This window comes from Pleuronectes platessa, chromosome 1 (assembly GCF_947347685.1).
Source record: "Pleuronectes platessa chromosome 1, fPlePla1.1, whole genome shotgun sequence".
NCBI classification, from domain to species: Eukaryota; Metazoa; Chordata; class Actinopteri; order Pleuronectiformes; family Pleuronectidae; genus Pleuronectes; species Pleuronectes platessa.
The window spans coordinates 11,295,813-11,570,806 of record NC_070626.1 but is presented as its reverse complement, the minus strand read 5'-3'; the positions used below and the strand labels follow the sequence as shown (position 1 = coordinate 11,570,806).

The 274,994-nt window shown below is 41.7% G+C and overlaps 4 protein-coding genes across 21 annotated transcripts; 3 read left to right on the top strand and 1 right to left on the bottom strand.

Moving 5' to 3' along the window:
* Window positions 1-32,295: 32,295 nt before the first annotated feature.
* On the top strand, window positions 32,296-156,904 carry celf6 (CUGBP Elav-like family member 6). Of its 18 annotated transcripts, none has more exons than XM_053418806.1 (13): window positions 32,350-32,500; window positions 43,090-43,172; window positions 120,929-120,977; window positions 131,970-132,095; window positions 135,929-136,008; window positions 144,059-144,202; window positions 145,124-145,268; window positions 146,452-146,601; window positions 147,359-147,421; window positions 147,896-147,898; window positions 147,997-148,077; window positions 151,586-151,669; window positions 156,777-156,904. In XM_053418806.1, exons 1-13 carry the CDS (start codon window positions 32,356-32,358, stop codon window positions 156,902-156,904), a joined length of 1,281 nt encoding a protein of 426 aa, XP_053274781.1. In that variant the 5' UTR covers window positions 32,350-32,355. The 18 variants fall into 18 exon arrangements, with proteins under 18 accessions (XP_053274727.1, XP_053274740.1, XP_053274781.1 ...); XM_053418781.1 differs by having other exon boundaries at window positions 131,967-132,095; XM_053418775.1 differs by having other exon boundaries at window positions 131,967-132,095; window positions 145,121-145,268.
* Window positions 156,905-211,537: 54,633 nt separating this feature from the next.
* On the top strand, window positions 211,538-215,695 carry LOC128438807 (uncharacterized). Its single transcript, XM_053421518.1, has one exon. The coding sequence runs from the start codon at window positions 212,332-212,334 to the stop codon at window positions 213,148-213,150; it is 819 nt and encodes a 272-aa protein (XP_053277493.1). The 5' UTR covers window positions 211,538-212,331; the 3' UTR covers window positions 213,151-215,695.
* Window positions 215,696-221,866: 6,171 nt separating this feature from the next.
* Window positions 221,867-234,791, top strand: dpep2 (dipeptidase 2). The gene is made up of 11 exons (XM_053437839.1): window positions 221,867-221,997; window positions 222,400-222,557; window positions 222,680-222,806; window positions 222,896-223,025; window positions 223,454-223,604; window positions 229,912-229,981; window positions 230,385-230,561; window positions 231,901-231,985; window positions 232,064-232,139; window positions 232,639-232,774; window positions 233,871-234,791. Exons 2-11 carry the CDS (start codon window positions 222,403-222,405, stop codon window positions 234,108-234,110), a joined length of 1,347 nt encoding a protein of 448 aa, XP_053293814.1. The 5' UTR covers window positions 221,867-221,997; window positions 222,400-222,402; the 3' UTR covers window positions 234,111-234,791.
* A 714-nt stretch (window positions 234,792-235,505) lies between these two features.
* On the bottom strand, window positions 235,506-257,413 carry slc12a4 (solute carrier family 12 member 4). The gene is made up of 24 exons (XM_053437715.1): window positions 256,824-257,413; window positions 248,259-248,347; window positions 248,037-248,168; window positions 247,543-247,689; window positions 247,115-247,169; window positions 246,499-246,629; window positions 246,144-246,385; window positions 245,553-245,767; window positions 244,772-244,936; window positions 244,375-244,473; window positions 244,083-244,140; window positions 243,813-243,987; window positions 243,491-243,609; window positions 243,287-243,385; window positions 243,017-243,136; window positions 242,778-242,882; window positions 240,124-240,292; window positions 239,618-239,813; window positions 238,583-238,752; window positions 238,161-238,292; window positions 237,777-237,884; window positions 237,444-237,631; window positions 237,179-237,312; window positions 235,506-236,823 (listed from the first exon to the last, which is right to left on the bottom strand). Exons 1-24 carry the CDS (start codon window positions 256,957-256,959, stop codon window positions 236,732-236,734), a joined length of 3,276 nt encoding a protein of 1,091 aa, XP_053293690.1. The 5' UTR covers window positions 256,960-257,413; the 3' UTR covers window positions 235,506-236,731.
* Window positions 257,414-274,994: the final 17,581 nt, after the last annotated feature.

Here is a 274,994-nt window from a genome sequence, read left to right as displayed (position 1 = left end):
CGCCCCTGCATTTCACTCTTCTTCTTTCAGCCTCTTTGCCTTCTCTTCACCCCCCAGCTCTAAATCTCCTCTCCAATCATCTACTCCATTCATTCTTTCTTTTTTTCCCTTTTTCCTTTGTTTCTCAAATCAGTCGTTTTTAGATTTTTAGTAACCATTTTCGTTGCTGTCATGGGTGCTCTCCTTTGTCCCACACCTACCAAAACGAACACACACACACACACACACACACACACACACACACACACACACACACACACACACACACACACACACACAATGTCCCATCTCCAATTCACTATTAAGTGGGCCCTGAATTTCCCCTGAGCTCTGGTATGGTGGAAGCCGCCTCTGGAGTCCGGCTGTGCTAGATGTGTTGTCTGCTCCCCTTACCATTCAATTACCCTCCTGTAATCTGACAGGCTCCTCATGGCCTGCACTGGGACAATCACCTGTGTGTGTGTGTGTGTGTGTGCTGTACGAGTGCACCTCTCCCTCTCTGTCTCGTCTGTGCCTGTTATTATATCTGTCTCTCTGTGAGTGTATCCCTCTGTTTGAGATGCATACAGATGAAACGATGTTTTTTTTTCATGCGCTTTGCTTTACTTTTTATGTTTATTTCCTTATCAAACCTCTCAGTCAAAGTCCTCCCCCGTAGATCTCTGGCCTGAAGTCACTTGACATCCTCATTCCTGATAGAGTGAAAGAAACTTGCCACAAATGTCCAAACCCAACATTTTCGGGACTCTTATCTGCTCTGTTATTTTTCACCCTATAATCTCCGTCTTATTTCTTTATCACACTCTTCACTCTGGGAAATTTCATCTTGCTCTTTTCTTTTCTCCATCATTTTTTATCAAGCCCCCCTCCCTAATCACTGTCCCTGTGTTTTCACTTTTAATCTTCATCTAGCGCCCCACTCCTCTCCTCCTCCTCCTCCTCCTCTTCTCTGTCTGTGCGAGGCAGGCTGGCTCTCGTGTTGACCTGAGAAGGACTGACATTCAGAGGCCGGTCCCCTGCCTGCAGCACTGACATTTCTGCCAGACTTTGATGGCGCCTTTGAACAGAGATGTGTGTAGGGAAGAGCTGCCTGTCTCTCTGCCTTCCAGCAGCTCTACATAGCGCTGCCTCGCCACTACTCAGAGTAAGATTTAGTGTAGTGGCTGCTTTTCCATCACACACACACATACACAGACACACAGGCACACGCACGCACACACACACACACACACACACACACACACACACACACACACACAAACACATAGAACACATATGCATGCCTAATATTAATGCTCTACATCTGCACACATATCTGTATAAAACCCCATTCCACATACACATATTCACACACACACACACACATACACAATCAGGCACCTCCTACTGAGATGCCTTCAAAGACCCTCATTGCCCCCCTCTGATAAAACTGGCGCAGGGAGCGGAGCAGAGGAGCAGGGTGTTGGAAGGGACCCGGTTATCTCTTCCAGCTCTCCCCTATCAACCCAACCCCCTCCACCTTGCCAGCCCCTCCTACTGTGGCGCCTTCAAAGACACCCGTGTCACTCCAGTAACCCCAAAGCTCCTCTCCGCCCACTCCTCCTCTTCTTCTTCTTCTTCTTCTTCCTCCTCCTCAGTGCCTTTCAATCTCTAACCTCTCTGTGCACCACCACGATCCCTTTGTTAGCAGCACAATGTTAGAAAACACACAAGAGGAAAAAACGATATGCACAAATAAATAAAACAGAGACAGGAAATCGCTGGTTGTAACTTGCTCTCCTGACAATCAAGTTCGGCAATGATGTAAAAATGGCGGTCTGTTATTCTGCTGTTATTCAGAGCCGGTTCTGTGCCAAGTCGCCTGCTTTGGCAGATCCCCCCCTCGCTCGCTGTTCGGGAAGGGGAATGGGATTTTTCCCTTTTAGGGGACCAATGTGCATGTGGTGCTCTGTGGGTCTAATTAAAATGACTTGGCTATTTTGCCATGCGATGGTGTCTCAGAGAGGTGGATAAGAATTGAAACACTTAATTTTCCTCTGCTTGTGCCTCCTCTCTGTGGAGTTGGACTGAGCCGGAGTGTTGATGAGGGTGTGGCTTTGACAGCTAGATGCATATTTGTGTGTGTGTGCCTGGTAAAAAATATTGCAGGATCATTAAAATGTCCTGCTATACTACAACGATTTCATATCAGTTTTAATCCCCTACCATACATGGCTTAAATAGCAGATGACGTGACCACTCACTTTTTATGAGAATGCACCTGTTGGTGAACATAGATCGCTCAAATAATATCTTGTCTCTTAACAAACTAAACAGTTGTATCATTGTGAAATGCAGTATTTAACTGCACAAGAGCTGTTAACAAAGACAACAGGGTCAGAAATGCTTGTAATTGATTATTCATATTGCATTCTACACTGGTAGCTGAGGATGATGCCAGTTGTTTCACAGGTCATGTGATAGGAACCTGACGAATAAGCGAAGGCTACAGCGTGACAGAAAAGACCCAATCAGCAAGCGGCTGTGAACGTCTACGTCATTGTTTCCAAATATTTCTGTGTCAGCCCCTCCAGGCTAAAAGGCAGCTCTGAAGTTTTAAAACTAAGACAGGCCCAGCAGTGTTTCCAAACTTCTCAGTTTAGGCGGCTCTAAAACTGCAGAACCCGGTGGACGCCAGCTTATCTGTAGCAGAGTTAATGCTTTTTTTTAAACGAAAAGGTAGTGGTGTGTATATCGCCTGAATTTGAGTCTCATGTTGATTTTATTGATGTCCCTGGATAGACGCAGCAGAGATCTATTAAAGATCTCCTGCCAAAAAAGTCCATCTCATAATTATTTCATTCTGTTATCTCTCTTTAAATCGGTAGTCTTGACAGTAAAACAGTTGAGCTTTAGGGAGACAAATTCACTTGTGTCTAATTCATCCGAATCACTTTCAAGTGTCTTCTTGAAAAGAAGATTAATCGTCTACTTTGAAGATACTGTCACTTGTGTTGAGGAAGACCCTTCAACCAGGAAACACCGTTGAAGAAACATGTGAAACTATCTCTGTACAGAGAGATTATTATGAGCAACAATCCTTTTTTTATTTCCTTTGCCCAACTGAACTGCAGATTTTAAAACTGTCTTTGCTCAATGAATAAATCCCGAAACCTCTATTTGTGGAATTTATGTAATCCAAGTTATGAAATTGAACTTGCATGTAGCCAGTTTTCTTTCTTCTAAGTCCCCCAGCCTGAGTCACTGATAAATACTGCTTTTATTTCCTGAGCTGGACTGGAGGGCAGCTTCCTCCTCCAAGGTTGCCAGCAGTGCATTAATACTCCTCACTTAGTGTGTCGATTACATTAGCCTGGTTTTTCCTTGTTTAAAAAAACAAGGAAGATTTGAAGAGTGAATTTGCAAACACTTTTGTTCCCTCGATGTCATCCTTGCTGTGTGTTTGTGTGCATGTGTGGAAAGAGAGGAAGTGACAGGTCTCACCCCTTCCAACAGCCCACGGGCCCAGCAGCCCGGCATGATACCACCTCAGCTCCCATCCCTTCCTCCTCCTCCTCCTCCTCCTCCTCCTCCTATCTCCTCGCTCCAAGCTGGGGGCCCGTTGGTGCCGGCAGCCTGCCTTGTACTGGGCTATTGATTGGGAACAGGGCTGCAGCTCACCTGCTAATTGAAAGCCGATTGGGGCCCTGGGGCAGAGCTGTAAATCAGGCCCCACATGGCATTAAAAGCTGAAGTCTGACGGGCCACTGTAAATCCAGAGCTGCTAACAGTGGTAGTGTATATCCATCTGTGTTAGAGCTGGATTTGAGTGTGCGTGTCCATGTATGTGTGTCCCCTTTCCTATTTCATGTGCGCACACGTACATGATGTTAATGTTCGCATGGTGCATGTGTGTGCATCTAAGTACAGTAGGCCTACACGTGCATGTCTTTGCACAGGTGAGGTTGTTGACAGTTATTGTGTGTATTCCTTATGGATGTCAGCTATGTGTTTGTGTAAGCACAGTAATACAAACGTGTACGTGTTTGAGTGGATACTTCGGCGTATTAAGTGTGCGTGTGTGTGTGCGCATATAGACACCACACACACTTCTACAGACTCATACACAGGTGGTTCATGGTGACAGCCTGGTTTCCCCCAGGACCAGGAGAACAGTCTCGTCTGTAATGGACACATCCTTCCACTTTCTTCAATCCTCCTGACAACAGCGGCAGCAGCTCTTCATCCTTCCCTCCCGTCCTCGTCTACCTCTCTCTCTCTGCCTTCCTCTAGCTTCCCCTTCTTTCTTTGTCTCAGCACAAGTCACACCTGTGATCCTCCGCTGAGACATCAGCTCTTGAGCTGAGCCTTAATGTTTTTTCTTCTCCTCTGATTATTTTCTCCTCAACAGTCTGCTTCCTCTCTCAGCTCCTCTTCTCTCAGTCTTTGGTACATCTATGTGTGGTGTATGGTGTATGCATGCATTCAGGCTGAGTATCGTTGCTTCATTGTTTGTGTTGCAGCTCATCCAAAAAATGTGTGTTGGAGTTGAGGTCAATTCTCTGTGCAGACCAGCAAAATTTTTGTCAGTATCTCGTGGATCTCGTTTAGCACGGGGCGTTATCTTGTTGAAACGTGAAAGTTTCCACAAGCTGCCTCCACCGAGCTGGAAGCACTACATACATTCTCTAAAATATTATGTAGGTTTAATCGTGTCGTTTCCCTCAAGTGTAAAAACTGGGCCAAGACTAAATCAGAAAACAAAAACCTATTCAAGATCTTCAGTATGTGGACCTGGGTGTCATGCAATTTATCTATGTCTCCATCTACAGTATCTCGCTCCACGTCGGGCTTAGTTTTTCTTCCATTAAATCTCACTCTCACTTTCCGCTCTCGCTCGCTCCCCGTCTCTCGGTCTGTCTCTCTCTGAGCGGTGTGATTGAGTAGGGAGGGTGCTAGCTGTCCCGCAGCATGGCGCGTGGAAACAGAGGTTAATTGGATTGTAATTAGAGCGGAGGTGATTAATTGATAGCATCTGTAAATTTGGATGTTTTCATTGTAAATGTGACAAATGAGAGCGTGGCAGGCCAGAGGAGGAAGGGCAGAGCGAGGGAGAGAGAGGGAGAGAGAGAGAGAGAGCAACACATGGACAGAAGTTGAGTGGCAGAGACAGGAGAGAGATAAATCGAGGGTAGAGAAAGAAAGTATCACTTAGTTCTAAAGACCATGGTGCTGTTGTGTGGCCACGTGGATATGTGATTAATTAATTTGAGTTAATTTCATTAACGAAAATTGTGACAAAACATGTTCGTCACCAACCATCGAGATAGACGACACAATGATGAGATGGCAGCAGCATCACACTTACTGTGATAAAATCCACATGCAGTATCAATGACAAAAAAAAGACACGACTGAAATGTTGTTTTACAGACAAATCACTGAAAAAAAAGAAGTCAAACAGGTTATTTATTCAAACACATAATATAACATCATTGAAAGTCCAGTACTGCACGTCTGTCTTGCTGTGCACCTAAATTGTCTTTCTTCTGCTCAACAGCAGCACAACCGACAGCTGTTGCGAGACTGGACCTATGTGAGCGCTCTGGCTGTAGGAGATTGGATATCCTACGGTGAAGGTAAGAGGAGAAGATGGCCACAAGACAGGGTTGACATTTGTACACACTACAAATATGATAGCGCTGGACTAAAAGGTGAGAGTGTAATCTGGTCTGGAGAGAAGCCCGGAGGCTACAAAGTCACTGGGAAAAAACAGCCAACCTGAAGACACACAGAACCTGAGGTAACCTGACGTTACCATGTTAAATAACATTATGTTTTAAAGGTGTATTAAGTCAGTGATGTACCACTTTATATTAGCATCTCTCATCTAATGTGTTGCTTCAGACAAACACTGACAATTTAACTGCTATTGACATTTCGTATGGTTATAGCAGTTGAGTTTCGTTAAAAGTTAAATGGGGCACATCCAGTAATTCAAATACACATATTTAATGCATTATTTTGGTTTGGATTAGTCTGTTGGGTAGCCAGCTGTTTAGTCCTCCTCATACTCCTTGTAAGAGGAGGTTCCAAATCTCCATCCTTTAATGATCTATACATGCGTATTGTTTGAGGGTGGTGGGTGGGGGCTGGAGCCACTCTCAGCTGACATTGGGCGAGCGATAGGGTACGTACATCCTGCAGCTGCCAGCGCATCACAGGGCAAACATAAAGAGACAAAAAAAAAAAACATATTCACACCTATAGTCAATTAAGAGTCTTCATTTAACCTTACGCCAATCTACATGGCTTTGGACTGAGAGAGGAGGGCTCCAGATATTTCATTAACAAAATGAACTGATCATTATAAGGTGAGGATTAATTTCAATATTCAAATATCTGATTAATCCACAATATTATAGGAGAACACCTACCTATGGGCTACTTTAGGTTCATGTCTTGTTGTCAATAACAGCTGAAATCTGCAGCTTTTGAACTCATTTGAATCTTAAATGTGATCTGATGCTAAGAAGAAACAAAGAAATGATTTGACAGCACAACTCCCTCCTTAGTCTTATAATGTGTTCTTGTTGGCTGCAGTTAAACAATATAATTATAATTTACCAACATGGGAAATGCAACTCAGCTCTTATACACAGTCTTAAATGTGCCAGTAAAACTGAAACGATGTCTCCATTACTTTTGTTTCGTCATTCCCACACAACATTTCTTTCTGATTCATTTCAGTGGCTGCTCTGTGGCCGATCATATACAGTATGTGTAGATTTACATCTGATGAATTTATCATCTGAACACTGTCATAACTTTTCTACTGTACCATCTCAATCATCATTGTACAGACGAATGTTGTCATGATAACTTAGTCCCTCACAGAGATTCATAGCTGTTACAAACCAGTGTTTCAGTGTTTCATTTTGATGTGCCACTCAACCTGGGTTGTATTTCATTCACTGTTCGATCAGCTAGGCTAAGGTTTTGATTTTAATATACTTTCCACTCAAATAATGTACACGCAATCTAATCATTATCATATAATTGCATTTAATTTATTCCGCTGAAACTCCATCTTCTCCCTGTCAGCCTTTTTAAAGCAGAATGACGTCAACCCGCTGTATCGCACCTGCTGGCATGTGATACTTGCAGCAATTTAAAACATCAGATCTTACTATCACATTACTGTAATAGAGAGTTTATATTTAAACTCTCTATTACTATTTCAGTAGATGGTTTTGTGCATTTTTGATTTGTGCAAAAAAACATTATCATTAAGATATATGAAAAATGTTAGGAAATGGTCGTTTAAATGAAATGAAATTAAACGATCTTTTGAGACTAAACTCAATTCAAAGATTCAGATGAAAATGAGTTGTAAAACCAGACAGTAGGATGCCATTCAAAAGGATCTATTATTTAAATTAATATTTTGTCAAATGGCTGTATTTTACTGTCACGCTCTGTAGTGTGTGTGGTTGTGATGCACTGTTCCCTCATGTTTGATTGTCCCTGCTGCTGTTCATACAATGTTGTGACTCATGCCGTTTTTCACGTGGAGATGTATGCTGCACTGTAACATATGGAGAGGGTGTGAAAGATGCACCGTGTTAGGTGAGAGTGGAATGACTTCATCACAAGTCATGTCGGAGCTCGTGCTGAGAGGCTGCTCAGGCCTCTGCCTTTTGTCCACACCTCTTTATATGCAACATATAAAGTCAGATAAAACACTGTATGTTGACCAGGGAAGGAAAATCAACATGTCTGAACAGGAGTGGACAAAATGTGATGCGTTTCTCAAGTAATCACAATTCACAGCGGGGCGCTGAGATAACACAAAACTGCACGAGCCGTCAAATTAAGGCATCACCCGAACATAGAGAAATTAACAAGGCCGTTTATTCCATCATCTGAGCACAGAAAAATTAATAAGGCCCCACTTTTTTACACTCACAATCAAATTTTTTTGGGCAGGTGTCACAACTCTGCAACCCCTCTCACAGAGTTCACGGACGACTCACTGTTGCTCGTGCGGTTCGTTGCTCAACGGAACAAATTGTTCATTAACTGTGGGACTAATGCTCGAACAAATGTTCCAGGAACGTTGCCGTGGTGGTCCACGCGAGGATGGAATTAAGCTAATCAAATAAGCCTCCAGTCAGGTCCTATCAGACAGCTCCAGACTGCAGCAAATGAGCCCACGTCGCAAAATTTACATTTCATCTTCCCCGGGGAACAGGTAGGGTCCCACCTCGCCACCGCCACCACCACCACCACCACCACTCCCCCACTCTCAATCAGCATCTGGCTCCTGGAGGTAGAGGAGGGAAATGCGGGGGGGGGGGAAAGAGGGATGCGTTGGATCCTGAAGCTGCCGAACATCTCCTGCCACTTCCTGGGCATGCTTCCGATGAGTAAGGGAGAGAAAATAGAGAAGATGACAGCAGGGGAAATATTTGCTGTTGTGGTTAGAGCGCCATTCAGATCCCCAGAATGAGGGGCCTCGTATATTTGCGCAGCTGTCCATCTTCCAAGCGCTGAGTGTATGAGTTTGTACCCGCTGGAGTCTATTTGTTTGTCAAAGTCACAATGCCTGCGTTCTGTAAGTTATTTGTGCCTTCGGTTGTGTGTTACTCGCCATTGTTTGTTTGTGTGTGTGTGTGTTTGTGTGTGTATACATGCATGCATGGGAATTAGAGGGAGACAAACAGAGAGAAAGAAAGAGGAAAGAAGAAGAGACCGAGAGAGAGAGAGAAAGAGAGAGAGAGAGAGAGAGAGAGAGAGAGAGAGAGGGAGAAATGTGTGTGTTTGTGTGTGTGTGTGTCTGTGTGTGAGTGTGATTGAGGGCGTATCCAGGGAGAAGCAAATCCATCTGTCTTTCTCGGATAAAGATGCCAGAAAAGGAAGAAGGAAAGATTCGGCTCCAAGTGAGGCCGCAGAAGGAAGGAGAGCCAAACAGATGCCCTTATAACTCCTAACTCGTCTCCTTGTCGCCTTCCTCCTTCCAGATGTTTTCTAACTTGTCCTCTCCCCCTTTTTATATGGCATACCGGCCTCTAGTCTCAAGAGGAATATTATGCACCCCATGCAAATGTGTTATTTTCTCGAAACATTTTGAACTCATGTTCTGTTTAGAAATTGTAATTGCATCGTTTAAATTGTACATATGCAATTGGGAATTCTTTCCAGCGACAAACATGAACATTACTTATAGTTTCCTGTCTTTTCAGTATGGTGGTGAACTAACAGTAATTCCGAAACCCACAGATATTTGATCCTCATACATCTTCTAATACAAAGAGCATCGTATTGTAAATAATGCATCAGCGCATCAAATGTATTCATGAGGACTTCATTGACAGTTGATTTATTAAAAATGTATGCTTGTGTCAAGCTTTTTTACTGTATGAATAAAAGAAAAAAACTTGCCTACATTTAAATCAGGGTTTTCTCTGCTGAAATATTTTGCTCACGATTCAAGGAATCTCTATGAACAGTTCCTGCATGTAAATATGTAGAATCAGTAGGCGCCTCTGGTTTCTGTTTCTAGTTTGACCACGTTTGAGCAGTCTATATTGTTACCCTGATGTAGAGACTCCCTGTGGAGAGCAAACGAGGTGGAACACATTGAATGAAATACTGAAATGCATTGGCTATCGGCTTCATTTAATTTATATGCATTTATGTGCCGATAGCTTATAAAAGCAATAAGCCAAAACCTTGTTCAGACCCAACATTTACAAAAATTTCGCTGTTTGTGTTTTTTGTGGTGAAATGTTCAAATAAAAAAAACGACTGAAACTGCACAGTGATAGGATGATAAAAGGTTTGGCCTAGAAATCCACCGTCTACATTGGCAGCCCCAAAATAATGTCTGCGTCCCCGAGAGGCTGAATTGTCATCAGAGGGCTCAAAGATAGCCATTCAAGTATTATGATAACAAAAGATCCTCCCATGGACCCTTTGACTTCCTACCTTCTTTTCCATAAACTACTCAAAAACTTCTAATCAAAGACGCATTTATTGTATCGTGACGGCTTCTGACGAGTGAAAACACTTTTTACTATAGAAAAGGCTTTGAAATAAGAGATCATAACCTGGGAATCCAAACAGCCGTGATGTTATGACTCACAGTGGGAGGTAAAAATTAAACAAAATGACATGCTGCGATAAAGACAGGAAACATTGTTAAAAACAAAGCGATATAGAATTAAAAAGAAAAAAATTCATTATAATGGGACTCACCACCTGCAAGGAAACAAACTGTGGCAGCAGCATTTCATTACAAAAAAACAGATGGGAGTAAATAAAAGCAGCATTGAGGACTGTCCCTGTTTCCTGTTGGAATCAGAGGCAGCCAGTATTGACTCATGCCCATCGCTCCGGCAGAAAGGAGGAACTTGTCACTGCGGTTTACATTGTACTTGGCTTTCACCAAGCTAATCTTGTTTGGAAGCTTGATGAGGAAATTTGCATAACAAATTAGCACTGACAAATGACCCATTATCGAGTTTAAATATGTTAACAGCCTGGTGATAGGTTTGAGCTCCCCAAGATGTCAAAACTATGTTTGGCTTCCAGTGAACATACTTAATGCTATAGACACACATCTTCTTTTCAGCGAGGCAAACTTCAGTCTTGCATAACCAGACCTGAACACTGCTGTGTCACTGTGTCTGCACACATTATCTCTCTGATGTATGAGGAAATGCTCTGGCTTGTTTGCATTGCTTTAATCCAATCACAATTGTCTTGGGCAGTGTAAAGCCCCGAATGCTGCATGAGTGCCGATGCAAGTTATTATCTTTGGGCAACTTGTTTTTGTTGAATATTTGACGTGCGAGGAACATGCAACATCATTAAATGGCTACTTCCCCACAACGACAACAACAATAGTGATGAAGCGGAGCGCAACTTCCATCAGTAGGACTGTCTCTGTATCTCATTCCTTCAAAACTCCCCTTCACTCTCCCCACCTCTTCTAATCAGCGGACTGTTGAATGGTTTACGGCGATCCAATACAATCTCAATCAGCCAATCATGTTATTGCTGTCAAACTTTAAGTCTGTTTCCTCTCTGTTGCTGTCAGCTGTCAATTCAGTGATTCGCTGTGAAGCCTCCTCCTCCCGAGTCACCTTCATATCCAGTTCCCACACTGCTCTGGAGTTTCAGAGCTGCTAAAACGGCAATGGCCCCGTTTTAGTTTGAAAACTCTGATGGAAAAACTCCGGGGCTGCGTTTAGGCAAAACAGCCTCTCATCTATATCACATCCTTTTCATCTGTACATTGAAATAAATGTACTTCCTTCTTCAAATTGAGTTTGTCCTGATGTAATAGATGCATGCTCACTATTTGATTGCATGATCAAAATATGCAACAAATCCTTTTGTTGCATATTTGGAGCTTAATGATATAATAGTTGTTGCCATAAAAGTGCCTCCTAAGAAATGCTGACTCATGCTGGTGCAATGAGTGACGATAGGTTTTGTTCTCAGTCAGAAGTGGGTGGATCTGAGCTGAGTGACCTGGAGCACTGAGCACTAATATTATCAGTAGATTGTGTACTGCAGATTCATCCAATATGTACATATAATAGATCCTCTGGATACTTAGGAGACAATTATACAATCAACACATTTACAGCTACAAACAAAAGAGATGTTAAACTGTAAATGTCAATGCCAAACATTATTGTTGCTGCATAACTGAAGTTTGTGTAGCTAAGCTGTTTGTACAGTGCAACTTGCTCTGGCCTATATATTGAGCATGCTAATGGGTAGCTGGACAGCTTTATGATACAAGGGGTCCGATTGTAAAATACTGGGTCTTGTAAAACGTGATGGCCACAACATGGCTTTAATTACCTCTGCCAAGGAGGTTCTGCTTTCTCAGACAATAATTCATGGATCTTGATGAAAAAATGTTGGCATACTAAGGACTGATATTTTTATGAGTGTGCTATTTGGAGCAGATCCAAATACAAATCCAGAGAAAGTGAATTTAATTGTGATTTCATAAGGGGACTATTGGGCCTTGGTGGAGGTATGTGCTCTGCTGAGTTCCATTCTAGTTAATAAATTGTCATGATAAACTCGTTTTACTGTGAAAGAGTTGGAAAGAACCTAGATGTTTCCACTATTGCAGACCGTAACGCTTTTATGGGATGCTGTGTTTTTTTAATCTGAGGCAACGCTCATGTTATATAAGGATATTTCATCTTTAGTTAAGAGGTAGAGACTCACAGAGAGTCTCTGTAAGCTTATGATACATGCAGCTTAATTTCCAATAAGACAGCGTGCAAAATAATGGCAACATCAGTGGGAACCTGAAATGTCTTCCAAATATTTATATTATCTCTCCGACATGAAAAGTCTATAAATATTTTCCCTGGGTTTGCTCAGTCTGAAGGACTCATATCTCCCGACTCTTCTCTTTTGCCCATTTACTAATTTGCTGAATCACTTTGAGGATTTTTTTCTTGCCTACTGCCACTGACATTATCTGAGATTGTCACATACCCCCTCCCACACATTTATTCACAGAGGTTATGAAAACTGTTGGTCCTAGTCTGATTTTTATTCAAAGCAGCTCTCTGTCATCTGGATGTGTTCCAGAGATTTGAGGGTGGCTTTGGATCACTGGGTGCTGGAATGATCAAGACTTGATACTTAAAGTCCGAAAATAAATAATTGTTTTAAAAATCATCCTGTATTCTTAAAGTTATCAACAAAACTAATTTGATGATTCGTTGATGATTGTTTATTTAAATGATTGCACCATTTCCCCTTTATTTGACCTGAGAAAAATCCTTTGACTCATTTCACTCTGATCAGCAGGGTAACGTATAGTAATGGGTACATTTGGATCTGCCTTCAATTGATTCACTCGTTTTAATCAAGGGTGTTTTGTCCTAACTGATCTTTTTAAGTTGAAGATCATTTTCCTCAGAAATCTATTTCTGTACTTGTACAGATGAATTACTAAGACAAGTCTTACTGCTTTCTAAGATGGCGTAGTCAAACTTTTCTGACACTGAAGTGATACATTCAAACAAATTTTGTTTAATTGTCTGACATTATAAAGTCATACATTTGCAAGGAATTTTGACATTAAGGTAACAAATGTATATGATTTTGCAAACATTCATCCACTCATCCATCCATTCACACATTTCCATCTAGTATACTCAAGTGGATATACCAGAATTAAAAGATAAATTTGTCTTTTATTAATATTGAGAGAATAATTTTCTTATACATTCTCATGCACAGTTGATGGTTTGTCACTATCTTTTCCTTTTTACTGTATCACTAATTTACAAGTTATTTTATGTGGCCTGGTTCCAGGTTACATCAGTGAGTTCCTAACTTTACTTTGCTCCAAAGGCCACTCCAGTCTGCTGACTGTTCCAGAGTCAAGGTTAAAATCAACTTACTGTCTGATTTGATTGAGAATATAATTTCATGCCGATCCTCAGCCCAATTTTAGGGACGGTCAGTTTGTAAACAAATTCATCTGTTCCAGTTCCGGCACTTAGAAGCACCGAGTGACTGTGTGACTGTGAATGACACCCTTGTATGGGATGGGTTTTGAATACGCAGAGACAACTGTTAATATTCATAAAACATAAATATAGACTTTGGTAAACACCAAACAGTTGATGCAATAATAGTGGCTTTTACCAAAGTCTACACAGACTCTATTCAGCTGACAATTTTTTTTTCCTACCCACTATATTTCAAGAATGTATGTATTTGTGTATTGATGTGTGAATATGAATGCACAAACATGGATATGTCTATGTGCGCTCATGTTTAGGTGACCTTATGTTTATATGTATGCACCCTGTGTTAGTAATTACTTTTACTAATTAAATTTTTTAATTTCAATAGTTGTTTTTTTAACATAATTTTTTTTTATTTTTGTCGAGATGGTTACGTCTGAGTTATAGAAAATTAAGCTATTTTACATATGAAAAACATAATTACACTGAGATATATACAATCTCTAATATTCCATGTCATGTTATATGCCATGTGGTGTTTAAGTCTTTGTTATAGCGTGACAACTGATGGTGTTGTATATGCACGGATGGTTTAGGTGACAAAAGTTCAAAGTTCAGCTTTCATAAATGGAACGTTTCAGTGTTTACATGGACACACTGTGTCTGCATCGTTAACTGTGTGCGATGGTTTTTCAGTTCATTACACTCGAGGAAAGCATTCATTCTAATGATGTTTTGTGCAGAGCCGTTATGCAGCAGTTGTAAATATTTATACCTGTAAAAAAAGAAAAACAGATATACCTCATTAGGCTTTGCTGAACTTGGAGGGCAAAGGACAAATGAGCTCTCGTATCAATAATGTAATGACTGTTTGTTTCTGCATTGATATTCTGCAGCTGTGTAAACACTGGTGACAATGGAAAAGCTCACAGATGAATGGGATTATGCCTTTTTGTGTATTGAAATAAGCATTATTGGAAAGTAATTCAATTCAGACGCAGATTACAAATTCCTCATTCCTCTATTAGTTATTATAATTTCCCTCCAAGCAAGTCTCCAGCCGGTGCCACAAGTAAATACGAGATGAATGCAACACACACAAACACACACACACACATACACACACACACACACACACACACACACACACACACACACACACACACACACACACACCAACACATGAATAAAACACACCCAAACTCCTACATTTTCTGTTTAACACAAACACACACACCCCCAGTCAAAACAAGCCTGTCAAATTGTACAGCAGCAGAAGTCCCACAGCACATACACAGCAGTGTGTGTGGTTTGGGCCTGCTCCCCCTCATCAATCACATCTAATAGTCTCCCTCATTTGTCCATTTGATATTTGTTTGGTTATTGCCTCTGCTATTATTGTTGCTGTAGTTTGATACATTTCCTGACAGCTCGTATTTCCATTATAAGTCATCAATTAATACAGAGAAATGTAATTATTGTGACAAGGCGTCTAATGCGGGCCGCGGAGATGAGAAATGGATTGTGACGGCGTGTGCTTCAAGCTGTCTCAGAAGGCGGTGCGTTCTCGCCGACCCTTCTTTACGGCGCCACTGACTTATCACAGCTCCGTCCTTCTAGTTTGTGTTCTGAAGCATACGTCCCTCTAACTGCCTGGATGTGACTGAGTTCATTTAACAGTTTACATTTTAGTGGTAATCATACTGTAATTTATCCGAAATGAACATTTTCCATTAATATCTCTTTTACCTTCTCTGCTAACAATGTTATAATATCATTATGTTTCTGAGTTACGTCCGAGATATTGTGAAAGCTACACGACTCAATATGGAAGTAAGGGAATCAGCCAACAGCCAAACAAACAAAGCAACAAAAAGCAGAACACTGGGGTTTGAAAGCTTGTGGCCCTGATGTTTCCGAGCCAAACTCTGGATAAGAAAAGAGCAGTAAGACTTATTTGAACTTTGTTTTCTCCCTGATAAGAGATCCTAGACTTTAAAACAGGTTTGTCACTTTGCAATAAGGTGCCCCTTAAATTAAATAACAGATTTGCTCTCTTTGATAAGATTTTTTTGTTGTTGATGTGAGGGCGGCTAGGCCTTGCACAGGACGGAAAATTAAAAAAGTGATGAATCATAACGGGTTGATAAAATACAGTTTTGAACAGCAGAAAGGGGGGGGGGGGGCATAGTTTTTTTCTTTTATTCTCCTTCGAATGCCTTCACTAGAATATTTTCCCTTTGCAACTTTTCAACACAAAAACTACGTTGTGACTTTCATCAACACCACAATTACTGAAAGTGGTCAGCTCATGAGGTTTTAAAATGGAAATATTAATCCACATAATACATTCATGTAAAGCTATTTTGTTTAGGTGTCTTTGGATGAGTGATGTGGAGTCTCATCAGAGGTTGTGTCTGTGTTACTGTCCACGTTTCTCATTGGTTTAAAGTGTCCAGAAACAAGTTTGAATAACTTCCTTGATGAACAAAGACAGTCATGAGGTTGATTTCATATGTTGCCAGGCTACTGTTAATACAAAATAATCAAACACACCCACACATTCCTGAGGAGGCAGATCAGCTGAATTATGAATACTTACACTTAATATATATATATATGCCAAACTGAGCTTGATCGTTGATTATCTAATGTCTAATGAGGCTTATGTCAGATAGAGCTCTTTCAGGGATCTATTTTGTCCCTAAATTTGAAAGCAGGCTACAATAACATTGGCCAGTAGGGTTCTCTCAACCAAATCAATAAAAAAAGATAGAATGAAGTCATGAAGAAGCGTGGGATCGTGGGAGATGTTGTCTTGTCGATGAAAATCTAGCTGAATACAACTCAGGTGCAAATCATGTCCCTGGATGAGGTAATGTAGAGAAATTATTCATGTTTCACAGCAAACGACAACGACCAATCGTGATCCATTACAAGTGACCAAAACAAACAGTGGAAGGAAAAAATGGCTAACTGTTTAGGAGTTTGTCTTTCCTTCATCATACGTTGTTTGCCCTTGAAGTTACAGCAAAGATGGACAATGTTGGATGTTACCATTAAAAGGTGACCAAAAACTTTCCTTGAATAAAAGTGGGGATATCTTGTTCAGTTTGAACTGTTGGACACAATATGGATGATTTAATTACACAGGTCAACAAATATACTGTATACAATATAGGGTCTAGTCGTTTTTAGAAATTGTTTTAATTGTTAGATATTGCCTCTTTAAATGGTACTCTGATGATTCTGTATGACATAATCCATGAGAAATTAAAAAAAGCTTAAGTGTGGGGGAAACAGATATTGCACATGATCATTATGCTGAGAGAGGCTGAGCACAGCCCTGTGTTTAGACAGAGCAGTGAACTGTGTCTAATATGATTACATGACATTCCTCACATTTTGCACCGGGCCCAGAGGCCTGGGTTTGCCCTGGTGTTGACCTCTCTTCCCTCAGATGCCCCAGCCTTGACTCCTCCATGGCTCAGTTCCCGTGTCCTGTGCACTAATTCTCTGACTAATTTCACATCTTCCCTTCCCACTCATATGCATCGAGCTGCATCCATCAATTTTTTTATCCCCCTTGCTTTGCTCTCTCCCCTCTTGTTTCATCTTGCCTTATCCTGCCAATCTCATGTCCTTGTTATCCCTACCTCTTCCCCCCGCATGCTATACCTCCCCCGACCCTCCCTCACCCTCCTCTTCTCCTGCCCGTGTCTCTTACTCTTTTTTTCCTCCCTCCCTTCCCTCCACTGTGGAGGTCAGCTATGATGCAGCGCCAGAGAGCTCGCCCGTGTTTAATTACATTAATAAAACACCCTGTGAGGTAGAATGACCTCGCACCCCACCAACCATCTCCACACCCCCCGCATCCCTCACCCTCTACCGCTCTCCCCTCCCCTGTTGTTCTGCGGGCTGAGGCCTATCGAGGCTCCCTGCAGTCCCAGTCCAATTGGTGCCAGGTTGCATTTCATGGCTGATTGCGAGGCATGTGTTTCTCCCTCCTCGGCATCGGTTCCGCCCCCAATCTCCAGCGGCTCCCCGACATGCTCACTTCACTCGAGGTCATGTCAGAAACGTCTCCCTCCCTCCCCTGACCTGCCGAAGGTGGAGAGTAGCGTTGGCAAAAAAACGAGACCTCCCTCCAAACAGCTGTAATGATAGACATGCCCTTCCAGATGAACTCCACAGAGGTGTAAACTCTATCTTTTTTTATTCATATATAGCACGCTCGGACTCTGTCAACAGGAAGGCCGTGTGCTCCCCTCTGCACCACATAGATGGGGAGAGAAGTGAACTTTCATTTGGAGAAGAGTTTGTCCACTCGTGCCAGGTAGTGGTTCACTGGGCATCTGTGGAGGCCCTCCGCTCTTCGGCGTCATAAACCGAAATCGAAGGCACACAAAATGCCCCCTGGGCCGGAAGACAATGGTCCCGTGCACATAAATTAGAGCCGGGGCAGGATGGCATATGACAAGCAGCAGTAACTTAGTATTATTGCCGGCAACCGATGATTACAATCCCCCCCGTTAGCCAACAGGCTGGAGTGATGTAATATGCATAGAATTCATGTAAATGGCAACGGCGGGAATGTGTCAGAAGTGTTGCTGGGTTGTGTCTTTGAGAAGCAGCCCTATTTTCCTGCTGACAACCATGATGCTCAACGTAGTTTATGAATAGGTTTTGTGGGCCTCGGGGTCACACAGCTGGCACTTCCCGCAAAGAACCACATAAACCTCCAGCTCAGGTTGAAACATGGAAATATTACTACTTGGACTTACAAGGGTTCCGTGCAACAGCAGGAATCTAATCTCCTGCAGCCACCTTCATGATTTTCATGAATAGTCAACAGCCTCGCCATAAAAAAAGTGTCATCATGTCCTCCAAGAACATTACAGCTTAATGTAGACACATAACTAACATTTCCTCCACAATGGGGAATCCTAACCTTGTGTGGGGACTTGGCTCATGCTACTTATGTGCCGCATTTCTCCTCACTGTATATACGTTGATACTGTAGCGCCATTGTGGCATGTTGTTGCCAATATATTAAAAGCTAATGGCAAAACCACAGGGGCTCTCTGGCACCCTAATAGCTCTGATAGTTCATACTTTGAATTTGACTGCCAGAGCAAAAAGTAGTTAAAAACGTTACTCGCTGTGGGCATCGCTCGTCTCTTCCGCGTCGCAGGGTCGTTTATCCTCCCTCAGCCATTTCTGTTCTTCAGCAGCAGCATTCATTCAAAAAGGGGACACAACAATCTGTGAGAGCAGAACATGCAGCTTGTGTTTATCTGATAAAAAACGCTATCCCGATGATAAAATGAGATAATTTGATGTCCCTCTGGGTCAGCTTTTAAATTTTCTCCTGAAACATGTTTCACCGAAATAGCCTTCTTTTTTTTGAATATTTGTTTACATCTTCCCTGGTCTTACCATAAAAACTTGTTTTATTGATCTCTAATATGCGTTTCAATACATGGCTGGCATTTTATTGTCTCTCCTTGTGACTTTGAATTACTGCTGGTTCACAGTCTGCAAAGCTTTAACTGTCTTTTATAACTGTACCAACAGTGTTTATCATTATAATAATTTCATATATTCTCTCCCTTGCATTGCATCTCCTCCCTTTGTTCTACTTCGCACACTGTTCTCTGTCTGCCTTGTTATTTGTTTGGAGGGTTTTCATTAGATTCCCCGACTAGCAATTAGAGATCCTCTCCAAAGCGATGGCAGAACAGTGGCACTCAATACCCCATCTCTTTATTGCATTGTTAAGTACCCTTCAGACTCACATGGTTATTAATAACATCACTGCTAAAGCGGACAGGGAAAAAAGCAACGCGGCTAACTAGGTTACCACGAGGTTTACTTTGCCTCAAAACAGCAGGTTAAACAAATTTACCTTTCACCTCAATCACTATCTCTGTCCTCTCTCGCCCTAACTCTCCCTCCCCAGTTTGAATGTGGGGACAAAGAGAGGCAGAGAGAGGAAAGTTAATTAGATAGAGGTCCACGGAGGGGGGGTAGAGTGGGGAGGGGGAGCACCTGGTAATGGAAAGGGGCTGTATGAAAACAGATGGCCCAGAATTTATTAACTTGCACGAGCGCTTCAAGGAAGCCACTGCAACCAGACATTGGGCCAGTCACTGTCTGCAGGGCGGGGGCTGTATCACAGGCGGCTGGATACAGGTAGGCTGTCAGGACCCAAAAATAGAAAGCAGATTTATCTCTGGATCGTTGCAAATGATCCATCAGAGTAGAACGATGGATGTGGTCCAGTTCACCGGTTGACGGTTTTAATGCCTTTGAATCCACTCTGCAGAATACATGACCAGATAGCAAAAGACGTTACCGAGTTTTATGTGAGATTTATTTTGGAATTTACTCTAAAAGTTAGTTTGAGAAGACATCGGTCAAAACCTCTACTGCTGAACCTCGACATCTCCCTTCAGCATTGGCACCATAATTCCTATTTTTAAACATGGAGTTTCACAACAGCTTATGAATAATGTCCATCCATCCATCCCACTTATTCTTTGAGGGTTGTGAGGGGTTGCTGGACCCAATCCCAGCTGACATTGAATGAGAGGCGGGTCACCAGTGAATCAAAGGTCCAACATACAGAGACAAACAACCATTCACATTCACACGGCCAATTTAGAGTCTCCAATTAAGGAAGAGAAACATCCCTACAGAGGAGAAACTGGTGAAATTTATAGACAGTAAATGAACCACAAACATCTCAGGCAGATTCAATATATCGTCAGATTACAGATACCCAGCTCGATAAAACAACAACATGAACTGTGGCCAATCAAGAAACTAAATGTTATTCCTAATGTAGTTTTAGCCAAAGGTCAACATGAGCTTATTAATTTATGAATCACTCAGTAGAAAAATCTCTCTGCAGCGTTCATTAGGGCTACAGCATGTCTATCTATATATGCATATTTGTGTGGGTATTGTGTGTGTTTGTGTGTGTGTTTATTGTGTGTCTGTATGTGTAAAAAGAAAATATTTCATAAAGAGCAAAATACATTAAAAAGTTTATGGACTGTTGTATTTGTACGCTGTCAGTGCAGTTATACGGTATTCAATGTAAAACCATGAGTGCTCGCAGACACAAAATACATCCTTTAGACTGCAAAACAAACCTAGCTGTCCTTCCAGCACAATAAACTGCATTATATTGGATGAAAGCACACCACTGGGAATGGAACACTCTTAGAAAATAAGTCGAAAACAACAATATTATATTGAGCCCCTGAGGTCTTCAGACAACTTAAGAGAGGTGGGCTTCGATTCTGCCACACACTCAGGCTGCTGTGTGAATCTTACAGAACACACACACAGGCGCGCGGATGTACACTTCAACATTCCCTTGTGGCTAAAGTGAAAAGTATTCAGTTCAAGGAAAGAACTGAGGACAGTTACAGGTGCAGAAAAGGTGTAGAGTATATTATATGCCTTGTCTTACTCTTCCCTTTCTTCTTATCAAAGTGGGATTGGGTTTTTTTCAACCTGGGCCATATGTTTATAAATGTGGTTGTGTAAATGAATGGTACGCTTAGAAAAACATATGGAATCAGTCCAGTAGCATCTCCGCTGGCAGCGCTGACATCGTGGCAGGGGCTACAATGTAATCTTATAGGGCAACAGTCTATGAAATGTCCATTCAAAGTGCACTCTCAGATCTCAGGAGACTTGGGTAGAGGCAGGAAGCGTGAGTGAGGGTTTGGATTTAGCGAGAGAGAAACTTTTACGGCTGGTTCATTTTCTGACGCTGACAATGTCGATGAAGCATTTGACTTTGGTGGACATCCCTACTTGTTTGAGTCGGAGGATCAGGTCGTAGGAGTCTCCTCTGATAAAGTTGTATTTTTAGACATTTGGTACACACACGGATTTAATTTTCATCGGAGCTGAGAACTCAAACCTGCACACCTTTTATCAAATTGCCTTTTTTGGCAGATGCATTTGTTTGTGTCTACTCAGTGTTTCCTATTTGTGGACTCCAACACAAGAAAGGAACCTCCAAAGGTGTTCAGAGTTGTAAGGAGATGCAGGAGTTTTGATGTGTTGTGCCAAAGCTGTAATGTCGGCACCGCTGGAATCAAACAGCTTGCACAACGCATGGCTAAAAGCTAATGAAAAATAGATTTAGCAGGGAGCACGTTACTTTATTTCAGTCTCTGTGGATAGAGAGGCAGCATGTGCGACAGAACAGCTTGTGAACTAGATGTGTAGGCTCTGTGAAGCAGTGCTGTTTGTGAGTCAATGGCGTGAGCTTCAAATGCCACACCGCTGAGCCTGCCGGGCCTCCACCAAAGCAAAAATAGACTGTGATGACAAGTCTGTGGTGCCATAAAGACGCCCATTAACAATGAGTGTTGCTGGTGCTGCCGGGGGGAGCTCCAGATCAGCTCACCTCAAGCTGTCAAAGCATCCTTCAGCAAAAAAAAACAAAACAAAACAAAACAAACCCCACACCCCTCCTTGATCAAACAATCCCGACCACATATAGGATAAACAAAAATCCGAGATGACAAAATGCCCAGTCTTTGTAAACATAGGCTGAAGCAGCTAACAAGGTTTGACTGGCTGCAGTGCCAGACTGTGTGTTACATCTGATGGAAACAGAATGCAAGCTGTTGGTGCCGGGCATGGCATCGAGCCTGACAATAGCGGAGTGCTGTGTAAGCTTCACTGTGCTTTTTCTGTCAGGCTGCACAGCGGGAGAGTCCACAGTGTCCTCATCAGATTTGTTTTAAACTATAGGGTGAACTTGGACTTATGTGCCTATGTTTGTGTCTGCTTGGGAATTAAAGGGCGTCATGTCATGTCGTGGTGACATGGGTGTCAGGCGTGGGGGGTAGAGGTACAACGACAGAGGTGAGGTCAGAGGAGGGTGGCATGGCCTCATGCAGAACACAAACCTGTTCAGAATGGGACTGTTAAGGTTTCCTAATGGAATCAAACAACTTCACAGTGGTGCGAAACCATCACAAAGAAGAGCAAAACAAAAAGCACAATCACATGAAACACAAAAATAAAGCCAAGTAATCTAATCACAGACACACAAAACAACTTAATCTAGATTTAAACTACGGTAAAGTTATCCAAAGGGTCTATAAGGACAAATAAAACAGCCATAAATCGACATAAATTCTCTACAAAGAAATGCAAAACAACAACAAAGAAACAAAACAGTAAAGGGACTTAAGGGGCTCCAAAAATCCAAAAGATAAACAAGACAAAGAGACACAAGCACAATACAATGAAAAACAACTACAAAGAGAAGCAAAATCATCACAGACAAACAACTACAAAAATGACGTAAAGCGACGACAAAGATATGCAAAACAACTGAAAAGACAAACAAAACATGCACAAAGAGACATTAGCAGCTACAGAGACGTAAACCAGTAACAAAGAGACACAAAATATCTCCAAAGAACTGTAACACAACGACAAAAAGACACAAACCCAGTCAAGTTCCCTTAGAGCAGAGGAGGGGTAGGAGGTGTGAGGGAGGGGGCTCCTACACACGAGTGACCAGGGGCTCGTTGTTGTATAATTTGTCCACGGATGTAGGCCACTCCGTGATACAAATAGCAGCTGTTTCTTGATAGCTAGTCTTGAGTCTGTGCCCCAGTCTGGATCATTCAAAAGTTTCTAAATTTGTTTTTATACTGGGACGGTCTAAAAATACCAACGGGAACTTTTTGTATAGTTCAGTCATGAAATTGTTCCTCAATGAACCATGCGGACCACGGCAGATTATTTGTTTATTTACTCATCTGCAGTATCTCGCTGTAAATCAGAATTGAGCATCGCTTTTTATAAGCAGACTGTATATGGTCTGATCTCCTCTCCAATTTCTATACTTCACAAGCAATCTAGGCTGAGAAATGTGTTTCCTACTCTGTAGTACATGTTGTCGTCTTTTGCATTGCCCTGTGTATTAAGTCCATTTGTCCTTGTGCAATTGTTGTCTCTGTATGCACCGTGAATCTCTGTGAGTTGTCATTGTCTCTGCACCAATGTCACAAAGAAAAATCCCTGTACATTTAGCTTCAGTGTGTTGAGGGCTGTGAGTGAGGACATTTTTTTTTGTTACCATTAATGCACGAGGGCAGGATCTTTATAGGCATTTTACGAAGCTGATCTTTCAATCACGCTACCACACAGATAGATTTTTTCATTGTGTCATGATGATTATAAACAGATTACCGACACTAATTTCTGTTATGTTATTGGTGTCCATGCATTCGGGGTTCTTCCTCAGCTAAATATGAAATGTTCATTTCAAATCCAAGGACACTGCGGTACATCTACATTTCTGTCTAGCTCTAATTTCATATATACAAAAAACATCTGTCAAACCAGGCCACGGGAAATTGAAGCAGCAATTTCATCCCGACTTTTTCAGATGCTGATGACATTGTGCTGATGTTACTGCTGGTAATGACATGCTCAGAGGGGTGTTTATTTCACAGGCACTCAGGACTACAGCTTTGAAATCTCTTCTCTTTGCAAGCTGCCAATAACTTTTATAGTCTGTGGTGACTGTATTGTCTTTGCCTGGTCTATAAAAGAAATACATTAATTTTTCTTCCAGTGTCTATACAATCAAATAAAGTTCATTCACTGGACAGTTACAGGTACCACCTGTCATTACATGTATTGCTATACTGTTATATCAGTTGGAATACATGTGTTTATATACAGTATGCACACATTCACTTTTATTGCAGCACAGTTCTACCTTTGAAACGTTATTTTTAGCCCATTCATTGTATTTTATGTGATTATTAAATCATACTTACACTGATGAAGAACTGTAAACTTTTTTTAAAGAAGAATGGTGCTTATCTTATGTCGTGAAATGTTAACAAAAAATCCAAAAAGTAACGCGGTTCAGCAGGCATATTGTTCTATCACTTGGTATTTATAATTTTTACAAAATACGACATGAAATTGGCAATCACTGTTTCTGGAAATAACTTAAAGCACAAGTAGGTAGGATTGAGTGGGATCTATTGGCTTAACAATATTCAGAATCATGTATTCATATAAATGTAATCTAGGTAAATGTTTCTCCAGTCCTTTTTTAAAAGGTAAAAGGGGAGGGATACAAATATTATTTGCAAATAATAATTATATTGGATAAAACTCTCACATTGAAGTGCATCTTTGGGCTAATGGGTGTATATGCATATACTGTAAGCTGTTCAGGTGTGAACTGAACTGAATGTAGCAATATTAATCTATATAAATCAAAGAGTCTGTCACCTCTTATAGAATTAACAACATAATAAATCAGCAGAAAATGTGAAGATTTGTAAGCAACATAAACTCCGCGGTGGCCAGAGCTGATAAACACAGACAGAGATACTGAAGTAGTTTTACAGTAACTTACAACAGTCAATGCACATATATTCTGGGCTCACCACACACTAAAACGCTGAAGGTTCTAGCATCAGTAGTTTAGCACCTAGTGTTTAGTCTGACCCAGCATGCACCTGTTTGTTGTGTGAGATTTTAAAAAATTTCTCTGATGCTTGCTCAATCATTTCCTTGATTGCTTTCTCAAACACTAAATCATCACGTGGCTTTTGTATTTGCTCAGTAATGGCTTTAACTTAAAACGTATTTAATTAAAATAGGCGGGTTAAAAAAAACTTAAGTAAGAGTAAAACAAAAATGATTTCACTGTAATGATGGTAAATGTGACTTGTTAGTCGTGAGGGGAGGGGCATTTAGTTGGTTGCAATCTGCATCGTCACCACTAGATGCCAATAAATCACACACAGGGGTCTGCTAGAGATACCTGAAAGGAAAGGGTTGAGAATTTTGAACATCATTTTAATCCGATTCATGCTGAGAGTTTCTGTAGATGAGAAGAGAATGTAAAGCAGCCAGTAGCAGCCAGTTAGCTTAGCCTAGCTCATAGACTGGATACGTAAATTGCCGACCTGGCTCAGTCTGACAAAATCTACCAACCAGCACCTATGAAGCTCACTGATTATCAAGATATCTTCTTAATTTATTGATATAAAAATGACTAATCTCACTTTATCAAAGGTTATGTTTAACTATGTCTTGTCCCTGTGTGGTAACCTCCTAAAGTAACTTATGCTTTTCCAACAACCTCACAATGAAGACACCAGGAAGTTCATCACTGGTTAAAAATACTCCTGCACATACAGAAACCCCTGTAGAACCGCAACAAAACACACTATGGTTTCTGTCCTGATTAAACAGACAAGCTATATTGTGTTAGCTATTTTTGTTAAATTTGGACAAAGCCAGGCTTGATGTTTCCACCAACTATGAGAGTGGAATTGAATTTGTCATCGAGATCTCCGCAAGAAGCACATAAGTGCATTTCCCCAAATGATCTACCTACAAATTTTATTCCTGTTTTGCAATTTGTCTTCACAGTAGAAGGACAAAGTTCGTTTCGTTGCTGCAATGCTTTATAATAGGCTAAATTACAGAGCTTTGATTTTGATAGGTTGTGAACTTGGGTCTGAAGGTTGTGTCAATGCAGGCCTCACTGACCTCTCCAGTGCTGACTCCCCCTCACCACTTCTTTACACTCATTCTGCTCTCTTTCTAAGGTCCTCTCTCCCATTGAACCTCGGGTGAAAGCCTGCAGACTCATAGCCAAGATGCTGTCCACATCCTGAGTGTCAACCCCCGCCACCGTCCCCTGACCTCGTCCCCTCCCGTCTCCAGTCAGCTTCTCTTACCATTCACATTAAAGCGTCACACTGCATTCTGCTGAGGCACGGCCTTTGTTAGTTAACTGCAACGTAATTGTCCTGCAACAGCATCTCAAGTACTGAAGTAAGTGTGTTTCCACTTTCTGTGCATGCAAGCACTTTTCTGTGTGCAGATAAGTGTGTGTGTGTGTGTATGTGTGTGTGTGTGTGTGTGTGTGTGTGTGTGTGTGTGTGTGTGTGTGTGTGTGTGTGTGTGCATTATGTGTGTGTGCATTATAGTGTATTGTGTTAAACTTTTTAAAACATTTGCAAGATAAAAAAACTAGGTCAACTTATCAAAGTGAGGCCATGAAACAATACTAGTTCTAAGTGGCTTTGAAAACAGCTTTGATACATTTTACATCATAAGGAAACACTGCAATGATATAAGAAATCCCTGACACATTATTGCAACTTCCGCCATAGTTATAAATGACTAATCTTTATCTTAAAGATAAGTGGGAACATGCCACTGTTTAACACAGTAACTTCATGCATTTATAGCAATATGTTTTAGAAGTTGTATGAGGTACTGTAACAGATATGGCTTTAAAACAGCCGCAGGCACATTTTAATCCATATCAGAGGAGTCTTCGTTGACGGAAAAGTGACATTCGTTTAGTAAAAACAGCCTAAAGGAAGGGAAGTGAGGAGGAGAGGGTGTGTGTACCCCTTAATACCCCACGCTGACACACACAACACATATATGGTAAATCAACGCCACTGAGCGGCACAGCAGTGTTGCTTAGCAATCTTAGCAACAACTTGCAGCCGCTCTTAAAGCACCGACTATTTATGTACTGAAGTTTTCTTTTTAGTTCATAACTAGACCTCGCTGACCTCAAGCCTATACCACTTGTTTTTCAGCAGTTCTGTCGGGAGACGTTGAGCGATATCCACTGCCCACACAGGATATACATATATTCTGACGCACAGTTAATACCTAAGAAAAAGCTAAAATGCTCTAATTACATGCAATAGCAGTGGAAGTAAAAGCTGTGTGACTGTACCCAGGGGAGGTCTGCACGGAGAATTCTGAGATTCATTAGCTGCTGGAAAGCACATGACTCATTGTGGTCTCTCTGACCTCTTATTTGTTTTTCTCTCATTTATCACCAACCTTGCGTCACTGGAGAACTTAAACATGGAGCAAGAAGCCTGCTTATCATTCAGCAGAACACCAGCAGCAGTACAGACGAAACTGCATCCATAAAAAGGGGAAATGGAGATGTAATCCACCTCTACAAAAATAAAAACGAGCAATATTTAATTTATCAAAAACATTGTTCGGGCTCCGCCAACAATCATTGTTGCATTTTCCCTACAGCGCCAAAGCAAATGAACTGGCAAGAAATTGTGTTTTAAGAGAAAATTATGACTTGTGAGTGAGGGGTTCTTTATCTGGCAGCACCCGTGTGGGGGGAGCAGTGCAGCCCTCCCTCAGGCAGAGACTGCAGTTGAGGTTTGAGGCTGCTCTGGTATTACCATATACACTCACAGATTCACACACACAAAAAATACTGTCACACCTCATACTGGCTGTGCCATGAATATCAATGGTTGCTCTCCTTTTGGACTCACTCTACAAAACAGACAGTGAAATATGTTCATGCATGACTACTTTTCCACCTGGCCCACTCCAAATATCCACTTTAATGGGATAATGAACTCACAATATAAAAGAATTGTGCATGACACCAAGCTGCTATGCACAATGCATGACTTATGTCACTGATTTTGCTCCTTCAAGGGATTATATTTGAGGGAGCTAAGGCAGGTTGTGTGTCTGTGACATTCCAACAAGTCACCTTGACAGTGGTGTGAATAATCTTTGTAATAAAAACAGATATGACATTCACTCTGGACTATAAAACAGCAGTTTTACTGTATGAAATACACTCAGATTAAGTATCTTTTTGCATTATTCTGAAAGTTGCTGACACGTTTACTATCTTCACAGCCCTTCCTGATTCCAATTCTAGATAGTCCAGTGAGTGACAATCCTCGCTCATCACTAATGGGTAAATAAAGCTTCCATCCAGAAATAACAAGAAATAATTTGAGGGAAATGTGTCTCTGGAGTGTGCAGAGATCCGAGAAGGACGTCTTTTCTTCCGTGTTGTCCCACTTCACAGGCGCAGCTGGAACTGTTCTGACTTCTCTTTTGTCAGAGAGGAGAGCAGTCGGCAGAGGTGCCCTGTGCAACCATCCAGGTGCTGAGCGTGGCGCAGACAAGAAGAAGAACCCTGTCAACCTTTCTGATACGCTTGTCTGTGTTCAAACAAAGAGGATGCTTACACACAGGCGTTATTGAAGAGATCATGCAGTACCTGTATTTCCTCCTGCCGGGCGGTTTCCGAGTCCTCGCAGCTGTGCGGGGAAACTATCCCGCAGAGAAATGACCAAAAAACAAGGCAACAAAAATCACAAAGCCAATAAGCAGCACTGAAGCTAAATTAGCTCTGTCTTTGTGGGAAAGAATGGCCCCGATGTTATTGACAAGGGAGACCCGTTGTGTTTTTGATCTCCATTCAGAGCCAAACAAATATGCAGGATTTTTTTGTGGATGGTCTACAAAGACATGATTAAATTGGAAATAAATAAATATTAATAACAAAGCCAATGCAGCGCCAGATGTTTCTGTTAGTTACTCTCAGAACACCAGTATCCCGGTAGACCGTTCACTCTGACAGACATCAGGGGTGAACACACACACACACACAAACACACAAACACACACAAACACACACACACACACACACACCACTGAGAGAAGGAAAGAGAAAGGGAGGGAGCAGCATGCACAGAAAACAGCACATAATCCATCAAAGCTGACTTCTCGACTACCTGGTGACCAAACAAGTTCAAGAGGTACACTGTGACACTTCCCACTGGGGCGACTCCCTGCAATGTATGTGCTTATCACACTGTTAGATATTCTTTAAAAGGTTCCCCCCTGTTGTCCATTTGTGACAGATAAGACAGCCCCTCTGATAACAGTCAATAACACTGTGAAAGTCACTCAAATGTCAAATTTGCATCTGCACCAGAGTCAAAGTAAGCTCGTCAACTCAATCACTGACTCGTGGGAAATAATGAAACAATGTTTTTAAGTGTGAATAAAATAACATACGGTAGGAAATAGATAGATAGATAGATAGATAGATAGATAGATAGAGAGATAGATAGACGGATAGATGGATAGATAGATAGATAGATAGATAGATAGATAGATAAAAGAATGACACTAGCCAATTAATTCTGACCTAACAGAGGTTAAGCATGTCTGTTTAATGTTGTTCAAACACAGCCAACCACAGTTTTTCCTGTGATTGTCTACTGATCCCAGAAGACGTGTTTTCTCTTCAATTCCACTTGAGGATCAAACGGTCAGGCTCAGTGACAGAACAACTCCTCCTGAGGTGTCACACAAGGTAGATCGTAGTCTGCTGTATGGTAACACATAGCTCTTATTCATGTTAAACATGCCACATGCAATCAATAATTGTTACATGATATAGTAAAAGCATCACCATATATCAGTATGAGCTGAACAGCCCCTGTAATGATGTTAGAAAAATATATACAGCTTAAACCATCTATTTTACGCTCTCTGAATGGCAGCTTTGATTCAGCACCATGGACAGTGACACAAGGCTGTTCTGACTGTGGAGGTTTGGAGCTGACATCTTTTCAAACTACAGCATCTTTATTCTCTCCTTTTTTCTTCTTTATCTATTCACCTTGTTCTCTGTAGCAAAAAGAGAAGAGCTTGTTTAAATAGTGCAACGCTCCAAAGGCTGATAGTGAGTCGCATTACTGCACGCTGCAATCTTTGTAATTATGTCTTTGATCCGAGCACCTGACCAAGCTTTCATTTTCTTTTTAAGTCATTCATTTAAAAGAAAGCGGCTAAGGCCTACGACTATAGAACATATAAATACATGAATAAGCTCTGAAGCATAGTGAACTATGATGGAGAAAAACATCAGACGTGAAGAGAGTGTGTCACATGTATTAAAGGCATGATCGTGCTTGATGACAGAAAGGTAACCCTTTGAAAAAACTGTTGCACACTTCTGTTACATGTTTTCTTTCACTTGTTGGTGTCTCTGTGTGTAATATTAGCAATTAGCAATGATCATTCACTCATTGCTAATGCTGAAAGAGGTGGATCCAGGGAATGGGCCAAGGAGGCACTCGCCCCCAGCTGAAATCTGATTGGCCCCCGAAGTGGGCGTGTCCTGTCAGTAGTCAGGTTTTTTGGTAAACAAATGTACCAACAATACAAACAATAAATATGACAATTTCTTGTGGGGAAAAAAGTTTCATCTTTGATTTTAACACAATGTCCTTGAACAAGGACAATTTTCAGTATCCAGTATATTCAATGATGTGTCTTTGCTTAAAGCTACAGGGCTAACAGTAAACAGGGAATAATTTAATGTGCATCTCACTGAATCAGGAATGGATGCTGGACATATAATTGGCTACCCCCAGTATAAATTGGGGCCCCTTAATGGCCCCTGATTTAAAAAAATGGCTAGTGGCTTGTATGGCAATTCTATGAAAGCCATGTGACATCTTTTTAAACTACACACCTACTGTCACAGGCAACAGAGTCTAAAGCTGCCCCAGTGAACGTAGGACAAGATGGAGAATATCCATTGTATGTATGCTGCCCTATTTAAAATGCCACCAGTTGATGTTAGCAGATGTTAGAAACCAACAGAGGATGTTAGGGACACGTCTTAATAGATGTACTTTAGCGTCATTTTGTACCTTTACAATGTGTGCCTTTAGAACACATTCAGTGCATCTATGTGCAGCACTTTCTTTACCACATCACTCACACTGCAAGGGTTTAGTAGCTTACTTCAACACGCAGAATGGAGGACACTGGGATGGAACCACAGACCCATGGTTAGTGGACGAAACGTTTTACCTTCTGAGCTACAGCCGCCCCTGTGTTGTAATGACAGGGCTTCATTGTAACATGGTCTACAAACTGTACAGCATTGTACAGTATCTAAGAATTGAAAATTAAATTATTAATCAGAATAGAAGCATATCAATTCTCTGGAACCATAATTTATTCCAGTAAATTTGCAATAACCATAAAAATCTATTGATATTGAGCATCTATAGAGTGGTTAGGATTAAATGAGCTAGATGGCTGTGGCTCAGAGGGTTAGAGCGGTCGTCCACTAACCAGAAGATCTGCGGTTCAATCCCAGTCTTCGCAATTCTGTCCTTGGGCAAGATACTGAAGCTTCTCATAGACAAAGCTGTGCTGTGTGAATGGGTGAATGTAAAGATGAACTCTAAAGCACTCTGAGGGGCCATCATGACTAGAAAAGCGCTTCATAAATACAGATTGTTTGTTATTAAAGCTACTATTCCATCCACATTTTGCCTCGTTGCTCTAACAAACCTAAATGACCTCACACAACAGTCGGAGCAGATGCAGCCTTCACACCATTTGAACGTCCCGAGCTCTCTCTGCTCTACACAAATGTTTGCTTTCTTACTCTACGCTGTGGGGCCCTCAGCCATCCTACTCTCACGCGCTCATTATGCAAATATGTGATAGGTGGGTGGGGCCTACTCACCGAGAGTACGACCTGACGTCACAGTGTGAAGTGGCAGGCTGAGCGGAGAGTGGAGGGGGGGCACTTTAAAAAAGAAAAAAAAGAAATGAAAACACAAAGGATATGACAAAATAAATAACTAAGGTTGATCTCCAAAAACAAGAGAGGAAAGAGGGGTAGTAGGGAGGGAGAGGCGGAGGAGGAGTGTAGAAGAGAAGAGGGGACATATAAGGGAGGGGGTGCAGTGTGCGCTGTGCAGTTATAAGTATAGAGAGAGAGGGAGAGTGAGAGAGAGAGAGAGAGAGAGAGAGAGAGAGAGAGAGAGTTAGAGAGTGAGAGAGCGAGAGAGAGGGAGAGAGCAGCCCGCCGGCCCATTGAGGAAAGATGGCTACAGTCACTGCAAACGGAGTGCAGCAGGAGAATGGATTCAGCACCACGAACAGCGCCGGCAGGATGAACGGGCTCACCATCGGCCAGAACACTATTCCAATGAAGGACCACGACGCCATCAAGCTTTTCATCGGCCAGATCCCCCGAAACCTGGAGGAAAAAGACCTGAAACCGCTGTTTGAGGAATTCGGAAAGATATACGAACTCACTGTACTGAAAGACAGGTTCACGGGAATGCATAAAGGTTGGTTCTTGTTATTTGGGATATGTCACTTTTATGCTCCTTTAGAAGAAAGAGGGGCATAAACGTCCCAGTTCAGGGGAAGGGCGCAGGACAAGTGTGTAATTTGCAGATGTTTGGGACACACACACATGCACAGCCATATACATGAAGCGTGGGAGGGAGCACACGTGGAGGGGCACTGCCTCCCGAGCTGCAGGCTTGATGGTCCAGCCCGTCCACGTGAATACTACAGCTGAAAACGCCTTTGTGTGTTTACATTGACGATCATGTGGCTGCCGAGCATCCCGGTTTAAAGGGGGGCGGGACAGGCACTGTGGGCTGCTGTGTTATTTCTGCAGCTGCACACATTTCAGGACAACTTAGAAGAAAAAGGAAGCAGCCCATTCCTGCTCTCCTTCCAGTCCATTTACCGCTGTACATATAGTCTCAGAGAAATAAAATGCTTTCAGGGGAGCGGAAAATGCAAAACCATTATCAGGGCAATCAGCACCGGTGATTAACGTGGTGCTGTAGTGCTGCTTTGACCTTTTCAGCGGGCTAATATGCAGCGTGCACGCTCTCAGACGTCATTAGCGCTGGAAAATACTATGTGCATGGCATCTGTATTGTGATGCTGCTGCTCCGTGGGCGGGTTGCAGTCAGGAAGTACAAAGCAGGATAGTAGAGGAGGCTGAGATCCAGCATGCATCGCCCCCCCCCCCTTGCCACCCCTCACTTCACACACACACACCCATTGTCTAAAACGTCCGGGGAGCTGTGTTCACTTAGTAATTAGTCAGACAGGCCACTGATAATCAGGGATCGATCACTTCAATAGCTATCATTATAAATGATAGTTGTAATAATGGATGTCAGAGTGTGGTTATAGGGCTGGAGGATGTTTTAGCTACAAAATAAAAGACCAGGTCCAGAATTCCAGCTCTGTTACTTTATGCACTTCTACATTTATTCAATTTTTTCAAAAACAGAAACTGCTACAACCGATTTATTTATACAGTAGCATAGATATAATGACTAATTTTAAAAGAAGACGATTGAATTAAGATGTTTATCTATTATTCATTTTCTATAAGTGTTTTATCTTATTCTATTATGGGCGTAGTATTATCGAAATGTAACTGCAAGCTATTATTTTGTAATATCATTATTAAATTAACGATAATAATTTAGCCCAAAATCCAGAATAAGGTCACATTTCCTGTATTATCTGTCTCATTATAAGCAAGCTGTCTTGAGCTGCAGGTTTTTTATTTTGTTTTATTACCAGTTAAAATGCTGTGCTTTATAAAAACAAAAAAAATATATATATATATATATATATATATATATATATATGCTATTGCTGCTTATGACTTATGGTATTCTGCAGATAGTTCATCTTTAATTTAGTTTTTATCCTTTTATTAATTTCGAATCACACACAAACACACATAACACATGTTCACATTTGCACACAAGCATCAGCGGCGTTGACTTCACAATCAGCGCGCCCTCAGTAAAAAAATAATGCATTTACAGGGCAGGCAAATTATGTATGATATGTAAGTCATTGGCTACAGTTCATGATCTCATCGATCAGCACGAGGAAAGCTCTCTTGCAGGGGGGAAAGGAGTGTTGGGCTCAGCATTACTTTCCTGTGCGTGCACGCAGCCCTGCAGGTCTCCGTGCACCACCTGTTCCTCCAGCCATCAGTTGCTGGTGCTCAACACGCTCCTCGTCTTCCCAGCGTTCCTCCTTGGCGCCCGGTGATCGATTAAAACAATATTTCTGATGTTCATGTTGTTTACGCTTGTCCTCAACCATCCCTGAATGTCAACACTCTGGAGGATGGTTGCCTCGGGAAGGATAATCCTGTTCCAAAGCCAGACAGTGTGCCCGCTCAAATCATCCTCCACCAAGGCCACTCTGATGTATGCAGTATGCCCACTTCATCCCGCATGACATTCAAAGTCACTTTGGGAGCACAGGCATGCACTTTTAATACGATTTCACAAATGCATTATATGGATGAGTTTTTCTTATTGGCCACTCACCTAAACCATGTACATGCCTCCTGCCGCGTCCATGCATGATACCTGTAGACCGAAGCAAGAAGGGACAAGAGTAAGGAAATGGGATTAGTGTCGTTAACAAAACATAAGTAGATAGAGTGCAATCATTAGCTGTGTCAGTCAAGGAGAGCAGTTTAAAACACGGACTGAGAGACCAGTCTGAAACAGAGGAAAGCTTCTGTAGGGGAAGTGAAGGTAAAATGTATCACTTAACTGTGACTTCTAAATGCTGCACATTTATTCAAAGTGAATTCTCTTGTAAACAACTCACTGAGTCTCCCATATAATTAGATTTAGTCTACAACTTTTAAATTAAATTGTAATTTATGTTTTATATCAAGTCTTACACAAGTCCACTTAACTAAACAGAAATATAATATTTACAATGATAGTAATTATAGGAACAAACTGTAAATCATGAACAATTACATTGGGTCTCATGATGCTGGTGAATATTATCGCCCTCTTTTGTGATGTAAAACCTAGTTTAATTTCTTCAGTTTGTATCTGCTGTATTTGAACTGATGAATCAGGACGTCAGACTGCTGTAGCTGCAGAGCTGTGACACGGCTGTGTTGTGGACAAAGGGAATATCTGACGATTCCTATTTGACTTGTGGCTGAATGCAGAACGCGATCAGGTTCCCTCGGGTTAAAGGTTCTATATCACAGAGTGTGCTCAGCATGTCGATACCTCGGAAATCAAAGACTCTCCTCTGCTTCAGCTTTCAGGTATGATTATTTATTACACAGGTTTATGGAATAAAATCATTTTTTATATAATTGATCATTTTGATGGAACCACAGAGAATCGGCCGAATGAGCTTTGAAGCATCTTCCAGCTCATTGTGTTGGTTTTCAGTTTTGATTGTTTTCACTGATGACAGAAAGTCATGTAGTGCCGAGCTACAGTGGAGCATTAGGGACCAGCCGATGAATATACTGGAGCGTTTAGCAGCTAGAGAGTCACACCTTTTCAGCAGAGCAGAACAACAGAGCTGCTGAAGGGAGAGTGCAAATTCAACAGGTGGTCAAAAGCATGACTCCTATTATAATGTATGCTAATAGTTATGTGTCTGCTAGATATGTAAATTAACAACCATGTATCAAATGATGATGATTGGTGGTGAAAAGTGGACGTTTGAATTCCTCTGGGTTGGTCACATGTCGGAGTCACATGTGTATATATGAAAAAATCCCTCGTATCAGTGATGATGCTTCTTTATCTGCAGCCACAGGCCTGTGGGTAGTTTCATTATAACCCGATGTTGCACTGCCTGGATGAATGGTATTAATCTGCACAGGGTTGTAGCTGTGGAACCATCATCAACAATGTTTAGTCATTTCCCCTGCGCCTCTACACAAAATAAAGTTTGGTAATAATATTTTGTCCATAGATTATCTATTACATTGTGGTTTAAAAAGTAGTTTCATTTCTGTTCGCTTCACAAAAAATGTGTAATGTGCCATCGGATAGTGGTTGGCTATTATGTCAAAGGCCTGGGAGGCATCTAATGTTGCAGCATTATCACAGTCAATTCTCTTTTTTATGATAAACAGCAACAAAGACATTTTTCACAGCAGGACAACAGAAGAATGGGCGGATGATATAGCTTGGATCGACTTTCCCTTAAGAAAGAAAAAAAGAAAGTTCATAAAGATTTAGTGCGGTGCTGTAAATTTAGTCTGACTACCACTTCCACATGCCTCTTTAAAACGAGTTTGTGGCTGAGAACGGTTTGATTTGTTCCACACAGATGATGTATATGGCTGTAGGTATCAGTTAGTAAAACATATTGTAATGGATGATTTGTAGCATCTTCTCTTCCACAGACCCGTGACATAGAACCGCACCACAATTAAGAGCAGATCAAAATATGTCATGTTTGCTCACGACTAATTCCGGTGGACCGTGACGCATCAGTTTGAACACACGTTTTTTTGTGAATTCCTACTTTAGGCATCTGAGCTGCCTCCAGGGACTTGTCTGAATATCTGGGGAATTACATTTATTCCTGTACGCGTCAAACCGTGAATCATTTCAGAGAGAAAATCTTTTTATTTGTTTCCTTAAACCAATGATTACATCCCACCTTGGAGTTGTTCAACACTGTTGCCTTTAATGTGGCTTTGATAGTTTGTGGGTCGTCAGGGAGCCTTAGATTATGCGTAGGATGACTTGACACTACTGGCGGGCACGACGCTCCTCGTTGTGTGCTGCAGCCAGGTCGTGCTGTTTAACATCCATCATTTCGGCGAGCACTACATTATCATAATACTTAGCGTCGGTGCCAGAGCGCGTGCATTGTTCAGACATGCTGAATGTTGGCGGGGGGCAAATCTATTGCTTGAGTCGCGTAATCTATCAATCCGTCTCTGATGCTGAGAGGTGGGACACTGAGCCGCAGCACACAGCCAGGAGGAAGAGATACAAAGAGTTTGTTAAATATCTTCATCCATTCTGCTCCCCTCTGTAGGTCCATGCAGTGTAACTGCCTATAAATAGACAGACAATTTGACATAAAAACCCCTCACGGGCTCTGACATGTCAAAAGTAAACCTCAGCAGGGCACTAATATCTACTCGCAATCGACTCTTAGGCTGTAACAACAAATCTTTGAAGGTGTCCTGACGCTTTGTAGACAGTTTCTTTGTTGAATTCAATTCTGTTGACTTATAGTAATGACCACTGAGTTACAGATCCATGCTTCTGTAGGGTTTTATCCACCGGGTGAGTGTTTCAGAGGACGCGTGGGGCAGTGACTGACAGTTTGTGTAAGTTGAGTGACAGGTGTAGTTTAAGTCTACAGGAAACCTGTTTGATCATTAGCGAGGGGGCTGTGTGTGAAGCAGACAGCTGAGCAGCCCCCTCCGAGTGGAGATGGATAGAACGACTGAGAGAGGCTCTGCAGGTAACACCGTGGTTAACATGAAGAAACCTGAAGCGCTGGCTGAATCCTCACATCGTATTTGTCTCAGGTCCCGTGGGGGGGTCAGTCCATCACACTCTGCAGCATCCTGTTGTTTTACATATATTTTTTAGCGTGCCTGGATATTTTTCAGAAATTAATTTGCATCCTTTTCCCGGTTTAATGAACATTCTGGGATCAGACATGTGTGAAGAGAGCAAAGGCGAGCAAATTGCTCATGATCCATGAATTCCCTGCTAATGAATTCAAATTTTATACAAATGTTCCCTAAAGTTATTTCAATTACAGGTACCTGATGCTTTAAAAAGCACAATTTACTTTTAATGCCTGAATGCATGTAATTGTGAGCACATACTAATTTCCATTTTAAAACAAATTGTAAGAAGAAGCGTTACAGGGGGAAAAGTTATTTAAGTAATTACCCGGAACGTGTCTCGCAAACCCAGCAACACATTTCCTGCTTCTGTCTTTGAACCATTTTGCTTGGTTTACTTTTTCATGTTCCTTCAAATATAATTTGCTGAACTTTTGTCCATTGCTGTAATTATAGTGTCTTAAATCGTCTCTGATTACCAAAGTATTATTTTCACCCCACTTAACCTGCTCATCACAGGACGCCAACAGTCCTTCTGTTCGACCCCCCCAGAGCTCAGTCTTGGTTTCAGAACCTTGTCCCATTTCACCTTCTTATTTCTTCTTCTCACATTCAACTCATCCTCCAGTCTTAAGAACATTAGCTTCATTAACAATTATGATCACAGTGGAAAGTTGACATATTAAATGAAGTATTGGCTGAAAATGAAGAAATCTTAAGCCTTTAAATTTTACCATGTTTTTTTATTTTTCACTACAAATAGTGTGTACTTGACATTACAGAGATCTTGCTTTAGATCACTACACATCACACAGAACACCATGTCTTTATTTTACAATTAATATTATTTTGTTGCAGTGCACCGTTCAGAAATCGGTTTGCACTTTCTGCTGCTTTACAAACTGACTGTTCTTGCAATTTTGCACGGTTCCATACCGAGGGGAAAACAATGATAATGTGTAATATGAATGTAATCCCATGCCAATTAACCGACCCTAAAATTTAAGATGACAGCGCTAACTTTCTACCAGCTGCTATGTCCCTGTTCCCTCCTCACATTATATCACTGTGCCTCTTCTCATGTTCTTCAAGCTGAATGCTCATCTGTTCCACAACTCGCTCTCTCAATCTCCGGCTCCTCTGGGCTTCATGTCCCTTGAGCCAGCAGTGTCGGATATGAAGCTTTCTTAAACTCCTGCTGATTTTCCACCACCACAAGGAAGCAGAGGCATTCATCTTGCCGGTCTGAATATATAAAGGCTGCAATGCACGGAAGATCTGTCATTTAAACTCACAGGTCCAGTGCCCGGTCTCAAGCTGCCTGCTTGGAGTGGTCTGTTCTCTTGGCCTGTGTTAAAGCTCCGGAGATACTTCTGAATTATTGCCTGTCATTAGTGAGTCCTCCTCAAACAGTTCTACAATATGCTTGTTTAGTGATCGTGTATTGCAGTTGTTTGCAGAGCTTTATATAAACAGTCTATGGTGCAGAGTGAAGTTGAAGACGTTGTGCTCATCCTACCTGGTTTATCAGATTTTTTTTGTCAATGTTTCTCCTGAAATGAAACTGAATTTGCTTTATTACACAATCTGGGGAGTCTGTATATAAGTTGAATGATTTACTGTGAACCAATCAACTCAGATTTTCAACTTTTCAAAATAAAAGATCTGTGATTAAAGTAAACGTTGTGTTCTTACTTTGAATACAACTTGCGAGAGAGAAGGTGATTCCATGAATGTTGTTGCAATGACAGAGATCTGCACTCGTGAATGTGTCAGCCTGATATGGTGAAATAAATTAAATTATCTAAATGATTTGGCTGGAGATTGGACCTAAGGTTTGACCCAGTATTCAGCCACTGTTGTAGATTATCAGAGGATGTAGAAGAGGACTTGTTAAACTCAATCCAGACTGAGCTGCCTCATCCTGGTTGACTGCTATAGCGCGCTGGTTGACTGTTTATGATATTTTTATTATTATTCAACGTATCATGTGTCTAAATCTTACCACCAATCAGCACTGCAATCGTTTTGGTAATTTACAATACACGTGTCATGTGTAAAGCAAATAAGATGAACGGTTAGCTCAAGATGCATTACAAGTACAGACAGACAGACATGAGACATTTATGGAATTAATAGGTAGATACATGCTATTTTCCTTGAAGTAACAGGACAACATTTGCAGTGGCTGGATGTTGCTTCCCTTGTTTCAGATGCGGTGCCATTGGCTTTGAGAGTGTGTGTCTGGAACAACCGAGTCAGTGTTGGATCTGTATTTAGGTCAAGTAAAAGTAGCAAAGTACTCCATTAAAAGTAAATGTTCTGCAAAGTACAGCAATTAAAAGTACTCATTATACAGAATGGCTTACATTATATGTGGTTTTATTTTTATATGATTAATATATAAGTGCTACTTAAATGTTGTAGTTGCTCAAGGTGAAACTGATGTTAACTGCTTCATAAAGCGCTGGTTTATGGAGAGTTTTTGCATGTAAAATATTAATCCTAAAAGAACTTGGTGGTGTATAGTTTAAAGCTTCATAAGGAACAAATACATCAACTGTTTTTAGGCACAGTGCTTGAAAGTAAACAACAAAAGAAAAAAAGTTAAACGATTTATTTTTTAATTGTGAGGTTTCAGGAAAATGCTGGACTCTAAAGGCAAAAATAAGGAAGATGAGACAAAATAACTTTTCAGGTCCTTAATTAAAACTAATCTGACTGTGAACAGGTTTGCTGATAGTCAGGTTCAAGGTTCTGGTATAGGAGAGAGTTTCAGAGATCCAGTTTCCAGAGTCCAACCTGGACAGGCAGCGGAACAAGTAGGCATCTGAGTGAAGTGGTCAGCAGAGCATGGCAGAAATTTCAGGTATTAGGTTTTTTACAATAACCAGAATAGGCTGAAGAAGAGTACGAACTTCAAAGTTCAAGAACAAGTGGAGCGTGTCTACCACTAACGGTGTCTGAAGATGTGGCAGAGTCTTGATACATGAACCGGTTCTAATGCTTCAGGACGTATTGGACAGGGTGGCTCAGGTGTGCAGGTGAATTGGAGGGACAGCCGGAGCCATGACAAAACGAAACATAACAACACACAAGAGGGATGAAGCCCGGCAGGGAAATAAAAGGTCAAACTTAGCTGGAGGGTTTTCACCCCAATAACTTTGAGAAAGCATAAAATTCCTTCATTTCAAATGAGAAAGATTGAGAAATACTCTATCTAAAGATTGACAAAATGAGTGCTCCCCAAAAGTGAAGCCAAGGCTCTCCATCGCCCCCTGCTAGCTATTTTATAAATCCCACCTCCACCATGTTTGTGGATTGGACATGGACCGATAACTCAAAACACATGTTTAATAAAAAAAGAAATTAATTATTTATTTGATGCTACCATGACTCCATCACATGATCGCTACTGTTCAGACTGAGGACATTGGCACAAGAGGACTTTGTTACTCTCTGGGATATCTTGGCTGAATTTGTCGATAGGGGCAGGACTCTGAGAAGTTTCCATCTTTATATACAGTCTGTGATCTAGATCAAACTTTCCTAGAAGGACAATGGCCCCAAAACTTTAACTGGTAAATCGCCGTTGCTCCTGTATTAGTGTTGTACTGATTTCTGTTTATAAACTTGCACCACGTAAAATCATGTGATGAAATCTTGCTAAGATATATAAAATCACTGGCAAAGCAGCAAGGTGACAAATATATATAAAAAAGACCTTGTAGGGCAGTAGCAGAATGTCAGCATTAGCCTAGGATTCCAGTTTCTGCTAGGACATGGCCCCCCTGGGGCCTTGGTTCATGTCCCACAGTTTTGTAATGTCACAAAGGATGAAGAGTGTCACCCCAGGCCCCCAAACTTTTCTGCTTTGCTGTGTGACACACTGTTTCATCATTGTCATTTAGGTGATTTTTCCTCTTGAGTAACTGCCTAGTTGCGGAGGAGGTTGAAGGTTGTCGTGAATGGGAGCTCTCTTGGCCGAGCGCCAGAGTGTGCCGCTGGGTTTCGGGGTTGATGGGTGCTATGTGCTGCACGCCGGGTTTTGTCTGTGTGTGTCTGAGTGTGTGTGTGTGTGTGTGTGTGTGTGTGTGTGTGTGTCTTCCCGTGGGAATCCTTGGCAGCAGGTGTGACATGTAGTAATGGGAAATTATGCTGCATAGTGCAAAATCTCTTCTGAACGGGGTCACCCACTGTCAACGCTGCCAAGCACCTAACACAGCAACCACTCAGTCTGTAATAAAAGCCGACTTATTTACTGATGCATATTCATTCTGCTTTCCTCAATTTTTCCAACTTAAAGAAAAGTCTCCAGAGATGTTACCGTTTCAGCTCATCAGCAGAGCTTTATTAATATGTTGGCAGTTAAAACATGAGCATGCTGTTTGACTTTTCTCTCCAGTGTCCTGTTCAGCAACTCATTAGAAAGAAGCATGAAGGGTTTGAGACGGTGAAAACAAGAAGCTGGAGTGAGAAAGCATTTTCCATGACCCCTCTGTTTATAGTCCTCCTCCAAGATCACACCACTATGTCTATGTTCTTCTGTTCTACTTTGCTTATATCATTTTACTATATTAAATTTACTATATTAGATGACAAATAATAATAATAATTATAAAAATACAAGGTCTGTGGCAAATGCTTTATTCTGACGAAAGAAAGACTAAAGAATGATATGCACAAGGCCAGTAAATCTAATCTGAAGCTGTATTCATTTTTTGAAAAGAAAGAGTAAGATTTTAATCTAACCAGCCCGTTATTTTCTCAGAGAGTATAGAGCTATTAACGTCAGGGAGCCACATTCCAGCTGTCAGCACAGTGTATGAATTCCATTGTAATATAATACATGTTTTTGGCAATAGCTTGTAAAACTCCAGTTAGACTTATATGATGGCCTTGTGTAGATTGGAATAAGTTCAGTGAAGTCACAAGTCTCTGGGTTCGTTTGGAAGGCTACAGTGTGGTTTCTGGAAGACGACTGCAGAAACACTTCATCTCTGAACAAACAGCCAGGGGGAGAGAGGTGTGAGGCTGCCTTCACATCCACTTTGAGACCTTGATTTCATTTGTTACTGTGCAATCATTTATGATGTTTGACTTTGTATTGCTTTTGTATGTTTTATTCATTCTCTGCTTTTAAACATTTAAATATTATTTTATTTACATTTTAAGTCTGTTCATTTTGTTTTAAATGTGCTATATGAATAAACTTTGACTTTAATTTAAATGAGTTTCATATTCCATTTATGTCCTTTATATGGCTTGTACTTGTTCCTTTATAATCAGTATTTTTACATTCTTAATATTATGGATATTAAAAACTAAAATCCTTTAGATTACAGAATCATAATGACTTTAAAATATCTTGTACTTTTTGGCACAACCCTAAATTATCAGTCACCAGATTTTCGTTCTACTTTATCTTTCTTTTTTATCATTAATGGTGGTGTGTAGTTGTTTCATAACTATTGTCTGGTTGAATTACCCTTTGTCTCTCATGTCTCCCTGTAGGATGTGCCTTTCTAACATACTGTGCCAGAGAGTCAGCACTGAAGGCCCAGAGCGCCCTCCATGAACAGAAGACTCTGCCAGGGGTAAGTGCCCCCGATCTGCCCTCTGTCATAGGCCAAAGCCCCCGGGGCAACCAGGGGATCAGCATTAACATAGAAGTTATATAACAGTTGCTCTCTCACACACACACAGTACACGTACACACGCACACAAACTGTTGCACATTGATGCACATGGCGACACAGTTTACATTAAGACACAGATTTCGAAACAGATGGAAACAGTCACTCACATTTCCGCAGTCTCCCTCTTTTACCCTCCTTTTTTTGCTCACTCCACACGCACGCAAACGCAAACACACACACACACACACACACACACACACACACACACACACACACACACACACACACACACACACACACACACACACACACCTATACACAGAAGAGAGCGAGTGGCCTATCTCACCTTGCAGTGTCTTATTACACTAATCACCCCGGCGGAGATATTTGATAAGCGCTCCCTCATAGCAGCCAATGCCGTCCTTCCCCTGTCCTCTCACAATATGGCTGCTGCAGACACTAATTGCCTTGAGGAATCCCACTCTCATTATCACGTATAATCAAACAGTAAGTATAAACAATCATTTTTACCATGTATGTCACCATCTGGTGTTTTTGTTTTAATTCTCTCCCCGGTTCTCTCCCCCGCACGTCTTCTGCCATTTGCCTTTAGCGAGCAGGTAACTTTTTCAATTAATATAATGGCCTCTTCAAACAACACAGGTAACACATAGCTCTTAAGCCCACCCAGGAGGAGACCCTCAATCTGGGATGAGCGTGAGCTTGTGGTGTCTATCTGTACTTGATGTGTGTGAGGGTGGATTCGTCTCCCTCATCAGGGGAATTATCGAGGTGTGATTGAATTACCCCTGCGGGTCCCTGAGAAGGAGAAGCTGCTCCAGTGCCCAAGCTCCTTACGGGCCCCCTCCACCCCTGCTTTTCTTTCAAAACGTACCAAGACATCCTCTCAGGTTGGGGCTTTAAGCGGAGCCCGAGGAACAGAGAGAAAAAAGGAGGGAAGAGATTGGTAGGAAAGAGAAAAGTCGTGATAGGGAATGCATTGCGAAGAAAGAGGTGGCAAAGGCAGGTGATGGAGTTGCGGAGCTTCATATTGTTCCTTATTGTTGTGTTAATATGTTGTTTGCACTTCAATGAATGTCAAGCACACTGGCACACTGTGGCGAAAGAGTTCCTGGGAGATCAGGCTCCCTGGCTCGTTACACCTCCCCCAGCTCCATAATGAGATGATTGTCGTGATGGTCCTGGATAGGTGTTCACTCGCTTTATTGCCCACATTCTTGTTTGTCTTCTATCTGGAAAGAGGTTAATGGCATGTTCCGTGGGGCTTGGGTAAACATTTCCCCTGTAGAGCTCACAGCGAGGGGTCAGGCCTGCAATCTCCGGCTGAGCACAGCCTGCATACAGAAGGCTAATATAGATGTTCTGTCTCTCTGAGAGGGGGATAGAGAGGGGGAGAGAGGGGAGAGAGAAAACAATGTGAATGGGAGAAAGGGAGAGACAGACAAAGACTGGGAGAGGTGACACTTCTGGACAAGCCTCATTGTCACTGTCATGGCCTGATGGGTTGAGATGCTCGCTCGCATAATGCTGCCATTTCAGGAGCTTCTTTACACAGCACTGTGGACACGACTGTGCAGTGTGCCTGTCAAGAAACTTAAAGACACATTTTCTTTAAACGATGAGACATCGGCCATTCAAAAAACATCAACATCTTTCTATCAGAAGGAGATAAAAAGAGACAAAGTGAGAATAACATATGGGACGAACTAAATAATACAAACACTGGCCAAACAATAATCTGATGCAGGTAAATCACATTTGCAATAACAGCCATAGTTAAAATAATAGTATAATGCCATGAGGTTAACTGTAAAGTAGAGTGTGCATTGACTTTGAACGAACTCTGACAGTCATCACACTAATTCATCATGTTTATCTCTTTCTTTGTGTGAATGAGGAGACATTTGGGTAAAGCCAAACTAAACCTTTTACCATGATTTATAGATGAAGGTGTCATCCTTTAGTTAATCATAGTTTTTAGGTAAGATTGCAGATTACATATTTAACTGCCAGGTTTGATCCAGACAATCCATCTTTTAGCTTTTTATGGTGGGAGAAGGAGGGCTAGATCCAATCCCAGTTTACATTGGATGGGGTTCCACAGGTCGTCTCATATATATTGACATACAGACACAAACAATAATTCATAATTATGGCCAATTTGGCTTCTCCAGCCAGAGGGCTGGCTGACCATACGCTGAGGAACTGCATACTCGTTCAGGTCACACATGCATGCCCACACTAAATGAGGGTTCCACTCTGGCGTTCCATTCAGGTAGGGGGGGGGGTTCCAACAAATTTGGGGCTGCGAGCAGACATCCACATAGAGGTCTGGGCTACCCTAGTTGACATTAGTGGATGACCACATTTACTTCTTGAGGACCATAGCCCAGTGGACTGGCAGATGTTGAAACTACGAATTCATCTTAGCCTCAGGCAGAAGTTAGAGGAGCAGTTAGAGGAAACCCTCACAGGCCCGATGAAAACAAAGTTTACTTAGAATGACCAGCGGGGGAGTAACACTATGCTACCACCTTGATGGATTCATATGGTACATCAAAACAATCCATACAAACTTTAAGTGGAGTGGGTGAGAAGGTGTATGCGAGTTTGATGAGCCATTGTCATTTTTACCAATTGGCTTTGGTGTGCGACAGGCGGTGTGATTACGGCCTGTCCTGGACGACATGTGTCAAAAGGAAAGTAATCTTGTCAGAGAGAGTTGATAAAAGCTTCACAATTCTTGTTTCCAGTTTTTTGGTCTATGTGCAGCAGTATGGTTTGCAGGTGTTGAAAAAGTATCAAACAGGACACACATACACATTGTTGAGATAAAGAGAGATAATGATTTCACATAAGATCGAGTGGTTGGCTCTCCGACATGTGCACACTGTCAGTGCAGCTGTATCTGACAACAGGAGACTTGAAACTCCCGTTGTCTCTTCATGGCTCACGACACTTTAGCTTGTTCATGAACAGTAACATAATGATCCGATATGTTGTTTTACTGAAGATGTATTGTATATATGGTGTAAAATGTAGCACGGTAGCTAATTCATAGATTCAGGTTTAACTAAAAACCCAAAGTGAATGAAGTTGCTGTTATAACACAATATAAATTATTTGATTCGGATGAATTCATGATTTTTACATTAACACCTTGAAAAGTTTAAGCTTGTATCTTGAAATTTACCATTCAAATAAAAAGTTCACTTGCTACGAATTGAATCGAAAGGAACATGTGTAGCCTCCTGAGTATCTCCCTCAGAGTGTATTTCTACTTGTCTGTCCTGAGTGCAATATTTTATTGTTTCATTTTAACGCAATGTGTGTATTTCACAAAAAGGAACAGTGAAGAACAGTGTGAGAGAGAAGAGACAGAAATATGTATGTGTTAGTGAGAGAGTGTGAGGTCTCAGCAGGAAGCTACGACTCTTACATCATCTCCAGATTGGCTGCGAGTCTCATACCTCCCATAATTCACATCCCCTTTATTTACTAAATCTTGTACTGCATCTGAATTGCCACCAGGGAATCTGGCTCTGTCTGCTGTGGATGAGGCGGGCTTTGTTTACATTGTTTGATTAATTGCATGTAAAGAGCATAATGAGCTCTTGATGTCCTGTGCATCAGATCCTGCTGCTACAGTTTGTACAGTAAATGTAATCAGAGATTCAGCCTCTTGCCCTCAGTGAGCTCGTAGTTGTTGATGTGTTTATGTGCACTATCAGCATATTCCCCAATGTAGGGCAGTGTGGTGCTGTATGGGGACAGGTTAGGTCATGCCCGTGAATGATTTCTCCCTGGATCTGATTAATACCTGGGATGTCAACACACAGACCTGAGCCAAATTGTAGCTTCTGCACGATCCATTCGCTCTCACCTTTTTACCTCAGGACAGTTTGTGTAGACCAGCTAAATTGATGATCACACAGTTGTGAAGACCACACACACCTCTCTCTCTATATATACCAATATGTGTTTGTTTGAAAACACACTCTACTATGGATACGCCTGGTCTCCTCATTACTCAAAACAGAGATGTTTGAATGACGTAGACACTCACAACCGCTTGCTGATTGGGTCTTTATGGCCATGACGCTCTGATCACATGATAACCACCGGCATTAGCCTGGGCTACTAGTGTAGAAAACCACATGGATAATCAATTACAAGTATTGCTGACCCTGTTGTCTTTGCAGTTCTGCATTTTAAAATGATACAACTGCTAACGTGTAGGAGACAAGCTATTATTGTAGCACTCACTGTGAATGGTAACTTGATATGTGTTTTCAGGTGTGTTGGATGGACTGGGATACCAACTGATCCAGAGCCAAAATGCTTTTGTGGACAGATATTGTTTGAGTTAAGAAAGAAAGAAAGAGAGAAAGAAAGAAAGAAAGAAAGAAAGAAAGAAAGAATATTTGCAGTCGCAGAACCACAATGTTATTTCCAACTAGCCAAATAGCCTCCCAGCCTGCTGCTACTGGAGCCGCAGATCTTCAGATGAATACTGCTCTCTCTCCTTTCTGGATCGTGCTGCTCTCTCCTCTCAGGCCAATTAGCTCTTGGTGTTCGCATGTAACAAGCATGCTAATTGGGTGCTAGTGAAGCCCAAAAGCCAATTAAAATTTCCAAGGAAGAAAAAAAAGAAGGAAAGATCCAGCTTCTCTTTGTCTCTCATTCACTCGGGCCGTTCTCCTCTTCCTACCCTTTCCCCAACGTCTTCTCTCATCATCAATCTGTACCACTTTCACTCCCCCACTCTCGTTTTCCACCCTCTCTGTGAGGAATGTGCTGAGTTTGCGATGGCGCCACAACCGTACTTGTCATTTACGCAGATGGTTTTCTGTGGAGGGATCCAGATTCCTTGGTTTTCTGAGTGAGAGCACCAGCAGCCCAGCACCTGACCCCTGTATAAATGACAAGGCAGCCAAGCGCAGCAAAGAAGAAGATAGGGGAGAGACAGTAACCAACTCCTACTTTCTCAAGTGTTTCTCGTCAAATTTGAGCAGGTAAGCTTAAAGGTTTCAGCTCTCGCCAAAGTGAGTCGCAAGAATGCTCGGGCCTCCCAATTTTTTTTTCTTCTTCTCCCTCTTCTGTGCATTAAAAAAGTGCAGTAAATTGACTTCAGCATGTGTCACACAAAAATGGGTCAGGGTGGACATTGTGCAACACTAGTATTATGTGTCACTAAGCACTCTGCCATGGACCAGTGCATCTGTGTTCTCGACACCCTCTCTCTGCATCGCACCACAGATGTGGCCATCTTGGACCTGCCATATGTCTTTGTCTGGGGCTCAGTGCATGCTGACAGAAAGCAACCAGTATTTGTTCCCCTTAAAAATAACCCATACAATGAGTCACACATCATTTCATGGAATGTGTTCTCAAATAGTTTATCACTTAATTTAGCCCTTTATTAAAGCAGATTTTTAGTCACTGAGGAGTAACTCCTCTTCACTGACTTCCAACTTGTGAGGTGGTTACCCGATCCTCTTCCTTTATTCTCATTTATCTAGTTGATATATTAAGTATGAAATGAAGCGTAATACAGTTGTGTGTATATGTGTGTGTGTCACAGTGTTATCAAAGGACACACAAAGCTCCTCTACAGCAGGTCCACTTCTAGACAGACATGCTGCAGGTTAAACTAATTACTCAGGCCACACAGGACTTTACCCGTTCTTTTAAGGGACAAATTGTGCTCTGTTGCCGATCAATTTGTCCTCCGTGCCATATTTGTCAACCTCCCGTGCCCCTGAGCAGTTGCCATTATCAAGCAAAAAAAAAAAAAAGAAAGAAAGAAAGGCCCGGGCACTGGACGTGAGACCTCTGCTGAGGCTCCCCCTGCTCCCTTCATCATCAATTACGTCTATATCATTTTCTTTTTGTTGCCCGCTTTAGAAAAGAAATTAAAAAGGGCCATTGTTTTTCTTATCCCCCTGGGATGAAAGCATTTACTACTCTGCTGCACCGTGCGTGGCCATCCTGCCGATTAGGGAGTGAATGGAATCACAATCGAGGGATGCACTCGGCATTGTCTTCTATTACGTGGCTGGTGGCCCTGAATATTGTACAAAAATTAATTTTGGTCCATCTGATGGGATTTTCAACCTTGGAGAGTGCAAACTGTTAATCCTGGACACTGTGGAAGGCATGGCGTTTTCCACGGGTGACTTTGGAGTGGCACACACAGTTGTCTGTGAGAGAGCTCTTAACCAGCCCATAAAGATGGCAGGCCAGAGGCACCAGCCATATGAGCAGGAGAGATGGGGCTTCTCAAAGGCCGTGGGGGCAGCAGAGTTTTGGTGTTCAGAGGATTGCCACAACCAAGGCCCATTTGTCCTTTAGATCTCGAACATATACTGCAATACAGTAAAACAGGCTGGGGCCCAGGTTGTTTGAGTGAAACAACCTCAGCCTCTCGATTTATTGAAAGATCGATCTATGGACAAAGTAGCCAACATTAAAACAAAACAAAACTGTGCGTTTTTCTTCAAAATAAGATCCCAAATTACTTCTGCACTTTCAAAAATCGCTGATGCTGATGTGCTAAAAGCAAAAATTTGAAAGCAAGAACAAAGACAAAACAAGGTTATACAAGTTTTGAGATGATGAATACAGGGAATCCTTGATTGACAAAATGTGAAAACCTTTCTGCGTAGATGCCGTCATTCTAAAACATTGAACGGTCTGCCGTGCGTCAGCCTCACTGACTTGGTTTTGTTTTAATGTGTTGAAAGCTGAGCAGCTCCCTTACACCCTTCCCCCACATCGACACATTCACTATCTCCCCCTCGCTGACAGGTGGAGTCGGACTCCGCCGTGCATGCTCTCTTGCACTAATTTATCCACTTCTTTAGCTGTAATGAGGCAGAACTGGTAAATGTGGGGACAGCATTGTTAACATTGCTGCTTCACTGGGGAAGAGGAGAAGGCTGACAAATAGTGGGAGAAGGATGGAAATGAGGCCCGGGTGCTGTCATACCTCCAAGAATTATGATTTCAGTCTTTTCCCTTTGCTGTCTACTAGGCTGCACGTTGCAATATGACATTTCCTAAACCAATTAAACATCAAAGTTTCTGTCGCATCAAGATCAGGCTGTTTTGGAAACAACAGCTGGGAGGGAAACTCCAAAACAAAACAAAAAATGAATATTTGATGCTGAATTTCTTTTAAACAAAATAATCAAAATGCTGCTGATTAGAGTAATAAACTTCCATCAGTCTCATATTTAGATGATCAGTGTGTAAACCTTCTTTGAAAGTTTTGTGAGACGTCTTCATCTAGTTTCAGACAATGTAACTTCTCAATAGATAGAAACAGGAGTTGACATCTCACAATGAGTTGGCTGCTGTCAGTACTTAGACAGCTACAATGAAAACTGTTTTTTTCTTAACTTTTCTTTCTTGTTGTTTCCACTCTATGACAGAACAGCCACATGATAAAGAAGACATGAGATTTCAAGAATAATGTTGTCACATTACAAGAATGAAGTCGTAATTTTACAAAATCTAAGTCATAAAATTACGAGAATATAGTTGTAATTTAATGAGAAAAAAGCCAAAACACTACGAGAATATTTGTATTCTTTAACAAATAAGTACCGTGTTCACCACTCAAAGATCTAAAGTCTAGAACCAATCTCACTGTTTCTTGAGATACAATGAACCCTCTATGAATATCACACAGAATACAGTCCAGCCCAACCAAACATTTCCTCCTCCACAGAAAAGGGCAGCATCCTCAAAGTCTGTGCAGTTCTTTGTTTTACAGGGAAGACAGTTTCTTGCTCAATCTTTATTAGTTATGATAATTTTGTTGTTTGTTAAACCAGTACCAAAGTAAATCGTAACAAGATATGCTATATTCTTAATTTTAACGCAGCCAAGAGGCTAATCTTATATTACCCCTCCAAAATGACACCTAGTCTAATATTACAACCTCATTCTCTACATCTCAGATATTGTTTCCTCTTTAAGTAGACTGTATACACATCTTTCCATCCGTCCCTCTACCTCTCTCTGACTTCCTGTCAAATAAGGTAGAAGCATTTCATTGGCATTTACAATTCATAAGACGTGCAGGACAACCTGCAGGCATTTGTTCAAAGACAAAACAGGGGGTGAAGAGTTAACCAACTCTGCAGTTAATCACACAGGGACAAGTGTAAACCGTCGTGCTGATTCACGAATCATCTCCACATGTTGTGACACATACACACACAAACCTTAGAGGAAGACAAGTAGCCATGATGTGACTGTGTAAATAGACCGCCCCCCAAACAGCATGAGTAATAACTGGATCACACAAACGCACACACACACATGGTATCTTGTAAAAAACGTTTTTTTGGGAGAGGACAGAAACAAGGGTTAGGGTAGAGAACCAAAGAGGGAGGAAAAGAGAGCAATAGAGGAAAGAAAAAAAATGATGAGTCATCATGAGAGAGAGAGAGAGAGACAGAGGGAGAGGGAGAACGAGAGGACACACTTTCTTGCATAATTAACCACCGAGCATCACCAGGACAAACTCCTCCATCAGCGTGTCCAAAGGATTAACTACGGCGCGCTCCCCTTATCTCGCCCATTTTGTTTAAGAAAGAAAATGACCTTGCACTTGTTTACATGCTGATTAAAGACAGGAGGGAGAGAAGGAGACAGCGAGAAAGTCAAACTGTAATCAGAAGAGTTTGTTAAGTGGAGTAGTGTCGGTGGTGGTGTGCACTGAGCAGATACAGCAAGCAGCAGCCAGACTGTGTCAGAGCAGTACCGCGAAACAAACCCAACCCTCACTCACACACGATGGAGCAGCTAACAAGCAATGAGTGGGCTGGGACCAAGGAAGGTGTATGTGTGTGTGTGTGTGTGTTTGTTTGTGAAGGTGGTGTGCAATAAAAAAAGTATGTTTAGCGTGTGGGTGGTACCATTAGTTAGTCTGCCTGTTTTATTGCACTGGGAATAGCTGGTGTTTCTGGGCTTCTATGAGTCAGTCTATACACACTCTGCGTGTGTGTGTGTGTGTGTGTGTGTGTGTGTGTGTGTGTGTGTGTGTTCTTATTTCTTCCTTTTTATCTACCAGCCAAAATGTAATACCTTTGAAGCAAAGGCATACGTGGCTTCTTCATGGCAGTTATCTCTTTCTTATTTTTTGGTTTAAAAGGAGTGACCTGGATATTTCTACTTAGCTATATATAATTTGTATTTCTTAGTAAAATAACAGAGCGTCTGAAAATGTGACCGAGACTCGTAAGTCTCTATTTCAAATGCTTCTCAAAATGAAGGCCACGTTTCCTGAAACCTCTTCTGCTCTTTGGTGTTTTTCTTTTTCACTCTGAACGTGTCTGCCTTTGCTGTACTACAGAGTGCAACTTTATTTTATCCGTTCGCGCTGGAGTAGCTTCAGCCTGTACGTCTGTGTGCCATCAAGCCCTTTGTGCAGTAAAGCTTTACAATCAGAGCACCAGCCAGAGAGTCTCACTGCAAAAATCCAGCATCGAGAAAACGAGATGCTGCCGGTACCTCTGGCAACGATCGACCATCAATGATTAATTGATTGTTAAACTTCACTACAGGCAGCGTTCAGATTTTGGTGGGATAAGAAGTCATGCTCAGGCTAAGACTTAATCAGTCAGGGTCATGGTTATTCTACATCGGTAGCTGCTACATTTCAGGTATACCTTCACAGTTTGTCATCTCAGTTATGAAACAGGTCAATCGATGAACACCGAAACAGGTATTTCTTGCTTCTGCTCATGTAGTAGTATTCAGTCGTTCCTAAAGTAAAATAAAAGTGGAGATCTTCCAAACTTAGTAACCAATTTTTTTTTGTGTTTCTATTTCTCCATTGCAGCTCAGAGCAGTTACACTGTCTAGCAAAATGTACAGAGACACAGGTTTTTTGTTTTACTGCACAAGAAAAACTAAGATGAGCCGCGATAAACGGTCAGAAGTGTGGCTTCACTTTAAAAAAGACAGTGACGACAAGGCACAGTGCAATGCATGTGGGAAGCTCACGATTCATTTAAGGCAGCACGGCGTCGATCTGAAAGACTTTACAGCGTTCAATGTTGTGTGGTCTCCGAGCCCGAGTGTGTCATCTTCAGCTGGCGCTAGTAGCACCTCGCTAGCACCTCGCTAGCACCTCCAGTAGAGCTAATGAGAGCGAGCCGCGACGGCAGCAACCCACCGTTCTTGCTGGCATTCAAGGGAAAGCTGACCAACATGACTCGTATGAATTATGTCAGTAGGTTTCTATTAATAAGACGAGCAGCTCAAAACGTTATCATCCAGAATTGGATCAACTGCTACTGAGAGATTCACGATAATTTCATTCAATTGTCAATTCATCACGATAAATTGACAATTATTGATGTAACATTAGTTTACGGGAACAATTGGAGCAGTTTCTTATACTAATCATCTACAAATATGACTGTGGGTTGTTTGGTTAATTCAAAGACATTGAACATGTCTGATAAGGCTCTGAGGAAAGGTGTGTGTTTTTTTTTTGTCATGTTGCTTGTTGACCACAAGGTGTTACCACTGCTGCCCCATATAACTAAATGACTAAAACCATTCTCCAAAGACAGTCTTGTTGTCTTCCAAATTTGACGTTGTCTTTGGTATCTTCTGTGTATTCTCTTTTTATCCTGAGATATTGGTATTAGTTCTCATGTTTTCAGTGTTGCATCCATCATGTGTTAGAAATATTGACACGCCCAATCGCTCATTGTGAATTTTCTGGACATTTCACTGCTTTATTCTACGGAAGCGTAGCCTGACGTTGTCAGACTCACAATTCTAGTCAGAATGTGAGTCTGATACCGCTCCATTGGGCTGTGATTATGGGGCGTGTTTCAACCGAACCAGGAAATAAAATTCCTCTTCGCTCAATTGGATAGACCTACAACCAATCAGAGCAACGTAGTATGTGACGTATGTAAAGCGACGCATAGTTGTTGTCAACAGAACTCAACTGCACGCACGCTGGAAGAAGTAGAAGAAGATCAGTAAAAACGATTTTTGCCGGGGTTGCAAAAATAATTTAAGGATACATGGAGATCGTACCAACACGATCAGCATTTTTGAGAGAAACAGTTAATGTAACAGCCCCCCCCCCCCCGAACATGACGCAGAGTTTCCCTACTGATGGCACACAGCACTTTATGGTTCACTTCATCGTAGCCGTAAATACACCGTAAAACTGGAATGACATTAGGTATACGATATTTTAATCCATAAAACCAAACACAAACGTTAAAATACAATAAACAAACAAATCACCAGGAGACAAGTCTGCGTTAACGTGACAGCGACTCCCGTTCCACGCTACCTGCAGCAAAGTAAATGGGACCAGCTTCCTTACTTCGTTCCGTTGGCGAGGGGTGTTAAACTATAGTTTTTGAGAAATGCCGCACAGCGGGCGTCCGGTCGTTGTTCCTGCTCCTATCCTTGTGCCTGGTGTCTTATTGCACTGGTCCGTAAGCGAGGGATCTGGTGCGTCTATTAACAAGGTCCGCTCCTTAAACTGCAGGTATTTATGCGAGGGGAGTCGCTACGTGTAAAACAAAATAAGCCCAACACAAAATAACAGGATTAAAACAGTATGCATAAAGTGGCAGGTGTAGCAGACAGTTACAGTAAAGGTGAATGCACGTACGAACAAGTTCTCCGTTTAGGATTACAGCTCCACAACACATCAAACAAATCGTATCGCATTTGTCGGTCCTGTAAGAACTTAATAACACGGTTGGAAAACGACATTCCCTTGTCCCATCTTCTTCGCGACCATCTTCTTCGCGACGGAGCGACGGAGCGACTCCAGACCCAACTTCCCGACCTCAAGTGTTGTGGGCGGGGCTAAGTTCGTCCAGGCTAAAGGAAGCGTATTGCATGCACTTGAAAAATTATCTCGGAAAAAGGGATAAAAATATTAGTTAGAAAAAAACGATCTTTTTTTCTAACTAAGTTTTTTTTTTTTTTAAGTGAAAGCAATACGCTTCAGCAGTATTCTCACATGGACTCACTCAGACATTTCCCACACATTCCACTAGGGGGCTGGCCGTAAAGTTTCCGGAATATGTGCATCCTCAAGAATCCTCAAGTAACATTTTGGGAAAATGTACGTAGCGCAATGCATTTCTGAAAAGGCCTAATTTTCAAAAATGTTACTCACTTGGTAATATATTTAATAAATATTGTAAATCTCGTATAACATTGTCACATCATAGACAGGCTGTAGTGAGACAGACGAGGTGAAATGAGGGTGCACAGGCCCCTGCATGTTTCTGATCAGTCGGGCCTGCCACTGCAGAGGAAGGCTCTGACAGGGAGGTGTCAGAAATAGCACCAAGGCTAACACCTCTCCTCCCGCTTATTAATGCATCCTCTCATAGCAACCTAACACACATATACACAAACACACACACAGACACAAACAATGGAACACACATCAACAAAGTTTTCACAGCTCAGACACTTGTACACAGGGCTGGTGAGAGCAAATCTCACCCAAACACACACATGCCTGCACACCTTTTGCACAGATACACGCACATAGACACACAACACACTGTCAGATCAATATTGCATTACTGAGGTATGTTCTCCTCTCAGAGGTTACAGTGAAAGGTGAGGGGTGTGGGTAAGAATCTTCTCTGCTGTCTGAACAGTGGGCAGATACACAGGGCAGATCTGAGGAGACTTCACAGCTCAGACAACCATTTCACCTCCTGCCTTCATCGCTGTCGCAACACTGTCTCATCCACAGCTCTAAATCGAGCCTATGATCATCTGTACAGCATGTCTATGATAGATAGATAGATAGATAGATGGATAGATAGATGATAGATAGATGGATAGATAGATAAATAGAATTAAAAGAGAAGTTACAGTTCTTTATTTGTTAAAAAAAATTTCAACTTTCGGGGATCATGCTGATGTGAGTGTATAAAAGTATATATTTGTGTGAGCGTGCGTGGATGTGTGAGTGTGTGCGTGTGTGTGTGTAGAGGGAGTGGAGTCCTTGGTGCCGGCTGAAGCTCCAGCTTTTCCATTTAAACTGTATCATTAAAATGGGCAGAGAGGCGAGGGAGATGGCCCCTCCACACCTCATAAAGTGTGAGTGCCATGCCAGGCGAAGTGCCACGCACCGCTGCGTTTACGGCGCGCCAAATGCACTTTTTACACACCTTGTCCTCTCTCTCTCTAGCTCTTGATCGCTCCCATGAATATCTGTTTATATGACATTACTCACTCTCTGCTTTCCTACTTTTCTGGTTTGCCCCTTGCTAAGTATTGACCGGTATTTCAACTGCCCCCTTCGGATCCTCCTCTCTCTTTTTTCTGTCAAATTTCTCCAACAAGGAGTTGGAGCGTAACATTGAAAGAGTATAATCAATGGAAAAGTACCACTTAGGGAGCCCATTTGATGCATACTGTAGGGCAGAGTTGATTCAAGGGTGTAGATTGAGTCAAGCCTCATTTCATATCCTCCCCAATTAGTCATCCAGCTTGTGCCCTCTATAACCCCCTTTTCTCAAAAAGCACCGGGCCAGACGGGCTCCCGTTTCACACTAAACTACGAATGAGTTATATTTTTTACCTCCTCAATCCTAGAGCTTTTCTTTCCTGCTAGAAGATAGAGCCGTATCTTTTTATTTTTTTTTACCTTTCCTCCTGCTTCTCACCTTTGCTGGGATAAGCTGAGGCGTCCCCCCCCCGCCCCTGCCCTTCTCCCCTAACCTCTACACCTCCTCCTTCACTCCCTCGCACTCGCACCTCGCCAACTTTTCCGCCCGTCCGCCCTTTTTTCCCTCCACCATAAATCTCTACCCAAATCCTACTTAAACCTGCATCAGCAGCTGTCCTTAAAACTCCATTATCTACAATTACTCAAGCATTAGGGAGTCAGAGCACACCTGCCCCCACATAAAAGTGCCCTCGCCTAAAAATATTAAACCTGCCCAAAAGGGATTTGTGCTATTTTATTTTTTTCTCTCCTTCCTTTGTTGTACCTGCTTTGTGGCTGCCATCGCGATGAGCCTGTGAACCGAAAATTCCTACAGTCTAGATGAGAGCTTCTGATTATTGAGTGGGTGGGTGTGTGTATGCGCCGTGTGCACAGTATTGAGATGGGTTGGTTTCCCAGCACGATTACAGATGGGAGGTTACGGGCTCTGCCTGACTGAAAGAGGGTGACATTGGGCTGGAGTGTGCGACCGTCCTTTAGGTCATTGCTGTAAGTACATATGTAAGACTAAAAGAGAAATGGTGTTTGCAGCATTGAAAACATTATTTACATATCACTTTTAGGGTTGGTGTCCTTTCAAGGAAGCATTGGACAGAAGAAGAATGACATTTTTTTTTTTTAACAGTGATAAAAATTCATTGACTAATACTAAAATTACTTTACATTACGAAATGACAAACATACAGTTTGTATTTTCTTATTTAACCCACGGGTTAATGCTCTAAAATATGACCAACAACGCAAGTTTAAATTACCCCTAAAATTTATTTTGGGAAACATTCCTTCCTTTCTTTATGTGCAACAGGTGAAAATAAAAACAAAGCTCTTTGCTGATCCTGTGATACACACACTGTAAATGGTGATTGCAAAGTAACAGTTGTAAAGCTAGAATATTTACATCTGAATTATTGCAGCACTTTGCTTCCTTTCCCTTGAGGATCATTTTAATCAAAATTAAATTTCACTCGTGTATTTGCCATAAGCAGGTACAAGAAGGGATCCGGTAATTAGCAGTTACAGAGTTTAGTCATCAAATATGCTAATTGGTTCCTAACAAAGATGGAAGTGTTTGTGGTCACTGAGCAAGACAGATGCCACGAGGGGACATCAATTTAAGGCAAACTCGCACAAAAGATGCCAATGCTGCTGGGGCATGTGTGTGGGAGACGCTGCGGGCGGGAGCGTGCACGATGCGAGTGTTGGTAATGGACATGTACAGGGAGACTGGTTGGCGGGGGGGCAGCGGGGGGGGGAGTGGTGTTGAGCGGACTCAGCTGTAGGTAGCCTGATCTGCTCTGATTGACAGCGATGGCAGATAAGGTGCTTGCGGAGAAGGGAATGCGAGTGGAGCTGCAGGCGAAGATAAGGGGGCGAGATTAGCACCCTGCCACGTCACACGCAGGGAGAGACAGAGAGGCAGCGAGGCCGAGGGGCCGAGTCCAGCCGAGAGTGAAAGATTGAGTTGTTAAGGCGGAGAGGTATTGGCTGCAGCGAATACAATGGTCAACCAAGAGTGAAGACTGACTTTATTGTATGTATGTGTCTGAATGAAGACTCTGTGTGTGTGTGTGTGTGTGTGTGTGTGTGTGTGTGTGTGTGTGTGTGTGTGTGTTCATCAGACCGTGTCCCAGGTAGTATGTACCACTGTTGAGTGGAGGCAGCTCAAGGAGGAGGGCAACTAATCAGCTCATAATCCAAACGCGTTTCCACGGCAACACTGCCGTACACTCATGCGTGGCAAACAGATTCACTCGCTCCCTTATTTTCTGTCTCTTGCTTTATGTTTCTTTTTTCTCTCCTCCTCGGCCGTTTCCTGTCAACACGGCCCAATTTTCACCCCAATTCCTCCCCTCTCCTCTCTTTCTTAATGTCTCTCTCTCCTCTCCTCCCCATCTCGCCGTCTCACTCCTGTCTCTCTCCATTCCCAATTTTCTCCCTTCCCTCAGTCAAAACCCATCCCTCTTCCCTCCTAATTTTCTCTCTCCTTTTACCTTCCTTGTCATCCCAGTATCTATCTATTATTCCCTTCCCCCTGTGCCTTCTTTCAGTCTTTCTTCAATCTTCAATTTTCTCTCTCCCTCTCCCCATTAATTTTGTCTTTCTCCCATTCCCCCCCTATAAACCCAGACCCCCTTCTTCCCTCTCTTTTTTTCTGCCTTCCACTTTTTAATTTCCTTTCTCTCCCCCTACACCCTTTCATTTTTCTCTCCCTCCCTTTTATTCCTGTAAACACTCTTTGTCTTCACCCCCTCCTCCCTCCCCTCGTGCCAGGGGGTCCGGGGTTGGTGTGTTTGTGCAGTGATGTTGGAGGCCTTGATGATCACTCTCTAGGAGATGATTATGTGGTCAGGGCCCTGCAGCCTCCTTTCCTGCCCCGCACTGCTGGAGCTCTGCTCTGCGTCTGTTTGTCTCTATGTGTGTATGTGTGTTTACACACTATGTGAATATGAGATAATTTGCTCGTTTGTGTATGTGAGTGTGTGCATATTCCTCTAATTAACACGATAATATAGGCTGCTAATACATATGCATGTAAAGGCTATTTTAATACTTGCAACGACAAAAAAAAAACATCTCCTGTAGACCAAATCTTGAAAGAATGCCTGCATATTTTATGTATTAAATACCTTTCATTACATAGTTGGAGAATTTAAATATTGATGAATGGGGCTCATTTTGGACATCATTTTCCAAACAGGCTTTTGCTATGATAAACAAATTCCAGTCAGTTTTATGTTTGCGTGTGAGTGTATGTATTAGTGTGTTTGTGTGTGTGTGTGTGTGTGTGTGTGTGTGTGTGAAGTCTCCCTCTCTCTTTGTCTAAGTCAGCCACACGTCCTTCTCCTGCCGTCTGTCTGCAAAGGAGCTGAGCACTCTCCTGGAGCGAAGACTAAGTAACGCACACCTGTAAATAAACAACGAGCTGGATTTCTCTGCTCCCTTACTGCTATTTCTCTCTCAATCTTTTTTCTCTCCTTCTTTTGACCTCTGTCGTTTTTGTTCCTTTTAGTCTTCAGTATCCCTCCAAACTGCTAAGCCCCACCCAGAATGCAAACACAGCAACTGCAACATAGATGCCTGCTGCCCCTGACATTAAAATTAGCTGTCAATATATAATCTATATATATATATATATAGATTATATTTATTATATTATATTTTGTCTCGCTTTTTAGCAGACTGGGTTGTCTGATTACTCAGATGTCTGATTACTTGCTGTAAATGTGGAAGAAGTACTGGTCATGGTGTTCCACCCAGCCAAATCACTCTCACTCCTTCTCTCACTTACTGCTGGAGCAATGGGCCTGACTGCGTTCATCACTTTCACCAAGCCGAGGTTGGGCTGCGCCTCCACGCCACAGAGACAATCGATTGCTTTCATAAAATAAAATGGTGGACATGAAAGGAGCTTGATAAATGGCAGGCTATTTGGCCCTAATTGCAGCCCTTTAAAATGTCTTAGGTGATGATTTGAGCAAGCTTCGAGTGAAGTTACTCAGATCAAAGTGAAGAGAGAAAGATTAAAAACGCACTAGCCGGCTGCGTCTTAACTGCACGTCTCCGACTCATGACCCCACGCGGCCCCCGGCTCCAAAGAACAGACGATATTTTGCACCTTACAGCCAAATAAATCAAAGTCTCGGCAGAGGGCTGTCTTATCATGAGTTATGCCAGTTCCTGGATCCTGTTGCAGTTAATCATCATCCCTCAACCTCAGCCTCATTATGGCTTACTAGCTCAGAATAAACATAGAAAGATGGTAGTTGGAGAAAATATGAGGGACGGGCTTCAGAAGCACAGACGCAGCGTGCACGTACACGCACACGCACACATATATTTTGATGACAGTCAAGAGGAAACTTGTAGGTGTAGAACATTCGAGATACAGACACACACGAGCCAAGAGAACAAATATTAACAAAGACAGATGACATTCAAACAAAGGGAATACCGCTAGCAGAGTGAAACCAGGGGAGTGACGAAGTGCTTGTGAGTGGGTGAGTTAGTGGGTGGGTGGATGGGTGGGGGGCATTGAGATGAATGGGGTTAGGTCAGATTGAGCCATTAGGACGATGGAGGGGAGCAAAGAAGGGGGAGAGAGCGCCGAGCAAGTGCCAGTCCGCCCGGCATCCCCTGAGCCGCCTCGGAGACGATGTTTAATCAGGCCTGTGAACCTGCGAGACTGAGGTCACCTCAGCACACTCATTAGCCTGATGGGAGCACTGTACCACGACAGATGAGTACAATCTTCACTACGTTCATCCATCTCTCAAAACACACATATAATCACCTTGCAACCCCCTCGCACACTCGCACACTCGCACACACACCCCTTACCCCAAATGGCTCATCACTTTGGCTTATTATTTGTGTGTGTAAAGTGCACTCCTGGGCACGAATATACACATACTTACACACCGCACACACACACCTAATGTTTTGCCTCTTCTTAATGGCTTTTAACTGAACCAGTATTGAAGAGGAAGATGAAGCTCACAATTGATAAAGTGAACAAAGGGAAATGACGGCAAGACTCGTAGGGATCAAATAAATACAATCAGATGAATAGCTGTCAGTCGTCATTCCATACATTCATAGAGACTAAACGCAGTGTTTAATCAATCTGGGCCCCCACCTTGAAATGATGACGACTCCTCTCGGACCGAACAGGTGGGAGTTGCGCAGGGGGTTGATAAAAGGTGTGACAACGATGTTTGCTGAAGCTAAAAGCAAAGTCCTGTCTGTATAACCCCCCCCCCCCCCCCCTCCCCACACACACACCTACGGTAAAAGAGCAGAGATTTATTACCATGCAAATGACAACCCACAGTGCATGCCAAGGAGTTAATTACATGCCAACCTATCAGACGAGTTACATGACAAAATAGACTTGGCATCGGCAGGTTAGGAAGGAACCAGGAGGAAGGAGATTAGAGAGAGGGAGACGGGAAGGGGCTTCGCATCTGTGCTGCGTCCGTCGAGAATAATCCGGGAAATGGTCACACAACTGCACAAAACACACATCAGACAGGTTAGCCCGCAGTATTTTTTATTGCATCCAGTATTACAAAGAAAGACAATAAGAATATTGTCTGTGTTTTATTACCTCGGTTGCCTCTCCCTAACCAGTTGAAAATACCCACACTGTTTATATTGCAGCACTTCTTTTGCTGAATGCTGGTTATTGAAACTGGCAAGGACGAGAACTGTCAATATAATGAGACAATATTCACACCCCGTGCACTCAGTGTACAATACAGAGTAAACACGGTTGCATAGACGTCCCAGAGCAAACACCAATCTCAGCGCCATTGTGCAAAAGGAAAGTTACCTCTGCAAAAGAAAAGAGGGAATAAGGCATACTTTGTATTTCTCTTACGGGAAGAGCAGAGAATGTCCTATAAATCCGATCGTGACAGCCGTGTAAATATTTATGTTCACAAGCCAGACTGAGACAAACAGCAGAGGACATCGTGACTGGGGAACTGGGAAGTGTAGCTCCATCCTGCTCAGCACATTAACTCAATATTCATCTTCCTCCCCTCGCTCTACTTCTCCCAGTATCATCCCCGCTGCAGACCACACATGTATATTCATTACTGACCTCTGAGCATCTCGACCGTGGCAGCCGCCGGCCCCGAAGGCCAGTGTGCCGGCACCGTGAAGCCCCGTCACGAGCGTGCGCGGCGTCGGCTCCATGAGAGGTTTAGCGTGTCAGGGAAATGAGAGGTAATGAATGCGGGCGCGTGCGGGGCGGCCATTTGTGTCTTTGTTTGCTTCACTGTAGTTCTGCCAGCTCCCTTTAGGCCAAGTGACATGTGCTGCAGGTGGACAGAGGAGGAGGTGACAACATGGGAGAGGACATGATGTGGTGGGCTGTGCGTGATGTTTGTGGGGTGGGCGGATTGAAAGTGGATATTGTGGGATTGGTGGCAGTTGGTGTGACAACTTTGTCCTAGTTTCAGAAAGCACGGAAAAAGAACAGTAGGAATTGTTTTTACGTTAATGTGCGAGTTTCCAGCAAAAAAAGTATGTGAAGGGATCTTTACTGTTTGCATTTGCACTAGAGTTATTTTTTCTACTACTGTATTATCCCACCTATCCCACCTATAGTGTATTCATATTTATATATTAATCTTGCTCATAGTGTATTCATCATTCTTATATCATACCTTACCTCTTAATACTGTTCATATTCCATTTATATTTCTAACTGTACTGCCTATTTATTTACATATTCCACTAGGCACAATACTCTTACCATATACTTTTACTGCCTTTTTTTGCACTTCTGGTTAGATGCTAAACTGCATTTTATTGTATATGTACTTGTACTGTGCAATGACAATAAAGTTGAATCTAATCTAATCTTTAATAGCAATGCAAATACTACACCTGATTTTGAGATAAGCTGCAAGTACTTTTGCCTCAGCTGTACTTTCGGGTCAACACTAAGCAGTTTGACCAAATCACTACTGTGCGTAGATACAGCTTCACAGAGCTTTTCATGGCTCAGTCAAAAATAAGCCAATATTTTCAATATTAATAAACTCTGAATAAACAGGCGACCAGCGCTCTGCAGCAGCAGCTGGGACTCATCAGCGTAAGTTTCGGCGTGATCGACAACGGGTGCATTCACAACAACAACTGATTCTCCAATATGGGGTTATAAGTGTACTGAGTTGATCTTCAATGAACTTTGAATAAGCAGGTGGACAGCTCTTTGTGCAGCAGTGGTGCAGCTTCAGGGTTCTGTGGACTGAGTCCTACAGCAGGTCTTTACTTGTACTGGCTAGATAACTGCAGGTCCAAACTGCAACCACAGGCCAAACAAACAGGCCGTTCCAAACAGACACATTTAGAACAGGCACTGTACTAACTAAAAATAAATTAAACTCGAAAAAATCAAGGGATAAGAAAACATTCTGAAAGAAATAGCGACATTTGATATATTTTGTGGACACACTCAACAACTCAGGTTTTATACCCAACCCCATATATAGTGCGTGTTTGTCAACGACACACTGGTCTTCAGGGCTGCACTAATTGTGCATTACCAGAGTAGGACTTTTTCAACCTAGTGAATGTAGTTTAGTGATGCCAGAATGTGTTTGTGTGTGTGTCTGTGTGTGTGTGTGTGAGTGTGTGTGTGTGTATGTATGCTTGCTTTTGAATGTGCGTGTGTGTGTGTGTATGTATGCTTGCTTTTGAATGTGCGTGTGTGTGTGTGTGTGTTGACTTTCTGGCCGCTGGGAGACAGGGGGTCTAACGAGGATGTATGGCTGCTTCAGCATCCATCTGCAGACATTTTTCTACCGTCATTCACTCCCTCTGTCTCCCAACAGCACACCTCATCCCACCTTATCACACACACACACACACACACACACACACACACACACACACACACACACACACACACACACACACACACACACACACTGAAAAACCTCCTTGTACCATTACGTCCACTATTACAGCATTTTCCCAGAGCTGACAAATCAGAGGCGTGCTTGGAATCCAGAGCCGCGGTGGCCCGAGCCTCGTCTTAGCCCCCGTAATGGAGGTAAAACCTTTATCAGTCTTCTAAGCTGCCAGGGTCCTATCTCTGCCTTACCTCGGAGTTATTTAGACCCATTTTAGTTTCGGCTATTCGCACACTGGAAAGGTCGTATTATCATCTCATTTCTTTTTTCCGCTGATTAATTAGCTCATAGATAAATTTTCATTGAAGACAGGGGAAATACACGTATGTCATGATTAAGCTTTGTCTTATTACAGAAAAGACAAACACTAAAAGGAACCTACTTGAGTTCTCAACTTAATCTTATTAATGATTTTCTAAACTTTGGTGTAACAATATATCTAGTTATATAAATACGTATATGGACTGTCTGGATTTACTATTTATTCTTATTGTTCAGCATTTCATTTGCAGTAGTATGGACGTTTTTAACAGCCTGGATGATTGATAGTCTGTGTGTGGTCAAGTGATTGCAATCCTAAATTATATTACTGTGAGAGATTATGTGTATGAGCAGGAATCTACAGTTACTATTTTTTTTAATGCTGTTTAGATTGCAGCAGCTGTACAATACCCCCTGATTGTGCAGCACATATATTTTAGTGCCAACATTATTTTGATGGATCAAGAAAGAAAAAAAAAAATTACACTTTCAAATCATCATGCTCATGCAGACGGAGGAAATACATTATTTTCCCCCACACATCTGTTAGTCTAGTTTTATACCTTGTGCCGTTTTAAGACAGACAGGAACAACACTGGCACTTGATCGCGTTAATTAGTTTTCCAGTAAAAGGGAATTTGAGCGGAGTGCAACACTTTTTAAGTCAATCATGTCTGTGTTTGAGCAGGCTACCAGTGTTATAAAGCTTTGACAGCTCGGACACTTGTTGATTCATTCACATTCAGTCAACTGTGTAGTTGTTTCCAGCGCAGCAGGGACTCATTTGGAAAAGGGAATCAAGTGCTGGAGTCTCGTAATGTACATTTACATGCAATTTATGTTTTTGGAGTGTTGTAGTTGTGTAAAGCTCATTACCTGATGTAGTTTATATTCAGGATAAGCTGGCGCCGTGCACCTTCATATCCTCGTCTTCCTCTGTAAACATGAATTGACAGACTATTACCATGTAAATAGAAATTGCACAGACAGAAAATTGGATGAACTGTTTACTTGACCCAGCTTTGCAGCTACTGTTTTTCTTACCCGTACTAAATTTTTGCTGTTTTAATCCGAGAATATTTTCTCAGCATAATTACAGAAGTCATTAAGTGGATCTACACGTTTAATAAAACAAAAATTATAAACACAAGAGACTAGAAAACTAGTCACCCAGTAGAGTCACAACCTATTTTGCAAACTTTACGAAAGGGATTCAAAATTCCTGGATTGACGCCCTAATCTAGATCCAGATCTTCCCTGACTCATACCACTTCCTCCCACCAAGCTTTAAGGTAATCCGTTTAGTAGTTTTTGCGTAATCCTGTTTACTAACAAACAAACAAACAAACCAGAGGTGAAAACATCAGCTCCTTGGCAGAGGTAATAAATATGGTGAAGTTATTGGGTTGTGTTTGAGTGAATACATATAAGTATTACTTTAATCTCCAGGAATCACCAGTCCTTACAGAACCTCGGTAAATAGCAACAATAAGGTTTCACAGAGCACAGAGCACTGATCAACCGCACACCAGCGAATACACAACATTGCACATATACAAAGAACACTTTTTAAAAAGGTACTTTGAACAACCCAAATGCACTTAAACCTCAGCTAATCCAAATACCGAGCTGAGGATCGCATTTCAATTGAAGCCCAGGGATCATGGTACAGAACCATTCTGATGCAGGTGAAAGGTACAAAACTCACAGTGAAGACGGCAGCATCCACTTCAAACCACGTCCTCTGAATCAATAAACAGGAAGACGGGCTGATTTGCATCTACTGTACAAACACAATCAGTCTCTCTAGCTGTTTGGGGAGAGGAACGCTGCTCAGCAAGTTCCACTCCTCTCATTACTCATAATAATGCAAGTTAGCATACTTTATCAGCCAAAACAATGCAATCCGATTAAAGGCAAATTATGACAGCGCTGTTTGTTTGGACGGCGAAGACATTAGGCCAACTTATTCAGCTCAATTACTGTACGACTCGCCTGGCTTAATGAACGAAATTGTCAGAGACCAAAACTGTCGGTATTTGAGATGAATAACTCACAGGGGATTAATTTGTCATCTCGAGTTTCTTCAACACGCAGTGATCTTTTTGTTGAGCTCAAACTCACTATACGCACAATTACATTTATGAAGTGCTCATTAGAGATAATAAATAAACAATGTGCACAAAGTGCAGGGATGTGACATCAGAAGGTGTACGCTGTGATCGGCCTATAGAGTCGTTTAAACATCCTGCGCTGTTCTGGTAGAGCATCTTGGCCCCACTGCTGGAGTAATAGAACATCTGTACTCAGCTGCACCTCTTAGCCCCGAGCCGGGTGATGTCATTGTCACCAATCTACAGTGTGACAGGTCAGCATGTTGCATCAGCCTCAGCTGGCTTCCACAAATCCATCGTCTTTTCCTCTTTTCTACCGTGCAGCGGTCTAATCCACCTCTTCCTGCTTCTCTTCTCTTTTGTCTTCTTCTTCTTACTCTTCTTTGTTTTCTTCATTCTCCTCTTTTTTTTTATCTTCCTCAACTTCTTTCTCTGCTTCCTTGTCTTTCTCTTCTTCTTTCTTGTGTACTTCTTCGTCTTCTCCCTCTTTGTCTTCATCTTCTTCGTCTTTTTCCCATTCATCTCGCTCTTCTTCTTTTTCTTTCTCTTCTTCTTTCTGTTCGACTTCTTTCTCTCCATCTTTGGGCTGTTGTCAGCATTGAGAAGCCGCACACCTTTCCTGACATTACAGTTTCCTGCTGGTTTATCTTTGTCTTTTATCTCCTCTCCTCTCCTCTCACTTCAGATTTATTTCTCTCTGATCGCTCAATCGGAACCTGGTTGGCTAAGGGAGGACTAAAACAGAAACAACAGTAAAGGGCTTTCCTGAGTTTTTTTCTCAGATGCCAGGTTGAATCAAACAATATCAGCATGCAAGTGAAGCACCCTGGACAATAGCTTAATATCTGTCATGCACAGCTCACGCTTTCAGACAGACACAGGCCTTTCCCTCAAAGGCAAAGAGATAAACACACACACACACACGTGTGCAGCCTCTCAAGCTCCTAAGCTTCTTTTGCCCTGGATGTGAGACTGTGCCTTGCTGGTAGTGGTGATAAAGCATTTCCAGGCTGTTCTGCCCAGACCTAACCTCCTGTGTGTGTCTCTTCCTGCTCCACAGACCCAAGCCCCTGCTGGTTAAACCCATCGATTCCCACAGCCACACAGCTACACCCAAGACAAAGCCTCTCTCTTTCCTCCTCGCGCTCTCTCAGCTTGACAGAAACAAAGCTGAATTCTCTGCCATGTTTACTCCCCCTGGTGTGTCAGCAGTGAGGATCTGAAAGATTTCTGTCAGCGTGTGTCTTGTGTGCCTCATCAGGAGAAGTCTGACACATTTTTTCCCCCTGAATGTGTAGGTTTGCACATGTGAGTCAGGTTATGATGGAAGGCCAGGGCCATGTCTATGCCCTCCAAGTCTGATTGCAATTAAAAGGCGGGGGGAATGACTGTGTTAATATGGCACTTAAGGAGCTGGGAGCTCAGCTGGCTAGACCCATTTCTGTTAGAGTGGCCGCTGACGACTCCCAATTCTCTCAACCAATTATCTGAGCACTCATCTATGCACAGTGGGGCCACTCCCATCCCTTGACCAATCAGAAACCTGAGTGCCTGAGGTTAGTCGGTATGGCAAATTAGTCCAGCGTCCCAACACAGAGTCAAACCATAGACTGTATGGATGACACATTACCACTTCTTCCCACTCTCCAGAAATTAAGCCAAAATCTCTGCCATGAGAAGATCGCCACCTTCTTGCGAATTTGGTGCTAGAGTTTGCGTAGCTTAGTGATCAGGGGATGGAGCTGTGAGGTTGACGTGGCAATCAAGACACTTTAGCAGTCATGTCATCCATTGTTATTTACAGTCTAGAGTCAAATGCCAAATGTCAAATGTCAAAGTATTGTTGCTCCCTAGCTAACTAGAATCATAACTCTCGTAGACCTAGGTCACGCAGGTTAGGTTAAGTGACGACTGGCCCAGTGTGGATGTGAGCGGTTGTTTCCTCCTGTGAAAGGCTGACGACCTGTCCGACCTGGACGACCTAGCTTCTCAGCTCTACCTACAAAATATGACTGCTCTGCCAACTCTCCCTCTTTTGGCTTGCAACATAATTTCAAAAATTGTTTAAAACACTGAAAAAAATCGGAGCAAAGCGGCCGCGCTCAGGATGAGTCCAGCGCCATCAAAGCTGTTGCCAAAGTATTGCCAAGCAGATTGATACAGGGAGTTTTCACTTCTAACAACAACATTTGGCGCAATGACATTACTGCCAGCATGAGACTGCAATAATAAATAAATCACTAAATGAAAAATAGTGAAAGAAATAGTCAGAACATTTTGTTTAAGTATGTTTAAGAAACTGTAGATCTTTTAGTGCAGGTTCAATCTATTTCTAATTATAAATGTCAGTGTTTTTGGAGCCATACATCCAATGAAAAGAAAGGTCTGATTGAGAGTGTAAGTTTACACCGAACCTGCATGACCGTAGTACCTGGAGGAAACACACACAAGCACAACGAGAACATGCCGTGCCCCCTGCTACCCAAGAAACAAAGAAGTAGAATAAAGTTAAGATGTCCTGGCTTCTCCCTCATGGTATCTGACCATTTAGATAGTTTGAGATAACAGCTGCTAAAGTTTCACCAACAGTATATAATGTAGACGGATGGAATTTTGTTCGTGATACAGCAATAAAAAAACATCTTTAGAAGCTTCAACATCAACATCCCCAAATTTCTCTGGAACTACAATGGCAATAGTACTCATTAAAACTGTCCATAGTGTGCTCTATGGAAATCAGATAGGTCTTTGAAGATGTGGCGTTAAATATGTGACGCACGGAGAATAAAAACAAATCTGGTTCTGAAGAAAAAAGCAGGTTATATAGTTCACAGCTGAGAGCCCATGGCTAGTGTCAGGTCAATATAAAGTTTCCACATCCACTCCTCTTCATCTATAGTATGTGAGAACACCAACTCGTATGTGCAGTGCATGTGTGCAGCACTCACATGTACAGCACACTGTCATGCAAATCCAGAAACACTGAGCAGTTATTCCCACATTATATCTAGGACATCCATTTTAGTGGAGGCCTGGAATTAAAACTTCATCCGTCGGCGAAGAGGGTTCTGTGAGTGGCAATAATTGAGGGAATATTGCCTGTCTCCAAGAGCGAGCCACGCTTTTACGTGAGGGCCCAGAAAGTCATTTTATTTTTCTGCCCATTACATTTTCCTTCTTTTTTTCCGAATCAAAGTAATGTTGAGCTGGTGCTTTGAGACTGGGGGATATAGATGGAACATGTGTGGTGGAGGGATAGAGGGAGGAACGGGGGGGAGCACAGAGATGAGTGGGACTGATGTGACCGAGGGAATTACCTGAAAGAAAGATGTGGAGAAGAGAGGGGAGGGGGACATTGATGGGAGTGAGCGAGTGCCAGCGTCAGAAGAAGATGGGGCAAGAGTGATGTATATATATATACATGTCAGAGTTGGTGTGTGTGTGTATGTGTGTGTGAGGGGACCCACATGCGACTGTGCATGACACTCTCACCCTCCAACCCCACCCTCCATGCCCCACCCTGCTCCCTCCAGTCTTTTCTCATCCACTTCCACTCCTTCCTCTTTTCTTTCTCCCTTCCCTCCCTCCGTCCCTGCCTCCCCCACTGTTTACGCTGACAGTAATTTGACAGGCCCGGGGCTGACAGACTTGAAGGCGGCCGGGTAAGCGATTGTCAGGCCTGGCGTTGTTGGGCAGCTGCTGACTGGCTGAGGAGCTGGCAGTGAGATCAGGAAGCTGCGACTGGCCAGGGGATTGATGGGAAGGCGAGGGAGAGCTGTCGCTACGGTGATGCGATGGAGTGGGATAGATGGCCCTTGAGAAGCCCGGGGGGGTGGGGGGCTCGGAGGGGCTGTTTGCAGTGCAACTTCAGCTCAGGCCGAGACATCCAAGCTTTGTCCAAATGGTCTCGTCTGTCCCCGGGAGCAGAAAAAAAAAGTGCCCGCGGACGGCTATGACACCTTGCCACCTCTTTGATTACTGCTCGGCAATCTCCTACAGACAGGACTGAGACACCTCTCATACCTTGGTCTTCACGCAAATACTTTTTCCATCAATCATCACACTGAACAGGCATATGGACAGTCACAGATATTTTCGTATTTTTCTATAGCGGTACAGTTTTTACCACATATTTCGAGCCAGGCAGGACTGAGTAGATTCGATCTAGCCAGGCATGACAACAGACAACCTCACCATGAAAAAAACAGAATAGAAAGAAAGGAATTGTCTCAGCAGCGATGTGGGCTTATGTCAGCCAAGCCTTGTTAGTCGCGCCAGTTAAGACATTCCCGAGAACAAATAAATCAATTAAAATGAGGAAAACAAACAAAAAGTTATTGTCAAGGTGAAGGAGGAGATAAATAAAATCAGGTGCTTGATGGAGTTGAAAGGCAAAGCTAGGAGCTGGAGCACGGTGCCAGCTGGACCCAGAGCCGGGGAGTCCCCTGAAGGGTTCACACATACTTATGTAACCCGTTGAGAGATGGCCAGGAGGGCGCACACACACACACGCACGCACGCACACACACACAGTGGACAATCTGTCGGTCCAAGTGTTACTCTCACACATTCATCCAGCGTCACACTATAGTAGCACACACAGCGCATTAGGTGCCAACCTGGCTGGACTTCACCTGTGGACAAACAATCTAAACACACATGCTGTATACACATGGTTACACCGACAAACCCATACACATACAAGCACTCTTGGCAACCTCGGCAACCCAGAGGAAATCAGCATTACTTAGGATTAAAACAAAGGGCCCTGAAGCTTTGACGTGACATGCATGTGTTCCCATCCATCCTAATCTCCTCTTTCTTTGGCAGCCTGCAATCTGTATTGCTTCCTCCTCTCCTCTGTCCCTCGCTCGTTCTCATCTCTGCGGTTGGGATGACGGAGGGAAGGGCTAAATTTGTTTTCTTGTTGGTGTTGACGTATATATAAAAGTGTTCCATGGAGTGTATCAAGGAACCAGAAGTCTACGGGTCATGAAACTCACTATAAACATAACAATGTATAAGCTTTCAATTCAAATAGGAACAGGAGAGAATACCAAACCTACAGTTACATGAGTTTTATCCACCATCAGCAATAACCTGGCACTGCTGTACCTGTGGACACATCAGAGGGGTTTATGGGATCTTTATTCCTGATTGCACCCTTGTGAGCTGACAACGGCATAAATCTCAGTGGTGCTTTAAGCAGCAGCATATGCAGCTATGAAATGCTCAGGGAGGTTGTTACAGTGAAAAAGAGGGAGAGGAAAAATCTTCCCTACATCAGTTCGGCCTACGTGCTTCTCTAGAGCATCTACAGCCTCCACACTGCAGAAAATGTCTATATGAAATGTTATTGAATCACATTTGATCAATGAATCTTATGTTGTTAAAAGGAGTCAACTAACTGGATTCTAGGGGGACATCACTTAATACTTTCAATGCAGTCACTTCAAGAATTTGTATTTTCTGCAGATGCTGAATATTTAATAAAAAAAGGTTATAAAGGTTATTTAAAGATACCTGATTCGTTCACATAAGTGAATAACAACTTTATTTGGAATTTATTTACAAAGATACATAATAATACATTGAGGCCAAGCTTCCACAGCAAATATTTTAATTTTTTTTAAATGTGTGGTTGTGATAAAATGATCGAGACTTAAATTATGCGTTTTCTTACAACAACCCCTGCAAAATAAGAAAGATATGTTGTTCAATTTGTATAAAAAACTGGTATTTAAAAAAAGAAACAATGATATGTGGCTGTGTTGTGATGAATCACTTGTTAGGGATGAGTTTTTTTGCAGTGTACAGCCTGACGCTAGACATCACCGTCATCACTTTGGCTTGTTCCAGGTGCACCTGCTGCTTCTTTACCAAGCAGAGCTGAAACCTATTCCCATCTCCGTCTCTTAATCAACACTGAAACATCAAGTAAGGCTAACTCATTTTGGCAGAGGTGCCCAGGCCCAATGTTAACACCTTCCCCAGTGCACTATTGAGCAGATTTCCTTAGGCTGCTCTCCCTCTCTTACCCTCAACATATCTCCTTGCTTTACGTACAAAACGCTTTATCTCAAAAGCAGAAAAAGGAAGGCAGCTTCACTCTAACTAAAAGGTGAGGCTGAGGCTGTGGGAGAGTTTGCAACAGAAACTTAAACAGGTTCTTGGGAAAAGCTTTTATGAGCTTGGACTTTAACTGATCCTCCCACCCAGGTTGCTGTACCTTTAATGAGGGAATTGGAAACATGATCGCAATGAAAACGGTGGGGCCGTTATTTCATTATTTAATTAAATCTTCTCCTCTATGTTCACGCTCATCTATCGGATGGTCTCTCCTCCCAGTGGTGTTTCTTTAACGAGGACTTTTCTGTAATAGACCCTTAACGAGGAGTGAGCCTCCCTGCCTGGCCCAGCATCTGTGCTCTGCCTTGCTGGGTAGATTATGCCGCGCTCTAGCCAAAGCGCCCATCACCACTCCCTCGCAGCCTGTTACTCCGTCCCTAATCCAGCCTGCCGAGACGCTGCACTTTCTCGACACTCAGGCCATATGCTCACCCAAAGATCAACAGAGATGGGAGAGCGAGGAGACGCAGCTTGAGCATGCTGCTGTCTGACTATGGCGACGATGCAAGCTTTTCCGAAGCGGGTGAGCTCTTCTTTCCCTTCGTTGCAAATCTCTCTCTCGTTGAGGTGGGCAGCGGCAATAATTCATGGCAGCAGATGGAGACGTCAACTCTTATTGTTCTCCTGTGCAAAGCCTGGACAGGACGGTTACGCCACTGTCGCTAATCACAGACCAGCACACACACAGAGTCTGGAGTTGATCTGGTAATAAGAGGATATGGAGATGTCTGACATTATGGATTCAGCATGCTGGGAGACCAGACTGGGCATGGGGCTTCATGGAGCATACTGGGAAGTCAGTCTGCTCCCCCCCATAACCCTATCCTATGGAGAGCAGCAGGATGGGCTGACTGTCAGGGACCTACCAGTGAGCTATGACCTTTCCTTGGCCCCTGGTAAACTGATGAGACATTCAGCCCAAGGAGGGGGAACAGACACGAGCAGGGATTAGATCTGAGGAGTGAACGTAGAGATGGCACCAGTACAGACAAAGTTGAAAATGGCAAATAAAAGCAATCATGCAACAAAGAAGTGTCTATAAAATAAAGGACATCATTCTCTCTATATTTCTTCTTAAGAATCATATTTAATATAGATTTAAAGACTACCATTTTCACATTCGAAATGGCTAAATCTGTTTTTTTCCAAGAGACTCAACATTCAGCATTTTAAACTATAAATCTAAGCACGTTATAAATCCACACTGCAATCTGCTGTGTGAAGTGGAAGAATAATAAGTTGACAAATCTAAGGCCTGTCACCCTTAGACCCTGTGAGATGGGTGCCATTCAGTGTGACTGAGCTTGAGTACCCGGCGCAGAATATTAGCTCTTTGCGGTTCTCTATTTGTTTGTGTCAAAGTAAACAGGAGACGCTGACTGGTAGGTCAGAACTGGGAATGCAGGCGGTGTCAGCTTCAATTATAGCTCTCGTCTCTCTTTGCAGCGCAGCCACTCGTTTACCTGCATGGCCCGTATCCTTTCTCTGGGAAAAATCCTCAGTTCTTTGTCTCTATCATTATATCCCTCTCCTATCTCGTCCCTCCCTTTATTCTCTCTGATGTTCTTTTGTCCTCCATTTTTATCTCACTGTGTTCATCAAGTCACGTTGAGATGAAGAAATCCTCAGATGATTGCGGCACTTGCATTGGAGGAGAGCATTCAAAAGTATGTGTGTAGGGGGAGGAATGGGATATGTGGAACGTTTTAAAGATTGAAAGGTCAGGATGGTAAATTGCCTCTCTGTACATGAGTCTGACTAGTCCTTTGACTATAATGTGTAGGATTAATCCATCCGCCTGCCCTTTGTGCTCACAGCTAACACGAGCCTGCGTAATATGTAAGGGGCTGATTTTTGGAACATTCTGTGAATGTTTTCTCCTCCCTCTAAAGTCCTCTTTGAAAGAGTGGGCTTTTGAAAGATGAAGCAAAGGGAGATCCTTCTTTGAAAGGGGTTTTAAAATAATAGAAAGAGAAATTAAAGTTTATGTCAGTGTTTGATATTCATATAAGTAGAATAAGTACAAGTATTTCTTATTTTTATTTGATAAGGTATACATACATAAAGGTGAATCCTTCTTTTCTGCAGAGGCTCCTGCATATGTTTTTCTCCCCTGCCTCTCACTATTCTGTGAACGGCCAGGCTGATATCTGTGGTGGGCTTCATTTTCATATAATTGAATCGAGGCCCTTCCCACTGCGAGGCAGGATTTGGTTAAGCTGAAAGTCCTCCTTGACTGCTGTTACCTTTGTGCAGATTCGGTTACAGCTGTTACCACGGCAGCAGCCTGCCAGGGCCTGTCTCCGCGGATACCTCCCCTAATTACTGTGTTTATTGGAAATTAAAGATATACCAGCTAATGAAACGCGGCAAACATTACCGCCGATGCAATGTCATTAATTCTAGCCTGGCTCCCATCTCCCATGCGAGGCTGAGGCGGAAAGAGGTGCTGCACATTAGCATAAATATGAATTTTAGTCAGCTGGAAAGCACTTGAATGAAGAAAAATATAATGAAAAAGGTGTGTTTTCATTTCCCTCTTTATTTTCCGGATCGTGATGAATAAATAGATGGTGGCGGACTGGGCACAGGAAAAGCAGAGGAGACAGATACGATTGTAGGCTTCCCTTTGTATACAGCCCCTGAGCTGTAGGGAAGTCTGGCAGGCAGACAGAAGGAGGACATGGAGGAGGGCCTAAGTGTATTGGCACCTGTGGGCTATACAATGAAGGCCTCTGGTCCGTTGTTTGCCACCAGCAGTTTAACCCCATTGTCACCGCTCCCAATGCAGGAGATGGCAGATCGATCGAGGTGCCCATATCATAAACATGCTCAGGTCTCAGAAGCTGGCACAGGACGGCATAAGGCTGCTCCATATTTGGGTATTGGTAAAGCCAAAGGACTTGCTTGTCCTGCTACACAACATATGTCATTATTGCTACATTTTGTTATGTCATTTCTTGTATATTAACTTTTGTACATCAGTGATGTTTCGATAATCCTAAAGTAGGGAATGAGGTTGGGTGCCATTTCCATGATATCCCATGATGCTATTACGATGTTTTATTTGTCTAGAAGTGTTGCAGTTTCTTCATTGAATTTAAACTGTTGCTTCCTTTAACCGTCATGCCCCTTGCCTTTGCTGTGCCTTAGTCCCAGTTTAATTCCCAGCCTAAGCCCTTTATGACACTGTTTTTGTGGTCTATCCAATTGATGCTGATACTGCCATGGCTGGTATGACTAGCCAATCAACCTCCTGGGCCGATGTAGTCGTTAAGCTGCCATCTGCATTAGTAGAAACTTGTTTGTTGGTGTTCAGGGGAGTAAACAGTACAATAATCAGTGACAGATACTTGCAGAGAGGCAAGGTTCAGATAAACGGTAAAAAAGGACATTAGGGGGTTACAGCCTTATTCTCACCTGAAGTTTTTTTGGGGATAATGATATTTCATATAGACTCCACATATTCTGCCGTCAAGGGACAGAATATACTTTGCAGTTAGAGTCAACAGTTGTTAGCATTTCCATACAATTAGCGTGTAAGTGCCCACCATGCACCATAGCTATTTCCTGTGTGTCCTCCTGCCCACCTCCTTCAGTCCCAGGGACTTTGAGATGACAAGCTTATTACTTACCACAACTCCCATCCATTTTATGTTCAGCGTTTTCATTCATAGGTCAGCACGGGTCGCTAAATAGGTCCCTCTCGTACATTCATATATGCAAGACTTGTGTGTGTGTATGTGTGCACATGCATGCACTAAACATACACAATCAACATGGGGGAATATTAGGTATTGGGGCAAGGTTGTACAGGCAGCACATTAACAAGACGCTCCACATCTCTGTTTGCTTCACTGTAAATGACCTCAGTGCTCCCCTCGTCACACTCGACCCTCTCTTTCCTCTTTAGGGATCATTATGTTCTCTCCTTCTCCTCATATATTTTATTCTTTATTTTGCATGGTGTTCCAAAGAGCAAGAAAACCCAGGTTTGTAAGAGAAGAGAGCATTTTTTCTTTTTTCTTATATATATATATTTCCCTCCTTCTTTCTTTCTTCCTTTTTATCCTGTGCCTTCTGAATAGTACCTCCCCAGAGATGATGGCTGCTGGAGTGTCATTCTGAGTGGACACAGGAACTCTGGGGACTAACACCGTCTCCCTGCTTCCAGAGGGAAAACTTCTGAAGAATTATTTTATCAGACCTGTCCCGCGGAGAGTCCTCCCTTTTCTGTTCCCTATTGTTTTTATTTTGAGGACATGAGAGACAAAGACGTGGGACCTTTTTGCTCTGTAAAGATGCCATCTCCTTGTTGAGAGAGCTCAAGGATATGCATCAGAGGCAGTTTCATGTCGTGTTCTTTGTTGTCTACTTGACGCTCTGCAGCTAATTACGCTCCCTGTAGAAAGTTATGGTCTCTCTGCGTCTTTAAACAGTAAACACAACTATCCTGTTTGTGCAGCGCTGTGTGCCATAGCATCCCCGCGGTGGCTCGTGGTGCTGCCTAGCCTATCAGTTTTGTCCTACACACATTTCCTTGTGTGCAAATGTCCTCTGCACACCTTGGAGCTGTTCAGTAATATGATTAACGCAGAAGTCGTCCCAGCAGTGGCCCATGCTCCAGAGCACTGCGCTTGCCCTTTGGACTGTCTACAGCTGCAGTGATGAAACCAAACACATTTATCAGCAGCACTGATATTAAACTGCAACAATTTCATCATCCCACTGCCAGTCACCACACCCTACAAAATAAAAATAATAATGGCGAAATCCAATTTGATAAAGCAATAATTGGATTTACAAACATCTGAGAAGAGACGTGATCCCACATTATTTATTTAATGAAGTCTTGTGATATTGGCCATATGTAAATTGTTAACCATGTGAAGAGTTTTTTAATAAATCCCTAGGTACGTTTGCAGTGATGTGGTGAAAGGAATATGTTATTACGTGTTGGTGAAGCCCTGCTGGTGTGGACTGTCAGTTACGTGGGGTGCATGATAAAATTACCAGCTGATTGATGGTTATGAAAGAGGCCCCGCTTAAAACGGAAGAAAGGGCACGCCGAGGGCCGGAAACCCAGGTCTGTTTAAAAGCTCCCACTCAGTCAGCGCATGAATGAAAGCTCTCAATAAATAAGCAGGCCGGGCCGGCTATCGCGATATAGGGAAGGTCCCTTTCTCGCCATCCATCTTCGCCACTTCTTCACTGTTAAATCCCTCTGTCCCATCTGGGAGGAGCTGAGATTGCATAGCTCTTTCATTCTTATAACATTACTCCCAATGAAACCTGTCCCAAGTGACTGTTGGCTCATCACAAAGCTTTGATTAAAGCCAGTTTGCCTTGGGACAGCCAGGGTCTATGCGATGACAGCTCACTGCAGAAGGGCTCATAATGGTATGGGGGAGCGTGGACTGTATGGAGCCCTCAGTGCAGTATGTGGTGGTATTAATCGCATGCATGGCCAAGAATATAGTCACCCCCTGCAGTTTGTCTTGTGTGAGTGGCCTTGAGGGACTTATTCTCACACGCCCTCGATGACATGCTGTGTTGGAGTCTTGAAGCTCGTCAACGAGCTCTAAAGTGAAATTTTAATGAGCTACAGTATAGGCATGACCCCCCAGTGAGATTTTTCCATTTGATTTCTAAAAGTGGATGCCTGCAGATGCTGCCATTTAAATGATCAGCAGTGCTGAGGGATCAACTGTTCAAAACAGTGTCTGACCTTTGTGTAGTGGCAAGTGTGGACGAGAGTTCTTTTTTGTTTCTCCAAATTCGTCTTCCCTGCAACTCTACTCTAATCATCCAGCAGGCCAAGGATGACTGACAGAGCGACACATCCGTCCAGCTCCTCTCCCTGCTGTGGTAACCTCTGCCATCCTCCCAGGCTGTATATTGGCAGTGTGACCTATTTTCATCAACACGTCCCAATCCCACCTCTAGGCCAGAAGCAACACAGCTCTGAGGGACGTTAAAGGAGGATGAGCTGTTTACCAAGCCTCTGTCCCCTCCATGTCTTTAGTAGAGGTCACCAAAGCACAGGCTCTCTCTTTCTCTTTCAATCCCGCCAACACACAAACAAGGACACACGTATGATGAAGTACTGAAGGACAGATGCTCTACATTTATTAGGACACATACCTGTAACATAAATCATGGGCTTTTAATGGATTTTGAACATGATTCCTTTAACTACCATCCTTGTACATGTACACATGGTGAAAATATAATATTTATTGTTCTTTAGTCCTCATAATTACAGTCACTATCCTGGTCCCCTCGGATAGTTAGCTCCTGCCTGTTTACTGTCAAGTAGTAAAAGTTGTGATATTGGCGAAACCCTGGTAGAAAATTCTCAGCACGTATTGTTAATTTGTGGTTCCTTATCCCCCATTTGTTTCAAGACACAAGCTATTCAAAGAACTACACTTTCAGATATGAGCATCTAACACATTTTCCCCTCATCCCCTTCCACCACACAGAACGGGTTCTTGTTGTCCAGTGCCTCTGTGGCGAGGCCAAACGCAGGCACACGGAACGGCAGAGGGATGAGTCTCACTTTGTGAACAGTCTCTTGCTACAGCCATCGCCTGCTTTTGGAGAGTGATTTTTCAGCCTCCAGGTGTTTACCTGCAGGATATGCATCCCTCCTGAGAAACACATCAGTGTCACACAGTAGCTGTGGGCAGGCACATCGCTCAGTGCTGAGTGAGCGAGCGAGCGAGACAACTAGGGTGGGGCTGGCGGTGGCAAACAAACAGGGAAACGAGGGCAGCGCCGCTTTGTGTGCAGCCCCGCTGGAGCTCAGACTCATTAGGTATGAAGCCATCTCGGAGCAGGCATTTGTATCCTGTGAGAGATCCCAGCAGAGTCTGCACTGAGAGAGCCATCAGATCTTCTACAGCAGGCCCCTTTGAACGCAACAGCTCAGCCCCCTCCCTGCTCCATGCTGCTTAAGCCTGCTGCAGCTGCTACTGCGTGGAACAGCGATAGGAATATTTTGTTCACTTATTTTGCCCTCCGTGTGTAGGCTGTGCGGTGAGAGTTGTAAATGGAAGGGGGAATAATAGATGAGTATCTGCTTGCATCTGATGAAAGGTCTAAGTGATACAAATGTGTCCCATTTCAGTGATCCATCCAGCCCTGTGCCATCGCGGTGATTTGTGGGAAAGGTCGTGCAAGAAATGACTTTGGCTGAGGAGGCGAATCCCCTGCTTATGTTTGTTGTGCCTGGTGCGGCGGCCCACAGAGCGATGGGCTGGGGAGATGGGCGTCTGGTGCAGGTGGTGTTTTTGGAGGATAGGGCTGATATATCATTTGCCAAGGTCGTACTCAATTAGGCTATTTGTTGAGCATAGCTGCATGAGGTTGGTTTAATCAACCGAGGAATGGAGACAACAACGACAAAAAAGGAAATAAATTAGGCATGGCCAGGCCACACTCTCAGGCACGCAGCAGCATGCTGGAGAAATGCTCCATTTAGCTGGCCGTCTCCGTTCCCAGAGAACCGACTGTCCTCACATACCACACACGTATACACACACCGCTCATTTCTTTTGCGACTTTCTGGTACAACTGAAACAACCTTTCTGAATAACGCCAGGCTACACACGAAAGGTCAATTATACCAGATGGGCACAATTAGAAATACATTTTTAAAAGAGTGAGTACATGGAGAAAACTGGGAGTGACTAAAGCTGTAATTTGTGGCATACATCAAACATTGTGGCAGTGCCATGACAACGAAACAACATTTGTTTACCCTGATTAAGCCAAGACCTTGAGGGGTGCTGAAGCACCTGTGTAAGTGGGTACAGCCCTGGAGGAGAGGAGTCAGACTGTGTTAATAGTGGAGCAATCAGCGGCCATTCAGGTTAATGGGGTTTCAGCAAGGAGGCCCTGGCTAATGTGTGATTTGGAGGGTCAGCCCATAGCTCAGCGGCAAACACCGGTCACATTCAACCTTGCCACACGCTGCCAATGCAGACTTTCGCCTTCCCGCCACACCCTCAGGCTCCTCGGCTGCTTATGACAGTAAATATTTGATTAAATAAATGAAGGTTGATTAGCTCTCAAAGGTCTGGAAATAGAATATGTTGTGCTCAGGAGCGGGCGACTTGGGTTTCAGTGTCTTACTCGGGGACCGTCTCTAAATAACCCAGCGTCTACATTGTCACCTGTTCAGACTGTAAAGTAAGTTAAGAAGTCTGTGGGAGGATAGTGAGGCGATGGCAGATGATTAATACGGCCGCACAGAGACAACACCGATAATGTGACAGAGTTGCTAAAAGATAAGAAGGAACGCGTTGATCACGTCGCTGCGTTCTCTCCCTCGTACCTTTTCTTTCCTGTCTCTCCCTCCGCTTCGCTCTTCCTCACTCGCTTTCTGCGAGACCTCTTAAGCTGTGACATTTCTGTTTCCCTGGAGACAGAGCGTGCCAGGCGGTTGCCATAGCAACACCCTGCTCTTTAAGGCCCGCACAGCATTAGCCCGCCCCCCCCCCCCCACCCCATACCGGGGATGTGGGGTATGGGAAGTGGGGGCTCCAGAGAGAAAGCACACCTGCTGGCTTTCTGCTAATTGGCTATTTCTCTTCTCACCACTTCCCTGTTTCTGCTTCAACTTTTTACCCCCTCCCTGGATTGCCTCTCTTTTCTTTACCTCTTTGCGTCACACACAACCTGGATGCGGTTTCGCACTCGCACTCACTGTTGCTCTCTGTCTCTCACACGTTCTTGCTCTCGCCTTTATATAAACTCTTTTTTACTTTTTGTGGAGCCCAACCACAACTCTGGCCTTCAGCATTTGGCATTTATCTTCATCCGACCCTGTCAGTCCCTTCTTCCTTTACCTCTTTATTTCATTTTCTATAGCGCAACTCTTTTATATTGTCATTCCAGGGCTCTGCCACAGTGGTTTTGACCCTTGCACACACTGTACTTAATATTGCTGGCTTGTCATGTTGGTGATATAACAATATAAGCTTATTCTGATAGGTGGCCCTGGCTAAGAGCATCAGGTAAATGTGAAAGGTCAAATGTAATCCTTTGTCCTTCCGACCAAGCATCATCTTAGCATCTAAAGACAGGGATAAATCTCCTTCTCATACACATCGCAGCGCGCTTCACCTTCATTCAGGCTCAGTCATGGAGTGGATGAGTGTAAATTACCAGTGGGGGTGTGTGTTAGGGCTACGGTTAGTTGGTTAGGCCCATCTCCTCCTGGCCACTGATCCTCTTTCTCCAGAGACCTCCATGGATTAGAAATCATCATCCCTGTGTCTCTCACGCCCAGCCATCATCTCTGTCCTCTTCCTACACATCCTTGCAGCTGCTCTCCCTATACGCACCTCCATTTGGCAAAACCGAAAGCTAATATTTCTCATCTTTCCCCAGGCGCTATACTGCCTGAATGCACCTACTGATTGAATGACACGTTTGTAAAGTGATATTCATGGTGTACAATGTATTGTTTGTCCTGCACTGTCCATTTGAGCTGGATGTTCGGTGCTGTCATTCCTGTTCAACATCTGACCAAACGCATTTGTAGCCCTGTCAGTTGATAACCCTTCCTCTGTGCCGTAAAAAAAAGAAGTAATTTTATAGAAGATGAATACAGAAATTCTGATGCTCTCTCTGTGCTGAAGTCTGATAGGCCCAGGGTATTTTCTTTGGTGGTACTTGTCACAAGGAGGGCTGACGGGTGGCCAGACCAGCCTGTCACCCCATTCGGCTGGTGACATTTGAGCGATATGAAAATGACTTTGCGTGCATCACGCCGGGGCTCAGCTATTCCTTTTCAATTAAGTCCATGAACAAACCTTCTGTGTGTTTTCCTGCTGATAAAGTCATAGCTATTGACTTGTGAGCAGCGCCAGTCACGATGATGAAATCTGTTTGCCGTCACACAATGAATGCTAAGCAGTCTGTTTGTCTATTTGCCAGGAAAAAGATAACCAAATAGATGGTTATATCAGTGAAATGGGACTGGGTGAGATAAAACAATAATGGCAGAATCTAAAGGCTAAACCCCGACCAATACTCTATAAATGCCACATACTGGCTTGAAGATATTGGCTGTCAAACCATTTGTAAAGGTATATTTTCTCTGCTGTCAGTTTCTGTACATCATAGACATTGCCTGGGGCACCTGTGGCTCAATGGGATTTATTAGCGCCATGCATCTCGCTCCCATAATGGCAAAATTTGGCGGGTGATGAATAGATTTTTAACAAAAATGATTGAATATGGACAAACAAGGACATGTGACCTTTTTTCCCTGGGTTTTTTTCCTGCTCAGGCACAGTCCAACTGGTCCATTTAGCTCCAGCACATGGAGCTAACGATTACTCTATTGATCCATTGACTGGCTAGGTTTCATTTTTCCAACCCATCCAACTTTGAGCACCTCAATTATCAGAGCCATCACAGCCACACTGCTGCGAGTGGCAGCTTGTCCAACACTGTAATCTGTCAGGGAATGAGATCCCAACAGCAATGTCATCGCATCAGACGCTCCCCCATAAGTCACCTTGATCATGAAGGGCCGTCAGGGTCTGACAGGGTAGTGAAAGGGCCCAAGTAGCCTTAGAGATCACCGGAGCTCAGATTATCTTAGCTGCACAATCGACCCAGGCTCATGACAACCCTAGGGTTTGAGATTTGAGAGTAAGCCTTGGATGCCCTGTTAGCAACCTCAAGGGCTTTTACACAGATGTAACTCATACAAACTGAAATCAGTTTTCTGTAAAGAGCTTTAGTTTTGTTTCCTGTTTTTTATTACATCCATTTTCAGGTGCTCACACTGAAGGCCCTGTACCCACATCTGTGTGGTTTGTTTGTTTGGCTTATTTGGTTCTCTGGTTTTTCATGATCTAAAATGTGATGTTATTATGGAAATTGAATCAGCTATCCTGTCTAATTTCTACAACATTCTGGATTTAGTCTCAGTGTATCACCCTTGATCGGGAAATACAAACATTTCTGTATTGAAAAAACTTCACATTCGCACACACGTGCAACAAAAACTATACATAATTCATATTCATACATGGTGAACTTTTTTAAGCAAGAACAGAAAAATATCTCTGTACTGGCTCAGGCTTTGTTGATTACTCCACATACACGTAATATGCTTTTTAAAGTCCTTTTTATATTTAATGTAGAATTGTAAGCAGGACAGATTTGTACAGTATTAATTCAATGTGTCAAGGTGGCTATAGTCTGCCAAGTAACAGCCATTGAAAAAGATTTGTAAAGACCCAAAAGTAATGCATTATCTTTAAATATCTATCTGGTTCTATTGTCAAAATATCTGCCATCAATAACCTTTAAGATTTAATGTTCATATTACAAAGTTATTAACTGGGGGGAAGGGAAAAAATGACATAACAGGCGTATGCTCTGCATCAACACTGATGATAATGCCACTGAGGCAAAAATAAACACAAGACAAAAAGAACTGAATGAGCAAAGATAAACAGCCGAAGAAGCAAAATGCAATTTGCGTTCTAAATTCATTTCCTATTTTGACATTAGTATGTCTCTGTATGTGTCCATGACTGAGCTATATTCTGGAAAATCAATACTATGCGTATTCAGAGTGGTTTAATATCACTTCGAAAACTACAGCACATAAACTAAAAAAACACAATTAACTTTCGAGGCCACCAACATCAAGTCGTGATTCTCAACCAGTAGATTTGAGGAAATTGAGCTGCATGTATTAGAAGTGGGTAAATAATGACCAGGCTTTTTTTTTCTCTTATGAAAATGGCAGACATGAGCAAGGACAGGTTTTCAGAAGCAGTCTGTTCGGCCTGAACTAGCTGGCCAGTGGGGGACAGGATATTGATCTGAGCTCCAGTCTGAGCTGGGTGAAACAGCACGGCCGTACCGCCGCCCACGCCAACACACAGCCGCTCTATAAAAAGATCGGATTCCTGTGGAAATAAGGTTGTGTGTGTGAGAGAGAAAAAGAGAATGAAGGGGAGAAAGATTGTGTGCATGTGTGTGCGATGGTGTGAGAAGTAGGCGGAAAGTGTGTGTATGTGTGCACAATCACATGGAGCGAATGTCTGTGTGTTTAAACGATCCCCCGCCAGGGTGACTCTTGCTGAGAGCTTCAGGTCTGGAGGTTTGTGACTCAGAGCTGCAGGAATAGACAGAGCTTGGCTGGATGCAAGGCCAAATGGACTGCACTCAAGGCAGATATTAGTCACCACACTTTTGGCTTTGAGCACACCACAATGGTGCGACTAGTTTTGACCAGAAAAGTGAGTTTTGCCAGTGGTGAATACAAAGCACAGTTTATCCAGTTGAGGTTTTAAATACCCATTGACCCTATCAGGATTTGTAGCAGTTGGAAGTTAAAAGGTTGTTCCTGACAGAGGAAAAGAAAACGATTTGATTATTTCACCTATTATCACATGTAAGTGAAGCCTGAGTGTAATTTCCTCGATCTGTCTCCATCTGGGATGTCACAGATGTCCCTGGCAAAAAGTTCACAGCAATTTTTAGTCAATTCAAATTGATATTGTCCCAACGCTCTGCTTTGATTTGAATTATTATCAAGCTGTGTTTACCCATCGAAGATTACTAACTAGAAAACGCAGCGTTTTCCCAAGTGCATTGCTCGCTGAAACTTTGGCCCATTCATTTGTTTCATCTACATAATTTCGCTGAGCTGTAATTACCATAACAAAGATTTGATGTCCTCCAGTGACATTGCTCAGAGAACAAATTCAAACTCAATAGCTCTCAAATAACATCTACTATAAATGAGAATTGGTCGGGATGTTGACAGCTTTATGATATGCAGCAGATAAGGTAGGAAATGCAGCAGATTAGAGTTATTTTCACAGCAAAGTGCCTTTTAAAGAACCACAGGCACAAAGTAGTTACAGACTTATCTTCACTCTAATTCCAAAGGTGAGAATTTCTACTTTCAATCCAAATTTCTTCTTTTTCCGATCTCGTTTTTACTGTTGAACCCTTCACTAACATCAGATGATAATTATTTTAGAACAAATTTCTTTATTAATTTGTTTCATTCTTATATTACCGGACTTCTTCGAAGGTAGATCATGTCCATCATGTATCATGTCCACTGGTTGGCCAGGCTGTGGTTTGGAGTGTCATGTTCAGGGAGTGGGATTGATTTACTTTGGCTGCTCCGATACTCTCAGCTCTGGTTTCATGTGTTTGCAAAGTTCTACCTGCTTGCAGAGAACTGCATGCACAGGAATACACACAGTTAAATTGACGACTAGTGTTATGCCAAGTTAACACCGGTTGTCAGCAGTACGGCGGGAGAGAAGCTCCGGCGGTGGTGTAGGATTTAATAACTGAGCTGCGACCAAGATGCCAGCTTGACGTCAATACAAAAAAGAGGAACAAACTGTGGGATCTTTAATTTGACATGGCCATACACAGTTCAGCCATATACTAAGTTTTTAACTCATATTGTTAGTTGACCATGATGTCTCAAAATATGAGAGTCTAATTGATCAATGCACATATTATACAGTCTTCTAAAAAATAATCCACCCCTCCTACACACAGGCACTGGATTGTGGAGGTGGTAGTGCATTTAAAACCGAGAAGTTGAAATACTCAACTAGAAGATCCACCCAACGGTTTTATAGTGACTTGTGGTAATTTGTTTGACAATTTTAACTTTGAATTTCCAATCTGAAATTCTGATGATTAATGATAAGGGGTGAAATTGGATCGGGCCATAGTCTCTGTAATAAATGTAATTTATTTCTTATTACATTCTATTCGGTTATTGTTGTTTCTATTTTATTTATATTTGTTCTAATACACTGTGCATGTGGTTGGTGATAGGGTCGTAGTATGTAGTATATGTTTTTCTTGCATTTAAAATGGCGACAAAATATTTGAGTAACAAATTATTATTGGTTTAAAAAAAATAACATGAGCAGATAAGTAGAGGAAAGCATTAAGCAGTGTTATTCTATAGTAGAAAAAAATCATTTCAGCCAAGGTGAAAAAAACATGCGATAAATGCCATACAGGAAAAAACTAACCAAGTCAATGTCAAGAGATCAAGGAATTCCTTTAAGTCGTAAAGCTGGAGTGACAAGGCCAAGAAAGGAATTATCAAGATGAGTCTGGCCCTACTTTGCCCCTGTCGTGCTTAAACGGGCACTTTGCTGTGAAAATTGCTCTAAGCCACTGTATTCTCTACCTTATCTCCCCCATATCATAAAACTGTCAACATTCTACCCCATTTTCATTTATATTGGATTTTATTTGAGAGCTAGTGAATTTGAATTCGGTTCTGTTAGGGTTCTAAGTCTTTGTTATGGTAAGTTCATCTCAGTAAAAACTACAGAGGATGACGCACGGTGGCTCAGTGGTTAGCTCTGTTCCCTCACGGTGAAGAGGAAGGTGCCCTGTTCCTTTCAGCGTGGCACTTGTACATTTTTATTGTGTTTCCAATGACACCACAGGGTGCTCTGGCTACTGGCAGGCCAAAGACCCGCAGCTCTAGTTACACTGAAGAAACTGAGAAATACGACTATGGTTGGACGATTATGTGTTTACATATGATAATATACTCTATGATTGTGATGTTTTTTTGAGTTGTATCTGAGTGAAACCTGTCAGTTACTTGCCAAGCCCGGTGCTGTGTCCAGCTCAGGTGAGGAAGACGCTACCCTGCCAGTCTCTTACAAAGAAACACCAGGATTAGTATCTGTGTGTCCTCTTTATCCAGCACAAACACCTTTACCATGTCGCCAGCCACACACAAAACAACGTCGGCTCAGCCTTGTAGCACACACGTACGCAGCACGTTCCACAACATGGGCACTCTGAGTGCGCCTGGGTGTCAACACTACCCAACTCAATTACTTTAGTCTGCAGCGCACCACTAATCCCCACCCCGCCGCTCCTCCACTCCACCACCATTATTCCTGTACATCAACAGATTTGCATGTACTTTCACGCCACTATTTAGTTTGCTGTTTATTTTTAGAAGCCCATGCCTAATTAGGGGGAGCTGGTGTAGAACACAAGCATAAACGGCAACATTAGTGCTGGTGCTAATGAGAGAAGATATTGTGGGTAAAGCTCAGTAATTTCATCCTGTACTGTATTATTATTCTTCCATTATCATCTCAGCAAATGGCTGACCCCTCTACCTCAATTGCTCTCACTCTCTTTCTCTCCTTCTCTTGCTCTTGGCAGTGTTGGAATCCCTCGTTTTCTTAATGTGTGTGAGTTTCTCTGTGTGCTCAGGTTGAGGTAGTAGTGTGGAAAAAAAATACATGTGTGTTTGCTTATGCTGGCGATGTTTGTGCTCATGGCAGGCTGCTCTGAGTGCAAACAATAATGAGCCATGGGGAATGATGTGAGAAAACCACTGACTCATTCCCTGAACACCTATTTTTCATATCAGCCATTATAGTTATAGTGTAACAATCCCGTGCACATCACCCCCCATTGTTCAGCTCATTGGGAAAAGAAGACACAGCAAACAGAATCAAAAGTAATCAGTGTATGTCAGGGACGCTTCATAAACCCTATGTCTGTGTTGCAGGAATGATTTCTCCCAATCATCTTCTGATTTCCGTGTCTCTGATTTTTATTTTTTAATCGAAATAACCCTCATCATCTACCACAATGCACCTGGGCCTTTTCCATGCAGATAACTTTTGGTACGTTGCAGGATGAGTGGAGCTATATTACACAAATTATCCGTCACACAGGCAACGTGTTCGTGGAGGCTAAGCAGGGGGGGGATGCATCGCTCTGGGCAGTCAACTGTGCTGGGCGCGGTGTGAGCCAGCCTTTCTACACGCTCATTATCTTTATCAGTTTGCCCTTACTATAGGGACAGTAGTGAGTAGTGAGATCAGAAGATGAATCTCTCAGGAGTATAATATGCTGTACCCTCAATTAGTATGCAAACATATCCATTTAGTCCTAGATATTTTCTCCCCTCTGCATTTCTGCCTCATGCAGAGATGCATCAACCACAAACGCATTGCTCTATTATAACAGTGAATCTGGAGCAGACCCCAAAGATGTTTTTCACAAAGCATCATCCAATCAATTTACTTTTAATCCCAGAATGGTAACTGTATATATTTTTTTCCTTAATGGCACTGCTGGTTCCAAGAAACCAGAGCAGAGTTGGAGAATTTGTAGATTCATCCTCTGTGCTAGGGGGAGACGGTCTGTGAGTTGTCATCGGGTACCTGGACAGTGGCAGCAGGAAGCTGTAGAGCTGTGTGCCGTCACGCCTGTCTCCCCACTGGCCCTCTCACGCTGAAGCCCCTCTGTGCTCCTCCGCCTAATCAGCCTACTCAGTATGCAGAACAACCTCCCCAACGGCCCCAGCGCTCAGCCCCCAGTCACTGACCTCCCCTAAAGCTATGGAGCCGAGCTGGGCTGAGCTGTGCCCAGTCAGCCGGTGCCAGATGTCAGATGGGATGGATGGCAGAGATAGTTATGCAGAGGAACGACCGGGCCTGGATCAGGTAAAATTGGCAGAGACTTTTTTTTAACAGTTTGCCTACTCTGGAGCCAGATGGGTGTCGCCTGTTTGCCTCGTAAGACAACACATATATAAGTGTCAGGATGCGAGAACATCAACAGGAAATTGTGTGAAAAACAGTTTTTTTTTTTTTTTTTTTTATTTATTTAGGTGATAAATCACCACATACCATATTTCCCTTTTTAACACCACAACATCAACTCAACTCATCAAACAAGTCAAAACATGTCAAATTCATTATTTGTAATTAAAACATACACGAGCAATGGAGAATACTGTTTAATGGGTTAATAAAAGCAAACACCCAGTCCTGGTTTAACGGTCGTAACCCTCTGCCACTCAGGAACTTAGACTGTATGCATCAGTGTACGCAATCAGGTATGAGCAATAGACAAAACACACCTACTGTGAAGAGGAGTGTGGATGCCAGTGCTGCTTTTCCACCTTTTGGATTCACTATTGTGTATTACAGTGGACTAGTTGCCGTCAATGCGGCCATGCAGATTTGCCGTCATTCACTTGCTCTAGATAAATCTGTGTAATGCAGATAATACCCTGAAGATACGGCCGCTCTAAGGCATTGGGTGTTGTTCTGTAATTTGTAGTCATTTAGCCAGTCTCAGTAGGACAGCCTGTTCTTGTTTGTTTGGGATTTGGGGAACTGCTGTCAGTCCTGTGACGTCAAAGTGCTGCCAACGCTATTTTAATGCCAACAGGGGGAAGTGAGGCGCAACAGCAGAGCACTGACCGCTCGTCACAGACGGTCTCAGTGGCCAGACTCAAAAGACCAAAAAAGAAAGTCACAAGCGATCCACTGAGTGACATTTGATTAGGTCGCAGCACGTTTTTAATTATTATATTAGTTTGATGAATATTTGAGTCGACTAATGGCCCACCGGTCGTATTAGCTGTGCACATATTGAACAAACATGGTCCCTCCCATCCACACACCTTAATGAAGAAAAGGCTGATGTAATCCAGAGCAACACAATGCCCATAGCCCCGCACTGATGTTCACACACCTGCTGTATGTCAGGCAATTTCACCAGAAATTCCCGTAAAAAAAAAAACTCTCCTCCCGTGGAATTCAGAAGTAGAATTCCTTGTCTGCCTCTCAACCTGTCACATTTTAAAAGGAGTCTGGGTATTGATCTCTGGGAAGAGAGTCTGTCAGACTTGCCATGTGCCAGCTCGCGGCACCCAGCTCAGCCAGAGCCCAGAGAGGATGTTATCCCCCGGGGCTGATTAGAGGCATTTCACTGGGAGACTCCCAGGTCACTCTTTAAGCTGCTTCCCCCTCCTGCAAGGCTGCCATGTCAGACACCCGAGACTCAGGGAGATGACTCCGGAGGAAAACGACATATTTGTACAGCTGTTATCTCTAGGTTACTTCTGTTTTTAGTCATTTTGTGGTGTGTGTGTGTGTGTGATAGAAAGTTCTGAATTAATTACCTCTGTTAGACTCAGGTTTCCCAACATGTGCGTATGTGTGTGTATGTGTGTGTGTGTGTGTGTGCGCAATTTTTCACCTGTCGGTCCTCATTGTCACCACTGTGCTCTGATTGATCACATGGTCTGATTCTGTCAAACACTAGTTCAAACCCACTCGCTGCCATGAGAGGGAGAAGAAGATGGTGAGAGATGAAGAGAGAATAATGTATTTTCACTGCTATCACATCGTGCTCGTAAGTTTACAGTTGTTTCTAAAATCTCAGTTGTACGAAATACATGGTTTGTTTATGTTAACCGTATTGATGCAAAATCTTTACACTAAGAAATGTCGGTTATTATTAACAGATAGATACAAACTGCTAATAAGAACTAACCACATACATGTTTGCTCAGCAATTTAAACTTGAATCTAAGATGAAATTAATTTAATATAACAATAATCCTGCTAAATTTGTCTTAATAAAAACAAATTAAACAGATAGGAACATCTGGTTATCCTGAAATAAGTGTCAGTGCCTAAATTAAAATGATCTTACCACAATAGGCCAAAAATAAATCTTTCTCTTAAAAAGCGGGCGGGGGGGGGGGGGGGGGGGGGGGGAACTAAAGTTGCCAACCCTTTCCTGTTCTTAGGAATACAATTATTTTCTATAAAATGACTGCGCTGTAGTATACTGAATCAATTGTATTAGATTTCCTGTTGCTGCCATTCAGTGCGACATATAAACTCCCTGGTGCAGCTTTAAAACCAGGGGAATGAGACAAAGTCTACTAAAAAGGTCTGAATGCAGCCTCCATCAGTATCCCTGAGGTGGGGGTGCCATGCCTCCTGTCCCTCAGCAGGTCAAAGCAGGGACAGGGCGTCTACCAGGGGGCAGACTGACCTTTACCTTATTGAGTTAAGCATGATGAGATTACAGAACAACCTGTACTGCCAGGCCCATTACCACCCTGTTCTCCATTAGTGACCTCTGCTTGGTACTACATGTAAACAGTGCATTCATCCAGACTGCACAAACACACACGGAGGGAAGGTTACATGCAATAAACCACGCACATGCTAACACATGCATAAGCAGCCATGGACACCAAACACATGCAACCAGTATTTGCATGCATACACTTCAGGGTTTATTCTTTAACATTCATCTACAGTGCGCTTTAATGTTGACGTGCGTCCACACAGTTTGTATTAATGTGTCCATGTAGGTGTACCTTTAGTGTCGTATGTGTACAAGTCTGTATTTATTGTGCAGCCGAGCCCGCAGGGTGAGCATGCTCTCTCCCTCTTTCGCCTTGTCGCGTTTGTCTGTTCCTATCTGCCTCACAGCCTCCTCTGCCTCCCCCACACTCTGCCTGGGGAGTGATTAAATCAGTGTATGCCTGTCCACAAGCCAAAGAGATTGTCATATACACACACACACAAGCGCACAAACACGTACACACCACAAACACCCGCGTTGTCGCTTAAACGGAAACACGCTTAAACACGGTGACACAGTACGGGCCCAACTATACAGAGGCATATATTTACCCACATCCCCGAGACAAGTATTTGAACACAAAGCGTCAAATATTTATTCGGTCTTAAATGTGGTGTGCTATGAGATCACAATCTCTCAGCCTGTCACATCGAGACCAGGTATAGCTAGCTGTAAGTGTGGGTGTGTGTGTGTGTAGTGCCTTAATTGAGCGTATTCTGGGTCCTGTAATATCTGTTTACGTGTATATTATTAGACTGCCCCTGTGTTGCTGGTTAAGGCGTGTGTGTGTGTATGTGTTGCAGTGAGGGATACATCTACTATATCTGCATGTTCATGATCTGCCTTCTTTTGCCTCCTTTGTATGTCTGGGTAGAAATGTCTACTGGAGGTGTTTATGTGGTGAGGCACCCTGATACGAGTGTCTGTGTGTGTGTGTGTTTGTTTCTGTGTGTGTGTTTCTCTCCAGGAAGGTTTTGCCCATGTATACGTGCCTGGGAGTGGAAGTTCCTGTGTGTGAGCATGTACACGCTTGTGTGTGTGCTGCAGAACGTCCTTATGATAAGTGGCTCCCAGGCTGATTAAAGAGAACCCTTTCCCTCCATAATGAACACAGGAGATCCATCAGCTTCTGCCTTTGAGGAACACCAGGCGCGTCAGCAGCTAAAGTGCCTGTGATCTCTCGGATTTCAACCATCGTTGATTAACTTGGCAGCATATTAAGTGGAAAGGTATTGAGCCGGCTGGAAAAGCAAAAATCACATCACCGGGAGTTTGTCTTGTAGGGGATGGTGTGAAGCCATATTTGCATATCCGAGTAAAGTTAAAGTGCTTATGTTTTGCAATCAGTGCAAATATGATTAGAGTTTTTCAGGTCAGCCGAGTGGGTCAGAGTATTATCAGGTTTACGTCGCTTCAGGTCTGAGGGAGGAGCGGGAGAGTGCAGTTTGCACAGAGTCGTCCATTTTACATAGTCTGAAAACTTTATTCAATGGTGTATAGAGCTACAGATGAAAGATTAAAAAAATATCATCATGAATTTCATATTAATATCTATCCCATTGCATTAAATGATTTTAATATTAGGTTACTTATTATAATTAAATGCTTTAACCATTGTCTGGATAAGACCCACTGCTGAATAAAAAAGAGTTGAGAAAAGAATAACCATAAACAGAATCAGTTTAATAATCTTGAGGTTATTTCTGTCATGGAATAAATAGACACGTATGCATGTTTGTCGAGTTTAGGGTTAGAGGTGATACTGAAGTATCCTCTGATACATTTATATTAGTGTATACATATTTAATTTAGTTCGCTGTATATTCTTCCACCTTATCCATCATGCATCTTAGAAACCTGATTTCAATACACTAACCTGCTCCAGTAAATTTTGTACGAAATGTTTTATAAACATCATGATGATATACTGCAAATAAAAGGTAAAAGTTAATTATCCTATTAAAGTTTCTCCAGCATTATCAAACACAGTTACGGTTAGACAAAGGCTACAGTCTGGTTTATTCCAGAAAACAAAATCAACTTGACTTCATTATTCACTTTAACTAAAACCACAATCTATCCCTACGTGCAATAAAGGTTGTGCTTCATTCAGTAAATAAATAAGTTACCTCTGAACTTTATCCAGCCAGCTTTAATGTTCACGACAAAATGTATGTGCTGTTGCAATTTGGTTATAACTTAATTTCCAGGAGAGAATTGCCCCATCACAACCATCAGAAATAAATAGATTTTTATAGTATTAGTCACATATTGGCAGGAAGCTACGTATGTCACTCAGGAACATCTGACTAAAGAATGTCTGCTTTCTTTGATCTGAGGTTAAGGGATTGTACAATGACACATGGGAGGCTTTAGCTCAATAGAGGGAACCAAGGCATACTTTTCTCTGCAGGGAAATTTAGTGGTTTCGATACAAACAACTGCTTCTGGATAAATGTAGTTATCCTGTAGCTTGGTTTGATCTCCTCTTTTATCTTTCCGGTGACAAAGGGCAGTGAGGTAAAACAGGTCTGGATGTGTCTGATGGTCCCCTGACTTCCAGAGGAGGGATATGGTATGGGTAAAAAAATGCAGGAAGGGCAAATTGGGATTCAGTGTAAATGTACAAAGGTAAACTTCAATAAGGCAGCATGGGGACTAGTTCCGCTCTTTTATCACTTATTGGCCAGTGCTCTCTCAGCCTGCTGGGAGTTGTCCCACTTATTCCACCAAACACATCCTGCCACGTAGGTGAACCCTCCTAATATGGGATAGGCCCCTGCCTCTCCTGAAGCCCGCATCCTAATCTAATATCAGGCCACTGGGAAAGTTTGCTCGTATTTTCACTCCAACCACATTTCCCAGAAGGTCTTACTCTTGGCTATTCTGAACCCGGAGATGCATTGATGGAGAAAGGTCCTCAAATCGGATTTGGAACTAAGTGAAAAAACATGAGGAATGACTCAGCCTTTATGCAAGCTTATCTTTCATCTCCGAACACATCAACTGTAGCAAGCTGTCCTATTTTGAAGTCGGGTTTGCGAGATAGTTTTTAAGAAATGGAGGCATTTAAATTTCTCCAAGTCAATTTCATCCCCCTTTTCTTCTAGTAAGTCATGGATTGCCGCTCCCCTACTATATCGGGTAATTTGTTTCTTCATGTTTACAACATGGCTTTTGATTACGCATTTTGTGAAATCATTCATCATGAACTCATCATTTCTGCTGTAGATGGCATTGAACAGATCCCCCGCCCTGGAGAAACAGACATAGATATCAAGCACTTTTTATCGGGCCAATCAAAGTAACTGACTCCAGCTGACCTCTGGCTTGACGGGGGAATATTGTCATGTTGTATAGCCTACATCCAAATCTCCTTTTAGTTTTCACCCATCTTGATAGGCTGGGGATTGTGTTCGATATGTGGTATTCAACTGACACTCTCACCCTGGAATAAAATCTTAATTAACTTGCGTTAAAGTCTCTATTCCTATAGTAGAAAAGGCAAAGTCATGAGGAGAAGGAGGAGGAGGAAGGTCTGTGGCACAGGCGATCATGAGATGCTTGCAAGTCTGCTGCAGGGGGCACCGTTAGTGTGGCTGGCACTACTGCTCTGCTTTGTCTGCTGGGCCCCTCCCCCTCTTAGCTTACTCTGTCTCTCAGTGTGTTTCTGTCTGTCTCTGTGATAAGCCCTCATTCAGAAGAGGTTAGGGCATGGAAGCGAGGCGGATGGACAGCATATGCTTTGGAAAGACACAAAAACAGAGGATCTCTCTCAGAGCATGACCTCAAGTTATGAGGACGACATGGCCTCAAAATGAAGATTTCTTTTCCAGATTTATTTGTGAGGGTGAGTCGAGAGTATGAATGTTAGCCATCACTCCTCGCCACAATCGCAGGAGCTGGCTAGTCGACATGGTCTGATCTTGAGTCACCTTCATGACAGGAATGACACGTTTGATCAAAGGCTGGCTATTTGCCGCTGGGATGCCTCAATATCTGCGCCCAGCTGTGCCCGCCTGCTTGTCTGACCTTGGCCTCTCGTCATGAGGGTTTGTGTGGCAAATAATGGCTAATCTGGCCCCAGCTAACGCTCCTTTGGTGTGCCCTTCATCCCTCGTTTCATCTTGGCATTCAGTCCTGAGCTGTACGCGCTGATGCAAGCGCGGCCGTTCGGAGGATGGACATTTGTCTCTAAGGTGGCCAAGATGAGTGATGGGTGGTGTTTGGGTAGAGGCAGCGAGAAAGTTTACAGGACTGTCAATCAAAAGCTGCTAATGAAAAAAGTTGACAGCTTGAGTCGTCGTGGCCAATTTTTTCACAGTCTGAGTCTGTTTCTCCAGGGGAACTGCATGAAGCATCTTGCCAGAAGGCGGCGCTGTGCTGGGAACCCATGCTGGCATTTCTGTACAGCAGCCATCTGCCCATGACGGCTGGACCTGCCATAGACATTAGCAACATCACCGCCACTATGACAACTCTCACACCAGCTGCCTTTATCTCCACAGTTTTGTTTCTTTGTCAGTGTGAAATGCCATTTGAATTCCAAATGGAGCGTAAACAACCCATAATCTGAGTACAGAGAATAGTTTTTTTCCCCTGTTCTAGTATGACAGAGCTTTTATGTGCTGAGGCTATTCTGTCAGCTTCCTACGAAAGCCCCAGTGTTTTTCTCTCTCTCTTAAGCCTTCAGCTACTGATCCGATGGGCCTCCCACTGCAAATGGTAAATGTCTCTTCCCATGTAAAGCGCTCATAGCTCTTTATTGAGGATCATTGCACTGGCAGTATCTTTCAGCCAAACATCAGCGTTACCATTCAACCGCTGAAATTAATTCTGCAGCCAGGGTAAAAAGGTGAACAGTCATAACAGTAAACTCTCTCTCGCTCTCCGTTCTCTCTTTTATATAGCCAGGAGCAGCATTTCCCTTTTTCCTGGCTAGAATGTCTTTGCATCGGAAATGTGCATTAATGCACCACTAAGGTCAACTCGGCTCATTTAAAAAACAAAGCATCCTGTGAGTTGCAGGTCCACGGGTCTGCTGGCACACAGGAAAGATTTATTGCCTGCCCTGCGCTTGTGCTGCCGCTCCTCGTTACCAGCCAACTCTGACCCCGTCCTGCCGACAGCGCAGAGGTGCTTTATCTCCACGGATGACTCCTGTATGAATAGATTTTAGTCAACGTGGAGCGCCATGGTGCCCGTACTAGTGCCCTGGCACGGGTTGACACCGCACACCGCCAGTGAGACAGAGGGAAAGGGAGAGACATCTGCTGTGGTCACCCACCCTGCCATGCCCTATTGTACTGGGACCAATAGCATCCCTGTGGTTTACTCTTTTCCTGTATGCATGAGGGTGTGTGTTGTGGGTGAGGAGTCAAAATGGGAGGTGGAATGGAGAGCACACAGGAGAAAGGGGATGCTTTGCCATATGGCCGATTCTCTGCTCGAGTTTGGAGAGAGGAGCTAAGGGTGTGCAGGCGCTAGAGACAAGCAGAGAAAGCAATGTGACAAAATGTCAAATTTTTTATCTTTTAATCATCATTTAATCTTCCATTGCTCAAAGAATCTTTTTCCTTAAAATCAGGGGCAAAGCTGCCGGTATTGTGAGATGATCTCAATTGATGCAATCCAACCTCTTTTCTCAGAAAAAGCCGACATAATCCCGCCAAATCTGGGTTTGTAACAATGTAGGCTCGTGAACTTTGTTGCAATGAATTTTTTAACGAAACGGTAAACAACTGAAACACCAGATTTAACACGAGACCCCAGTCAAATTGAATACTTAATATCATTATTTTTTCCGTTTGGTCATTAAAAGGCAAGCAGAGGGTGGGAGTCATAAAAAAGACCCTTTATCTTGCCATCTCTTACTTTCTTCAAGAGCGTGCCTGGAACATGTAATGCTTCCTAAAACCCTGCCTCTCTGTGTAGGACAGCAGTGAAGCAACGGGGCTTTCAGAAAAGGGGGTGGCAGCAGTGGGTTTTAACCTTTTAAACAAATGGATGGTCCTTGTGATCCGCCCACAAATGTTGGTTTAATGGATTGTTAAATACCCTGACATTGAAAACTCAATCCAATAGAAAGTATTGGATTGATTGGTATCAGATTGGGCACTTTCAATAGTGGAGTGACATTCAAAAGGCAGTAGCTCGTCTATGGGAAACGATAAACTTTACTCAGTGATATTTGTAGTTGGCAGAATTGACTCTTCAACCGCTTGCATGATTCTTTACCCATAATGACATTAGGCAGCTCAGCTTAAAATGGTTGTGCCCTTCTATCATAATTACTGAGCACCAAAAGCAGAGCATAACACCAAAGTAGCCATTTATATTTTCTATTACTCATGCTGTATGAGGTGAATTTAAGATTTACGAATCGTGGAACTCATTTCAATTTCAAATAGAGATGATGGGCTTTTAGGAAGAGCTGAAAATCAACTGTGCCCTTTGATTTGAAGCTTTCAACATCCTCAATCAGATGACGAGGTTCTTAAAAGACTCGCTCTTTGTTGATGTTGGCGGAGAATTTGCTGTGATGGCTGATTCCATCTCTGTATGAGGTTTGCGATTTTAAATAATTGACATTCAGATTGCAGACAACTCAAATCAGTTACTGAAGTTGCACCAGGTTCTGAACACGTCTGGATCAATTTGATCAAAAAAGACAGCCTGCAAATTTTCTTACCCTTAACTTAAAACATGTTATTCAGTTATTCCACACTCACCAGGCTGCATCTTGACCAGGGTCTGACAACTGCTACCTTTTGTGAAATACAAAGTTAAGCTCAAATATATTCAGTGATTATTCTGTTTTTTCTATGATGTAACTCATCCGCTTTTTGAAATTGATTCATGGTATATGTAGCGTAAGAGTTCAGGTCTAGTTAGAAAACAAAGTGATGGCAATATTGTGGAAAATTTAAAGTGAGGAAAATGTTATTAACCATAATTACCCACAATCTTTGCGTAAAGAAACCACCACCAACCTTAAAATCATACTCATGCCCTTTATAATCTATGTTCAACAGGGTTGTAACCTATGTAGATACAGATGTTTTGAATTCTTGTTTAATATGTGTCTGAGAGGGACAAGACAAATTGTATTCACACCACTCACACTTATCCAGTCTGACTTACAGTAGAGTGCAACAGCAGACTGAGCTCATATCATATTAGATCTGCAAAATCCAACACTCCAACATCATGACATGCTGCACTGGGCACTGATATTCTGAGTGTTGAGTGATCACACTGAAGGACGGACACATGGGATTTTTTCCTTGAGTAGCAAGGTGAGAGAGTGAGACAAGGAAATTCAGTTGGGAGAGAGATCCCAAAAAAAAGAGACAAGGAGAAAGACAGAGACATTCAAAGAGAGAAACCAATGATGCCGCTCATGCATTGGGATCGCCACGCCCACTGAGCGGCCCGGGGCTCTGGAGTCAAAGAAGGATCTCATCTGTTTTATCTCCTCTGTCTTCTTTTTTTTAAAGTTACACAGAGAGCACGTCCCTTTTTTCCCTTTTCCCTGCTTCAGTGAGGCAAAGATCTTAATCGCGCCTGACCGTAATCTAGCAGAGTGGAACGCTTTTCTTCAATAGACAAAAAATGGGCTTATAGATGCTGCACCCTGCAAGGGTATAACATCACTGGGTTATCCTCTGGTAAAAGGGGAGAGATGTGCAGTGTGTGTGTCTGTGTGTGTGTGTGTGTGTGTGTGCTTTGTCCTTTCGCAGTGACAGGCACGGCAGACATCAGAGTGACAGGCATAGTGAAAGGCGGAAAAGGAATACAGTCTGTAACTTTACACAACTTCTCTATCTTTTCTTTTGTCTGCACAGAGTAGAAAAAAATCACAGCAGTGTTAAAGCCGCTCCCTTTGTGGGTGTAGTTTTGGACGAATCCATTTTTTACAAATCCACTGCACATTCAGATCTCTGAACTTAACCCAACGTGTTACCTGCAATCATCTCCAAGTCAAATCTGGACTTGTTAACAAATTACGTTAGACATGACCCATAACCCCATGATGACACATGCTACATACAGTCACTAATATCAAATTTAGGTTTATGGCAGCCTTGTCCTCTCGTTGTGGTGGTTAAGTTGTGTTCTTGTAAAAAGTTTATGAGCGAATTCTCACCTGCACTCCTGCAGCTGTCAATGTGTTTCCATAGCGATGGCATGCTGAGAAGCGCGTGGCTTTAAAAGCTAAAACATCGAAGGACTTTTTATAATCATCAAACACCAATGGCCATTTCTGTGACCCCATGTTGAGGAACTAGCTAGTTTGGTGTCAGAAGAGACATTTATTTCAGAGGAAATTAACTGGTCAAAGATGATGTCATAGGATTTTACAATAAAACTAGTCCATGTGGCTGACTAGGTTTCATATAAGCTTGTAAAAAACAAAACATACTTCTGTTCCCATTTCTGCCTGCCTACGTTTATTAATTGATACCCATTCAAACACCTGTAAATGAATAAATCATACTTAATATATTTTTTACCCACTACACAATGTGTTTGCTGGTTGCCCGACCCGGTGCTGGACTCTATCTCGGTTACTCACAAGCAAAGTCTAGATGCTGTAACACCACAGAAAACTAAGCAAGAACAAACTGTAGATGTAGAGGCACATATTTTGTTGATATCTCTCGAGGCAATTCAGATGGATGACAGCGCCCCAACGTACACATCTCCCCGTAAAAGCCAAATATTTGTTTTGTTTTAATCTCCTCCCAGTCTGATGGGTTGGGATATGACAGTTTAGAGCGTTTGAAAAGTCAACTTATTTATTTACAGTTGACAATTTTGTGTCTTTTTTTCTTCTCCTGACATCTGAATTGTCCTTATGTGGAAAAAACCCATCCATCTGGTGCTTGAAGAAGACTAAAACTGACACTATATGTTATTTGCAAAGAGGAGTGCAATCATAGATCGTTTCCTGTCGCCACAGCCAACCTGTCTTAAGGTTTCTCTCTTTCTGTTTGTCCTACCCACTCTACATTTGCTCCTCTTTTTCCTATATTTTTGTACTTTCGACATACCTTGTTTTATATTTATATAATTATTTATCTCTTACTGTCTGTCACCTCATTTTATTCTCATTGAGCTTTGTAACTTTCTCCTTCTCCATCTTTTCTCGTTCACTTGTTTCGTTGTGAACTTCCTCTCTCAGCAGTGTCAGGCACTTATTTTTCACCAGCTCTTGTATTTTTCCACACCGTCATAGACCCACACACACATAAAAAAAAGGCATAAATAAATTGCTGTTGTCCCTGAAGTTAGAGAAAAAGAATCATTTCAGAAATCCACACAAAAGTGTCAGTCGCACAGACTATTCACAGTGCGTTATTTCACTTGAAAAATAACACTCTTCCATCTAGCCTAGAGCTGAAAGCTGGCACATCAAACTTTCCAAGGATTCGTCTGAGGTTTAGGCACAGCAGTTAGGCAGACATGTACATAATGTGTGGAGGGGGTGAAGCAGTTACATGGTAGGGAGAAAATTTACTCGACGAGAATCGTGTCATTCTTATCTCAGTATACATATTGTCTCTTAACGGGGGCACCTCAGTTTTCCCTCCACTCCTGAATGCTGAATGGTGACTAAAGCAAGAATATGTTTTTGTGATAATGCTAGAAATGAAAGGTTGGTGATTAACAGTGTATCAGTTTGAATGTGTCCAACCGTCTGTGCACCGCAATTTCCCTTCCCCAAAAATAGACTTTTTTTTTTCATAGCAGACATTTTGACTTGTCACACTAGGAAAGGCCCAGATGTTCCCTAACATCTAACCCATTAATAACGGCAGCGTCCCAGTAATTAATTTCATTATTTACACGTGTGCTTTTCCTACTGTGACATGTCAAAAAACGTCTCCCGTGGAAAAAGACCTGTCAATAATAATCCTTCTTCTGCAGTCGCTGCGTAGCAACAAATCATTTTCACACTCGTTCCAGCCGATGCTGAATTGGAAACCGCACGCACCGGCTGACAAGCCTCGGCGCAATGTTTCCTTGTAGAGCGCTCGTGTTGTCCATGTCTCTGTGAAGAGGGAGGATTGGTAAATTGGATAGAATCTCATCAGGCGTAAATAATGGCAGCTATCTGTAAATAGTGTTGGAGCAGGGGAGCAACAGATGCTGCTCCTGGTGAAGGAGAAAAGCCTGCTCTCCTCCACTGAGCCTGCTCACCACATGCTGCCACTCACCTATTTGGCTCCCATTAACACTGATCTATATTAATTCCTTGGAAAAAAAGGCAGGAATAAGGAAGTTGATTAAGGAAATGAAAATCTATTCTGCTGAGCCGAAGCTCAATGTGTTCCAGTCTGTTTCACACTCTGGCTTTTTTAAACCTTAATGGCTATCCAGTTAGTCACAGACCAGCGAAGCAAGGCCAGGAAACAATGTTTATTTATCCATCTACTTTCTTTTTTTTAAACATTTAACCCATATCCCTCCAGATATAGGTTGAGATATCAGCGAGAGGAAAACACTGAAGTCTGACGATAATTCTCTGGCTTTTCATTTGAGTGCAGTCTCTCTACCCAAGCTACCCGATCTCTACTTATGCATTGTACGGTAAACAAAAACTCAGTGAGCTACAGTTGTTTGATGAAATGCACCTGGCATTCATCAATAGCTGGAATGTAAGCTAACGCCTTCTCGTGTCCACCGAGGCTTGTATCCTCCCATTGATTTTTGTCCAGGCATTTGCTCACCCCAGCCAAGGTCCAAATGCAATTTAAGTGTTGTGTGGGGACGCGTTTCGAGCATAGAGCCTGACACGGTGTGGTCAATAGCCCCAGGCAGTGAATGAGCTCTCAAGTGGTACAGCAACAGCGAGACGCATTTCCTCTTCCAGCTCACCTCACGCCTCCTCGTCAAATTAAACGATAAAGGCTGGAGGGCTTTCTGCAGGCCTTCAGCACACGTTCACCCCTTCCCGTCTCTAAGAGGACGAGCCAGGCACACGACAAACACCGCTGCTCACACATACAGGGGGGTAAAAAAAAAAGAAAAAAAGCACCACTTCAATTATTCCGTTTAAAATGGCATCAGCTCTCGACCCTCTACTTCAGGAAATACAATTTCTAAATGGACCATGGTTACGGCAGCAAAACAAAGGCGCTTGATGATTAAGGGTGGATTTTAATAATGCCAGATTTTCTTCACGGTTCTGAAGAATATTGGGAATGAATGTAGTAATTTCCAGGTCTTGAAAGGTTAGTGGATTGAACAAAAAGCCTGAGAAAGTGCAGCGGACAAACTTTTTCTGTCATGATCTTGTGTTTTTAATGGAGTTGGATTGATGTTATAATTTCTTTTGTTGTTTCCTTGTTGTGTAGACTATATATTATAGTGCGATATGGCGAGTAGAACAGCGGAACTGGCTAACAAGGTTTTGGCCGCTGCCGTTGATACCATACATATAAGGACATGAGATGCTGTTACCATATGCTGTGTTGAAAAGTGACACATGCAGAGCACATAGACACATTAAAAATGGCATGTCCTTTGTTTGAGTGTGTAGACACGCACAAAGGCCGTCACCAGCCTTAGCATCCAACCCCTCAGCCGGGAGAATAATTGCCGCGGGAGGCTGATGGACTGTCAGTAGTCACACGAGCTTGTTTCCTCTGTTCTCCTCTTTTCCTCCCGTCTCGCCTGGTGACACAGACAGACGCCACGGAAGCACCTTGTGTTCGCCATGCATGGAGATAAACTGCATATTGCATTCTGTTTCAAGTGTTACAAATCTCTTGCAATAATATAATAAAATATGTATTATTCATTGCCTCTACAGTGACGAGTGTGGGTGGAGGGTGAAATATGCACAAGGAACGAGTGCCATTTCAAAAAGCCTACGCTGGGCAACATGTGATGGGTGATGAGGGAACATCACATCATGTCTCTGGTGTCATCAAAAGCTGGAGAGGGGAGATTAGTTGAGGGAAGACAACACCGGCAGATGCGGGGACCACTTCACTGCTGGCAAAATGACCGCGTTATTTTGGAAAGAGAGCGATGAGAGTGTAAATAAGCATAAATTTCCAATCTACTGTATGACGAGAATCCATTTGTGATCCCCAGGTGTGACAAACAAAAGGTTTGGCTGTGTTTGTTCCAGATCTGTCTAAATTGTTTTGCCTTATTTTCCATTGAGATGGGGTGTGCATCGAGTGTGAGATTGGGGTGCTGGGGGTGCCAACCAAGTAATTTTGCTGCCTACACTCTGCAGAGGGTATAATTGCAGACCTTGAAAATGCCCACTCTGCTTTGGCACGTGTTAAAGCTGGGGGGGGGTCAGTTGTGTTGGTATTGTGTGTTCAAAGGATGGTTTGGTGTTAGAATGAGATGTTAACAACACATATGCTTGTGTACAATCACGCATATACTGTATATTATTATAGAGGAGTGAAAAAAATGAAATTTCTCCATTGTTTCATTCCAAGAAACCTCATCACAGCAGAGTATATTTATAACGTAGTGTAAAATGCACAATATTTTTAGGCAATATATTCTATTTTATGTTTGTGATTTCCAAGTGTTTTTCTATTGGCCTAGGGGCCTGTATGAATGAGTAATAGACAGCGTAATGGCTTCATGCTCACTAGGCTAAATTTGTTTTCCCTCCTCCTGCCTTGCAAATAAAAAATAAATAAAAAAACTGCCAAAAAAATGATAAATAGCAGCCACCCAATTACTCTGGCATCACCTTATTCAGGAATTTATGTTTACATTATCAAGATGTACCACAGCTCTGCATGACAACACCATGCCACAGAAACAAATGGCATTTATATTTCCTCTGGGTAGTGGCTAGGTGCAGGTTCCTATTCATTTAGCCAGTTTCCCTCCTGAAGTAATGGGAGGCCCTGACCTAGAGCCTCTCTGTCAGCCCATTAGTGAGCGTGGAGAGCATTGCATCGGCGCCTCTGCTGCTCTGCCACTCAGAAACACCCCCTAGAATCAACACAAACAAGCCCATAATGCTGCCCCTTCCACTCAAACACACATACACACTATGAAACTGGGGCATTGATTTTATAATGATGCCCTGGCTGCTTCCAGCCATCGAGGAATTGGAGCTGGCTGCGCTTAGCTCTTGGTGTGTGGAGAGTATTTTGGATGGGAGCCCTGCTGGTTGCTGGGACTCGTCCGGTGGAGAGGTTAGTCTACAGACGTGTGCAGTCGGTGGATCCAGAGCATGTAGAACATGGAGAGGCAGCCGTGCCCAACTTTACAGAAGCACCCGGAGCCAAGCGTCCCTCCTCAGCACACACAGACCTGCAACTGCCAATCAAAGCAGCCTCGGGCGCTGCCACTGCCTTGTGCGCATAAATTAGCATGTATTTGCATAAGAATCCACTCGTTTAGCAGACCCACTTGGCTCTCCCCCCAAATGGCATTTTTCTCGCTCCCCCGCTCTCTCTCACTTTTCCTCTCCTTATCCTTTTACAAGCACCGATAAGAGCTAGAAAATAGTGTGTTAACCCCTTTCATACCAAACCTCTCTTGACACAAATTACATGTGTGCAGGCATGATTGAATGTGCGCATATGGTTGTTTGTTGGGGATTTGCAAATGAGAAAATTTAACCAACAAATGACTTAGAAAACAAACAAACATAGCTAATGTATTTTGGTTTCTTTCTTCTGCCTTGAAAACCGATGTGCAGTCTTTGTTTGTCAGTAGCACATGTTGAATGCCTCAAAATTGCACTGCAACTTATGGGTCACAAAGCATCGACCAACAACCACATTCAAGCCTTGTTTCAAACAGTTCAACCTCAACAGCCCTCAGAGAGCAGCAGCCCATGCATGCCCCTCTAAATTACAGCTTAGGAGACTGGAAAACTCAGTTACTGGTCAGCAATGGTAACAAGGAAGGTGAGCGAGACAGGTTGAAAATGAGACGACATAAATTTTTCAACATGAACACTCAATCAGGAAACCATACAGCAGGCCTGCCTGGGATTAATAGGTAAAGAACCGACGGGGCTGCCCATTGCCGTGAGGATAGGTTTTGGGATGAAGTAATTGGCTAGGATTGTGCCTTCAGACTCAATGTGCAGCCACGCACATGAGCTTATGAAGGTTTTTCTGACTTTGTGTACTTTTCTAACCCTTTCTGCTTATTTTCATCGGTGCTCCACGGTTCTCATCTGGTAAATTATGGAATGTGCTCTTTGGTCCGTAACGCTGGCTACGATAGCTAAGGTCTTTGCTCTCTACTCCAGGGGTGATTAGCTACTATGGGTGTATTAAACAATGGATGAAGTATTCAAACACAGCGCCCCATTCATTCTAATAACAGCTGCTTGCCAAACACATGGAGGGAACTGCAAGAGTTTGTCTTGCTTCCTGCTTCCCTGCCGCTAATGTGTGTGCAATTCCGCCTCTGCCTCGCCAAATACTCACCCACATGACATCGTGATATCTTGTTATGGCTTTCTGTCGTTTTAAATGTTTTTGATGAGCTGGAAAGTTACAACTTTGACCACAACACCCTAATTGCCATTGAGACTGACAATGTCCCTGGCTTTCATACAAGCTGCAGTAGTTACAGCAAACCAGGCATGAGGGCGGTTCGCACTTTGATTTGGGAGAGCTATTCGTTAACGAGCACTGACTTTGCAGCGTTGTACCCAACGCTGAGTTCGACGGACTGAAAGTTACCCAGCTGTACTACAGGGAAAACTTTAAAAAGCTCAACTTTATGCTTTATGTCCTCTGACGCAGTTGGAGCATCAGTCAGTCAAGAGCTAACAGCAGCCGTCCAGTTGGAGCAGTGGATGCTCACACCCTCAGATTCATGAGAGGCCAGTAACTGCCAATAACTTTAAATCTATTTATGTGAACACACTGTTAGACAAGACAAACAAGAGGGAGACTTCACAGATAAGCTTGAAGGTAAATTTAGATGATTTGTATAGTTTGTGTTCGAGTATGCAAGGTAAACAGGGCCTACGATATCTTCTGCCTTCACACCCGTAAACATATTTGTGACTCTTGCCTGACTTATGAGTCACATATTGGTAAACATACATATGTAAGGGAGGTGGCGTCAACTACACACACACATTCACATGTTAGATAACATGAGTTTGACTTGTGTTTGGATTTGAATATATGTGAAAGATGGCACTTGAAGGAGGATGACTGATACCAGCTTGATAACACTAACACAAAAGTCACACATTGAAGTTAAGACGTGTTTTTTACGATGTGTTCACATATGGATGGGTGTGAGTGTGACAATCACAAAGTCAAAACACACATTGAGGAGTTAGGCGTGTATTCCTCGAGGACAACTAGCAAATATTTAGCTCTGTCTGGTATTTACACAAATGTGAGTGTTTTTTTAAAATATTACTTCCAACCTCAGGAGGTTAGGCAGCTGCTCTGGGGGCTTCTCCTTCTTCCCATGCTCCCTGCTGGTCCAGGCAAACGGCTGAGCTCACTGACACCATCTCTAACCTGTGTTTCCTTCCCCTCCTCATATCTAATTTGAGTCGCACACAGAAACACACACACACACACACACACACAAAGGGCTCAGGCTGCCCTGTCTCATCCCATTTCCTCAGCATCTTTGATCCCCAGCCCTCCCAAAAATACATCGCACCCCCCCCGCTGTGTTAACTTCCTGCCATGCTATTTAAGCTTCCTTGTCTGCCTGTAGCGACCACAGCTTTGGCGCTGTAGCTGCTACTGTCTCCTAATGACAACCACACAAGAAGAACAGGCTGGGGGGTGTTGGACAACAGGAGCACGACAAAAGGCCCTGAGGTGTAGCACGAGATAAGGACGGCTCATTACTGCTGAGGAAGGGTTAATGTTCACAAACGGCTCTGAAGGGCCCCTCCCCAAATACAGCTGCTTGTTATGAGAGCTAATGATGTCAGTGGAGGGCCTGGCTTGTTGATTAGCCTAAATGGAGGACTAATAGAAGTGTGTGAGCGTAATTAATGACTGAAGGGGGAGCCTTAGGGAGACGAGAACTCACCGCTGGGGTCTTGGGGTGATCCCGGGTTGAGCGTGTCCATGGACAACATGGCAGGGCACCTTATCAGCTGGCCACACTATCCCCATGCCATCCAATGCCATGCCCTGCTATGCCATGCCCCGGCTCCCACTCCAGCACCCAGACAGGCCAGTCTTTGTAGCCAGGCCTAATTAGCTGTCACAGCAGGTGGAGCAGGGACCAGGGACACTCTGTGGTCTGCTCTCTGACAGCACAGGTCCCCGCAGAGCTCCCCCAGACACTTACCGCACAGGAACAGTGTGTGTAAATGTGTGTGAAGCTTCAAGTGCATGCATACGCACATGCATGAATACACATGTGTACGTCTGTGTGTGTTCATGTATGACTGAGAAAGAGAGAGAGAGAGACTGTGGGCATGTTTTTTCATGTCCCTATGGGGACTTCAACCTGAATACACACCAGCCCATGGGGACTCATACGTGGTGACACAAATTAAGGTTTAGAGGTAGGTTTGGGTTTGGGTTAGGTTAAGGGTTAAGGGAATGCATTATGACAATGAGAGTCACCCTCAGGATACTGAAACAAGTTGTGTGAATGTGTGTGCGTGTTTGTGTGTGTGTGCATGTTCATGTGTTTGCATTTGCGCGCACTCGGAGGTTGACAGAGACGATGAGATTAAAGAAAATGGTATATACAGAAGCAATGTACACATACTCCCTCACAGACAAGCAGAAAGACCTAATTTTATTGCAAATGTCGGGAACAGTGTGGGTGTTTATATGAGTGTGTGTCTGCGCGTGGAAAAGTTTGACCTGCATTTCAGTTAACTTTGCCTGTCACTGATTTAGACAGAGATTGTCAGCCTGTACCTTACAGCTATATACCAGTTAGACAGAACATAACTTTATTTGTAAGTGGGACATTATGGAGCAACAATACATTATATAGTGCACAGTTATAGAGTACACACGATGATTCATCTCACAGATATTCAGGTAGAATCAGAAGTGCATATAACTTGTAATGCCTGCGAATTAGACACCCTATTTGCCATTGATACCGCAAATAAAGAAGATGGAAAAGGTGACTGATGATTTGAGGTGCATAGATGTTTTTCTCTGGGCACATCTGTGGCTGTAAACAATCCTTCAGCCTTCCTCTTCCTTAACAGCAGCCTATTTACACATTTCCTGTGTATCGTCAGACCCCTGTCGCCTCCCTCCCAGCACAATGCATTAGTTAGTGTGTTTCCCTACGACCCCCTGCGGTGTCTGTCTCTCTTCTGATGCTTTGTGCATGTGTATGCAGGGAAGATACAGTGCTTTCAGAGACATCCTCGCCTCTGTATGCTAAGGCCTGTGTAAGCTGCAGTAATACTTCTTTACTGATAGCTCCGCTCACACACACACTGCAGCCCTATACACTCCCCTGGTTTAATCTATTACCATTTTTATGTGGCTCAAATATTCAGGCCATGTTAACCAATGCATCATTATGAGGCGTATAACTGCGAAAGCCAAAGGAATTATAGGCTTAAATAAATGATGTGCTACGATAGTGCAAGTTTTATGAGTTACAACTATTCTTTAAATAATAATAATAAAAGAAGAATTTCCTGGAAGCGGCGTGGTGTGAGATAATGATTCCTCTTGTTACAGCCCACCTTTAACTGCACATCTATCTCAGGCTACTCACACTATAACATGCCTTTACAATCATCTCACACACATTAGATGAACTGATGGGTTCATTTATAGTTGTGTTCTTGTTTTTCTTTCTTTTTTTTGCTCCTTGCATCGCTAGCCATCATTGGGTGTCCTACTTGTGTTTCCTTAATGCATCTCAAATCACTTCTATTGAGCATACTCATGTGCTGTGACAGAAAACACTATACCCAAGCACACGCAACACAACATACATACAGTGATGTATTGTGTATTTGCAATGTAATATGTAGCACACATGGTCACTATACATCAACTCTGATGTCGTGTGAGTAGGTGTATTTGATTCCATTCGGCAGATGGATCCAATTGTCCGGGTTGATATTGGGTTGTGACAGAAAGCAATCTAATGGCAGACTCATTGATGATGATGAGTTCTGTTCCATTGCACTGAGATCCAGTCCAATTTCAAAAGCAAATTCAGCCATTCATCTTCCAAATAATTGTGGCACTTTATCAATTGCTCCCAGTCTTTTATCTATCACTTCGATTGATGTGATCATTTTCACAAACAGCCTTCTGTGCTAATGGTGTCTTGGAACACACTTGCAGGGTTGCGTGTGTGTGTCTCTGTGTGTGTGTGAGTGAGTGTATGTTACCGCTGCTATGCGTCTAAAGGCATCTCGGTGCAAGCATCTGAGCTTGTGAGTGTGTGTATGTGTGCATGAATGTGTGTGCAAGTGAGTAAGTATGTATTAGTGTGTATGCATTTACTTGGTCATCCACATGTGTCTGTGTATAATAACAGTCCTCTGATGCTCATTACAACAATACATCTTCTGTTTTATTTTCATTATTATTATTTTATTTCCGTGTTCATTCTGCTGTGTCTATTTATGAAACCATTTAACTATGGTTGTGTGTTTTTGAGTGTGTTTGATGAGCATTTTCATGGTTGTGCCTTTTATTACTATCAGCAGCCTGTGTGTGTGTGTGTGTGTGTGTGTGTGTGTGTGTATGTGGTCTATTGTTCTTTTGTATGTGTAGTCACATTCATGAAACATTTTGTTATATGTGCCTCATATTATCAGCAGTCGGTCTACGCCCTGAGATCTCAACCCGAACCTATTAAAATCAGTATTCATAGGTGTAATGTTAATTGGCTCACATGTTAGTGGTTTGTATGACTACCTGAAAATTTCCCAAACTAAGATCTGAAGTGTTTATAACAATCATTAAGATTTCCCCAAAACCCTTATCACATTTTATAAGTGAAAATAAACGAGTTTAATAAAAGATAAAATATGAATCTTTGATTTTTTACAGTGTATCCATTGAAAATTGGTTTAGATAAGTAAACTTGTGATATGTTTCATCTCCTGGTAATTGTACATGCATCTGCTTTAAAGAGAGAGGATAGACAATGCAATGACTCCCTCTCTCAGGTCAACACATGCATGTTATTAACTCAACACTACCTACACTATGTGCATCTGACACTTGTGTAATGTTTGTACACTTATTACAGTTCAGTTCTTGCTGTGATCCTATGGGGAATTGTGTTGTTTTATGTTCAAACCAGGTTGATATAATGTGATGTGATGCACAGGTTCGCTAATGTACTGTAATGTAGCTTCATTACAGTATGTGAGTGTATGTGTTATTGATACTGCACCATAATTTGCATTGCTGAAAGCCTGTGTGTGGGGGGGTTTATTTGTAAGTGCATGTGCACCAAGATCATCATTTAGATTACATTAATATCTGCAGTGTTCCAGAGTGTTCATGGTAATGTGAAAATGATGATTTTGATATCTAGCAAATTAAGTACTTCATTTTGTAAAGTCTTACAATGACTGTTGTTCTTGAAAATTACAATTTTATAACAAATATTTTTTTTCTTCATACTGTGCCTTTTTATTAGTGAGTCCAATCAAAAACAAACTCATCCACTTCCCTGACCCAACACATGTTAAAACTTTAAACAAGGCAATTTAACCGTCTAGTAAAAGACAAAAACAATCTGTTCACCATATGTATATTATCGATTAATCGATTCATGTAGAGATTATATATATATATATATATATATATATATGTCAAGCAACACTTTATTAAACTGCTAAATGTGGTAGCAGAATGTTTAGAGTGACAGCTTGGTTAACATATTATAGTAATCAAGCCAAGTCATCCCTCAAAGCTTAAGTGCGCTAACTGAGCTGAAAACGGTTCGGAAATGTGCACAATATTTGCTGACACTGAATACCAAATGGAAGCCAAAAAATGCTCTCCCTCAGACTCACCCTGGATCCAGGTCGTAGATCGTTTAAACAAGTGGTCAAGCCAACTTGACGTAGTGGAATGATTTTACCCCAGAGAGCAATGATAAAGAGCACTCACTCTGCAGCTACTTCTAATCAAAATAAAGGTTCAACTTGAAGAATCCTAGTTGACTGAGCGGGTTCGGACTGATGATTTGATTTGACTCTTAGACTTTCAGGTGGCAGCACCACTACTACACTTCTCCATACGTATATTGCAAAAACAACAGCAACAAACATGTGAATTTGTATCACAGTTCAAGCCTTAAAAAACATGGATCAGGTCAGAAGTGGACAGCTCTAAGTGCAGATGTGAATGCATTTTTGCTGTCTGAACACAAGTGAGTTCTGGGCCACATTGAAGGACTGAATGCTGACCATGGACTATGATTACAACAAGACTGCTTGATATTCAATATTTCGACTCAGATACTCGACCATTACTGACAATAATCCGTCAATTAATTTACCTTCCATTATGCTACAATCTGTTTATTCTAATCCATGCAGCAAATACTCATATCTTTCTGATGTTCTCCATTACACGTGGCATCAATTGCACTTCTGATCATCCTGGTAGAGGGATCCCTCACATGTGGCTCTTTCTGAGGTCTCTACGTTCTTTTTACCCTGTTACAAGGTTTTTAGTAGTTTTTCCTTACTCTTGTTGAGGGTTAAGGACAGAGGATGTCACAACTTGTTAAAGCCCTGTGAGATAAATTGTGATTTGTGAATATGGACTATACAAATACAATTGATTGATTGATTGACCACCACAACATTAACAGTGGCCGCCACAGTGTAGTAATCTTATTTTAATGTAGAGCTGTATGTGTGCACTTTCTTTAAATGCTACTCTATGCCTGTTCCATATTTGCTTTCCAGGGTTTCCTTTTGCATTTGTGCAGGCCATTTTGGTTTGTTTGTCAGTGTGTATGTGTGTGTGCTCTGGGCCTTCAGAGCCCGATTGCCGGATGTTGTCATTGCCCACAGCAGAGCGAGTCCAGCTCCATTCTCGCCTTTGCTCTTTGCTCTATGATTGCTCACCTCTGACTCCTCTCATCAGCGCTGTGGTCTGTACTAGCTGCGGCGCAGACCCAGCCGGCGGGTGTTTGAGAGGAGCAGAGCAGGACATAGACTCTCATAAATCTGATAGATGCATGGCATGTCATTACCTTCCACTTATTATTATTCTCCCACTCGGCTTTGTACTGTGAGCCACTCTGGCTGTTTTTCCTGGCCCGACACAGAAACATTTGTACTGTGTCTGCGCGGAGTGATAGCTGCTCCCGGGGAGGTACCAGGTTATTCGATGCTATTGCCATTCTGGTGTTTTGTGTGTGTGTGTAGGGCTCGAGTGTGGACATTTTATCCTCAATGCGATCTGTGTGCGTAATTATCAACTTGGATTGTTTTGCTTTTGAAAATATCTTCAAGTTCACAGTCTCTCATCCAACATCTCCAGTTATAAAAGAGTTTACATGACAGTTTGAATATCACTTCACAAAGTTATAGATAATAAATGCTGGACAGTAAGAGCACTTATTTCATAGATGCATGGCGACATTAATGTACTTTACAGGCTCTACATGAAAAGATAATTAAGTACTTCATAAATACTTCAATATCCCTCTTCAATATGTTAAGACTGAAGATAACTATGTGTAAGAGTGGGTGTTATATCATAGCTTGCAAAATGAAAAGGAAAACTTAAAGCGAAGCTGAAACTCTGCCGCCTTTTTTCTTAATCTCTGTGCCTCTCCTCTTGTATTCATAATATCTCCCTTCTCTATTCCTCTGTCTTACTATTGCTTGCTGCTCCTTCCATATTCCACCACTTCCTTTGCTGCTTTTCTCTCAATTTCAAATGCACAAATATGTACCACACACACACACACACCGCCCTGGCATGGTGTCCCTGCGGCCCCAGAGCAAGAGAGAGAGAGACAGAGAGAGAGGGGAGAGCAGCAGTCGCCTCACAAGAGCAGACCTCATAAAACACCCTGTCACTTTGACTAATTTGTTAGTCTTGTCTCACTGTGTCGAATCGTCACCCCCTCCTTCCCCCGATGCACCTCCACCCCCGACTCCCCCTGTCCTTCTTTCCATCCACCCCATATCCACGGGAAGAAGAGGGAGGGCGATGGGGAGGGGGGAAGAGGGAGTGGGGGGAGCAATAAATGTAATGTAGTGTGCTGCCCATTGGTTGCAGTGATCTGCACAGCAATCCATCTACACTCAGAGGAAGAACAGAGGCTTTATGGAGCAGAGGATAACATGATGGCTCGATTTCTCATCCACTCTCTGTCTGAAACTGTCCCACCTCAAGAGGAGTCCTGCTGGGCGCCGGTGGAGTAAGAATAAAAATAGGAGGGGGGATTGGGCTATTATGAATGTAGGCTGGGAAGAGGTCCCCTAGACAAGGTTGGGTTGGACCAGACTAGACAGGGCTGGGTGGGACGGACCGGTTCAGAGACTAAAACATAGATTTACAACGATAAATTAAAACCCAACGATTAAAAAAAAAAAATGGAACAGAGAACCCAGAGACAAAACACAAGCACAGCGATGATCTTCGACAAACTGCAGCATCAGCCCAGGAAATAGTGTTCCAGCCGTATAAGACAATTTTTTTTTGCCGCTGCTGCCCGCCTCCCCTTTCCGACCCGACCCAAAGTACCTAGTCTTTAAATAGGAGCTTGGGTTCAGAGCTAAAAATAGGCAGCGTTTCACCGCCAGCCACCCTCTGCTGAGCTGTCAGCACCCCTTCTCCCTCTTCTCCTCCTCGCAGCGAGGCAGACACAGCCCTCCTCCCTGTGTTTTCAAGGGAGACAGGCAAGTGTATGATCACTCCGACTATAACCCGTCTCCTCCCAACACACGGGGCAGGCTCGACCTCTCCCGACTCGCTGGCCTCACAGGAAAGACGCTGTGAACTTGCACACCAATTTAAGAGAAAGACTTGTTCCCGCTGCGCTTCTCTGGACCTGTTTTTTTTTCTGTACAGAAATGAGGCGCGGGATGTCCTGACATGTGAGCGATTGGTGATGGGCTGGTAAAGCACAGGCTGGCAGGATCTGGGGGTCTCGCCAGCAGGATAATTGTACGATAATTGTATAAAAAAAAAGAAAAAACCCTTTTTCAAATTAAATAAGAGATAACATTACCTAAATAGCATATCATTGCAATCAAGACATTTTGTCCTGTATGTATTTACTATTCTCCCTTCCAAGGGTTAAGTATGACATAAACTGAAAGCACTCTGTTAATACTCACGCTCTTAGTTAGTATTGACAGAAATGCCAAATCCATTCAATGAAACAGTCAAATGCTTCCTAAACCTCTAAAGACACTTCACAGAGGTCAGGGCATTTACATGTATTGTGATTCTGTAATGGGTAAAGGTCAGGCTCTCTCCGAACATCTCCTTTAGGAATGAGGTTCCCCTGTTTCAGACTTTATTGGCTCTTCAAGAAAAGTCAGTGTGCATTAAATATCTTTTATAGCACTTAAAAAGCTGTAAATGGCATCAACAGCTCCAATGAATTCAATGACGGTGAAACTACAGAATGATAATGAGAGGCATCAAACAATAGATGGCTTATCAACAGAATAGTACCCGACGACTTGGAAAACCAAACGGTATTTGATGTGTGGGATGAAACGAGAGGAAGTCGGATGAAATAACTGCAAAGAGGAAATAATTAACTCGTTTCTTCATGACTCATTTGTTGTATAATTTCACTGTTAGAGCTTCGGGATACAACTGTCAAGTACTCATAGGTATCACTTAAATGTTCACTATTTGCATAACATAACAGAATTGATTCGCAACCACAAAGTCCAGTATATAAAATATCTTCTCTCTTCATCCATATCAAAAATTATTCTTACAATCAGGCAAGAGCTGAGTGTAGCATTACCTTCTTAATCAAAGCATTTTGAAGCCTGGATTAAATTCCCAATTTTCTCAAATCACAATAGAGATTGATCTGAAGCTGTGGATAAACAGAAATGTTGGTGTAAGTGTTTCAGTTCAATTTTGAATTTGGCGACTTAAGAAAGAGTAGGTAGTAAAGATTTGTTTTCAAACAAAATCATTTCCACAATTCTCCAGAGAAAGTCCTGTGAGTACTACTTTTTATTTTAGGGAATTGTCAGTTTTTGCAGGGCTCAAAAGAGACTTATGCTCAATCGCAGTTTTGGCAGAATAGCACATTTGTTGTTTGGATGAAGCCAGAACTAAATTAGTTTAACTTCATTAACTTCCTCAATTAAAAAAACTAAATCAGACAATGAGAGTTTTACTGTAGAAATTCAAAACATCTCTTTCCCAATAAAACCATGCTTTATTGTAAGAAAAAAATTAGTGATTTCATTTGCCTTTAGTGCCCTGTTTGTCGTAAGACACTGTATATTTGTGCGTTTGCCTCTGCATTTACTGCACAAGAATATTCTCCTATTTAGACAAACTGGTCTAGACTCTTCCCCTCTTTTCATGAGCCATATTCTTCATGTGTCACTGTGATTGGCACAGCTGTTTAAAAGTTACAAGATGAGTAATGTGACTGGCTGAGAAGGTAATGATTCATCACCAGAGCCTCCTATTAATACCCCCCTTCACCCTGCGTGGATGCTCACTGAAGAACAAAAATAGCAGGTGCGCCCGGATACGCCTTCAATGTGCATCAAGTGCACATGACACAACACTTACAGGGATCATTGCAAATTCATAAATATATGTGTTTGTGTGTGTTCCTACAATTTTTTTATTTCTTATTCCTTTGGCTGTTTTTCTGAGTGACTTGACATTTATTCCACTTGCAGCATTTAAAGGATTTTGTGTGTGTTTGTGCTCATGTTACCAAACAAGGAAAATATGAAATAAAAATAAGTTCATCTTTGCACAGGATGCTAATCATCTAGCAAGAAAGTGTTAGAGTTACAGTGAAAGTGGGGTAAGAGTATCAGTGCTCACCCTCAGTCGTGCTTGTGAGGGAACAGTTTTCTGTATTTATAGGCTCTGATAGATAGTATTTCTCCTTGCTTGCTTTGTGAGCAGTGACATTTACACAGCATGGTCAAACGCGGTCAAAGGCCAGAAGTGTCCTGGTCTTTCTTCCCCTCCACTGCACTATTATCAATCAGATGCACTGGCAAAAGACATATGGACTTGAATGCATGAACACACACACGCACACAAGAATGCACGCACACGCACAAACAAACGCACGCACAAACAAACGCACGCACAAAAAAAACTCACAAACGCAGCTCAATGCTCTGAAACTTACACACTGAGTCCTTTGCTGGAAATTGTGAGCAAGATTCTCTCTTCCACACTGTTGGTTCTCCACTCGTCCGTGACTTCAGCTGACTTATATTCATCATAACAGAATGAGAAATATAGATTCACCCCTGGAGATTAGAACAAAGAAAAAAAATGAACGTATAGACATGAAGGAAGTAGAGCATGAAAGAGGGGGAAATAGAGAGAGGGGAAAAAAGTGAGGGAAAGAAAAAGAAAGATAGAAAAAGGGGAGAGATGAGGAGAAAGAGAGATGGCCTCTCTAAGTGCAGCAGCACACAGGCACAGAGCTGAGAGAGCCTAGGCAAGACAGCATGAGCTGCCTATTTGTCAGCATTGATCAACCCATTAAGGGGCTGTGGTGGGAAGCATATTGGTTTTGGAGGCCAAAGGGGCAGAGAGAGACAAAGATAAAGCAAGACGGGGGGTGGTGTTGAACTCCTTTCAGCCTCGGCAGCCACACGTCTACAGGAGGAAAAAGCCGGTAGTCTTCCTCGCCGATGTCTATGCAGTTCATTCAGCTGTGGCCCGACGGGCAGGTAGTGGATGTCATTTGTCTCACAGCGTCTCTTGAGGCTCCACTGTATGTGCTACCTTAGCTTTCTGCTGCTCCGATGCTAATAAGGAAGTAGCTTCTCCGACAGACCGAATGTCACTTGCCCTCTTGCTCGATGTGTCTGCATGTACGTCTGTGCGCAAAGGGTGGGTGGTGGTTGTGGTGGGGGTGGGTCCTGGCCTTAGGGGAAAGTGGGATGCCTCTTCGCCCAGCCTCTGATGAATTCATATAATTAACTCTGCCTTGATCTGTTGGCTAATCCTGCACTCAGTAATAAGGGATTAAAATGTCACCTAAGCCACCTGCTGCTATTGAGCCCCAAGACTTGTTGTGCCTCTGTGTGTGTGTGAGTGTGTGTGTGAGAGAGAAAGAGTGAGAGAGGGAGAGTAAAGTAGTACAAGTAAAGTCAACATCAAGATTACTCTGCAATAAACTTGAGTTAAAAACATCCCCTCTGTTAGTGAAAGAGAATATATGTAGAGGACACAATAAAAGTAGCACAGATCAGCAGACGACATAACTGCTGCCATATGTGTAGGTGCGCCACTCACAGCTCCGACGTCTGGCATCGAGCTGAACTTCATAATTTGGCAGGAAGATGGAGCAAAAGTTACAGCAGACTCGACTGAAAACTCATTGTCACAGTCACTGAAAAAGGGACATGAAAGTGGGACACGCCAGGAGTTTGGAGTTGAGAAATCTTTTTTCTTCCTCCCTTCTCACTATGACCTCCTTGGACCAAGTAAAGAAAAAAAGGACAAGAAAGAAATGAGTGCCAATTGGTTGGCGAACAGCCCACAGACCGACGGCCAGCTCGCCTCGTCTGCCTGCCGGTCAGCTCCGCTCGGTTGCTTGGCAACCCCAAGTGTACTTTTGGGTTGTCTAATGACTCTAGCTGCTGCAGTGGCTCAGGGGCTACTAATGAAGCCTCCTGACCAATCACTGGCAAAAAGACCTGGATGCTGACTGATCACTGGGCAGGGATCTTGGGACTACCCTAAACCTCTTATGCGAGACAAATTCTGCCCCCGACCTGAGCTGCTGCACTCAAACACACACAAACACACACAAATACACACTTTTGTAATGTGTGTAGGCACAGCATCTTAACTTACTGCTTAGAATGCTCCAACTGACCTTAATACGCTCTACCACAGAGCAACATACAGCAATGCTGCACATCACCTGGACTTTACCTAAGACTCACGTGTAAATAAAATTCAGTGTAATATTGATGGCTGTTATCAACAGATAGATAATTAGACAGAGTTCAAGTCTGGATTCACACTATAAACACAACCCAACAGGACTCCATATTCACTCCATCCCCCAGAGCCAGTGAGTCAGACAGAGCTGAAGAAACATCTGGAATCAAGGTCCCCCTTGAGAACATAAGGAAATTTTCTCTTTCGAGCCTTTTGTTTGGGCTTGAAAGAAGTAAGTCACCTCTACTTTCCTTTTAATTAAGTGTAATAACGGTTAAAGGATTGACAAATATGTCAGAGTTGCGCTGTTAGTGTTGATGGATGATGTTTATTCAGAGTGACTGGTAGTGCGTCAGCAGGTCAGCGTCATTCTCAGCGCTACTTTATCTCATCTGACACTGACAGCTGCAGAAACTGAGTATATGACCTTTGTATTTGTGCGCATGTGGAGGATGGTCATTCTGACAAAGCAACACACCCTGCGACATTGCAACGTGAAGACTATTTTAAGCAAGATGTGATTTGACAGGATTTATTTTGTTAGTTAGCATCTGCACACTTTCAGCGTTGTGCACCAAATCACAGTAGATCGATTTGTCTAAGCTTTTACGTATTATTACCTTAGACACTACAGCTAGCATATACATCTGGAGATGTATTTGCAGGTCCATTGTATGGATGCTATTTCCCCTGAGTCAGTGTGTGTGTGTGTGTGTGTGTGTGTGTCGGTGCGACTTCATGTGCTTGTCTTTGTAATGCGTCCGTCATTTCTCAAAGCTTTGTTCCAGTGTCACAGCATATTGCCAGCTGAGTACTTTGTGTCCCCAGGGTATCACCATGTATACGCTTGTCTATACATGTCCACCAGTCTTAGTTCTATATTTGGCCATGGTCCATGCTCATGTCAACTGCTGTCAAGTGCTGCGTTGCCTGAGGGCCCAACACCCACTCTACTTCTGGAGTGGACAGATCTGAGTGGGCAGTACCGTGTGCCATTCACTGGCAATCACATGTTGGAGCTGTCCACATGGCCTAGTTAGAAAGATAGGCCCAATGCCCACTGAACCCAGAAGACCACAATGCCAAGTATGACAAAAGTGGCTAGCCTCAATAAGCAAGGGTCTTCTTCAAGGGTTGCTCTTAACACTCACCCATTTCACAGAGGTGAGATGGAAAATCATACCTGTTTCAGATAAGGTACAAAAATGTGTCTTTTCTGTTTTCATATTAAAGCTCTGGCAAGTGTGAAAAAAAGAAAAAAAAGCATTGTCATGGGAGCAAAAAGAACCAAGGGATTTTTTGTTGTATTCAAGGCAGGCAGTTTTTAAAAGGGTTCTTTGCTTTCACCTCAATATGAAATGGATCTTCAAAGGTTGTTTATCGATTCCCTACTGTTAACCTTTCACAAGCTGTTTCAAAGCTATATGCTGTTTGGTGGTGCAGGGTGGGGTTGGCTTATCACACCAGTGGGACACTGGTCGTGAGTTGCCAAAGAGGGTCTGTGTATAGAGAGGCAAGAGAGGTGGAAGTGATGGAGTCAGAGAAAGAGGAATTACTGTGGGTCAGGGATGAGCAGAATGTTCGCTGGTGACTGGGAGTCTGGAGCCAGGAGGGGACAGGAAGAGCAAGGGCCAGCCAGAAAGGACCTTTCCCCGTGGGGCTGGGAGTGGCTGATGTAATGGCATTAATCTCCAAGTGCCATCTGACACCCAGTGTGGCTCCGTCATTGAAAAGTGCTAATTCTGCTGAACTGTGAGGGGAATTCAGGCATCTCTAGAGCCAGTGCCCTGGATTAATTAAACACGCTGGCATGGAGCACTGCACAGATTTCTCTTTTTTTACGACATTGTCACTGTTTGATTTTTGTGTTTAGCTCACAGAGCTTGTATCACCTGTTCTCTTCTCACTTCACACATTGCAGCAGTTGCTCCTATCGTTGCGTACTAACCAAGTATTTCCCTTCTACTCCTTCTCTCTCCAGATGAACCGGCCCATCCAGGTGAAGCCAGCCGACAGCGAAGGACGAGGAGGTAATTAACCTTCTCCTGGTCTCTGTTGCACACCCCCTTAAAAACACGCAAACACATGCACGCAAACACAGGAATGCACTGGAGTAGCACACGTGCAATCCTTAATATTCTGCTCTCACTGGAGACACACTGGGAGTTAGCAAAGTAGCCTGTAATATAGGTCACTTGCTTCTATTGACTTCCCATCTGTGCCAGCAGAGGGGCTGTCTCAGGTTCACAGTCACTGGGAGCAGTTCAAAGACAAGACAGAGACATGGAGAGAGAGAGGATGGACACGAATGCCGAAGGATCTCGCAGAGTGATTGTAAAGTCTGCTTGCAGTAGAGGCTGTTGGGCGCATGCACGCACGCACGCACGCACACACACACACACACACACACACAGACACACCCACACACACACACACACACAGTCTTTCTAAGTGCGACATGTCATGATTTAAGGAGTTTGAAACTTCTTTCTGCTTTTTGTGCTTCTTTTTACACAGCCGGTTTCACAACTCTTAAATCAATGACTGTCAATCAATGTTACCACAGTATCGGCCTTTCAACTTACCGAACTATCCAGCTACCGATCGTAATGTAATGAAATAGTACTAGTTTATTGAGTAATATGATTTATTATATTTGTATCAATGAAATATTTAGATAATTGATTTGTTATGGGTTTTGTGAAAAGAAAGGAACTCAAAAAACGGATCTGTATCACGTGATGTTATTTGAGGGGCAGGTCTTTTTTTTCCCCCTCCTTTTTGGAATTGTTTTTGGATTACACTGGAATCAACTAATATAAACAATATATAATAAAACCTGAAGATAGTAATCCTACTTATCTGCTTCAATATCAACATATTACACTGAGATTAAAACTTGAAATCATTACAATTTAAATTTGTTTTTGAAAGTTAACTAATTCAGGGTTATTCAGTTTTTGGTGATAGACTTTTAGTCTCAATTGAAATACAGTTTTAACATATGTATCATTATTTATATGTATAAATTAGTTAAATTGGTTACATTAGACTGGAATGCAAATGGTGCTCAACTCTAAAAAGTTATCCTGTGCATTTAAAACCACCATTCATAACATTAATTATGCGATTTCGCTTTGACACTGTGCAGATGCTCTTGCGCTGCCTCCTCCCTCCATCTCTAGTCTGACTGGCATGGTGATTGACCACATCATTCTGAAGCCATTTGTGACTAACATCACTGAGGTTAATGCAGATTAAACCAGTCAAAGATTTACATGGCTGGAATTGGATCTAATTGGACCGCTCTGTGTCTGCCCTGTGCTTGCATTTCAGAGTGGTGATTTAGACTGCCTAGGTCAGATTAGACTGAGCCACTTTGCTGATTTATGTGGTCAAGTGTGAATCAGATGGCCCATTTCTATTGCCACACACACCCCGATGTAGATCTTTTTTTTGTCATGGCGGAACTTTAATTAACGGCCATCTCAAAACAGGCAAAGTCTGACCGACAAGGCCTGGGCGAGAGCCAATCGGCATTCTCACCAAGATAAATTGGATCTCTGGGCTTAAGAGAGGAGGATGGATGGGTCCCAATATCAATTACTACTCTTTTTTCCGTAGAAAGAGAAAGGAGATGAACAGGCAGTGTGAATGAAATACAGAGGGCTCTTAGGCAAGCACAGCCCCTACTTGTCTGTCAAATGAACTTTCTATATGGGAGGAAAGGATAGGACAAAGCACAGAATGAAATAAGACCAAGCAGACAGGCCCCAACAGAGATATTGAACGTTAATGGCAACAGGAAATCAGCAGACAGGCTTGGGAAGTAAACCAAAGTCGCGTCTGACAATGAAATGAGATTTACTATGAAGGCCTGTGGTTAAAAGGAAAATAGACAGCACAGCCAGGGCTGACTTAAGGAGGGAAAGTTCAAAGGGATTCATCCCTGGAGCGATGAGAAAAACAGGTGCACCAATCCCAGTGGGGATTCTGGACGGTCAAATCCAGGGTTGTACTGGGACATTTACACCTTACATTTATCACTACTACTACGTCAGCAATTATCTGTCATGGGAACTTGTAAAGAGGTCTCCATTACGTGCCAGCAAAGACATTAGGGCCCATTACTCTGTTTGGAGACTCCAGTAGCCCTCCTTTTGTTCACGATCCCTGAGAGACATCCTCTCCCTGGGGATACGGCCTGGCACCACAGAAAACCTGCCACTCGGCAGCCAATGTGGCTTACAGAGCTGATTCTCTGGCTGTCTATTAGAATGACTCATGACTTATTTTATTTTTTTCTTGGATTATCAAGAAAGAATGGTGCATGGGAGGGGAGTTTAACGGCCTTTAAATCTATTTTTGCTCCTTGAGTCAACTGACCTCTTCCCCACAATGTCTGTATTTATCTGATGAACTCAAGCACCACTTTGTTTCTGCCCAGTTCGATCAAACAATGAATTCAACTCAGACATACTGAGCCACAATGGAGTCATTGGTCCTTTGCTCACTGGCTCTGTGGTCAGTGCAGGAACAGAGAACAACTATTTATACTCTTGAAACTCAAGCAATCTGGCTGAATGGGAACAGAGGAAAAGAAGACATATCATACTCCCCTTTTCTCTGTTGTTTTCCTTCTATCCTTCTTTACCCCCGTCTTTCCCTCACTGGTATTGCAGTGCAAAGGAAGAGATGAAGCGAGTGATAGAAAGAGAGGTGGGGATTCTGTACAAGGCCCGTGGAGGAATGCGAGAGGGGTGAGAGATGGAAGACAAAAAGAGTGAGAGTGGTAGAGATGACAGGATGAGAAAGTTAACGGAGGGTGATGGAGGCAGCTGAGTGAATCTCAGCAGTAAATCATCTCAGAGCCGCCCCGTCCCTATCTCCTCCTAGCCTCGCCAGGAATCTTTTTCCCCCTGACCTTGTCTGCGGCTGTGTCTGTGAAGAAAAGATGGGGCCAGATTATCTATGATTGGAGATGGCCATTATCTAAACACAATCTTGGAGCCAGGTCCCACTCCTCTAGCGACTGCTGTGAGACTGGAGACCACACTGATGAGAAGAGAGATGATGGGTGAGCCCGCAACACCCTCTGCCTTTATTAACTCTGATAAGATGGTTTCAACACTCTCTTGAAACGCCCAGCAACCACCATCAACATAGCCTTTTTCACAGTGTGCCACTCACAGTGCATTTGTCCAGACTTCTTATGCTAGTCTACTTGTTTATTAGCTCGCCTATTTTGTTTTATTGGATACTTATACAGTGCCAGCAGCATTGCAATCCCTGCATTTGAAAGTCAGCCGCCCTGTGTGAGCCTTTTTTAATATCTTGTCCATGCCTTTTGTCTGTCTGGCAGAGGGGAGTCATTGTGAATGGGTCGTGTTTGTCCTTGCCAACCTGCTGCTCTTCAGAAGGTTGACCCCAGGCGGGCAGTGGAGAGATTGACAGGACCTTGTAATGTTGTGCACTGTGCTGTCATGCCCCACCCCAGCAGGTAGGGAAGATAGAGGGCTGCTGGCTGGCTCAGTCTGGCAGGCCACAGGGGAGGGACTGTCTGGAGGCACCTCACGCCCACAGAGGTGCACGCTTCACTTTACATGCAAATGAAGCTAAAAGATCCCTCCGTGCCTCTGGACTCGGTGGTGCAAAACTCTGAAAAGTCAAGAGGAACCCTGGCAGCAGTTGATACGCATGTGTATGAAATACACTAACACGCACTGAGCAATAGAGACACATGGACAGACAAAAGGATACAGGGGTATCCAACACAGACCATTGCAGCATATTCATTTAAATAGCTCGTTTTGATGAGCCTAGCCATTAGAGATGATGTTTCCATAATAGAGATTTTCTGGTACAACTGCTCCTTTCCTATTACCAATTCCGACACCTGGACTTTGCATATCGGTCGATACAGAGTACCGATCCGATATCAGTGCATTTAGATAAAACAATTATATTTAGTTATAAAAAATTATGCCGATGCCCGAGCAAACATTTACGACAGTATCAGAGGCAATTCCAATGCTGGTATTGGCATTCGAACATCTCTAGTTTCCAATGTAGAAAAAAGAACCCTGTTAAATAATCCTGAGAGAGGCCGCAACAGGAAGTCTTTTACATGTTTCCTCAGTAGTTCTGTGTTAGTTTTTGTTCATGCATACCAGAAGGTTGAAAGACCCCCCCCCCCCCCTTCCATCCCTCTCCCTTGGGTAAATGGATGTGATAGCTCTAGACGTATGAGTAATGCATTTACAAACACGAAGCCTGTATCCCCTCATCGTGCCGATACACTGACAATTTGAATATTTGTTCGCCTCTGATTATTCCATTTACCACCTCACTATACTGGATAATCCACTTGCATACATCAGATTGGGACCAGCAGCAGAAAGGTTTAGCGTGTGGCTGCACAGCATTTTCACAGGGATGAGGTCTAATTACTTCTGTTAGCTGGGTAGGAACTAAACATGAGTTCGATGTAGAATGGGGCTTATTAAGCGTTGGGAAATTGAAGCGTAAAGGCAAAGGGAATGCTTGGGGTTTGAGAAGTAGAGCTGAACATACGTCATGATTCTTGTTTTACAATTATCTCACTACATTATTTTACATTTTCTACATTAGCTGCTTTAACACTGCAGCTGAGCCCTGCATATTAACACTGAATTATACATCAAGTTTGAGAATTTTTTAATAAAAAACAATTACACCATTTAAGAAAAAAAAAAAGACAGTTTCATTATTCAGTAACCCTTATAAATACGCTATATCAAGCAATGGTGTTATCAAGAGTATATATTTAAATGATTGTCATCCATTTTTGCATCTGTTCTAAATAAGTATGATTTAAAAAGTTTTTGTGAATGCAAACGGATAATAATAATAACTGAAGCAATGTATGAATGTTAGCGAACCCAGCCTCTATGGTGCTTCTGCTAACACTTGCTGGTACAATAAGAGCTGCAGAGATTTCCTGAATCCATTCCTGAGCATCAAACTGCCTTCTAGAATCTTCATTTGGCCATTTCTACTGACTTTGTTAATATCAAATAATGTAAAGTTAAGAAATAATCCATAAAACTTCTGCATTGTTATATAATACTCAAATGACTGAAATTGACTGAGCAGGTATTCTCTCTCTTTACCAATTCCCATGCTAAGAAAAGGTGGAGCACAGTTTTTTAGGTTGACTCACGGTTACACATCAGCCACTTTTTATTTTGAGATATTTGTATTGATGTAGTTTCTTTATACTCTATTTGGAAAGCCATTTCTACCTTTCAGTCATTTTTATCATTCATTACCATTACAGCAAATAATTGTTTCCCAATCACTATAATAACTACCCTATTATTTAGTTTTAGTAGTGATTGCTTGTTAAACAAATGATTAATCAATTCATTAATAGTTTTCAGCACTATTTCCTTACACAAAAAAGTTTCCTGTGACTAAATGAGGCTTGCAGTAGATAAATTATTCTCAAGTTATTGGTATAGGGAGATTAAGTCCGTTCTTTTAAGAAGGCCAGTTTTGTGACCACAGCAAGACTTCACTAATTCCAAGATGTGGATATTCTAGTTTTTTTTTCTCTTCATGATGCAAATATCTCATGCTCATTATCTAAAATGCCTATTCCAAAAGCAAATAGGACCTTCTGATGTCAAGCAGAGTCCTGTGCCATCCTCACCACAGGGTAAATAAATATATATATATATATATATATGATGAAAAACAAAGTCTAACTTAATAACAAGAAGCCATTCCCACTACTTTGTACATCCAGTCTGTACGCCTACATGTACATGTGTGAGCGTATCTGATGGCGGGCCTCCCAGGCAGCAGTGCACCAGCGTCAGGTTTTTCTAATGAGTCCATAAGAAGCGCAACTCCTCTGTTGTGCTGCCTGGAACATTACTCTGCGTTTGAAATGCACCCAGTGGCCTAGCAGGCATCTTTTATCGTTGGATGCAGCTGTCCATGCTTTCTGAACACTTACTACTACCAAGCTTCCCTGACTACTGCCAGCAGGCAATAAGTGATAGAATCATGAAAAAATAAAAGGGAAAATAAGAAAGAAATATTTACCCACACACGAGTAGGAGAGTAATAATTTAAAGAGATTATCCCCATTATTGGCAAACAAAAGCAGGACATTTTGAAAAGTAGACTTCACAGCAACAAATTCCATGCCTGGAGAGAAAGCGCAGGGCGAAGGGATGGCAGTAGAGAATAAAGAGAGAGCTTGAGACAGAGTAATAGATAGACAAAAAGAAAATAGAGGATGGAAAAAAGTACACTATATATGCATATACTGCAGCCAACAACACAAGTAGCACTTTATTCCGGGGAGAGAGGCATCAATCTTGACAGCATATGGCGTCTTTGCAAAATCCATTAATTTTTAATATACCGGGCACTGAAATGAAAAGGCTTCCTGAGACAAGCAATTGTCAGATGTCAGTAGTGTTTTGATAACTTTTTTGATCTTTTTATTTGCATTTATAAAACGGGGCTGTCCGCATGCCACCTCAGTTTGGACATAGCTGGAGACTGACATGGAACCATTTTCCACTCGATTGCTCCCACCTTCATTCGGGAGATGAAAGGTTGGGGGGGAACAAAAAGACGTTTGTGTGACGTGTCTGAGTGTGGGAGAAAGTAAGCAAATAGCTGAAGCCTGGCCCATATTGTGCATATATATGTATATATATATATACATATACATATATATTTTTTATATGTATATATATATATACATATATATCCTTGAATCGGTTGACTACATTTTAAAGTCATTGCAGAGGTATTATATAGGGAAATACATGGATTAACTAATGGTGTTTGATCATGCACGACACCATAAATTCAGCATTACGTAACCAAGCTTTCTAACTACCCCTGCACGCACGTTATTATTTCAAAGTAGTGACGAGGTTTAAAAGGTAGCTTACAGAGGTCTCTTCAGAGTAGAGCAGAGAAGTGCTGTAGAGCTCACTTTTTCTCCAGCTGTGTGGCTCAGCTCCGTTAGAGGGATCAGACGAGCCTTTCTCAATGAGAGATTAAGCACAAAGGTCAAACCGTAGGCTCAGTGAGTTTTGTTATACTTCTATGACTCCTCAGTCAGCTCCATAGGAAAGCTCTCACCCCTCTTAATGCAAGTACATGAGTGTACTCGAGGTGATGGCTATTATTTTTTCCCTCCACTCCACACTTTTAATGGATAACTCTTTGGCGTCATGGAGTCATCTTCTTGTACAGAGGCGGCACTACACAATATTTATTCATATTCATAAAATGTCAATTTAAAGCTCACAAGTGGCCATAGGAGATGAGCAGGAACTTGTGGAATCCAATAAGAGCTATTTTGGAGACAGGTGCAAAGAAGTCTAATTAATAGCAATCTATACTCTGGCCGGGGCTTGCAGAGGGCCAACTGAGACACTCTTAGGTCAGGCAATGAAAAGATAGCAGCTCCAAATTCATTTTCTCACTGTGGCTCTCCCAAAGGAAGGCTCCCAAGTACACTCACACTTCCTTTAATTCCTTCACTGGGGTGTAATTTATTTTTGCGTTTGCCAGCACATTTGGAAAGTTCATTACCTCGCTCATGGCTTGTTAATTAGCCTTGTAAAGCCGCCATTAGATCTCCCCGGGCCAGGGCCAAGATGAGACTTTTGTCCCAAAACATTAACACGCTGCAGGAGGCCTGTAAAACTCCTCTCTGCCCGTTGGAGTTGTAACAGTGACACCTCAGTGAAAATCTGAAAGATAGAGGGTGGTGCTATCACGACAAAGTCCCATGCTCGGAACGGGCTGACGTCCGGTTCACCTTTGCTGCCACAGCGAGGAGTCAGACTCATTTCTCTCCAACACCTGTTCAGGGCTGACTTTACAGCTACTCAACTCATCCACTGATGCTCAATATCCAGCTAGATGTCTGTCAGCCTTTGGCAGTGGTGGAATGTAACAAAGTATTTTTACTTCGTTACTGTACTTTACTTAAGTAAAAATAATAGTGCATACTTTTTACTTTACTCTGTTACATTTTGCAGTTTAGAATTATGTTTAGAATAATGACAACAAGTAACGCAATAACCAAAAACCTTGTGCCCTTATCAGCCAGGTGCTAAACAACTAAAAGTAATGCTTTTTCATGCAACGAGGCACACCTGCCATTTACCGATCTTTTTCGTTTTTCAGGAACTACCTTTTCAAAAGAAAAGTATAACATTTCTCCTTCCGTCTAAACCATTTCAAAATATTCAGAAGATGAATATTTTGGCTGCCTGACCAATGGTCAAATTTTAATTTCAAGGTCCTTCATTTTAAATTTCTCATTCTAAGATCTGCCTTGTTCTGACTAGTTTTACAGTTGTTTTTCATGTTCCATGTTTCAATTTTGTACACGTTTACAATTAAATAAAAGATATAACATGTTGTCTTTATTGCTTTGGCTTAATGGTATTAACTTTGCAGTAATCCCTGGTAGATAACTTGTCATCCGCAGAATTGTAAGATAGAGTGTGAACAGTATTACAGAGGGTAAGCACAATAAGTACACCAACCTTTCCAATAAACAAATGTTGTTGCTTATAATTATTACTAGTAGTAACATCTCTAGAGGCATGAGTATTACCAGTAGCTATATCTGCATTCTTTACCAAAATGGCACAGCCTAGACATTGAGAGAAAACCCATTGCGTGAGTACTTTTACTTTTAATATTTAAAAGTAAATACTTTTTATTTTACTTAAGTAACATTGTTGATGTAGTACTTTTACTTAAGTACATATTTTCCTGGGTACTTGTACTTTTACTTAAGTACTAAACTTCAGTAATTCCTCCACCACTGGCCTTCGGTAAATCCCAGCCGGCAGTACACAGAAAGTCTCTCTCTATAAGGCGACCTCTACAGGGTTCGCACTCCCTTCCAGCCCTGGAGCTCAATAGGAGAAGGGACTATAATGAGCATAGGCTCAGCTGGTGGTTTTAAGAAGTCCTGCTGTGTGAGGTGTGACTACAGCAACACGTAATGACACCACAGCTCCAGCACCAGCAGTACAGACCAGGCAGCTTAGCCCTATTGATTATGCAAGTGCTCATTTATGTGGCCAGGCGAGTAGCAGGCACGTGTCTCATTTGAACTTTACAGGAATGGAACAGGATCCGACTAGCCCGCCGCAAAAAGGAAGCCCTGGTGCTTTATTCTTAGAGCAGCTGCGTCTAATGGGGCCTGGCAGGTACAGGAGGCGTCACATCTGTCGAGGCCCAGGTGATGCTCTTGCCCTCCGTTCCTCCCTGCCCCCTCAACCGCTCCAGACCAGTCAAATGACTCACACTGAAGATCAACAGTGTCATTTCCAATAAACTCTTCTTCCTCTTCCTGCCACTTTCCATCAGTTCTGGCGAAGGGCTCTCGTAGCCATTTCATTCCACAACATCGCAGAATAGGGGATGCATAATGTAAAAGATGTAAAGAAGATGAATGCTCTGTCTAAGGCCAGAGCGCCGGGAAGATTAATTATACAAATCCAGCCTTCTGACTTGCCAAAAATGTAATAGTATGGAGCCCATACGTCTGAGCCAGAGTGCCCCCCTCTGGAGCTCTGCAGCAACTATGATGTAGCAGTGAAGACATTGGCGTAGGTGGAGCTGCCCTTCAAACGTAGGTCTTAGCTTTTGGTTGGGTAATTGGGAAAAATCTGTGCTCAGTGTCAGACCAGATTTTAAAGTCATGCTAGATTTTTGCCAATATTTAGTGCTTTCTCACTCTCCTCCACCACTCGCCCATGACCTTGGAGATGTCAGTTGGGGATATTTTCATGGGTCATTGATTTCAATATTGCAAAATAATATATTTAAGATACTTTGTCATTCTAGTTTTGAGACATGAGAACCAGACCTTGTAGCTTTCGTGTTAATGATGTTTTTCCCAATGCTTAAAACATTCTCCATCACTGGGCTGTGGAGGAAGTAAAAGGTCTTGCCAAAGTCTTGGTGATTGTAACTGTTATATCGGGCAGATAAACAACAATTCACTGCTTAATTTTGAAAACAACATATAAAGAATACTGCAGTGTGTTCATGTGGGGAGATTATTTCTCTGAATTGCACTGTGCAAATTCTAGTTTTTATCTGTTGTAATTGGAGTTTAACAAATACAAATCTGCAGATCTTTGGCTGATAATAATCCACAACCCAATTCAGCTGACAAGTTAAATAATGCACAGTGCACAGAATCATATTCATTTCCAGTATTTTACATTCCCCACATTGGTTGATACTCAAGAAATGTGAGTGTCCTGAGCTTTGTCTGCAAACAACATTTTTTTACATATTAAAGTTGACAGAAAATGGAGTATAATAAGAAACCATTCTACACTGACTCATCATTGTTAACTTTTCTTAGTTTCATCATTTGATTAAAAGTGTTGACGTTTAAAAGAGAAAACCTTTCAAAGTACTTTTGGAAATTATCCATTGCCCCTCAGAAAACACCTCTGACACAGTTTACTCTTGCTTATTCCAATTCCTTCTGCCTTGTTGCTGAGAAATACCATGTTCTGGCTCCATGTTCTCTTTCAACTTAAGCATCCAGACAATCAAACAGTTTGTCAAACCGAGCAAAACATCCTCACTCTCTTTCTACCTCTCCCTGAGACCCAAAGCGCTCAAAACATCCTCTGTGTCACAAATCACTGTGGCAGACTTGAATAGCTCCCTCGAAACAGGGATATATCTTACCCTCATGCCAGCGTGGGGTGGCACACCACACAACAGTAAGATCAACAATAACAATAACAACCACAGCAGCAGCAGCAGCGGTGTAGGCTCAACAGAGCAGACTACTGATAAAAGGAAATGCGCGGGGGTGGGGGGGGTGGGGGGTGTTGAGTTGCAAGTTCCTCTCAGCTCAGCAGAATGGTGCCATCAGCTGTAGCATTGTCTGTTCTCTCCCCCTCTTCCACCCACCTTCCCTCCACCCTCCACCCTCTTCCCCTCTTCCCATCCAGAAGACAGGAAGCTGTTCGTGGGAATGCTCGGCAAGCAGCAGAGCGAGGACGATGTCCGGCGGCTGTTCGAGACCTTCGGCCAGATCGAGGAGTGCACTGTCCTGCGAGGGCCTGATGGGGCCAGCAAGGGTCAGAGCCCACACACCTGCCACTCTCCTTTTTTTTTTTTTTTGCCCCGTCTGTCTCTGCATCCTCTTTCTGTCTGTACATGTCCTTTCTGTCTTTCAGATTTTTACATTTCTGCCTATACACTCTTTGACATCGTCTGCGATCCACTCTGCTCTTCTAAAATAACTCATCCTCTTTGTCAGCAATTCCTTTTTTTTTCCCACCATCACTTATGTGTCTCGCTCACATTTCTTTCATACCGTATTGTCACCGCGCTCCGGCACCTGCTTCCACCCACTTTCCACTCTTTTTTCTCACTACCTTCTGTATTTCCATTCCCTTTTTTGTTCGCACTTTACCTCTCACTCTCTTTCCCCTTCCAAACTTTTTCCCCCTCTTACTTAGTTCCTTCATCAAAGCAGATCTTCCCAACTGGGCTTGTACTCAACACCTTGTCTTTGTACTCCCCTCTCCCCTCTCTTCCCCCTTCTCCTCTTCCTGTTATCTGAAAAACGTACGGGTGTAATCATGTTTGTTTCCCACATTTCCGTCATCCCTCCCCTGAGACACCATTGGACGATAACGTCCTTACTGTAAAAAAGCAGGTTGTGGGTTTTGCTGCTGTCACTCACTGTTCCGCAGATTTGCATGAATTCAGGCATTGCGTTATGCATATGGCTCACGTGCTATTTAGTAAGTAGAGCATGTTCAGAGGAAAGGTACGCTGTAGGTTGGATTGTTCTGAGAGTGCGACTCCAAAATCATCCTGTGATGGGTCCCTGTTTCGCAGACATACTTGGAGGAAGAAAATCATTGATATTGCTCGGAAACCTCCATCATTCTTTCTCTCGTGTTGACTGTGTATCATTCTCCTATAGGGAGCATATGAATGGCTGAGGAGAATGTGTGAGAGGGCAAGGGAGAGAGGTTGGTAATGTGTGATCCCGCTGAGTAGACCAAAGAGAAAGACTGGTTTTACTGAACCGCACACCTATCTGTGTCTGCATCCGTTCCCCTCGCTCTTGATCTTGGACGCATTGCTCCGCGTCACCTCACCAGCCCACCCACCTTTCTACCCCGGCTCGTTTCCTCTTTCACTGCGACTCCCTGCCTCTCCAGCTCCCTCTCTTCCTGTCGTCTCAGACGCCTCAAGCTGACTGACAGCACATAAAATGAAATAAGGCCGGTGCTGCCGCTGTTACAGAGAGGAGCGAGCTTTCTCTCTCATTCGTACTTCCACTCCTTTTCACCCTCCTGCACCAGACTCTTCAACTCCTCTCTGTTTCTCCTCTCTTCACATGCCATATGTTTCCTGTGTTGGTATTTGTCTCTATTATCACTTGCTCAATCATCCGCTTTTCTTCAAGTTGCACCGCTACAAAATGGAAAACTGTGAAGTTATGTTAACTATGAATGCTTCCATGAGGCAAAGGTGTAATATAGTTTATAGGTATTTGGTCCAATCACTCACTGTGCAACGGTCCTATGCAATCATGACGAGATTTTACGGTAAATTATTTTGCCAGCTGCCTCGCTTGGGATGAGGTCTCTGTAATTTGAATGAGACAGACCTTGAAATTGACAGTGCTATCTGTTCCATGATGGAGGCTTTGTCCCCTGTTGATGTAAATTTATGCTACTCAGAGGCTTTTCAGCACCCCTCTTCACCCAATAAAAAAGGCCGAGAAGTTTAACATCCATCTCTCTTTGGCGCCGCTCCTCAAAGTACTTTCAAAGTGCAACACTTGCTGCCAGAGTTGAATAGAGCCCCGAGTTGTCAGGAATAATAGAGAGATGGCTTTTAGGTCTATAATTAAGTTGTGTTATAAATGTCACCCATCCACTGGGATGGAATTCATGCATACATATTATTACCCCGGGAATTCAAAAGGCAGCGCAGATCCTCTCGCTTGAAAGCAATACAATCTTTCTTTTTCCTTCTTCCCCCCCCCCAAACTCATTCTGAGCCATCAAATTCAAAAACTCAAATGTGCACTATAATTTATGAGGCTGTAGCACTTCAAATTCTTTTGAGATGTTGTGCTCTGTGTCCCTTAACTTTTTTTAGGTCAGGAGAATCAAGGCTAGAGCACTGTTTCTTTGAGGACATTGTATGTTTGACATGACGTGGTCATTAATGGTGTGAACTGCTGTTTTGAATGTCTTTCTGGTTGGTGTGAGCTGCTGGGGTCACTGGGACCCTATAGCAGATGGCCTTGTTACTGGACTATCAGCAAGTTATCATGTCTCACAAAACCCAAAAGGTTTTTTGTGAGGACAAACTGCTCCTTATAATTTCAACTAGAAAGATTAAATGCATTTACTCCCTCAAAGACAGGGTTACAGTAAAATGCAAACAGTGGGCTGATAAACAAATTAAGACCTTTTAGGAGGGATGTTCAATTAAAGGTGAAGGGTGCTAGGGTGCTGTCAAAAGTACCCACGGTTTCTTTGATTTTCTGCTTGCCTCTCTACATTTACACTGCTTTGAGGACTTATGACAGTACAGAAAACACACGGCATTTACGACTCACCATATTTCGAAACACAACAGTTTAAAATACTTACAATGTACTGTGCAGCAGCATAGTGCATGGTAAGCCTTGGGTAGAGGTAGACTATGTCCTCCACCGTTGTGCACATACCATTTGTCCTTGAGTTCAATTTGAAATTTTTGCGAGGAAATAATTCATGGACACTTGGATGTCATGGAAGGAAAGCTGACACCTGAGATGCAGGAGTGAATGTATTGCTGCCAAAAACATCTCCGGAGCCTACCTATCAGTGTTTGTAATTTAAATGAATCATCACAACACCTCTGGGAACGCAGAGAGAATAAATGTATAGGAATGCATGTATCTGCAGTTCTCACAAAACCACACATTGAACTCGGGAGGAGTCTGATTATTGGACATGAGGGCCACTCGATTAATGAAAAGGGGCAGAATTAATCCATGAGTTTGTTAATTAGGTATCTCTTGACTTAACACACGAGATACCTGAAGGCAAGGATAAGAATAGGACATTACAAAATAACTCTTGCAGTCTATGACGACCATAAAGCTTAGAGAAATAGCTCCTGTTTAATTTAATGGCTTTTGGAAAATTACCACATTTCAGTGCCCCTGTAATTCAGTTCACTAGCTTTCTCTTCATGTAGTAGTTTAGTGCCTCTCCTAACCTACACACTGCTACACTGTTTAATCATGTGGTAAGGATGTGTAAGCTTCAAAAGCACATATTGTGCATTAATATTATGTACTTGAATCTTTTTTAATATCATTTGAAATGTTAATGCAGTGAGGCTCCAGTTCGCGCTGCCGACACCCGTTCCCTTTTCTTCCGGCCAACTTTTTATGTTGACTTTTCCTTTTGTGCATTAACTACACCACAGATTTAAGTTGATTTGAATGCCCCTTGAGCAAAGCCCCTACCCCTCTATCTGAAATTATGTGCGCAAAGATTCGGTTAGATAGGCAGATTATAATACCATTCCTTTGTCATCATAATCTCTTTTATGAGTGACTGCACACAAATCACAATGTGTAAATATTAAACAGATTAATAATCACAAACAAGTCAGGATAGCAAATGCCTTGGCTGCATGCTCCGAACTGGAGGGGCTGGAATTAGAAATGGGCGAGGGAAAGAATGCTCCAAGCCGCTAATGCCCTAGCCTCAATTAGACTGATTTATTCAGAGTTATGCGCCGAACACACCAATGGCAGGATATATTTGCAAACCAGATAACATGAAAACAATGGTAATGAATGGTGTTGCCTGGCCATTTTCAAGACCACCTCCCTGATGCTGTGCCCCCTCCCTTCTATTTCTCCCTTTTTCTTTGTATACAGGCTGTGCCTTTGTCAAGTTCTCAAGCCACGCAGAAGCGCAGGCCGCCATCAACAGCTTGCATGGTGGACAGACTATGCCTGTAAGTAACGCACTATGAAACACACTCACAACAAGTGTTGTCCAAATAACAGAACTAGACAATAAACTCAATTGTTTTTACACCAAATGTGGACAGTGTTAGAGAACGTTTTGCAAGTGCGGTGATGTTATTTGTTTGTGCCAGCTGTTTTTGCTTGTTTTGCAAAAGATGTTTGAGGTAGATAAAAAATAAAGTTTGCAACAAAGATAGGTGACGTTTTTTAAACATTTCCCCCATTTACTATATACTGACATTTTTGATACATTTCACATATTTACTATATACTGTTCATGTATAGAGTCACCACAATTACTCTTTTCGAAGCACGTCAACATTCCAGTCTCACATACGTTCTCAGTTATCACACAAAAGATTCCCACAGTCAGCTTTCGCAACCTTACAGCACACAGCTGCATATTCTGTATCTGTCTTTTCACTCAGTATCCATTTCTTTCTCATGCAATTCAAACTACATTTCCAGCAGACTGATAGAGTATTTACATTCACAATATTATAAGATATGATTACTGTGCACTGCACAAAAATCCTTGAATGTCTCCTTGGAGGACATTGTACTGCGTGTGTCAGTATGTTATTTGCATAAATATAGTGCATATGAAACTGAAGTAGAGGCATGGGTGTAGTGATGGAAATAAAAAAATGAGTAACTATAGAATTGTATGAAATGAAACTGTACAGTACATATGATATTGTTATTGTTGGTTCCCATTGTTTATCTACTTGCTGTATAATGATTAAACAGCACACAATTCAACTGAAATTTGCACAAAGTTCAGATAGTGAATAACAGCTCGACACAATTGCCAAGTCATCTGGAATTTACAACACAGTTTTAGCTAAGATTGACCCTACTTACATCTATAGAAGAAACAGCACCAGACTGCAGGTGACTTTTCAGACACCTATGAACTGCAAAGTACAACAATAATAAAGAGCAAAGTTGAACTAAATTATCTTTGGAAACGTGGCTGTAAGGGGGAGACAAGTGCAAGACAGATTATTCAACTAAGGTTCTAAACAAGAACAAATTAAACCTTGGATGACCGTTGTCTACTTTCTCCCTAAATGATTAAATACTCCTCTGTCAAGAGGTAATAGTTTGAGAAATTCCCAAATAGCATAAAACAAAAGCATAATTTGTGACTCAATATTTGGAGACAAACATTTTACTAAATGCTATTTATAAAAAAATAAAAATAAAAATAATTTGCTTGACCATTATTTTTGGAATGGAATAAAAAGCTTTATCTCAAAAAGTGACTGCTTGTCTGAAAAAACAAGTTAAAACACTGCCAGGAGTGGAATAGATAAATACAGAACAAGCACTGACCACTGAATATTTTTGTGATATGGTGGTGACATAACCTCTTGTAGCAACAAGTGAACAATGACAAAAAAAATGCTCATTGCTGTCAAAACAGTGACAGTTTGGCCTCTATCGAGGGCCAATTTATTCCTAAGAATATTAAACATTTAAAACAGGTCAAACATTGATCAAGGGATGCTTCATTACAGTGATTGGAAGGGAGGTTGACAAGCAAGTCAATGATATTGATAAGCAACCAGGAGTTTGGATGTAAGGTCAGATTATGAGCCCCCTTTGTGTTCTTAACTGCTTCCTGATATTTCAACATTAAGTCTTTCATTATGTTGTGGGACACTGGCAGTTAATCAGCTTTCCATTAACTTTTGACTTTTCAACATTTATAACTCAGCCGGAGTATCATTCACCCCAGACCGGGGTATTTATCTCTATATGTTTGCAAGAAGTTTATGCAGTAAATAATTGTGATGTTGTTACTCAACAATGTTGTAAACCAGATTGCATATTAATAATTGTGAATACAGGTGGTATAGACACATAATACATTACAAGTGCTTTCAAGTGTACAAGGAATTGTAGAAAGTAGGTAATGATGCATTGTTCCAGCTTGATATACAGTAGTTGTGAGATGCATTAAACCGCATTAGTATGTGTTGGTTTGTGTAGTTGAAGAATGAGGCCACCAAACCCATAACCCAAACTGCATTTAATTACGAATTGGACATACTTCTGTAAGGCTTGAACAAGGCCACCAGAAAAGTAAGAGAAATTATGAATTACAAAGCAACTCACTGCCAGTGCTGGATGTGTGTTGAGCACTGCACAGCTGGACATGCACATGAGCGCACACTCTTTCTGGCAGACATCCGCACCTTCACACACTTCAATGATGTTCCGCAATAAATATTTACGGATGCTTTCTGGCAGCCAGATAGTGCCCTGGAAGCCAGATGTAATTTACACATCTTTTTGATGCCACCTCATTTTGCATTACACTGAAGTAGTGAGGAAGATAAATAAGTACTGGAGTCGGTTTAACTGTGTGTGTGTGTGTGTGTGTCTGTGTGTCTGTGTGGGGTAGATGTGCTCAGTACAGACAAACTTTTTGGGATGTAACCCAAATGGTCAAAATCTAATACAAAGTGGGCCATGAGCCAAACAATAATCATGGTGCGCACTGATCATGCACAATTACTGAAAATGATTATAATCAAGACATGTACTTTCTACTTAAAATATCTGTTGACTCAATCAATGTATATTTGCTTCCAGAAGATTAACATATTGACCTGCTCTGAGGTTGTTACTTACAGACCAAAACCTGGAACTTGAGGACAAATCTTGCACTCGTTTTTGTCTGTTTGTGTGTGTGTATGTGTGTGTGTGTGTGTGTGTGTGTGTGTGTGTGTGTGTGTGTGTGTGTGTGTGTGTGTGTGTGTGTGTGTGTGTGTGTGTGTGTGTGTGTGTGTGTGTGTGTGTATATGTGTGTGTGTATGTGTTTGTGTGTGTGTGTTCTGTTCTATGGTTGTTTTGCTATAACCCAGGCACAATTGTTTTTGGATGGATCACTAAGCCACCTGAGGTCTGCTGCAGATGAACTGTCCAAGCAACATATGGAGCCCCAAACAGACCTGGGGCGGATCACTAGCCATCCAAAAGTTCATTAATAATCTATATTATCCATATCGCTCTCCCTCTATCCCAGCACCTGTTGTCCTCCTCTGCCCATATCAAACTTCCCCTCAGATTAATAGGCAAGGTGGCCATTAGTATCCAACTAAAGCTTTGGTACCGATGGGGGATGCAGTTAATTTGGATAATATCACTGCCACATGTCGTCAACAACAGACTAACAGGAGGCAGGATTCAGAGAGTGGGCTGCCTCGCTCACTGCCTGCTGCCAGCTGTGAGGTCTGGATGAACCTTGAACAAAGAGTTGTCTCTCACTCCCTCTCTGTCTCTCTCTCCCTCTTAATGCTCTCTCTACAGCATCTGTGTTACCTGGCACACACACGGTGTGCCATAAATAACACCTCCACCAAAATACACTGGCCCAAATTGAAAAGCTTTGACAAAGCTTAAGGACATGGGATGCTACCAAAGGGCATGCGCTGATAGATTGGGTCATAGCCTTAATTGATGTTTATTGCTAACTGCAGGTGCTTTACTCTTGTGATGTTTGGCTACTGCATTACAGTATAAGGCTGCAAAGACACCTTAGGCAAAGCTTCAAATGGCAAAGCTGAGGGCAGGCAAGACAGCACCCAGCAAATTGCAGACATTGTCATGTTCGGTGTCACAGCGTGGCTGACAGGGCCTGTGGAGTTTGCCGGTGTTGGCAGCAACAAGAGCATGCATGTGTGTGATATGATAGTTCTGGATTAATGAGAGATAAGACCCAAGCCAGAGTCCGTTGTCTTTGTAATACACAAGTCATCAAAGCCACATGAAACTTTTGTTGAACCTCGGCAGGCCTGTAGCTGACATGCTACATGGAGTTTTGTTTTTTGGCGCTCCTCACATATGACAGAAAAAAGGTATTTATGGACAAAATGTAGCAGTAGCAGAGTCAAAATACCTTTATGAATATCAGGGATCGTTCCTCTGTCTCTTATGCCCTGTCACAAATCCTCTCCCTTGGCATTAACCCTAGAGGAGTGTCTCCCTACAAATGGAGCCACAAGGGAGAGGGCTAAAAAATCTTCCCCTACGAATTGGGACACCACTCGCTACATCATCAGCAGCCAAACAACGTTATTACAGTGACAAACAATATCAAGTAATGTTACGATATCAGCACTCGTAATCAACCGACATTATAATAGTGCCTGATCTGACAACTGCAGGACAGACCTATTGAGCAATACACAGTCAGTCAGGGTTTTTATATCTGGTATTTCATTCTAACATGAATCCTGTCCATAGAAACTTCTGCTCCACAATGAAAACATGAGCACTCAAAGAGTGTTTACATGCTTGTTTTGGCAGCGTTAATAGTTATTTTCTTTGAACGCTTGCCACAGCAATTCAATAACGGCTTCATTGGCTACTGGATAAAAACATGTAACAACATTACCTTTCATGGCCACGCACAAAGAGAGGAGTAGGGCCAAGTGGTAAGGCTAAGAGGTGAATTAGGACAGGGCATTAATGTGATGCAGCTGTAAATGGACAGCAAGGCCAGACTGATACAGTATAAGCCACTGCTAATGACAGACAGTCCTCACATGAGGTTAGAAAAGATGTAACAAGGTTCACAGAGTTCAATATCACGCCAGAGGGAAGTTCAACCAATTACCAAACAAACTTGTCATGGCGTCTCCATTCATTTCAAACAGGCTCTCGAATTAGCACTTCTATTCTTTGAGTGTGTAGAAAGCTGCAGGTTTCTTTTAAAAGTAGCTGTTATATGTCGGCTGAATGAGGAGAAACGGCGGTTCTTACCATATTATTGGCTGATCTTTAATATGCTTTACAAAATTAGTTTCCCTTCAGTGAGTTTGCTGTGATATTGTATTTTTCTCTAAGCCTCTATAAAGAATGAAAGATGAGTGTCTGTTTACCTGTTAGTAGACACCTAACACCAGCCTGTGTATCACAGTAGTGCAGAGATAAAAGAATAATGCTGGTTTACTCGGGTAGTTTACTTCTAATCCCTCAATTACCATTGTGTATTTTTCCATCTACACATTCTGTGGCATATACAAAATCCAATATGAGAGATTTTCACAAGTCAAGTGTGTTGTTGAAGAAATTTGATTACTTTTTGAACCCATGACAAATTCCTTAGTTGTAACTGTCAAAAGTGAAGGCTCCCTGTTGGCCCTTATCAAATTCAGCAAATTCATTTTCTCTCCAGGTATAGGAGTCATGCCGGTGGAGGTTATTATTCTGTTTGTTTGTCAGCTTGTGATTTTCTGCTATGGGGGAGGAGTGGCTGTTTTGCATCCAGTGCCTGTTGCCTGCTGCCACCTGTTGCTTTGTTACCTGGCCACATATTACTCTTTCTTTGTGTGGATAGAAACTCTTGATCCATGAGAGGGTCGCACTCGGAAATCTGCTTTTTCTGATTCTGTCTTGTATCAAGTCTGGATACATCTGCCTCAGATGTACGGATATGAAAGTCTCCGATTCAGGAGTGAGGATGATATTTTTGGGGGGGATATTTGGCTTTAATATTATGAAAGTCAGAAATTCTCAACTCTGACATGAGTGGCAGCGTTGACAACACCTACCGGGTTTCAGTGTACTGCTTCAGTGCTGCTGCCAAGACTTCTCAGTGTAGAACCAGCAGACTCTGCTCCCGTGCTGTCGTCGGCAGCAGAGCACTCTGCTGGGAGGATCCAGTCCAGACTCGCCTCACAGTCTGGCCTCGTCTGGCTCGAGTCACGGTGCAGTGAGTACAGGCAGCCGCGGGCTTTCACAGTCCTGGTGCTCACAATGCATTCTTCATGAGGCATTAAATGAATATAAGAATACACAGATACACAAAGCAGAAAATGAATGTGATCTAAATGCCAGGCCCCCGTGCTGTGTTCAGGCTTGAGCAACAACTCTGGAGGAGGATGTTTGCTCAGTGCCAGCCTCATTAAATCCAGCTGCCCCGTCCCGTCAACTGGCCCACCACATTGAAAAAATAAGTGAAAAAGGTCAGGAGGTGGGATGGAATGAAAAAGGGAGGGAAACTGTGCCGCTAACGCCACCACGCTAGTGTATTGATTTAACTAATTGAAATGGCTCCAAGGGAGAAACACCAGATGGGTCTCCTCTGGCCTGAGGTGGGGTGCTGGCTGGCTCTGATAGGATCCCATCTGAGACGCACTGTCCCTGGGGTGCATGCTGATGCCTTCCTTCATTCCCCAGCCTCTCTCGCACAGTTATCTGCAGCAAACACATTCTCCTGGTTGTGTTAATAAAATATTTCCAGGCACATTTTCAAATGGGTTAATCAAATAGCTTGTAAAAGAGACCCAACTCTGACCAAGAATCTACTTTTTACATTCAGTACATGCATATTAGTTTTTTCATACATAAAAATGATTCACTCGAACAGGAGAAAAATATAAATAATAGATAGATAAGGCTTCAGATGATTGATTTTACACTAAGAACAATACATGTCTAAAGGTGTAGGCGGGATATATATAAGACTAAGCAAACTATGTTTTCTGAAAGGATTGCTGCAGCATCCATGACGTACCAAACTCCAAAGCTCTAGACCACCCCGGCAAACTGCCCTCTCAATGGCACTATCACTCTACTTTTCCTGTTTAAAATTTCATGAATATTTTACAAAAAAAGGACACACTTTTTTGCATGAATTAAAATGAAGTAAGGCTGAACTACAGACAGAGGCTGTGTGTTTGTTCTGCATTATTCAACTTCACAGGGCACAAGTTTGTTTGTTTCTATGATTTCCTGTTTGCATTCTGTAGCTCTGCTTAAGTAATGTGCCGTCTGATGGCAGCATTTTGCTTGGACCTGTGGAGGCATTCGGTGTAGCTTTGCTGATTTCGATTTCTTGTACACTGAAGGAAAATAGACAGGAAGCAGGTGTACACATAGAAACAGCCATATGCAGCCTCAACCACACTGGTCAGTTTCCCTGTCACTACGTGCCCTACAGTTCACCAGTGTTTCCTTTTTCTATACCCAAAGAAAATATGGAAATATCAATCAAAGCCTGAAGTTGTACTGACCCTGTCAGGATGAGAGATTTTTGAGAGATGGATCCAAGTTGTGATTATGGAGTCTTTCTCTCCTCGTGTCTTTGCTTTTATGATCTTACTAATCATATCCTGACTGCCCCCTGGGTGCCTGTGTCCTTCTGTCCTGGTGGTGCTCCCTGCTCTTTCCCAGTACACTGTTTGTAATTAATATGAGCCTGGTACTCTTGACAGTGTCAGTAGCTGCTTTCTCTGCCTGGCCGCCTTGTCATCCTTCATATCTCTCTCTCTGTCTCTCACTCACACTCAGGCACTCTCCCTCCCTCTTTCCTTGCCTGGATGTCACATGAGGAAGTGACTCTGGTCTCTGTCTCTCAAATGATTTAATTGGATGCAAACTCAGGAGCACGGACATCAATATGGAACTATATCTGCCATAAGGCAGAGCCATTAGTCAATACTTTGCCCTCCACATGCCGAAGGCTTTTGTCAGAGCTAATTACCCAGGATTGTATTCAGTGGAGCTTCACCAGTAGGGGACTGGGACTCCTGTGGGATCTGCTTAGGATCACAGTTCACTCCCAGTGTTTACACTAGAGTTGGAAAGTTCACAAAAGCAAATATCACTCACAATTCTCTTCCATTAAACACTGACAGATAAGTGACTGCAGTAATGTGCATATTCAGTTCCATTGGCTTACATAGTTAAGAAATACAGGCCTGGGCGGTGAATGCTGAAATGTTATTTACACTGGAAATCAGTTATATAGTTATAGAAATAAATCCTTGTGGCTGTTTCTGACTTGCAATTATGCAAAGAATCCACAGTAATGCTTTTGATGTTCCACAGATTTGTTACTATGTAGCCATCATTTAGTTGTTCAGTCATATGCACTAGGTTTGTTTATGTTTAGGTTCCTTAAAGAGTTTTTGATGATTGTAATAAGTACAAACCTGAACCTACAAATCCACACCCGGTATTAATACTGATGTTTGGTTACAATTTTACTAACCTTGTAAAAAATACGTGTCCCACTAGGGTGCCTCGTCCAGTCTGGTGGTCAAGTTTGCAGACACCGATAAGGAAAGGACCCTGCGTAGGATGCACCAGATGGCAGGCCAGCTCGGCATCTTCAGTCCCATGACCATCCAGTTTGGGGCCTATGGCGCCTACTCTCATGCTGTAAGTCTCAGCCCGGCGGGGGAGGAGACGGTGAGCTTTTAAAAGAGAATAACACAAACTGTTGTGATTTGCGGTTTGAACTCACAATCTCTCCCACCAGGCATGTGACACTCCCAGAGAACAACGCTTTAAGTGATTCACACCATTAAATAGCTGTTGCAGTCCAGATTTACACAGGCTTTAACTGAAAATGCTGCACTTCTTTTTGTATCGTGTCTTTTCTTTTATCCCTTCATTTGTCCAGGGAAGCTGCTTATCATGTATGCTCAGCGCTACACTGTTTTACTTTCACACAGTTGCAAGCATCCACTTCACACTCATTTTCCATTCTCACATTTCCTGACTCGGTCTTTGAATTTAAACTGCCAACCAGAACTTGCCTCCTTAACATTTCATTGCTTATATTACTTACACGTGTTCTTTTACACTCAAAAAGGTGCGTGTCATTACCAGGAATCCACACCCCTTGTCTCTCCCGCACCCCCTCTTCATATTCACACATGAGAGTCTGTGAGATTTTGCACTCATACAGTAGCTAACAGCTCACCCTGACAGGTGAGAATCGCCCGCTCACGCAAAATCTCTCCACTAACTCTGCCACCGCGGCCCCCCATTTCTCTTACACACTCTTATATACATTGCATATAGATATACAGTTCCAGCTCGCTAAAGTTATCCCAGCTTTTATAGTGTGTCAGTATAATGAGCACAGGACCAAAGCGGTGTTAGTGTTGCCGGGAAGCAGCGCTGCAGGGCAACACAGACCACTCTGTTCAAGTACAAGGCATGGGCCAAGCAAACAGAGATGTGAGAGTAAACATGTTCTGGTCCTGCGGCTATTTCACCCTCCTTTCCTTTTCTGTCCACCCCTCCATCCCTTCACTCGCCTCTCCTCCCCACTGCTCTTTAATCCTACAGCAGATGATGCAACAGCAAGCAGCCCTGATGGCAGCTACACAAGGGTCCTACCTGAACCCCATGGCAGCCATTGCCGCTGCGCAGATGCAGCAAATGGCAGCTTTCAATGTCAACGGCCTGGTGGCTACTCCCATGACACCGTCCTCAGGTACACACATACACACATACACTAACTGGCATGCAGGACTCCTCTTTCCATTTCTCACCGCTACCTGGAGACATTTTCATCATTAGAAAGAATTATAGAAGCAGTACAAATGTATTCATTCAAGGCCTTTCTACTTTTGCCCTTGTTACATTTTTTAAGATGTATGCTCGCTATTCTGGACTGAAGCAGACAGTGCCAGTGTTGAATTAAAGGAAGTGTGGCCATGTATTGAGTGAAGCATGATGGGAGAAGATGTACAGCATTCCTTGACACTCGTTGGCATCCACATTATAGTCTTTTCCTGTCTCATTATCTCCTCCGCTCTCTCTCCCTCTCTGTCCGTCGCTCTCTATCCCTGTGTCTCTGTGACAGTGTGTGTTTTCTGGGAACGCAGCCAATCCGATGACTTTGGATGCAGAGTCCTTGGCTTATACAATATAAGAGCAAAGATTTGTGGGAGATAATCCTGGACCCCAGTCTGAACTATCTTTTTGGTCCTTGTCATGAGGAGCTTTGAAGGCTCGACACTAAGTAGCCAGGCTGCCTGGAGGCAGGGTCATAGCAAATGTATTAAATAAAAGAGGCTTGATGCTGTACCTGGCATTTGTAATCCACAAGGCCTACATACACTAGGTAATGCCCATCAAACATAATCCTACAAGACCTAAATGCCCTTCACCTGGATTAGAAAAATAATAAAAATCCATCAGCACAAAGGGGCAATGACAAGGTGACGTACTTGGAATATCTACACAAGGTGGAACGGTGGTTAGAAGAAGAGGCTCAGGCTTCTGAATTTAATATACACATTTATATCTTCAAAAGTGCAGTTATGAACACAGAGAGCCAAAAATATAGCTTAAACAGGCGTATAATAATGAGAATATATCCAGGAAGTCTGAGTGAAACCTTTTTACCCAGATCCACCCTTCATCCACACCTACATTGGTTTGCTACCTTGACTGATTTAAGCAACTGTACTTTTAGTTCCAGTTGAATTGGTACCAGTTTGTACCAAACAACACATTTATGTTGGGTCAAAAGATACGCATTGGTGCTCATAAGGACCCATTACGTGCCTGCTGTACAGTACTACAATTGTGAGGAAATGTTCTGTATTAAAAATATACCTCTCTTGTACCGTGCACCCTGCATTTTCCATAATGACTGTCACTATTTGCAGGCACCAGCACACCCCCAGGCCTCTCTGCCACAGCCGTGTCCAGCATAGCCAACCCGATGGGGGTCAACGGATTCAGTGCCCTCCCGCCTCAGAGCAACGGTCATTCCACCTCTGAGACCATCTACACCAATGGTATTCATCCTTACCCAGGTGAGCAAATAAAGGTTTTACATAAAAGGAACATGAGATGTATTTGTACCATCCACTGTCATGAGACAGTCGCTCTAACCCTGACACTCCATCGTACGCTTAGCTGCTGGTACCAATGGTGATCTATGAATGTTTGATGATTCGAGTATTGCGCTTGATCTGAAAAGGAGTGTACCTAATTGCAACAATACAAGTTCAACTTGTAAGTCATGACAAACTAAATCAGAGCAGAGACCTTTTTACTTCGCACTCGCACAATATCTTTTTCTGATTTGAACCGAAGTCTTTAACGCTTGAGGGTTAATCAGTGTCGTCTTCGGCAGATTTCTGAGCAGCCAGCCCCAGTATCATGATAAATCCATCAGTTCATCCATCAGTCCATTACAGCTAATTTGATGTGTCTCAGCCCGTCCTCGGCTTCTTAATGCTGTCTGGGACCGATTCCTGAAGAAATGACAGACGTGCATTCCTCATTCTGCATTATGCACAGGCAGCTGCAATTGTAATGAACTACAAAGTGGTTTGTTTGGCATGTTGTTAATATTTGATGCAAACATCTGGGGCAAACAAGCATTTTGAAGAACTGAGAGATATGACAAGCCATGTTTCTCCTGCTCTCTGTGTGGTCTCAGGCCCTGATGATTCTCTGCAGATAAGCCAAATTCTCCCTCGCTCTTTAACTTTCTTTCGATATCTTTCTTTACCTCTGTATCTGTCTCTAACCCTCTTCTCTCTGCCTCTCTTCCCGTCTCTGCAGCACAGAGTCCAACTGTGACCGACCCTCTCCAACAGGCTTATGCCGGTGTCCAGCACTACGCAGGTGATCTGTCTCTCCTACCTCCTCCACTTTCTCACTCCCTCAATCTGTCTCTTCCCCTCTACCCTCTCCCGCTCTGTTTGTCACATCAGTAGACACTATGACAGGTAGAGATAGCCAGACGGCTAGCCAATTTCCTCCCGGATTAGGCTACTTTACATTAGAATTTTAAAAGGATTTTCAGTTGACTTGATTATACACCCACACAAAAAGTCTTAATTCCAAAAGTACTTCACAAGGGTATGAACCTGCCGTAGCCTCCTACATGAGAGATGACATACACCGCTCACACCACTGCATAGTGCCTGATATCTGCTGATAATAACATGGTGTTAAGTCTCCCTGTCTTTCTTTGTATGTCTGCCCAGTTGAACTGCACTCCACTTCCATTTCCCTGTACTCTTTGTGCAGTGATCCACCAGACAAATGAGTCCGGGCTCTAAGTCATAATGCAATTTATTTATACAGTGTCTAGAGGACGCCAATGAACACTATGGAATAATGACTTGAAGTTGTGTTGTGTTAAATATAAAAATGGCGATATGAAAAATTCCACTCTGGTTCTCCCTTTGTAACAGCAGCCTACCCTGCCGCCTATGCGCCAATCAGCCAAGCGTTCCCTCAGCAACCAACCATCATTCCCCAGCAACAGAGGGAAGGTAAGAGCGAGCGCGCCCACCCAAGATAAAAGGTGATAATTGCCATGTTCCATTCTAATGTAGCTGCGCTGCTTTGAATTAGCGAGGGAGGGGAAAAACTGGCTAGGGAAAATGTGAGAAAAAGGTTTCCCATTTAAAGAGAAGAACATTAGCAGTGAGATGGAAAGTTACTCTGTCATTATTCAAAAACTGCACTAATTCTAACTCGCAACGTTGGACTGCTTAATCAGTCCATTACAATGTGTTTAAGTGGTTATAAATATTCATCAGATTAATTAGCTGCATGCATAATCATTTATTACCATTCTTGGTCTAGTGTTCCTTCTTATGCCACAGCATCAGATGTAATAAAGCATAGGATATACTGTGATGGTAAATCACTCTTTTTGACGCCATTTGTCGGTCTCAATTATTCATCTATATGATTTCACAAGACAGCTTAGAGTTGCATGAATATTCGATATAGGAGCGCTGAAGTTCAATGTTTCCAACCGGGCCTTGAGAAAAAGTTGTGAGTATAGTCTAGCTACTTTAAAGCTGCCTTCAGAAATGCATTCAAATCCAGATAATCTCCTTACATTATCCATAGGGGCTATATGTGAGAACACAAATGGCCAAGTCAGAGGTTCCAGACTTTCTCTGGAGTTTTCTTGCCAGCCTCCAGTAAAAACTGAATGTCCGAATAAGCCCATTCAAGAATACAGTGAGTGGGCACAAGACAAAAACCGAAAAAACAAAAAAGAATACCAATATTTTTAGGATGAAAAAGAGGTGTCTTACACATACAGGCACCGACTGTGTTGTCAACCTAGAAAGACAGCCAGACGTGTCTCCTCTGAATTGTTCATGTGTAAAAGTGTAGAGCCAATTGAGAGTTGACATTCTCCAGAGTTCATGTCGGAAACAACTTAACTTATCCTAAGATGTCGGCATCAATCTCTCTCTGCTCACTCGGAACATTTTAATTGTTCACTTTTAAATGATAGAAGTCGTGGTCATGCAAACACACACAAAGTCAAACACATACGCACAGGAGTACACACACTACACACAGCTATTCTTGGTTGAGCCTGTGGCCTGTCTGAGTTCTGGCCTCCTCTGAGTTTTGGCAGCTCTCCCAGTCTGTCTCAGTCCACTGCCACACTGTGCAGCTCTGCCATTTAAAAAGAGACACCTACACCTGAATATACAGGCACAGTCAAGCCTCAGCTTCAGCCTCCCTCTGAAAGCTGACAATTTCAACAATGTATTCTATCAGCCAGTGTGTGTGTGTGTTCATCAACAAAGAAAATCCTCACAAATCTTAAAGAATAATTTCAACAAGACGAATCTTGACTGTACTATCTGACAATATTTGTCCTTTTCATTTCAACTGAGCATCGGAGGCAGCACAGCAGCATTTCAGTATGATACAGCGATAAACATCAATACCGTGTACATTATGGCCAAAGTAATGCAGTTCTGTCAAGTGCTTGTGGATAAACTGTATGTGCCTTAAATTTTAATCAATACAGTAAATGAATTACCTGTTAAAAAGTAAAAGGTCTACGCATGGAGAGTGTAAAGGTGGGTGCAATGCATCACCATATACTTAACCATGATATGCATCCATTATATTAGGCCTTTACATATTTCACAACAGAAAGAAAAACAAGTATATATGCTACAGACAATATATTGCTGCGCATTTATAGAAGGCAAAATGGCTCCAAAGCTGTAAGCGATTACTCAAAATGACAAGGCAACAAATCTCGACCATCAATCATCATCAAATGTCAGTGGTTGCTTGAAGGATGGCCAAAAGTGGAAAAAGAAGAACACTAAGCTGTAGTTTTAAGCTTTATTGATGTCATTCTTAATTTTAAAGTTCAAAACACTCTTTATGTTATATGACATTAACGATGTATGGGAAAAATAGCAAGTTAGCGTTGCACTCAGATTCACAGTGGATAGTATATCGTATAACCTACTTTGTCAAAATCTGGTAACTGCTTCACCCAAATGCAACCCTAACCTAATTCAGGTGAGTTATGGTAGTTGTACAGACGTCGGGTAAGCTCACTTGTTTCTAACTGCATGGCTACAGATTTTTAGCAGTTATAGTCATCACTGCCGCTGCTGATGTTACCTCATGTTACATCATTTCAGGTAATTTATCAGACTGTGCACAGCTGCCTCTGGAGCCCTACAAGGCTCAGTATAAGTAGCACTGCCTGTGACCTGTAAACAGACATTTATTTGTAATATTGCCTCTGCTTTAAAATAGAAACATGTACACATATTGCATACTTGAATCATAACATAATTAATTCTCCCCCGAAGCTGTGTGAACAAGCCATACAACCAGTGTGTCTGTATAATGGATGCAGCCAGATCAAATTGTCAACATGTACATTCTGCACTTTGAATCTTCGCACTTTCCTACAGTGGATGGAGCTTTAGATACACAATTTCAACACAATCGAAATATACAGATATTTTTAATGGAATTTAACCGATGCATCTCTCTGTAAAAGGATTTTAGGAGGGAGCTGAGATTCATCCTTAAATAAATAGAATAAATGATATATATATAACCATATATATAGCACCACTGTCTCAACCTGTGTGTGCGTGTGCATCCTCTATCTCTCTGAGGCATAGCAGCACTACAGCCAGCCACCACTGAAGCCGTCTTATCAGCCTTCTCACCAGCCCCGGTCTCATCTCGTCACGCGATCACCCTGAGCAATGAGACAGGAGAGAACGCTGGCCGGGCTGCCAGCTGCACGCACACTGTCCGCGAGTCCATCACATCTCTCTCCCTCTCTTTTTCTCTCTGTCTGTCCATGGTTCCATTTCTGTCTCCGTCTCCCTCCAGTTCATTCTTGCCTCTCTCCAGATTGGGCTGTACAATATGTGGCAGCTGGGTGGATGAGTGTGGAGGGATGGAGAGAGATTGGAAGACAGTCCTACTGTCACAGAGTAATTGGGGCAAACACTTGGCTTATGTCTTAATGCGTGCTCTGCCTCTTCCTCCTCGTCTCTGTCTTTCTCTGTATGTTTTTCTCTATCTCAGTATAACCGTCTCAAAGTTTCTCTTTCAATCTGTGGTTCTCTGTTTTTATCACTGTTTTTCTCTCTAATCTCTCCTGTCTATGTTTCTCTGTGGCTGTTTACATGTGCGCACAGCGATTGCAGAACGGATTCTGAGAAAATAGTCAAATTTGACTGTATAATTAGATTTAGGAAGGTGTCACCTATCTATTCAGTTGTTGTGGGAAATGTGAATGGAAACCATGAAAAGAGCTCACCGAACAGCCTGTGTGAATACTGTATGTACTATCAAGTCAAATTTAATATCTATAAAAACTAATATTAATGCCATATGGCTCAAATGTTCCTTTGATTATGTCTTGATTGCTTTATTGAGTAATGCTTAAGTAAAAAATGTCCACCACTGTTGTTATGGTCAGTCTCGCTCGCTCCTAGGCATCTCGTGTTTATGTTGACTTTCTCTCATCACCAGGGCCAGAAGGTTGCAACCTGTTCATTTATCACCTGCCCCAGGAGTTTGGAGATGCGGAGCTCATGCAAATGTTCCTGCCTTTCGGCAACGTCATCTCCGCCAAAGTGTTCGTGGACCGAGCGACCAATCAGAGCAAATGTTTCGGTGAGTCGAAAATTGACGTTGAAGAAGAGTAAAAGGAGTAAAGAAAGAAAATAAAGACATTGTTTAAATGAACAAAGTCCCACAGGGGCTGTGTTTGGCAATCATCTCATGCCTCTTGTTGCTTTCCTGCAATTAGTGTTTGCTTTTGCTTTTATTCCCAGTGTCTATCCTAATCAAGTTGCAATTAACATTTTAAAGGTGCCGTTACATGCCACTGAGCAGGGGGGGTGAGGAGGGACATGCACACACACTCCCTGGCTTTATCACACAGGCATATCTAACAAGATGGTGGGGCTGGGGCGGCAGGGCAAGCGGGGAGCGAGGTGTTGGGGGGGTGGATGCTCTGCAATGAATGAGGCCCTCGTCTGGCTACTGACCCCAGATCCTTTCACAATTGCCACTTGCTCCACACATCTGTTCATCACCCTCTCCATCACACCACTCCTAATACAATCAGTATCCATCTCCCCCTTTCTAGCCGCCTTTATACCCAAGAGGAAAGCATTTTCCCAGACACCCCCTCACCAACAATCCTCCAGTTGGGCAACCCAGCAGCATCCCATCTCCCCCTTCTCCTCTCTCGCCTCCCACACAGCAAACCAGTTCATCAGGTTGGAGGCGGTGCAGGTGGAATCCATGAGCTTAAAGAGATAATAATAGACTGGTGTGGGCCTTGCTGTTGATTCAGTTGGACAGCAGCACCCAGGAGACAGCCACTGAGAGATAGAGAGAGAGAGACAGAGAGTCCCATGCAGCATTGGCTTTCTTTCACTTTCTCTTCAACATACCATGTCTATGAGCCTTTCTCCTCCCCCACTCTCTCTCTCTCTCTGTCTATATCTGTCCCTCTAAGGACAGTCTCTCACTTTCTCTCCCTCTGTCGGCTCCTTTATAAACATATGCCTCTTGCTATCACTATCCCTCAGTCACCAAGGGGGAAGGACAAAGGGGCGGTGACCTCATCAGTCTCACCGGCTTATTTTCCATGGCTTGTAATTAAGATCTTGGCTGAAAAACATCAAATTAACCCACGAATCTTTTATGTGTGTGTGTTTTTTTTAATAATTTCTCCCTCCTTTTTCATAGCAGATGCCCCAGGGCTCCTTTGTACGACATTAACAAATTAGTAAGATGACGCTGCGCATTAAAGGGGAAAAGTTATTATCCCTCTAAGAACTTAGATCATGTCATCTTAAAACTGTGTGAGTTTAGACCTGATGGAACCATGACATCAGGTCTAAACTCAATGGTTTGGGTGTAGTAGACATGTATGTATATAAACTTGATGTACATAATATAAAGGGGCTGATAAAAAAGGATGGATAGGCTGATAAACTGTCTATTGTAGAAATGTATAAAACCTGGCCTTGCTCACGCTGGTGTGAAGCAAATACTTAGTTAACGCTCATTTCAGTGCTTTACATGGGAAAACCAACACATAGTCCTAACTATAAACTGAGATCATTTCGAAAGCACTGGTATGTGTATTCCAAGAAGAAGAAGAAGAAAAAAAAAAAAAAAGATTATAACTTTTCTAGTGTCTATTAAAATAAACCCAGCATTTATTTTTATTAAATTGATCATTTATTAAAAAAAAATGGCAAACAGGCTAATATTGCCATTAACACTTATCGCATGTTTGTACCTCTAAAAGTTAAATAAATACAATAACTTACAGCATGGTAAATATTCAGCTAGAATTGATCATTTAAATTAAATACTGTTTAGCAATTTGCTAACCGAACTACAATGGTTCTTTTGAGTTTCCACAGAGACAGCTGTGCATGTGCAGCCTGATTCCTCTACAGCACAGGTAGATTTGGGGATTTTGAGTTAATCAGACATCACTTTTCGAATGAGTGAGTGAGTGTTTACAGAAAAGCTTAGAAATTCCAATATGACGAAAATGTCACTGGAGCAGCACTTGACGCGTATTCCTAAAGTAAGAGTATCTGGCCTACGATTTGGAGTATTCTCTGCAGGGAGGCATCAGTGTCAGTTCAGACAGATGTCTGTTTAGTTTAGGTTTTTCTCTATGGTGATAAAATTGATACGAATATGTGAAAGAGTGTGGTATTAAATAGTGCAGGTGAGATGAAGAATGATCTAGGGATTGCTGAAATATTTAACCCAAACCAATTTATCATAAATTAGGATGACAAGTGACACAGAAACCTGCTTTAAACCCATGTAGGACAAGGGTGATGTAACTCTGTGTTCATCTTTAGCATTAAATCCTGTACACACATTAACGGGCTGTGGTATGAGCCTGTGTTGTGCTTTATTGACTCATTGAAATGTAAAGTTCACATTATCCACCATTGACAGTTTAAGAGCTATATGTGTGAATTTAATCTGGGACTCTATGGGAATAACATTAGTCTTAATCCTCAGCGTTTAGTCACTCAATATTGACTTTTAAAAGTGATCAAAGCTCACCTTGTTAAAAGGAATTAGTTGGATTTAGCTCGAAATGGATTTCAAAAGGTCTGTCGAGAACAGAAAGACACACCTAAAATAGGAAAACCCTCTGCTTTTTAGATACGGTGGGGAAAAAAACACACAAAGTGATGCAATATAACTGAAGGGCTTCTGAAAGCAGGATTTACCTTTTGTTCTGCTGTTCTTTTTTTCCATAGTCATTTTTCTTTTCCTTTTTTTCTTTTTCTGACTTTAAAGTCGGGCAAAGTTGCCTGTTAAGGTTTGTCTCAGCAGCACATTTCATACATTTATTAAGATCCACCATCCTCGGAATGAATTTAATACTTTTTAAGTCTAGAGCCACAGAGGAAAATACAATTGTATCAACTCTCATATATAAAATAATAGAATAATAATTAAAATACACATAAAGTAGAATCTGTTCACCCTGCAGTTATATGCCTCTGCCAACCAGTGCAGTTTCAGTCTGCATACCATTTATGAGGTCGCTGTGACCTTTGACCACTGAAATCCTTTCATTTGATCTTTGAGTCCGAGTGACAACTGGACAAAATGTGAAGAAATAAACCTCAAGGCAGACTTGAAATATCATGTTTAAAAGATCATGTTCAAAATGCCAAATCGAATCAGTTATCCGTGAGTCTTAAGTGAACATTTGTGCCGAATTCGAAGGGTTCTACCCATGCATCCTTAAGATAACATTTACAGTGGCCTTAATTGTTTACCTTTGACCACCCAATCCAGATTTGCAAGTTTCTAAGATGTCACATTCACAAGACATAAAACAATGTGGTTCGTGAGGTCACAGTGGACGTGACCTTTGACCACCAATATCTAATCACTTAATTATTCAGCTTGACTGGAAGTTTTTACCAAATTTGCCTGAAGTTGTTCTTTAGATATCATATTCACAAGAATGGTATGGACTGATGAACTAACAAAAACATAATTTGTCTGGCCACTATAGCTGTCGCAGGCGTGTGCATAAAAATGAATTCATCCTCTAAACATTTTGCAGCACTACTCTACTTTTGAGAGCTCCACTTGAGAGTTTCTGACTTCTAAGAAGCTTCAATGGATCACATTTACTTGCTTTGTTCCCAAAAACTCACCTCTACTTTACAGCCACCCTGCATTAAACAGAAAACAATTTTCATAGTACTAGACATCATTAGTGCATAGAATAATTTATTATAGCTCTTTCTCTGCACAGCATTGTGAGACTTATGTAGTGCATCATTCTTTACTTCTCAGCCCTAAACTTGTTTTTTCCCAACTTTCACCCAAATAATGTTTGCCACTTTCTATTAAAAATGCATAACATTAGAATGTGTACAGTCGTTCTGCTGATATGGATGGCTGCGGTGAGAGCCATACCTCAAACACTAGTAGCGTTTGGAGCATTGAGTCGTGCAGCTCCTCAAAGTCTGTGCTGCATCAAAGACATGGAATATCAGCCGGTTACTTTCTCTCCAGAAAAACAGCCGTAAGAGGAGACCTGCTCCAAAATCCCATTCTGCTTTTATTGTTGTACACACGGATTCCAGTGCTTAAAGTTTGCAGCGCGTTCTCCTGCGTCCTCTCCTCTTTTCCTGTGCCTTGACCCCCAGCTTCCTATCACCGTCTTGGCATGTGGATGTAAATGTGAGGTATGGAGATTCATTAAAGCCAGGGATAGTGGGAGCGTGTGTGCATGTTTGTAAGATTAGGAGATGGGGGGGGGGGGATCACTGCCAACTGACAGGCCCTTCCCTGCTCAGTTTGTTTAAAGGGTTTGTAAAAGAAGCTGCCTTATCTCACCCGCTCTGACAAAGCCTGCCCTCTCCCCCCAAATTAAATTGGACCCATAGCGGTGTGATCAAATCAGCTGGCAGGCGGAAAATTTGGGCCGTCAATCACTGAGGTGTCTGATAAGAGCAGGCATGGAGTCCTGGCGTGGAAGGCTGTGGGCTCATTCCGCCCCGACACCCAGGTGATAACTCAGAGCAGCAGGCACCTCCGTCCTACACACCTTGCTCCTAGCATCTTGTCACGACCCCCGTGCCCTTTACTCAGATACACGCTCAGTCAGACACACGCACATGGAATTACACATTCAGACACACACACACAGACCTGCCACTTTTTCAGCAGCCGGGTAACATTTACAGACTCTGATTTCCTCCACAAATTCACACACAACATGAGACTCCCTTTTTCCCTCTAATCTTTTAACACCTTTTCATGTTTTTCTTCTTTTTGTTCTCCGTTCAAGTTGTAATTCTAATAGCTCCTCTTTTCTTTTAATATCTGTGTTATTAGCCATTGTTGTATTTCATGTAATCGCTTTAATTCAGATATTTTCAATTAATCTGTAGAAAAGAGAAAACAAAGACCTATTGTTGTATCATTGTTGAGAGTTAAAAAGGGTCTTCTTCTTCTTCTTCTTCTTCCCTCTTCTTTCCTCATTTCTCTTTTATTTTTTTTATCCCCATCTCTGTCCTCCATTTCTCTTCATGTTTCTTTCTCATCTCTCTACATTCTTCTCCCTTTATGTGCCGTCCAATTTTTCCATTTTTCCATGCCCCCACCTCTCTCTCTTCGCAATTTTGCGTTCTTGTCTCAGGCTTTGTGAGTTTTGATAATCCATCCAGTGCTCAAGCCGCAATCCAGGCCATGAACGGGTTTCAGATAGGCATGAAGAGGCTGAAGGTGCAGCTAAAGCGGCCAAAGGATGCCAACCGACCTTATTGACTCGCCTGCTGTCCATACCCAGGTACAGTAACAGCCAGTGCCATAACACAACAGGAATTGTCACGTCATCCAATAAGTGTTAAAAATCGAACTGTCCAATTTATTGACGTAGCTACTGGCTTAACAAAGTCTTGTTGCTACAGTAGATGTGATGTGAAAGAGCAAAGACTCAAGGTTCGATTTACCTTTGATCCACAAACAAGGAGTTTTTAAAGTCGGGGTAGAGAAAATACCCCTCTTGAAACCACATTTAAATTCACTTCATTTAGATTTGTATTGGTATAGGCACCAAAATGCAAACAATCGTACATGTCAGTCACCTAAACACGCTGGATTTTTTCATCAAGATCCTTGAAATATTCTCTGAGAAATCAACGACAAGGCAGATTTGTCACTGGTTTTTCCCCTTTCTTCTGGGGAGAGAAATCTAATTTGTACCTGCAGGATACTCCACTGCCGCCTGATGACATCATCAATACCCAGCTGTGCATGATTACCCTTTTACCGATGCTGTCGTCAACAATCGATGCAAGTTGTTGAGCTACAAATACATAAAAAGCAGTTAGCAATCATTTCCCCCCGAATAATAGCTCAGCATTAGAGTTCTGTCAGCTGCTTAGCACAATCCAGGGAACGTACCAGCATGAGCTTATAGGAAAATTCATGGAGGAGATCCACGATAACACAGAGCAGGTTTATAGCATCTAGACTTTTTACAAGAGCAGCGACGAGCCTGACAAGTCAATGCAGGAGGTTTGAAAGAAAATGCTGGGCTCACAGACAGACAGACAAAAAGATGCTTAATGGAAAGCACTCACTCACCTCTTAAACTGCAGCAGCCTGTATAATGATGGAAAACAGCACCAGCCCCGGGAAGAGCCGTTTGGTGCAGCAACTACTGTCCATGAGAAAAGAAAAAGATGATGCTAAGCAGGCCCCCTACTGTGACAAATTCAAAAACTGATCCGTATTGTGGCTTTTTTCAATATGGAAAATTAAAGCAAAAATGCGATGGTAAACACAAAATATTGGAGGTCTACCCCCACCTTATAAAAAACGACAAAGAAATAGGAACGGTGAAAATGAAAAGATAAACCACATTCCTTGCCCCCCTCCTTTACCCGAAAGTTATAAAAAAACTAATATCTGCAACCTCAATAGAAATAACAAACACTAAATAATAACTTTGGCTCCAATACTTAGGTCTAGTGATGCTTCACTCGTCTGCCATCAACTATAACAATCATAGTCCATTTTCATTTGCTTTGTTTGTAAATATTCTCGAATTAAAAAATCGGGAAAGAAATATCTTGAACATTTCTTTTCTAATTAGGACATTTGTTTGACATTTGTTCTTGTGTTTCCATGAGAACATTGTGACATCTTGTTGTAATTAACTATAACTTTGTAGCAAACAGCACACAGTACTTTGTACAATGCAATTAAAATCAAGACATATGTGTAATAGTTAATGTGTAAGTACACATACTGACATGGTCATATAATACAAAATGCCAATAAAAAAGAGTCAGAGCAAAACGATATAATAATGTTAATTTAATGCCATGTCTAGGAAGACAGTCTCCATTCAATACTGAACATTTCACAATCAAATGTATTAAAAAATAACCTATTGAAATCAAGCTTAATAGTCAATTTATGTAGCTTATTTATTTATGCTGTTAAACTTTTTAATGGGACTGATGTTAATGACTCAACAATAAGCTATTGAGCTATTTTTTATAGAGATCAAACAAATGCTTGGTTACCTTTACTTTTGATGAAAAGTATATTCACTGTCAGTATTCAGCAGAAACACAGAGCTATGATGCAAAAATAATAAAAAGATGGTTACCTAAAGTAGCACCATCCCTCAATAAAGACTAATTTCACAGTGTCAGCCTTGATTGAAAGAATCATCGCCCATCTGTCACAAAGTGCAGCTGCCATCGCAAAACATAATATAGATGCATTCTCTCTTCGCCCAATTGGCTAGACAACTTTTCATTACAATAACATAAGCCTGGATTATATTTCTCTATAAATAAAAGCATCATAATACCATTTGTTTGTTTTAGAGTTGACTCTTTAAAAGCCACAAGATGGCATTAATGGAAGGTAGTGTGGAGTATAAATGATAGATGCAGCCTTTATCCCCTCGCCTGATAGCTTTTGAATAGAGCTCTGTCCTGCTAATTGAAGAGAAGCTTTCAAAGCAGACACCCGGAGAAGATGCACATCAATGAGGGACAAATGGAAAATATCCTGCAGCAGTCGTGAATGACAGGACAGTCATTGAGATGTACTCAGAATGTCTCAGCGTATGCACACATTTCTGAAAATAACATTCTGTCACTATCAGGAGGTTGTGTGTGTGTGTGTGTGTGTGTGTGTGTGTGTGTGTGTGTGTGTGTGTGTGTGTGTGTGTGTGTGTGTGTGTGTGTGTGTGTGTGTGTGTTTGTCTGTGTGTGTGTGTCTGTGTGTGTGTGTGTGTGTGTGTGTGTGTGTGTGTCTGTGTGTGTGTGTGTGTGTGTGTGTGTGTGTGTGTGTGTGTTGGTGCGTGTGGGTGTTTTCCATCTTCCTTCGTCCCCAATCCAGATCAATTCATCTCAGTTTTTTCCTATGTTAGTACACATTTCCGTTGTTGAGTTAAAGAAAACCAATAGACCAAAACCAGGAGCAATCTCATGAAAAGAATATGCTACCGGCGGGCGCTTCTGAAGCCGAATCTATATCCCAGCTTTAGGTTTTGTAGATTCCTCAAAATCAGGAGGGAAGGAAAAGTATTTCAAAGACTTGACCACTCAACTTTAAAGATTTGTTTTTTCTTTTCGTTTATTGCCTTGCATTTGTGGCAGAAAGGGCTTTGAACATCCTGGGCAGCGGAGTGAAATACGTAAAGTTCAAGTGTAACCTTAATTTTCTTCTTTCTACTACATTGTAAACTTTGATGAAACAGGAATGAAGATTGTGTGTGTGTATGTGTGTGTTCCTCAGGTAAGAAACTTCAACATGTAGATAACTTCAGAGGACCCTTTTTCACTCTAATACTGACAATTTCACTTTGAAGTTGAATTAAAAACACCATCAGACAGCATTCTCCTCTGCTGGTCTCAGGAGCCCAGCTACTCTGAAATTGCATACTGTGTCTTAAAGATAAACTTAATGCAAAAAGCTGAAGCACTCACTGTACGGCCACCGTCATAGCAAACAATGCAAGGCAAATCCAATTACTGTAGACAGGACAAGTTCCTGAAATATGCATTTCTGCCTTAAGGGTTATCTTTGTGAATATATATTTAAAAAAACATCAATTCAACCTTTTAACCTGCACATTTTGTCAGACTGAAACTATTTCACCACCTCACTGAGGCACAGGCCCCTTTCTTCTTGCTTTGTTGAAGATTATTTGTTCTCTTATTTCTGTTTTACTTGTCAATTCGTTTTTTCTTGACGTTTTTTTAGTAATGACCATAATAACCTCATTTGATTTGTCAGGCAAAATAAGTGAGAGTGTGGAACAAATATTCAGAGGGGTGCTTTGAATTCTGAACCTGAGGAAAGGAGAAAATCCCACTGTTTCTTTCCTTCTTTTGCACCCCCACCAACCTGGCAACCTGACACGGCCAATCACAGTGTGACGTGGCCTTTCTCCGCTATAAAGCCACACTCCTCCCCTACACCTGTCATGGGGCCAAGTTCCCACAGCTGTAAGTTGAACCCATGGTGTCATTTTCTTTTGGATGACGTCATGTGGTGGGACTGTGACTGCGTTGCATGACGTGGCGTTGATTGATATCTCTAAACTCTATCTCTTTATACTCTGCCCTCCTTTCATATATATATATATATATTTATATATACTGTATATTGTATATTGGCAGTTTGTGGAGTGCAGTAAACTGATGCCTTTCTTGGCTGGTACCTGTTGTACATAATGTAACTCACGTGCTGCTATAACTGGTTGGTTGATCATAACTGGAAGTGGCCTTTAACCCTTTGTGCTATCGTACCGTGTGCCCTTGTGACGTTTTACTTTTTCCTGTGGGGTTCATGTGTATGGATGTACTGTTTTCTCAATCTCTCTATTTCCTTCACATTCACATCAAGTGTTTTTCCCCAAATAAACTATGATTTTATTTTTTACTTATTAAAGTCAGAGGAATTGTCCCCCCCCCCCCCAAAAAAAAAATAATCCAAAGGACAGCTGTTTAGTTGAGGTGGCATACATGACCCTATGTTTGTGTAGCCAATTAAATCTCCACTGTTCATGCAGAGAGCCCAGGCAAATGTTGACACTAAACTTCTCTATCTGCACAGGGAGTACTTTTGCAAGATTGTTTTGTTTGCCTAACATGAGAATCACTTCCCATTTATTTATTTATGAGGGTGCAAACCAATTACACCATGATAGCAGAGCTGCAGGCAGTGCTGTAGACCCACATGGCTAAAGTCCGTCCACCACACAGCCACACTGACTGTACACATAGGTGGGTATAAGCAAGGTGTAAAAAAAAGAGAAAAGTACCTGGGATGAGTGTTTGCCACTGCCTATCCTTCTCCGTCTTTTTTTAGTAGTATAATGTCGCCAAGATAAATTAGCTGTTATACATTGGCCATTTGCATTACAGATAATTGTTATTCTATCTGTAAAAAAATGGATTTGGAGTGAAAAAGGTTTGTTTCTCTCCCTCCAGGCCAAAAGCCTTAGTTGTTTTCATCTAACTCTTTTTTTCTTCTATTCTTTCTGAAGCCCTGCAGGTGACTCTCCCCTCCAAACTCTATTCAAGGAGCTCAGGGGGGTGTCGAGCGAGGCAAGCCGGGGGGGAATGGGTCTTTCTGGCATCAATCGTGCCTCTTAACTGCCAGGTGTCTTTTATGGAGCCATCTAAGAAGGTGGTGGTGTGGTGGGCTGCGCAGGGCACGACGCTGGAACAAAAATCTTGTTGAAAAATAAATTCTTTACTATCTGACAAAGTTGCAGGGTGAAGTAGTTGTGATGTTTACAAAAAAGCTGTTTACTTCGTAGGGTTAAGAAATATCTATTTTAAAGCCACTGTGTGATTCTTTAGCTCTGCAGCAGATGTACAGCCAGCGTCAGAGTGGCTTATAAAAGAGGGAATTTGTGATAGCGACTCTTATTAAGTCATGCCTTGTAATGACCAGGCTCACTTTAGCACAAATTTTGAAAAAAAAGTTAGAATCAGCGTGCTCCCCACATCTGAAAGGCAGATCTATTATGAAATGGTCACAAGCTCATTTACAAAGATGGAAGGTAGAACAAAGAGCATCGGGGCGAGTGTTCCTGTAACAAAGTCGGAGCCTTTCATGTTCACTTCCACAGAGTGATTTGCTGTGATTTCAGCAGCACAGACTCATTAAGTAACGGTGCAGCATATCAGGTCAGCACAACTCAAGGGGAGATAGGTTGGGTTTTTCATTGGATCTTATATTCACACTATTTGTTGAAATATGTTTTTTTTCTATTTGATAATCATCAGTTCTTCGCTTTAATCACTTTTTACTTTTCCACATGCCCTTGTCCTGTTTCCTTGATCTTTTTTTGTTTTGAGATGAATTACCAATAAGATGAATGATAGCAACATCTCAGGCAACATTTTTTTTTTCTCATGCAGGAAGATGGAGTCAGTTTAAATTAGGCCTTCGTTGGATTAGTGCTGTCACTGTGTACATGTCTGTTCCATATAGTTAAAACACAAATCTCCCACCTCACCTCTTGCCCACTTATTTCTGGTTTTGATTGACATACTCCTCTTTTTTTCTCCCAACTCCTCTCCGTCTGTTTCTCATGCTGTTAGCTGTGCCTGTCAGTCTGTGTGATAACCAGGAGCCAGCAACCCCAAGCATGTTTGCCACAGCCTCTCTGAATCCACTCTCTTTATTCTCCCCCCTTCTCTCTCTCTTTTCTCTCCCTTTACCTCTCTCTCTCTTTCCATGTCACAGGATGAAGGGCCACAACACCTTATTTCCACAAGTGCAGTAAAAAGTACAAAGACTTCTTGCTCTGCTACATATCATGAAGGAAGGGTGGTCCCTTGATCCTGCTGGAAAACCCACTGAAAGATTGGGTGACCGAGAGAAGGATCCCAGAGTTGTATTTTTTTTCTCTTTTTTTATTTAACTTTTTTCTTTCTTCGCAAATGCCTCCTTTTTCCCTGTTTTGCTTTGGCGTCTGTGGAAGAAGATTTTTTGCAGAGACCAACTTTTTGCTGCTGTTTTTTAGACATGATGGGGAAAAAATACCTTTATAGACTCATTATGCTCAAAGCATGCATACTGACAGAGGATATAGATAAACACACATGAGTACAGATAACAAACCAAACATACACATCTAAAAATACTATACAGCTGAAAAAAAAGAAAAATGACAAAAAAAAATCTACTTTGAACATGTATAATACGTGCAAATGCCAATTCAAGTACTGAAGCAAACACACACACAAACGTACACACAAACCTACACACACCAGCCTGCTGCCATTTTGGTTTTTGTGCCTACACAGGTGTTGTGCTCTGTGACAGGGCAAGCTCTGGATTGAAAAAGAAAAGAAGAAGAAGAAGAAGAAGAAGAAGAAGAAGAAGAAGAAGAAGAAGAAGAAGAAGATGAAGAAGAGGAGAATCCAGGATAATTTACATGCATCATTCCTTAGGAAATAGGGACCAAAGGACTAAATGCTTTTTAAAAGAATATAAATATATAAATATATAAATATATATTTAAAAACTCATACCTTGTAGCTGCAAGTATTACAACTTACTCGTAGTAAAAAAAAAATCATTAAATCAATATCCAGTGGCCTACTGTAAGTACGGATAAAAAGAAAATGGAAATAATGTATAAAAAAAGACATGGAATCGTAGTATAGGGGCTGATCTTTTGCTCTGGATGCTGATTTAGCACCAGGTTGTAGAATAGTAATGTAGACTAGAAAAAAATGAAGATTTGCTAACTTTTGCTGTTGTTTGAAAAAATACTTGAAGTTGTAATGAAAAGGAAGGTAAACGGAGGGGGAAAAAAGGAAACATTCATCTGCCCCCCCGCCCCACGTAGGCAACGAGTCTATCTCTTGGATGTTAAGGTTTCAGCCACTGGATATCTCGCTCATCATGATGTACAAGTCACTGCACTCTCTGACAGCTATGGACAGACTGTTCCGGAAGAAGAAAAAAAGAATGACAAGAGAAAAAGAAAAAAAAGAGTGAACTTATGTCTGTGCTGGACAGGGTGCAGACGTTTCAGGCTTCTCACTGGCCTTTGTGTTCAAGCGACAATCCACTGTAAAGACCAAGCAAAATGGACATGGGGTGACTTTTGTTGTTCTTTGTTTTTTTCTTTTTTTTCTTGACCTTTTGTATTGCAACATGAAGTGTGAATTATGAAGCCACAGAATGTTAAAAAGGAGATGGTTCTATTAAGACAGATGGATAGGCATGAGGGGAGCGTTAAGAAGGTTGAGGAAGGAGGCGACAGCTACTGAAACTGCCAGCAGAATGAGCTCAAGTATACAAATGAATTGGCCCTTATGGCATTGGAATAAATAGCAAACACCTACTGTAAACAACCAGGATTACATAAGTGACATGTCAAGGATATGTGTGTCAACTGGAGCTGCTACAGAACCCCAGACTGAGAAAAAAAATCAACCTTGTGTCTTTGGCAGATCCAAACAAACATTTCTCTGAGGACAAACTCAATTAACTGTATTGATGGCAAAGGAATGCAGGCTTTTACAGTTCATTTAGCTCTGTCAAATATAATGTAAATTCCGCTTTGTTCCCTCACCGGCTTTCCTCATACATAACTTACAAAAGAAAAAGTATACGGACTACATCTAAATTAGATCTAACCGTCGTTCTTCATCATCACTCAGCTCGCCTCTAGCCTCTCTGACACTGATGCCAGGCAGGAGAGAAATAAAGCACTCCAGCAATGTCATGTCTTGATTTAGAGTCCTGAAGCCTTTATTTAGACTGTTCCAAAGCTCTGGATGCAGGAACTTTCTCTTAAAGCAGATCAATATGTTTGAAAGGAGGCTAGAGGGAGGAGCGATGCTGTTTAACACATCCCAATTTGCTCCATCGAACACCTGCTCACATCCCGACACCAGTCCTTTGAGCACTGACCACTGGGCGTTGAGAGGCCAGGAGGGAGGTGAAGAAAGGAAGTCAACAACCACATTGAGATCCTTTAAACTGGTGCTTGGAGGTTGATTCCCAGTGACTTAATCGATAAAATTAGAGGCTGTGGTTGGGTACCTTATGTTTCATTCCTAGAAACATATCTTGCATTCCCTCTTGCTCTCAGATTCCAGACTCTTCCACCCATTAAGACCAGATACATGTATTTACCTTTTAGACCAGATGGACCGTTTGTGTGTCATTTCCTTCAGAGCCGGACAATTAATATATGATGCTTCTCCTGACCCGCTGACGAAGGCTCAATAAATAAGAGACATGTTTTCAAAAAGATTATTTAAAATGGCAAAATTTAAATCTTCTCAAATGAAAGCCAAAAGTTTAAACTAGCAAATACTGTTTTTCATGTCTCTCATTTGCTTCAGAGGCTGAGATAATTAACATTTTTGTCAGCTCTTTAGGAAACCATCAGGCTTTAGGGTGCTTTTCTACTTTGCACCTTAGGTCTTAATGGGTTAAATGAGCAGAAGGTCTTGATTTGGACCCACTCCATGTGCCCCCCTCTCTCCCCCCCTCCCCCCGACCTAAGATCAGCCATGCCTTTTCAGATCTCAGCCCAACTTTCAGCAGGCTCACACCTCGAAACAGCATTTTCCAGACCTGGCTAATGTCGTTGCTCACTACCCTTCAATTAGCTTGTACACCGTATTAGACATGCTATTTCACCTTTCCTTCTAATCACACTATAATCACCAACCTCTATACATTAGCAGCAACCAAGTGAAAAATCACCGGGATAATCGCTTGGACCAAATGACGGGAGAAATGGTCCCCTGCATGCACATGGATGACAGAAGGAAGATTAGAGAGAATTATGTTTGTGCCTACTCGCTGGCAAGGCTGCTGAAAGCTGACCTGGCACCAATTACACTGCAAAATTTACCCAAAAACGAGGATATGGGATACAACTTTACATATCATAGCAAGGTGCTGATATTATCAGTAGATTTACTTTACTAGAAATTATAAGACAAAGGTGGCTGGCAAAATGTATAAAAATGTAATTTGTTTCTTTGGCCCAAACATAAATTAGGTCAAAACCGACTTTCGGAAATCCTCAATTCTGTGGAAACGGCTGCTGTGAGGCCTGTGTTATTGTGCTTTCTCTTTCGGCTCATAATTGTGTCTCAACAGTGGCCACCGAGGCTGCCATGTTTACAAAATAACTTGCTCTCCTCTTCCTTCTTTCTCTTGCCCCTACCGGGACACCAGCGAAGCATCATTTTGAAGCACAGTGGTTCTTCAGATTGAAAATGATGCCCATCAAAATGCTAGCTTTAAAAAAGAATATGCCCTTAAATACATGTAAGGTAAATCCCAGCCCTTCTTCCTCAGCCCTCAATACGACTTACGATGCAGGAAGCTTCATGAATTAATGTGAAGTAGATCAAAACAAAGCCATGTTCTGCAGGATGTTTGTGCTCATTATTCATGTGAAGCCCAATGATTCAATGGCAAATCTATACCACATGCTGCACTAGTTCCCACTGCTAATGGCAGGTTGGGTTCCCAGTGAGCCAAAATCCAGCCAAGCCCGTCCTGCTGTCTGCTTGGATAACAGTGCAGTGTTCGTGTAGCATCTTTGCTATGCCAGGGCTAAATCAGGCGATGTGAAATCAGCATTTCAACCCTATTGACAAGGGTGCTCTTATTACTTTAACATCCCAGGGATGATGTTATTGAGGTGACACATATTTAAAAAAAATATAGCAGTGAAATAGGCTGCAGAAGTAACAAAACAAGGGGAAAAAAATAATATTTAAGATCTTCCTGTTCCCTCCTTTATCAAGTCTCTGCCTATCCTGCTCCAGACTGGTCTGGTTTCTAGTTCAGGCTGTGTCACCTCTAAGAGCAATGACAACTGTCAGCCCAGCAGGAACTCACCGAGCTGTTGCCAAACTGCTATTTGGCATTTGCCCTCAAATTTACAACGAGAAAAATGTAACTTGGCATTTTACCCGAAGGAAATTAATATGAATCTAATTAACTGTGAGAATATGCCTGTACACAGTGGAAGATATACAGAGGCACAGAGAGTTCTTATTCAATAATCATTCCAACCATTTGCTCCTCTGCAACTGATCCATCTCCTACTCTGACCTTGTATCATTAAATAAAAAACGTGTGGTCTATACAGAGTATAAGGATATGTGTATACTATGGGTATACGTTGCTTAAAAGATTAGTCCTCGAGAGGAAAAGGCCCAGCCAATGGCAGAGCCAAGGGGAGAACCACTAGAGCATGTCTACGAATCTCTAACCCCCTGGGTGCATAACACTCACCCTAAAATAGCAGTGATTGTCAAGGAAAGGTAGTGAAATGTAATTGACTGAAAGTGGAGAGATAATTAAAGGAACCTGTTGGACAGGAGGGACGAAATTAATGCCTCTCATTTAAGAGCTGCTTTGGGAGAGAGCTTTTCCTTCATCACACTTAAGCGCAAAGAGAAAAGGTTTCGCTGTAGGGATTTTGTATGGAAAAAGGTGGAGGTGGAAATAGGCACTGGGTGGTTGGGGTGCTGTGTGCTAAACTGAAACTCCACATAATCATTCCCAATACTCAGGGCATCAGGCTCCATGATGTCACGATTAGTGGAGAGGTTCAGAGCCTTGCGTTACCCCGGATTCTAAGGGACGTCGAGCTGAATCACTAACATGGTCAGCAGGAGCGGTGAGATGGCATTCAGTCGCGGGGAGTGCTGAGCCAACAGAAGGGCTGACGAAACACCTACTTTAGATTTACAGTATCGTCAGTACAGTATTCCAAGACTAACAAACAAACACATTAACAATGAAAGAAACAATAAAATGCCATCGTCCATCTAAAAAATGCAGTTAATCCCTGGAGGCGTGGAATTTAACAATGTGGCTGAGAGTGATGAAGACAAATACTTTTTTTATTCCTTAATGTAAATAGCCTAGAAAATACAAAAACAGAAGGCGGTTGTATAGCAGCTTGTGTTGAGAAGCCCAACTCTGTGGGACAATGATGTCACTATATAATGTATCCACAGCAGTGCAGGGAGAGTTTTAGTCCTTTTAAGCCCCTTAAGTTTGGGCTGTGAACATGCATCCTACAACCCTAAGCGTCAGACCATGGCTTAGACAGCATTTGACTTAGTGTCAAACCTAAGCCACGGCCCCCAAAAGTGATCCGTTAATTAAGATTCTGTGTACGCCGACATGTCTTGATTTTTCTGACAGAAGAAGGATCGCCTGTGCTGTAATTGGATTAGTCCAATTGGGGCTGATGAACAGATATGACAGTGACAGTTGAGTTCATCCATCTGCATGCTTACTGCTCAACAGTGCAGCAAAAGAAAAAAAACATAATAAGGAAAAAGAAGAAAAAAAACACCACACTTTTGCAAATTCTTTGGGAGTGAATATTTTGGCTTTAAGGCTTTAAAGAAGATCATTTTACAAAATTAAACTCCAGGTAACACTTTGTTCAACATGTACATAAACCATTTTTTGGGGTAAAAAAAAGAAAAGTTTCATTCACACGGTTGGAATTACATATTCATGGTTCGGCCGAGATTGAAAGAAAGGGACAAACAATGACAGCGGTTACTGGAGAACCCAGCAGAACAACCCCCTGCCTGCTTGACCCAATCTGCCACTGCTCTTCTGACCATACAGTTACTTCTGTACATACAATATAGCTTATTTTTCAATTCTGTTCAACCTTCTTTATAGGCCGTAAAATAGATCATGTTCAAACATTTAAAAAAAAAGTTAAAATAATAGTTAATATATTTCAGTGAAACTAAGAAAATGAACCTATGAAATAATTTATCAAAAAGAAGATAAAGTGATTTTATTTCTTGTACAGTGAAGCACTGATGTTCAAAAATGGGATTTTATACTCATGTTGGTAAATCGTTCTTAAGTTTCTCTTTTATTTTGTTGTTATTGGCTGAAGCTGGGAAAGACCCATTGTCATGAGGTTTATTTGGATATGCTTTGATCTTTAAATTTTTTGAGGGGTTGCACAATCCATGTCTGAAATCCCTAGAGACGGAGCAAGTTCAAAGGGATTTTGCCACAGAAAGATCTTAAAATCAATACAAGAATTAACAATCTGCACTGTAAAAGAATGGTTGATGATGGTACTGGTCATGTGGATTCAGAAAAAAAGAGTCCATTGCACAACTGTGTTCAAATGAATCAGCATTGCATGTTCAAAAAGAATCTCATCTGAGGCCTTTTATTGTTTTGAGAAAAATACAAAAAATGATGAAAAAAAAACTAACTTGAAAATAACTTTTTCAGCCAGGTTGGAAGACCTATGCTTGTCATAATCCATTGTCTTCAAGCCATGAATGGATTCCTGTAATGAACCTCTCTTAATGTAACTGCTTTTGTTTTATTTCTTTTGAAGGGCTGGTGGTAATCATTGACATATCTCTGTTTTGGTTCTATGGTTTCTTTCTCAGTTTGTTATTATCTAATGTGACTTCATCCACTGAAGACATTGTACCGACAGTGACAGCGCCACTTTGTTTTGCTCCAGTCAGGTTGATTTTGTTAATCTGAGGAGGGAATTCTGCCTTAAACCCAGCCTGTTCTCTTTGACAGTACTACCTGTGAACAGTGGTCGGACACACTGTATTATGGGGATGCCAAATGCTCTATCTTCAAAAGTCAAAAATCTGTTGCAAAGACAAAAACACCTCACTAGAGTCAGTTTTGCCTCAAACCCATTTTGACATGAATGAGGATGTGGTTATGCACCTCCATTTTTCATTGGTTATAAGGACCAAAATGTAAACAAACTCAGCCAACTGAGTAGTTTGCTCCAATCAAGCATTCAATAAGAGCCTTTAAAGAATTCACATTTAGCCATAAGTAATTTTGCATCCATGATCTTTGTATCATGAATCATTACATTCCCAGCTTCACTTTATCATCCTCTTCATTTGTTCTCATGCACAATCCATTCATCATATGATATTTAGGTATTCATGTTCACAAGGAACGGAATAATCATATCTTTGAATTAAACAAACTGGGTTTCTGTTTTCTTTTTATCTGAAACAGAGATGTAATTTGAATTAGCGTTGGCTCGGGTCCGTTTCCCTGATCCGGAGTGATATCTCCTTTAGTGCTCCTGAACTCTGTAGTTCTCTAGTTCATTATATTCTGCTTAGACTAAAATAAAGCACAGTCCTGTAGAAGATTGAGCCTGCTTTGTCTTTTTTTATCTGTCCTCATTAAATACATCCAAAAGGTTTGGGTCTGTCTTTGGTGTGCACACATGACCCTGTTTGCAAAGATGTGAAATGTTCAGTGTCCTCTGTCACTCGGTTTGTGGAGAGAATGCATTTAGGACTTGTCATTGTATTAATTGAGCTAACAGCGCTAACCATATCCGAATACCAAATTAGATGAGACGGTTAGTAGAAAATCGTTTAAAAAGGGCGAATAATGCATAATAAATGGAGGGAGATTGGAAGAGGGAGGGGAATAAATTGTGAATTGATTAAAGGGAAATGAATATTCAGCTCATGTCTTGCGGAGGTGTTACAGTGGAAACAAAATCAGGTGCAATGGGTGCTGCTGGTTATCATCTGTGAATAAGAAGCAGGACGTCAATCGATTAATCAGAGGTTTTCTTCACGCTGCGTTTTATTGACAGAGACGTTACGGTAAGAAGGGTCAGGTCACATTGAAGCCTGTGGTCAGTGTCTTTTTGTTAATGGCCCCCGGAGAATCCCCCTCCCTCTTTAACCCTCGGCAGTCACCAGATGCCCGTAAAGACTACAAGTCCGTACAATATTAACAAGTCCGCAACTAACCCAAGCCGCCTTGGTACAATATTAGAAATAATTTACCTTTTTTCCTTGCAAATCAACGCGGCGACAACAATCCCCAGTAACTGCAACTGCCCATCACAGCAGAAGGAACACATCAAAACTCGCTGGCAGTAATTGTTCCGAGAATAGTGCATGACACCCCCGAGACCATCAATGACAAAACCTCCCCAAGACACCAAACATCATTTCTTGTTTATGGGCCTCTCCGGTACATCTGTGTTGCAGAATTGGTGTGGAAACAGATTTATGGTTGCTAAATTTGCAGGTGATAAAAAGGGAAAGAGTGGCCAGTTGGGGCACTAACTCTTGGCTATTCACATGTTGACTCCCGTGCAGGGTCTCCAGGGAGCCTTTCTCATTGCGCGGCAGACACTCCATGATTCCACATGACAAACTGGATTGTTCCTCGAGTGAGTCCTGCTGAATTATTTTGGTCCTTTCGATTGCATCTCCTACCCCTGAGATTTTCCTCTACTGTTGCCTTTGAGCCATAAGCCTCGACAGCCAGCGTTGTCGATACTCAATCTGTTCTGTAACCCCTAAAGCTGATGAAATGTGCTAACAGGGGTTTGTTTGTTTGTCTCCAGGAGGGGGGCCAGGAGAAAGAAAATGGAACAACAAGATTCTTTTGACAGTTCCATTTTTCCAATGTTTTTGAGTGAGGGATAATCATGAAGTATGGATTGGATAGAGGAAAGTTATTACATTGTGTTGTCTTTATCCTTGTTTGACTTGTCAGGGAAAAAAAGGTCAGATTGTTCCAAACATGTTTCTTTAAGGGTTTATCCTCAATTCTGGCTCCCGTTCTCTCTTAAATGTGGGTGAGGAAAAATCGGTTTTCTCGCTTCTCAGTCTTGTAACCCTCTAAATCTTCAGTGTAAATTTGACAAACACTACCCTCTCCATGTCTGGCTGCAGTGTTTCTTGTGTGTATTTACTTTAGTGGTGGTTCTGATTTGGATGGGGTGGCTGGATAGCTCAAATACTGCATCTGACACACAGACACACATGGGAAAAGAAAAATGAAAAGAAAAAAAAAGCCTCAACACTACTAGTGTCTTCAAGTAAGTAAGTAAGTCTTTCAGCATCACGTCATTCACATCAACACATGCACCTGTTGGAAGGGCAGTGTGTGAACTAGCTGTATCAATCTTTTTTCTTTCTTTTCTTAAAGCACTTCTCCTTTGTCACTACATATTTTATGGTCTAAATTTTTTAATATAAAAACATTTTAAAACTGTAATTATGTCAAGTAACAAAAAACAATCACTTTTAATGGTTTACAATATTTACATCTATTAATCAAATGGAATATTTAATAAAAAATGCCAATTTAATGGGTTTATGATGAAGTGAATAATGTCTTCCTGATTCTTTTGCAACTTATATAGAACTGACAGAAATGCATTTCAGCTTATTAATTTCAAAACCTTTTAAATTCATGCCCTGTACCTCATTATACCAAGGAAGGACTTGTCAGTATGTAATCGTGAATAATGGCCTTCAACTTCTTAACTATGCCCTACACAAATATTTACTATATTGACTCATCACTTGTCACTTACCACACATTTAGCATTTGACTTTATCGTCCATTAATCTATCAATGCATCCATTAGGGACACTCAAGGGTTTGGTAGCCTCTGCACACTCCAGCGGGCCTATTAGCATGTCCTGTAATGGGAAGCATGTCGCAAACACTAAGCATAAGCTATGCCACTCAGAAAACAGAGCTGCTGTCAACACTCTCTAAATTGTAGATTTGCATAGAAGAGGCTATCTGCTTTGTCTTCTCCACTTGTAATTATTACAAAAAAGGTCTTTGTGCATCTACAAGCCCCCACAGGAGCCTCAGAAGGGCTTCCGACAAAGGGTGGCAAATTTCGATTCAATCCCTCTTAACATGCAGACTCCAAAATAACAAAAGATTATAACTAAATGAAAGTGTGAAGAAAACCTGGGTAAGCAAAGCTGCACAATCCCTTTGATCCTATTATGTATTACAAAAGCTTAATCAATATCTAATCAAGGGGAATATAGCATGCCATGTCGTACAGAGCTCTTTGTTGTCAGAGGTGAGGTTGCCATGGGGACTGGACAGGTGTGGAGAGCTCAGGCTGCAGAGGTATTGATGGAAATTAAGCAGCATTGATGAGACTTGAAGATGCTGGGATCGAAAAAGGAGATAATTAAAGAGAGGGATATGGCAGGAGACGTGGGGGGGGGGGGGGGGGGGGAGAGATGTTGGGTGATGATACAAGAGGTGATGCAGACATAAGCAACTTGGACGTGGAGCATGAAGTGTTTGCAAAGATTCACATCCACCACCACCTGACCTACAGAGCAGCGTTCAGAGCACAAACAGAGACTTTTCAAACACACAGAAGAAAAATGAAGGTTGGATAATACTGTAAAGCATGTTTTCAATTTCAAGGATTTCTTTCTTTACTTTAATACTTCAATCCGATTTATATTTCAAGAGTAATAAAAAAAACACCACACATGACAAACATTACATTGTTTAGGGCATCAGTGGCTCAGCAGGCAGACTGAGCCGTTCAGTAACCAGAAGGTCGTTGCATGCTCAATATTGCCCCCCGATGGTACTCATGCTCCATTGTGTGCAATTGTATAGAAAAAGCATTGTGAAATGCTGCATGACTGTCACTTGTACTATAAAGTGCCTTGGTCAATAAGACTGGAAAGGCTCTATAAAAATGAAATCCATTTACCATCCCTTTTAGATTGGCAGATAAATACCAGCACAATACCACACATTACTACAATACATGAAAACACCATTATACACATTTGGCAAGTTATTTCATTCTAAACTCAATTAGTCTTCTGGCTTCTCCAATGAGTAATCAAGGTTTACAGCTTAACTTTTCCAACTGCACATATTCCATCAATACAAAATCAAATTAACACAGAGATCACAAGTCTCACTTTGAATTTCAATTCCTTTCTTTCTCCTTTGAGGTAATTCACAGGCTGCATGGTAAAACTAACAAGGGGAAGATAAGCAAGTGCACGAAAACATCTGAAAGATGATGTCATCACTGTGCACAGAGGGAAACTTTGTCATGGGTCACATGCACTTTTATGTTCCACTCGACCCTCGACTGTCGGTGGCAGAAATCCAGCAAGTTCTGTCCGTTCTGTCCCTCAGCCCTGCCCAGTTCCACAGAGCCCTCTCTGTCAACACCTGATTAACACTTGGGATAATAGGTCATTAAAGTTCTCCTTCAATCAATGAGTCCAATCGAGTAATCAGGGCTGAGATTGAATGAACCCCAACCAGCGTGCAGCCCTGTGGGAGCGGAGAGCCTTAATCAGTATTGGAGAAAGGGTTGCTTTCGACCGGAGATGGATCCACAATAACACTCCCGATTCTTTAACTCACTTTAAATCTAAAATCACCTTGTGCATAATTTAAATAAAACAAGAGCATCTTTTATGGGTGCTTGTTTTTTCACCCATCGGTGGTATAAGTCACCTTAACATCTCTCCGTGTCTTAAAAGGTTTGTGTGACCTGCAGACGCCTCATGCTGTCCTAAGCTTTGGTGACGCACACAGCCCACTCGGCACCCCTCTTTGTTTCTGTGATGTATTAGCACTGGCCTTTGTTTAAATCTCTCCTGGCATTCAGCAGGTCAGTGTTGTTTAACCTGCTGCCTTTCAGCTGGGAGATTTCATCCATTCTCATAAATCACACTGAAGTGTCATTATTTTCTGATTACCGTCTTAATCACACAAACACACAATTATTGCTGCTTATAAGCGTGCCAAATTAACACACATAGATAAGTTACAAATTTCTGAGACACAGTGTGCTACATTTTCATGGAATGCAACATCATAGTAGGGCTGGGCAATATGACATCAAATCTACATCAAGATTATTTCAAACTTTTACCTCAATTACGAGAAATGGGCGATGCTTCATCTGCAACAATGAAGTTGCATCATAATCTTTTTAAAAAAAATTTTAATATAATTTTTATTTATGTGCGCCGCATCAATGATGTCGGATGATGAATCTGGATAGCTGTGTGCGTTACGTTGTGTGGGGCATTTGAAGTGCTTGCAAAGGTTTGACTTTTTTTCACTGTGTCTAAATATGTGTCTCATAATCTCTTGAGGGAATCAAACAAACACAAAGTCAACTTCAGGACTGTTCAGGTCCTTATAACTTCTGATTAGTGTCGGTAGTTATTGTTAAAGTGTAAAGGGAGCACAGGTCAGCGTAGGAGTGAGGGACGACAGCTCGGAACAAAGCGGACACCTAACAGTAAGTATTAACCCAATTTACCGACATGAGCAAAATTAGGTCAGTGAGAGGTTATAAAGGTCAGATTCTATAGATTTTCGGCCCTATATCATACATTCAATAACAATTATGTGCGAGCATGCACACAAGCCTGCCCCCTTGGAAAGTGCATGGAGGTGTGTGGGTGCACTTGAATGAGTAGCCATTGCCAGTTGACAGCTGAGCTGAGCTGAAGTGAAAGCGTGAGGCCCAGTGACGGAGAGAACAGAGAGATCAAGCATTACCATCAAAAACGACTCCAGTGCTCCCTACTGCGGCCCAACAGCTTCCTCCAGTCAAGATGTTGGTTTGTTTGCTTGTTTGTTTGTTGTGTCAGAGCGGGTTGTCCATCTTTTTTGAATCAATGAACTTTTCAGCTCCTGTTACTTGATGGGAGAGGAGGGAAGAGGGCGAAAAGTAAAAAGTTGAGATAATAACAGAAAGGTTGGACCACCTATCTTTCATCTTTATAAATCGGTATTCACATCAGATTTCCTAATATCTTATTCCCATCTTCATTTATCTATTTAATGTGAGTAATTCCTCAAGCCAGAATGACATTAAAAAAAATCCACATCTATCTCCTGCTTTGCTATTACATCAGCTTACAGGGAGGCATCCAGACATGTGTGTCTCCCACTACCACAGCTGTGGTGTGATGCTGTAGGAACTGGCACACACGATGCCAATGTGCTTCATAAAAGGACGTAGAACTGCAGGGGAGTGTGCCCAATCCTGCTCCGAGTGTAGCACTCGTAAAGAGACATTGTGGCTAGCCTACTAATAGAGCTGTGAGGGGAGAATGATGCAACTCGGAGGCAACGCTTTAATTTGCCCTTGGTTTCGCACACTCGTCTAGGAACAGCCACTCTGTTCCAAAGCTGATTGGCCCGCTTACCTTTAGACATGGGCCAACCACTCGCCTCAGAGGTATGAGGTAGCTGGATTTAGCAAGTGTTCAATTTTGTTTTGCTGTGTTCCTTTATCGGTCCGTGTAGGTCAAACGTGGCAGAAGCAATCACTGTAGTTCTAGATGTAATGCTGGACTTTTTTTCTCCTGTTCTCCCTTTGTACATACAACCCACTTTGCCTTTCCACGTTTCTTTTAAATCTTTAAAGTTAATATTTATTAAAAGATGTTTGCAGTTCAGTCCACTGGGTCCGGACTGCTATTTGTATCTTAGCAACCTGTGCGGCAACAGAGGAAGATCACAGAAGCTACTTATTAATCTGTTGCTATGACTACGGTGGTAGGCAATAACTCAGAAGATGCTTTAACCCTTTTTCGCTAGACTGCCTCCTCCGATCAACAGACAGACGGATAATGTTCAGAACATTTGGTCGAAGGAAGGATCAAAGCCTGCATAGTTCTTTTCTGTGTGTATTTGATGTCTTTTTTTTCCTACAACTGTATTTGACCGTGTGTGTGTGTGTGTGTGTGTGTGTGTGTATTAGAGACAGAGTGTGTGTGGCTATATCTTTCTGTGGCACATCCCCAGCAGAGTATGTTTGCTCTGTTTACAAACCAGTGGAAGTCATAATCCGTACACCATCTGGATGAAAACAGAAACAATCAATAAAGACGTTTCTTTTCTTTCTTTCCCGCCTTCAAGCATTGAGAGCACGTTATGGAATCTGCATAGATGTAGCGTATTGGACACATCTCACAAGCCCAATCAATCTGACATACCCGCGTGAAATGGTGCAGATGTTTCCGCCTTTTTTCCCCGGTATACCTCCAAACGGGGACTCTGAGCGGTGACAAATGCTTTCCGTACGCGGGCTGAGGCGTGAGTGTGAACTGATTCAAATTGATGTTATTCCAGGAGAAATCAATGCATTTTTTTAACAGCTGCAATTACGCCCCTCACGTCAATTCATCAAGAGATTTGCATGAGGTAATTGTTGGCACCACGTCTACTGATGCATTTTTATTACATTTCAATTAGGAATTGAATCCAATTAGGGAAGTCATTCCAATCAACCAACAGGGGTCTCTGCTCAGAGCGAAGCCTACAGTTTGAAGAGGCTGCTGAGCTGAAGGATAGATACTGAGCCCCAGTCCATGTGTTGTTATTTTACAGCTACACTATTTGTGTCGTCTCTCACAACGAATGTTTACACAGTAATAAAAAGTGAAAGCAGCTTACCACAAACCGTAAGAACGCAGTGTTGTGCCACCCTTGTACTTTTACATGTTTTTTGGTTAATTTTCTTTTTGTGAGAAAGTACAATTCACAAACTAATAAGAAATTAATTAAATTCTCTTTGTTGGTCGTTTTCATTGCTGTTCCTGGATTTTGTTTTGATACATTAAGACATCAAACAAATCACATTAGGCAGCCAACAAGTGAGATTTCCGAATCATTAACTTTCATTAATAACAACAAATTGTAGATAATTTTGAGTTTTCTTTGTCTTTTTTGATAATAATTTCATTATTTTAGCACTGATGATATGAAGGTAAAAATACACATAAGATATGAAATTCAATCAACACTTATAAAATGTGATGTTTGTAATGACAAATATCACACAACCATTTGAACTCTAAGTCTTGTCGATGTTTGCAGCTGAATGTACCATGCTGCTTGGGATAATCTATCATCACTTTCAATTATTCTCACGCGAGAGATCAAACGCCTCACCTCCTACTAACCCTGATGTTTGCTCCCTCACCAGATGACACAATATCGGTGAAAAACACACACAATAACCCAACCTGAAAGGAGAACTCACAGGGGTGTCACACACTGTTTATTTGCTTGTGAGAATTATTTTCCTAATAACATTGTCGGAGGCGAAAGGCACGGTATAGAGCTGTGCTCCCTATTCAAAGGGAGCTGAATGCCTCTGCTTTTGAGGTTGGTTTCTCATTCTGTGACATTGTGTTAATATCCTTTTTTGAAAAACTGCTGAAAACTTGTCCTGAGGTAGACGGAGGAGAGGGCAGCCGTAGCTGCTTGCAGAAGCAGAAGCACCGTCTCTTTAATGTCTGGGCTAAGTTTTGCCTAGTAGCCGTGTGCACGCTGCTACTGCCCCCTGGGGGAGACGCTGGGGATAATTGGAGCTGGGAGCGGCAGATGGCTCCTACAGCTTCAGCACCAAAGAATACTTGTGTTATCTACCAACAAGAAAACTCGTGAGGAGTAAGTACTCCCATGGGTTTCTATCATCACCATACTAATCGGATCAGCCTCTAAAAAAAAAAAGATGAGAGCTTGTGTAAGTCAGGTGGTTATATGGCCATGAGCACTATTAACAGAGAGCTGTTCCTGTCTCTGTGTGCAACATCTCTGGGAAAATGTGGAGACATGTACAAACACTAAAACTGGAAAGTTTTACAATCCCAGCATCATAATTAATATCAAACTGACGAAAGAAATTATTTAGGTATAACACGTATTGTAATAATGATGCTAGTGTTGTTATGTCAAAGAAAAGGCAACTTGAAAAGCTGGTCATACTCAAACTTTCTCTCTCATCAATCTTTCAGTTTTTAACCAGTACCCAGGCTGAAAATAAATATACATACACATAGGATTCAGCAATGGAAGTCACCTGCACAACCTTTTGTTATCACCCTCCTTTTTTTAACATTAAAGATTTTCCCAGAGTCAAAAGTGGATTCCACACCGTCCTTTCTTTTTTCTTTCACATCCAGCGCAAATACACACAGAGAGACAGATGCACACAAAAGTGCACAGAAACAGACCCACTAAAATGTAGCTGCGGTAAATGGAGGTGTGGAGATTGCCCACTTAGACGGTTACATTATCCTTTTTGTGTTTACTTTCCATTCTCTGCTCCCATTTTCAGCCTTTTTCCCTATGTTCTTTTTGTGCCTCATGTGCTCTCACAGTCTCTGTCAGGTGTGTGCGTCTATTTCCTATCCACATTGTCCTGTCTCTTGTCATCCTTTCACCCGTCCCTCATCTCTCTGCCATCATCAAGGACCCGGTGGCCTCCTACGTAGCACCAGTGGAGAGAAGGGTCTGTATCTCGGCAACGCACCTAGCAACCGCTCCTCGTAACTATGGATTATAACCTGTTGCCAAGGGAGACAGAGATGGAGGATTGATTTTTTTTTTCTTAGGGATGAAATTCAAAGTGAATTAGATGCATGAATAAACACTGCAATAGGACATGAACACTAACATTTATGAATGGTGATAATTCATTTACAGTTTTATCTGTGAGCTTTATTCTTTATCTTGGTATAGTTTGGCAAAGAGTCAAATAAGGAAGGCCTGTCTTTGTAATATGTACCTTCTGTGAAGTAAAGAGTACAATTAGGAATTACGAACACCATCATGTGATATTTATGTTCTTAGCAGTGCATGTTTGAAATATAATCCCCAAAACGTTGTAACGTAAGTTTCAACAAATGAAGTAATATGTCTATTTAAAGAGACATATATTTCTATCCATTTGTAAATAATGTTATATTGTCCTCTCAATACAATTCCTTTATTTTTAATTATTATACACATAATTTAGTTTTCTATTGTTGTATTTTTTCTGTTCTTTTTGCATTTCGAGTTTTGGGAATTATTTTAATAAATTAATCAAAGGAATAAATGCAGCAGGGATGATATTTTAATGTTATCCCTTACATCTCACTGATTGCTTTGTCTGATATAAAAACTAAATCAACTGAACAAAACAAAGCTCAAATAAAAAAAGGGACATACACACATACAAAAACACAATGACAAAGTCTCTCTCTCTCTCTCTCTCTCTCTCTCTCTCTCTCTCTCTCTCTCTCTCTCTCTCTCTCTCTCTCTCTCTCTCTCTCTCTCTCTCTCTCTCTCTCTCTCTCTCTCTCTCTCTCTCTCTCTCTCTCTCTCTCTCTCTCTCTCTCTCTCGGCTTTTACACGGCCACACAAACTTTCATTTGTCATTAAATTAACCCACTATTTTCCATCACCTCTGAGCTAAATTATCACACACTGCCTGGCATCCTGTGGACCAGCTTGTGGATATGAAAGCCCACAATTCCCCTGCTATCATCTCTCTGGGCTTTCACAAGCGCACTAATGATAGCCTGCCACCGGAGAGCTGGTGGAATGGAGCTGTAATGTCCTTGGAAAGTGCAGCCTGGTGAGCGTGCAGCCTGGTGAGCGTGCAGTGGAGAGAGACCTGCTCTGTCTCAGGCTCGCTTTCCCTCGCCTGGTGTCGACAGCCTCCGTCTCTCGGCCTCCGTGTTAATGGGCATATCCTACTTTGAACCCTGATTGTGGGAAGCTTGTGATTGGAGCCGAAATTTGACAGAGGTCTGTGTCATGGCAAACAAGCAAGCACACGCACACGCACACACACGCACACACGGACATACGGAAACACCCTCTTTACCGCAATAGACAAATCCATCTCCATCAAAATGTACAACTGTGCCATATGTTGTAGTACGCCGTGTCATGCTATACTATAATATTATGTAATACTTTTACGATATTACAATACTTGTAAATAGCAAAAATATCCTTTCCACCATAACATCCTAAATACATGTAGTTATATAACTTTTTATTCCCTCACAAATCAATTGTTTAATTTGAATTTACTTAACTTTACTTACTATATAGTTTGATATGATATGGATTACTTTATTGTACCATACTATATCACATAAGGTTATACTACTATATCCTCGGTTGTGCACTGAAATGTTAATACTAATATTTATATTTATTATAATCATATGTTGTGACTTCTTTATCCCAGTTTTGATATGCATGAGGCATGAAGGTTTGTATAGATATTTTTTCTTTTCTCTGTGAAACACAATATTCAAACTTTTGTCGCTACCATCCATCCTGTGTGTGCCTGCAGTATACACTATGCCATTACTACATGCTATGTAATTTAACAGTGCATGATTCTATGTGTTGAGATATGCCTGCGTCCCCCTCACCACCTCCACAAATATCATAAGTGACTTTCATTTGTAACCAGTGACTGAGGGGGAGGTTCAGCCAGAAGAGCAGTGAGCAGGTTTGGGCCCTGTGTCTTGCTCAAGGACACTGTGTGGAAACGTGACCACACAAAGCACACTAACCCTAGCTCTGCTGCGCTCCTGCATTCACAATGTGCAAGAGTTTATGGTTTGTAAAGGACAAACTTGTCATATTCTGACTTTTTCTTGTCTTTTCAGGTGTTTAAATATGAACTAATTTATCTTTTTGTCAATGTTTGTTTCAAACAATAGAAAACTGTTCTGTAAGAGCTGGACGAGTTTGTCTTTATTTCCGACAGGAAATGCCTTGTCCCTCAATTAAAGTAATAAAATAAACCAATGCAAAACCGTTTTGCTTTATGAATTTAAATTCCTGTTGGTGGCATTTATAAATAGTCCATTCGCACACTAGACAACAACATATGGGTTATTTTTTTTCATGCGCTCTTGTTTTTTGAGGAGTAAAAGACTCGGTTTGCCCAATGTTTCAAAAGCCTCAGTGCTTTACCACCACCTTGTGGTTGCAAATAAAAGGATAAAAGCAAATATCAAATTTACTATTAATAAAAGAACAAGAAAAAGATTTAGAGTGAAATAAATCAAAATATTGCCAGCAAACACATTGATGCATGTTACATAAAATTGAGAAGTCAATTACAGGGTAAGTTTATTAACAAAATAAATATTTAAAATTATGAATTTGAATTAAATCATAAAATATAATCTGTCATCAACATTTCCCTTCAATCATAGGTGCTTTAATTTTCTGCAGAAATAAGTGTCTCAACAACAATTGATCATCCTATTTTCTCAACAAAGATGTAATATGCTCTTGCACCACATGAGGGCAGTAAGAGTATGTGACAGACAGAGTGGACAAGCACAGCCAAGCCCTCATGGGAACAAAGGATTAGTCGGTCACAATCTAAAGACTGTCGTATGTAAATCATGTCAATTCACTGTGGCAGATGAGGGTTATTCCAGTCTGATTTCATGCCCGGTCAACTCACAGCTAACGGACCTCAGGCCAGCGGCCCCACGGCTGAATGGTTACAAGGGAAAAAGGGCATTGTACAAAGTCAGCCACTGACACACAATCGCTTTTTTGTACAATTGTTTTTGTTTCTACAGTTTTCATTCAGGGATACATTTTGGGCTTGGATTCGTGCCTGACAGAGAGACAGACCGACTGTAAAACAAAGAGCAGCTGCCAGGTAAAAGTTGTCAGCAATACAGTCGGTAAACAGAATCCAAGAGGCCATGAAGGTTAATAGCGTAGTGGTCGCTGGTTACATGTTGTGAATATTTTTCCTTCAACATAATTTTCCAGTAAAAAGACAAAAAAAGTCAAATTATCACCAAGGTAAACACATTTCCATTTGAGTCAGCCCATCAGTCACCTCGGGACAATGGGAGCTTTGCGGTGAGGGTGAGTGAGTGGGTAAATAATTTGGGAGCGGGAGATAGGGACACAATTAAACTGACACATGTAAATGTTGGCAAAATAGGGAGCATGGAGGAAAGGGGGCCTTCTCAAGCAGTTAATTGATCAATTATGTAAACACAGGACCACTCCTGGTGAGGTGCTGTGGTGCATAGGGCTGAAGAATGGCTGCGAGATAAGAAAGATGCTAATGACTCATCTGCAGCTAAACTATGAGTCTGGAGATGAGAGTCCAGCAGGAACAGCTGTGGTGAGATACTGTAAAAACACCTGGTGGCCAGTGCAATAGATTCATAAACCACAGCAAAAGTCTGTATCAAGTGTGTGTGTCTCCGAATACTTCCTGTGCAGTGATGTTGTATCATCCTGTATCAGGCGTATACATCTTTGATTTCATGAGGTATGTATGTAGTATTAAAGTTTCCTTAGGTGCCAGTACACTTGCTGCAGAAGTGCAGTTTAGTTCATTCACATGCAAACATACAGACATGTTGCCAGAGGTACAGATGCTTCAGAATTTGTAGAGACTTGCTGGCTTAGTGAGGAGAGCTCTTCACACACTAGATCATAAAAGTCTGTAGTTGATCTAAAATGTTTCAAATCTGTTTTGCTGAATGGAGGAAAGGATCTTTCCAATTCTGATTCCTGCATCTCTGCTGCCCTAAGTATTAAAGTTTCAAATCACATATTCAAAAGATTGGTCATGTCATTTATTGTAAGTCCTCCCTCACTTTGTGGCTGGGTTCCATGTCTTACCACACAGCTCACTTGCATTTGAGGAACCTTTTCCAGCTACTGAGCCCCACCTGCACGTTGAAAGGAACGATTTCTTAGGTTTGGGATATCATAAAACCTGGCTTTCTGAGGGTTTGTACATATTTGTGAGGCAAATATCACGGGTCAATGTTCTCCAAAGGTTAATTTCATATGAAGCTACGCTGCAGATTTGCTGTACCACAGGGAGCATATGTTTTAGTCTCCCCCGCGCCTGCAGAGATTGGAAGTGAATCGGAGGCAAAAGTTTGCCACGGCTACACTTGCGTATGTGTGACCATGCCCTGAATCTGTTTATTTTTTTCATAGTGGCATTTGTTTACTGTTATGTTAAGGTAGAAATACCCAGCCATGTTGCTAACTGCTTACTCTGCTCAAAATACCATAAAGAAATCATATCATATAGAAGGCCCAAGGGGGACAAAATTGATATTAACCAGTGGGGGACATAATGTAAACCAACAATAAATACCTGTAGTTAATCAGACACTATAAGAGATGCGCCCTACAAAACAGTGTGGAAATCCAGCAGCACAAAAAACTACGGCTTCATACTACAATTAGAATTGAGTTAAATTACCACTCAATCACAAAATAAAACCATCAGCATCACAAAGTTGAGATTTATTGCAGGGCTATTATCTTGCGTATAAGACGATACAGGTATAGCCCTGTGTTGTGCTGTCTTATTTGTATTCTTCTCAGCTTCTGGGTCCTCAAAGCACTGCTCAATGTAAGTTCTATCAAGATGGGTTAAGTGTTTAATGTTTTGATGTGAAGGTCTGTCTACTTGCATATGCCCTCTGTAGCAGTGTGAAGTACTTTGTCAGGCCTTTTTGCCGAAAGTACTGTAAAAATAAAATTGACTTGATCCGACTTAAAATATAAATGTGAAACACGGGCAGTTCTGTTCCGGTTTGAAGATTAAATGTCTTTGACTTTGACTTTCTTCGATAATATCTTGCCTCATAATGGGGCCCCGTAAAAGTGCATTATCCGCACGCTTGGGAAGAGGGTAATACATTAACAAGAGATGCTCTAATGTTCTAAATGTGTGGAGTAAGTGGCGCTGAACGAGACGGGCTCCGGAGCTGACAACCAGGTGGACAGGTCCCCACCCTCATTCCCTCTGTCTTTCATTTGAATAATGCATGCTAATTACCTACTTGCTGAGAGCAGAACTGTCACCTCCCGGCCCCAGCAGACATTTCCATGCACATACAAGCACACGTAGAGAAACACGCACCAACATGCACACTCACTTGCACGCACACACACATACAGTAGCTGTCATTGTACCTGTTCTACTTACCTCCTAAACACTGGCAAATTCACAATAGAAACTTCAGACACTGTAGCTGATAGATTTGAGGCAATTCCTTGAACAAAAGCATCTGTCAAATCACTATGTAAGCTAATGGTAGACTGCATGCAGCACTCAGTATGCTGAGAATTCCAGAACTGAGCATGGCACTACTCTTGCTTTGCCACTGTACATCCAATCAAAGAGATTGACATCAAGGGTGAAACTTGACTCAAATAAAGTTGCTATTACTCCGATAAAATGTATCTATACTAACAGTAATTTGATCATATAAAAATGGAGCACAACGTAAAAAGTTATAATTTTCCAACTGTTTTTGGGGGCATTTTTGCATTCCGAGCAAAAGTATCAAATAATGTATCACTTGGAGTACCACTCTTGCAGTATCATCTATTTATCTTATTCTGTAAAGCATTGACATGCACAACACCCTTAAATACAAAGTGTAATATGGATAACTTCGGCACATCCAAAGACACATGACTCCCATTCATACATAAACACACCCACAAATGGAGATATATATATATAAATTAGAGCTGTGAAAAACGCGTTAACGCGTTATGATTAAATTACAGGATAAATTCATTTTTTTTAACGCATTTAACGCATGCGCAGAAGGACCTTCCAATATACCCACAATTCCGTCCAATCTGCACTAGTCGCCGCTCTAATAGAGTCAGACGGCAGCTGCCATTCAAACAAACAAACAACATGGATAATTCTGATGAACCTGAGAACCTTCTGGATGGGAAGTTGGTGCTCCAAAAAAAAAAGATGGAACAATCAATAAAACCAAGGTGATATGCACACTCTGCGGGAAGACGTTATCGTTTCACCGTAGCAATACCAGTCGGCGAGGGGCGTTCAAGTGGAATGTGCCAAACCAGCCTCACTCACAGGACACATTGAGCAAAAGAAGCGGTCAGCTTTACTGTCAGAGAATGTGAACAAGTTAGTTTGCCTCACCAACTGGCTAAAGGAAGACTAGCTAAGAGGGCCTTTAGAGGCATTAGATTGGGTCATGGTGTCGTTAATGGTTGTTTGACAAAAAATAGAAAAAATTTCAATCATCCTATAAAAACAATGGCTAAGAAGCCCAAATAATTTCTGTTTGATTTAAAAAGAAAAGAAAAAGTTTTATTCAACCATACAATGGCTAAGAAGCCCAAATTCTGTTTAGGATGAAGATTATATTAATGTTCCATATGGAATATCAAAGAGAACTGCTAAAGAACTGCTGCGTTGCAGCACCATTGTTTTGTTTTTTTAGGAATAAAAAAAGAAAACGTGTTAAATGTATATACCCGTCTTTTGTCATAAATCTTTTTGTTCTCACAAAAATATACCGAGAAAACTGGTAATGTGATTAATCGTGATTAATCCATAGAAACCTGTGATTAATTTGATTAAAATGTTTAATCATTTCACAGCCCTAATATAAATATAAACAGTATATATGCATAAACTGTCTCTTTCCGACATATACACTCCATTACATACACTAATGTGTAACATAGCTCTGGCATATGACTAAAGCTTGGACCTGTGCTGATTCCAACATCACTTTCAGAATACCGAAGGAGCTCAGGGGTTTTTCATCGTATTCATTTGAGGCTTGGTTACACAGAAAAAAAAATCCTCAGTTGGCTAAACCTGCAATTCCAATGATGAGCTTTCTGGCTCTAAACCCGATATGGAGGTAAATCTGGCAAAGTGTGCATGGGTGTGTTTTTATGTGTGTATTGTGTCTGTGTGGCTGTGCCTGCAGACAAATCGCCAAACAAAGTGGCCAGCGCTTGCTTCTCCATCTTCCATTGCCACAACAAAAACTGTAGCAATCGCAGACTAATTTGACCCCCCTCCAGCCTGTGCGCCTCTGAAAGGCCCGTCATTGGTATGCAAGGCATGGTGGGTCCTCAACAATAATTCGGGGAATAAAATCAATGATGCCGCCAGTGAATGGCCCATGGTTTTTACTGGCTCCATAAGTGACTTTGGGAGGGTGTGTGTGGCTCTGTGACACAGAGGTTTGACAGATCTTCAACAGCTGTGTTGGTGGAGGGCCATTGTGCGGGTGGGGTTAGGGATGTTGACAGGGCCTTCCATTAAAGCTGCAAGTGACACATGAGCAGCAGTAAAGCTGGTCTGTCCCATGCCTGTGATCACTGTCATCAGCTCGCCACTGCGGAGGGTTCAGCCCTGCATTAGTGGATTCCTATTAGACGGATTGTACTTGATCACATCTCAGTTGAATCTCCATTAAGATGTCAATGCAGTGGTTAATGTATCTGTGATTTTTCCCTTCGTCCTGCTAAACCGTTATTTATGACACTTATTAGGAAGCATAACCCGGCCATCAATTTATGTCCTGCAGGCATGCTAAGCAATTGGGCCCATTGGCGTCTTACCAAATGTACTGGAACGTCCATTAATACTGCAATCCACACACAAGTGCTCACATTCAAATGAGCACAGTCAGGGACACACAAATGCCTTTCTTTAGGCAAAGCTCTGTGAACATGGACATTGTTTTATATGGTTTTACATTCTATTCTTGGCAGAGCAAAATATATCCGCACCACTGACTGGATTCACAAATCGTGAGAAGGGTAAACGGTCTCTCTAAAGGTCAGCTGATGAGATTGCATGCAGCGAAATGTCAAAAATCAGTGAATTTTACTGGAGTATGTGTGTGTGGTGCCACTGTGGCCCTTCTTACAAGAGAGGTTAATACACTGACAATGAAATGCCTTGTGGTACCAAAGCGATAAGACATTTTAAGAGCATTTAATACTTTAAACTTTATGACTTTACCATCCAATCTCTTTTTTTTTTTAAATGGGAATTTCAAGTAGTTAGTAAATTTATTTCTGTTGTTTATATTTACTTGAAGGCGTCTGGAAGTGTCTTTATCACCTCATTTACTTTTCAACGCAGAGCTAATGTTAATTGTCTCCATCGTGCCAGAAAGCATAAACAGCAGTTTGCATTTAGAGTATTTCCACCACAGACACTGTGCCGTCTTATAGACAAACAATAAACTCTAAGCCACGTGGCCTGAAACATAAATAAAATGGAAGGATTGTTTGGGTTGCAGGGACTTATGGAGGTAATGGATATAATTGATTGTTATTACTGATATCAGCATATGATGCAGCAGTTTTGTGTTTTGTGAGATATCCAAAGAAAGATTAACTTGGTCAGTGAGATGGATGCTGTACCTCCCCGTACATACCAAACAAAGGACAGATGGTTGCTGACCATAGACTATGATTGCAGCTGGACTGCTTGACATATCGTGTTGAAGTTATCCTTCAAGATGTTTACCCTCATCAATGCTGCTGAAAAACATTAATCTTGATGATGTTTTCCTATTCGTGGCATCTATTGCACTTCTGTCCGTCCTGGGAGAGGGATCCCTCACATGTGGCTCTCTCTGAGGTTTCTACGTATTTTTACCCTGTTAAAAGGGTTTTTAGTAGTTTTTCCTTACTCTTGCTGAGGGTTAAGGACAGAGGATGTCACACCATGTTAAAGCCCTATGAGACGAATTGTGATTTGTGAATATAGGCTAAACAAATACAATTTGATTGATTGATTGATGATTCAGAAAAAGAAAAAAACACTGCAAATGCTTTAAATTATCAAAGTTTAGGACGAAATAAGGTTTGGCTTTGTAACACCTGAATCACTAAACATAACGTTAATGGAGTTAGTAAACAGCATGTCAATCTGAGACCCAATACTTAGCACTGTTTGCCATTTTTTGTTCATACAGAGAGCGGCATGGAATGAGTTATAAAGTTATATCCACTATTCATTTAGGCTAGTGTGATTAGCAAAAGGTCGCTGCCTTGAAGGACAGGAGTAAACACAAGCTGAGTATTTTGCAAATCATGTTTGATGTGTGTGTGTGTCTTCATACCAACCTTTTTTAACATAAAACATATTTTGTTTAAATCTTACACTATTAACACTATCTATTATGCTATATGTTTGGCAAGTAGCATAATCATATTTTTTCAAGTTCATTTTGTGAATGCCATTTGATGGTGTAAGCAACAGACCTCAGAGACAGTTTTTTGACAGTGTTAAGTTTGTAAGACAATGTTTCAGTAACAGCTCATCTCGTCTCTGTTGTGAGATGGAATTTACATTCCCATGACGACAGAGTGTCTGTAACCATGTGCTAAAGAAAAACCCTGTTCGGTGGAGAAAAGTACACATTCAACCTGCAGTCAGTGGTAAATTCCCCCCTGGATGCAGTTAACACATGGGTTTAGTACTGCTGGTCTCCTAGGCATTTCTGAAAGGATACAACATTCATGTATGTAAGGTATGTACAGTACATAAAATGTATATAGAGTAGTGACAGCAAACACAAGTAAATCTTATCAGCTGGATAGCAATAGTGCGAGAGAACCAAGCGCAGCACTAGTACCAATATTACAATGGGGTTGCATATTTTAACGTTTCTTTAACAGTACAGTAATAGAGTAATTTTACTATCAGAGTTTTTATATTTCTAAATTGCACGTAGTATCCTGAACTGATATTTAATCTATTATTTATAGTGAGCTAATGTAAACATCTAGTAGCTAACAGTTAGCCAGGGAGCTTGGCAAGTGTAACTTCCTCACAGTAACATTGAATCAATCAGCAGATCTGACCAGTAATGATTTGACTTCCTGTTAACTGTTGCCAACTGATCATATGTTGACTGGAACTTTCAAGTTTACAGAATTCACAAAAACACTTCAGCCCGATACGAACTGGTTGCTTCAGAAGAAAAACGTCACTGGTTCTGGTCTGATGATGCTTATATAGCTATTATAAAACTTTATAACAATAATATTGCTTAAATTGAAAATTTGGTAAATACACACACACACACACACACACACTAGCACTTGAAGATTAAGTGCTAGTGTGTGGACACTCTACACTGTTAGGAGTTGAGTTTCATCTTTTCTTCTCCGTCAACAAAACTTAATGATGTACAAAAATCTGTCGAGCTGATTCTGAACTGTAGAGGGTAAAATTCATGATCCTTATGGGAATCTGTTTTCCCAACCTCTAAAGGTCAGTTCCATTCTAATGCCTGTACGCTAAAAGTGAGGTTAAGTCGGGCCAGCAAACTTTTGAACAAATGCCAGAGAATAATTGAATTAGTGAGTTTTAGAGGTGCTTCATCTAATCGTCTCCTGGCACTATAGCTTCTTATTTATTGAACAAAAAATTAGTCAATCCTTTACTGTAACCTTTGGCAAGAAGTGAATAAACTATTCATTAAAGTCACAAATAAAAGAGAAAAGAAAAAATTTGTATCACAACTTGAACAAACAAGTGTGTTTAACTGCAGGTCCCCGGCCTGTGGGCAGTTATATTGCTTGATAGTGCTGCTGATCTCTTTTCATCCTACTACTATGTATGTGTGTTGAAGTGTACATGCGTGTGTGTATGCTTGTGTGGACCCATGGCCTGTGGGGCAGAGGCTTCTGTCAGGCCCACAACTGAGTGATGAATGTGTGTGCAGCGAGGGGAACAGGGTGCCAACTGCATTGACTTGTCCACAGACTGTGTGGACATGTGTGTGTGTGTGTGTGTGTTTGAAAGTGCGAGTTAGAGCAACACAAAGTGTGAACATGTATGCATTTCATATGCATGCTGACGGTAGGTTTAAGTGAATGTATAGGTATCTACAGGTAAAACATGTGCTTGTGGGCATGCATGTGTGTGATTCTGAAAGCACAGCAAGATAATACTTCTCTCTTTCTCATCTCCCTCATCCTCGCTCATCCTGACACCCCCCATGCCCTCTCCGTCACACTGCTGCCTCTCATCACAAACCTAATCGTCTCACCCCCTCGGCAAGTACGTGCTGTGCGAATTAAAGTGCCCCTGCCCTCTTTTTCTCTTTCTTATAACTCTTTGTCCTCTTCCTGCTTCTCCTACCTCCTCCTCATCCTTCTCTTCCTCCTAATAATTTGCAGCTTTTGTATGGAATGGGTGTCTGACTTTAAGTGGCCACAGCATTTCAATAATGTGTTTACTTATCTCCATTTAGCTATTGAGCCTCTGACATTTTCAATTTATGTTTACAAATTACAAACATTAACATGTAAATGTGAAGGATGCCTCACAGGGCTTCCATATTCATTGAAAAGGGGTCATGAAATAGGACAACAAACCAATAATAGCACAGCTTGTTCCTAAGCATTTGTGTGCATCAGCGGCTGTTGTGTGGCTAACGAGTCTCAATTTGCATGCAGTGGGTAAATATATTTTGAATTCAGACATACATATACAGATATATTCATATAATCAACCTCATACAATTTCGTAATTCATTTTTTTCCCGAGGAATGGTATGTATATTTTAACAGTAACCCTTTGCGAACATTAGGGGTCACTTCATTGTAGCAACTCATTTTTCTATACTGGAATAGAATCCTTCAACAGTGCAAAATAAGCAAGGATTTTCTTGCATGTGCTAAATTTCATTCACCAAGTTATATATAGACGAATATATTGGGTTTAAAAATGAAAATACACTTTTCCATCCAACTGAGCAGGGAAATAAAACATTCTGCAAAGAGAAAGAGTGAACTATATACCAGCTACCAGCGCCTCTCGAAGCCTTTTCAATCAAGCAAGTAGCTCTAATTCATTTTCTCCTCCAAGCTGCAGTTGGTTGCAGTTGAAACCACAATTACATGGATAGACAGAGTGACTTAATGCTCATGGAAGGGAAAGAAAAAGGCAAAAACTATATTCAGGAGTTCAAACTGCGTTTGGTGCAAGTGTGGCTCTGTCGACTGTAGCAGAGACTGCCTGTGGCTGGGAAGAGGAGTAAGGCAGGAGTAATCTATAACTGAGAGGCTAGTAATGAGAAAGATGTGCCAGCCGTCTGCTCGCTGTGATAAGATGAGGAAGTTCCCTCAGGGCCCAAAGCATCTCTGACCCAAACAACAAAGACAACAAACGGGTTACTGCCCAAACCATTCCTTTTTTTCTCCCTCCCTTCCTCTCATTCTTTTTCTCTTCCATCCATCGTTTCCATTCCTTTCTGCCCATCTTTCTTACCGTCTCCTCCCTTCCTCTTCTTTACTTCCCATTTCTCTACTCCCTTTGTCTCCAGCTTTTTCTCCTCTACTCCCTCTCTCTCTCTCTCTCTCTTACCATCTATTCATGCCTAAATCCAGCTCCATACAAAGCCCCGCTGCCATGTAATCGGTTTCATCAGCGTTTTTTATTAGCTAAAGAAGAATACATGGTAATTAAGGGGAGTGTGGCCAGGCGTGACGGGGAGAGGCTTCACCCAGCTGCTGATGTGGAACAAGAAGGAAGGATAGAAATAAATGAGATGGAGGAGAGAGAATAGGTTGTGTGGGGGCAAGGACGGCAAGAAAAAGAGAACGTCAGCCAAGAAAGGGCAAAAAAGAAAAAGGGAGAACAGCCAGCCAGATAAGGAAGGTTTGAATGGCGACAGGAAATGAAAGGCTGGAGCGTGGGGGTCAGAATGTTTCTGGTCATGCTCTCCAGTGTTGTGTAGAAGTGCATGCTGTAGGAATGGAAATGAGACTAATGTCCTGTTAATGTGGTCCGAGTCATACTGAACCAATATGAGGACCTCAACTGCCATCATCTGCCTAATCCCCTGTGTCCACTTAAATGGCCCATTCAGGACAAGTACACCATAAGGGTGCTATCTGAACGAGGACTCCGGCGTTGTTTCATGCTAGGTTGATTTTTATGTTCTTCACACTGAATGAATGATACATGTGTTAATGAAGTAGATGAAGAGATGCCTCTCATTGTTGAGCAACCTGATATTGCTGAGGAGCATTGGGACTGATCAAATCCCACTCGCACTCTCATTGGGTACCAATGAGAGTGCGAGTGGAACTCTTAAGTGCTCTTGAACTCTTGAAATGTATCTTATTTTGGAATAATACGATTAAAATGAGCATTTCTACAGTTTTAATTGTCATTGTGAAAAATGAGTCTTATATTAAAATCATTATTTCCTTCAGCTTTGTATCACTTAGCACATATTTTTTAATTTGTGGAACATTGCTTGTGTGTATGAGCCTTCACACAAAGGTGAATTATATGCATTTCCTCGATACAGGATGTTCATTTCACAGACAGAGAGTTCTAACAGAAGCCAGTGGACCAAAAAGACCCAACGTTAGAGTGTATTTCCCAAAACATACCGACCGTTCTGCCACCAAGCTGTGCTAACATACATTTTTTGCTGAAACAGCCACTGGCCTGCTAGAGCAAGTTTGCCCGGAGCTGAAATATCAATTATACTGTTCTCCCCTGCAGAGAGTGTGAAGCTTTAATCTTCACTCAACCAATCAAAATTTCGTCTGGACTGAACTGAAAGAGGAAATTGTTGGCCGCACTTAAAAAGGCCAGTAGTTTCAACCCTACAAACTCATTTTGACACAAAGGTATAAGATATCATGCTTTTTCATGTTTCTTTCCCCCCTCTCTCCCATTCAGTGCCACAAATGAACACAATATCAACTACAGATCAATTTTCTTCAAACTGATGTTGAGCAGGGTCATGGGCCTGAAGTCTGCATCATGAAATTTAGCAAAAGGCAGGTCCCAACCGCTCGCTATTGCGACAAACAACCTCTTTCATGTTCTCATTCAACTACAGCTAAAATCAAGAGTTTACAGTTCACCTACAGTAACCTGCATTTCTGCACTATTGAAGGAAACCCACACACAAAATAATTGTATACAAATATGAATACATATGTGTGCACACATGTCTACTGGCTAAACTCACTTCTGCACCATTCCTTGGTTTACTGGTACCCTAAGACCAAGCCTGGCTCTACACTAACTACAACTGTAGACTAAACTGAAACCCAAGACTTCATTATAATCTGACTCTTCAGGAGGAGAGGCCGAAAATGTGTAAAATCTTCAGCTCAACTGGTCCAAATATGGAGACCAGTGCAAGAATGCATAAACATAAACATTTCCTCTGCTTCCACAGGGGCATTAAAGACTAAAACATCCTCCCAAATTCTTCTGTCTTCTTCACACAGCACTGGCCTCCACTGAGCAGCAGCAACAGCTTCCTGGCTGGCATGTGAAGACTGTAATTTTCCGCCACACTTCCCCTGCTGTTTGCTGGCTCTTTCCTTGGTGCTGTGGAGATAGCGAGCGAGCGGTGAACAAGGTGCGGGCCTCGCCAGCTCTCCTGCCTCTGTGCGATTATTAATGCAGCAGCAGCCAGCGTGGCTGCCAGGTTAAAGCAGTAATCAGCACACACTAAATAAGATCATTCACAGCCTCTTTAAAAGGTAGACAGACAGCGCTGCAGTGAGACACACACACACACCAATACACAAACCGGTGGGCTCATGGATGAAAGAGGGTGCAGGTGAATGGAAGAAGGCACAGAGGATGCAAACACACATACTTGCTCAGTGCCATGCAGATGACAAACACACGTCTATGGTTTAATCAACAGAAAACTATATTGATATAAATAAGTCAGAAAAAATGCATTTAGATATTATCCTCATGTTATTCAGAAGTAGAGTGAGTTATGTGTGTGTGTGGGGGGGGGGAGTAAATTATTAATATTATACTATAAACACCGCAGACTATGCTGAACATCATTCTGCTGCCTTTATGATGATCTAAGCTTTGACCTGACGTTATACAGGCTATATACCATAGCTCATTCAAGAAACATATAAAAACATTCAAATGCTGCAAACACAGACATGAGCATTAAAAAAAGGAATTCCATTCACAGTTTGTCATATGTTCAGCAAATACATTATTTTACAGAATATCTCACAACCAATAAACCCCAAACTAAAATATGTATACACAGTTTGTAACTGTTTAATGAAATACATTGCAAAAAGTTTTGTTTCACTATTTCATTATATTGTGTGTTCCTTTTAAAACTAACTGATGTCCTCCGGGGAGGTGGTGCTTGTCAGCTGGTGCATGCGGAGAATGGAAATCAATGAAAGGGGGTTGAAGTGTAAACAGATTATTAACACTGTTCTGTACCCATTTCACTGTATAACATACCTCTATGATTCCCAATAGATGACCTGAAGCACAATAGATTTTCTGGCGTAGGCTCTGCAGAAATCCATTGGTAATTTCAGCCTAATCAATTATCCATTCAAGCTTATCACATTCTCAGTTTAGTTTGTTTTGATGTCCTGCTGTGTGCAACAATGGCAAACTACTTACAGAGTAGATTGTGAGAGAAACTGCACTGTATTTTTCAAGATCTCTGCTATTAAGTCTTTTAAAACATTGTTTGATTCAGTTTCGTTGTAGGTAACAAAACTCAATTTTAATCATTATTTACCTTTACAGAACAAGTACTTTGTTTGCCATAACTGATGATGAATTTGTCGAAACACTGTGTTCAGATTGTTTAATAAATAATTCTAGTCTAGTAATGATCATATAAACTATTTCACAGACAAGTCAAATAACATAATTTTGCACAAAATATTGCAGGGAATATGTGGTGAACTCTATCCTGTCCATTAAATAAGGTTCAGAAGTAAAGATTAACAAAAGCACCTCAGAATATTATATTATCTACTATTAATATTATTAATATTAGAAACACTGTTGGATGTGAGCCAAGAGTGGGCCATAGATCATTGTAATAAAGTCAAATAAACTACTGTCACAATAAAGTTACATTTTATAATATATATATAAATACAGTACTGTTATGTAATCATTAATAATTGTAATGTAATTAATTAAATAAAGTGCTGTGACAATGACCTCTTAACTGCCATCTTAATGTGGTAGAGGGGATTGTGTGTCAAGGGGTGTTGTCCAGGGAAGTAGCCTTTGGTGGGGACTTCCAAAGCTAAGTGGTCCCAGGGGAGGGGTCAGAATAAGAGTAATTCACAAGAATACTGATGAAACTCCAACACAGTTGTTTGAAAGGGGAAACTTGGGTCCCCTTCTGGAGCCAGACCCAGGAGGAGAGTTCCTATGGCAAACATCTGTTTGTCAAGCCTTTATCATGGGGTCTGGTGTGATTGGGAAGAGCAACCTAAAAAATGTAGCAGGGGTGAACTGGGAATATCTGGCAAAGGCCACTCGCTATTAGTAAGAATGCCCTGTGCATCCTGAGGAAGGTTGGGACATGTTCAGAGCCTACATTACAGAGGAGACAGGTAGGAGATTTGGTGAAGGTAATGGGTGCCTGTCAATGAAGCAACCTAAAAACTCACTGGTGAATACGAGCTGTGAGAGAAGCTGTCAAGGCTAAAGGAGGCCTTTTTGTCTCGTTCAGCCTAGATGTCTCCTGAAGCAGAATACAGCCACCAGGGGGCCAGAGGGGCTGAAGCTTTGGATTTATTTCAGAATTTCGAGGTACACTCATAGTTAAAAGAGTGTCCAGTCTGGGAACCTCAGAATTATGTCCCTGCTCTTTGTAAACTGAAGATATCACATCCAAGAGGCCAAAAATCTCTTTTGTGAAATCGCAGTGACCTTGATCATTAAAATCTGTTTAACCTTGAGATCAAGAGAAAAAATGCATTATTTCACAGGATTTAGCCATTTCAATGTAACTTGACCTTATAGCATTAGAATGTATAAGTATCTTCCAAGCTCACATTTGTGCCAAATTTGAAGAAATTCCCTGAAAGTGTTCCTGAAATCATCTTTAAAAACGTTTTTATCCTTTGAGCACTAAAATCGAATCAGTTCATACTTGAGACCAGATATACCTAACATAGTGTGTTCAGAAGATTGGAAAGGAAAGACGGACAGCTCACTTTCTGCTTGCATTAAACATCAAAATGAGGAAAAAATATCATTCTGTGATTGTTGTAGCCATAAGAATTGGTTTGAGCATTTCATGCACGAAACTCTCTGTCGTTTACTCAGAACGATGAGAAAATCCACCATAATTTGTTTTTAATAATGAGCAACGGTTTCGGCAGACCTTGTTGATAAGAAAGGTCAGAGGATAAAGATAGGACTGGTTGGAGCTGCTCTACAGTAACTCGATGGTTGCTCTTTGCAAAAACATCTAAGCACCTCAAACCTTGCAGTGGATTGGTAATAACTGCAGACCACATCAAATTTCACCCCTGTGAAGAACAGAAAACTGAGGTTGCAGTAGGAGCAGGCTCAACAAAAAGAGATAGTTGAAAATATGCCCTGGTCTGATAAATCTGGATTTTCAGTGAAGCACACACAGAATTTGGTGTTAACAGCTGTAGTATACGTCACAGAGTGCACATATAACCTTTATCACCATATGTGTATGAAGCTTCTTTCCCATTATCACGCACAGCATTTTGCATTTTCATTGATTCACTCTACAAAGTCAATGTTGTTGAGAAGCTTTTGTATTAATCACAAATATTTGAGTCAGCTAATATCAACTTTAGAACTCATTAGTTTGAGTACTGCCGTAAAATAAGCATGTGCGTTTTTTGGGGAAATAACTATAACTATAACTTGTGGAACTGATATAAATTATTAACGTATCACCTGACGCCCAAGTGCCTAATATCATTTAGAAAAAAGAGAGTATTGAGTCAAAAGTTATATTTTCCAACACAGGCTTGATCTGCTTTAAAGATCAACTTTCAACTCAAAATTCAAGAATCAAAAGGGTTTTTGAATAATCCTTTAAGTAACTAGAAATGGTGTGGTATTTATACCCAACCCTGATGTTTAGTGAACACATCTAAATAGCACGTGTAGAGGAGGTGAGGTGAACATTTGTTCAGTACTCTGCACTTTTACAAACATGATGGAATTGAGCAATGAAAGAAAAAAGAACAGCATTTAGACAAAGAGCAATGTCGAGTGAAGAGATAGCACGAGCAGGATAGGTGTGTGGGGGGGGGGGGGTTGGTGATTGTGTTGAGCCATCCATGGTGAAAGAACAAGTGTTTTTCCTGCTCTGAGAGGGGGGAAGAATAGTCACTGGGCAGATAGATGGGAGGAAAAAGTGCTGCTGTGGCACTGATAAAGTGACTGAGGACCACTATTGCCACACTTGGACAATTCCAGACACAATCTTCTACCCTTTTTTCTTTTTCGTATGCTGCCAACCCCTGTTCTTGCAAGCATAATAATGGCTGTTTTTGTCCCCCCCTTTTCTTATTCACACTTACAGTGTCAAAGATGTGAGGAAAAGTAGGAGGAGAACCACTTTGGGATACATAGAAGCCCTGACAACCTTTCATTAAACAAGCAAAATTAGAGGTTTGTAAACTCCTTCTCACCTCAGCCACCCCAGCTCATCCACCTCAACCTTATCCTTTGTGGATCCAGCCTGCACATTCTGTATCTCTTGGTTGTCAGAGCATTGTATCTCTTGCGGCTTGTGAGCAAGAAAGTGTTTTTGATCTGCACTTGCGCATTATCACTGGGATGTAAAAATGCCTTCAATGTATACACCACAAGCTCAGCTAGAGGGGGGAAAAAGACATTAGCACACAAGTTCACAGTTGAAGGCATGCAGATATGCTGACACTTTTAATAAAATAAGGCCAGCCGGGTGTGCAAGAGTTGACATTGCATATAGGTGTACAGCCGGGCATCTGCATAAGAAAGCCTCTGCTTCTGCCAGCAGCCATCATGGCCTTGACAGATTAGAAATTGTGTGTGTAAGGATTCACCGCAAATAATGAGAAATGAGTTTTAAATTGTAGCTCAGGCACTGTGGAAAAATGGGCCCTGTCAATATGTGGTGTGTGTCATGAACGGAGAGGGGGGGGGGGGGGGGGAAGTCAGAGCGTGTACTAGAGGATTTAGGGGGGAGAGAGATAGGCAGACACAGAGGGAGAGAGAGAGAATGAGGGATCAGGGGATGACTTTGTTTTGGTTTACTGCTTATTACCATCATAATCCTTTGTCCTGTTTTCCACTCTGCAGTCCGGGCACACCTCTTGCCTCGTCTCTGCGTTAGACACTATGATTGCCTTGTATTTAAGAAGCCTTCTGTGAGCCTCTGTTCCGACAAATGCTTTTCCAATACCAATCACAGCTGAGTGCACCTCATTTGAATCTGTGAAAGGGGTTTTGATTCCATCAGCAGAATGCTCCTCCAAGCGCGGCACAGACCATTCAATACTGTGGCAACGTGTGAAAGCCTCAGAATATTCTCACCTAGTATATGCATACACTGTAAAGGCTTTGAACGCAGGCTGCCTAGCCGCTTCAAACCGTGTTGTTCATTAATCCCCTTTTTATTCCCTACATAGGACCTCATTAGCTGTTCCTCTTTATGGCGTTGGGAAAATGTAAGCTGTGCTCCATGTGACTTTCAAATGTGTGATGAAACAGCAGCGTTTTACTGATCATAAACTTTGATGAGGAGGGAAAAGGGCTAATTGTACACTTAGTTTTAGTGTTTGATAGTGTTTGTGCCACTCGGTCCCCCTCTAATGTGTATGTATACATTAAGTGTGTCTGCATTTTACTGCGACTGATTACGTGTGGTACCGACCAGCTGCTGATATCTCCACTGCAGCAGCTTGTTGACCTTCAAACTTATCAGTGCATATCTTTTGTCTGAGCAATTGCTTGCCTTTTGGTCTGTGAGGAGTTTGGATAATGCATCCAAATTAAAATCTTTTGTACATCCCATTGCTTGATTGCTTGAGTGCCACTGAGAGTTGTTCAACATTAATGGTGAAGGACTTCCTGATTCCCAAAGTAATTTTCTCTTCATTATTCAGGCATGTATTAGTACCTCTTGTTTTCAACACAGAGATAACACCCTGCTACTAAACTGCTTCATAGAACATAGTTGGCTCAGGAGACAAACAGGTCATACACATCTCATCTGTGTCACAGTGTCCCCGGTTATGGGCTCAACTCAAGGTTGGGCCATTATGCATTTTAATCAAATTTAAAGTAATTTCCAAGCTGTTTCACATATCAAATCCAGCACATTACCAAGGATTATTTATAAATAAAGCATGTTTTGTAACAGTGACTTTTGTCTATTAAAGTACATATCATTTTTATAATCAAACACTTCCAGACATTCCGAGATAATGTACATGCTGCTCTTCTAGCTACCTGCAGAGAAATAGAAACAAGTCACTGGATATCAACAAAAGTCACAGCAGCTGTGTACCATCATAAAGTCAGCTGTATGAATATATTATATGCTGAAATTAAAAAAAGGAAATAAAGCCAAATGTGCAATCGATGATATGTACATGATGTCAGACTATGCACAGCTACCAGGGTAACTTCCCCCATGGGCAGCACACTCAACATGCAACATCTGCTATCACGCATTAACATGAAGAAAACTGCTAGAGTGGTAAAGTCTGTTTTTCAATGAAATCCACAAACACATTCTGAAAAAATCTCTTCAACTAAAGGGAACAGAAGTAGTGAATTGATTATTTATGAAGATCTTGCAACACAAATTAATCAAGAATAGTTGTGTGAGTAAAACAATATGTATTTACAGACATCCAGAGACTTATCATTTAAAGTCATTGAGATTATCATTAAGCTAAGAGATCCTGTGTTAGAAATGTTTTGCTTCCGGGAATGTTCGGCATCAAAAACAAAAATGTTGCACAAATGTTTCCCACTTTGTGAAAAGAATATTCATGCTGAGCTACATTTTATCCTTAAACAACAAATAAACTAATATCAGCAAATAGAAGTACACATTGGACACTCCACAATCCACTTCACTATCCAGAAAATGTACAACAGTTTCACACAGATGTATACAACATCATCTGTTTAAAAGGCCTGGGTATGTATGGCTTGCTTAATCTTTGGCTACATTTCAATGCTAGGAACCTAATTCTCCATGGCCCCTCAACTAAATGAATTCAAGATTTTAAAACACACTGGTGAGAAAGAATATGGTATTGGCCCTAATATGAGATACATTTTTTTTCTTCCTGAAAATGAATTCTTGGCTTTCTCTTGTCTTTACTGTAGAAATTAAGCAAGGAGAAAACTTGGAACTATTAACTATGAGAGAAATTGATTATGCAATAGGAATGAGAGTTATAGAGCAACCAACTAGCTACAGTAACTCAGTCAGCTGACAAGGGGCCACTGGGAAAGTGAGCTGTCAACAGACCAACCAAACAAAGATTTTGGTCTGCAGCCTAACGCTGTAATATTGTCAGATGATTATGGGGGAAACAAAATACGGTTGAAATCTACTCACTTTATTTTCTCTCAAATATGTGGACGACTTTACTCAGAGACAAGAGTCCTGTAAGCTTTGGCTAACTTCATCACCATAGTGGTTATGCTTTTCTTTTTGCTAATGTCTGAGTATGCAGTATAAAGCAACAACCTGTGTGTTTATAAATATTTTAATGATAGTGGGACAAAAGTAAATGAAAATATATTTTTGCGGGCACCCCAACCCCTGACACCACAACACTTAAAGGGGACATATTATGAAAATTCCACTATTCTAGTGCTTCTACACGTTAATTTGGGTATCTTGCATGTCTACCGACCCAAAAACTCTGGGAAAAAACCACTCCCGCAATTTGTTATGGTTCCTCTAAGTAAGAAACGTCATGCTTGAGTGACTGAGAATGAGCTTCTGTATCCTTCTCTCGTCACAAGCGAAATGGGAGTCTCTCTTACATGGTCTTGCCCCCCCTTGCTAAAACTACAAGGAGACAATTTTGAAGTCAAAACAATAGGAAACAAAATAAAATGCCAGTACCGCACAATTACAACATCTGTCAGCTACAGTAATTTTTCAGTAATATTAAACACAATTTCATGGTTGACATGGTGGAAGAGGATTAATGCCCAATTTTGTATACCTTTAAAGCAAACACAGACTGCTAAGGCTGTAGCTTCTAATCCCCACAGAACTTCGGGCAAGAATGTGTTCTGTCTGCGAATTTGAGTCTGTGTGTGCTAGCTGGCCTGGATAGCTGATGACTAAAGCAGTGACTGAGGGAGTGCAAAGGCTAGAGGGAAATCAAGAGTTGTTGTACCGAACAGCTAAGAGAGGGACTTGACAGTGTCAAAGGATTATGTACTGTGGGGCTAACAATACTAATGGCACTTCTTTTGCATTATGATAATTGGCAAGACAAAATTGCCACCTAATTTCTCCCTGTTTCTAATTATTGGGCTCTTCAATGCAAGCAGGCAGTGGGAGAAGAGCATTGGCAGGCAATTAAACTCCTGCAATTATGGCTCTATTGTAAAGCGCAGCTTTACTGAGGATTTGTAGGGCAGAGAGTGATTGCTCTCCGATGCAATTAAATACAGGATAAATCTGGTGGGGACCTGGAAACCATGAAACCTTTTAAAGTTTATTGAAACCTGAACCAAGTCTGTTTAGGTCTCTTTCCAAAAAGAGCCACACCAACCAGCCACACATCTTATAGAGCAACCCCACCAGATGCATATGCTTGCAGCCAAATTTCCAGGGAATGCTTAGTGGAGTAAGTGCTCCTCTTCCTGTACCATGTCATCGTGAGCAGTGATCTGGTGCAAATTTGTGCACCAGGAAGTTTAGAGCTATGAAATGTGGGATACAGACGATTGTGGCCATCTGGAGAATTCTGTGAGAGGAAGTGTTTATGAGAGCCTGGGGATAACAAAGAGCCACAGCCTACATCGTCTTATTGTGCTGTGCAGAAGCCACTGATCAAGTGCATCGCCAAAGAAATAGATGTAAATTGGTCATTAAATAGGTTTAAGGAAAGGTTATCTGTTTTGCCAAAAATGTTATACTTTTTGAACAACAAAAGGCACATCTATTATACAGTGCTGGTCTGCCTATTTTGTAAACACTCAGTTGTCAGCTTTAGGTTACATCTAGTCAATCCTGAGGATTATTATTTTTTGGTTGAAACTATGTCAGAATTGTTAATTCAACAGTACCACAGAGCTGGCGGTTAGCAACAGCAGGAGGCATATAGCCTATCTCCTTAGCCTGAGCTAACCGCGTAACGTTGAGCTCTGTGGGCATGGATCAGCTGTCAGTCTTCAATCAGCCCTACTCAACTCCACTCGAGTGCTATGCAGAACCCACGCGGATTGGACTGATAGGACTTAATTTACCTCAGGATGAATTAAGTACCTCAATCCATCTGACCATGTTCAAAATTTTAACTGTATAAAAAAAGTGACAATATGACACTGATGCATTCACACTCACCATAGTGGCCAAAAAGTTGATTTGATGACGCCAATGTTTATATGTTTTTTGATAAAGAAAGCCTTGCCGGTGGGCCTTGCCAAAATACCTGCAGTTATTTATCATCCTGTGCAGTCAGTTGCATAGAAACATATAATTAAACTGCATCAGCAAAGGTTTTATAGCAAAAGTATGACTTAATAGGGAAAGTTTGTTTTTATTAAGGTAATACATTCTTATCTTATGTATATGGACACTTCACCCACCCCACTATCGGCATAGCGGTGAGTAGATTAGGGAATTTTCATTTTTGGTCAAACAGGGTTAGAGTTGCCACATTTGCCAATTACTCATAACCCATTATGACAAAGGGGGGGAAAAAAATGTGTATGAATGAGAGCCAGCACAGTATATCAGTGGTTAGCACTATTACCTCATAGCAGGAAAGTTCTTGGTTTTAAATCCTGATTCAGCCTTTTGGAAGTTTGCATGTACTCCTAATTCCTGTCTGGGATTTCTACGGTTACTCCAGCTTCCTTTCACAGTCCAAAGACTTGCAGATCTAAATTGACTGGGAGTGTGAACCTTCAAGTGAATGGTTGTACGCTAACTTTTTTCTGCAGTGCTGCCAAATAGAGTGCCAGCTTTGTGCAGGGAGTGGCCATCAAAGCCTCTGCAATACACTTCAATGGGCTTTGAGCACAGCTTCCGGCCACTCTGCAGCACTGCTCCCCCAAACCCTGATACTAGTATCATTTACATTAATTTGTCTTCCTCAGGAACTATCAATACTAGCAGTACCTGCTTTGACAGGGCTACGTCTAGCCTAAACAAAGTTCTCATAATTTTACTCAGGCAACTCACCTTATATAGGTGATGTTCCTATGGCTGTGAACATGCTTGTTGTTGGCTATGTGGTAGTGGCACACCTCCAGGGCAGTTGGGCAGGTGCTGATAACTTTCCTTTTCCTTTCCTGGGGCAGAGAGGACATGCTGGAGAAGCACTCTTGCCCCAGACATTGTAACTTTATTTAGACCTATGTGATAAAGCTTTGCTGTGGGGAACAAATCAAGGCAAGCATATAAAACCAATTCTAAAGCTTTGACTGTCCCAAGGAGTAAACTACATCATTTTGAAATGGAATAAGTTTAGGACTCCTAAAGTTGGCCAAAAACATTACAGGTAAAGAAGAGCCTTAGTAAGGGAAGTGAACTCAACAGTCTCTCTGACAGAGCTTGGAAGTCCTCTGCAGAGATGGAAGTACCAAGACTCGCATCAATCACCTTTATAGTAGAGTGGTAAGATAGAAAGTTACTTAAGTAAAAGACAGCCAGCTTGTGTGTCAAACAGCATTTACATTCCTCTGAGGGTAGAGAATGAAAATGTATTCTACTTTATTTAGACCAAGATTGGATCCATTGAGCCAAACCCTAAGCACCATGCTTTTCAAACCTTAGGCATGTCTCTTATTCAGGCCTATTCCACCAGAATCATTCTATGGGGGGCAGGATGACTGATCATAGTCGAAGGAAGTATTATTGAAGCAAGAGAAATCCATGATGGAAACCTGCTCAACAAACAAATATGACCCTACCCTAGAGCAACAGAGCAAATTTCACCAAGAAACTGAACTGAAGCATTAATCCAAGACAATGCTGGAATTGCCTTGCTTGGGACAAGTGTCCAAATATCTTTCAGTAGCTATTTAAAGTCCAAACTTAAACCCGAAAGAACATCTATAAGACACCTGGAAATGGCAGTTCATTCATCTCTTGCCATCCAATCTAATGGTACTTGAGTGAATACGCAAAAATGGGAAACATTCCATTTCAGGTGTGTGAAACTTGTAGCGGCTTACCCAAAAAGATTCTAAGGTATACCATAGTTTCTGCCAATGGGTCTACTAAAATGTACTGAATTAGAGGTCTGAATACTTTTATAAATGTGTTTAATGCTGCATCATTAGAAAATGCTCACTTTGCTTAGCTGCAACAAATATAATTCTCACACAGCTGTAGAAGAGTGATCAGTAACCAGGGTGCCTTTTATCTATGAGATATAATTATGAACAGTAACACTGAATGCACGCGTCATTTACTTTAAAGCCCTTGAGCATGTTTTAGCAATTTGAATTTTACACAAGAAAAGCTGACTCTTCCAGAAGGATTGAAAACAGAAAAATGACATTATAAAAAATATAATAACTAGATGCTGATCGAATGGCTATTGCAAGAAAAATGCCCCCAGTACAGTGTTTCCAATTAATTAAATAGACTGTGGCAGCCAGACAGTCTTATTTGTCCTACCAGTTTCATAATTAGCCACTTCTCATGATAACATAAGATCTCCAACTTAATATTTTGCAGTATTGCTTCATTATGGAGCTGTTTTCTTATTGTCACTCTTGCTTGCTTGCTCTCCCTCTCTCTTTCTCTCCATGTCAAAAATACATTGACCCGTATGTCACAGTTGGCTTTCACCATCCTTGCAGGCAGACAGACCATATCAGGACGCCAGTGGTTTTATCTTTAGTTGTGTGCATTCCCATAACATGTATTCTCAGCATGCAAGTAGACCTAGGCCCAGGACCTGCCCACTATGTTGTTGTACAATCTATTTTACAGGTGACCAAGGAAGCTGCCCTGACTAGCAGATAAAAATCTAAAAGAAGTAAAAATGATGTTTATGAAATGGGCTGGTACATACAAATCACTATATGGTAAATTACCCCAACCAAATTTCCTAAAACTCTGTTCGATTATCAACCAGGGTTGGGTACTAAACTCTGTACTTCTAAAGGTACCGACCTAATTAAGTCAGTACTACTGGGTACCAGTTCACTTCGATCCACGCACAGCTCCACTATGTTCACTTACAGTGTTCTTTTTGGGTCTTATCAAAAATAGTGATTTTTTTTACAGTTTTTACTGGCTTGGTCAGTAATTAACTACTCCTCAATGTGTCTATCATTCGCGTACTGTGCCAAAAGAATCGAGCGCCCCACCCTCTCCTCCAGGTGACCGTATTGACTATGTTTACAAATTCATTTTTTTTAAAGAAAAGTATTAATCATTATGTGGTGATCGGTGTTGATATTGTGGCGTAATTTCAAACAAATCGACATTTAAACTGTAGGGTGTAGCATTTGTGTATGTTTGGTCCCATTACCTTTCCTTCAAGTTCTGGGACTATCATACAGAAGCTATAGAATTCTTTAGTAAACAACTGCTTATAGTGATGAATTTGGCCAAGGGGAAACGTGATCACTAAAAGTGGTTTCCACTGTTCTGGGATTTTGTCGCGAGGCAGAAGCGGTGTCAGGAAAACCCTGGTCTCACATTTATTTCATCATGCAGTGAGAGCAAAGTACCGAAAAAAAGTACTGATGGGTACCGGTACTCAACCCTTGTAAGAACATGCTGCCTTAGAGAATCAAACATTTGGCATTGTCTTCAACTTGAGCTCTAATTTCCTGAACGGTTATGTTGACCATTCTGAAACGCCAATCCACTTGCTGTCGCCCACATCTGTTTGTTTATAAATATATGGTGAGTAGAATTAAATTCCCTTGTTGAAAGATACAGAATTATTGAGTTCTTGCTCTGAGGCATTCATTTATTTTTTGGATTAGTTTCAACATGGCCAATTAATTTCTTGATATAATTGATCACATTTTTTCAATAAATTCCATTAACTTTTTGCCTGAGGCCAGACAAAACAGAATCACCAAACACAAACTCTATCATCAACGTCTGCTGCCAATTTAAATTAGAGACAGGGCCGTTAATCAAGCTGTGTACAATAACGCAGCTAAACAACAGATCAACAGGGCTTACTTCTTCTTATTCTTTGTTCGGTTTATTGGAGGGTGGCAAGCAACATCTAGGTGCATTATCACCTTCAACAACTCTGCCCAGTACAATTTATGCTGAACCAAGAAATGACACCCTTAAATATCATGGTGCCACTCCAAAGCCATCAAACCATGTGTTGGCTGCTTTGTAAAGCTGTTTAGTTGATGACGCTAAATACATCACTTTCTTTGACAGGTCACATAAATCAAGAGTTGCCATGTCTTTCTTTGTCTGCCATATGCTTCAGCTTTTTACATTTTAATGCTCGGGTTTCCAAGTGCAGAAACTTCCTATTGGCCGATAGACATGATGTTGCCCATCCAATCCCACTCCAGCAGCAGTGCAACCTAACCCCTACCACACATACACAAACAAATATGGAATATGGAATATCTGACAAAAGAGTCTGATTTTATACTTCATTTACATTAACTGTTGATTGAGAAGCATGTGTATTTGACACATTGAAATAACAAAGCTGTAGCCAGTTAATGTCACACCATATTTTATAAAAAATACTTATGGTCATGGATACAACTATGGTCTGTGAGTTACATAGCAATTAAGGCTACATGATTTTAGGAAAACATGAGATATGCAATAACATTGTTTGATATCATGATGATGATATGAGTTGCGATCAAATAACAAACAGTCCCTGGCTACTGACGCACAGACCACTGACAGCTCCACAGCCATGAGAATGCACACAGCCCGGCTGTGTCTGTTCATACATGTTTGGACAGTGTAAAGTTGATTTTTTACAGTTTTAGTGGCTCTGTCCGTAATTTACTGCTCCTCTCTACGTCTCTATCATTCACGCGTTGCACTGTGCCAAACCAAATGAAGCACTGCCCCAATACAATGACTAAGTTTACCAAGTCTGTTGTTTTGACTGAGTTTACATGTGTCCGATCACACTGTGTGTCTGTGAGTAGGTGTTATTGAGAGAGAGAGAGAGAGAGAGAAAGAGAGAGAGAGAGAGAGCGATAGAAAGAGAGAAATTCTCGATCACGAGAGAGATTAATTGACAAAAAGAGATCAATGATCACAATATCTTGAATGTATCTTCTAGGGCAGCAAGGACATGAAACCCCATTTAACGCAGTTTTTGCCATGTTTTGCGATAGGCACGTTGATATCGCGATAAAGATAGACTTTTGATATATTGTGCAGCGCTAATAACAATGACAGTTCAGTTTTGAGGATGCCATTACTGACGTGATACAAAAGATTGTTGAAAACTTTGACAACAGACAAGTTTAATTTAGATGAAGAAACACCACAAGCATGTTTGTTAATTTAACCTTCGACAGTGACGACGTAAAAATAGCTGACTATAGCTGACTGATCTTTGCAGACAAAGGGTAAGCTAGCTAGAAAGTAGATGACAGTAATTACGGCCTTTGGTAAGGGAGTATTCAGGTGCAGTTCAAGATACACCGGTTGGCCAAGTAGCAGGCGCAAGGGTTGATTGCAGCTGACGGGTTTCCATAGTCTCATTCTTATCGCCCATTGCAATAGCTAACTATACATATCATCATATCCTTTTTCAGTAGACATCACCCAACCCCATTTCTGGTAGTGTTGCATATTCTCATCAGTTCTGTCTACCACCTTTGGTTCCATGTCTTTCATGCCCTTCCCTCCTCTCTCTTATAATCTTCTATCACAAGCGTCTTCAAAGTTTCCTGCCACTGTGCAAGACATATCTGCATTGCAGTGCCATGGGGGAAAGCAGCTGCTGGAGAGGAAAAGTGTAATAGCTTGAGACAGAGATGCAAAAAATAAGAATAAGGAGGTCTGACCTGTCATTGAGGCTACTGAAATAAGGATTGCCTGAGTGACAGAAAAACATCACTTGATGCATCATTTGGTATATTTCACCACCAGAGTTTTATTTTTTTATATTTTTCTGCCTTTGAAGCAAAAACATGCCTATTTAAACTCCCCCAAAAAATCTAATACAAACACAACGATTTGTACCTCAAAGTGCTGTCACAGGGAAATCACAGAGAGGGTCATCCACCCCCACCTCTCTGCGAGCCTCTGAGCCTCCCTGTTATTAATGGCGTCATCATTTTTCCTCTGCTCACTCTATTTCCCTTCTGATAGTAGGGCCTGCTTCATCGTGTTCTGCCATGTTTCTGTAATTGCTCCAACAGCCTGCCTTATGCTGAGCATATAGTTTTGTGTGTGTGTGTGCAAGTGCGTGTGTGTATGTATTTGTGTGTGTGTGTGTGTGCCCATCCAGTGGGCGTGTGTGTCTGTAAGTGCCTGCATATGCATGTGTGCGAGTTGCACTGTCCCCCCACCAGGGCCGGCTGTGAGTTTGTGGGGCAGAACCAAGCCGCAGGCGAGCTCCACACAGAGCAAAATGACAGCCTCCAGGCCACCATTGGTTGATGACCGTGAAAACACTTGCGGTTAACGTAAAGTGAGCAACCGGCTGTCACAGTGAGGCACCGCGCTCATGTACAGCCCTGACAACTGCAAAACAAGCCCCTCTACGACTAGACTCTGCAGTGCTGCAACAAACGACAGAGGGACAGCCCTACAATTCACAGCAACCACTTCAGACATTTGAACTACACAGCAAAGAGTGTGAAGAGCAAGACACAACCACTACTATTTGACAGTGTTTGGGAATGGTTTTTCTTCACTTAAATGATGGTGGCCAGGGGAGAAAGCTGAGGGTGACGGTTGAATGAAGCAGGGGAATTAAGCTTGCACGAAAGAATGCCTAGATTGTCACAGATGCCAGCCAAGGTCAGATAAAGTGAGGAGTAAGTGCTTAGAGAGCTACGGGAGCATAGGCCAACTCTGCGGAGGAGGAGTAAAGGAGTGAGTGACCAAGCGTGAGCACCACCTCCTCTACCCATCATTAAATGAAGCCACTTAAAGGGAAAAAGAGCTCTGTTAAAAAAAGTCAATACACAGCACTTCAGCACACTCATGGTGGTTTTATTTGGCTATCTGGAGAACACTTCTCTCTTTGATGGAGACACAAAATGTTGTCAATATGTGTCTGAAACCACCTTGCTCAGATCCTGCATTTTCGGCTCATTTGAATTGCTTGATCTATCACATTCCTACCAGAACACAGGTATCTGAGGTTACACTGAGGATCAATAAATGATGTGCCGACATAGGGATGATTGCAAAGTGGTTTTTCTCATTAATTTCTAACCTCTCTGTGGTTAAATCTGACTTATTTTACCCCCTGCCCTCTTGCATTACTTTCTTACCTCCTCTCTCACTTACTCCAAACACAAAAACGTGTGCTGTGCACACACACAAACACAGTTTATTATGCAGTAGCATTACCAGATCCCCTTAGGCAGCTGTGCATCTCTGTATGACTGATGAGGGTAATTTCTCCCAAACAACAGAATGATCACTTTGGTGTTGAGCACTACAGACCCTCCCTCTTCCCCAGTCTTCCCTCTCTTCTGTCTTCTTTCTAGCTTGTAACAAAAAAAGCAAGCAAAAGAAAGATATATCCTACTACGTCTCCTGCAGCATCTCGAATGGCTCCAGAGATAAATAGAGGTGCCACCATATACATTCAAATAAAATAAATAAATAAAAGTGAATCATTCCATGTGTTCAATCAGCGTATTGATTCTTCAATGATGATTCCCATTCAAACTCTGCTGATAAAAAACATTCAAATCCAGTTTCCATTTTCCCAGTTGGAGATGGGGTGGAGGAGGTTTCCTTATTTTTTTTTTTTTATTACCATAGGGATCCAATATAATACACATGCCACTGTGAATTAACCTCAGGTTAAGGACTGAGCCGAACCACAATGAGTTTATACTGTCTGTGTACTGCTGTGCATCATGGGATATACTGTGCAGAGAGTAGTTAGAACTTGTCTGCCTCTCTCTTGGCCTCATAGGTTCAGCCTCAGTGGGTTGTCTTTACCTATTCTCCCATCTGTCAGTCACACACAAAAACAAATCCACCTGTCGGCCAGGAGACTGGACTGAACGGGGCGATGCTACAGCTGTCTGGTCCAGACTTGGCGCAGAAGGTAGCAAGCCAGCGCCCTCAACTGGTGATGGAAAGCCCATTAAGATACTTATTACCCCACCTTTCAGCCCCATCTCCTCACCTGCAGAGATACGACAGACTAATAAAGACAGTCACTATTAATACAGCAACTTGAACATGTAGGTCATGCCTCTATGCTTTTTGTGCTCCTTGTGTCCTTGGTCACAAGGGCTCTACAGCCTCGACAATATAACAACCCAGGCGTTAAGAGACAGGCATTCTTACCGCGCCACTTGATTGCCTCAACAATGAAGCTATTAATGCTGCATTATGTAAATGTAATGGTCACAAACATCTAATAGGATAAAGGCTAAGTACAGTGCAATTTAATGCTGCTGACTTTCAGAGGCTCTTTGAAGGATGTCTTCAATTATAACTCAGCTAATTCAATTCATTGTTTCGTCGCTGAAAATGCATTTTAAGGGTTGACTGAGTCTCTATTTCAAAACTCAGGTTTAATCAGTCATGTACATTGAACACTGGAACGTCCTCTAAAGAGATTAACAAAGTTGCCCGGGATCTATGTTCTAGGTTTTAAAGGAACACAGTAGCCCTAGCCTCCTCTTTTCCTCAGATGACAGGCTTCAGTTGTGGAGGGGAGGGTGTTCATCTAAAAGATGAAAAGACCTGCGCCTTTAAGAGGGCTGTCTCCCCTTTCCCTCATGCTCCCCCTCAACCACACAGACACTCCTCCTGTGAGCATTTGTGAGGCAGCTCCTGTCCCTTATGTCTCTTTGTGGGGAACAGAACAGACTTTCCAGAGCATCACTGGAGACAAGACAGAGCACCAGGGAGGAAAAACCAGGTGTCGACCTCCATGCAAACCTGACCTCAACTTCAGTGGATGCCAGGATGAGCGGAGAGGAGGAGAGGAGACGGAAACCTACTCAAGCTTGAGTAAAACATCTAGGAGACCAAAATAGGAGGTGGAACCTAACAGCTGGACATCCAAGATGTCAATTTTGATTTGAAAGCGACTTGATCAGCAGATCAAAATAAACAACGCTGGACTGGAACGCGAAGAAACAGGTTTTGATTTGAGCTTCTCTGTAGAAAAGTTTTGTTAAAGAAAAATCAACAAAGTACTCCATATCTTTTGTAACTATTGAGATTAAAAGCACCATATGAAATACATACAAACGAAGGAAAGAGGAGTAATTATAAAAAAAATCTTTGCCTCTCCTGAGCACTTTACATACAGTAATTTGTGGTATGAAATTGAGATACTCTTTAAAGAACATCTTGAATGGTCCCGACAGTGCTCTTAATTCACCAGCCAGGCGTTTATCTTATTTCTCCAGCTCCTTCTGAGAGGGAGCATTAAAGACTTCATTGATAGTGCTCTCGGGAGCGGGTAATATTTCTTATGTGAAGTCTTGAAACTTTAAAGCTATTGACTGGAGGGAGAGAGAAGTGCCACATACACAAGAAAATTATGTTGAGCTGTTTCCAAGTGTGCGTCTTGACTTACACTGCAGTAGAGCATTAAGGACAGTAGAAATGTTCACAGGGTGTGGAGTGGTCACTGGCCAGAACCAGTACCTGACCAGAGACGCCGTCAGGCCCAACCCAGAACTTGAGGTGAGCAGACAGATACAAATGGAAAATGGGGTGACCTCGGGCATGTGCCCCTTCTACCAGGGTCAAAGTTGCAGAAATGCTGGCCAGCCAGCAGTGGTCAATATTTCCAGCCCGCTAAAGCAAGCACCACTACCAGTCCCTCCTCCAGCACTAAAACTTGGGCAGGAGGGGTTCAAGAAAGTCTGCCGAACTGAAGAGGATAGTCCCTGTCCCTTCCCGGGATTGGCTTCTGGGGTGCTGGAGATGCGTGTGAAGGAGGGAAGTAAAATACGCAACTTAATGGGATTTGCAATGGCCCGCATGCAGGGAGAGAAATGTTTAAGTGGTGGTGGACTGAGGCAGGTGGTCTTCACTGGGTCGGGCCGTGCGGTCACAAAGACCATCACCTGTGCTGAGATCATGAAACGAAAAGTGGGTTCTCTGCACCAGCTGACTAAACTCCGCTACAAGGTGGTCAAAGAGGTGTGGGAGAGTTCTGAAGGGGGGGCATCTGAGATGACGGTGCACAGGACTGTGCCTTCCATCAGCATTCTTCTTTCCAAAGACCCGCTGGATCCCCAGGAACCAGGCTATCAACCTCCGGAGAACCTCACTGCCTTGTGGGAGGAAAAAGAGGCTGTCGAATCTTCTTCACAGACAGCATGCAAGAGACCTCTTGGACCTTTGCCATACAGCAGTTTCACTCACTGTAAGAGAATGTGTTTGGGGGAAGGGGTCTCAGTTCTCCCTCCTCACTGACTGGCTGAACGGATGTCAAACAGTGGAGCGGATTGAATCAGAGGAGTTCATTTCGAGCTGCCCTCCACTCAAGCACAATGCTGAGACAATCAGGACATTCACTCAGACAGAACAGTGCTTTTTCAGAAGAACTGAGTACCAATTCCAGCCTCCAGAGGTCAGTTTGACTGGGACGTAAAAGCTTGCCTCTGTACATACAGCATTTAAGGGATGTCTTTCTCGGCATGTCCAATAGAATCTATCAAAGCCACAAATGGTGATGATGAGTGCTATCATGCTGTAAAATCTTTAACAGATTCATATCCCATTTCACACAAACTAAAGAAAGAGCCATGAATTCCACAGGCTCCATGTTGCAGTGAACTGTCTTTGGCCTGTGGACCAAATCATTTAGTAACATCACGTTACAATCATCTCTATTCCTCCATGCACTTAAGTGTGGTCTTTGAAAATACACAAGCTAGAACCAAGAACATAAAGAAAAAGCAGATTGAAGCCATTGGTTATTTGGAAAATGCAAAACATACCAATTTTATTTGTTTGACTATTAGCTCTCAAGAAAAAAAATTAAATTGTTTTTTCCAAAGGAAACTTTGTTTTGTATTCCATTCCGTCTTTCTTCAACATTATGAATTTGAAAAGCTCTGATTGAACAGAAAATCACAGTGTGCTGATCTTTTGATAAGAATAACGGCAATGAAATTTGTCTGTAGAAAAAGCAGATTTAATGACAAAGCTGTTGATAAGGCACAGCTCCTAAACCATCCCCGCCTGACAGAAATGCCTAGAGCAGAAATACAAGCACAGATAATCATTAAGATAACAACATAACATCACACAACACAGTGGAGAAAAGGATTAATACTAGGCTTGACAGAGCTTCACACTACAGAGTTCCTGCAAATATAAAATCAAGACAACGTGCTACACACAGCCTATAGGTCTACACAGGCATCACATCTATTGTATAGTTTAGTCTACCTCTTCCGCTATATACTTCTGCCATTTGTTTCAGGAAATATAATATGCTGAACCATTTCATTTTAAAAGAACCAAGTTTTACAGCAACACCAAACACTTATATTTAATAATAAATTAAGGAGGCATTTCTATATACAATGCTTCCCATCTTTTAAACACCCTTTGGATACCATTTTAGTTGCAAATAAAGGTATCTCTGAGTAATTGCTACAGCTTAACTGGATGCTGCAGACATGGATGGCAATTGGATCAAAATCAAACTCCGAGCAGAATGCAGCAGTGGGAAAAAAAAAACAGCAAGAAGCGCACATATTGAATTTGATTGATTAAAGATTTCTACATATTGAAAATTTTCCCTAAAACAAGACAAACATATAAACCTCTGAGTGTAAATATATCCAAATAATTGAGAAATTTCCACTTAATCAACCATGTCTTCTGGGGATAATAACTTAGACAAGTGGAACCTTGTCTGAAGCTTTTAGTGTTGATCTTAATGAAAATCTGCAAATGCAGATATCTGCCTCCAAAAGTAAATTAATCAAAGTGACTCCTAACAGGGGAGACAATTCTATTACAGCTTATAGAGAAAAAAGGACAATTCACTTGTGGCATTTCTGTTCATATTCTTTCAAAGAAAATACAAATGGTAATATTTCATATAGTGGTCAGCCAGCACTTTACCCGTCTATGGCAGACATTGTGATTAACCTCCCTCTCAATCCCATTAAATGAATCAGAGCACAGCAGAGCACCCAAGGTTGAATAAGAAATGCTGCCACTGCAATACAGCACATATGTGGCAAACTGTGTCCTCGAGACTGCTGGAAGGTTATCACTTCAGGTCGTTGTTATCACAGAGTTAACAGCTTTCACCCAAGAGCCTGTGGGACAGTCGGTCCATGATGCAGGTCAAAAAGATAATGCTGCTATAAGTAAATTTTAAATCGACCCGCATCTGTTATCAAGCATTAAGAATTCTGGGCCAAGTGTAAAATGTAGTGGGGGTAATTAGGGATAACAGTATAGCGTACCTGACTGAGAGAATAGATAAAGCATACTGGCAAATGCATTATCCTGGAGCTAAATCCAATGTGGCTAGCACAAAAAAGCATGGGAGAAGAGTCCAAGTGCATTATAAGAACGGGGACAAGGTTATTCAGAAGTTGAGAATCCATTATGCCGGTGACATTTGTTTTTAAAGATGCAGAAAAGGTGGAATTGTAGGGGATACAAACCTAGGCCTAAAATATACTATACTAAAGCACTACTATAAGCACAGCGTATATAAACTGAGTGCACAAACGTGTTCAAACGCATGTTCTTTTTCCGTGAAACAGAAGTGGCAGCTTAAATTACCGATTTACCATTTTCTGGGTCACGTATACATTTTGTGGGTGTATTTTTGTTAGACAACAGTGATCTTGTTTTTTGTTGTAAAATATTGATGCAGCATATTTAAGTTTTCGGCACAAAGTAGAAAACAAATCTATTTACTTTTCTTTCTTAAAAAATACTTATTAAACTATTAAATCTCTAAAAGGAAAACAGCATTATATTAACACTGACCAATCTCAGTTATCTGTCATGGCAGACACAACAGTAACCTTCTGTTTACCAAAGCCAATAACTGCATGCACTGACTGTGAATAAATTCATTTTGAAGTTAACATAATGAAAGTGTTGGCACTCTTTTTTTCCCCTTCTCTGCTGCTGCAGCAGATGAGAGTGAGGTCTCTGGGATGGCGTGGGAGTTCGCTATCTCCCAGCCTCCAGATGGTTCCGTCTTCTCTTATCTAGAAGAATGGGTGCTGCCTCAATTTTTCAACTCGCCTTATCTGGGAATCCTTTAAATTGAATATTTACTGGGCCTATGTTTTCTGCCCGTGTTAGCCTCTGAAGTCAACATTCCTCTTGCTTGTCAAGACAGGCCAAAAGGTTTTTCTCACTCATACAATCTCTTTGTCTGCCTTGTCAAGTAATGGGACAGTGATTGATTGTGTGATTGCTGCGAGAGAATGGAAGGTTAAGCAGTAAAGCAGAAAGCCTCGAGGCATATTAACGAATGTCCACAGAGGAAATATGTTCCACAATAGAGAAATACATATTACCCCTACAGCATGAAGTTTGGCAGACCGTTGTTTAAAATAGATTAATAAATTATTTTCCAAACAGTATATTGTTTCCTGCACAGTGTACACTAGAAGTTAAGAGACCACTTAAGCAGCCATTGAAAACATCTTATTGCAATATGACTGGCTGTGGTCTATCTGCATAAACAAGCCGTGCCACAGCTACTCCCTGCTAAGTGTCTGGAAATGTCTTTTCAAAACCATTTTGTGAAATGCCTCCATGTTGGATTAATCAGCGCAGCTGAGGATGTAATTGCTGTGCTAAAGTCAAAGCTGTAAGAGCAGATAATGAACACTGACTACATGGCTGCCAGAATCCAGGGCAAAAGAAATGAGAAGTTCGGAGACTAAAATGGTTTCAGCAGTCTTTCACAAGCCCTGATAGAAAATGAAGGCACACTGAATTAACCCTAAATAAAACACCATCTTAAAAAAGAAAAATATGACTCAAATGATGGCAACATGAACATTTTGTAGCAGCAGCAGCATCATGTTGTGAGAATGTAAAGGAAACTTTTTCTCTTAACCTCTTTGAATTGTTTGTGCATTCTTTTATGTGTTTAGTTACAAGCGTGAATCTGATAGTTTTTCGTATTATGCAGATACATTTTCTCATTCATATGAGGCAAGGGCTTATAACCATGATGAAAACCAACAAGGATTTGTTCTGACTGTTGCTGCTCTCTGGTGGACAAAAAAAGGCTCAAAGTCAAACGTGAAAACATACATCATAGTTGCTATTGCAGGTATAAATTCGACAGACATTTATAGCCCTAGCGACTGTGGAGTCGAAGATAAGACCACCATTATCTGATGAACTCTGTGTTTTAAAAATAAAACTGAATTTACAACAAGTAAATAGCAGCTGTCGGCCATGCTATACTTTGCTGGTTTAAATCGAAGTCTTACTGCAGCTCCTATATTTTAATTCCAACTTAGTAAAAAGTAGTAAAAATCCTGAATTCTACACTATATAAACATTCCCTCCTCCACATGAGAGGGACTCAGACTCAGTAAGCTTAAAGAATTCAAAGTATAAAAAGGATGCCAGTATTTTGAGAAGCAAACCTTGTGATAGACTCTCTTTTAGAAAGGGATACGGGAAACGGGAAAAGGCAAGACTTGTGAAATAAGTAAAACTGGAAACACTACCAATCCACACACACCGCTGACACATACAAGTCTGCTCCAGTAAATATGCTCTTCGCTTTGTTTCAGTATTATCTAGTAAAAGGGCAGAGGCAGGACACTTCAGCTTTGAGGGAAACATGAAGATAAACGCTATAATGGTGAGCTGGAAATGAATAAACCCTTGGTCCGCTTCTGTCCTCCGACCCTTCGTGAAAAATGTCCACATGGGGGAAATGCATGTGTTAAATATAATTACTCAACTGCTACAGAATACAAATGAAACCGTATAGGTTAGTGTTATGTGCATTGCAGTGCTTCAGGGTTGCATATTATCATTCTTGGTCAAGATCTAATCAGCACTGAGTGATGAACATCTTCTACCTCGAGCTGTAATTTGTGTCATTGGATCCACCTTTGAAATGTGATCAATTCAATCTTTATAGAGAAAGCACACTGATTTTCGTAAGCATCTCACACTCGAAATAGCAAGATTTTAAAAAGCCTTCTGTCAAAAAGCTTTGGATAATTAACACTGTAGCACTGTAAATGCAACAGATGTTTAAAATGTGCAGCAACTGAATAGCTTTTGTTTCCCTGAGGACGCTCACCACCAAAATTCCCCGGACATCCAAAATAAGACTATTGCTTTTATTATTCAAACTGTTTGGCTCAAAGTATATTTAAAATGTTCAATATGTTTTCTTTGATATAGGGTCCTGCAGGGTTCAATAATTCACATGTAGGCTGTTTTATTTCTTCCTGATGTTATAACTGATTTAATCAGAATGATCCATGACCGTTCTATACTGTAGCTGTGTGTTTATCATTCTAACCACTACAACATCCCTCACCAAGTTGTTTTGTTGCCATAACCTATACCAAAGGGGTGATGGTGCTGATTTAAAACTGGACAACCAATCTACTGTCTACAAAAAAAATGTTTGTACAGGTTTGTAACATCTCCCCCAGCAAACTGCAATCATCCAAAAAACATAATTCATAAAAGGTACAGCTGAATTGATTTTCTGTTTGAAGTTAAGCCGTGTAAGCACAAATTTATTGCTACATGGTAGCTGGAGGGTTTTAATATAAACTGGAAAATGATTCTGCTCCAGTAACTTCTCCACGGCACAACTATAATAAAAAGGAATAGACTGCTATTTAATTTTCATTTTTAATTATATCAGCATTAAAATTAAAGAATAACAACGACTTTCTGTGCACTTTGTATTAACTAGAAATTGGTGTAGTTAAACGTTCCAAAAACTATATAATTGGTACTGGTACCGGCCAAAAATCCTCTGAGGCCAGAGGCATTTCCTATTCCTTTTTTTTCTCTCAGGGTGATTCACAGTGCTTCTCTCCGGAGGTAACAATGTTCTATTTGGGATTTCAAAGAAAACTTTATACAGATATAATTTAATAAAGTCGTTTACTGAATAGTGACCTTACCCCTGCACCTTTGCTTTACACCACATTTTATAGCACAGCTACACAGCCAGCTTCAGAGAGATTTTGGCTCAAGCTTCTTCATCAAAGTCTAAAGACACAGTTTAACGTGACAGATTTGTATCTCTTGTATTGCCAGTCACAATCCGCGCCAAGGTCGGCAATATAACTAAATGATTTGGTTAATTTGAATTCAAACAGTGTCAGCTGGGGGTCCACTCCGCGCAGTGGGAGGATTGGTAGAGTAATATCAACACAGTTGTGATTACTCCATTGAAGCAGTAGGGTGCTCCAATCACAGCCGAATCACTCTCCTCATTACAGACTCCAAGGCCAAGTCTCAGTGGGTGGACCAGAGAATCAGGCTCCGCATCTTCCCACTGAAATTAATTGAAATTCATGTGTGGCACCCTGATGCTCCCCATCAACACCACACTCATTCACATTTGCACAATCCAGCCTGGATTCATTAAGCACACGCACATTTCAAGTTCGAAAGAAGATTAAATCAGATAATGTTTTATGGGGCCTGGACCGTTGCGTTCAGACCAGCATATAAGATAGAGTTCACCAAACCAGATGCATCTTTTTGGGGAATGATTCTTCTTAAAGCAAAGTTGAAAACAAGGGTTTGCTCCAGGTGAGTGATCCCTGAAATGATTTACTCCTCTTGATCAGACACAGAGAGAAAGATCGAAGGTTCTGTGGAACAACAAGTAATGTTTTAGGCTCTGCATTTGTTTTGTTAGTAATTTGTGGATCTTGATGAAAAAAAGAGTAATTATCGGACACATTCTGAGGACTGATATCTAGGAGTGCGTACAATTTGGTGTGGCTGGATTTGAATTTAAGGTGACTGTTATTGGGCCTTGGCAGAGGGATACTGTCTACTGAGTGCCAGTGGAGTTATATCTCAAATTAAGGGTGTTACATCTCATATCGAGTGGTGGTTTTGTTGGAGTCAACAGTTACCAAATAGTAATGAAATTGGTCATCTTTCCAACGTGTCCCCCCTGTAAGTCTTTCCAAGGATACTTTGCTTACTAAGTATGGATACTTTGGAGCACGTGTGTTGAATTACCACAGGCCACATGTTTCACATCCTTGTTTTCCATCGCATTCAGCCCTGAATTCAAAGTAAACTATTTGTTACAAGGCATTCCTTGAACACAGCTTTTACGCACTGCAGCCTCTTTCCAAAGAAAACCAAAGTACTACTCAGGCAAAATAAACAATTATCTAACACATTAACAGCTAATGCATTCAACATTCCCTCTACTGCTCTATGGAAACTATTAAGAGACCTCCTCCAGCACTTAATGCCCGAATACTGTCCAGACTCGTCAATGTTTGGTTGCCATTTGTAGATCTGTAGCTGTTTCTCACAGACCGATGGGAGAATTTAAAGCTGCTGGAGCCACGGCTGGCATTTGGGAGGCTTCACAATAATCATTATCAGATAACTATTTTAGATAAATGCTCTCTTACCTCCTGCCCCGTTGTGTTGTGTGATCCAAATGTCAAACTTTTCTTGGAGATTCGTGCATCAACTGAAGTTTCTGTGCAGGGACAGACCACCGGCTCCTGTAAAGTAAATTTCCCCTGTATTTATTTGAGCAAAAAGAATATGATTTGTTGTGATATCAACGCATCAAAAATCTGACTGTGTGAAATAGCAATGTTTGTCATTCTTCCTCTGCAGCGAATTGTCACTTTAAACATGGAGACTTGTGCATTTCAGAGAAGATATTTTGGCACGTAAAGGCAAGTGTAAACAACGATGGCTGATCTCAATGCAGCCGTTTATATTTCGGCTGCTTGTATTGTGCATATCGATTCTCCATCAAATAAATTGCTCGTGATAGACTCAAACAGATATTCTTTCTTTGTACCCATAGGCAAACTTTGCAGCAATAATCACATCACAATCATAAACATCAACAGACATGGCCAAAACGTACACTCACACGTCCATCGTGCCTTCAAGCAGCTCTGGAGTGACATAGGTTGACATTTGGTCCAGACCAGCTGGACATCCACATTTTTCTTCTTATAGAATCTTAACGGCTTGTGGAATAAGGGACATTTTTGATTTGGTCAACAGAGGAGGCGGGAGCGTGCCTCTTATCACCCACAATGACCCCAGTTCTTTTCATGACTGTCTCTGTAAATACATCTTAAAGTAACTGCCATCAGTTAACTGACTGTTGGGACTGTTCCTCCATCTGCAAACACCAAACCAGCAGATGATACAGATCGTCAAAACAAAATAAAACAGGCGAAGCACCTAGAAATGCACGTTAGAAGATGTCCGTTTCTCACAGAGGCAATATTAAAGTCATTAGTGAGACATATGCTTTTCCTAGATGAAAGTATCGGCTGTTAAAAAAGTCCTACTTCTACCCTCAAGTCAAACATTACAAACCAAACCTCCTACGTGCTTCAAACTGTATTGTATCTCTGAACAGTATTTTCTCCCTGGCTGCTGTACAGAGAGGAGGGCAACTTTAGCCAAACAGGGCTGGAAGCAGAACAATTACCTAGCTATAGCTTGGTTAGCTAGAGGGCAAAATAAGCACTATCAATTTAAAATGTTTACCATTTTTTTTTTACTTAGAGATGGCCAGGTTCAACCAGATGGGGTTTTGTTGAGGCTGCAGCACACACACACACAAACGGGGGCTTGAATGTAAATGTGTCAAAAGGTCTGCTCCTTTTAGAATTTTAGGCTAAAGCTGCGGTCAGCAGGTGGCGCCCATCAGCGTCTCCGTGCGGCGTTCTCTTCTCCCTCGTACGTTTCATAATCCGTGGGAAGTAACAGAATAAATCAAAACTGCGTGTTGCAAGTAAGCAAACAAAATAAATTCAAGTTTTGATTGTGTTCTCAAGTGTTGTTGATTCAAATCGGTGGTCTGTTTATGTGACCCGAAAATACACATAACAATTAACGTCACTGCTTAAAATAAAACTTTGAGGCCCCGCCCCAGTCCGTCTGGGGCTTTAACCTTCAACCCGTGATTCAAAGGGATATTTTCGGGACGCGCCTTGAACGCAGCACATCAGTCAGTTGCGTATGAGTGCATGAGAAGCTGAGCTGGAAAAACAGATGTGAGAAACAACCTCCTCAACAAGAAGCTGTTATCACACCAGCAGTGTAAGTGTATCCTGTTTTTTATTTGAAATTTAATTTTATATATTGTATTATTTGTTTTATTATTAATATGTATTAGATATTTTCTTCAATATTAAAAAAATTGAAATTAGTGTATTTCTATGCGTTTCTGTCCTGATAAATTGTGGGAATAAACAAAAACTTTTGAATATCTCATAAGAGTTATGGTGTATTGTATTTCAAGTCAGATTCAGAACATGTATTCAGATGGTCTGTTGTTTCTAGCAGTCACTCTAAAGTGTGTGTGTGTGTGTGTGTGTGTGTGTGTGTGTGTGTGTGTGTGTGTGTGTGTGTGTGTGTGTGTGTGTGTGTGTGTGTGTGTGTGTGTGTGTGTGTGTGTGTGTGTGTGTGTGTGGATATGTGTGTGTGTGTGTGTTTCCTCAGACCATGTCTTCTAGGAAAGCAGTGACAAGCTTTTCCATGCACTCCATCCGGCACCTGTTGGTTCTCTCCTCTCTGTGTCGTTTCATATCTGCAAACGGCACAGAGACCGTCATGGACCGAGCACACCAACTGATGACCAAATATCCTCTTATTGACGCGTAAAGCTTTTTTGATGCCGTCTGCACACATGATTCACATTCGTGGAAATAAATGTCTTAATTCCGATTAAAATGTGCCTCCATCCTGACCCCCCGAATTCTCTTGTGCCCTCATTTGTTAGTCACAATGACATAGCTACTTCGCTGAGGGCCGATTACCACAACAACCTGAGTGAAATTGACCTTCGTAATCTCAGCCATCTGACCACCGACATCACCCGTCTCAAAGCAGGCCATGTTCAGGCACAGGTATCATCCTACCAAGTGATTTCTGGCTCAGAATGGCAATCAGGTCAGTAACTCAAATGTCTCGTTCTCTCTCTCTCTTCCTTGGTCAGATGTTTGCAGCCTTTGTGCTCTGTCCGGCCCAAGACAAGGACGCCGTGAGACTGACGCTGGAACAAATAGATGTGATCAGACGCATGTGCACTGAGCACCAGGAGCTTGAGTTGGTCACGTCCACCGAAGGTATTGCACAACACCAAAAACACCACAGAGTCAAGAAGAGAAGTCTTTGAGAAATCTCTCAGTTGCAACCAATTATCTAATTATGATTTACAATGCATTTGTATTCTTTTTTTTGGTATCCGCCCGTAGTTTAAATGTATATGATCCCATATGTCTTACTTACAGTCCATAATTTGAGAAAGGGAATGGAAATGATAGGGATCTATGCATCATAATGAAAAGGTAATTTCTTGTGAACAATGAGATTACCTTACAAGAAATCTCATTGTTTTTGAGTTCTGAAATCAGAACTCAAAAACAAATCCTGGTACCTTTTTTCAAAAGATTCAGAATTCTTTGTTCTTTTTTGCCCATTTCACTGGCTTGTATTGAATATAAGGTTTTATCTGAGGCATTAATGTCATACAACGTGTTGTCTGTCACCGCAGAACTAGAGAATGCTGAGAAGAGGCATAAGATAAGGTGTCTCATAAGTATTGAGGGAGGACACTCCATCGACAGCAGCCTGCCAACTCTCCGGATGTTTTACCGTCTTGGTGTCCGCTCCATGACCATCACACATAACTGCAATACACCTTGGTAATGAAAATTTGTTAATTTCAATGTTATATTTTGTTACAACCTTGAGGTTGTGTGGATCTCTTTCTCTCTCTCTCTCTCTCTCTCTCTCGTGATGATTGTGTTTCAGGTGTGTCTGTTCGAGGGGATGAGTGGGTGGATGCGTTTCAGGTGTGTCTCTTTGAGTGGATGAGTGGGTGGATGTGTTTACAGGGAGCGGATTGGTTCCAGCCGAAGGATGGGGTGGATCGTATTCCCAGGATAAGAGCACGGTTCCCAAAGCGCCGGCGGTTCTCTCTCCTCTTGCCACTGCCAGCAGGACCTCCAGCCGGACTCAACTTATGCAGCCGTCTGTAAATTGTTCTTTTGGTAACAGCCCGTTCTTGGTAGGGGTGGGTAGCATTTCCGTTCGAACCATGTTTTCTCCTGTTTTGTTGGTGAGGAGTTAGGTCAGTATGATGTCTTTTGTTTCCTTTTATTTTGAGTAGGGAAGATTAGGTTGTTTCGTCTTAGGGTTGTTTTCTGTTTGTTATTTTGCTGTAAGCCCACCCTGAAGAAAATGTGTCAATAAATACGAACGGGCTGTTAATTGTTGTGGCTGGTTCTTGGGAGCGTGGCAAGGAGGGGGGGGAACTATTGTACCATGTTGCGATTATATTTTCCCCTAGACAGGGTCGTAACATGAATTGGGGGCTCGTCCGTTTCTTCTTTTGGGGAATTTTTCTTTATTTCTTGCTCTTCTCAGTTTCATTCAGTAATTGTTGGCAGATGATATATGTGTTCGTATAGATATATTCTCCATAAACGTGTTGCCGGTTGGTTGTTTATGTTAATAGGATGGATTTTCAATTAGATGATTTTGCCATAGACCCCTCGATAAAAAAGCTGGATAAATGTAAGAAAGCTGATTTATTAATTGTGGCAGATTTTTTCGGGGTTCAAGTACCTTTACATGCAAAAAAAGCAGAGTTAAAACAACTTTTGGTGGAAAAACTAGGGGAGAAGGGGGTGTTTCCAGAACGTCATGTGGATACTGGGGAAGATGCGGAGGCCAAAGCAATGCCACAGCCCCCCCCCCACGTGGATCCCATGATTAAGGCAGACATGACGGCCAAGGAGCTCCACTTGGTGCTCCGTATTAAGGAGGTGGAGCGTGAGGCAATGCATCTACGAGTGCGAGCTCTAGAGTTGGAGCGGGAACCCCCATTGGCGTCTGCCACCCCCATTCGGGGACAATCACCTGCCCTCTTCCATCAGGATAGCTTTGATGTTGGCAGACATGTGGCACTTGTTCCTCCGTTTAGGGAAACAGAAGTTGATTCATACTTTTGTGCATTTGAACGTATTGCGTCTGCTTTAAGATGGCCTAAGGATGTTTGGCCAATATTGTTACAATGTAAGTTAGTAGGCAGGGCACAGGAGGTCTTAAATAGTCTTACTCTAGAACAGTCTCTAGATTATGAGGTGTTAAAATCTACTGTTCTACGTGCCTATGAATTAGTTCCTGAGGCTTATCGCCAAAAATTTAGGAACTGTAGAAGAACTGGCAACCAAACATATGGGGAATTTGCACATGAGAAGACCACATTGGGTTTTATTGCCTTACGTGAACTTATGCTGCTTGAGGAGTTCAAAAGATGTTTGCCTGAGAATATTGTGGTGTACTTAAATGAACAAAAGGTTGCAACCTTGTCACAAGCAGCAGTGCTGGCTGATGAATTTGCCCTAACCCATAAGAATGTGTTTTCCTCACATGTGTCCCGTGATGGGGTAGTTGTAGGGGAAAGACAAAAGTCACCCCGGAGTCCCAGGCACCAGTCACCAGTTTCACGTGATAGGCGTGCATGTTTCTACTGCCATGAAAGTGGACATTTTATTGCTGATTGTCCGCTGTTGAAAAAGAAAGATCAGATTAAGAGGTCAGACAGCCCCTCTGCTATCGGGCTGTTTCAAACAGTACCTGGAATAGATCACATGGTGGCTCAGATAGAACAGGATGATGAAGTTGATGCTGATTTTAAACCATTCATCTCAGATGGCTATGTGGTTATACCCGAGGGTGGAGCTAGCCCAGTTCCCATTAAAATATTAAGAGACACCGGTGCGAAACATTCTCTCATTCGGGCTGGTGTATTACCTTTTTCGAAGCAAACATACTGTGGCACAGATATACTGATTTGGGGAGTTAAAATGAGTGTTTTACGGGTGCCGCTTCATACTATACAGCTCTCCTCTCCTATTGTGTCTGGCCTTGTGCGAGTTGGGTTGCGATCCCAGTTGCCAATACAGGGGGTTGACTTAATTCTCGGGAATGATGTTGCAGGAGTAAAAGTGTTCCCCTCCCCCGAGGTTGTTGAAATCCCCACCGTGGTAACATGTGACTCACCCTCAATTTTTCCTGCGTGCGCCGTTACGCGTGCCAGGGCTCGTAAACTAGATGATGTGGTGCATCTTTCTGATACTTTCATGGTACAGGATAACGTTGTGGTAGATAGTTCTGTTTTGGGTGAAGCCCCAACAACAAGAACAACATTGGAAAAAACGTATGACCACATGTGGACGGTTCCAGATTTGTCTTTGTCCGTGGACAAAGTAGAACTGATTAAGGCCCAACAGAGTGACTGTACCTTAGTTAGTAGTTTGTCTGCAGCTTCTGAAAACAGAAGGGAGAGGTCTGGCACTTACTTCTTTGATGATGGTGTCCTCATGCGGAGGTGGTCTTCTGGGCCTGACAGTGACCACAATACAATCCGACAACTAGTTGTGCCAACTCCCTTTCGTGTTCAAGTGTTGAGTTTAGCACATGATCATAGTCTGTCAGGACATTTGGGCGTTTCCAAAACATATCGGCGCATCCTTAGGTATTTTTTCTGGCCGGGATTGAAATCCGAAGTGGCGGCATTTTGCCGATCATGTCATATTTGCCAGGTTGTGGGAAAACCTAACCAAATGATCCCTCGTGCACCCTTACACCCTATCCCTGTAATAGGAGAACCGTTTGAGCATGTCGTGATTGATTGTGTGGGACCACTTCCAAAAACTAAATCTGGCAACCAGTATATCCTCACTATGATGTGTGCTGCCACTCGATATCCTGAAGCTGTGCCCTTACGCACAATAAAGTCAAAGGCTATTATAAAAGCACTAGTGAAATTTTTTACCACATTTGGAATACCTAAGCATATCCAGAGTGACCAAGGCTCCAACTTTATGTCAAAAATCTTTGCTCAAGTAATGTCCCAGTTGTCTGTTAAACACGTACTTCCAGTGCTTATCACCCTGAGAGCCAAGGCGCGCTTGAGAGATTTCACCAAACATTAAAATCCATGCTTCGTAAGTACTGTCTTGAATCCAGTAGGGACTGGGATGAGGGCCTGCCACTGCTGCTGTTTGCCGTGCGGGAAACCACGCAAGAATCCCTAGGGTTTAGTCCGGCTGATCTTGTTTTCGGTCACACAGTGCGTGGTCCGTTGCGTTTACTCAGAGAAAAGTGGCTGGCTGGCAAACCAAATGTTGCTCACAACATTCTAGATTATGTCAGCGCTTTCAAAGAGAAGTTGTACCATGCTTGTGAAACAGCTAGACAGTCTCTTGCTTCTGTTCAGACCAAGATGAAAAACAGATATGACCAGAAAACTGTGTCGAGAAAGTTCCAGTCTGGTGATAAGGTTCTGGTTTTGTTACCAGTTAGTGGGTCTGGCCTACAGGCAAAATTGTATGGTCCCTATGTCGTGGACCGCTCGTTAAGTGACACTAATTATGTGATTAAAACCCCTGATCGACTGAAGAAATCCAGAGTATGTCACGTAAACATGTTAAAACAGTATTTCTCCCGCAGTAACGACCTGTCCCCCATAGTCCCTGTTTCTGTGGTTGGGGTACCACCCCCCGGCAGGGAAGAGGATGAAGTGGTTGAGGGACGACTTTCAGTTCCCTGTGCTCGCCTGAAGAATTCAGAAATTTTGTCCAAACTGGACGAGTTTCTGTCACATTTGGCTGAGCCAGCTCGTGACGATGTGGTAAGGCTTATCCATAGTTATTCTAAAATTTTTGGTGATATCCCCACACAGACCCATGTCCTTTGTCATGATATTGATGTTGGTGAGCACCAACCCACAAAACAACATGCTTACAGAGTAAACCCTACTAAACGAGCGATAATGCAGCAGGAAGTTGAGTATCTCCTCCAGAATGGTTTTGCTGTGCCTAGCTCCAGTGCGTGGAGTTCTCCATCCTTGTTGGTGCCAAAATCTGATCAAAGTTTCCGATTTTGTAATGATTTTAGAAAGCTTAATGCAGTCACCAAACCAGATTCTTTTCCACTGCCTCGGATGGAGGACTGTATTGATCGTGTGGGTTCTGCAAAGTTTGTAACAAAACTTGACCTAAAGGGGTATTGGCAGGTGCCCCTGACTCCTCGCGCCTCAGAAATGTCTGCATTTGTGACACCAGATCATTTTTTGCAGTATAAAGTAATGCCTTTTGGCCTCAGGAATGCCCCTGCAACATTTCAGCGACTTATGTCGCAGGTGCTCTCTAATGTTCCAGATTGCGAGGTATACCTAGACGATGTTGTTGCCTACTCCTCTACTTGGGCTGAGCATGTGGCAACCCTGACAGAGATTTTTTGCCGGTTGAGTAATGCTTCCCTTACACTGAATCTAGCAAAGTGTGACTTTGGTAAAGCCGTGGTGACGTATTTGGGTAAGAAGGTAGGACAAGGTCAGGTGTGTCCACTTAATGTAAAAGTACAGGCAATTGTAGATTTCCCAGTGCCCAAGACCCGGCGTGAACTTCGACGTTTTTTTGGGGATGTGTGGGTACTATCGTGGATTCTGCAGAAACTTTGCTGATATTGTTGCTCCCCTCACTACCCTGTCCAGTCCCTCTAAACCCTATGTGTGGACTACTTGTTGTCAGGAAGCTCTTGAATCTGCTAAGGCTCTTCTCTGTAGCGCACCTGTTCTTTCTTCCCCAGACTTTCTACTGCCCTTCAAACTTGAGGTTGATGCCAGTGGTCACGGGGCTGGGGCGGTGCTGCTGCAGGAGGATGTTAATGATGTGGATCACCCGGTCTGTTTCTTCTCTAAGAAATTCAACAAACATCAGCTAAATTACAGTACTATTGAGAAGGAAGCATTAGCTTTACTCCTAGCCCTTCAGCACTTCGAGGTCTATGTCGGTTCCACTCCGCTGCCTGTGGTTGTGTATTCGGACCAAAACCCCTTAGTATTCCTGTCCCAAATGCGTAACACCAACCAGCGTTTAATGCGTTGGTCGCTGCTATTGCAGGACTTTAATATCGAGATTCGGCATAAGAAAGGTAAAGATAATGTTATAGCTGATGCACTTTCGCGTTCCGGTGACCTTTTCTTTTGGAGAGAAATGTTCGATCTTTAAGGGGGGAGGTGTTACAACCTTGAGGTTGTGTGGATCTCTTTCTCTCTCTCTCTCTCTCTCTCTCTCTCTCTCTCTCTCGTGATGATTGTGTTTCAGGTGTGTCTGTTCGAGGGGATGAGTGGGTGGATGCGTTTCAGGTGTGTCTCTTTGAGTGGATGAGTTTACAGGGAGCGGATTGGTTCCAGCCGAAGGATGGGGTGGATCGTATTCCCAGGATAAGAGCACGGTTCGCAAAGCGCCGGCGGTTCTCTCTCCTCTTGCCACTGCCAGCAGGACCTCCAGCCGGACTCAACTTATGCAGCCGTCTGTAAATTGTTCTTTTGGTAACAGCCCGTTCTTGGTAGGGGTGGGTAGCATTTCCGTTCGAACCATGTTTTCTCCTGTTTTGTTGGTGAGGAGTTAGGTCAGTATGATGTCTTTTGTTTCCTTTTATTTTGAGTAGGGAAGATTAGGTTGTTTCGCCTTAGGGTTGTTTTCTGTTTGTTATTTTGCTGTAAGCCCACCCTGAAGAAACTGTGTCAATAAATACGAACGGGCTGTTAATTGTTGTGGCTGGTTCTTGGGAGCGTGGCAAGGAGGGGGGGGAACTATTGTACCATGTTGCGATTATATTTTCCCCTAGACAGGGTCGTAACAATTTAAACTAGACTATTGCAGCCATTTAAACAAAATATACAACTTTAAGATGGAGAACATAACAGGTCCCCAAAAGTGAAGCCAAAGCATTTCAAATCAATTCTCCAAGATGGTTTCTGTCATAAATGAAACAATGAACCATATTGAGTTTAAGACGCAGCTCTTTACAAATGGAATGCAAAATAACCTAGATTTGTAGAGAGACCGAAACACCTTCAAATGCCCTTAACATGCCAACATTTCTTCTGATTGTCATGATTTCTGGTTTTAATAACAACATTTTCCAATGCAGGGCAAAGACATCTTCAAATTTGTATACTTTCTATCAAAGTCTGGATAACAGCCTGACAAGCTTTGGGAAGGTAAGCTCAATATTCTATCATATCAACTGCAAAATTGTTTAATTCATCAAGTGTCAACTTGTTTTGAGTTTTTTTATTGTCAGAACATAAATAACTGAATATTTAAGATGGATGTTTTATTAATAATGAGAAACCTTTTGATTAACATGACAGTTAATGTTATTCAATGAACGCTGACACTAGCCACTCAACATTTTAGAGTTTGTGTACCTGTGTGATGTGTGTTTATTGTTGTATGGTATCACCCAATTATCACTATTACTTTATTTATTATTACTATGTCATTTTTAAGCTTTTAGACACCTCAGTAATGGACTCTGCTAAACATACTGGACATTGTTATTGTTAGAGTTTGCTTATGCTATGCAAACCTTAATAGAGACACAGCTGTTACCCAAATTAGGCTGTGGTGGAGGAGATGAACAGACTGGGGATGATAGTGGACATCTCCCACACTTCTTGGGACACGGCCTCGGCTGTGCTGAACCACACCAAGGCTCCTGTTATTTTCAGCCATTCGTCCTCCTACTTCATCTGCCGTAGCCATCGCAATGTTCCTGACTGGCTGCTGCACGAGCTGGTGAGAAAACTAATTTACTGAGTAATAGTTTGCCTGATTATCAACTCACTGATTTAAGTTTTTTTCATTCATTTAATTAGACTTTTATTCACCCCTCTGACAAAGAACATGCAGTGCATTTTTCTCTGCAGAGTTTTGTGTATCAACGGGACAAACAGACTTACACCAATAAAGTATTTTTGCAAATAACAATATTATTGATGAAAATAATTTGGGTATATTTGCAGGTTTAAGAACCAATATATGGATACAAATTCTGGATATGAGTTGGGGAATATCTTGGGAGGTGATCACACCAGCCGCGACGCTCTTCAATATGTTACTGTTTCGTTCCATGAACACATACAATTACTACGATATAACAAGGATACTCAGTTTCTCGACTGAATTTCGGGATGACAAAATCTAGCTACTAACATATTAACACATGGCAAAGTAGTCAAAACCACCTATGTAGTAGTTCCTACTAAACACACACTCACACTTTGTGTTGTGTCTCTGTGACTTCAAACTCAAAAAGTATTTAGTTTGTCCAGTCTAGGCTACTGTAAAAACATGGTGGCCTCCGTAGTGAGGACCTGCTCCAGATGTTAAAATAAAGGGCTCATCGTAGGGTAAAGAAACCAACAAAAATATACAATCTAGATGAAAAAAGGGAAAATATCACTTGGGTTATTTTATGTTCAGTTAATTACACACACACACACACACACACACACTCACAAGGTTAAAACAATACCAACCACGATGCCACCACTGCTAGATGTAATCATATTTTATAAGAGGTAAATTGTTACGTCCTTTTATTATAGACTGAGAAAAACACAGGACGACCAAAATGGTTAACTAAGTCAAAAAGTGTGTGGTAGGACCTCAAAATACGACCTTATCTATTGTCCATTCCTAAAATAAAACAACCGAAATGCCTAAATACCTTATCTTAAGAAGCAGCTCTCCAAAGTACACGTGTGACACCAACCAATAACCCTAGTTTGTCTATACAAGTGACTCTGTTTCTGCAAAAGTGTTAAGGTACCCCTTCCTACCTAATGTCCAAACAAACCTCCCACCACAAGCCTTACAAACTGTTGCAACAGCATTTCCCTTATTTAACAGCAGCCCTACCTGTTCCTAGAGGGACATGTTCCTCATTATTCCAACTATTGCAGATGTGTGTGTGTACAGTTAAACAGTGATTACAGAGTGTGTAAAATAGATATAAGTCACACAAGATCTGAACCTTATCTACCAACACAGCTAATGAAGGCATATGAGATAGGAATTTAGGTTGTTTGTGTGTGAAAATGTATATATCCAATGACTTGTGTATGTGTTTCAGAAACAGAATGGGGGGTTGATCATGGTGAATTTCCACACCAATTTTGTTTCCTGCAAAGACAAGGCTAACATTTTTCAGGTGGCAGGTGAGGTTTCTATTTTGAACTGTAAATCTGGTATTTGGAGTTTCTCAGTTGATTGATCATTTATTACGTGTTTTACAGACCATTTTGATCACATTAAGAAGGTGATTGGAGCGGAGTCGATCGGATTTGGGGCGGACTTCGAAGGCGCTCCAACGTAAGAAATACTCCATTGCAAATTGTCATTTTAGTTTTAGTGCCTCTAGGTATTCTAAAACCTTGTTGCAGGGTACCGATACAACAAAAAGCACGGTAAGTACACTCGTACTCTCCTAACATGTTTGAGAGGTTGTTCACGAACCAGATCACTTTCCGTGCTCATGCTAGCCTTTCTTCATATCAACAATTTGGCCGTCTCAGCTATCAGCAGACTGAAAATGGTAGAAATCAATAATGGTTTAGTGTGAAGAGGCAAAAGAAAGTGGTGCTGCTCTAGATTTGCTGTATAATGGTTGACATTGAATTTGTTTGATTCCCTTCATGCAGACATCACCAGTTCCAAAAAGCAATGTCACAAAACAAATAATAATAAAAGGCTAAAAGTTTTTATTGTTGTAACTATTAATTAGTATTTACCTACAACTACACGATTCGTTTTTAGTGATGCCTATTTTCAAAATAAATATGTGTCAATGTTTTTTTGTTTTTTTTTGCAGGTTTCCTCAGGGTCTAGACGATGTGTCCAAGTATCCTCACCTGATCCAGGAACTGCTGCGGAGGAACTGGACAGAAAACGATTTGGCTAACGTCCTTAGAAGGAATTTCCTGCGAGTTTTTAGGGAGGTGGAGCGGGTGAGCTGAAAGATTAATATACTTATTCTCTTGTCAAATATAAAGCTTTCCTTGATTATTGAAGGGTAAGAAGTGTCATGTCCCAAACGTCTAGCTGTAGACAATGAGTAAAGGATATGTTTGAAATATTGGACTTCATTTTATTATGCCTCCACACACATAATTTTTTCTGGTTGTCCATCTGTCCCATTCTTGTGATCTCACTATGATGGATTTTATTTCAAATTTGGCTCAACATTAAGTCATACTGAAGCATGAACTGATCAAATATTTGTGGTCAAGGAGCCATTTTTGTTCTTGTGAACATCCCAGTAAGGATTAAATTTAGTAAAAAGATTAATTTGAACTTAAAGCTGAACGGATTTTTGTGGTCATGGTCATTGAGACGTCATGTTCTTGTGAATGAGATATTATAGGAACACCCAGAAGGAATCTTATAACATCTGAGCCGAACATTCAATTGGACTAAATGACAACCTGATTTGAATTTGGAGGTTAAAGGTCAAGGTCACTGTAACCTCAGTTTATTTTAAGAGAATCCTTTTAAACTTAGACTCCTTAAATAAATTGATAGATTTGGTGATCAAAATTTAAGGTAAAGAACTCAATGGCCTAACTGTTTTAGTCTCTAGAACATGATGTTTCAAGTTTCCTTTAAAGAAATGTCTTCACTGTTTGACCAGTTGTCACTCGGACTAAAAAATGAACTGATTCGATTTCAGTGGTTCAAGTTCAAAGGCCTCAGTGACCTTATATTTTTGTGAATGCATTATACCAGGGACTGGAACTGCAGTTTGTCAGAGGCACAAACCCAGGACAATAATTCTAGTTTTTCTGACAAGGGTTACCACCACCTTTATTTAAGAATTTGCGGCCACTTTTAAAAAACCCCCCTGTTGGTCAAAATAAAATTTTCAGATTCAACAGTAATCTTGTTTGCCTCCTGAGATTGACTGAATAATAATGAACATATCCAACAGATTAAAATATAGCTTTTTACAGTTTATGAGAGTTCTCTATGGCACAGACTAATTCAAAAGTTGACTCATTTCAAATGTTACCTCCCTCTCTTGTCTCTCTCTGTATTTTCCTCCAGGTCCGTGATCAGTTAAATGTCACCCTACCCAGTGAGACCCAGATCCCTGCTAATGAGGTCCAGAACCTCTGCAGACTGAACCTTGAGGTAGCTAGAAAATTACAGCAAATTCCCCCCAGTTGCACCTTCAATCTCACCTCCGGTCGCACCTCCAGTCCCACCTGCAGAGCCCAAAGCGGAGCAGCAGATCTGCTGATCCTGGCTGCTGTTCTGCTGCTTTCCAGCATGTTTATTGATTGAATATTAAAAAATGCACTTCTGCCAAAGCATCTTTCTTTTAAAGCGATACATTTAATCCTGTGTGAATAACTAGAGGTCATTGAGTTTTCTGTAGCCATTTGGAGGCTGACACATCACCCCACAGGTCAGCAAAGATAAGGTGATGGATCAGATTCCTACCACCAGTGCAACATAAAAAACATTAGCACTTTCTTCCATCTTGGAGGTCATTTGACTTCTCTCTTTAATTTCTTGGTGAATGTGTATTTGCATATCTATGAACAATTATGATACATAGGAAACTTTAGTATTTATGAAGTTGTTTGCATAAGTTGTTTTAGTCTTTGCTTGTGAAAGTTTCTGTGACTGGAGGTGGGGTCACTATGCTGGGAATAATGAGGGTAAACAGTTCTGTTAAGTGGAAAATTATACATTATCATAAAATTCACACAAATGATGTATTGCTGTAATGGTATTGTATTAAAGGTTTCATCAAAGCAGTAGAGGGGCAGTGTAACATTATGCACCTTCATAAAAGGCAGTGTGCATCTCAGTGAGGGTTGTTTGACCAAGCAGACTCACTTTTTTCATTGCACTTAGAAATAGTTAAAACCAGATCTGTAATTTAGATGAGCAGTTTCTCAAAGAGTGTGATGCCCCGCCTTTTATAAGATTCAGAATAAACAGTGTACTGGAAACAAAGTTGATGAGACTTGTTGAGCTCATTTTGATATTTTATCATCGTCCACAGCCTGTGCATGACTTTCAGATAACCACATAGCTGTGAAGTCCCAGTGTCAATGTGCTTCAAACCTGAAAGCTCTCTGCTTGTCTAAAATTCTGCCAACATAAATGAGTGTCATTCAAAGAATTGTGATGTGGGATATTCCCCTTTACACTTATACTGTTCAGGAAAAAGAGTTTAAATTATCAAGACCATGAGCATTCTTGTTAGTATTGAATGTTTTTAATAACTGCACACCTGGTAATGAGTTATCCGTTACATATAAAACACCCTCCCTGGCTTGTGCCATAGACTTTATTTAAAGATGGATGACATGACTGAAGCCAAATCTTCTTGATCGCCACCTGGTGGCTGGCTGCAGTGTAAGTCATAAACCCCACCTCATCTATGTTAGTTTATGGGACATAGACCAAACAAACAAGTGAAAGTACACGTCAACATTTTTCCCCCTAAGATGGTGTCAGTTATTTTAGGGTTTTCTTACCACACCGAATGTTCACCAGAAAGTTTGGTTTTAATTTGTGATTTGATGCTATAAAAAGGGGGTCACATTTTATGACTGTGGGCGGAAACAAACTCACAGTTGGTGGAGTGCAAGTATATCCATAACATCCAAGATATTTTATCTTCATTTCTGGATAGTGGGAAAAAGTGGAGACGCGTGGTCCATATTGAAATACAGTCTATGGCCTGCACAGTTTTATTGACTTGAAACAGTTTTCACTCTGAATGCTGGTCCGGAATACTGATCATACTTTACTTCCTATAAAAAGACAAGAAAACACAAAAATGTGGTCTGATAATCTTATGTATCTGACAACATAATTTCTTAAGAGTTGTAATCCTTCAGATTTCAGTGCTGGTTGATAAGGTGACACCAATGGATACTATGGTAACATAAAATGTGATTTAATACTACATGCAATGCTGCTGAAGCTGGTACTTTGTCAGACATTCTGATACAACAGAATAGTAACTGGTACATCTGTTTACAGAACAACCCCACAAACTAACTTTGTAGAGAAAGTGTAGATAGATGATTAGAAAACTCTGCTGAACCTACCACACAGATAGGTATTGACAGCATGTGAACGCATTGTGGCAATTGCAGAAAAATAATTGTAAATTGTATAGAAATGGATTTGACTTCATGTTAATCTAAAGGAATATAACTTAAATGTTGCCTTCTTTGTAATGTGCAGATAAGCTTTAGAGGTACAGCAGAAGAAGTTAAAATGTAACAGTAACGAAAACATTCCTTGGACAAATATTTTAACAAAAGTCATAAATTAAAACTTGCTTATGATCTCTGCCATCCATTTTTACAAACTGGACTTTGTGCCACCAACACAACATAAGAAATGTCGAGAATTATCTTATTTGTATTTATAGTAATATTTTCTTTTACCTCGGTGGGGAGTTATATAAAAAATAAATAAATAAATACAAATGTGCTTCCAAAATAATCAAGAGGCTGTTTAAAAAATAAAAATCTAAAATACTGTTAAAACAGGTGTTAAAGAAAGTGTACTCTATTGTACTAGGATTATGTTGTCTGCCAAATCATCATATAGGTTCATTTTCACATATGAAGAGGTATTTATTACCTCTAAATAGGAAAATCTTAACTTTAATGTTTAACAGTCTGACACAAATACTTATTTTATGAAAAGACAGCGAAGCTGTGAACATATTGGACAGGTCTAGACACTGATGTGTCCCAATATTCTACAAGAATAGAATAAACTTCTTATGTACTCAGAAGTCCATACTTCAGATAAAAAGTCAAATCGATGCATCTACCAACATCTGTCTGACAGCTGTGCGTGTACTGCCTTGCGTCCAGATGGGGGATGTATTGTGAGTCTGCGCCCCCTGTGCAGCCGCTCCTAGTTGGTCATGAGTAGATGGTGATGACCTCCCGACCGCCGCCTCTCACCAACAGCACTCTCTCTAAGCCTTCAGTCAACACCTCCAAAAACTCCATATCTGAGGAAGCAGTTAAGGAAATAAAACCCAAACAAACTATTGTCTACTGTAGCTCATCATCTTTTACAAAACTGCGCAAAACCCTCGGGCGACTGTGGCACAGGAGTTCAAAAGGGTATTCCACTAACCAGGAGGTCGGCAGTTTGATCCCAGTCTCCCCAATTCCACCTGCTGAAGTGTCCTTGGGCAAGATACTGAACCCCAGCCTGCCCCTGTCAGCTGTCCTGCTAGTGACTGAATAATTTGTGAATGATGTGTGAATGAGTGAATATCAAAACTGATCTGAAAAGGGCTTTGAGTTGTCATCGAGACTAGAAAAGTATAATATAAATCATATCCTATTGGCAAAGGATACAGTTCTCATCTCCGTCCGTGTCTCGTGGCGGCCCCGGCATGTTGAGCAGCACTAATCGAGCATCATGGGACCTGTTGACTATCACCTCATTGAGCTTAACAGCTGTGTGCATTCGTCGCACATTGGACTGATCCCTGGAGTGCAGAAAGAGGGAGAGACTGAGTAAACTTTTTTGTATTATGTCTACACCAGCTCTCACTTTGTTGAACTGAGAAAACCTGTAAGAAGTGAACGGGAAAATGAGCCGAGAGGTTCAGCAACTCACGGCTTGAGGCTCATGAGTTCTCTGAAGTTCTCAGGGGCGTTGTTCCTGTTCCTCCTCTCAGCTTCACACTTCTCCTTCGTCCAAGTCATCTGAACCTTCTCTGGAGGAGCCTCCACCACCTCCTCCTCCTCATCTGAGTACAGACTTCCCATTCGCACTAGAGAGTGTCTGTCTTTAATCAGCTGGGCCTGCAGAGGTTGATGGGAGTATTATGTGGATTGGTTGTCAATACACTGAATATAACCAACACTAATATCAATAATAGAGTTAATGCTGAGCAGGTTACATTCACAAATTTAAAAAAAACAAGACAAAACTACTTATAAATCCCACCTCTCTTTGTCTCTCTGCACTGGACAACCTCATCTGCCTCAACATCTGGGACCTCTGCTCCATCATTAACGTTCGCTCGTAAGTGTACGCTGAGATGTCACTGTCGTGCTGAATTCATCATTTCAGTGGTTAATACAACTAAAACATATTGTTTACATGGATGGTATTGCAACACCAGTAAACAAATTCAGGTTCAAATATTTGAACACCAAGGATTTTTCAGTTGAAACAAAAAAACATTTGTAGCATCCTGTGAACAACAACAAACAAAATTTTGTCTCTCAATCGACATCATTTAACCAAGTTAAAACATATCATAAAGAGACAAAAATGAATTTTCCCTGTTTACTGAAATGGGAACAGGAATGTAAGAGGAGCCCTCACCATCTCCACCACCTCCACCTCAGCCTCTATTCTCAGCTGGTAAAGGAACGTGGCTAGATCTTTTTTCATCTGGATACTGTTGTCGTCCATCTGAGCCACAGTGAAGATGCGCATCATGCATTTCCTCCAAACCTTAAATAAAAATCAAACCATGTTGGTAAGATCTACAGTATTTAATACTTGACTTATGCAGAATATACGTTTAAAAAAGCTGATTTCTTCAAAATGGAAAGGTCAAAATTACAAAAATAACAGACTGTTCAAAAAGTATCTGAGTTTATAAATTAAAATTCACATTTATATCTGAAATAAAAATCAACAAAGGCTTTAATGCTTTAAAAAGCAAACATTTAACGAACTACTGGTAAAAATCCTTTATATTGGGAAAACTCCAAAATAGACAAGAAACACTATCATCTCACTTTGTGCTGTTTTAGCAGGAAAGGCAGCAGCATTAGCATCCCGCCATCATGGACGATCCACCACACATCAATGTTGCCGTCCGTGAAGCGCTCATGGTTGCTCGGGTAGAAAGAGACATTTTTGGGCACCATCAGAGCAAGGTGGGCAGCTGTGGTGCAGCGGACTGTGTCTACATAGAGATGAACATGGCAGAGACAGTAGTGTTGTTTTTATATACTGGAACATATACATGAAAACTTAAGCTGCGTCTCAGATCAAATTCTTAAGTGAGTTCACTTAATTGTAGTACACTATTTATGTGCTTTCAACAGGTTAGTGTTGGAACACAAGACTTGAGACACAATGTATTTTACCATCTAGAAAGTATATTCAAATGAGGTATTTCAGTCCCATGGTGATTTTGACTACAAGTTTAGAATTTTGAGGTTCCTGAAACATTAGCATATAAACATTGTGCAGTCAGAGCTTCATTTTGATGGCGGTCAGCTTAGTGCACAGTGCTCTCCAGAAAGCTACAGTGGTTTCTTTGACAAACCAAATAATTGTATTTAAATGTAATTAATGCATTTTCTATTAGGTTTTATAGTGACATTCCTCAAATGTGGCCAAATGGTCAATTTGGAGATTACTCCTAAAAATGTCTCTACCTAAACCTATATAACTCTGCTCTGGTTTTCTTTAAAACATATAATGTTCAGATGTTGTGCTTTGGGCTAAAACTGTGTGATTACATAGGGGATATTTACTCTAAATTTGTAAACTTGTGTTGGGAGGAAATACAATCTTTAATTTATGTTATGTTCCATCTTCATTTACTCCGCCTTCGTAACAACTATAGTGATGCTAACGCATTAAGTCTAACGTGTGTTACCTCTATATGGATTATCAAGATTATTCATATAGAACCTTAGTTGCAGAGATTCATTTGGGGTATGTAATTATCGAGCAGGAGCTTGAAAAAAGGGCCATATTGCAAATGCAGATTTTGTCATTCAAGTACTCCATCATGTCAGTGGTATTTCAGTGAGACTTACTGATAAAGGTTTTCCAGGCTCGAGGGTCCTCACTCTGCCTCCAGCGGTAAGGCCAGCCCATCACCACAGTGTTGTGCATCATGCCTCCGAGACCACAGGACTGGATCAGGTGCACGATGCCCTCACGCACCTTGGATGCCACCACAACTTGGCAGAAACCCTTGACCCGTTCAATATCCATCATATTCTTTATAGCCTGGCCAAAAAAGGAGGTTAGAAACAAGACGTAGGTGGACATATTAAACAGTTATGAAGAATATACACCAAATGCTTTTTAATGTCCAACATCTAACTCTAAACTCAGCTCTCCATCTTTGTTAAATCTAACTATAGTGACACTTGGGTACCAGGGAATAGCATGATGACTGCATCTTTTAATAATTGTCTCAAAATGAAGAATACATTTAATTTGCCTAAATAATAAAATGAAAATTCCTGCACCAAGTAATTTGACTGAGACAGCAGGAGAGCTGACAACATGCAAAACACCCCTCTCTAGTTTTTACCTGTTCAGCCGCCTGCATCTCCCCATAGCTGTCCAGGAAGTTGCCCTGGACAACAGAGCCCACGATGGTCAGACCCTTTCCGGCCTTCAGCTGCGAGGCGAACGTGAGCAGTCGGGGGTATTTTACATGGAGGTCCTCATCCAGCTTCAGCAGCACTAACAGCTGTGGTCTGCAGAGAAGTGAGGAGTGGATCACAGACAGTAAACATGAGACAAAGGCCCAGGTCAATGAAATGTTTGCAAAGAATTTAGTCCGAATATAGAAACAAATTGTATATTTTATTTGATGCTGTGCTGGAAGCATAGATTCAAAGATATTCAAAAACAAAATAAAGTCACTGTCAATTGAGGAACTGATGAAATGATGAGTTTCTGTCTGTTTGTTTACACACTCATTACATACACTTATTGGTTACTGCTAGTGTTATCGTTAACAATATCTAATGAATATATGTAATGAATGTGTACACAATTAATATTTCTGGAAATACTTGCATTCTACAATTTTTTGTAAAATACCTGCCGGGGTCAATAAAAAAACAAACAAAAGAACAAAGCAAAATCTTGCTTTAAAAGATAAAATCTGATGTCCACGCATCTTGGTTACTTGTTACTGCTTCTATCGCATTTAAGTGACAGTCAACCACATGTTCAAATACGTTTATCACAGTTTCCTCCTGGACCTCTAGATGCCTTTTGACCTCTGAACGACTCAAGTCTTTGCTTGTTATACTGCAATATAGTACTGCAAAGTTGTCATGCTACTGGAGCTGCCCAGCAAAAACAATGGTAATTAACAAATGAGGAAAAAACTTCCTTTGGCACTTACTCCCCAAAAAATGTTTTAAATGTTTTGTATGCAAACTACCAGATGAAACTTATTTGGTGTGTGTCAGTATGGACTTAATGGATGGATTCTGGAGGGCAATGTGACTGAACACACGTACAGTGCCTTGCATAAGTATTCACCCCCTTTGGACTTTTCTACATTTTGTCATGGTATAACCACAGATTATAATTTATTTCATCGTGAGTTTATGTAATGGACCAACACAAAATAGTGTATCATTTGGAAGTGGGGGGAAATATTACATGGATTTCACAATTATTTACAAATAAAAATCTGAAAAGTGTTGAGTGCATATGTATTCACCCCCTTTACTGTGAAACCCCTAACAAAGATCTGGTGCGACCAATTGCATTCACAAGTCACATTTGCAAGTCACATAATTAGTAAATAGGGTCCACCTGTCTGCAATTTAATCTCAGTATAAATACACCTGTTCTGTGACGGACTCAGAGTTTGTTGGAGATCATTACTGAACAAACAGCATCATGAAGACCAAGGAGCTCACCAAACAGGTCAGGGATACAGTTGTGGAGAAATATGAAGCAGGGTTAGGTTATAAAAAAATATCCAGAGCTTTGAACATCTCTCTGAGCACCATAAAATCCATCATAAGAAAATGGAAAGAATATGGCACAACCGCAAACCTACCAAGAGGAGGCCGTCCACCCAAACTGAAGAGTCGGACAAGGAGAAAATTAATCAGAGAAGCAACCAGGAGGCCCATGGTTACTCTGGAGGAGTTGCAGAGATCCACAGCTGAGGTGGGAGAATCTGTCCACAGGACAACTATTAGTCGTCTACTCCACAAATCTGGCCTTTATGGAAGAGTGGCAAGAAGAAAGCCATTGTTGAAAGGGATCCATAAAAAATCCCGTTTGGAGTTTGCCAGAAGCCATGTGGGAGACACAGCAAACATGTGGAAGAAGGTGCTCTGGTCAGATGAGACCAAAATTGAACTTTTTGGCCTCAATGCAAAACGCTATGTGTGGCGAAAACCCAACACTGCCCATCACCCTGAGCACACCATCCCAACAGTGAAACATGGTGGTGGTAGCATAAGGCTGTGGGGATGCTTCTCTTCAGCAGGTACAGGGAAACTGGTCAGAATAGAGGGAAAGATGGATGGAGCCAAATACAGGGAAATCCTTGAAGAAAATCTGATGCAGTCTGCAAAAGACTTGAGACTGGGGCGGAGGTTCATCTTCCAGCAGGACAATGACCCTAAACATACAGCCAGAGCTACAAAGGAATGGTTTGGATTAAAGAATGTTAATGTCTTAAAATGGCCCAGTCAAAGCCCAGACCTCAATCCAATAGAGAATCTATGGCAAGACTTGAAGATTGCAGTTCACAGACGGTCTCCATCCAATCTGACTGAGCTTCATCTTTTTTGCCAAGAAGAATGGACAAACCTTTCCATCTCTAGATGTGCAAAGCTGGTAGAGACATACCCCAAAAGACTTGCAGCTGTAATTGCAGCGAAAGGGGGTTCTACCAAGTATTGACACAGGGGGGTGAATACTTATGCACCCAACAGATGTTAACTTTTTTGTTCTCATTATTGTTTGTGTCACAATAAAATTTATTTTGCACCTCCAAAGTACTATGCATGTTTTGTTGATCAAACGGGAAAAAGTTTATTTAAGTCTATTTGAATTCCAGTTAGTAACAGTACATAATGGGAAAAAGTCCAAGGGGGGTGAATACTTATGCAAGGCACTGTATGTGAAAACACCTACGGGCCACCTAGTTCCTCAAAAATGTTTGTGACATTCTGAGCAGCTCCTTGATGTGTAGCCGTATACCTCCAGTTCTTGGTGTGCGGGGGTCCGGCCTCCAGCCTCAGCAGGGCGTAGCGTGCGGCGCTAAGGGACAGTCCTCTGATACCATCGCCCCACTCCTTCTCTGCTCTGTTATTGTTTGTCAGTGAGAGAGACAGGAAGTGACACATTAACTCAAAGTAATCTTTTCTCAACCAGTATCCCTCAAAAAACTCCACTGTCCTCGTACATAAGAGAATCCACTGTATGTTAAAGGCACATACCCCTGGTACTCAATGTATTTGTAGATCATCCCAGCGATGCCCATGGCCACGATGGCGTAGTACCAGGAGGAGATGAACATTAGAGCCAGACACATGCTCATGCCAAGGAAGGACAAAGCCCTGTGGGTCACATACACATTACCTATATACATACCCAGATCAGTAATATTATTTACACGTACGCACTAGGCATTAGTTTCATGAAGGTACTTGTAACATACAAGTTGGTCATTTGAATTCCTGATTCGGCGGAGATAGACCTGCACTGACCAGTGGTAATATTTAAACCTCGGCCTCCAGTTTGGGGTGCGTAACAGAGTCTGCACTGCACAGGCTAAGTTGACAAAGAGATAGCACATCAAGAAGAACCTGTTGAATAAACACAAAGAGGGTATATATACATTTATATTTAAATCATCAAAATGACGCTTTCTATAGTTGACATTTGACCTGTGTGCCTGTTTGTGAGCTTACATGGAAAGAATAGGAGCCACCATATCCAGTGAGGCAATGAGGATACCCAGCTCTGCTATGAGCCCAGTCAGCAGCAGTGCCCATGTCGGCTCTCCGTTGCCCTTTCCATGACCAAAGACCTGGAACAAATCATTCAATATGCTTTACATGCTGCTATATGCAAATCACCTTTTTGGAATATATTCAAATACGTCTGCACATGCTAATAATATTTTAATAATAAGACACCTGCATAGATATTATGCTAACATATCCAAATCATTTTGTATTTCGAAAATAACAATGCACGCTCTTGATCACACATTACACAGTGTCAACCCACCCTGAGGAAAGGAATGATGTTGTCCTTGGCGATAGCCTGTAGCAGGCGGGGGGCTCCAGTGAGGGACTGCAGGCCGGCGCCGACCGTGGAGAAGAAGGAGCCGATCACAATAACCCACGGAGACGGCCAAGAGAGGGTCCCCACCACCAGGTTTTTTCTCACAGCGTCCCCAAATCTGCAAGGATTCATTTTAACATTGTTAAATTTGACTTATCACAAAAAGTGGCCTGATAATACTTGTTAGCTACAGTAAGACAGAAATGAACTTACTTGTCCCTTAGGACTACTCCCTCTATACAAGACCCAAACAGGACAACAGAACTAAAATCTGAATGCAAGAGGTCAAGGAGCTGTTAATTACATTACATTACATGTCATTTGGCTGACGCTTTTTTCCAAAGCAACTTACAATAAGTACACTCAACATTTATGAGGGGCCATTTAGGGGTTTAGTATCTTGCCAAGGAGACTTCGGCATGCAGATGGGGAAGAGAGTCATAAAGAATGAACTGAAATCAGTTTTCTGCTCTTTGTCTTATTGTGCTCACTGGAATAAGGATACAAACAAGTGATGTAGTGGTAATGGCTAAAATAGTCCCCACAGGGATGGACTTCTGAGCATCTCGCAGATCACCAGATCTGTTGGAGCCTGCCATGATACCTACAAGAAAATAAAGACAGAAACAAAGGACATGGTAAAACTGTCAAATGATGCCCCCTGCTGGCTGGATCAGGGAGAGATCCCTATCTTTGCACCTGCACACCAATTTCACTTTGTTTTTATCACCTAATGTAAAAATGTAATTTTTTGGGGTTTATCACAATGCATAAACCAATAGATGGGTCTATCTTAAGAAGTCACATTATCTACAACATATTGTATACAATCTTTACACTCAAGCCGTTACAAAAATAATACTTATATAAACGTTTTGTAAGTCATGACATTGTCGTTATACCTGTGGCAGACGGGAAGAAGATCCCCACCAGAAGAGTGAATGATGTAGCGATGTCCGCTGACGCATACATGCCAAAGTTTTCCATGGTGCCGAGGGCATCCACTGACTGAAGCCCCGCTTTCTCTAAGATCTCTCCTTTCTGCAGGTAGTTGCCCCACATGTTATCTAACAGGAAAACAATGGAAATAAACCAGCATTACAGGTGAATGGCATCAGATTACTAAATATGTGTCATCATGAAGCAGGATAAGAGTTTGGCATTTTATTTCCAGAGGTTAGAGACAACCCATTGAGTCAAAATGTTGATTATTGATTATCAAAAATATTATAAATTTTGGCATATGTGCAAACTCCCCATGAGTCTGAGGTCCACTACTGTGTCCTACCTCTTTGGCATCTAGGCTCCATTGAATTCATCACTTCCCCAGATATAATTACATCAGCATAATGGGGGGTGATGAGCAAATATCTTGAACCCTACAGGTGGATGCTTGGTGGTGGAGGAGCATAAATCGACAGGCAGTGCTACTGAGGCAGGGCAGCAGAGGCATTGACAAGCAAAAGGAGAGCTGGGAAATGTTTGGAGCTCAAAGAGAACCTCAAATTGGGAGGGTGTGTATTATTGAGGGTTGTGGAGGGTGAGGCAAGTCACAGGACAGCTTGAATGTGCTGCCTGAACGAGCTCGCAGGATTAGCTCCATTACTCATATATTTGGATCATTAAGAGTCATATACTTCATGCTGAATATTTCAATCACTGATAAAGTAAAAGTCCATTTACCACTGATAATCCCGCTGCCCAGTCCGGGGATGCCCTGTATCTCTGTCACATTGTTCTGGATGAAGTAGTCGTCACACTGAGCGCTGCTTATGTTCTCCGCCAAGCAGAACCTGTGCCACAGCTGACTGGGCACGCTGATGTTGCCCTCCATCACAGTCTTAGCGCACACGTCGAAGCGATCTCTCACCAAAGTCCTGTTTCCTAACATGCAGATCCTGCAGCGATGACATGGATGAAACGGGGAAATGTTGCTATTTTGGTCCGAATTATTTCCACCATTATCATCATCATCATCATCATCATCATATCACTCTTCAGACTCACAACCAAAGGTTCATTTACACATACTGCTATTGATTTGAATAAATAAACAATCCATAAATTGGATTGTCATAGAAAAGTTAAACTTGAAGATACAATAATAATAGTAACAACAATGCTATTAATAACACAAATAGTACAAATATGAAACAGAAATGTGAAAAGAATCACCTCTTCAAAACGAATGCTCTCACAACCATAAATCTTTGTTAAGTTTCCAATAATTCACTGTCACATTTTGTTCGAACACACCTCCCTGGGCAGACCTACGTGAATTCTGGGGGATGAGTCATGGATTTGATTGCCCCGGCATAGATGGAGACAATTGAGATAATGACACAGGCCAGGAAAAGAGAGGCCAGCTTGTTGACATATTTGACTCCCACAAAAACCACCACAGCCATGAGGATGAGGCAGATGGAACCGTAGACTCGCATGTTGTTCAGCATGGCACTGTCGTTACCCAGGGGGTCTGTGGCATGAAAGATGGCCGCCTGGGGGAACAGATATTTCTATATATAGAAAAAATGACAGAAGATTTAGGTTAATGCATGTGTGTGCATGTCTATGTCCACGCAAATGTGACCTGGAATGACACAATGAACTAAGACTTTAACACACTGACCAAGAAGATTTCAATGGCACCCAGTATGTACATGGCAGAAGCAAAGGTGGTGCCCAGATAGAAGCACAGTCCCACAGCTCCTCCAAACTCCGGGCCGAGGGAACGTGAGATCATGAAATAAGCTCCTCCAGCTACAAAAAAAACAATCTGTTACATTTAGGAAGCCACGGAAAAATTTAAAGTTTATCCCTGCATGCCTTACATTCAGTAGTGACTTTCTGCTGCCCCCAAGTGGAAGAATGTGAAATAGAATCATAAACATCTTATTTTAGCAGAACATTTTATATTATTTGTGGTTATAATAAAATAGGTACATGATAATTGTAACATAATTTCTTTTTCGTTTTGAAACCTTTTTCCTAATTTCTATCTAGATTTATTATTTATTCTTTTCCCACTTACCAGGATTCTTACTACTCATGTTATCCATATTACATGCAGGTTGGCCTGTTGGCAGCAACTAAGTGTTGTGAAGTAATACAGTTAAACTGAAAAAGCCCTGTGTAGTATTTGTCTACATGTGAACAGCTTACTGCTGCATTTTCTTTAATAAAGTATTGTTTAAAAAAAATATATGTAAGCATATGTAAGAAACAGAACAGTTTCAAAGAATTACCTGGAACGACACCATTAGTAGCAATGGCACTCATTGATATGGCCGTGAGCATCGTCTGTGGAGCAAAGAGGAAAATATAAGAAGTTTGGAAAATGACACACATGCAGACGTCACCGCAACTTGTGGGTGTAACGTTAACTTCCGGTGATCGAGCTGTGGCCAAGCCCAGCCTCTAACTAAAGGAGGACACATTCAGCATAAGTAGCTCTAGGTGATGAGAGTACACTGGGTAAAAAAAACACACAAGTCAAGCCACATTATTTTGCCCTGCACAGAGTCACTGCTGCTGCTTGTGAAACGGTCTGGATTTTATCGACTGATTTGGCAATAAAAGTTGGATTGTGTCCCGCATCGTTGGTGGTGGAACATGTGTGTGTGTGTGTGTGTGTGTGTGTGTGTGTGTGTACAGCATGTATGCGCATACTAACACAGGAGCAGCACATGAGAACAATCAGGAGGGACTGCATGATGCCAGCCATCCCGACGATCCACGTCAGCCGGAGAAAGAGAATGACACCGAAGATGTTCTGGAGACACGGCAGGTAGACTCCCATCATGGTGCCCATGTTGGGGGACTGATAGAAAGAGAGAGGGGGAGGGGTAGAGAGGGGGAAGGGTAGAGAGGGGGAGATTATTGAGCGTGACATTTCCGGAAACAAGTGTATCGACCATTAGCATTGATTGATGTACTTTTTAAAGGTCATTCAATCGTGTTATCAGCCCTTTGCCTGTATCCAGCTCTTAAATGGGCAGAGTGTGACTACAGAGGGGGAAAAGGCAAAAGCAATCTGTCAACAAGTTCTAATAGAAGACTAGAAATTGGATGGTGAGGCAGGGAGAGGGCTGGAGGAGGAGGATTAAGTTACTAAAACTGAAGAAAAACAGTCTCATAGTGTTCCTCTGCTGTGGCCTGGCTCCTGACCTTGGGGGTCTTCCTACGTGAGGCCTCAGTGCTCTCCTCCTCCTCATGCTCCTTGGCTCCCTGGGTGATGTTGGTGTAGTTGACCAAGCGGCTGAGGAGAGAGGAAACCTTCGGCCGGATGTCCAGCTCTTCCTGAAGAAACAAGCACGATACACGTTATATTAATGAGTTTTGTTTTGGTCAGCTTTCAGACAGAAATATTGGAAAGTAAAATTAACGAACCTCAAACAAGGCCAGGTTCCTGTCGTAGAAGTCATTCTTCTTGCTTGCAGTGTCGGCGCTGTTGAAGAACGGACTGTCTTCTTGATGTCCTGTTGCAGAGAGGAATAAAATACTTAAGAGTAAGAAAAAAAAAAAGTTTTTTGCGAAATAACAATTTGAGCTATAGGGCCAAACAAATAGATATTTCCCAGCCAATAAAGCAGACAGACATGGCTCTTTGAGACATTATGGAGGCCTGTTGATTACACGCATTGCTGCATCAAGTCAATATGCATCATGTTACAGTAACGAGCTGACTTTCATGGTAAGTATTGGTGATTCAGAGGCCTCTCTAACATTTATCCATAATACTGCTTATGCGTCGAGGGTCGTGTGAGAGGCGGGGTACACACTGGAGAGGTCGCCAATGCATCACAGGGTCAACATAGACAGACAGCCACTAACACTCACATTCACTATAGGGGGAAGATTTGAGTCAGAGGTGACAGTACCAAGAACTGTCCCACCATGCCACCTCTCAACAGGAAACAGGCTGACTTCCTTTATATGATAGGTTTATTAAAATAATAGGTAATACTTTTTAGAATAAAACTTCTCTTAGAAAAACAACGACTATGAACTGATAATGATTTAGCTAAAAAGTCAACAATTTCATCCATAATCACATGTAGTATTTGGTCAAATCCTGTCCCAAATAAATGACTGTTTCATCTTTAAATTGACACTACTGATGAACAGTTATTGACATTCAACAAAACAAACATGGCTCCAATCAGAGTCAAAGATTTGCATTAAAAAATAAAGTTAAATCACAAACAAACGAAAAAGGATTACCACTAGATTTAGAAAAAAAGAGAAAAATCCACTTAATTTAAATGTCAAGATAAACAAATATCTAAGTAATCAAACCAAACCTGCAGCTTTATGATGATACAATCTCAATTAGGAGTAAAAACAGCACATTTGTACAGTAATTAATAAAAACAAAGGCGACAGGGACAATACAATTTTCTAGTACAACTCCAGTTCAATCAGCTTTTAATTGTCACTTTTAATCATAAATTAACACACAGTGAAGCTGCAGTGAAAGGCCAAAAACAAACCAAAGCAAAGTTCAGGTGATAAACAAACATATAATTAGATTTTACTCCCATTAACTTCTACTTAGAAAGAAAGGAATCAATCAAGCTGAGTTGAGAACAGTGCCTGGTGAAATCATTGCACGCAAACTTTATAACACACATTCACAGCCACGCACACACCCAATTACCTTGAAATGACCTAGCTTTGGTTTATTGGAGCATGTTAACTTCAACAGTGGCATCTGAAAAAGCCAATTTAATCCTGCAACAAAAACTCTGCCAATTTACCGATTGGGCATGAAGCAGAAACATATTCTCCAATGTGGTGAAAATAAACCCATTTGCTGCCAGTGACGTGGTCGAGCGTCTGTCCTCACTCACCTGTGCTGTGTGTCTCGCTGCAGCAGGTATCACTGTGGCTCAGCATAGCTACAGTGTGCTCTGTGTGCCGACTACAACAGAGCAACTCTGTGCTCCAGCCTGGTCAAACTGTCGATTACTATCCAGGACACCCAGTCACCCAGGGTGAGCACTCATTCAGGGGCCTGATCTAACACATAGTGTGGTGATGGGGGTGGGGAGTGGAGGGTACAGTGCTGGTTTACACACACGCACACACACCAACAAACACACACACACAAGCGAGACACATGTCTGCTCATTGGGATATCAGAGCCTTTGGTTGGTGGTATCTCACAGAGGTACAGTGTCTGTACTCCTTCACTGTGCAGTCTGGATGATTAGTCTGGATATATCTGGATGTATCACTGACAAATTGTAGCTTTAAGCAAAACAATTATATTAACTTTTGAATGATTGTAGATAACATGATGTGGTTTAATTTCTTTATTAACTGACGAAAGCATTTGTTTAAAAAATGTTGACAGGATGCAAAAAGCTTCAAAGGGTATCAAGTTATAGATATTCTTTAAATCCTTCAATCAATCCATCAGTATGAACTTAGAGGCTAAACTGATTATGTGTATTTCCAACCCCTAAAAAATAACACAGCTGGAGATTAGCGATGTCCGGGAAGATAAATTATGTCAACACTGTTCTCTGCAGTCATTTTGCCATCAGTGGAGCGGGATAAAAATGTAACATCTGTATTTGAAGCAACAATGAAGGGAGACAACCGAAGAGGAGACAGAGGCACTGATTTATAGAGACCTTTATTTATCTCTTCTATTCAGGTGGATGTTGTGAGAAGCTCTCTGCTGACAGCTGACAGGAACTATAACTCAATCGCTGCCGCCTCAAACCCAGTTCCGTTTCCAACTTACCTTCCAAACTAATAAAGTTCACTTCAGAGTGGGCTGAGGAGACGGTGGGGGTCTGCTGTTAATAACCTCGCATTAAATGTCTAATTAAAAAGATGGAAGATAAGCCGGCCTGTTATGGAGGCAGGCAAGAGTCGTGCTGGGAGCACAGAACAGCAGCGAGGCATTGCAGCGACGTGTCCCAACATTTCACCTGCGTGCCCGCAGCAGAACAGCCACGAGATCAAAGACGGTGTCTGCTGTCACACAAACACATTTACAGGAGGGTGCGTCCAACTTTTACTTTCTGCAGACTTTACCTACAGGAGTGTGGGAATGAGCATTTAAGAATTTAGTAATACAGTATATTTGAACTCATCAACGTGGCATAGATTTTTTTAGGTTTCTGTAGGTAAATCTGAGTTTCATTCAAAACCAGTCACTCTTGTAAAGTGAATGTTATTTTCAGTTAGGCAGTCAGGTGATCTTCATGGGGGGTCTCAGTGGGGTCCTGTGGTCAGAACAGTCAAGAAAAGAAGAGCATGTGATGCCAAGGGAATAGTAATCTAACCAGATTGTGGATGTGAATACACAAGATTTGGGGGCTAGACACCTTCTTGTTTCTGTTTCTAGTCTCAGTTCATGTTCCGCAGGTAAACAATCCCACACTATAAATACAGCAAACTATCATAGGTTTGTCTACTGCATTTAAATTATAGCCTTGGTCCAACATAAAATGCAACAAAGCTCCAGAGCAATTGTTCCTACAGATTGCGTATTAGTTGTTAGGATATCTGTGTTTCTAAATGGATTAATTCCCTGTGAAGATGCTGGGCTGTTGAAAGTGCAAAGCTCACGACTTCAGAACAAAAACAAATTTCTCATGTCAAAGCTACAAAGACTAAATCAATATGACTCATGATGTGTCATGGGTCCAACAAACAACCTCCAGAAAGCAGCTCATGCAGCGAGTCTTCAGGACCTTTCACCAAAGAGGTCACAGAGTTCACTTGGTATAGATTGTAGAGTACTTGGCTAAGAAGTGTGGAGCATTCAACGAGTATGTTTTTCAAAAGAACATCTAAAAAAAAACAATGTTCACGAGAAAAAGAAACTTTACCCTAATGTGTCTACACTTTTCAAAGCCGATTAGACATGGAAAACAATATCGCTGTCCATTAAGTGCTCAGGGTTTGAGAAAGCCTCTTTGCTAAACTTCCTCTTTAATAAACATTTAAGACTTAATACTGAGGTAGAGAAGTTGTGCGGCTTAGCTCTCTCTGCTGTGCAGTTAGTCGACAGGAATGTTGGAGTGAATGCTGGTGTTTTGAAGTGGTGTGTGCATTCATGTGCGTCTGTGTATGTGTGTGTGTGTGTGGTCTTGGCATTTCTCATGTTGTGAGGACCTTTTTGTGTTTACATGCTTACATTATGGGGACTCGTCATGTGTATGGGGAGAAAAAGCAATTTTGCATAAAATAATTCAGTAAGATTAAAGTGAGGGTGTGTTTAATGGTTTAGGTAAAGTAGTAAGAGTGGTTAGATATGAATTGTGGTTAGGTTAAAGTTAGGTATAAATTAGTCATGGTTAAGATTAGGAACAAGGTTTTGGTGAGGCTGTCCACAATGAATGTAAGTCAACGCAAATAAGGATAGCTGCACAAACAGTCGCTTTGTGTGAGTGTGTGTGTATGAGTTAGAGATAGACAGTGAAAGAGACTTTATGTGCAAATCCTCTGCTCCTCCCTAGCCTGTGGCATAGAGCAGTTTAATTTAGTTGCAGATATAGGCCTGTGTTAGCTGTAATGGTCGTGTTTCATGCAGGGAGGAATCAGCACGGCGCAGAGAGATGCTAACCTGCTGAGCCGTGCAGCAAAACATATTAACACTGATGTGCGCTAATGATGAGAAAAGGACGGCAGCTCAGTCTGATTACCTCAGGGGGTGAAGGTGGGCGGAAAGAGGTGATCGTGCAACAGACTTTCAGAAAAACACAAATTAACTAAATGGGGATGTCAAAGGGTGTAACACTAAGGACTGACTGAACCCAAAGTGTGGTCTGAACTGGAGGATTTATCTTGAAAAACAGTTTAATGCAATCAAGTGAAGGCCTAAAGCTGTATAGACAAGCAGACAAGCTGATTTGTGTGAAAGTTACATGTAGTTACATTACACGGTGTACCCTACAGTGTATGGTACAGATGCAATGAATGAATGTGAACAGATGTATGTGCAGAAATGGGTGCTGGGAAATTAGATGCTGCACAAAACATTTTGTTGTACAAATTTTGCATTGACAATAAAGCTTATTAAAGATTTGCCTTGTCTATAACTGTGACCATGAACAGCATACAAAAATGCACTTTATATACATATTCTTTAGTAACTTCAGTTCTCGTTCAACTAATAGACTGTGCTGTATCAAAGTGCCAGCAGGAACCTGTCATGTCCACAGAACAAGCATAATGCGTTTATATCCTAAACTGTGTTTTCAACTTCAAAAAGTAAAAAAATGTAGTAACCTGTTACTGTTGATGTTACTTGTTCTATTATAATAACTTGATGCATAGTGCACACAAACCTTGTGAATGGCTGAAGTAACACAAAACTATAACATTGAAAATGCTACAATTTGCCAACAGTCTCAACAGCAATATTTTCTGTTACACTCTTAAGAATGATTTTTTAAGAAAGTGTCAATTCTGTCAAAATGTTTTCACCACGTGTCCATGGAAATCATTGTAATTATCATTTATCCATGTACATTAAAGTATTTGTGTTTATCCATGTTTTGCTGTGTTTGTAGTGTATTGACATCTGTGAAGTGTGTGGCAATGAAGTTCTAATAGTACATTGTAAAAATATTAAGTCTGAGCTGCTCGGTTTGCCTCAAGTCACTTGGAAGGAAATGAGCGGAATAAAGAAGTCAAAACAGTTGCATCATAAGAAATGTTCAACAAATCGTTTGCAATTATATTTACAGAAAATGACTTACTGTAAATGTTGAACAGTTAAGGGTTGTGTGTGTGTGTGTGTGTGTGTGTGTGTGTGTGTGTGTGTGTGTATATGTTTGTGTATGTTTGTCTACGGCTATCAGAACGTGTTCCAACCCCATCATTGCCTCCACATTCTGCCGCCCCACAATGTTTATCTGCTATCCATGTGGCATGCCAGACAGCATGACAGGAATGGCCGCCCTGAATTAGAGAGAAAAACGCACAGCCGCATTCTCAGAATCATCCACCCATTACACAAGGTCCTCCGCACCTGTTTGGTTTAAGGTCAGTACAAAAGCCACGTTCTAAGTGGTTTTCTATTGTTGCTGTATTTTATTCATTACACTAAAAGAAGAAATGTGACTAGTGAATTGATTTCAGGATCAAGTTGTCCCCTGTAGAAGGAAACCCACAGAAAGGTTCTCAGCTCAAATAATCCCACTGTTTGGCAACCTTCCAGCACCAAATGGCACTCAAACAAAGTTAGAGAGTAGCTTGGGATCGTTAAGCAGCATTTAGCAGCTAAAGACCCAGATGTTATTCTCCAGTTGGTGGGGACCAAAGCAGATATGCAATTTACCAAGTAACAAGCTGGATATGGAAGAAGTTATTGTTACCGTTTTCTTATACATTCCCTTTAACAACTTTATTTAAAGTAGCAGTGTGTAATATTTAGCGGCATATAGTGGTGAAGTTGTATATAACAACCAACTAAAAAACCCTTGCATCACCCTCCTCCTCCAGGCATGTAGGAAAATGTATCATCTAACATAAAAATGCAAAGGTCGCTCTCTACTGCCATTACACTTTGTCCCTTCTGGACTACTGTAGAAACCTGGCAGTGCAACATGGCAGAATCTATGAAAGATGCCCTCAGTAGAACTAAATTAATTGATACAGATTTAAAACCATCAAAATCTCATGAAGCTCAAGGGATGAATTTATAATTATTATTGTGAAAATGTATTCGGGGAACACATGCGTATCTATGCTTGAAGGGCTGGATATTTGTGGGTTATTATAGATAACATCAAATATCTTACTCACGTTTACTTTATTTAGTGTGTGGACATTTGGTTGGCTTGCCTGGACTAAGAGCACTTAAATAGAAGTAAGGGAGAGAAAATATGATCTGTTATTCACTTTTCCTCTTAGATTTATGAGGGTTTTAAAATTCTTTGACAATGGCACAAAAATAGTAGGATTTTACAATCGGTCATGAAAGACATCAGGAAAAATGATGATCTTTAAAAAGGCTGCTATACCTGCTATACTATACATAACTCCACAAATGTCCATTTCTTTCAACGGTTACTTTCTGAATAATGAAAAAAGAGTTGGAGCACATGAACAGAAAGGTGCAGGTTGTTTCAGGGTAGTCCCTCTTGCTCAGGAGTGCAGAGCTCCTTCAATGAGCACAGTGTTCAGTCTGGTTCTGTGCTGAACAGAGCTGAGTTCACAGCCTGAGACAGACTCTGCACTGTGTCATTTCCTCCATGCTGCAATGTCATGCTGCTGCTTAGACACACATGTTCCACGCTCACAAACCCACCACTCCCATGATGAAATCATCTAGGACACGCAGCCACTTTTAGACTATTACCACTGGGAATACTTCCCCACCCAACCTTTCCCCCCTTATTTCCATCCCTTACATTCCATCAACTACCAGTTTAGTCTCTGAAACATAATGGAATCCCACTGCGTGGACTCTCCACATTCATCACAGACTTGCTTCTTCCTCCATCGCACCATGTCCAACATATACACATCCTTGCAACTGTCCACTAAATGTATTGGTTGTTTTTGTTCTCGAACTACAGGAAGTGCTCCTCGAGTGGGATGGAGCGGGTTATGACAGCAGGAAGACAGGGGAGAGAGCAGCAGCAGGCCTGTAGGAAAAACTCACCCAGAAACCTTGCAGGGTTATTTTAGGACATCTGTTTTTCTCCCTCTGTCATCAAAGCTTTTTAAAGGGGCATGGTCCAAAGTTCTGCTCCGACCTCATGTGAGCCACTACTCCTTTAAACACTTATTCTACTTTGATCTCTTAAGTGTTTAACTTTTTGCGTGTTTCTAATGTTAAAAAAGGCTCTGAAGGCTGTCATGCATGCACTCCCGGTTGCTAGCCTCTGGAATAATACAGAGGATTTGTTGCTGTTGTTAACGCATCTGCGCAGAAAACCTTGTTCTGTGAAATAGCATGTGTGAAAGGCAAACTTGAAATTCTTCCGATTTTACCCAGAGGTTATGTCTGAAAATTGCTCTAGATGAGTCTTCAGCCTTGAACTTAGGACCTATCTGATGTTATTCAGTAGTAAAGAGCTAATACTGCTAGACAGTTTCCAATATTTAAATGAATGGCTTCTCAGTTTGTAGCTTGTGCCCAGCCCAGCCTTCTGTTTGCCTGCTTAAGCGTGGGTGCTTCATTTGAAGACCACACCTACATGTAGGCACGTCCTGAAAAAATAAAAAAGAGAAGAAAACTCAAGTTGGTTATAAAAACAACTCCCAACTTGGTTGTCTAGCTCAGCCCACACAAATCAGTGCTGCGTGCCCTCACATTATCCAACCAAGCAGCTCCAAACCTCCTCGCTCCTCTCCTCGTTTGCCCTCCGTCCTCTTTCTCATCCCCCCCTTTTTTTTCCTGACGCTGAAACAGTGGAGCCACAAGAGAGTCACACAGTGAAACGAGTACAGGCAGAGGAGTTCCTGTGTTATTGAGCGGCCAATCTTCTGTGAAAGGAAATTCACCCCTGGCACAAAAGAGAACTCCATCTTTTGTTGCGGGAAACCACTTGAGGCCCTTTTTCTTGTTGCAACAGTGGTGTGAGCCCCTCCCTTACCCAGCCCCACAGCCCTGTTGTGTCTCTCCCACACGGTTCTCAACCCTTTCATTTATTTCACTTTCTGTCCAACAGTTTATTTTTTTAAGGCTTAGGAAAAGAAAATTCAAAACCACTAAAGAAGTGATGTACCTAAAGTGAGCTGTCAAAAACAGACCTGTCTGCCGTGGGAAAACAGCTTTCTGGCCCTGAGGAATTGCCATGGTAACCATACAACCAGCTGTTCAGGAGGCTCTCCAGACAAAGCAAGCCTCTCCATGCTGTGTTGGGTTCAACTCATGAACTAGAACTTTTAGGACGTATTCGTCCAGCTTCAAAACCTCCACGTGAGACACTTTGAGTTTCTGAGTTAAGCGATGAAATGTGAAGTTGTGGGACTCACCATCAGAGCTGACAGTATCATGATGATCATGGTTTTCCTGCCCAGTGTTCCTGTAATCCACCCAGTTGATCCCCTCCAGGCTGTCGTGGCTGGACTGAGCGAGGTCCTTCACTGGCACCACAGTGAAGTGAGGCATGTTTTCATCACTCTCCTCTGCGTCCCCAGCTCACACTCAACATAGCAGGCTAGCTGTTAGCCCGCTCAAGCTCAACTCCCACTAATGGCAACTACATTCCACTACACTGCGCTCACTTCCTCTGAAGGATATTATCATATTCCCCACCCACAGGACAGCCCCTTTGTGTGTGTGAACAGCACGGGCACGGAGGTCTCTGGGATGCTTCTTGAAAGACACACACGTGTCTGCTTCAACCTAAGTGAGACATTATACAGTCCCTAGCATCTTACCATAGCCTTCCAAACTAAATGCCTAACCTTAACCCTACTTCTAACCCTAAAACCAAGTCTCAACCCTCAGTCAGCCCATTGAAAAAGTTAGAACCTGTCAAATTGTCCTCACTTTCCAAAATGCCCTCACTCTGTAGGGTCTATGCTTAAAATGGTCCTCAAAAAGTACAGGAACGACCCCCCCCTCCCTTGACCTGTGGGTTCACAGTTGTGATTTGAAGAGTTTGCGTTGTCCTTCCTGAGTCATGCACAGCGAGAGGGTGGGAGAGTGCATGGTGACCCCCCCTCTCTGATGTCTGTGTCACACTGACAGGGAATGGAGAGTAAAGCTCATCTGTTCAAGGTTCACACAGACAAACCTCTGTGAGAGGGAACATTTGCCAAAACACACACACACACACAGTAACGTGGCAGTTTTGAAGAAAAAAAATCGAAATTACCTTGGAGAGAAGAAATAAAGGGTAAGGGATGTAAAGGCTCTGACCTTGTGATCAATCACAACTTTTTCAACATTTGCCTTGTCATCTATTAAGTGACAGCACATGGATGTTAGGTGTAATATATGATTTATTTGTGAGGGTTTACAGCTGTTGAAGCTGTGAAGAAAGGCCCCGCAGTGAATGACAGTAACATTACTCTCAGAGGGTGACATTGACCCTCCTCTTTCCAGGAACAGTAGCTGCACTGAAACCATTAAAGCAGCTGATTAAAGGCTACGTCGAAAGGCTGTTATTAGGAGTCCTGTTTGAGTCCGTCTGACATGCTGCTTCTGCCCCTTTTGGATTGAAGAGACTTTGTAAACTAATGTGACTATCACAGCTTTTTCCCTTGTTTTAGAAATGTCCATTTTAAGTAAAAAAACATTGGAAAATAATCCAAAAAGGAGTGGAGTGTATTTCGCTCTCAAGGCCGACGTGCTGGAGGGAAAATCTCATGTAGTAAATAAAAAGAATGCTTCTGCACATTAACACACTATTTGATTAAGCTTCTGAACATCAACTTTTTTTAGGCACAGAGTGCATACCAAGAATGAAAGAGGTGAAATGAATCACTGTGTGTAATACATAGACGTTTCATTTATCAAACCAGGGGCAAAACACCAGTGTATCCTTGACTTCCAACCTGACACTCGAGGGTAACGTGGTCTTAAAAGATGCATGGACTACAGAAAGATTAAAATTCCCATGTAATGATGATTATCCACTGACATATATAAACTTTATTACAGGCTCAAGGCACACATGATAAAAAAAATGTCATCAATTGAATAATAATGCAATAATGTTTTTCCAAAATAATATTAAATCCAAAACTGGCACTAGTTCATTCATTTTATCATACCAGTTTCTTCCAGTTTTTCCCTTTGCAAATTTTAAAATTCTTCAGTTTATTGGTTTTGAGTGAGTCAGAAATAACCTGTATCCAGTGTTTGTTGCCACTCCCTTAAACATTGAAAGATTGAGTATTTTTGACAATTCCACAGTTTTCCCATGAAAAATAATGGCTTTTATCATGCATGTTTAGAGGACAGATATCTATGAGTGTGTACAATTTGCTGCAGTTTCATTTAATTAAAGGGGACTGTTGGGCCTATGATCCACTTCTAAGATGGTCCATGTCTGTTTTGTTCATAGAGGGACACAACCATGAGCACAGTGTCTATTTAATTTGGCACCTTGGTGCTTTTATGGAACTGTCCCACAATAAATAAAATGGAATCGTCTTTTTCTTCTATTCTCTTCGAACAGACTGTTGCTGGTTGGGCAAGCACACAAGATGCCGTCAACCAAAGAAGCTTATTTCCTAGATTGACGAACTCATGCAGCGCTGTGTGCCAGTGAGGGTCAGTTAGCATCAGGCAGGCAGAGGCTGACACACTCCTTTCTTCCACCACAATGACTCAGTCTTGTGGAGAGGCATGTAAGCAGGAGGGGCAGGCCCCAGGAAACATGAGGCCCACATGGGTCAGCTTGTTTACAGCACAGGGAGACGACTGAGGACCGTAAAAGGCACTGTGAGGGGAAAAAGTGCTATTATAAAGGCTGCTCACACTGATCCTTTTTCTAACACTACAAGGACTGAGGTCAAAGATAGCACATTGGTGGTCGTCGTCTACCACCTAATCTGCTCAAGGTTAACTTGAGAACAGAAAAACTGCTACGTGGTGTCTACCAGGATTGTATTTGTCCTTCTAATTGCACTTCAACATTATTTACACAAATGACCCGATTATTGCTCACTTTCTATGGTGCCATTAATGTAGCAAAACTATTGATGAATGAGAGTCTCAATCCATCTGTATAATCAGATTGTGAATGTGTAAAAGAATCTCCAAACATGTTGTCAGATTTTTAAATGTGTACATGGGTCTGGAATCTGAATTTAGAATGTGTGTAAACAGTTTCATAAATGTGTTAAAAAAAATAATCACAAATATATATTCAGAATCTTAATGTGGTTTGGCTTTCTTGAAGAAAATTGTACTTTCTTGATTCTTGTTGTTCTGGATTTGTACCCTCTTGGTTGAAAGCACTTATTGTAAGTTGCTTTGGATAAAAGCATCAGCTAAATGAATTTAATGTAATGTAATATGTGTGTAATTATATTAGAAAATGTGTTAAGAAAATAACTTCAATATCTGTTCAGATTTGAAGGCTGCAGATTTGACACACTGTCAATAGTTTTGCTACAATAACGGCCTCATCATTTTCTCAAAAATTGACCTCCATTCCGTCCTTGTTTCCTCAATGTTACTTTTCCATTTGAGGCTCCCAGTTGCACCACTCGCTTCTCTGACCTGCGATTATGGCTCTCACCCACTAGATGGCAGTGCTTGATTACCTTAAACACCCTGCTAAATCATTTTGAGTTTTCAGTTTGTGGATTAAAACTGTGAGCAGACATCCTGTAGGTGTCAGACCTCTTCTCTCAGAGCATGGGCTGTATACTGTCTAACAACCTGCCAGTATTTCATTTGGCAGGCGTTTTTTTTGCAAGAGCCAATTTCACAGAATGATGTCATAAACAGAGCAGAGCTCTAAAAACATAGTTTCTTGTTAAAGGCATGGTATAAATTACAAAATATTGATTAACTGGTACTTGAAATATCTATACAAACCTGCTTTCCTGGTATGTAAATCAGTTTTAGTGTAAGGAAATATTCAAAATGTCAAATTGTCTGGTGTTTGATCATCCATGAAAAGAATCAATAATGGCAGCATTGAGTTCTGATTTGCTGTAGCTACACTTTCATTTACATTTTGAATAAGGAGCTGGCGTTAAGTCAAACTGTCTCAACAGACATGGTGAATATCTACAGTTACTTACTATGGTTCAGTTATTCTCTGTTGATTGAAGTTCAGCCTCCTGTATTGCAGGGACATATTGGTTGGTTGAGAATGAACACATGAACACTGTGTATTTTGTAAGTGGAGTGGTAATCAACACCATTGTCAAATATAGAAATCTTGACGGTGACCTTTTAGTGAATTCTTCATATTTCATTTTGAACTAACACTTTTTTCCCACAGTCCTCTTTTCTTCGTCTCCTAAAATTTCATGAGAAAGAGAACAACTTAAAAGACTATTATCTGAAAGGGGGGATTTCTCTGCATTTTGAATAATTGGTACTTAGCTGCAAAGCTAAATCTAATTGGTTGTGAAAGCTAAGCACCCCTTGTCTCTCTACCAGTGACATTGATTAGGATTTTCTAATACTGTGCCTGAGGGGATTTAAGTCGATCCAATTACCTTTGGCTGCAATCATTAGCTAGACGTGGCCCCAGGGGCCCTTCCACTTTGTTTCCAGATCTGGATCTGGGGGAAATGAATGCCATGCAGTCTAGCTGCTCTGGTGACTGAAAGGTTGGGCGCAGTAGTACAACGTCTTCACAGCAGCTTTGCCATTCTCTATGGTTTGATGAAGATCAACGGTTGGTTGTTTGACTGTGTCTCACTCTGAGACATACTTGGACAGAGTTGGGTCAGATTAAATAGAAAATATAGTCAAGTTACTTAATACAAATTACTTCCCATTAGTATTGTAATTTATTGCATTACAAACATGTAATTTTTATATAACCTTTTGGATTATTTCAAGTATAACAAAATACAACAAATAAAAGTACAACGTTTTAATGGATTTTACATTTCCAGCCTCCAACATCTGTATCTCGCAAAGTATTGTGCTTAACAAGTGAAGCCATAACCATTATTATCAACCATACTACTGTGGCAGATGCCAATGAGCGATGATTTGGTTACAATTACTGATTTTCTGTAACGTGATTACGCAATCATGTCTACATATAATTCGTTGCTATGCAATCCTGTTTTTGGACTAGGAGCAGCACTAGTTCCTGTCAAGTTGATAACTGCAACTTCAGGGGTTGAAACACAAAAACAAATATAAGTTTCCCATCGAACATAATTCATATCCAGGACAGCTTAACAAGCCTCCTTGAGAAAGTATTACAAACACCTAAAATGTGCAAACTGGAGAGTGAAATTACCAACACCAATTTTGAACAGGATTAGGCAAAAACTAATGAACCAAATTACACCAAACATTGTGGAGTGACGCAGCGGGGGCCAGTAATGCTAAGATATGCAGATCTGCTAAGAGGGGCTGATACATTTATAAATGTAATCATTTACTTTAACATTGCAAAATTAAACATTTGTATAACACTTTTGTCAATTTCTCAGGGAAATAATGCTTAGATTTTGATATTAAAAGTAGACAATTTGTTTGTCTGTTTTGTAAGATGGTTTGGCCTTGGTGGGTGAGTGCATTGGTTTTATATGTATATATTGGTGGGCGACCCTAACCCTAACCCCCACTGGGGGTATTTGATACATGTATTTATACTGGAACGGAATACATGTCAATGACGGATTTACCCTAAAGAAGGAATATGGACCAGATGTAGAGACTGGATGTTACTGGCTTTACACTTTTCCCATTTTATTTAACCGGGAAAATCAAACTATCAAGCATTGAAAAATTGATGTGTGAAACATGAGTCATAATTCACTTTTGGAGCAAAGCCTTAAGAAAGATACTAAATTGAGAGAATGCAAAGTGTACATACATAAAAAAAAGTGTACAGCATTAGTTCAAGTCTTCTCACATGAAGTCACTCTTATCAGACATAGACAAACCCGGAAATGGGAAACAAATGTTTTTAATTGAGGCAACCATTACGTCTCACACTCGATGCACCTCAGGGAGAAATGTCACCCTAACCATGGGAGAAATGTGGACAGGCTTAATGATTTACTGAAAGAGCAAATTTAGCATTTCTTAACATCAAAACTTGGTGCAGGAGCATCGCACCATTAAGCTGATTAACAGCCAAGACTGCATTTCAAAGTTAGTGAGCACAAGTTTAAACTTTGCCAAAAGATTTTTTAGAGAAAAGGGCACAGATGCACATTAAAACGCAGGTAAAATGAGGATGAGAAGAGTTCCAGGCATACGTCAGAGGACACAAGGGGATTAAGGGTTGCAAGTATGTAGAAGAATTTTTACACACCACAAAACAGGAGACTCATAAATCTGAATGAACTGTAGGTTGCAGAGACATTAATCCTCTTGATAAGATTGGCTTGTGTGGATTTGTTGTTCAGGTGCCCAATAAGTATTACAGTGGGATGTTGAAGGACACACTCCGAACGTGTGGGCATGATATATTGGAATGCCATGTAAATGCTTCATGTTCTCCCCTTGCTGCATGTTGCACAGATGTCCCAACTGTTCTAGGGCGGATGCTTCGCAGAAATACTTTCGTTAGACCCATGAAATCTCTTGAGACAGTATAATATGAGCAAAGGATTACAGAAGGGGATAAACTCTGGTAGTAGTCATCATTCTATCACATATCATCATACTTGGCTTAATTGATGGAGAAGATTGATATCTGGACACACTAACAGTACAGGTAATGAAGTTAGTTGGAACTTGCACACCACTGTGGTCCAGGAAAATACCTCACTCATAAGGAAGAAGGGAAGTGGTGACTTGGATCTGTCATGAAAACATCTGATGCTGATGATGGAGGCTTCATGGCCAATTTCATGCATTCACATGGGCCAGCAAGACAGGATTTTGAGAACTCTACAGAAATTGCTGCGCATTTGTTACAACCCAGAGGTCGTGTGAGATGTCCTGTGCCTCGGTGTATGTACTTTAATCTGCTGTGTCTGTGTTGGAGATCTCTCTCCGCTGTGGTGCGTGTGTGTGATGTGTTGCAGGTGTGTTTGGCTCAATGACTGACTGAGTTGACGATTGATTGCGAGGGTAGGTTTGTATCCAGGGAGCTGATTGGTTGCAGCCTCCAAGCTTGCAGGTTAAGAGGACAGCTTTCCTCGGCTGCTGCAGTCTCTCCTCTTGCCAATGCCAGCCAGAATTGTGACTGGTCAAGTACCCGGTTTGGTAGGGCTGGGTACCCTTTTTATTTAACCCTTGTTTACTCATGTTTTTGGATTAGGAGTTAGGATAGTAAATTTAGGTTGTTCGCTCATCATGTTGTTCATTTATCATGTTGCGACTGGCTTTTCACCTGGGCCGGGTCGTAACAGCATTATTGATCCCCCACATACAAGAAGTGGAAGACATTTCTACCTGGCCATGAATGAAGATTTTGAAACGTTTACTTAAAATAGCTGATGGAAGAATAATCTAGTATATTTAAAATATTTAAAAGCAAACTAACTGGACTGGCAACATGTCCAGGGTGAATGCCGCCTATTGCCAAATTTCAGCTATGATTGGCTCCAGCTTACCCCACTAACCTCAAAATGTGAGCGCTACAGATAATGGATGGATTGAAAACACAAATCTAGAAATAGAAACATGAAACACAAAGTCCAAACATGAGGAAATTGTGAGTCAATAAATCAAAAGTCCAAAAAGTATATAAAAAAGATCCAATCATAACGACTTAAATGCGGTGCAGAATCATGACAGCATCTTTGAACTTTTTGTATTGAATAAAAATATAATTATGTAAATCATTCTTGTGGATATTTAAAATGTTAAAAATGCGGAAGGAAATAAATGGTGTCATATAGGTAGAAGGACTTTCTGCCAGTAAAACGTTTGGGGGAAAAGCCTCAATGTCGAACTTCTCCCACTGCTACATTAGAATCCAGGCGGGGAAATGCCATGTCCAGGACTTTTACTGTGGCTTGCTTTTTGGAGCCAGACCAGAATTTCCACAACTGCTGATCTCATGGGAGTTTAACACGGATCAGTCTGTGCAGTTTACACAAAAAAAAGCAAAGCTCCCTGTGAGTTCAGGGGGTAGAAATACCTTGTTGTTGAGGTCAGAGACTGGGGGGAGAAATATCTTCCTAAAACCTACTTACGCACACTCTATTCTGACATTCAGGAGATGCAATGGCACCACACAGTGCGCACTGCACCCAGGTCTGTGGCTGCATTGTGCACCACGCGGGACCTGCACCCGGAAATTACTTAACATTTTGTCTGAACCTGGCTCTGCATGTCTGGTCATGATTGGTCCCGTCAGGCTCAGGTCAAGTATCCACAGATGCTCAGCTGAGGGTTCACCTGCAGTGCCGTGTTTCCAATGATGTGCTGCTCCAGCTCAGATAACTCTGTGCACCTTCCTTTTCTTTCTCCTTCCCCCTCTCTCTTCAGTGTTTGACAATATGTAGTTCCATCAAATGTTTATTTACTTCATTTAGAATTTCTATTAATACAGCTTTCATTAAATATTTGTCTATGATTTCTGTTAGTGCATCAATATAAGAACACAGCGGCAAACAATTAAGTTAAAGAACATGTCATAAATCTTTTAGAAAACTTTTTTTCTGATTTCTGATGGCAGGTTCGAATTGATTCAACAGCATGAATCAATGCAGACCTTTTTCATCTCTTTAAAGAGACTGACTAACCATTTTGTAATAATGCACCATGTCAGAAAAAAAGAAATCATCTCAAAGTGATCTTTTGAACATGATATGATTTCAGTGAATCTCCCCAGTCACTGAATTCGAATCCAGTAGAACACCTTTGGGACTGACAACCTTTGGGTAATATGACAATTAAAATATATGAACAAGTAAAAGAAAATGCGAGAAGAAAATGATAAAAAGACAGTAAAAACACATCACATTTAAACAAGTCTATGAAAATTGTTTTTAAGAACTGATTTAAAATAAGTCCTCAACTCTGCAAGCATCATGTCCTCAGTTAGGTCGTTTCAAAACCGAGGGGCCCTGATGGCAAAAGCATGGTCACTTTTAGATTTCAACCTCGAGAAAGGAACAGCAAGCAGGGCTCCACCAGAGGATCTAAGGCTGCATATAGGCACATAAGGGTTCAATAATTCTGTGATGTAACTTCGAGCCAGACCGTGGTGTGCTTTAAAAGTTATCAGTAAAATCAATTCTAAAATGGACAGGGAACCAATGGAGAAAAGTAATGATCCCATGATTTTGCCTTTCAAGACCAGTGAGAAGACAAGCTCTCCTAATCCAACTAGTTGGAGGCAGGAGAGACTTTTGGCTTATGCCAGATGGGAGGTACAATAGTCCAGTCAAGAGATGACTGATTTTTAATTGTGGTTCGAAAGTGAATGATTGGTCAAACAGATCTCCTAGGTGTCTAGCTACAGGCTTTACATTGACCAGGTACCAAGGCTACGTTCAATGTGATTGATGGGGTTAGATGGATTGAATAATATTATTTCTGACTTTGAGATTGTTGCGCTGCAAGCAGTTTTTTGCCATCCAACTGTTATCATTTAGACAGTCTAACAAAGCAGCTAGGCTTTCAGGGTCATCAGGTCTCAGCGGAAGGTACATCTGTGTGTCATCTGCATAGCAGCGGAAAGAGACGTTGGATGATTTGGTCAAGAGGAAGTATATAAATAGGTCCTAAAATTGAACCTTGTGGTACACCACAGGCAACATGCGTTTTACAGGATGAGTAATTACTAGGGATGCACCGATATGGAAATTCTTGACCGATACCGATGTTTAAAACACCAATCTAGCCAAAAGCCGATACAGATCTTTGTTCATCTTGTTTTTGTTGTTATTCATTCACCCTTTTGTGCCAGGAAAATAATTAAATCATTATTTAAAAAGCACTATTTTGAATTATTTCAGCCCTTTATCACTCTTATCTTTTAAACGAGCACAAATTCAATCAGATGTATGAAACAATCTTTGATTTAACTAATCTTTATTTAATGGAGACATATAATGCCCATTTTACCACAAGTTGAAATGGTTCCTTGGGGTCTTAATGAAATGTCTGTAACATTTTTTTGTCAAAATACCACAAGGATAATTTAAAACAGCCCTCCTCAGATTGACCTGTTTTGAGTGCCAACAGTTAAGGCCTATGTATGCTTCTGTATCATTCCCTATAGCACAATAAACCCAAACACAACTACGATTCTACGATTAATGTGACAAGTATGTTAAGCCAGCTGAGTTGTCCGGCTTACGGTGACTGGTTAGAGAACTAACGGCATGTGTGTACGGTCACATACGGTTATAACGCCCTGTCATAACGGCGCTAGCCACCATGCTAACTGCGGTGGTAACAACGCAAAAACTCGCTGTCACGACTTTAATTCCACGGCTATCATGACACTGAATTAGCAACGCAGTTTGGAAACAAGAACGGTGAACCGCTGTATAAGCATTTTGACCCACTGGGTGTCACTTTATTTCAGCTATAACTGTCCTATCTACGCGTGTTCAGAGTCAACTACGATTCTCTAAGCTCGTGCCAAGCAAGTCCTCTTCCATGTCAAGCAGCTCCAGCTCCATCAACAGCCTTTGTCTGTTAGTTGCCATCGTTCACTGTGTATGAAGAAAGCCGGGAGGAGATAAATAAACAATCGTGGACTTCTTCTACATACGCCATGAGGTAGGCTTCTCTAAGCTTGTCTTCTGGCGGTGAATTGTTTTAAGCAACCACAGTTCAGAGAACCATAAATGAAAAAGAGTCACTCCAATCCGTCCGTAACGGACTCACCGTAGCAGATCCGCGAGAAGGGCCCGACACGCGTCCAGAGTCGCCGACTGCTGTACCCGGTCCCATGCAACGGCCCCGCCTTCCGCACCGGCGACGGACACATTTATACCAAAATGTGATAAAAGCTCAGCAAACATAAAAAAAACACTGTTAGGCTTGGGCCTTTTTTGTTTATCGGAATTCATTTCAGAACTTACAAATTCTATTTAGAATCTGCTTGTCAGATTAAGGATTTCTATTTTTTACTAAATATATTAAAATGTAATTTCTAGGCACACATTTGCATCTTTCACGTGAATTTTTCAACTCCATGCAGTTTGTAACAACTGATGCCAGCATTGTTTTCAGTGGCTTTGCTGATCATTATTAACAATGAGGAACAGTTTACATGGTGGTGAGGCGGTAACTGTCAAATCATTGGAGGTAGATAAAACAAGCAAATATCCAAAAGTCCAACAAAAGGAAAAGTAAAAACATTTCAAGGTACTTATTGTGCGTTCTTTGGTGTCAGAATAATAAGATAAATGACTTCCTGATTGGAGAAATTCCTGCAAATACCATCTCAAGTCAAAAGAACTTGGGAACAAGATCAATATCATGCAAGACATGAAAGATTAATATAGTAACAAAGCCAAGCCCCCAAATCTCCCAAAGAATCTGACAGAATTAATAAACATACACCCCCATATCTTGTATATCTTCCACTTATTATGATCATGTCAAAAACGTTTTTGTACACACATGGCAGTAGATCTGATTATATTTGCAAAGGTCAAATGAAATGCACAGTATTTGTGTCTTGTTACATTTAGTTAATTCTTATTTAGTTGTGTGCAAGAGCTTTTATTATTCGTTTTTCTATAACATTGTATAGCAGTAGTCTACGTGATTAATTGCAAGCGGTATTTAAGTAATACAATTCAAGATCTGACTTCTTTTCTGTACACTACAGAAACATACACACTGTTCTCTTCTCGGGAAATCTATGGCTGATGGACACGATAACATCAGGACCATAGTCCTGTGACAGATCACAGACAAGGAACCAGCTCAAACAGGATTACAAATGAGAGGGTAGACGAGACACAGAGGGTGGAGGTAAAAACTGACAGAATCAGATGGTGAAAGGGAGAGAGGAGGAAAACATCCACAGAAGCGCAACATTCAGTATAAATACTAATTCTGATGCCCTGCCTTGAATTTCGGACATATCTAAAGAGATTAGCATGCTGGCCCTGGCCCTTCACATCAGCTAATAATACCAATTACAATAATTACCTCAGACTCATCACACTTTGCCCCATATCAGGCAATCAACTCCTCAAGACACCCCAGTATTCAAAGATGGGCTTGACCACCAACTTCTTCACCAGATCAACGCACAACCTCTCTGGTAGTAACGCTTGGGCTGACCTTTTTGTCGTCTGTTTTTTGTATCTTTCTTACCTGCCTGCCTACCTGATAGTAACTTGCAGTCCCTTTGTACTCAGGATCTTTGTTGTATCTGAACTGACAAGCTTGTCAGCACTCTCGGGTTGTGGCCCATTTAGGTTTGGAACATTTGCTTCGTAAGCTCCTGATTGTGTAAATAAAATTCCATACGTGCACTTATCTCCCTACTTTTGTGTTCTTGCACACTAAGTCCTGCCTCGTTCCACTGAACATAACAGAATATGGATTGAATTTTCGAAAGGCTTGTCCACGTAAATTGGGATGCTGCCATATGTGGAACCTACATGTGAATCATTTAAGAACAGAAAGTCAAGGGTAAAACCTCTCCATTCGTGACAATATATCCAGTTCCCTGTGGTCCATCTTATCTAGATATACATTTATGTAAAAACGTCTCAAGCTTATTATTCTTTGATCAGAAAGAAACAGATTAGTGTGATGTAAAAGAAAACTCTAATCGCCTAGTAACTAGTTGGAATTCCATTCCTCAGGGCTTCTAGCTGCTAAAAATAGCACTTGCAATATGAAAAAGTGCAACACAAATGTAAGAGTATTGCAGGTATTTGTAATTTCTTCAGCAGCTGCTAACACTCACATCGACTTCATGCAAACACATTTCTCTTTCCACAGAGGATCACACGCTGCTTTGTCCTGACTCAATAAGTTCAACTGACTGTAAAATTACGTAACACTTTACTGCTCCATTAGCCTGACTAATGTGTGGTCATTTCTTTATGGCAATGCAACTCTGTTATTCATTTATTTCCCTAAAGTTGCCAGTGTAAAGAATCTGGTCTCCTGCTGGGCTGTGTGTGATTTGTGATGGTGTTGCATTTTGAAGTAATTACATCCTGTGTCACACATATCATTTAATTCCAGGGTTAAATGAGCTGGCCCCTCAAAAAACAACAAGCGGGCCAATTGGGGCCCGATTTAGTTTGAAATGGCCGAGTGCTGCCACTGATTAGTTCTGGTGTACAAGTCAGACCTACCACAGGTAAACCATGCTACTCAAGCTCGAAATACAGACGCAATTTTTGTTGAGCACATGCATGCACACATGCAAACACTCACATGCTTAAATAAATAAATGCGTGATCTGGACACATTGAATGTAAATACATGCATACACAACAAATATCACTAAGAGGAAATGGTGTAAAAATGTTGTGATCGTTAGGAGACAACATATTCATTTGCAATCCTTGGAAAACTGTTTTATTTAAAGAACATGTTTCCTGTCTGCACTGTGATCTGATTCATTCTCATTTCTATGTCAGGGCAAAGCAGATAACTCCACAATAGTTCCTGCTGATACTGATGTTATAGATATAAGCATGTATGTGAAATGTAATTTGGGCTCAGCATAACTCAATCCGATTGATCAGTTCCTGTTTTGTTTTTTTCATTTTTAATGGTTGAACAAACAAACGTACTCAAAAAAAAAATTCAGACTGAGATACGCATCATGCTCACAAGTGCAGACTGCCCATAGAGTCCCAGAGGTCTTATCCTCGCTGTGAAGATTAGGCCAACTGTAAATACAAATTTAATCGCTGAAATTATAAGATTTGCTAACATTCCAGGAATTTATCAATTGTAGACATTACATCAAATCAGTTTTTATTATTTTTATATCTAAATTAACATGTCTGGAGTGATCAGGATTGTTTCCCGTCTGTGGGGGCAGACCAGTACTTAAATGTACCTCAGTTTGAGTTATCTGCCAGTTGTTTCCCTAAACAGTTTTTTAGTGGATAATCTTTGGCACAATAATGAGGTCATTTTTACATGTGAATTTAAAGTAAATCTCCCAGAGGAATCTATATCAGATTTTTGTGGTCTGCTGCATTGGAACTGTGTGTGTGTGTGTGTGTGTGTGTCTGTGTGTGTGTGTTCTAATAAAATGATGCACAGCCCTTTCACCAATACATTTGGTTGCTTTGAGAGTTAAACAACTCTTCAACTATTTGAGTTTTGTTTATGGAATATATGAAATATGTTGTTGTGTAACAGTGTACCATTGTATTGATTTGTTATTTCTGTGTTAATATCCCAACGATGATATGACTTGCAATAAATAAATAAAAAATCCCTTGCTACGGACGCAGAGACCACAGACAGCTCCACAGGCCACAGAGAAGGCGCAAAGCCAAGCCGCAGCGCCACCAAGTCCGACACCAGGGAGCCATGTATGACCGTGAAAAGTTATCCATTTACAGTTTTAAGTGGCTCTGTCAGTAATTTACTGCTCCTCTGTGTCTTTGTCATTTAAGCTGGGCACTGCGCCAAGCCAAGCCGAGTGCCCCCGACATCTCCTCCAGATCTACATACATTAAGTAGACAAAGTCTGTTATTTTTACCAAGTTTACATGCTTCCGATCACACTGCGTGTGTCTGCGTGTGTGAGTGAGTGAGTGAGAAAGAGTGCAGCTGAGGAATCACGTGATCACTAGAGTTTTCAACAGTAGAATTTAGTCGGAGGAGGCACAGCGAGATTTGACAGAGCTGCTTTTCTTCAAAATCTGTTTTATCTCTTTTCTCTTCTTCAGACAATGATTCATTGATGGAAAAACACATCAATGATCTGATGGCTTTAGTCTATCATCAAGGGCAGCAGGTCTCCATCTGATTGACCAAAGATCTTGACATCCTTTCCGATACATATATCGTGCACGTTGATAATGCAATGACGAGACATTTTCGATATGTCGTGCAGCCTTATTAATACTCTGCAATTGATATTATATGTGGCATCCAAAACAATATTTGTCTTAACCATGACATCATTCTGTATGTCTTTTACTTTGTCATTTGATTTATTGTACACAGGAAAAAGAAAATTGTTGAAGAAGAATCAGATTTAAGGGATGCGCTATACAGCTCACAACATGGATCTAAACTGGATGCGTCGCTAGGACAAATATGCTTGGATAAAATTGGATTATTGATATGGCAAAAAATATTTAAAACACTGAAGGACTCTGCAAGAAATTTCTAGTTGTTCTCTCTGGCCTGCTATGAAAAAACAAACAGATCTATCTAGTATAACACTCAGAGCGCACGAACAGCCTCCTTAAAGATAAACAAGGCAGCCTGTTTTTTTCGTCATGATCCACGAGTTATTCCTGGGGAAAACAGGGCAAGTAAAAAAATGCCCTATTTTACAATGTAAGAGAGTCATAAATTCCTGGATCCACTCAAATTGAATTTGCTCTTCCCTGACGTATAACTAGCTTTCCACCAATCCATGCACAGCGCAAGGCAGCTTTTGCGTAATGCTGCAGACAAACAAACAGACAGGGGCAAAAATAAAACCTCCTCACCAGAGAAAACAAGCTTCTGCTTATGAGCAAAGAGTATATATTAGACAAACATGAATGAACATCAGCTCAAATGTGGAGCAAAGATATGCCAAGTCTTTACAGTTCTCATTCTTTTGAAGACTTTTCCTCCACAGTGCTCCCATGGGCAGAGAGGAGTTTCCTGCCTTTGAGGAATGTTGGCAGTAGTGCCATGCCCACACATGATCTGTGGTTGCTCAAGGTCATTAGCAATGTGGTCACAGCCAAAGAAGACAACCAACGACCCCGTTTGAATAAAACTGGAATGTAACTTTTTAGAAGAACAGCATCTAAATCAATAAATTCAATAACTAAGTTTGGCATTGAGAAATTGAAATCACCCAACATCCCATCCATCAAAAAGTCACATCTAAGTACCAGCAAATATTTGTGTGAAACCTAAAGCATTTAAAGATTGTTGTCGCAGTTAGACATCGTGGGGAGAAAAGCTCATTGCTCACTGAGATTTTATATTTCTAAGAAAAACAGAGGCGCTGGTGTTCTGTGAAACTTATCCAGTCTTGAATGTAAACCGGATAGTAACCATGACCCTGACGCTGACCTAAGTGCTAAGAGGTATCATTCTGAGCTGTTTACTTCAAGCTGAAATGCACAGATGTGCAAACAAAGAGTTCTCACATCACGGTACTATATAGTGCTCACGTTATAGTAGTTAATATAGAGTGGAATCATGGAAGCTCAACAACTGATCCTCATGAATTAGATCTGGCATCAGACACGGTTGCATCTTTACTACTCATGTTACAGAAACTGTATATTACACAGTAAGTAAACATGTATAATAAGTTATAATCCACTGTGACAAATGCTGCAGATAATACCTAAAGTTTCAGGATTCTTTCCAATGTCCCTGCCAACCACAAAAGGATTTGGTTGCACGGTCACAAGGATTATTCCCTGACAATTTGATTATGAGTATAGAACAAGTCCTCAGTCTAAAGAGGACCATTAAAATTGGCTCTTCTTTGCCTCAATCACATTAGTGCTCTGCAGAGCTGCCAATTAAGAAGCAGTCTATGGTTGTCCGCATTGACTTTTATTGGCCAAAGTTGATGAAATTCTGTGGTTTTGACCTTTTCGCTGCATTAAGGTAGAACTTGAGGCATTGAGAAGCAGGTCAGTGATGAGGATCTGGAAAAAGCCTGTTGTAAAACTTGCTGTTCATGGTCGAAGTACTCCATAACATAGTGTGTCAGGAAAATGTTACGTCCACAAGCAGCAGTGACATTGTTAACATTATTGGTGTGGTGATGTGGTCCAAATGGGAAACAAATAGTTGTGCAATTTCAGCTGCTGGACTGTTTTTGGAGTAAATGGCCTCCAGACTAAAGCTGACCACCGGAATTTCAGTAGAGTTAAACCCCGGTCCAAGAAATCTAGAGTACATGTTCAGCCCAGATTATCTGGTATGGTGAGCCCCTTCTTACACCTCCTGAACTGCCTGCAGAATCATCGGGGCTGCAGCAATAATGATCCAACAGGTTTGATATTTAGCATTTAAAACAGGACGATTATGACAGCAGTTTCCAAACCACAACATTCATTGAGAGAGACAGAGAGATATAAGCAGCTGAACCTGGTTCTGCTTAAAACCATTATCAAAAGAAAGTGTGCACAGCTCTCTTTGTTGACCTTTCTAAGGCCTTTGACACAGTGGATCATTCCATTCTGAAGCAACGCCTGCTTGATATAGGTTTATCTGAGCAGGCTGTTGGCTGGTTTAATAATTATCTGTCTAATAGAAAACAATGTGTTTGTTTTGAAGGCAGCTCATCCACACTGCTAAATGTCTCTACTGGTGTGCCACAGGGCTCAGTTCTTGGCCCGATTCTGTTTGTTATTTATGTAAATACATTGGGCAGTAACGTCCCAAATGCCAAATTTCATTTTTATGCTGATGACACAGTTATATACTGTTGTGGCACCACTCTTGCCGAAGCCCTTGGCAACTTACAAATTGCTTTTAACCTTGTGGAAAATCAGTTCATTGAACTAAGACTTGTCTTGAATGCCGCCAAAACCAAACTGTTGATATTTTCCAATGGCAGAAAAGTGCCTGTGTCTCCACCCAGCATTTTGTCATTGCAAGGGTATGAAATTTAACTTGTGAACTGTTACAAGTATCTCGGCATTTTAATTGATGATCGACTTTCTTTTAAACCACATGTAGCAAATCTGGTAAAAATATTAAGAGTGAAACTGGGATTCTTCTTCCGTCACAAATCTTGTTTTTCTTTTTTTACCAGAAAAAAGTTGATTGCTACCACTTTCCTCCCTGTACTTGATTACAGTGATCTCTTGTATATGAATGCCCCAGATAACTGTCTGCGCTCTCTAGACACTGTATATCATGGTGCCTTAAGGTTTGTCACTGGTTGTAAAGCCCTCACTCACCGCTGCATCTTATATGCTCGAGTTGAGTGGCCATCTCTGGCAGCACGCCGCCTTATACATTGGCATATTTTTATTTATAAAGCTATCTTGGGTCTGCTCCCCCACTACTTATGTAAGTACATCTTTAAATCCCAGAGCAATTACTGCTTACGTTCAAATGAGCTTTATTTATTAGTTATGCCCAAAGTAAACACTGAATTTGGTAAGCACTGTTTTAAGTTCGCTGCACCTGCTGCTTGGAATGCACTGCAAAAAACTCTTAAGTTAAAGGAGCTCATAAACCTTGAAACTTTGAAGACTCGTGTGAGAGAAATTGGAGCGGGTTCATACCGCACTTGTTCTTGTTTTGGTGGGAATCCGGAGCTTTAGACCTGTTGCCTTATCTTAAGGGAACAGGGAACTTATCTTATTTGATCTGTGTTATGTGATTTTTGTGTGTCTTGTGACTGTTGACATTTTTTGTATGCTGCTGTCTTGGCCAGGCTTCCCTTGGAAAAGAGGTCATTGTATCTCAACGGGACCGACCTGGTT

Bases quoted from the DNA above. Each gene is read 5' to 3' on its own strand.
- celf6 (XM_053418743.1), top strand. From the start codon at position 32,356: ATGAAGGACCACGACGCCATCAAGCTTTTCATCGGCCAGATCCCCCGA. The intron at 136,009-144,058 runs GTAAGTAACGCA...GTGTCCCACTAG, and splicing joins ATGGTGGACAGACTATGCCT to GGTGCCTCGTCCAGTCTGGT. The intron at 151,730-156,776 runs GTGAGTCGAAAA...TTCTTGTCTCAG, and splicing joins CAATCAGAGCAAATGTTTCG to GCTTTGTGAGTTTTGATAAT.
- LOC128438807 (XM_053421518.1), top strand. From the start codon at position 212,332: ATGTTCACAGGGTGTGGAGTGGTCACTGGCCAGAACCAGTACCTGACC.
- dpep2 (XM_053437839.1), top strand. From the start codon at position 222,403: ATGTCTTCTAGGAAAGCAGTGACAAGCTTTTCCATGCACTCCATCCGG. The intron at 222,807-222,895 runs GTATCATCCTAC...TTCCTTGGTCAG, and splicing joins CAGGCCATGTTCAGGCACAG to ATGTTTGCAGCCTTTGTGCT. The intron at 229,982-230,384 runs GTAAGCTCAATA...TACCCAAATTAG, and splicing joins GCCTGACAAGCTTTGGGAAG to GCTGTGGTGGAGGAGATGAA.
- slc12a4 (XM_053437715.1), bottom strand. From the start codon at position 256,959: ATGCCTCACTTCACTGTGGTGCCAGTGAAGGACCTCGCTCAGTCCAGC. The intron at 243,610-243,812 runs GTGGGTTGACAC...GATTTGTTCCAG, and splicing joins ACATCATTCCTTTCCTCAGG to GTCTTTGGTCATGGAAAGGG. The intron at 238,753-239,617 runs GTAAGTCTCACT...ATCTCTATGTAG, and splicing joins AGCCTGGAAAACCTTTATCA to ACACAGTCCGCTGCACCACA.